Source organism: Pongo abelii, chromosome 1, assembly GCF_028885655.2.
Source record: "Pongo abelii isolate AG06213 chromosome 1, NHGRI_mPonAbe1-v2.0_pri, whole genome shotgun sequence".
NCBI lineage: Eukaryota > Metazoa > Chordata > Mammalia > Primates > Hominidae > Pongo > Pongo abelii.
Window position 1 is genome coordinate 91156551 of NC_071985.2, and position 288358 is coordinate 91444908.

A 288358-nucleotide genomic window follows, 5' to 3' on the forward strand; every position below is an offset into this window, starting at 1 on the left:
ACCATTGTATCAGGTAACTGTTTTATTTTACTGGGAGTTCCTTTACATTTTTTATATTGACAAGAATTAGTTGTTAAGTGCTAGTATAAAATATAGATAGTATGCTTATCAAATTGTTATCTTGGGTTTATTACCTTTAGAAAAGGGTTCTGTTTATTACAGGCATTCCTTATTTTATTGTGATTCACTTTGCAGATATTGTGCTTTTTACAAATTGAAGGTTTGTGGCAATTCATAAAGCAAGTTTTTGGCACCATTTTCCCAACAGTATGTGCTCACTTCATGTCTCTGTTACATGTTCTGGTAATTCTCATAGTATTTCAGATGTTTTCATTATTGTTATGTCTGTTATGGTGGTCTGTGATCAATGATCTTTGATGTTACTATTGTAATTGTTTTGGGGCACCACGAACTGTATCCAGGTAAGACAGCAAACTTAATCAATGAATGTTGTGTGTATTTCCCCCATCTCTCTCCTTCTTCCCCAGCCTAGTTATTTTCTGAGACACAACAATATTGAAATTAGCCAATTAACCCCACAATGGCCTCTAAGAGTTCAACTTAAAGCAAGAATAGCACTTCTTTAACTTTAACTTAAAAGCTGGAAATAATTAAGCTTAGTGAGGAAAGCATGTCAACAGCTAAGACAGGTCAAAAGCTAGGTCTCCTGTGCCAAACAGTTAGCAATGTTGTGAATGCAAAGAAAAAGTTCTTGAAGGAAATTAAAAGTGCTACTCCAGTGCACGCACAAATGAAAATAAAGCAAAGCAGCTTTATTGCTGATATGATGAAACTTTTAGTGGTCAACATAGAATATCAAACCAGCCATAGCATTCCCTTAAGCCAAAACCTAATCCCGGACAAGACCCTAACTTTAATTCTGTGAAGGCCAAGAGAGGAGGGAAAGCTACAGTAGAAAGTCTGAAGGCAGCGGAGGTTGGTACATGAGCTTTCTGGTTTTATTTTTGTTTGTTTTTCAATCTGTGTCTATAACACAAAAGTGCAAGATGAAGCAGCAAGTACTGATATAGAAGCTGCAGCAAGTGATCAAGAAAATCTAGCTAATTGAATAATTGAAGGTGGCTACACTAACCAACAGATGTTCAATGTAGACAAACAACCTTACATGGGAAGAAAATTTAATAGAGGACTTTCATAGCTAGAGATGAGATGTTAATGCCCAACTTCAATGCTTTCAAGAAGAGGCAGGCACTCTTGTTAGAAGCTAATACAACTGGTGATTTTAAGCTGAAGCCAATGCTTATTTACCATTCTGAATATTCTAGAGCTTTTAGGAATTATGCCAAATCTACTCTGCCAGTGCTCTATAAATGGAACAAGGCCTGACCAATAGTGCATCTGTTTACACCATGGTTCACTAAATATTTTAAGCCTGGGAGCCAAGATGGCTGAATAGGAATAGCTCTGGTCTACAGTTCCCAGGGTGAGCGACACAGAAGACCGGTGATTTCTGCATTTCCATCTGAGGTACCAGGTTCATCTCACTAGGGAGTGCCAGACAGTGGGCGCAGGTCAGTGGGTGTGTGCACCAAGCACGAGCCTAAGAAGGGCAAGGCATTGCCTCACTGGGGAAGTGCAAGGGGTCAGGGAGTTCCCTTTCCTAGTCAAAGAAAGGGGTGACAGACGGCACCTGGAAAATTGGGTCACTCCCACCCGAATACTGCCCTTTTCTGACAGGCTTAAAAAATGGCACACCAGGAGATTATGTCCAGAACCTGGATCAGAGGGTCCTACGCCCACGGAGTCTCACTGATTGCTAGCACAGCAGTCTGAGATCAAACTGCAAGGCGGCAGCGAGGCTGGGGGAGGGGCTCCTGCCATTGCCCAGGCTTGCTTAGGTAAACAAAGCAGCCAGGAAGCTCAAACTGGGTGGAGCCCACCACAGCTCAAGGAGGCCTGCCTACCTCTGTAGGCTCCACATCTGGGGGCAGGACACAGACAAACAAAAAGACAGCAGTAACCTCTGCAGACTTAAATGTACCTGTCTCACAGCTTTGAAGAGAGCTGTGGTTCTCCCAGCACACAGCTGGAGATCTGAGAACGGGCAGACTGCCTCTTCAAGTGGGTCCCTGACCCTTGACCCATGAGCAGCCTAACCTGGAGGCATCCCACAGCAGGGGCAGACTGACACCTCACATGGCCGGGTACTCCAACAGACCTGCAGCTGAGGGTCCTGTCTCTTAGAAGGAAAACTAACAAACAGAAAGGACATCCACACCAAAAACCCATCTGTACATCACCATCATCAAAGACCAAAAGTAGATAAAACCACAAAGATGGGGAAAAAACAGAGCAGAAAAACTGGAAACTCTAAAAAGCAGAGTGCCTCTCCTCCTCCAAAGGAACTCAGCTCCTCACCAGCAACGGAACAAAGCTGGATGGAGAATGACTTTGACGAGCTGAGAGAAGGAGGCTTCACATGATCAAATTACTCTGAGCTATGGGAGGATATTCAAACCAAAGGCAAAGAAGTTGAAAACTTTGAAAAAAATTTAGAAGAATGTATAACTAGAATAACCAATACAGAGAAGTACTTAAAGGAGCTGATGGAGCTGAAAACCAAGGCTCGAGAACTACGTGAAGAATGCAGAAGCCTCAGGAGCTGATGCGATCAACTGAAAGAAAGGGTATCAGTGATGGAAGATGAAATGAATGAAATGAAGCAAGAAGGGAAGTTTAGAGAAAAAAGAATAAAAAGAAATGAGCAAAGCCTCCAAGAATATGGGACTATGTGAAAAGACCAAATCTACGTCTGATTGGTGTACCTGAAAGTGACGGGGAGAATGGAACCAAGTTGGAAAACACTCTGCAGGATATTATCCAGAGAATTTCCCCAATCTAGCAAGGCAGGCCAACATTCAGATTCGGGAAATGCAGATAATGCCACAAAGATACTCCTTGAGAAGAGCAACTGAAAGACACATAATTGTCAGATTCACCAAAGTTGAAATGAAGGAAAAAATGCTAAGGGCAGCTAGAGAGAAAGGTCGGGTTACCCTCAAAGGGAAGCCCATCAGACTAACAGCTGATCTCTCAGCAGAAAGTCTACAAGCCAGAAGAGAGTGGAGGCCAGTATTCAACATTCTTAAAGAAAAGAATTTTCAACCCAGAAACTCATATCCAGCCAAACTAAGCTTCATAAGTGAAGGAGAAATAAAATACTTTACAGACAAGCAAATGCTGAGAGATTTTGTCACCACCAGGCCTGCCCTAAAAGAGCTCCTGAAGGAAGTGCTAAACATGAAAGGAACAACTGGTACCAGCCACTGCAAAATCATGCCAAAATGTAAAGACCATTGAGGCTAGGAAGAGACTGCATCAACTAACGAGCAAAATAACCAGCTAATGTCATAATCACAGGATCAAATTCACACATAACAATATTAATTTTAAATGTAAATGGACTAAATGCTCCGATTAAAAGACACAGACTGGCAAATTGGATAAAGAGACAAGACCCATCAGTGTGCTATATTCAGGAAACCCATCTCACGTGCAGAGACACACATAGGCTCAAAATAAAAGGATGGAGGAAGATCTACCAAGCAAATGGAAAACAAAAAAAGGCAGGAGTTGCAATCCTAGTCTCTGATAAAACAGACTTTAAACCAACAAAGATCAAAAGAGACAAAGAAGGCCATTACATAATGGAAAAGGGATCAATTAAACAAGAAGAGCTAACTATCCTAAATATATATGCAACCAATACAGGAGCACCCAGATTCATAAAGCAAGTCCTGAGTGACCTACAAAGAGACTTAGACTCCCACACATTAATAATGGGAGACTTTAACATCCCACTGTCAACATTAGACAGATCAATGAGACAGAAAGTCAATAAGGATACCCAGGAATTGAACTCAGCTCTGCACCAAGCAGACCTAATAGACATCTACAGAACTCTCCACCGCAAATCAATAGAATATACATTTTTTTCAGCACCACACCACACCTATTCCAAAATTGACCACATACTTGGAAGTAAAGCTCTCCTCAGCAAATGTAAAAGAACAGAAGTTATAACAAACTATCTCTCAGATCACAGTGCAATCAAGCTAGAACTCAGGATTAAGAATCTCACTCAGAACCGCTCAACTACATGGAAACTGAACAACCTGCTCCTGAATGACTACTGGGTACATAACGAAATGAAGGCAGAAATAAAGATGTTCTTTGAAACCAACGAGAACCAAGACACAACATACTAGAATCTCTGGGATACATTCAAAGCAGTGTGTAGAGGCAAATTTATAGCACTAAATGCCCACAAGAGAAAGCAGGAAAGATTCAAAATTGACACCCTAACATCACAATTGAAAGAACAAGAAAAGCGAGAGCAAACACATTCAAAAGCTAGCAGAAGGCAAGAAATAACTAAAATCAGAACAGAACTGAAGGAAACAGAGACACAAAAAACCCTTCAAAAAAGTAATGAATCCAGGAGCTGGTTTTTTGAAAGGATCAACAAAATTGATAGACCGCTAGCAAGACTAATAAAGAAAAAAAGAGAGAAGAATCAAATAGACGCAATAAAAAATGATAAGCGGATATCACCACCAATCCCACAGAAATACAAACTACCATCAGAGAATACTGCAAACACCTCTACACAAATAAACTAGAAAATCTAGAAGAAATGGATAAATTCCTTGACACATACACTCTCCCAAGACTAAACCAGGAAGAAGTTGAATCTCTGAATAGACCAATAACAGGCTCTGAAATTGTGGCAATAATCAATAGCTTACCAACCAAAGAGAGTCCAGGACCAGGTGGATTTACAGCTGAATTCTACCAGAGGTACAAGGAGGAACTGGTACCATTCCTTCTGAAACTATTCCAATCAATAGAAAAAGAGAGAATCCTCCCTAACTCATTTTATGAGGCCAGCATCATCCTGATACCAAAGCCTGGCAGAGACACAACCAAAAAAGAGAATTTTAGACCAATATCCCTGATGAACATTGATGCAAAAATTCTCAATAAAATACTGGCAAACAGAATCCAGCAGCACATCAAAAAGCTTATCCACCATGATCAAGTGGGCTTCATCCCTCGGATGCAAGGCTGGTTCAATATATGCAAATCATTAAATGTAATCCAGCATATAAACAGAACCAAAGACAAAAACCACATGATTATCTCAATAGATGCAGAAAAGGCCTTTGACAAAATTCAACAACCCTTCATGCTAAAAACTCTCAATAAATTAGGTATTGATGGGACATATCTCAAAATAATAAGAGCTATCTATGACAAACCCACAGCCAATAACTTACTGAATGGGCAAAAACTGGAAGCATTCCCTTTGAAAACTGGCACAAGACAGGGATGCCCTCTCTCACCACTCCTATTCAACATAGTGTTGGAAGTTCTGGCCAGGGCAATTAGGCAGGAGAAGGAAATAAAGGGTATTCAATTAGGAAAAGAGGAAGTCAAATTGTCCCTGTTTGCAGATGACAAGATTGTATATCTAGAAAACCCCATTGTCCCAGCCCAAAATCTCCTTAAGCTGATAAGCAACTTCAGCAAAGTCTCAGGATACAAAATTAATTTACAAAAATCACAAGCATTCTTATACATCAATAACAGACAAACAGAAGCCAAATCATGAGTGAACTCCCATTCACAATTGCTTCAAAGAGAATAAAATACCTAGGAATCCAACTTAGAAGGAATGTGAAGGACCTCTTCAAGGAGAACTACAAACCACTGCTCAAGGAAATAAAAGAGGATACAAACAAATGGAAGAACATTCCATGCTCATGGGTAGGAAAAATCAATATCATGAAAATGGCCATATTGCCCAAGGTAATTTACAGATTCAATGCCATCCCCATCAAGCTACCAATGACTTTCTTCACAGAACTTGAAAAAACTACCTTAAAGTTCATATGGAACCTAAAAAGAGCCCGCATCACCAAGTCAATCCTAAGCCAAAAGAACAAAGCTGGAGGCATCACGCTACCTGACTTCAAACTATACTACAAGGCTACAGTAACCAAAACAGCATGGTACTGGTACAAAAACAGAGATATAGATCAATGGAACAGAACAGAGCCCTCAGAAATAACACCACATATCTGCAACTATCTGATCTTTGACAAACCTGACAAAAACAAGCAATGGGGAAAGGATTCCCTGTTCAATAAATGGTGCTGGGAAAACTGGCTAGCCATATGTAGAAAGCTGAAACTGGATCCCTTCCTTACACCTTATACAAAAATCAATTCAAGATGGATTAAAGACTTACATGTTAGACCTAAAACCATAAAAACCCTAGAAGAAAACCTAGGCATTACCATTCAGGACATAGGCATGGGCAAGGGCTTCATGTCTAAAACACCAAAAGCAATGGCAACAAAAGCCAAAATTGACAAATGGGATCTAATTAAACTAAAGAGCTTCTGCACAGCAAAAGAAACTACCATCAGAGTGAACAGGCAACCTACAAAATGGGAGAAAATTTTCACAACCTACTCATCTGAGAAAGGGATAATATCCAGAATCTACAATGAACTCAAACAAATTTACAAGAAAAACACAAACAACCCCATTGAAAAGTGGGCAAAGGACATGAACAGACACTTCTCAAAAGAAGACATTTATGCAGCCAAAAAACACATGAAAAAATGCTCACCATCACTGGCCATCAGAGAAATGCAAATCAAAACCACAATGAGATACCATCTCACACCAGTTAGAATGGCAATCATTAAAAAGTCAGGAAATAACAGGTGCTGGAGAGGATGTGGAGAAATAGGAACACTTTTACACTGTTGGTGGGACTGTAAACTAGTTCAACCCTTGTGGAAGTCAGTGTGGCGATTCCTCAGGGATCTAGAACTAGAAATTCCATTTGACCCAGCCATCCCATTACTGGCTATATACCCAAAGGACTATAAATCATGCTGCTATAAAGACACATGCACACATATGTTGATTGCAGCATTATTCACAATAGCAAAGACTTGGAACCAATCCAAATGTCCAACAATGATAGACTGGATTAAGAAAATGTGGCACATATACACCATGGAATACTATGCAGCCACAAAAAATGATGAGTTCATGTCCTTTGTGGGGACAGGGATGAAACTGGAAATCATCATTCTCAGTAAACTATTGCAAGAACAAAAACCAAACACCGCATATTCTCACTCATAGGTGGGAATTGAACAATGAGAACACATGGACACAGGAAGGGGAACATCACACTCTGGGGACTGTTGTGGGGTGGGGGGATGGGGGAGGGATAGCATTGGGAGATATACCTAATGCTAGATGACGAGTTAGTGGGTACAGCGCACCAGCATGGCACATGTATACATATGTAACTAACCTGCAGATTGTGCACATGTACCCTAAAACCTAAAGTATAATAATAATAAATAAATAAATAAATAAATAAAAATATTTTACGCCCACTGTTGAGACCTACTGCTCACGAAAAAAAAATCAGATGCCTTTCAAAATATTACTGCTCCTTGACAATGAACCTGTTTACCCAAGAGCTCTGATGGGGTCATTTCAAAGAGATTAATGTTGTTTTCATGCCTGCTAACACAATATTCATTCTGCAGCCAATGAATCAAGGAATACTTTTTTACTTTCAAGTCCCATTATTTAAGAAAAACATTTTGTAAGGTTATAGCTGCCATAGCTACTGATTCCTCTGATAGATCTGGGCAAAGTAAATTGCAAATTTTCTGGAAAGGATTCACCATTCTAAGTGCCATTAAAAGCATTTTTGATTAGGAGGAGGAAGTCAAAATACCAGCATTAATAGCAGTTTTAAAGAAGTTTATTGCAATCATCATAGATGACTTTGAAAGGTTCAAGACTTCAGTGGAGGAAGTCACTGAAGATGTGGTAGAAAAAGCAAGACAGCAAGAATTAGAAGTGAAGCCTAAAAATGTGACTGAATTGCTGCAGTGTCATGACTAAACTTTAATGAAAGAAGAGTTGCTTTTTATGGATGATCAAAGAAAGTAGTTTCTTGAGATGAAAACTACTCCTGGTGAAGATGCTGTGAACATTGTTGAAATGACAACACATGATTTAGAACAGTACATAAACTTGGGTTATAAAGCAGTGGCAGGATTTGAGAGGATGGACTCCAATTTAGAAAGAAATTCTACTGTGGGTAAAATGCTATCAAACAGCATCATATGCTACAGAGAAATCTTTCATGAAAGGAAGTCAATCAATGAGACAAACTTTATTCTTGTCTTATTTTAAGAAATTGCCACAGCCAGATCAGCCTTCAGGGGCCACCAGTCTGATCAGTCAGCAGCCATCAACACTGAAGCAAGGCACTCCACTAACAAAAAGATAACAACCCACTGAAGGCTTAGATTATTGCTAGCATTTTTTAGTAATAGTGCATATTTTAATTAAGCTATACACATTTCCTAGACATAATGCTCACCTAATAGAATACAGTATAATGTAAGCATAACTTTTGTATGCACTGAGAAACCAAAACAAAATGTGGCTTACTTTATTATGATATTTGCCTTATTATAGTGGTCTGGAACCAAGCCTGCAATCTCTCTGAGGTATGCCTGTATTTCCTCCTGGAAAAGTTAACATCTGTTTAGTTTATGCTACCTTGCAGAAGATAAAAATACAAATTCTTTCAGGACACTTAATATATAGAAAATAATTTTGTGGTCTTCACCAGGCAAAACCTCTGGACTCTAAATCAGAGCCAGAACTTACAATAATTACTATAGTGGTTTGAATGGTGGTTATCTAAAAGATAGGGCCACCTCAGAATGTGCCTTATTTGGAATAAGGGTCTTTGCAGATATAATTAAGTGAAGGACCTGGAATAAGGTTTATCCTGGATTAAGGTGGGCTCTAAATCTAATGACTAGTGTCCTTCTAAGAGACAGAAATGAAGACATAGACAAACATGAGAAGAAGGCCATGTGAAGAGCAAGAGTTTGTCAAGTTTTTCCACAGTAAAGTTCCTCTTTTTCCTCTCTTTACATATTCTAGTGTTTGGAAGGAAGTCATTATGCTTAGCCCACACTTTAGGAGTAGAGAGTTATGTTCCATCTTCTTTGGTAATAGATCTCTTCAGATATTTGGTCAATTTTGTAATTGGGTGGTTTGTTTTCTTATTGTTGAGTTTTAAGAATTTTTATGTAATTTGCATAAAATTCTTTATCAGATATGGGCTTTGCAAATACTTTTTCCCAATATGTGGCTGCCTGTTTTTCATTCTCTTAATCACAACTTTCAAATTATCAGAGTTTTTTAAAATTTTAATGAATTCAAATTTATCAGTATTTATTCTCAAGAATCATGTGTTTTCTGCTGAATCTACAAACTCATCGCCAAACCCAAGGTCATGTAGATTTTCTCCTGTTTTCTTTTAGAAGTTTTATAGTTTGGCATTTTATATTTAGATTTATGATCCACTTTGAACTACTTTTTTTAAAAGATGCAAGGTCTTATATTAGGCCCAATGTTTTGTATATGGACATCCAGCTGTTGTGGCATCATCATTAGTTGAAAAGAGTATCCTTTACGCTTTGAATTGCCTTTACTCCTTTGTCAAAGTTCAGTTTCCTACAAAATATCTTGCTGAAATCTTGATTGAAATTGAGATGAATCTATAGAGCAATGTGGGAAAAGTTAATATTTTTGCTGATATTGAAAGATAACTTCTGTTTTGTCATTGGTGTATTGCTATTAAAGTAATTATTTACAAATTGGGGTTAATGTCTACGATACTTTCATCTGTTTTCTGCTTGTTTCATTTGTTTTTGTTTCTTTTTTTTCCAATTTTTCTGCTTTGTCTAGTTTTAATTGAGCATTTTATCTCCTCTTTTAGCATATCAATTGTTTCTTTTAAAAATCTTTTAATGGTTGTCAATAGAATTTGCAATATAAATTTTTACTAACCTAAGTCCATCTTGCAAGTAAGAAAATAACACTTCACATGTGGTATGGTACTTTATAGCTGAGTATTTCCAATTCCTCTTATGACATTGTTGTCATTTATTTCAGTAATATGCTATAATCAGTTAATACATTGTTACTATTATTCTTTTAAGCAGTCATCTTTTAGATAATTTAGAATTAAGAAAAATAGAATATTTTATTTTGTGTTCATTTGTTCAGTCTTTGATGTTCTTCCTCTTTTTGAAAAACTTTTAGGTTTGGGGGTACATGTGAAGGTTTGTTACATAGGTAAACACATGTCACGGGGAGTTTGTTTTACATATTATTTCATCACCCAGGTATTAATCCCAGTACCCAATCTTTCCTGCTTCTCTCCTCCTCCCACCATCCACCCTTGGGTAGGCTCCAGTGTCTGTTCTTTCCTTCTTTGGTTGATAAATCCTTATCATTAAGCTCCCACTTATAAGTAATAACATGCGGTATTTGGTTTTCTGTTTCTGTGTTAGTTTGCTAAGGATAATAGTCCCCAGCCTCATCCATGTTCCCTCAAAAAAAAAAAAAAAAAGATCTCATTCTTTTTATGGCTGCAGAGTATTCCATGTTTTATATGTAGCACATTTTCTTTATCCAGTCTATCATTGCCTAGATTGTCTTCCAAGGTTTTTATAGTTTTGGGTTTTACATTTACGTCTTTAATCCAGCTTGAGTTGATTTTTTATATCAAGGTTTCCAGCTTCAATTTTCTATGTCTAGCCAGTTATCCCAGCACCATTTATTGAATAGGGAGTCTTTTCCTCATTGCTTGTTTTTGTCAGTTTTGTCGAAGATCAGATGGTGGTAGATGTGTGACCTTATTTCTAGGCTCTCTATTCTGTTCCGTTTGTCTATGTGCCTGTTTTTGTACTGGTGTCATGCTGTTTTGGTTACTTTAGCCTTGTAGTACAGTTTGAAGTCAGGTAATGTGATGCCTCCAGCTCTGTTCTTTTTGCTTAGGATTTCCTTGCCTATTTGTGCTCTTTGTTGGTTCTATATGAATTTTTAAAAGTTTTTTTCTACTTCTGTGAATAATGCCATTGAGTTTGATAGGAATAGCATTGAATCTGGAAATTACTTTGGTCAGCATGGCCGTTTTAATGACATTGATACTTCCAATCCATGAGCATGGGATATTTTTCCATTTGTTTGCATCTTCTGATTTCCTTGAGGAGTGTTTTATAATTCTCATGGTAGAGATCTTTCTTGCCCCTAGTTAGCTGTATTCCTACATATTTTATTCTTTTTGTGGCAACTGTGAATGGCATTGCCTTTCTGATATGGCTCTCAGGTTTTGTGTTTTGTTTGTTTGTTTGTTTGTGTTTTTGAGAGCCTATACACTATTGCTGGTGTATAAGAATGCTAGTGACTTTTGTACATTGATTTTGTATCCTGCAACTTTGCTGAAGTTGTTTATCAGCTGGAGGAGCTTTTGGGCCGAGACTATGTGGTTTTCTTGATATACAATCATGTCATCTGCAAACTCAGAGAGTTTGACTTTCTCTCTTCCTTTTTGGATGGCCTTTATTTCTTTCTCTTGCCTGATTGTTCCAGCTAGGACTTCCAATACTATGTTGAACAAAAGTGATGAGAGAGGGCATTTTTTCTTGTGCCAGCTTTCAAGCAGAATGCTTCCTGTTTTTGCCCATTCAGTATAACATTGGCTATGGGTTTGTCATAGATGGCCCTAATTATTTTGAGGTATGTTCCTTCAATATCTAGTTTATTGAGAGTTTTTTAACATGAAGGGATATTGAATTTATTGAAGGCCTTTTCTGCATCTATTGAGATAATCATGTGTTTTTTTCTTTAGTTCTGTTTATGTCATGAATTGTGTTTATTCCTTTACATATGTTCAAGCAACCTTGCATTCAGGGATGATGCCTACTTGATCATGGTGGATTAGCTTTTTGATCTGCTGTTGGATTTGGTTTGTAACTATTTTGTTGAGAATTTTTCCATTGATGTTCATCAAGGATATTTGTCTGAAGTTTTCTTTTTTGTTTTGTCTCTGCCAGGCTTTGGTATAAAGATAATGCTGGTCACATAGACAAGGGGAGGAGTTCCTCATCCTTGATTTTTTGGAATATTTTCTGTAGGAATGGTCCCAGCTCTTCTTTGTACATCTGGTGGAATTCAGCTGTGAATCCATTAGGTCCCAGGTTTTTTTCAGTTGTCAGGCTATTTACTACTGACTCAATTTTGGAACTTGTTATTGGTCTATTCAGGGAATGAATTTCTTCCTGGCTCAGTCTCAGGAGGATGTATGTGTCCCGGAACTTATCCATCACTTCCAGCTTGTGTGCACAGAGGTGTTCATAGTAATTTCTGATGGTTGTTTTTATTTCTGTGGGGTCAGTGTAACATTCTCTTCATCATTTCTAATTGTGTTTACTTGAATCTTCTGTCTTTTCTTCTTTATTAGCCTAGCTAGTGGTCTATTTTATTAATTTTTTCAAAAAACCAACTCCTGGATTTGTTGATCTTTTGAATTTTTTTTTTTTGTGTCTCAATTCCTTCTGTTCAGCTCTGATTTTGTTATTTCTCACCTTCTGCTAGCTTTGAGGTTTCTTCTCTTTCAGTTGTGAAGTCAGAGTGTTAATTTGAAATCTAACTTTTCGATGTGGGTATTAAATGCTATGAATTTCCCTCTTAACACTGCCTTAGCTATGTCCCAGAGATTCTGGTATGTTGTATCTTTGTTCTCATTATTTTCAAATAACTTCTTAATTTCTGCCTTAATTTTATTATTTATCCAAACTTCATTTAGCAGTAGTTGTTTAATGTTTCTGTAATTGCATGGTTTTGAGTGATTTTCATAGCCTTGGCTTCTATTTTTATTGTGCTGTAGTCTGAGAGTGTGTTTGTTATGATTTCAGTTCTTTTACATTTGTTGAGGATTGTGTTGCATCCAAGTATGTGGTTGATTTTAGAGCATGTGTTATGTGGTGATGAGAAGAATACATATTTCTTGTTTTGGGTGGAGAGTTCTGTAAAGGTCGATCAGATTCATCTGGTCCACTCAAGATGAGTTTAGGTTTTGAATATCTTTGTTAATTTTCTGCCTCAGTGATCTGTCTAATACTGTCAGTGGAGTGTTGAGGTCTTCCACTATTATTAGGAGACATCTATGTCTCCTTGTAGGACTCTAAGAACTTGCTTTATGAATCTGGGTGCTCCTGTGTTGGGTGCACATATATTTAGGATAGGTCATCTTGTTGAATTGAACCATTATGTAATGCCCTTCTTTGTCTTCTTTTGTGTTTTTTGGTTTAAAATTTGTTTTGTCTGAAATTATGATTGCAATCTCTGCTTTTTTTTTCTGTTTTCCATTTTGCTTGGTAAGTTTTCCTCCATCCCTTTATTTTGAGCCTATAAGTATCATTATGTGTGAGATGGGTTTCCTGAAGACAGCATACCATTGGCATTAGGTCTTGTTTTTTTATTCAACTTGTCACTCTATGCCTTTTTCTTTTCTTTCTGTTTTTTGACAGAGTCTCACTCTGTCACCCTGGCTGCAGTGCAGTGGCATGATCTCAGCTTACTGCAACCTCTGCCTCCTGGGTTCAAGTGATTCTCATGCCTCAGTCTCCCTAGTAGCCAGGATTTCAGGCACGCACCTCCACACTCAGCTAATTTTTTTCTACTTTTAGTAGAGATGGGGTTTCACCATGTTGGCAAGGCTGGTCTTGAATTTCTGGCCTCAAGTGATCCACCTTCCTCAACCTCCCAAAATGCTGGAATTACAGGCATAAGCTACCATGCCCAGCCTCACTCTGCCTTTCAAGTGGGACATTTAGCCTGTTTACATTCAAGGTTAGTATTAATATGTGTGGATTTGATCCTGTCATTGTGCTGTTAGCTGGTTATTATTTTGGCTTGTTTGTGTGGTTGCTTTATGGTAACACCAGACTGTGTGTTTAAGTGTATTTTGTATTAGCTGGTAGCGGTTTTTTCTTTCTATATTTTGTGCTCCTTTCAAGATCTCTTGTAAAGCAGATCTGGTGGCAATGAATTCCCTCAAATTTGCTTACCTGAAAAACACCTTATTTCTCCTTCACTTAGGAAGCTTAATATGAAATTCTTGGTTAAAGATTTTTTTCTATAAGAATATTGAATATAAAGTTCCCAATCTCTTCTGGCTTGTTTCAGCTGAGACATCTGCTGTAAGCCTGATGGGGTTCCCTTTGTAGGTGACCTGCCCTTTCTCTCTAGCTGCCTTTAACATTCTTGTATTTCTGGTCATTATGTGTCTTGGGGATGATCTTGTGTAGAATCTTGGAGAAGTCCTCTGTATTTCCTGAATTTGACTTTGGCCTCTCTAGCAAGGTTGGGGAAGTCTTCATGAATGATATCCTGAAATATGTTTTCCAAGTTGTTCGCTTTCTCCCCCTCCCTTTCAGGGATGCCAATGATTCATAGTATGGTCCTCTTTACATACTCCCATACTTCTCAGAGCTTTTGTTCATTATTTTTTATTCTTTTTTTAAACTTTTATTTTAAGCTCAGTGGTACATATGCAGGATGTGCAGGTTTGTTACACAGTTAAATGTATGTCATGGGGCTTTTTTGGACAGATTATTTCATCATCCTGGTATTAAGCCTAGTACCCATTATTTATTTTTCCCGATTTTCCTAATCCTCTCCCTTCTCCCACACTCTGCTTTCCAGTAGGCCCCAGTGTGCCTTGTTCCCCTCTATGTGTTCATGTGTCCTCATCATTTAGCTATCACTTATAAGTAAGAACATGCAGTATTTGATTCTTAACCAAATTTTGGTTTCTTAACAGAAAGCCAACTGCTACATGTTTTTACTTATAAGAACTGTACTTTTAAGAACTGTCTGTCTTATTTCAGAGAACTAGTCTTCAAGTAGTGATATTCTTTCCTCTACTTGGTTTATTCTGCTGTTAATACATGTGTTTGCATTGTGAAATCATTGTATTGTGTTATGGAGCTCTGTCAGACCTGTTAGGTTCTTTTTAACACCAGCTATTCATCCTTCAGCTCCTGTATTGCTTTATTGTGATTCTTATTTTCCTTAGACTGGGTTTTGCCATCTCCTGAATCTCAATGCTCTTCATTGCTATCTGTAAAGTGTCATTTGCTTGTCTCCTGGGGGCTCCACCCAAGAGAGATGCAGGTCAGCAATAGCTCAGTGCAATCAGCCCAAGGTGGAGGGTTATAGAGGGAAATGTGTGCCAGGGGTTCCCTGTCTTATGACAACCAGTCAGGGGTGTAGGGAACCTATGGGAGATGGACTGGCCTCCCCTCCTTGGGTTGACCACAGCTTTTTGGAGATATGGATAAGGCACTTAGGGTCTTTGCTCCTTTGTCTAAGGATGGAAAGGGCAGTTCCATTGCAGAGGTAATGGCAGAGGCTTTCAGTTGCTCCTGGAGGTTCTGTCCAGAGCATTGCCAAGTTGTTATTGGCTCAGTAGCTCTGGCTGGGGGTGGCTGGAGGCCCAGGCGTGATGGACCTGCCTGGTGAGGAGATATGGGAATGGGAATCCACATAACAGTCTGACCACTTTTCTGCAGGGCTGCCATGGTATGCTTAGGGCCCATTCCAGTCCCTAGTCAACTTGGATTTTCCAGTAACTGGAAGTATCACCAGTGAAGCCTACAAAACAGCAAAGATGGCAGCCTGTTCCTCCCTCTGGAAGCTTTGTCCCAGGGAGGTTGCAAGCCCAAAGGCACCTATAGGAGGTTGCTGGAGACCCCAGTTGGGAGGTCCTGCCCACTGAGGAGGAACTGGATTGGGGGCCCACTTAAAAACACTGGCCATGTTTTGGTAGAGCAGCTGTGCTGTGCTGGGGATCTGCTTCAACCCCTGGTCACGTTAAAAACTCCAAAGTCTGAAGTCTGGAATGGCTAAGTTGTCCAAACAGCAAAGATGGTGGCCCACCCATCCCTCTGGGAGCTCTGTCCCAGGGAGATTACAAATCTCTGTCTGCCAGACAACACCAGTGGGGGTGGCTGGAGGCCCTGGTTGGGAGGTCCTGCCCAGTGAGGAGGAATGGGATTAGGGACCCACTTAAAAAAGCAGTCTGGCCATGTTTTGGTAGAGCAGCTGCACTGTGTTGGAGGATCCCTTCTGCCCCTGGGCAGCTCAGACTCTCCAAAGTCTGAAGGCTGAATTGGCTAAGTTGCCCAAACAGCAAAGATGGCAGCCTGTCCCTCCCTCTGGGAGTGCCATCCCAGGGGGAATAAAATATCTGTTGAGGCAGAGTGCAGTGGCTCACGTCTGTAATCCCAGCACTGTGGGAGTCCGAGGCAGGCAGATCACTTGAAGTCAGGAGTTCGAGACCAGTCTGAACAGCATGGTGAAACCCCATCTCCGCTAAAAATACAAAAAAAAATTGGCCTGGCATGGTGGCACATACCTGTAGTCCTGGCTACCTGGGAGGCTGAGGCAGGAAAATGGCTTGAACCTGGGAAGGGGAGGTTGCAGTGAGCCAAGATCGCGCCATTGCTCTCCAGCCTGAGCGACAGAGCAAGACTCCGTCTCAAAAATAAATAAATTAATAAATTAAATAAAAAAATAAAATCTCTGTTGGGGGCGAACATGAGTGGGAGTGGCTGGAGACCCCAGCTGGGAGATCCTGTCCAGTGAAGAGGCATGGGATTGGGGACCCACTTAAAGAAGCAGTCTGGCCACATTTTGTTAGAGCAGCTGTGTTGTGCTGTTCTCAGGGATCCCTTCTGCCCCCAGTCGGCTTGGACTCTTCAAAGCCTGAAGGCTAGAATGGCTAAGGCACCGAAACAGCAAAGATGGCAGCCCTCCCCTACAACTCAGCTCCTTCTTAGAGAGGTGCAATGCTGCTACCAGTGGCTGGCTGGAATTCCAAGCCAGTGGGTCTTATCTTGGGAGGTGCTGTGGAAGTAGGGCCCGCAGCCTGTCGCTGCTCAGCCTCTGGATTCAGCCTCTTTCCTAGGGGTATGTATGGGGGTCTAATCTTTCACTTTGCTGGAGCTGCAGCTACTTTTGATGGAAAGCCGGAGTATTTAAGGCTCCAGGGTCTCCATACATGCCTCAGCGGCTGCTCTGCCTAAACTCCACATAGCTCTGTCTGTCAGATTGAAGGCTCTGCTGGGATGGGCTCACAAGGAAGGTTGCAAAGATCCCTGAGAGAAGCATGGTTTCCTGGGGTCGCACATTCACCACTTCCCTGAGTGGGGAAGTTTCCCTGGCTCTGTGCTGCTCCCTGGTGGGCCGTTGTCCTCTCTTGCTTTTCTTCATTCTTCCTGGGTTAAGTTGTTTCCTTGATTAGTTCCAGTGCAAGTACCTGTGTGTTTCAGTTGAAGGTGTTGTGTTTACTCTCCCCTTCTGTTCGTCTCTGGGCAACCCATGCACACTAACTGCTTCTAGTCAGCCATCTTGGCCACCCTCCTGTTCTTCCTCTTTTTAGGTAGATCCCGGTTCCTGAAACACAATTTGCCCTTATGCCTAGAGAACTGCTTTTAAAATTATTTTGGGGCCAATTTCTTGGCAGTAAATTCTTTGTGATTTTATTGAAAAAGATCTTTCATCTTTGAAGTGTATTTTTGATGAATTCATTATTCTAGTTGGGTGGCTTTTTTTCTTTCAAAGTTTTAAATATTTGTCTTCACTCTTTTCTTGCTTGCATAGTTTCTGACAAGAAGTCTGCTATAATTCTTATCATGTTCTTGTATAGGTCAGATGATACGATTTTTTCTCCTGGCTTTTTCTAAGATTTTTTTCTTTGTCTTTGGTTTTCTGCAATCTGAATGATATGCACACCTCTTGTATATTTTTTGGTATTTCTTCAGCTTGTAGTTATCTGAGCTTACTGAATCTGTAGTTTGAGGTTTGTCGTTAACTTTGAAAACTTCTCTCTATTATTACTTCAAAGATTTCTGTCTCTTTCTTCTCCTTCAAATATCCCAATTACACATATGTTATACCTTTTGAAATCGTTCCAAAGTTCTTGAATATTCTGTTTTGTTTTTTGTTTTCTTCATTTTTTTCTTTTTGTACTTCAGTATGAGAAGTTGGTCTATCTATAGGTTCACTGGTTCTTTTCTTACTCATGTCCAGTCTACTGATCAAAGACATTTTTTTAATCTCTGTTACAATGTTTTTGATTTCTAGGATTGCCTATTATTGTTCTTAGAGTTTTAATCTCTGCTTTTATATTACCCATCTGTTTGGCAAGTTGTCTACTTTTGTCATTATAACTCTTAACATATTAATTATGTTAGATAATTATCAGACAGATAATTATGTTAACTGATAATTCCAAAATCTATGTTATATCTGACTTTCTTTCTGATTCTTGCTTTGTCTCTTCAAACTGCATTTTTCCTTGTCTTCTGGCACATTTCGCAATATTTGTTGAAAGCTGCACATGATATATTGGGCAATAGAAACTGAGGTAAACATGCATTTAATGTGAAGTTTTATGTTAATCTGGCTAAGAGTTGGGCTATATTTAATGTTTGCTATATTGGTAGAGGCCAGAGACTAAATTCCTCTAGTATCCTTGTTTTTTCTACTCTGTTAACTTTGAGATTCTCTAAGTACTCCTCTTCAGAGAGAGTTTAAATCTTGCAGCTCTCTTAACTGTGACCCATCCTTATACCAGAGTCTTTTTGATCTGAAGGTAAGGTGTGGGAGTGAGGAGCATTCTGTAATCTTATTATTAAGTCTCACTCTTTTAGTGGGCCTGTGTTCCTGGAATGTGACCTTCACAAGGGTGTCTTGCCCTCTCTCCTCACTCAGGTGAAATAGGAATGCTAGAGAGGGCTAGAGTGAGAGAAATTATTTTCCCCTAGGTGGGATAAGGCTCTGATAAGTCTTTACCCCTGGAGAGTAAGTCTTTGCTATGAAGAACAGTCAGGTTGTATTCTACAAGTTATTCTTTCCCTCCTTCTACCTGAGCCATGAATAGTTGTTTCTGATCGCTCTTCACCATAAGAACACTGTGTGGTGTCTGCAGATAAAATTCACAAAAGTATGTGGGTGCCCCTAAGATTGCAGCACCTAGGAGTTTCTCATTCTCAGGATAGTTCTCACATTAGCCTTCTGAAATTTGTCAAAATTGTTGTTTAAGTGTTCCAGTTTATGGCTCCAAGCCTTCCCCAGCAGTAAGCTGTCTTCATGTGGTTCTCTGGATTCACCTGTTTTTCCAGATTTAGGAGTGGCAATTTGCCCTGCAATCTCAGTTTTTGGAGGTATTCATGAAAAGCTGCTAATTTTGTTTATTTATCTTCTTTGTTGTTGTTGTTGTTGATAGAATGGAACTGATGACTTCTAAGCTCTTTGCATGTTGGAACTGAAAGCCAGAGAATCTACTTTTGAAGACCAGATTTTTTACTACCTTTTTAAAGGGTGCTGTATTAGGCTTTTCTTGCATTGCTATAAAGAAATACCTGAGACTGGGTAATTTATAAAGAAAAGAGGTTTAATTGGTTCTATAGGCTTTACAGGAAGCATGGCACTAGCATCTGCTCAGCTTCTGGGGAGGCCTCAGGAAGCACAATTATGGCAGAAGGTAAAGTGGGAGCAGGCACTCCACATGGCACAAGCAGGAGGAAAACAGAGAGAGTCAGCTGGGGGAGGAGATGTCACACACTTTTAAATGATCAGATCTCATGGGAACTCAGAGCAAGAGCTCACTTATCACCAAGGGGATAGCCTAAGCCATTCATGAGGGATCCACCCCCACAATCCAAACACCTCCCTCCAGGCTCCACCTCCAACACTAAGGATTATGTTTCAACATGAGATTTGGCAGGGACATACATTCAGACTTTGTGAGGCACTCTGCAAGTTGGCACAGGCTAGCTTTTTCTTAGAATAAAATCCAAGGAAAGATATCAAATCAGTACAAATAATACAATAATTTCAGAGTTTCTGTTAACATCACTTCTTCTTTGAAGCTTTATTTGAAGTCTTCAGCTCACACTGAGCTCATTTCTGTTTGGGTCCAAATTCTATTTTTTTTTGTTTTTTTTTTCACTCAACTTTCACTTAACCAACTACTATCTAGTAATATTTGACTAATGTTTTTGGATAGATGGGCTGTCTCTTTAAATATAAGCTTTTCATGAAAGGCAAAATATTTTATACAACCATCATATCCCTAGTTGTGCTATCATACCTGTATACTACACAAATGGGAAATATTAAATTTAATACTTAGGGTGGTCCAAGGTTTGCAATTTTTTTTTTTTTTTTTTTTTTTTTTGTGATGATAGTGAGGCTTCATCAGGTTTTCAGGACAGGGGTATGTCCGGATCACCTCAATTTATAGATTATTATTTTAAGAATAGGTGAGAAGGAAGAAGAGGATAAAGCAGCCAAACATTTGTACCCCACGAGTGGCTGACACATTATTCATTACTACTTCAAAATACAACAACAAACGTACTCATTTCAAACTAGGTGCAATAAACTAATAGCAGTTCTACAAGTCTTCCATGTGGGCAACTCAACTCTTCCCTCTTTGCTTCTCCCCTCGCTACATACTTTCTGCTTAATTTTTTCCCTTTGTCTCACTCTATATATATTTTATTCATTGATTAATTAATAAATATTTAGCTGGTGACATCAGCAAGATAGCAGAATAAGAGGTCACAGGCTTCACTATCCCCCATAGAAAGTTCAACTAACAATTATCCACAGACAAGGATGCCTTTGTGAAAACTCCAGTACTTGAGAATAAGCCTGAGAAAACAGTCTGGACAACAGAACTAAATAAAGACCACAAAAGGGGTTAAGTAAAATGGCCTCACTGATTGCATCACCCCATCACCCCTGCCCATCCCATGAGTCAGCAAAGTACCACACAGAGAGGATTCCCCAAGACTCAGTTTCAACAGTGGGAAAAGAGAACTGGAGTTGGACATCCGGCTTCCCTAGAATTCTGAGACACTTCCCAGGAAGCCCGCTCTGGTCTCACCTCACAAGGAGTACAGGAGGTAACAGCATGAATATTGAACAAACCTTGCTGATAGCTCTGTGTACCTTCCAGTGGTGGTACCTGATCAGAGATACAAGCCAACAGCATCACCTGCCCACAAAGCTGAGCTGGTCACTCCCAGAAGTGATGGAAAGTCCTACCTAGCTTGAATCCCTAGATGGCCAGACTCCAGGCTTAGTCTCAGACCCTACCACAAGGCCCTCAACCCAGGGAGAGAGATGCTTGTACCAGAACAATTTGGAAAAGAGTGGGATCCAGTTTATACAGCATTTAGCACAGCCTCAAAGCTTGCCCAAGACCCTGTCCAGGGATGGAGACAACCAAACAGAACATTTCACAAAGTGCAGTGGCTAGTTCTGCCACACTCAAGCATGTTCCATTTGAGCAGCTACTCTGCCTAACCTCAGAGCCAAGCCTGAAACCCCATCCAACTGCAGATCTCAAACAACAGTACCACTTGGCCAGAGAATACACCTTGTGGCCCAGGCTGATCTGAGGTCATTGCAATGTACATCCAGCAGATCTGTCTGATTGCATGTCTCAGCCAGTGGTCTCTCCTGACAGATTAGCCCAACCAGCAGCCACACCCAAAATCCAAGCAGCTACCTAGAGAACTCAAAAACAAGCTCTGTCTGCACAGGATTATTACCAGCTGGTCCATTCAAAATCACAAGCTAGACTAAATAAGGAAAAGTCTATCCCTGTCAAAGAATTCTTGTAAAATCTGGAAGAGGTGGTTGTCTCTTCAAATGTGCAGACACCAACATAAGGGCACAAGAGTTAAGAAGAATCAGAAATTCATGTCATCACCCAAATAAACTAACAAATTAAACCCATAAAAAGTTCACCAAGACTCATAATAATCAAACTATCAAAAATAAAATACAAAGAAAAAATTCTAAAAGCAGCAACAGATAGGAAACACATACAAGGGAGTCCCAACACAACTCTTCACAGATTTCTCAGGAGAAACACTGCAGGCCAGGAAAGAATGAGATGATATATTTAAAGTGCTGAAGGGAAAACAAAACAAAACAAAAACAAACAAACAAAAACAGGAATATTTTACCCAGCTAAGCTATCCTTCAGAAATAAGAAATTCACCACCACTAGACCTGCCTGACAGGAATTACTAAAGGGAATTCTTTAAGCGGTATCAAAAGGCCACTAATTAGTAACGCAAACCATATAAAAGCACAAAACTCAATGATTAAGTGAGCCAGAGTCATATTTCAGAATACTTTGGACTGAAATGGTGATGTGTAAATAAATGTTACCTCCAGTATGATGCTTAATAGATAAATCTATTAAAACAATTATAACTGAAATTAGTTGTCAGGGAATAAAAATTACAAAATAATATAAATTTTGACATTAAAAACATATAGTGGAAAGAAGTAAAAGCACAGAGTTGTTGTATGCAGTTAAAGTTGTTTTCTTCAGTATGAAATAGACTGCCATTAGTATAAGATGTTTTATGTAAGCCTAATGGTAAATAGAAAGTAAAAAGTTCATGGTAAATAGAAAGTAAAAAGTTAATGGTAAATAAAAAGTAAAAAGTTGGGGAGGAGCCAAGATGGCCGAATAGGAACAGCTCCGGTCTACAGCTCCCAGCGCGAGCGACGCAGAAGACGGGTGATTTCTGCATTTCCATCTGAGGTACTGTGTTCATCTCACTAGGGAGTGCCAGACAGTGGGCGCAGGTCAGTGGGTGAGCGCACCGTGCGCCAGCCGAAGCAGGGGCGAGGCATTGCCTCACTCGGGAAGCGCAAGGGGTCAGGGAGTTCCCTTTCCAGGGGTGACAAATGGCACCTGGAAAATCGGGCCACTCCCACCCGAATACTGTGCTTTTCCGACGGGCTTAGGAAACGGTGCCCCAAGAGAATATAGGCCACACCTGGCTCAGAGGGTCCTACGCCCACGGAGTCTCGCTGATTGCTAGCACAGCAGTCTGAGATCAAACAGCAAGTTGGCAGCGAGGCTGGGGGAGGGGCGCCCACCATTGCCCAGGCTCGCTTAGGTAAACAAAGCAGCCTGGAAGCTTGAACTGGGTGGAGCCCACCACAGCTCAAGGAGGCCTGCCTGCCTCTGTAGGCTCCACCTCTGGGGGCAGGGCACAGACAAACAAAAAGACAGCAGTAACCTCTGCAGACTTAAATGTCCCTGTCTGAGAGCTTTGAGGAGAGCAGTGGTTCTCCCAGCATGCAGCTGGAGATCTGAGAACAGGCTGACTGCCTCCTCAAGTGGGTCCCTGACACCTGACCCCCGAGCAGCCTAACTGGGAGGCACCACCCAGCAGGGGCAGACGGACACCTCACACGGCCGGCCACGTACTCCAACAGACCTGCAGCTGAGGGTCCTGTCTGTTAGAAGGAAAACTAACAGAAAGGACACCCACACCAAAAACCCATCTGTACATCACCATCATCAAAGACCAAAAGTAGATAAAACCACAAAGATGGGGAAAAAACAGAGCAGAAAAACTGGAAACTCTAAAAAGCAGAGTACCTCTCCTCCTCCAAAGGAACGCAGTTCCTCACCAGCAACGGAACAAAGCTGGATGGAGAATGACTTTGACGAGCTGAGAGAAGAAGGCTTCAGACGATCAAATTAGTCCGAGCTACGGGAGGATATTCAAACCAAAGGCAAAGAAGTTGAAAACTTTGAAAAAAATTTAGAAGAATGTATAACTAGAATAACCAATACAGAGAAGTGCTTAAAGGAGCTGATGGAGCTGAAAACCAAGGCTCGAGAACTACGTGAAGAATGCAGAAGCCTCAGGAGCCAATGCAATCAAATGGAAGAAAGGATATCAGCCCTGGAAGACGAAATGAATGAAATGAAGCGAGAAGGGAAGTTTAGAGAAAAAAGAATAAAAAGAAACGAGCAAAGCCTCCAAGAAATATGGGACTATGTGAAAAGACCAAATCTACGTCTGATTGGTGTACCTGAAAGTGACGGGGAGAATGGAAACAAGTTGGAAAGCACTCTGCAGGATATTATCCAGGAGAACTTCCCCAATCTAGCAAGGCAGGCCAACATTCAGATTCAGGAAATACAGAGAACGCCACAAAGATACTCCTCGAGAAGAGCAACTCCAAGACACATAATTGTCAGATTCACCAAAGTTGAAATGAAGGAAAAAATGTTAAGGGCAGCCAGAGAGAAAGGTTGGGTTACCATCAAAGGGAAGCCCATCAGACTAACAGCGGATCTCTCGGCAGAAACCCTACAAGCCAGAAGAGAGTGGGGGCCAATATTCAACATTCTTAAAGAAAGGAATTTTCAACCCAGAATTTCATATCCAGCCAAACTAAGCTTCATAAGTGAAGGAGAAATAAAATACTTTGCACACAATCAAATGCTGAGAGATTTTGTCACCACCAGGCCTGCCCTAAAAGAGCTCCTGAAGGAAGCGCTAAACATGGAAAGGCACAACCGGTACCAGCCACTGCAAAATCATACCGAAATGTAAAGACCATCGAGACTAGGAAGAGACTGCATCAACTAACGAGCAAAATAACCAGCTAACATCATAATGACAGGATCAAATTCACACATAACAATATTAACTTTAAATGTAAATGGACTACATGCTCCAATTAAAAGACACAGACTGGCAAATTGGATAAAGACTCAAGACCCATCACTGTGCTGTATTCAGGAAACCCATCTCATGTGCAGAGACACACATAGGCTCAAAATAAAAGGATGGAGGAAGATCTACCAAGCAAATGGAAAACAAAAAAAGGCGGGGTTGCAATCCTAGTCTCTGATAAAACAGACTTTAAACCAACAAAGATCAAAAGAGACAAAGAAGGACATTACATAATGGTAAAGGGATTAATTCAACAAGAAGAGCTAAGTATCCTAAATATATATGCACCCAATACAGGAGCACCCAGATTCATAAAGCAAGTCCTGAGTGACCTACAAAGAGACTTAGACTCCCACACATTAATAATGGGAGAGTTTAACACCCCACTGTCAACATTAGACAGATCAATGAGACAGAAAGTCAACAAGGATACCCAGGAATTGAACTCAGCTCTGCACCAAGCAGACCTAATAGACATCTACAGAACTCTCCACCCCAAATCAACAGAATATACATTTTTTTCAGCACCACACCACACCTATTCCAAAATTGACCATATACTTGGAAGTAAAGCTCTCCTCAATAAATGTAAAAGAACAGAAATTATAACAAACTATCTCTCAGATCACAGTGCAATCAAGCTAGAACTCAGGATTAAGAATCTCACTCAAAACCGCTCAACTACATGGAAACTGAACAACCTGCTCCTGAATGACTACTGGGTACATAATGAAATGAAGGCAGAAATAAAGATGTTCTTTGAAACCAATGAGAACCAAGACACAGCATACCAGAATCTCTGGGATGCATTCAAAGCAATGTGCAGAGGGAAATTTATAGCACTAAATGCCCACAAGAGAAAGCAGGAAAGATCCAAAATTGACACCCTAACATCACAATTAAAAGAACTAGAAAAGCAAGAGCAAACACATTCAAAAGCTAGCAGAAGGCAAGAAATAACTAAAATCAGAGCAGAACTGAAGGAAATAGAGACACAAAAAACCCTTCAAGAAATAAATGAATCCAGGAGCTGGTTTTTTGAAAGGATCAACAAAATTGATAGACCGCTAGCAAGATTAATAAAGAAAAAAAGAGAGAAGAATCAAATAGATGCAATAAAAAATGATAAAGGGGATATCACCACCGATCCCACAGAAATACAAACTACCATCAGAGAATACTACAAACAACTCTATGCAAATAAACTAGAAAATCTAGAAGAAATGGATAAATTCCTCAACACATACACCCTCCCAAGACTAAACCAGGAAGAAGTTGAATCTCTGAATAGACCAATAACAGGAGCTGAAATTGTGGCAATAATCAATAGCTTACCAAGCAAAAAAAGTCCAGGACCAGATGGGTTCACAGCCGAATTCTACCAGAGGTAAAAGGAGGAGCTGGTACCATTCCTTCTGAAACTATTCCAATCAATAGAAAAAGAGGGAATCCTCCCTAACTCATTTTATGAGGCCAGCATCATCCTGATACCAAAGCCTGGCAGAGACACAACAAAAAAAGAGAATTTTAGACCAATATCCTTGATGAACATTGATGCAAAAATCCTCAATAAAATACTGGCAAACAGAATCCAGCAGCACATCAAAAAGCTTATCCACCATGATCAAGTGGGCTTCATCCCTGGGATGCAAGGCTGGTTCTATATACGCAAATCAATAAATGTAATCCGGCATATAAACAGAACCAAAGACAAAAACCACATGATTATCTCAATAGATGCAGATAAGGCCTTTGACAAAATTCAAAAACACTTCATGCTAAAAACTCTCAATAAATTAGGAATTGATGGGACGTATCTCAAAATAATAAGAGCTATTTATGACAAACCCACAGCCAATATCATACTGAATGGGCAAAAACTGGAAGCATTCCCTTTGAAAACTGGCACAAGACAGGGATGCCCTCTCTCACCACTTCTATTCAACATAGTGTTGGAAGTTCTGGCCAGGGCAATTAGGCAGGAGAAGGAAATCAAGGGTATTCAAGTAGGAAAAGAGGAAGTCAAATTGTCCCTGTTTGCAGATGACATGATAGTATATCTAGAAAACCCCATTGTCTCAGCCCAAAATCTCCTTAAGCTGATAAGCAACTTCAGCAAAGTCTCAGGATACAAAATCAATGTACAAAAATCACAAGCATTCTTATACATCAATAACAGACAAACAGAGAACCAAATCATGAGTGAACTCCCATTCACAATTGCTTCAAAGAGAATAAAATACCTAGGAATCCAACTTACAAGGGATGTGAAGGACCTCTTCAAGGAGAACTACAAACCACTGCTCAAGGAAATAAAAGAGGATACAAACAAATGGAAGAACATTCCATGCTCATGGGTAGGAAGAATCAATATCATGAAAATGGCCATCCTTCCCAAGGTAATTTACAGATTCAATGCCATCCCCATCAAGTTACCAATGACTTTCTTCAGAGAATTGGAAAAAACTACTTTAAAGTTCATATGGAACCAAAAAAGAGCCCACATTGCCAAGTCAATCCTAAGCCAAAAGAACAAAGCTGGAGGCATCACACTACCTGACTTCAAACTATACTACAAGGCTACAGTAACCAAAACAGCATGGTACTGGTACCAAAACAGAGATATAGATCAATGGAACAGAACAGAGCCGTCAGAAATAATGCCACATATCTACAACTATCTGATCTTTGACAAACCTGACAAAAACAAGAAATGGGGAAAGGATTCCCTATTTAATAAATGGTGCTGGGAAAACTGGCTAGCCATATGTAGAAAGCTGAAACTGGATCCCTTCCTTACACCTTATACAAAAATTAATTCAAGATGGATTAAAGACTTAAATGTTAGACCTAAAACCATAAAAACCCTAGAAGAAAACCTAGGCATTACCATTCAGGACATAGGCATGGGCAAGGGCTTCATGTCTAAAACACCAAAAGCAATGGCAACAAAAGCCAAAATTGACAAATGGGATCTAATTAAACTAAAGAGCTTCTGCACAGCAAAGGAAACTACCATTAGAATGAACAGGCAACCTACAAAATGGGAGAAAATTTTCGCAACCTACTCATCTGACAAAGGGCTAATATCCAGAATCTACAATGAACTCCAACAAATTTACAAGAAAAAAACAAACAACCCCATCAAAAAGTGGGCGAAGGACATGAACAGACACTTCTCAAAAGAAGACATTTATGCAGCCAAAAAACACATGAAAAAATGCTCACCATCACTGGCCATCAGAGAAATGCAAATCAAAACCACAATGAGATACCATCTCACACCAGTTAGAATGGCAATCATTAAAAAGTCAGGAAACAACAGGTGCTGGAGAGAATGTGGAGAAATAGGAACACTTTTACACTGTTGGTGGGACTGTAAACTAGTTCAACCCTTGTGGAAGTCAGTGTGGCGATTCCTCAGGGATCTAGAACTAGAAATTCCATTTGACCCAGCCATCCCATTACTGGCTATATACCCAAAGGACTATAAATCATGCTGCTATAAAGACACATGCACACGTATGTTTATTGCAGCATTATTCACAATAGCAAAGACTTGGAACCAACCCAAATGTCCAACAATGATAGACTGGATTAAGAAAATGTGGCACATATACACCATGGAATACTATGCAGCCATAAAAAATGATGAGTTCATGTCCTTTGTAGGGACATGGATGAAATTGGAAATCATCATTCTCAGTAAACTATCGCAAGGACAAAAAACCAAACACCGCATATTCTCACTCATAGGTGGGAATTGACCAATGAGAACACATGGTCACAGGAAGGGGAACATCACACTTTGGGGACTGTTGTGGGGTGGGGGGAGGGGGGAGGGATAGCATTGGGAGATATACCTAATGCTAGATGACAAGTTGGTGGGTGCAGCGCACCAGCATGGCACATGTATACATATGTAACTTACCTGCACGTTGCACACATGTACCATAGAGCCTAAAGTATAATAATAATAATAATAATAATAATAATAATAAAGAAAAAAAGTTATTGTACTAGATGCATAAAACACAAATAAAAAGGATTCAAACCATACTATTATAGAAAACCATCAAACTGAAAAGGAAGACAGCAACAGGGAAAGAAAGAAAGTATATACAAACAATAAGCAAACAAGTTATAAAATGATAGTAGTAAGTTCTTACCTACCAACAGTTACCTTGAGTGTAAATAAATTAAATAATTCAATAAAAAGACATAAAATGATGGAATGTAACTTTTTAAAACCCAAATACATGCTGTCTACAAGAGACTCGTCTCACCTTTAAGGATACACACAGACTGAAAGTAAAGGGATAGAAAAAGATATTCTATTTAAAGGAAAACCAAAAGATAGAAAACATAGCTACACTCAAATCAGACAAAATAGTATTTAGGCTAAAAACTGTAAAAAAAGTTATATAATGATTAAAAGGTCAATTAATCAAGGGGATATAACAATTGTACATACACATACAGACATATACACCAAATATTAGAGCATGTAAATACATAAAGGAAATACTAAAGGATCTGAAGGGAGACAGCAATTGCAATACAATAATAGTAGGATATTTCAATAACTCATTTTCAACAATAGACAGATTATTCAGACAGGAAATTATTAAACAATCATAGGATTTGAACTACACTTTAGACTAAACAGTACTAAAAGATACATAGAAAACTTTTCATCCAAAAGCAACAAAATACATTGTTTTCAAGCACACCTGAAACATTCTCCAGGATATATCACATGTTAGGTCATGAAACAAGTCTGCATAAATGTAAGAGAATTAAAATCATATCAACTGTCTTTTCTAACTTCAATGTTATGAAACTAGTAAACGATAACAAGAAAATCTTGGAAAATCCACAAATATGTGGAAATTAAACAACATGCTCCTGAGCAACCAATGGGTCAAAGAGAAAAAATCAAAAAGGAAATAAGAAAAATCTTAAGACAAATGGTAATGAAAATACAACATACAACACTTATTGGGTATAGCAAAAGCGGTTCTGAGAGAAAAATTTATAGCAAATAATGCCTTTTTTTTAAAGAACCATCTCAAATAACCTAGTGATACATCTCACGGAACTAAAAAGAAGAGCAAACTAAACTCAAAGTTAGCAAAAGAAAGAAAATAACAAAGACTAGAGCAGAAATAAATGAAACAGAGACTTGAAAAACAACAGAAAAAAGTCAATGAAACCAAGAGTTGTTTTCTTGAAAAGTTAAACAAAATCAACAATCTGTTAGCTACACTAAGAAGAAAGAGCGAAGACTCAAATAAGGGGAATCAGAAATGAAAGAGGAGAAATTACAACTGCTGCTACAGAAATACAAAAGATCATAACATATCACTATGAACTATTACACAACACCAAATTAGATAACCTAGAAAATGTGTAAATTCTCAAACACATAACACCTAAGACACAATAATGAAGAAATAGAAAATGCAAACTGACCAATATTGAATAAAGAGATTGAATCAATAATAAAAAGTCTCCCATCAAAAAATTCCAGAATCTGATGACTTTCCTGCTGAATTCTACCAAACATTTCAAGAACAAATACTAGTTCTTCTCAAACTTTTCCAAAGTCAAAGAAGAAAAATTACTTTCAAACTCTTTTTACAAAGCTAACATCACCCTGATACCAAAACCAGGCAAGAACATTACAGAAAAAAAATTACATGTCAATATCCTTGTTGAATGTAGATGTAAAAATCCTCAACAAAATACTAGCAAACTAAATTCAACATTACATTAAAAGTATTATTCACATGATCAAGTGGGATTTATCCCAGGGATGAAAGGATAGTTCAACATGTGCAAATCTATAAATGTGATACACCACTTTAACAGAATGAAGGACAAAAACCATGTAATCTTCCTATTGATGGAGTGATGGAGGAAAAAGTATTTGACAAATGCGAACAGTCTTTTATAATAAAAATTCTCAACAGATTAGGATAAAAAGGATGTTTCTCCACATAATAAAAGCATATATGACAAGAGAACAGTTAACATTGTACTTAACAATGAAAGTTGAAAGCTTTTTCTCTAAAACCAGAAATAAAACGAGGATGCCCACTTTATTCATTATAGTATTGTCAGTCCTTGCCAGAGCAATTAGGCAAGAGAAAGATATAAAAGGCATCCAAATTGGAAAGGAACAAGGGAAATTGTTGCTGTTTATTGATGATAAGATTTTATATAGAGAAACTCTAAAGACTCCATCAAAAAAATGTCAGAACTACACTTTGGGAGGCCAAGGTGGGAGGATCACGAGGTCAGGAGTTCAAGACCAGCCTGATCAACATGGTGAAACTCCGTCTCTACTAAAAATACAAAAATTAGCTGGGTGTGGTGGCACGCGCCTGTAATCCCAACTACTCAGGAGGCTGAGACAGGAGAATTCCTTGAACCTGGGAGGCAGCAGTTGCAGTGAGCTGAGATCACGCCACCGCACTCCAGCCTGGATGCCAGAGCAAGACTCCATCTCAAAAAAAAAAAAAAAAGTCAGAACTACTAAACAAATACAGTACAGTTTTAGGATACAAAATCAATAAGCAAAAATCAGTAGTGCTTCTATAATACTATCAACAAACTATCTGAAGAAGAGATTTTTAAAATCTCATTTACAATAGCTAGAAAATCAAAATAGGAATACAATTAATTAAAGAGATGAAAGAGCTGTACACTAAAATTTACAAAACTTTGATGAAAGAAGTTGAAGAAGAAACAAATAAATGGAAAGATATATGATGTTTATAGTTTGGAAGAATTAATGTTGTTAAAATGTTTATACTACACAAAGTGATCTACAGATGTAATGGAATCCCTATCAAAACTCCAATGTGATTTTTCACAGAAATAGAAAAAAATCTGCTCTCTCCTCCCGCCGCCCAAGATGCCGAAAGGAAAGAAGGCCAAGGGAAAGAAGGTGGCTCTGGCCCCTGCTGTCATGAAGAAGCAGGAGGCTAAGAAAGTGATGAATCCTCTGTCTGAGAAAAAGCCTAAGAATTTTGGCATTGGACAGGACATCCAGCCCAAAAGAGACCTCACTCGCTTTGTGAAATGGCCCTGCTATATCAGGTTGCAGCGGCAGAGAGCCACCCTCTATAAGCAGCTGAAAGTGCCTCCTGCGATTAACCAGTTCACCCAGGCCCTGGACCGCCAAACAGCTACTCAGCTGCTTAAGCTGGCCCACAAGTACAGACCAGAGACAAAGCAAGAGAAGAAGCAGACTGCTGGCCCGGGCCGAGAAGAAAGCTGCTGGCAAAGGGGACGTCCCCACGAAGAGACCACCTGTCTTTCGAGCAGGAGTTAACACCGTTGCCACCTTGGTGGAGAACAAGAAAGCTCAGCTGGTGGTGATTGCACACGACGTGGATCCCATTGAGCTGGTTATCTTCTTGCCTGCCCTGTGTCATAAAATGGGGGTCCCTTACTGCATTATCAAGGAGAAGGCAAGACTGTGACGTCTAGTCCACAGGAAGACCTGCACCACTGTTGCCTTCACACAGGTGAACTCAGAAGACAAAGGCGCTTTGGCTAAGCTGGTGGAAGCTATCAGGACCAATTACAATGACAGATATGATGAGATCCGCCGTCACTGGGGCGGCAACGTCCTGGTTCCTAAGTCTGTGGCTCGTATTGCCAAGCTCGAAAAGGCAAAGGCTAAAGAACTTGCCACTAAACTGGGTTAAATGTACACTGTTGAGTTTTCTGTACATAAAAATAATTAAAATAATACAAATTTTCCTTCAAAAAAAGAAAGAAAAATTCTAAAATTGTTTGAACCACAGAAAACCCTGAATAGCCAAACCAATTCTGCATAAAAAGGACAAAGCTGGAGGCATCATACTACCAGACTTTAAACTACATGACAAAACTATAGTAATTAAAACAGAATGGTATCACCATAAAAATAGACACATAAAAAAGAACAGAATAGATAGCCCAAAAAATGAACTCATGAAATTATGGTCAATTAATTTTCACAAAGGGTCCCAGAATACACAATGGGAAAAGGACACTCTCTTCAATAAAGGATGTTGGGAAAACTGGATATCCACATGTTAAAGAATAAAATTGGACCTTTATCTCATATCATGTACAAAAATTAAGTCAAAATGGATTAAAGACTTAAATGTAAGACCTGAAACTGTAAATCTACTAGATGAAAACATAGGTTAAAAACTATATGATATATGCCTAAGCAATGATTTTTTAGATATGACCCCAAAAGCTCAGGCACCAAAACCAAAAATAGACAAATGGAATTACATCAAACTAAAAAGTTTCTGCACAGCAAAGAAAGCAATTAACAGAGTGAAGAAGCAACTTATGGAATGAAAGAAAATGTTTGTAAACTACGTATATGATAAGGGGTTAAAATTTAAAATATATAAGGAACTCAAACAACTCAGTAGAAAACAAATAACCATATTAAAATGGGCACTGAACCTGAAATAGACATTTTTGAAAGAAATCATAGAAATGGCCAACAGATACATGAAAAACTGCTCAATATTTCCAATTATTGGAGAAATTCATATTAAAACTACAATAAGATATCACCTCAATCCTCTCAGAATGGCTATTTTTAAAATGACAAAGGATGATAAATGTTGATGAGGATGTGGAGAAAAGGGAACCCTAGCACACTGTTGATGGGAAAGTTAACTAATACAGCCGTTATGGAAAACAGTATGAAAGTTCCTCAAAAAACTAAAAATAGAGTTAATATATGATCCAGTAGTCCCACTTCTGGTTATACATCCAAAGGATTTGAAATCAGTATGTTGTGGAGATATCTGCACTCCCATGTTTATTGCAGCATTATTCACAATAGCCAAGTTATAACTATTGTGTCAGTTAAGTGCCCATCAACTGATAAATGAGTAAAAAAGATACAGACACACACACACACACACACACACACACACACACACACACACACACAGTGGAATATTATTTTGCCTTTACAAAGAGGGAAATTATCATTCACGACAACATAGGTGAACCTGGAGGACATTATGCCACGTGAAATAAGCCAGGCACAGACAGATAAATACTACATGTTCTACTTACATGTGAAATCTAAAAAGTCAAACACATAGCATCAAAGAGCAGAATGGTGGTCACTGGAGGCTGGCAAATGAGGGAAAAGGGGAGACATTGGTCAAAGGGGACAATGTTGCAGTTACACAGGAGGAATAGATAAGTATTTGAGGTGATGAATATGTTAATTAGCTTGATTCAATCATTCCACATTACATACATATATCATAGCATCACTTTTTACCACATAAATATATACAAGTATAATTTATCAATATCCAATAAAAATGAATTTTTTAAAAAGTTGTAATGAGTGCTCCCTGTATGCTCAGCCTTCAGCAGGGCTTTGGAAATAAAGGAAGCAAAGTTTCCTGCACAGAGAATTCACAGCCAAGGGAGACAAGTTAAGAAATAATTATGGGAACACATAGAAGAGGTATTTAATCCAGCCTAGGGGGTCAAGAAAATCTTCTTGTAGGAAGTAACACCCAAAATGAGAAGTAAATGAAAAGGAAGACTTTACTAGCAGGGTGATTGTGGCAAGTCTTTGTTACAGGCAAAAGGGATAATATGCACAAGGGCCTAGAGGGATACCATAGTGTTAGGAAAACCAAAAATAGTTTGGTATAAGTAGAGTGTAGAGTACAGGATGATGGGCAGCAGGAAGGAGCTTGTGGAAATACAGAAATATAATGCCTTCAAGTTAAGCAGGGTCCAGCTTATAAAGACAATTTAATTATGCCAATAAGTATGAACTTTACCCTAAGTGCTCCTGGAGGGAAGACACTGGAGGCTTTCAACTATAGAAATGATGTGATCCAATTGGTATTTTAGAAATATCACTCCGTAAACAGTTGGAAGAAGAGGAGTAACCCTTGATCCAAAGACACTTGTTATTGAGCTATTCCACCAATCCAGGTAAGAGCTATAAAAGAAGAGATGTGAACAGAAAAGAGGGAGAAATACTTAGGAAGTAGAATTGCTCAGGCTTAGGACTGATTATGTTAGGCTGGTACAAAAGTACTTGCAGTAATTGAAAAAACCACAATTGCTTGTGCACCAACCTAATATCTGTAGGTGAGAGGTGACTGGCCAGCCTTTTGGTGCTGCATTTGCATCAGCACCACCCTTACTTGGGCCAATTGGTTGTGCTCAGGGTGAGGGTCATGGGTTCAAAACACAGCAGCAAAGGAGCTCCTCAGTAGAACACATTGGCTGTGCCAGTCTGAATAGCCCCTGACTCTGGTTCTGGAGGGTGAGCAGAAAGCAGAAGACTACAGGAATAAATGACTGCAGACACTTCTCTGCATCAAGAACAAGGGAGAACTTTCATAAGGGCCAGTAATAGTCTTCTTGAGGACGGAAGGGGTAGCAGGATAGATGCATGGTCCCCAGCAGATTCTTGCCTTTCCTCAAGATGGTGTGGATAAGTGGGAAAGATCTATTGTTCCCCAAAGTGATCTTGTCTGCCATAAGTGTTCCTTTATGGAGAGCCACTTCGTAAGCTGAGGCAATTAGCTTTCCTGTCACCCACGTCCTAATCTCTAGCAGCTCCCTGGGAGGAAATGAGAGTCACACTGCAATCTCAGACAAGGGCAACCGGCATCCTAACACTCAGGTAAGCACCCCTCCTCCCGGTGGTTATTCCCCCTGGGCTAGCCCATGAAAGCTGTTTTTCAGATCTACAAGAGTACCTCTATTTTACCTTTATTCATTCTTCTGTGAAAGGAAGGTTTCACTCTGAATAAAGCTATGCTATCCATCTAATTATTGTGTGATTCTGAATGAATACAACACCCACTAGCAGCAGCCATGCTGTTATGCTTAGGTCCTGATGGGTCACAAGCCTATATTCTTGTGATTATTTCTGGTGAAACCGAGAAAAAAAAGGGAATACTGCTATTTAAAACAGCAGCTGCCTTCTAAAGGGGACTGAGGGATGGATCTTGTTAAAAATAGTCTTGGGGACTCTGCTGGTCTTTTCTGCTGCTAATGTTGACTTCACCTTAATGGATTTTGGTGCAACCACTATGGGCCTGGAACGGAGTTTTGGAGTAGAGACTAGAGAGAGCTCTGCTCTGTATTATAGTATGGGAAGAATTCAGAGCCCATAACAGTGAGGGCGGATATGCGAGAGAAAATGAGTGAGAACGAGATGGGAAGAAAGATGGGAAGGAAAAGGAGCTTGAAACAGGGAAAAGCCTTTGCAATCCATTAGGTGCCACAAACGAACTACTTTTCAAGGCAGTGTGGCTACAATAACCTAGGGCAGGGACGACCAACATGCAAATCATCTTTTCATACTTTTAGTAAAGTCCGATGGATGCCACATGTGAGAAATTGGAAGCAGAAAAAATGCAGTCTCCACACCAAGGTGAACACATGAATGGGGACGTATGTTTTGGACTTGAAGCAGTCTAGAAAATGAACTAATGCAGCAGGAGCAAGAGGTAAGTATGAGAATATAAACCTCTGAGCATTCAAAGAAAGTATGGGCAGGCATTGGCCTTCCAGTAAGTTGTGAAATTGGGGTTTTGTAAAGAATGGTTACTCCAGCTAAACACTGAGATGTACTAGCAATGACTGCTCCTAACATGTGTTAGTTACTGGGAAGTGCAAATTGAGTATATTTATATCAATATACAATATAAGTCAAGTGAAAAAATTGGTAGATAAAATACGTTCTAAAATCTTAGGCAAATATATCTTCATAATATCAAAACTTAAAATATGGATAAAGTTATGGTTTTGATATGACTGAAAGTTGTCAAAACATCAAAGATGTCTGAAATTATCTATTGTTGCATATGTCCTGGTGTTCTGTTTATAAACTGGCTACATTTGGTTAAGAAATAAAATGGACACATGATTCATAAGATATGTATTTATTCCAAGGCACTTATTTTCGTTGCCTTCATTTCAGAAAAATCTCTTATTCCTTTAATCAATATTTTCACATAATATTTGCCTCATTGAAAGCAATGCCCAATTAGAATTAGATCATTTTCCTTGAATTATTATGGTGTCTGGATAGTTTTTGTTATTTTCTTTCTTTTTTTTGAGACAGGGTCTCACTATGTAGATCAGGCTGGAGTGGAGTGGAGTGCAGTGGCGAGATGTTGGCTCACTGCAGCCTTGACTTCCATGCTCAGGTGATTCTCTCACCTCAGCCACCCAGGTAGCTGGGACCACAGGTGTGCAACACCATACCTGGCTTTTTTTTTTTTTTTTTGGCCGGGGGTCGGGGGGTGGGGTGTATGTGTTTGTTTGTTTGTTTTGAAATGGAGTCTTGCCCTGTTGCCCAAGCTGGAGTGCAATGGCGCGATCTCAGCTCACTGCAACCTCCATCTCCTAGCCGCAAGCAATTCTCCTGCCTCAGCCTCCCAAGTAGCTGGGATTACAGGCGTGCACCACCACACCCAGCTAATTCTTTGTATCTTTAGTAGAGACGGAGTTTCACCATGTTGGCCAGGCTGGTCTCAAACTCCTGACCTCGTGATCCTCCTGCCTTGGCCTCCCAAAGTGCTGGGATTACAAGCATAAGCCACCAGGCCTGGCCTAATTTTTTGTATTTTGTTAATAGCAGAAATGGGGTTTTGCCATGTTGTCCAGGCTGGTTTCCAACTCCTGAGATCAAGAGATCTGCCCACCTCCGCCTCCCAAAGTGCTGGGATTACAGTCCTGAGCCACTGTGCCCAGCCATTTTTGTTATTTTCAATTTGTAGAAAATTTGCTTTCTGAGGCAATAGCAATAGCAATTGACAAGAAAATAATATTTAAAGTAATGTTTAAAATGTAAATGGGCCATAAATCTTGCATAGTATATTCAAACATTGTAAAGGGTCAAATGTAAGAAATTACCTTTATCACAGAGTATGTTACAAAAATATAAATTTAATCATATAAATTACTGTCACTTATATCTCAATTCTTTACCATTTCTAGAAGCAATATATAGATACATACAGTATTACTTAAGTTCTTCTTTCAAAATTTCAATGCTGGAACATTATAAAGAAAACAAAAAACAGCCATATCTAGCTATCTCTGTTTAATTGAGAGTATACTATTATCTCTACTGGTCTTAAAAATCGCCTATATAGAAATTAATACCAAAATTTTTGTGTATGAATTCTTTCCTTCAGAGTTATAAAAATGTTCTCTTCATTTCTTTCTCAAGTTTATTTTATTTTATTGTAATATCACTTTTGTTGTGTTTTCATATGTAGTTTCTTTTAACTTAGAAACATTTTCTCTGAGCTTCAAGTCAATGACAAGTTTTATATATATACTTACATATGAATATATTGTAAATATATATGTAAAAACATTTTCTCTAAAAGCTTGAGCAATGTCTCTTTACCCTTTTTTTTTTTTTTTTTTTTTTGAGACAGAGTCTCACTCTGTCACCCAGGCTGGAGTGCAGCAGCACAATCCTGGTTCACTGCAATCTCCACCTTCCAGGTTCAAGCAGTTCTCCTGCCTCAGCCTCCCAGGTAGCTGGGACTACAGGCACACACCACCATGCCTGACTAATTTTTGTATTTTTAGTAGAGATGGGGTTTCACCATATTGGTCAGGCTGGTCTTGAACTCCTGACCTCATGATCCACCTGCCTCAGCCTCCCAAAGTGCTGGAATTACAGGTGTGAACCACCGCACCCGGCCCATTTACCCTTTAAAAAATATATTCATTTGATGTTGGTAGTGGTGTTCATAAGCTTTTGCTAGCATTATTAATAGCAAGCAACATTTCTTAATAAATGACTGTGGATAACACAAATTAAACTTAATTTTGTTTTATGCTAAAGACCATGACTTATGACATTTTTAAAGATCTTCTCTTACCTTGTTTAATATAAATTTAATTGTTTTTAACACCATTTGGTTGGCATTCCCATCAGGTGTCTAACAGTTGTTGTAAGGTCAAATTTGATATGTCTTACATCAAAATATTCTATCGTTGGTAGATTCAGAAAATATTGTATGTAATCTTTAAGTTGTTTCAAAGAATATCGCATCTATTGGCATAGTTGTGACTATGTCCTCTAGTGACAAATTTAAACTACGCAATGTATATGGCACCAAAAAATCTGCTGAATTGACTGGGCAAGATGGCCGAATAGGAACAGCTCCGGTCTACAGCTCCCAGCGCGAGCGACGCAGAAGACGGGTGATTTCTGCATTTCCATCTGAGGTACCGAGTTCATCTCACTAGGGAGTGCCAGACAGTGGGCGCAGGTCAGTGGGTGAGCGCACCATGCGCCAGCCGAAGCAGGGGCGAGGCATTGCCTCACTCGGGAAGTGCAAGGGGTCAGGGAGTTCCCCTTCCAGGGGTGACAGACAGCACCTGGAAAATCGGGCCACTCCCACCCGAATACTGTGCTTTTCCGACGGGCTTAGGAAACGGTGCCCCAGGAGAGTATAGCCCGCACCTGGCTCAGAGGGTCCTACGCCCACGGAGTCTCGCTGATTGCTAGCACAGCAGTCTGAGATCAAACAGCAAGTCAGCAGCGAGGCTGGGGGAGGGGCGCCCACCATTGCCCAGGCTCGCTTAGGTAAACAAAGCAGCCTGGAAGCTTGAACTGGGTGGAGCCCACCACAGCTCAAGGAGGCCTGCCTGCCTCTGTAGGCTCCACCTCTGGGGGCAGGACACAGACAAACAAAAAGACAGCAGTAACCTCTGCAGACTTAAATGTCCCTGTCTGACAGCTGTGAGGAGAGCAGTGGTTCTCCCAGCACGCAGCTGGAGATCTGAGAACGGGCTGACTGCCTCCTCAAGTGGGTCCCTGACCCCTGACCCCCGAGCAGCCTAACTGGGAGGCACCCCCCAGCAGGGGCAGACTGACACCTCACACGGCCAGCCAGGTACTCCAACAGACCTGCAGCTGAGGGTTCTGTCTGTTAGAAGGAAAACTAACAGAAAGGACATCCACACCAAAAACCCACCTGTACATCACCATCATCAAAGACCAAAAGTAGATAAAACCACAAAGATGGGGAAAAAACAGAGCAGAAAAACTGGAAACTCTAAAAAGCAGAGTACCTCTCCTCCTCCAAAGGAACGCAGTTCCTCACCAGCAACGGAACAAAGCTGGACGGAGAATGACTTTGACGAGCTGAGAGAAGAAGGCTTCAGACGATCAAATTACTCTGAGCTACGGGAGGATATTCAAACCAAAGGCAAAGAAGTTGAAAACTTTGAAAAAAATTTAGAAGAATGTATAACTAGAATAACCAATACAGAGAAGTGCTTAAAGGAGCTGATGGAGCTGAAAACCAAGGCTCGAGAACTACGTGAAGAATGCAGAAGCCTCAGGAGCCGATGCGATCAAATGGAAGAAAGGGTATCAGCCCTGGAAGATGAAATGAATGAAATGAAGCGAGAAGGGAAGTTTAGAGAAAAAAGAATAAAAAGAAACGAGCAAAGCCTCCAAGAAATGTGGGACTATGTGAAAAGACCAAATCTACGTCTGATTGGTGTACCTGAAAGTGACGGGGAGAATGGAAACAAGTTGGAAAACACTCTGCAGGATATTATCCAGGAGAACTTCCCCAATCTAGCAAGGCAGGCCAACATTCAGATTCAGGAAATACAGAGAACGCCACAAAGATACTCCTCGAGAAGAGCAACTCCAAGACACATAATTGTCAGATTCACCAAAGTTGAAATGAAGGAAAAAATGTTAAGGGCAGCCAGAGAGAAAGGTCGGGTTACCATCAAAGGGAAGCCCATCAGACTAACAGCAGATCTCTCGGCAGAAACCCTACAAGCCAGAAGAGAGTGGGGGCCAATAGTCAACATTCTTAAAGAAAAGAATTTTCAACCCAGAATTTCATATCCTGCCAAACTAAGCTTCATAAGTGAAGGAGAAATAAAATACTTTACAGACAAGCAAATGCTGAGAGATTTTGTCACCACCAGGCCTGCCCTAAAAGAGCTCCTGAAGGAAGCGCTAAACATGGAAAGGCACAACCGGTACCAGCCACTGCAAAATCATACCGAAATGTAAAGACCATCGAGACTAGGAAGAGACTGCATCAACTAACGAGCAAAATAGCCAGCTAACATCATAATGACAGGATCAAATTCACACATAACAATATTAACTTTAAATGTAAATGGACTAAATGCTCCAATTAAAAGACACAGACTGGCAAACTGGATAAAGACTCAAGACCCATCAGTGTGCTGTATTCAGGAAACCCATCTCACGTGCAGAGACACACATAGGCTCAAAATAAAAGGATGGAGGAAGATCTACCAAGCAAATGGAAAACAAAAAAAGGCAGGGGTTGCAATCCTAGTCTCTGATAAAACAGACTTTAAACCAACAAAGATCAAAAGAGACAAAGAAGGCCATTACATAATGGTAAAGGGATTAATTCAACAAGAAGAGCTAAGTATCCTAAATATATATGCACCCAATACAGGAGCACCCAGATTCATAAAGCAAGTCCTGAGTGACCTACAAAGAGACTTAGACTCCCACACATTAATAATGGGAGACTTTAACACCCCACTATCAACATTAGACAGATCAACGAGATAGAAAGTCAACAAGGATACCCAGGAATTGAACTCAACTCTGCACCAAGCGGACCTAATAGACATCTACAGAACTCTCCACCCCAAATCAACAGAATATACATTTTTTTCAGCACCACACCACACCTATTCCAAAATTGACCATATACTTGGAAGTAAAGCTCTCCTCAATAAATGTAAAAGAACAGAAATTGTAACAAACTGTCGCTCAGATCACAGTGCAATGAAGCTAGAACTCAGGATTAAGAATCTCACTCAAAACCGCTCAACTACGTGGAAACTGAACAACCTGCTACTGAATGACTACTGGGTACATAAAGAAATGAAGGCAGAAATAAAGATGTTCTTTGAAACCAACGAGAACAAAGACACAACATACCAGAATCTCTGGGATGCATTCAAAGCAGTGTGTAGAGGGAAATTTATAGCACTAAATGCCCACAAGAGAAAGCAGGAAAGATCCAAAATTGACACCCTAACATCACAATTTAAAGAACTAGAAAAGCAAGAGCAAACACATTCAAAAGCTAGCAGAAGGCAAGAAATAACTAAAATCAGAGCAGAACTGAAGGAAATAGAGACACAAAAAACCCTTCAAAAAATTAATGAATCCAGGAGCTGGTTTTTTGAAAGGATCAACAAAATTGATAGACCGCTAGCAAGATTAATAAAGAAAAAAAGAGAGAAGAATCAAATAGATGCAATAAAAAATGATAAAGGGGATATCACCACCGATCCCACAGAAATACAAACTACCATCAGAGAATATTACAAACACCTCTACGCAAATAAACTAGAAAATCTCGAAGAAATGGATAAATTCCTCAACACATACACCCTCCCAAGACTAAACCAGGAAGAAGTTGAATCTCTGAATAGACCAATAACAGGAGCTGAAATTGTGGCAATAATCAATAGCTTACCAACCAAAAAAAGTCCAGATCCAGATGGATTCACAGCCGAATTCTACCAGAGGTACAAGGAGGAGCTGGTACCATTCCTTCTGAAACTATTCCAATCAATAGAAAAAGAGGGAATCCTCCCTAACTCATTTTATGAGGCCAGCATCATCCTGATACCAAAGCCTGGCAGAGACACAACAAAAAAAGAGAATTTTAGACCAATATCCTTGATGAACATTGATGCAAAAATCCTCAATAAAATACTGGCAAACAGAATCCAGCAGCACATCAAAAAGCTTATCCACCATGATCAAGTGGGCTTCATCCCTGGGATGCAAGGCTGGTTCAATATACGCAAATCAATAAATGTAATCCAGCATATAAACAGAACCAAAGACAAAAACCACATGATTATCTCAATAGATGCAGAAAAGGCCTTTGACAAAATTCAACAACCCTTCATGCTAAAAACTCTCAATAACTTAGGAATTGATGGGACGTATCTCAAAATAATAAGAGCTATTTATGACAAACCCACAGCCAATATCATACTGAATGGGCAAAAACTGGAAGCATTCCCTTTGAAAACTGGCACAAGACAGGGATGCCCTCTCTCATCACTTCTATTCAACATAGTGTTGGAAGTTCTGGCCAGGGCAATTAGGCAGGAGAAGGAAATCAAGGGTATTCAATTAGGAAAAGAGGAAGTCAAATTGTCCCTGTTTGCAGATGACATGATAGTATATCTAGAAAACCCCATTGTCTCAGCCCAAAATCTCCTTAAGCTGATAAGCAACTTCAGCAAAGTCTCAGGATACAAAATCAATGTACAAAAATCACAAGCATTCTTATACATCAATAACAGACAAACAGAGAGCCAAATCATGAGTGAACTCCCATTCACAATTGCTTCAAAGAGAATAAAATACCTAGGAATCCAACTTAGAAGGAATGTGAAAGACCTCTTCAAGGAGAACTACAAACCACTGCTCAACGAAATAAAAGAGGATACAAACAAATTGAAGAACATTCCATGCTCATGGGTAGGAAGAATCAATATCATGAAAATGGCCATCCTTCCCAAGGTAATTTACAGATTCAATGCCATCCCCATCAAGCTACCAATGACTTTCTTCACAGAATTGGAAAAAACTACTTTAAAGTTCATATGGAACCAAAAAAGAGCCCGCATCGCCAAGTCAATCCTAAGCCAAAAGAACAAAGCTGGAGGCATCACACTACCTGACTTCAAACTATACTACAAGGCTACAGTAACCAAAACAGCATGGTACTGGTACCAAAACAGAGATATAGATCAATGGAACAGAACAGAGCCATCAGAAATAATGCCACATATCTACAAGTATCTGATCTTTGACAAATCTGACAAAAACAAGAAATGGGGAAAGGATTCCCTATTTAATAAATGGTGCTGGAAAAACTGGCTAGCCATATGTAGAAAGCTGAAACTGGATCCCTTCCTTACACCTTATACAAAAATCAATTCAAGATGGATTAAAGACTTAAATGTTAGACCTAAAACCATAAAAACCCTAGAAGAAAACCTAGGCATTACCATTCAGGACATAGGCATGGGCAAGGACTTCATGTCTAAAACACCAAAAGCAATGGCAACAAAAGCCAAAATTGACAAATGGGATCTAATTAAACTCAAGAGCTTCTGCACAGCAAAAGAAACTACCATCAGAGTGAACAGGCAACCTACAAAATGGGAGAAAATTTTCGCAACCTACTCATCTGACAAAGGGCTAATATCCAGAATCTACAATGAACTCCAACAAATTTACAAGAAAAAAACAAACAACCCCATCAAAAAGTGGGCGAAGGACATGAACAGACACTTCTCAAAAGAAGACATTTATGCAGCCAAAAAACACATGAAAAAATGCTCACCATCACTGGCCATCAGAGAAATGCAAATCAAAACCACAATGAGATACCATCTCACACCAGTTAGAATGGCAATCATTAAAAAGTCAGGAAACAACAGGTGCTGGAGAGGATGTGGAGAAATAGGAACACTTTTACACTGTTGGTGGGACTGTAAACTAGTTCAACCCTTGTGGAAGTCAGTGTGGCGATTCCTCAGGGATCTAGAACTAGAAATTCCATTTGACCCAGACATCCCATTACTGGGTATATACCCAAAGGACTATAAATCATGCTGCTATAAAGACACATGCACACGTATGTTTATTGCAGCATTATTCACAATAGCAAAGACTTGGAACCAACCCAAATGTCCAACAATGATAGACTGGATTAAGAAAATGTGGCACATATACACCATGGAATACTATGCAGCCATAAAAAATGATGAGTTCACGTCCTTTGTAGGGACATGGATGAAATTGGAAATCATCATTCTCAGTAAACTATCGCAAGAACAAAAAACCAAACACCGCATATTCTCACTCATAGGTGGGAATTGAACAATGAGAACACATGGACACAGGAAGGGGAACATCACACTCTGAGGACTGTTGTCGGGTGGGGGGAGAGGGGAGGGATAGCATTGGGAGATATACCTAATGCTAGATGACGAGTTGGTGGGTGCAGCGCACCAGCATGGCACATGTATACATATGTAACTTACCTGCACATTGCGCACATGTACCATAAAACCTAAAGTATAATAATAATAATAATAATAAAAGAAAAAAAAATCTGCTGAATTTTTGGCTAAAATTTTGGGATAGATATATTGATTTGAATTGAATTGTGTTTTGCTCAAACTATTCATACAATGTCAAAAGAATATCATGGCCATTTTCTAATATCTTCACCTAATAAAGCTCAAGATAATAAAGCTAACAGCTTCTTCTTTAATCATGGAATTTGCCAATTTTATAAATGTAACTTTCTTTATCTTTCAATGAGTAGGTGAAAATTGTGTTTGACGTTTCCAAATTGCAAATTTGCTGTTAATAATTCTTTTTTTCAAGCCCCCATAGCCAAGACAATCCTAAGCAAAAAGAACAAGGCTGGAGGCATCACGCTACCTGTCTTCAAACTATACTACAAGGGTATAGTAACCAAAACAGCATGGTACTGGTATCAAAACAGATATATAGACCAATGGAACAGAACAGAGGCCTCAGAAATAACACCACACGTCTACAATCATCTGATCTTTGACAAACTTGACAAAAGCAAGCAATGAGGAAAGGATTCCCTATTTAATAAATGGTGCTGGGAAAATTGGCTAGCCATATGTACAAAGCTGAAACTGGATCCCTTCCTTACACTTTATACAAAAATTAACTCAAGGTTGATTAATGACTTAAATGTTAGACCTAAAACCATAAAAACCCTAGAAGAAAACCTAGGCAATACCATTCAGGACATAGGCATGGGCAAAGACTTCATGACTAAAACACCAAAAGCAATGGCAACAAAAGCCAAAATAGACAAATGGGATCTAATTAAACTAAAGAGCTTCTGCACAGCAAAAGAAACTACCATCAGAGTGAATAGGCAACCTACAGAATGGGAGAAATTGTTTGCAATCTATCCATCTGACAAAGGGCTAATATCCAGAATCTACAAAGAACTTAAACAAATTTACAAGAAAAAAACAATCCCATCAAAAAGTGGGCAAAGGATATGAACAGACACTTCTCAAAAGAAGACATTTATGCAGCCAACAGACACATGAAAAAATGGTCATCATCACTTGTCATCAGAGAAATGCAAATCAAAACCACAATGAGATACCATCTCACGCCAGTTAGAATGGCAATCATTAAAAAGTCAGGAAACAACAGATGCTGAAGAGGATGTGGAGAAATGGAAACGCTTTTACACTGTTGGTGGGAGTGTAAATTAGTTCAACTATTGTGGAAGACAGTGTGGCGATTCCTCAAGGATCTAGAACTAGAAATACCATTTGACTCAGCAATCCCCTTACTGGGTATATACCCAAAGGATTATAAATCATGCTACTATAAAGACACATGCACATGTATGTTTATTGTGGCACTATTCACAATAGCAAAGACTTGGAACCAACCCAAATGTGCATTGATGATAGACTGGATTAAGAAAATGTGACACATATACACCATGGAATACTATGCAGCCATAAAAAAGGATGAGTTCATGTCCTTTGCAGGGACATGGATGAAGCTGGAAACCATCATTCTCAGCAAAATATCACAAGGACATAAAGCCAAACACCGCATGTTCTCACTCATAAGTGGGAGTTGAACAATGAGAACACATGGACACAGGGAGGGGAACATCACACACCAGGGCCTTTTGGGGGCTGAGGGGCTTGGAGGAAGGGATAGCATTAGGAGAAATACCTAATGTAAATGACAAGTTGATGGGTGCAGCAAACCAACATGGCACATGTATACCTATGTAACAAATCTGCATGTTGTGCACATGTACCCTATAACTTAAAGTATAATAATAATAATAATAATAATAAAGGACACACACACAAAAGAAAATTCTTTTTCATTCTCATTGTTTTTATTGGTAATTAAATTTTTATTTAGTAAGGGATATGAAGTTACAGGCATTTCCTTTCACCTGTTCAAGTTGAAGATTGGTAGGAATAATTTTCTTGCCTATGTGCATTGTTTTTATAAATAATTATTTATGTAATAAAACATTTGTAATGTAATAATCACACATTTTATCTGGGTCTTGCATTTCAGAAGTATGGTTATTTTCATTGTTCATAATTCTAAATTGCTCATCCTTTTTTTTTTCTTTTTTCCTTACAGCTTCTTTTCTTTCATGAGCTCAAATTTCTTAATGTGTATATCACAATCTTGACTTGTACTCATTCTCATTTAAGGGATTTTAAAAATAGCTGTAAAAGTGTACAAAATTTGAGTATATTCTCCTTAAAATTCAAATTAAAATGAATATGAAACATTTTATAACAAAATAACTTGTATGTTTTTAAGAAAGTTTTCTTTTAAAGTACTTAAATGTGTTCAAATAAAAAGGGAAATATGAATTGTATTTAATAAATATCATGAATTCAAGATTATTTTAAGCTAAAGTTTTATTTTTTAAACTTTACTTAAATCAACTCAAATATTTTTGCAAAATTAATTTCTTCACAATTCTAGAGTTCAATGTCTTTGTACCTGCCAATGTAAAGAATCAGTGCCATACCTTTCTAATATTACGCATATTATGTTACCCACAAATGTCTAAAGTTAAGAGTTATATAAATTGTTTAACATTGCAAAACATTTCTCATCTGCCATGTGTAACCTGTGCTAGTTGATGATTCTCTGTGAAACTGCAAATTGGAATGCAAAGAGAAGCAGGAAAATGGACAATTGGCACTACTGGGGAAAGATAATCTTTTATACAAGAATGTGCTATATTCATGTTATCCTAGAGGACAAATTTGACAAGTTAATTAATTTGTTTTTTTCTGTCCTAATAGCTTCTGCCATTCAAACCCCTCCTAGTGCCAGGGAGTATCCATCTCCTAGTGCCACAATCCACCAACTTAATGGTATTTGGATACAATTGCTTCTTAAATTAACTTTATTGTTAATTGACACATAATTATACATATTTATGGGGTACTGAATGATACTTTGATACAGGTATACCATGTGTAATGATCAAATCATGGTAATTAGCATATATATCACCTCAAAACATTTATCTTTTTTTTGTGTTGGGAACATTTAAAATCCTCTCTTCTCATAATTGCCTTTCATTTTGAGGACAAAGGACAAGAGATGTGGAGAAGCATTTCTCTGGGGGAATGAAAGGTGTTAGGGCAGATGTAAGGGTTATATGTCCTTAGGCCAGCACTGGACACTGGATCCTCAGGGCAGAAGCCTCTTTGGGTTTTTATTTTAATTTTTTTATATTTTATTTATTTATTTATTTATTTATTTATTTATTTATTTATTTATTCTTTTTGAAACAGAGTCTCACTCTGTTGCTCAGGCTGGAGTGAAGTGGCATGATCTCGGCTCACTGCAACCTCCACCTCCTGGGTTCAAGCGATTCACCTGCCTCAGCATCCCAAGTAGCTGGAATTACAGGCGTGTACCACCACGACTGGCTAATTTTTGTATTTTTAGTAGAGACGGGGTTTCACCATGTTGAACAGGCTGGTCTCAAACTCCTGACCTCAGGTGACCCATCCGCCTCAGCCTCCCAACGTGTTGGGATTACAGGCGTGTGCCACAGTGCCCGGCCCCATTTTGGGTTTTTTAACAAATTTAGTTTTGGCTGTACAGTGGTCCCTCTCCAATGTGAGGCCTAAGGCAGGATTTCCTTGCCCAAATCAAAGAGTGTTACTGATACTGGCAATTGTTTTAAATATTTTCATGGTAATAAAATGCCATAAGTTTAGCTTATTAATATGCACATTGGTGATGAGAAGCCTTATTCCCTTTTTGCCTGTGTCTCAAATGTTATCAATAACATTTATCAGTAGTCTAATTATATATCTTGAATTTCAATCTCCTTTCCAGTTGTGGACATTGATGGCTTTTTTTTTCTTCATCCTTTTCTCTTTCTCTGGTAAAATAAACAAACAACCAAAAAGTCTGCTATTCTAGTAACTGTACTTCCTCTGGGCCGTGTGCCAGGGGTTGGAATTTTCTGACTGGCCAACCTGGATCATCTGCTCATGACAGTCTTGGGAGAGATGAGGTCGCACCCACTGCGCTGGGTGGGCATGTAGTACAGGATGGTCCATCAAAGTTGCTTTCCCCACCCTAGACATGATGATTAGGTCAGAGATGGGCCTATGGCCCCAGCAAGGACCGGGTTTTGGGAGGGATTGATATGATCTCTAAGACTTTTCTACTTCAAAATTGTAAACACAAGACCATGTGGGCTGGGCGCGGTGGCTCACGCCTGTATTCCCAGCACTTAGGGAGGCTGAGGCGGGTGGATCGCGAGATCAGGAGATCGAGACCATCCTGGCTAACACGGTGAAACCCCTTCTCTACTAAAAATACAAAAAATTAGCTGGGCGTTGTGGCGGGCGCCTGTAGTCCCAGCTACTCCGGAGGCTGAGGCAGGAAAATGACGTGAACCCGGGAGGCGGAGCTTGCAGTGAGCCGAGATCGCGCCACTGCACTCCAGCCTGGGCGACAGAGCGAGACTCCGTCTCAAAAAACAAAAACAAAAACAAAAGACCATGTAAGCCTAGAGAGGCCACAAACAATCTATTTTTTGCTATGAACTAGAGACTGCATACCTAAGGAAAAAAACAACCAACACAGTAGAGCAAGAGCCAGAAGACTGAGAGAATGGCATCTGATGATTTTACTTGAGCCCCTAGATCCAGCCTCACTTATTGTGGATTTTTGAGTTATATGAGCAATCACATCCTTTTATTCTCGTCTTTTCTTTTTTATCTACTTCTTGTTAAATTTCGTCATTTATAATGAACGTCTTCCAAATAATACACAACCTTCCTCCTACCTGCCTTCTGGTATTGTTCTTTTATGTACAACTTCAGCATTTGACATGACTTTCCCATTCAAGTGTCTGTGACATTGAATAAAAGAATGAATGAAGCTAACAATGACTTACTGCTTTTTCCTACATTCAGAAGTATTTATCACATCTGTCATTTACTTTTTACAAATGAGGAAAAATCTGCTCATAAAGTTTATGTTTCTTGCCCACAATCAATAGCTAGCTAGCAACTGGGGCAGAATTCAAAGTCTGGACTGACTGACTTAAAAACCTAAACCTTTTCTCCCTCCTCAATGCATCACCAGTAACGAAAATACTGTTGTTTGATTATTTATTTGCTTAAGATACTCTAAATCAAGTTATCTCCCAGTTGCCTGTCTCTTAGTGGTTCCATGATTCTCTTTGCTTAGCGTCTCTTCACATACTTCCCCCAAAGAGATCACTGATGTCTCCCCAGTGTCTGCAAATCAATTAGTTTAATAAGTAGTGATTCTCACGTTTGACTTTTGGACTTCTTCTTAGCATTTTTATGATTCTTCTTAGTATCTTCAGCACCAAGCACACACCCTGGCACATAGTAGGTGCTGCAGGCTACAGAAGAATTCTTTGAACCATTGATTACTTGCTCCTTGACTATATGAAAAAATAACTACTGTTTTCCTGAGTCTTCTTTTTTCTAAAACAGACTTCCTTAATCCTTTCTGTTCTTCCTTGTAAACATGTTTCGGTTGAGGAGGGTTTAGGTTATTGCAGCCTTATGAATATGAAAGACAATTTTCTTAGGAACATTACTTTGATACTTATGTACAGGTTGGTAAGAGGAAAAAGAGAAAGGAAAATGACCAGTGGTGTTCTATCACAGGAATAAGCCATGAGCTTTTCATGGCCCTTACCATAACATGACAATTATTTATTTTTCACTACTATTAGACTGTAAATTCCATAAGTGCAGGCACACTATTTGTCTTGTTTATTAATTTTTTTGAATGTCAAGTATAAAACACATGACCCTGCACCTGGTGTGAAGCCTATAGGCTTAAAGTTAGACTACGTTAGTTCAAATCCTGGATCACTCTATAATATGCAAACTATCATAGAGCAAGCCACATAATTCCCATAGCCTTGATAGTTTTGTTTTTAAGTGGATACCAGTCATTCATATCTCAAATATTCATTGTGAAAATTACGTTAGGTAGTTCATAGAAAGTGTTTAGCATAATGATGGGCACATAGCCCTCAAAAATGCCTCTTGCTATCATTATTATCAGGCCTTCAATAAATATTTTTAAATGATCTAGTTGTAGTTTCCTGACCTTCACTATTCTTGTTCCTAACCTCTCCATACATGCTGGTTTGATAATGTTCCTTGCTTTTAAACAACATTTCAGGGGGAATATGACCAATGAAATATCACAAAGACTGGCCACCTTCCTTTTGCATAGTTAGCTTTCTCATCTAATCAGGAGTTGACTCCTTTGTGCTTGCCAGACCCCTAAAGCTTTCTCAAACATGTGCCATTTATCAGCTTGTTTATGGAAATCTTGGGGTAGTAACTCCAGTGGTCAGGGTGATAGCTTTGGCTTTAAAATGAGGTGTGGACCTGAGGGCAAATAGAAAGGACATTATCTCCTCAGTAACCTGAGGAAGCAAAGAAAATAACTCTGGAATTGGAGTTGGATGGGAGGAGAACAAAAGTTAAAACTGGGAAGCAGGATGGAGATGACAATAAATACTTGCTTTCTGTGTCAGCAAATGCCAAGCTGAAGTAATAAAACTGTACTTATAGTTGTTAATCCAGATATAGTTTGCATGCTGAGAGCTTTGCATATTGCAATAAAGTGTCTTTGTCCTCTGAAACAGCTGTGGGGGAGGGCTGGAGCTGAGAAGTGAAGGTGAAAGCAAGTGGGTCCTGGGGCATGGCCTTCAGAGGGGCAGCTGCTCTCACCTTTTGTGGTGGAGTGGTAGTGGAATCAGCAGTGAAGGCGGCCACAGACCCTGCTGTTTGGGAGCTGCTCTGGGTGCCTGCTTCATCACATGTTAAGAGAAGATCATGTGCTTTCACCAGCCCAGATGGACACCACCTGTTTCTGTGCCAACATCCTGAATTTGTGGGCAATGAGCGGCAGCCAAAGGGCAATGTCCTGACTAAATTGTAGCTGTGGGCCTTAGCCCTGTCATCAAACTAAACATATTTCTCTACGCCTTTGATTCTCTCTGTGTGTGGAGATGGGCCCACAGCCCAGGCACTCATAGGCAAAAACCAATACCTCCCTGCTCTCAGGCATATCCAGGACTGAGCCAGGATAGCGTCTCATCCAGAGAAGGGATTGGCCTTCTTTTGAACATATCTTTCTCGATGACTGGTATCTTGAAAATGTATAATGAAGATCTGGTTACAGAGTCAAATCATTGACTAGTTAATGAATTAAAAGGTTGCTTCTAAACTTAATGTTTGCCTCCTGTAAGAAAGATTTAGGCCTATGTTTAGCCTAGCTCACCTAAAAATAAGGTTTCCTTTTCTCCCAAATTCAAAATGCCTTGAGAAAATATAATACCACGTATACATCCTGAAGCCCTATGTGACCCAGTCCTGTCTCCAGCTTGCATTTATAGATACTCTGAAAACAGAAAATAATTCAAATAAGTTTGATCTTTGATGCCCTCAAAGAACATTTAGGGGAATCCCATTCAGAAAGCACAACATTCCTGGCACAGAGCAAGCATTTCATAGATAGCAGTTTTGCTTGCGACATTATTATTATTATTATTATTATTACTATTATTTTCAATTTATTGTTGTTTTATTTTACAAGCCCCTCCCCAAGTTCCTACCTCTACAGGGGCTCTGCCCCAAAACCCTAAAATCTATTTCTGAAAGCTCCTGTCAAAGCACACATCTTATCTGACTTGCACAGAAAGCCATTAACAGCTAGGAACACAGCTTAAATTAGTTTATCAGATTGGCTTCACTCATTTAACAGAGACCAAAGTAACAGAACCCTGGAGCCCAGTAAATAAATAGAGGTTTCCTGGCCTCCAAAATGCAGAGTATTCAAAAGAGTGCTTGTAAGAGGCTCAAATTTCCTGGTCTAAAAAAGACAAATACTTTGAATAAATGTAACAGAAAAACTAGAGTCCACTCATAGTGGATAAATTTTCTTCTTACGCATTTGGAGGAAGTAGCTACCTTTAAATGTGAATGTAAAAAAAAACAAGACACATTCTTAGACTTTGTATGGCATAATGCAACTGATAGAATACAAATAGAGCAGTAAGGTTCTACTTTATGATATCTTCTACAGGAAGCATTACAAATTAAGAGTGTATGTCTCTAGCATTAACTTAGAGAAGCAATTCAATTGTGGAGAAATATACTTTGACAGGATAAGGTCAACTTATCAATCAACAGAAATTTTATGGCATAACTTTTTTCCTATCATCAGTATTTACTGAGCATTTACAGTGTACTAGGCACAATAGAACATACAGAAAACATTGTCCCTGCTCTTGAGGAGCTCACATTCTAAAAGAAAAAATACACCTCTTTTAAAATGGCATTTTTTTCGGTGTTTTCTGCAAAGTACTGAGGAAATATTTTGTAAAGTGAGCTTTGGGTATAACTTAGCCCCATCGTTATTTAGAGAATAGAGGAAGAGAAAGAGGAGGGATTTTCAAGGCAGACAATGACAAACCATTCAGGATAAGTAGGGTTTTAAAGGGAGATAAACACAGTCTCATCAACTAAGGAGAGATTTGCTGTAGTAAACAGGATGAGGGAAATAGTTTGTGTGATGCAAGCAAAGGAAGCAGGGTGTCTTAGACATTGAGTGGGGAAAGAAAGATCATGCTGCTTTTTTTCCAAGTATATGGCCACCAAGTAGAAATGGTTGGTGACGAGACAGAAGGCTAAAAAAGGAAGGTAATTTTGTGCACCTGACTAACATCCCACTCCTTTAATTCTAAATTCTACCATTACTAAATAGTTTTTGATTCTCCACTTTGCCGATTGTGTGACCTTAGTCACGTCACTTAAACTTCTGGGGTATATCTTTTAACAGCACAATGAAAAGGCTAGGCTACATAATCACTATGTTTCTTTCAAGTGCTAAACTTTTCTGTAAATTATATCATTTGTAATTTAATCTCCTGGGCAGACAACATATCCAGAAGCTACTATAAGGGAACTGGTTCCAATTTTTAAGCTTTATATAATATAATGTTCATCTTTTCCTATTAAATTATGCTACTGTTTCTATTTACCTTTAGTCTGGACCAACTGGGGTACTTCATTAGAGCAATATTATTGTTCCTATTAGATATCATATTACAGTTTACAAAGTGTCATGCTAGAAGACAGGCAATAGGGCATAATGATCACAGAGTGTGGGCTCAAGAGCCTGACTGACTGGGTTTGATACCTTCTTCATGCTTCTTACCTGCATGCCCTTGGGATAGTGCTCCAGCGTTACCTATATGAAAAAGGGATACAAGAGTACCTGCTTAATAGGATTATTGTGAGGATTAAATGAATGAATACCTTAAAGTGTTTCAGACAGTTGCACCGCCCATAGCAAGCACTCAGTGACCATTAGCTACAATGTTAATTACAACTATCATATCCATCGATCTTCACAAAGCTAAACAGACATTTCCAGTGACCCTTCAGATGAAGCAACTGGAGGATAAGACAAGTTGCACTGATTGTCAAAGGTCGCGCAATTCAGAAAGTTGGGTCATGAGAATGGACCCTAGGCATTCTAATTTCAAGTCTAGTGATCTCTCCACACACCGTGCTTTCCCTGTGAAGCCAACGGCTGGAATTTCACCATTGACTGGTCTGATGAGCTTCATTCTAGCTGAACTCTGCCTCCTAGTCAGAGTATACCCCAGTGCTCAGCCATTCATCTTTAAGTCTTCATCTTAATGACCAGCAGACAGTGCTAATAGCTACATCATTTTCAGTGTGGGGCACAAGCCATTATAATATCTCCCAGAGACATCTGCCTTCACTTTCTTTCAACTGGAAGTAATTACTGTCTTCTTTTAGCAGCCACATCACTTTATAGTGTCCATAAGAGTCCATATAAGAGTCCATACCATCATTCACTTCCCAGCACACACTATAGCTTCCTACATAAATATCTTATTTACTCTGCTACACTCTTCACTCCTTGAGTGAACTGTTGATGTCTTATTCAGTTTGCACCTGGTTATGCACTCTATAAGTATCTGCTGATTGAAGAGAAGAATGAATGAGTGTATACTTGAAGTATTTAGGATCAAGCCCCTGCAGAGAGACATAATTGAATTCAACTCAAGTAAATTTTGAATGATGAAATGTACCTGGCACTATACCATATATACCTTTATAGGAGATCCAAAACATATGTCATAGTCTCTTAAGCTTTTTTGGACAGGCAAGACTTATACTCATGAAGAAATTATACCTGCGGGGGGAAAATGGAAATGAGGTAAGAGAGTACTGGCAGTCCTCAAATTAGAATGTTCTTCCAAAAATTCATTTTAAGTTGATTGTTTGAAGTTTGGAGTACATCTATCTATGAAAACATTGTCATCAGCTTTATAATATGTTTCCAATATTGGTCCACAATATTTTGCCAGAAAAGTCAAAGATGGGAAGGACTTTAGAATTTATCTACTCAAAGCCTCTCATTTTATAGAAGAGACAGTATGACTTTCCCAAGATCACACAGTGAGTAAGCTGAAACTAGAATTCTCATTTTAGCAACACTCAGTAGTAATAATAGAAAAGCAATCATCACGACAGGGAACTGTACTTGTATAAATATTTATCAAATGCCCATTATGTGGCAGACTGTGCAAATGCCTTTTTACCCAAAGCACCAACCTTGACGATCCTCTCCTTCCTCTGCCCTCTTTGATTTACGTTCTGCTGATTTTACTACTTCTATATTCCTCTGATCCATCCTCTTCTCCCCAACTCTACCATCACTTTTTTAGTTCAGGCCACTTCATCTCTTATCTGGCCAATTACAGCAGCTTCCCAGTTTGCTCTCCCAAGCCCTTTGTCTCTAAAACCTCCAAAGTGATCTATGTATGATATTTAAGAAACAAACTGTATCATTACATTTCTCTGCTTAAAACTTTCATATGAGTACACTTTGCCTACCAGATGAAATGCAGGCTCCCTAACTTGTTCTACAAAGTTCTCCATTGTCTACCACCTGCGAGCCTCCCTTGTCACTTCCGGCCTCCCACTTCAAGCAATGACAATACAGACCTGCCTGCCATTCTCTGCTCAACCATGATATTTTTCCTCCCTCTTCTGGCTCACATTCTCACCTCTCTCTGAAGTCCCCACCTCTATTCTCAGCTCACCTGCCTAGGTCCTACTTGTCCTTTGGTAACAGAGGTATCCACTTCCCTCTGTCTCTATGTTACTTCAGTCTGGCTCCTGAGAAGAGGTTTTCTTAGCCCTTTATTCACTAGATGGTGATAGAAAAGAATTCAAAACAATTTTTTCATTACCCTAATAGGTGACCAGGGATTTTCTAAAGTCTTAGTATGTCCAGGAGCATTACTTGAGTGAGTCAAATCAGATAATCCATGATATAACTGGACCCATTGCATTGACTGAAGAATTGATACATATCTGAGGCAGAGATTGGACTGCATGCAATAACTGTGTCCCTAGAGAACAGGAATGGTCAGAGCTTGAGATGTTGACTGGCCAGCTGCCCTTCTAGGAAGATTGTCCCTAGAAGCCACTGCTGGAATGATCCTCTAGTGTAGGCACTGCTTCCAAGCAGCCTGCTCTCTGGTCCACCAACCTTTACCTTTTCTGGTCCAGTGTCCTGCCTAGCTCTTTAAATGGCTTCTTCAGGGACTCATGACCCTAACAGCTTCTTTTTCTCCTGTGTTTCCCTGGGATCCTCTCAGACTTCTCCCAACAAGAACTGATTCCAGCCTCCTTACATAATAGGGGTGTTGGTCTACTGGGAACCAGATATTTGCCCCAAAGCCTATTTACATGTGATTGCATAGGCCAACCACAGCTACCTAGCAATTTCCCGTCCAGCCTTTAAACCCAAAGGCTGATCATTTTCCCAGTAAGCAGAAATAACGGTTCATTTTGCACCAAAAGGATATTTCTCCAATAAAAATGAAATTGGATGACATTCATTTACAACAGCGTGTTCTTATGAAGCTTTAAGACTTAGTTCAGCATCACTGTTGACATGAAGCCACCCTGACAAGCAGGTCTTCCCCCACTCCTCTCTGGCTGGGCTGAGTGCCTTCACTCTGTGCTTGTAATAAGCAGACCAATATCTCCACCACTGTACTGACCACATTGTGTTGCAATGATCTATTTATATGCCTGTTTCCACCATATCTGTGAGCTTTTTGACAGCAGGGGAGATTTTATTCATCTTTATATTTTTTATCCTAACAACAGTGTCTGACACAAAGTAGATGCTCAATAAGTAATTGTTTTACTGTATTTCACTGACTTCCTTTGATAGCTGGAGTAAATCAGAGAGCTGACCTCTTCCCTCAGAAAAGTTATATACAATTTAACCTTGATTACTAGTATGGCAAAGAGCCATCCTTTCCTGAGGGTTCTTTTCTGATGCCTCCTAGGAAGGTGCCTCCTAGATGAGGCACCAAGAATTACTATGCAGATGAAAGATACATAGAAATGTGTCTAGCAGGCCGGGTGCAGTGGCTCACGCCTGTAATCCCAGCACTTTGGGAGGCCGAGGCGGATGGATCACCTGAGGTCAAGAGTTTGAGACCAGCCTGGCCAACATGGTGAAACCCCGTATCTACTAAAAATACAAAAGATTAGCCTGGCATGGTGGTGCATGCCTGTAGTCCCAGCTACTCGGGAGGCTGAGGCAGGAGAATCTCTTGAACCTGGGAAGCGGAGGTTGCAGTGAGCCGAAATCACGCCATTGCACTCCAGCCTGGGTGACAGAGTGAGACTCCATCTCAAAAAAAATAAAAAATAAATAAATACATAAATAAATGAATAAGAAGGAAAGAAAAGAAAAAGAAATATGTCTAGCAAACCAACAACAAACAGCTCAGATTGGCTTAATGGCCAGCCACAGGTGTGATGATTTAAGTCAGTTAGATGTCTCTGGTAACAAGTTTACAAGAAGTAAGGGTATTTTACATTTTCCCTCAGGTTTCTGGAGGAGAGGCACACTTTTCGGAAGGGTCGCAGGTACTCTGACCAGTAGCACATGGAATCAAATCCCAAAAGGTCTTTAACAGCTATTTCTTTCAGGAGAACTTCATATTAAGCAATAGTCCTACAGTCTAGATAATAATTTACTTTAAAAATAATAATAATCCAGCAGAGCCCTAGGCACGTATGAAAGGCATTTACAATAGGGAGTCTTCCAGGAACTTTTATTCTTACAGAGGAGATAAGGCACGCGCATGTGCAATTGGTACACAGATATCTTTCTAGTTGCTTTTCTCTGAATTGCAAAAATTGGCAGAGAGGCAAGATCTAGTGGTGACGAGGGACTTCAACTAGCAGGACATCTGCTGGAAGTCTCATGCAAAACATCTGATGAATATTTGCCTGGCCTTGCTGACAACTTCATCTCTCAGTAGGCAGAAAAAGTAGAGAGGAAACTGCTAGTCAAGGCTTAATTATGACCAGTAAGGAAGACCTGGATAATGACGTGTGTGTTATAAGAAACTGGGAGGAAAGTGACTGTGACATTTCCAAAAACTGATAATAAATGATAGGGTGGCTCCTTATTATAATAAAATATGGCAACTATCTCAATTCCTTTAAGGAAACAAGCAGTGCATGAATAAATTAACAAAAATATTTAGATCAGTACATCCCAGACACCAGGAGAACAAATGTCTAATAGTTCAGAGCAAAAGATTATGATCTTGTGACCCATGATGCAAAATTAATAATGGAGCTCCACCCTCTAACAGGATGGGCCCTTCTAAGAAATGAAATTCAAATAAAATAATCATGAGTCATCCTGATTAAAAAAAAAAGGGAGAAGGCAGCTAACAAAACCCACGGGGCTTCATAAAGAGCTCTTTGATGAGCTCAAATTGAATAAAGGCTTGCACAAAAGATATAAGGAGGAGAACATAGCAGAACAAATCCAAAACTTCACGTGGTCCTGTAAGGACAATAATAAGATTAATGCTCACGATACACTGAGGATTCACTATGTGCCAGGAACTGTGCTCAGCACTTTTGCATATATTAACAAACTGATTCCTCAGAAGAGCATAACAAAGTCGATGTCATATTTATCTTCTTGTTACAGATGAAAGATCTAAGAAACAAAATGGTTAAGTTACTGACCCAAGGCCAAAAACCCAATAAGTAGCAGAGTTGGGATTTTAATCTAAATAAGCTGGTCCAAGAGTTGACACTCTTAACCTCTATGCTCTCCTTCTATTTATTTCGTGATACTCCTCAGGACATTGCATGGCAAGTTAGAGCAGAATGCATAGGCCTTTGGCAAAATATAGTTTCAAATAGCTTTCATAGGGGATATTCCACGTAAAAAGAAGAAGAAATGATAGAATAAAATGGAGGTGGTAAAATGGAAACATGGCAAAGAAAAGGCAGCCCTAATAAACTCTTAAATTGTTGCCATGTTCTCCAGAGAGGTTTTTAAGTTGGAAAAGGTAGATTAAATATTGTAGTCTTTAACAAAGCTTCCAGTTGCTCTAAAATGTTAGTGGTTTTAGGATTTTGAAGATATTAACTGGCCAAAAGGGAAATAAGACACATTTGTGCTGTGATTGTAGCATAAAAGTAGAGAGCTCAGGTCAGAAGGTATAAAAGGGAAATAACATGGAAACCAAGACCCTAAAGACCACGCAGGCCAGCGCTTTGTCCCGTTTTACTCCATGTTACCAACTAGATCTGATCTGAAGTTTATGCTCAGTTCTGGGTATCATGTTTTGTGGAGAGTATTGACTAATCATTACTCCACCCATGTCCAGAGAAGTAAAAACCGATGGTAAACAATAGGTACTGTGCTGTGTGGAGATCTCTTGCTGGAAATGGGGCTGTCTTATCACTATAGGTGTAGGTCAGGTGTGGTGGCTCATGCCTGTAATCCCAGCACTTTGGGAGGTTGAAGTGGGTGGATCACCTGAGGTCAGGAGTTCGAGACCAGCCTGGCCAACATGGTGAAACCCCGTCTCTACTAAAAATAGCAAAAAAAAAAAAAAAAAAAAAAATGAGCTGGGTGTGGCAGCAGATGCCTGTAATCCCAGCTACTCCGGAGGCTGAGGCAGGAGAATCGCTCCAACCCAGGAGGCGGAGGCTGCAGTGAGCCAAAGTCATGCCATTGCACACTAGCCTGGGCAAGAAGAGCGAAACTCCATCTCAAGCAACAACGACAACAACAACAAAACCATAGGTATAACATTTGCATGGTAATTCACTATTTACAAAGTGCTTTCACAGGCGTTATTTTCCTTGATCCCAACAACATTCTTCACCAGTAGATACTCCTAGCCCATTTAACAAAAGTTCAGAGGAGGAAATCAAGATGGTAGCAGAACTGGGAATGAGTTTAAGCCAAAGGCTCTGCCCACTATAACGAAGCTCCCTTATAGTTGGTGTCTTCAAAGATCTGAAAGACAATCATGTAGAAGAGGGGTTAGACTTGTCCTCTTAGCTCTGTCTGAGCTCTAAAGTATAAATAACTTTTCAGCACTCTGACCCTGTTCAAATGGAGCCAACAGGATGACACATAAAGTGACTCCACTGATGGGAAATTTAGTCTATTAGAGCAGTGGTTCTCAGACTTCTACATTTCATGAACAAAACAACAACAATAAATGGAGAACTTACATGGGATTAACAATTTTACCACCTACCTTTTGTCAGCTCACTGAAAGAAAAGAAACTGAACAGCAAGGAAAAAACAGCTTACTGCCACATTGCCTTTCTGTATTCCATTTTGCTACAGACTGGTAAAAAAAAAAAAAAAAAAAAAAAAAAAAAAAGTCACAAATTGGCAACAATCCACAGACCATTATTTGGGAAACATTGGATTAGAGAGTTTTTAAGGTTCTTTCTAATTTTAAAAACCGTATGACTTTAAATCATGTATTTTGGTACTTAATTATGCCTTTCTTAAATTTTAGCTAACATCTTGAAAGCTTACTCAGTGCCAAGCAATGTGTTAAGTTCTGTACATGTCAGTCAATTTAATGCTCCAAATAACCCAATGTAAAAGATGCTGCTGGTCTACTTTCATTGGAAACTAAGACTCAGAGAAGTTCTGTGACTTGTCTCAGGTTGCACAGCTGAACTGAACTTTGATATCTAACTTCAGTGCCTCTACTTTTAATGACTGCTGTAAGAGTGAATGTTTGTGTCCCATCAAAATTCATATGTCGAAATCCTAACCCCCAATATAATGGTTAGGAGGTGGGGCCTGTGGAGACAGATTAGGTCATGAAGGCTTAAGTGCCATTGTAAAAGAGACCCCAGAGACTACCCTTGTCCCTTCTGCCACGTGAGGACATAAAAGAAGACAACTGTCTAAGAACCAGGAAACTGGCCCTTACCGGATGCCGAATCTGTCAGCACTTTGATCTAGGACTTTCCAGCATGGAGAACTCTGAGAAATGGATGTTTGTTGTTCATAAGCCACCCGGTCTATGGCATTTTGTTATAGCAGTCTGAAGAGACTAAGACAACTGTGTTATATGCCCTCTATTATATTATTAATATTAATAAAATATTTCAAGTATTAAAATTTTTATAGACTCTGAGTTCCTAGAAGCCAAGGTCTGTATGTTTTTAATTTCTGAATTCCACAATAAAAGTACAATATCTACACTGCGTTGTACCCTAAAACTTAAAGTATAATAATAAATTTTAAAAATTAACATGTGTTTACTGAATGCCTACTACAGTTCAGCTATTCAGCTTGGCTGAGGCACACAGAAGGTATTTGTTGATTAGTTAGTCAGCAAATTCATATAGGAGAAGTTTGAATCTATGATTGGTAAAACAGTTCTCTCATTTAACTCATATGCTATCTCAGTATTCAAACTCACAGGAATCATCAGCCAGGGGAGTCTTTTCTCTGACTTAATAACTCAAAGAAGGAACACCCTGACGTCCTGTTGCTTCTGAGACTCTCCTCTCAGCGCCAGGCAGAACAGCAACGATCAGGCTTGTTCTTTATTTCCTGTGTTCTCCATGCACATAGCTGTGCCTGCCCACTGTCTGGCAGCCTGCAAGAACAAACAGGCTCCCCTCTGGGCCTTTTGAGCCCCTGAACCATTAAAAGGCTGTTGGGAAGAACCTACTGTGAGCCAAACAGTAGGGAAAGCAGGTTCTATAAGAAAAGGTGGATTGGGAGGTAATACACTCTAGAGGAAAAGAGTCTCAAGGGACAGGGAGCTTGATGTTTGACTTCACAGCTTATATTCGTATAATGCTCATCATCTGCCCACTGTCCTATGTGCCAAAGAGATTTTTGTCTTGCACTGCCACCTCACCAGTGAAAAAGCATGTAACTTGCTGAGAATGTCCATTCCAATCAGCATAGTTGTTAGCAGGAACACAGCAGATGTCACCTAGCAGCCGGCATGGTGTGCTTTGAGGATTCAGGCTAAGGAGGGGCTGCTGTGCTGCCCTTGTGCCTGGCCCCAGGTGCCACCTCTCCTTGGTGCTGGTGCTCCTGCGCCTTCACGTATCCCCTTCCCCGACACCCACACACTGGCTCGTCCTGTATCAGGGCCCAGAGACCGTGGGTGGGTGAGAACGAAAGTGAGAAGAGCAAAATCTATCCATGACAACCTGAAGGTGGCAATAATCACATTTACTTGAAAATTGCCTGAGAATGAGCTGCATGTTCTGTGTGAATATGCAAACACATGCAAATGTATGCAAATGTGCGACCCTCCTAACTATTTTCTCCATCTGGATGTGGCCCCTTGTGGTGAGGCCAGAAGGAAGCAGTCTCCAAGTGATGGATTCCATCCAGTTCTCCCTCTAACCTGAGAGGGTAGCTGGAGAAACATCCGCCTTTGTTCTCCTGGTCACCTTTCTCCTGTTGCTGGGGTTTGGGAGGGGGCTCGGGCACCCAGATAAGCTCATGGTCAATAAATATACATTGCTTTGATTTATTCTGGGCTGATGTAGAAAAACCAGCCCGTCTCATCCTTGTCCCCTGCCTCATGCCCAGTGCCTGCCATCCCATTTTGGCCCCAACATGATGTAATAACATGATAACATTATCACATTGCTGTGAGTATTACAGTAATGTGGGAAAGTTCCACATCCCTGAGCCTCAGCCACCATCTGTAAAACAAGCAGGCAGGCCGGGAGCGGTGGCTCACGCCTGTAATCCCAGCACTTTGGGAGGCCAAGGCCAGAAGATTACCTGAAGTCAGTAGTTTGAGACCAGCCTGGCTAACAGGGTGAAACCCCATCTCTACTAAAAATACAAAAATTAGCCAGGCATAGTGGCGTATGCCTGTAGTCCCAGCTACTTGGAAGCCTGAGGCAGGAGAATTGCTTAAACCCCAGAGATGGAGGTTGCAGTGAGCGGAGATTGTGACACTGTACTCCAGCCTGGGTGACAGAGTGAGACTCCACCTCAAAAAAAAAAAAAAAAACCACTAAATAAAGAAATAAATAATAAAATAGAAACACAAAGGCAAAATCTAATTCGCTTTAAGGTCCCTCCTGGAAGGTTAGATCTGAATGTCTTGAATTTATGATGGGAAATGCAGAAACAGGGCAATGCTGTTATGACTTACCGCCAGCTGAGCACATAAGAGAAAAGGGAACAAGGACCTTAAATTCATCTGGAACATAGACCTGGGTTCAAATCTCAGAATTTTCTGGTTTCTAACAGTTGATACTTGGACAAGCTGCATAACTTCTGATTGGAGAGCCCCATTTTTCTCTTCAGTAAAAAGAGTCCATTAGCTCCCAAAGGGTTGTGTACTTAACTTCTATCCTCAATACGTACATTAATATACACAACAGACATTTGGAATGCATACTATCTGTCCAGCACTGGGCTATGTTCTGGAAAGTAAAAGGAAGCCACAACCTTTGTCCTTAAGAAACCCGGTTGGCGGGACCAACACATAAGGACAGAGGTTAAATAATACACAATAGTCATTATTACGCCCAGTGTGCTTCAGGAGCACAGAGCAGTCACACCTACCTCACCAACCCAGCTTGCGGGGACAGAGAGGATGGGCTCAGGTCAGGAAACACCAGAGCTAAGTCTCGAACATGTAGGCATTAGCTAGATGAAGGGGAGGTGTTCAGAGCTTTCCAGGCCGATGGAGCGGCCCCACACTAAGGCACAGAGGCCTGAGGGAAGGTGGCTTGCTTTGGGGGAACTACTAGTCATTCATCATGTCTAAAAGTTAGCATGATTGATGAGGCTGGAGAGATAGGTTTGGGGAAGGTTCGGGAGGACCTTGGGAGCTGTGCTAAGCTTGGCTTTACACTAGGATGATGGGGAAGCCACGGATACTTGCAGGAGTGATAGGGATAGATTGGCAGATGGAATTGCTTTGAGGTGAGTCTGGCTGGAGCCCAGGAGGCCCATCAGAAGCCTGGAAATGCTAGTTCCCCCATACGTCCCTGAGAAGTCAGATCTGTGTAATCCAGGCCCCCATCCTGCACTACAGACCAGCACTGCTCCTTGGCATAATTGTGATGCAGGTAAAATCTGTCTTCCGGCTGCCCCGCCCCTGTTCCTTCTTTCATTCAGCTCCTTGTCCCTCCTCAGCTGCCTGTTTTTCTCCTGTTGCCCTCGACCCTCCCTGTGGCAACATTTCTGATTCATTAACTTACAAGTAGTGTCTGTTATTTAATCCATTGCCCCTCTTGAAGAAATGTCTGTGTTAAAAGAGGAGCACAGAGAGGGGACAATGTTTGCCAAGGAGAGAGCTCTCTCGTCGCAGTCATTTCAGGCATCAGCAGAGTGTGTACAGAGTGTGGGGATTGGGCTATAAGGTGTCTGTGCCACTGAGCACGGACAAGGTCTGGCCACTGGGAATGGGGTGGCATGGGCTCTGCCTGTCTTCTGCGATGTGTACCTGGACACAGAGTCCAGAAGCAGCAGACCGTGTGTGGCTGTGTACACATGTGCATGTGAGTGTGCCCACTTGCCCTGGTGTCTGGGGGTGCACAGCCTGAGACCCCACATGCCTCGTGACTCTGTGTGGTCTCTCTGCTACCTTCCGGGGGCACATTCTTCCATTCTATGCCCAGCTCTTTGGCACCCCTCAGCACTCACTTCTGACCTTACTTTTGCATCACACCTGACATAGTGATGGTTCCCCACAGTCACCTTTCTTTCCAGAGGCCCCTCCCACCCAGAGCAGGAGAAAGAAAGACAGGTAGAAAGGTTGTGTCCCCCATTGCCACACAGTGCTCAGACCTGTGCCATTTAGGGGAAGATTTATTTATTTATTTATTTATTTATTTATTTATTTATTTATTTTAAGAAGAGTCTCTCTCTGTTACCCAGGCTGGAGTGCAGTGGCGCAGTTTCAGCTCACTGTAACCTCTGCCTCCCGGGTTCAAGTGATTCTCCTCCCTCAGCCTCCCGAGTAGCTGGGACTACAGGCACCACCACCACGCTCAGCTAATTTTCGTACTTTTGTAGACATGGGGTTTCACCATGTCAGCCAGGCTGGTCTTGAACTCCTGACCTCAGGTGATCCTCCTGCCTCAGCCTCCCAAAGTGCTGGGATTACAGGTGTGAGCCACTGCACCCGGCCTTGGGGGAAGATTTGAGGAAGTTCTATTTTTCTGGGGCAGAGGGAGCCTGGGAAAGAAAGGCAGTGTGGGTTTTTGTCACTTTTCCTAAAGCATGGGAACTAGATGTTTGTGCAGGGCTGTCCTCAGTGCATGGTGATTCCTGAATTTTAAGGTGGAATCTGGAAGACAAGGAGACTGCTGGAGGGTGGGTGAGAGGAGACCCTAAGTCAGGTTCTCATTTTGTTGAATATCCAACAAAATGTGGGGTGCTTCTTAAACTGCAGTGTGCAAACGAATCACTTAGGATGTTGTGAAAGTGCGGCTTCTGATTCAGCAGCAGATCTGGGATGGAACCTGAAAGTCTGCATTTCCTACAAGCTCCCCAGTGATGCCGATATTGATCCATAGCCCACAACTTGAATGGCATTAGTAGATGACGTGACATTAATGTATTTCCAATGAGTTGGGGGAGCTCCGTGGCTGATAAGCAGATAAGTTCTCCCAACCACTCCACCCTTCCACAACAAGGAGCTTCCAAAGGACACCAAGGAATAGAACCCACAGGAGAGGGTTGTGAGAAAAGTTGCAATGTGGTCATTTGAGGGTCCCTGTATAAGGTTAAGTACGATAAAAGATTTTGTGGCAGTTCAAGAGCATTTTAAGCCCTTCTCTAAACAATACTACAATGCAGAAAAGCCAGCCCAAATGCCATTAAAATACCCACCAACAGCTCCCATTACCATCACTACTATCACCCGCTCCCTTCCCTCGCCCCCTGTTGACCTCTGTTGTAAGGGAATTCTTCCTTAGAGGTCCCTGTGAAACACTGTTTTAGGCAGAATCTGTGAGTCCTTTGGTCACAGGGCTGAGAACACACCCAAGGACAGAGCTGGAAGGCTAACTCCTAGCAGTCCAGCTCCCACGTGCTGCTGCCTTTGTAAGAACTTGTGTTTAGGGTGAAGTGACCCCAAAAGGCAATGGACATTTTTCGAATCGCCTGAAGGGCAAACTCTTCTTTAATACTAATCTCAGTGTGTTTCCTCCCAGCTGTAACTGATTTCAGAGCTTCCACATCTGCCAGTCAGTCCATTTAATCTTTACATCAGACCTGTGAGCCAGGCAAGGAAGGTGTCATTACCTGCTTTTTCTCTTAGAAACTTAGAAAGCTGAGAAGTGTTACGGCTCTGAATGCACAACTCACGTCTCCCTACTCAGCCCAGTGCTCTATCTGACCACCCAACTCTGATATGTTTTGCATTTTGCCAGGGAATGAAAATGAAACTTGGAATCCCTAACTGATGGCCTGGTATCCTGGGGAGCTGTCTACTCTGGTTTCTAAAAGTTGTATCTCTCTCAACTCCCTTCTTTCTCTAAATTTAAATTAGCCAAGACAAGGTAAAAAGGGTCAGGAAAAATTTGGAAAGAAATTCCTGAGTTATGTCACCTCTATTTTTAATGTTAATTATAGAGAAGAACCTTCTGAAATATACATGTATTTAGGTTTCTTTGCCTGCTTTTTGAGGGACTCCTGCATCCCTCTAATTCTCTGGCCAAACCTGGGCCAGAGAAGCGAATTGAAGTGACAGCTTCTGACCACTAGAGGGACCCCAGGCACCAGCTACAATTTCTCTGCAGCAGCTAGAGCCTGGAATGGTACCCACCTCTTGGAAAAATTCAGGTCAGGTGCATATCTGGCTAGGAATCCCTTCGTTGTTTGGTCTCCTGAAGAGACAAAGGTATCCTAGCTCTGAACCAGAGGAATTTAGTTCCATAACACAAGCAAAGAGATTAAAGTCATCACAAGTGAAACCCAGACACCAGAATCAAAGATTATGCATTTTAGTCTAGTTCTTTCACTTAACATATTATCATAGAGTTTCAGAGTCTTCTAGTTCCAAAAATTATGATTAATGGTATCTTGGATTAGATCAAGGACTATTGAAAATCTTCCTCTGAGTGATTCCAATGTATTGCCAATTTGAAAGAAAGCAGTTGGACTGGTCCCAGCTTTAACCCAATTCAGGGGATGCTTTCTGTGACATTTTGATAATTTATTACCATCAAGCCACAGCTTGGATCCTTTCTGTAGTTATGAACTCATAACTCAAATTACTTTTACCTTCTTATTTTCTTTCTCTTATTTGCACCAGAGATGCAATTTTTTTATTTGCATTTCTCTTAAATGCTGTTATCTCATAACAGCATTTGTAATTTATTTGTGTGTTTATGTGTCTAATTACTGCCTTTCACTTTAGTCTCCAAACACCACAAAGGCAAGGCCCACATCTGATATGCTCACCACTGTAAAACAAGAACACAGAGCAGTGCATAACACACGGTCAGCTCATACACATTTCCTTCCTCCCTTCACTTCTTCCCTCCCTCCCTCCCTCCAGAGTGTGACAGCCATCTCTGCGGCTCAGATTGAATTGTCAAAAGCTCTTCCTAACATTCAGCCAAAATCAGCCTCCCTGTTACTTCTTCTCATTCAGTGTTTCTAATTCTGAAGCTACATACATGCCTAATGCTTTTTGAACAGCACAACTGTTGAGTTAAAGACAACTATATATTTTCCACACATTTCCAGTGTAAATCTCCCCCACCTCTGACCCCCTTGCACCTTTAGTCTCTCCGTGTAGAAGTAACATGGTCTCTAGACTGTCAACATTTTGGCCACTAGCTCCCTCTCCCTTGTCTTCGCTTTTTTTTTTTTTTTTTTTTTTCCAGACAAGGTCTCACTCTGTTGCCCAGGCTGGAGTGTGGTGACACGATCACGGCTCACTGCAGCCTCGACCTCCCAGAATCAAGGGATCTTCCCGCCTCAGCCCCCTGTGTAGTTGGGACTGCAGGCACACATCACCATGCCCAGCTAATTTTTGTATTGTGTGTGTGTGTGTGTGTGTGTTTACAGATGGGGTTTAATCATGTTGCCCAGACTGCTCTGGAACTCCTGGGCTTAAGCAATCTGCCCACCTCAGCCTTCCAGAATGTTACGATTATAAGCGTGAGCAGCTGCACCCAGCCTGGCCACCCCCTTTTTAAGAACTCTCATTTGTTAGTGGCCTTTAAACATGCAGTACCCAGAGCCAAGCCCTCTATTCTAAATATGGCCTGTCCAGGGCAGGGGTGGTGCTGTGCACTCCCTCGTCCTGTACACTTTGTCTCTTAATGCGGTTTGAGTCTGCATTAGCGTTTTGGCTACCACATGCACTATTGAATCATCTTTAGCTTATAGCCAAGTGAAACCTCTAAGTCTTTAAAAATTTTTTTTACAAGAACTTCTGTTGAGCCAGGTATCTTCCATCCTGTTTTTGTGCAATTGATTTTTTAAACGCAGGTTTTGCATAATCCCTATTATACTTTATTTAATTTCTGCACATGTTTGCTATCTCAGTGACCTTCCCTTCCCTTGCTCTTGTCTCATTCCCCAAAGCATTCCATGGAAGTCCTCCCTGTCAATCAACCCAGTATGTGAAGGGAACAACCCTGTTCTGGGGCTTGAGGGAGATGATGGGAGGAGGAGAAGCATAGTCGTGTTTTTGGAAGCATCCAGGCAGATAGCACAGACAGTCCACTTCTTCCTCCCCTCTTCATCAGGTCACAGACAGGAAAGGGCCAACTAATTTGTAAATAACTTTCTTCTCCAAGGCTCCACACCCCATTCCCTCTACTCTGGGTAATTGTCTTTCAGTGCGTTGGCTTCCAGACTCCACCGCAACCACCCTGGAGGAGTGTGAAAAGGCAAGAGCTTCTTGCTCTTGTATCTTCTGTGTGTCTGCATGTAAGGAACACTTCTGAACATGACACTGAGACAGGAACACTCACTGACTAGAGGCTGTGCGATTTGCTACGGGCCTTTGACTGTGAAATAGAAGTTTGCTCTGAGAAGTCTAGGTGACTGAGGGATTTGTGGATTTTCTATGTGTTCTGGGATCCAAATTTGTTCAAGGTTGTTTGGGAGAGGACTGGGAAATTTTGAGAAATGAGGAAGGAAGGAAGGAAGGGGATGGGAGACCAGGTGGGCCCAGAGAGATTCTGATGTCAATAATTGTGTATGATTCATTTCCAAGTATTCCAGTACTTTCACTAGCATGTTGAATGTAGTAGATACTCAACAAATTCTTTAAATGAAATTAATTATACACCCCTAAGTGCCTTAAAGGGTGATCCTGTTACCAAAACTGCAGAGAGATCAATTGCCACAGGGGGGCGACAGAGGCCAGAAGGTGAGAGTAGGAGCCAGCGTTCACAAATGGGGAAGGGGTAGGGTTGGAAGGGGAGCTAAGTTGAAACTAAAAGGAAGGAGAGAAAACCAAAGAAAAAGAAAATCAGCATGGTGACTTTTCGGTCCAAGGGGGGTAGTGGGCTCTCCCTGAGAATGATGCAATCTGAGGAGGTGGCTGGACTATGAATTTGATTCTGAGCCAGTGAAGGACTTTGTCTCCCAGAACTCTGGGGGAGTCTCAGTGACTCACTTTTCCTCAAGCAAAGATGAAAAATGACAACCTTTCCCAGTTTTCCCCTGCTGGCCAAAAACCCAGCAGTATCCCAAAGGAAAGGAAGCATTGTTTCTTTAATGCGTGGTTCAGGAACTGTGGTGAAGTCCTCAACACCAGTCAGCCATGAATTGACACAAAAAAACAGGTTCACAGGCCAGAAATCTACAGAAGATTCTCCAGCCTCTTCAGCCCCCAGACACTGGAATGACATGGGAGAGGCTCTGGAGGACTTAGGGAGAAGAGGTCAGTTTTCTGCATCAATTATTTGCTTACTTGTTCCTCTTCCCTCTCTGGACTGTGAATGTTCCAGTGTGGGCAATGAATCTTTATTCATGAAATTAACTTGGGTATTTAGTAGATGTTTCCTGAGCTCTGATCATGTGCCAGTCAGAGAAAGGACTCTTGCATGGTTGAAGTTGCTTTTCTAGTGTTGGAGGGAGGAGGTAGATGAGCAGTAAACTGATAAGCAAATAAATGAATAAATAAAATTTTAACATGTGATAAATGCTACAGTGGAAACATCCAAGGTGAACTGGTAGAGAATAATTGGGTGTGGCATGGCCAGGCTACATTCCACTGGATGTCAGGGAAGGTCACTCTTGAGGGAGGTGATATTTGCACAGAGACCCCAAGGACGAGAAGTTGTCAGTCATATAAAGAGCACAGGAAGGAGCATTTGGGGCAGAAGAGATATCAAGTGCAAAGACTCTTAGAGTGGGAAACAGATTTGCCCCTTCAAAGAACAAAATTCACCCCTGAGCATAAAGCTTCTTGAGCTGTGGGGAGACAAGGCCACCGGCTAATCGTGGAAGTCCTGTCAGAGAGTACAGAAACACTTAGGATTAACTCAAATGCAGTAGCGAAGAACTAGATGCCAAATTTAGGGTATAATATTGGATTTTTGTAAAGAGTAACTTTATTACTATCGTTGGATTTTCTAAGAGGCCTATAAGCCTCCTCCTATCCTGTAAACATTAGTAATACCCGATTTAGAGGAAGAAGACTAGGTCCATGCTCTTAGAAAGACTAGAAAGATGAAAGGTACAGTTTGGAGCTACATACAATGTATTTTTGCATGACACAGAGAACTAACCAGGAAAAAAAATACAGTTATCTTTGAAGAGGGCAAGGGTGAAACTTGACACATTATCTGGGAAACCAAAGGCACTAGGCAACTTTTTTTTTTTTTTTTTTTTTTTTTTTTTTGAGATGGAGTCTCACTCTGTCGCCCAGGCTGGAGTGCAGTGGCACGATCTCTGCTTACTGCAAGCTCCACCTCTCGGGTTCACAAGCAGTAGACAACTTTAAATGTCCACAGATGTGGTAGGAACATATAGAGAAAGCTGAGGACAAATGGCATTGATGGGGAAGTTGAGACTTTCATGCTAGAAACCAAGTTTGCAAACAATCAGGCAATGATTTCGAGATACTAGAGAGCTATAAGAACTTAATCTTCTCATTTATAAAAATGCGTCCAAAAGATTTCCTAAATCTAAGTGCAACATAAAGATGTCTGATACATCCCTTTAAAATGATGTTCCCGCCGGGCCCCGTGGCTCACGCCTGTAATCCCAGCACTTTGGGAGGCTGAGGCAGGTGGATCACCTGAAGTCAGAGTTCGAGACCAGGCTGGCTAAACTGGTGAGACCCCCGTCTCTACTAAAAATACAAAAAATTAGCCTGGCGTGGTGGCGGGCGTCTGTAATTCCAGCTACTCAGGAGGCTGAGGCAGGAGAATCGCTTGAACCTGGGAGGCGGAGGTTGCAGTGAGCCGAGATTGCACCACTACACTCCAGCCTGGGCAACAGAGTGAGACTCTGTCTCAAAAAAAAAAAAAGATATTCCCAAAATCCCCCAACCAATTTTCAAGAGCCAGTCTCTCAGAGAGTTTCTCTTCCCTTCACCAAATAGTTACAGGAAAGAAGAAAGCTAACATGTATTTTTGCTGAAATGATGCTTAAACACTCCCCAGCCCTCTCTGTGTTCCCCACACCCCTCCTGCCCAAATCACCTAGAAGATGTCTAGAGATGATTTGGAAGGACTTGGACTTGTTAATTAACCTAAACAGTCACATTCGTCGGCAAGGTGCATTATTGTTAATTAAAACTGCGATTCTCCTTGTGCCCAGACGGCGGGCTGCTGTTGTCAGAATAATTAGATAGCATACGATGGTTTTCATGCAAATCTCTGGCAATTAGAGTTGGCGATGAATTGGGTTTGAAATCCCAGTGAAGTTCTCAACCAGAATTCCTCTGAGGGAGGAAGGTGGTGATGGGGTTGGGGGATAGGGAAATAGGAATGGAAAAACGGTGTGAGGACCAAGCATTTGTTTTCTAAATCCTAAGGGAGGGGCCTCAGCTTGGAATAAATCAACTATGAGCGTCAATGTGATGTTCAAACTTCCCTTGAATAATAGATCTCTCTCCTTTAGAAAGCAAAGCAAACTGACCTTCCTCAGGGTCCTGTGTTTTCCCAAGAGCTTTCTTCCCTGGCTTGCTTCTTTAGCCAGGAGGCCCAATATCTCATACACAGCTAAAGTCCCTGCCAACCCTAAGATTAAATTCTTAAGGGCTCCAAGGAGACAGGATTTGTATTCCTGAAGGGTTGCAGAAAAGATGCCAGATTCAGACCAATTTTAGAGTGGTTGATGGCATGCAGTGGGTTAAATGCATGGGGTGGCAGGTCCCCAAGAAAGCTTTAAAGAAATGACTGAGGTCCGGGTTAGACTTAAAGAGGAACTCTCCAAGTGCTGCCTAGGTAATGGCAGGGAAAGGGCAGCCCAAAAGGCCTGGAGCAATCCCGGTGGGGGTGGGGATGAGGAGGATGTAGCAGGGGGCGGGGGTGGGGCACTGTCTCCAGCCCACCCTAACCTCTTAGCAGCTTCGGGCTTCTGCAGCTGCCTTTCCCTTGTGAAAGCCATGAGAGCTGCCAAGCTGTTACCCAGGAGTCTGGGGTTCTCTCTAACTGGACTGACTGACCAGGGATTTCTATCCAGAGGCACAGGGTTGGGGGCAGATAAGACAAGCCTAGTGGTCTTAAATTAAGCCTCCCTTGCACCAGGTTGACACCGGAAGATTCAGGGAGTCAAAAACGCCCTCTCCTCCCCCTCAACTAGGTCAGCTTCCAAATCAGTACCTTGTAAGGGAGGACAGCAACATCTGGTAGAATTGGAAGAGTGGTCAAGGACGGGAGGGGGATATTGAGAGGAGCCTGGAAAAAAAAAAGCGGGGGGAAAAAATACTAGAACACATTCATGAACTGTGGTTGGAAACCAGAGCATAATTTAGGTTTGTAAATTATTTCCTTTCTCTTCATTTTCTCTCCCTTCCTTTCTGTTTCAGAATGTCTCCCGCGTCTCAATCGGTCCCTAAATCCCGCCTTTCAATTTAGGACGAACCAATCAGGAGCTAACCTGGTGGTTGCTAAGAGACAGGAGGTGGGAGATTTAGAGGCTTTGTCGTGGCACCCACCCAGGAAAATTCCCTAAGCCTTTTGCACCCTCCTGCCTAAGCTATTCTAACTCATCTCTGCACCTCTCCTGCACTCGCCTACTATTCCCAAGCCCAGAGAGTCAAGCAGAAACATTTTAGTAAAGAAACCAGGTATAGCATATCTTCGGAAAATGGAAAGATGGTAATTTGGTTCAAACTGATAGAACGTATCTGCTCAAGTTTCCCCAGCCTTTAGTTGGGTTAGAGGTAGGAACTAACTGTTTTGTAGCCACTTGGGTAGAGGGTGAATTTGCTCTTGGTGGTAAAAGCTGTGCCACTAGTGAGGAGGGGCTTCTGTCCTTCCAGCCATCTAAACTTGGGTAGGTAGGGACTGAGAAAAATCTCAAGGTCATGATTAAGCAGCCAGAGAATCAGGGGTATATTTGAGAAAGAGGTGCCCAGGGGATTGGGGTATTGTGTGGAAGGTGGAAAGAAAGATGTATGTGGGAAATAAAGGTTTATTTCAAAAGCTGAGATTTTGAAAGGGAAATTCGGGGAATTCCAAGCAGAAGATGAATCAGATCAGGGCCTCCCCCTTCAAGTTTCTCAACCCTTCACAACTTCTTGATCTTTTCTTCCCTCCACACATCCTACACAGAAAAGACTAGGCTTAAAAACCAGGGTAAAGAAAACTCATTTGGGTAAGCAGTGAGTCATAAATCCCGATTCTATATCCTGTGAACAGGGATGGGTGCAGAACTGAGTGGGGGTTTGGGTCCTGAGAAAAGTCAGTGCACACGCACAGGTGTGCGCAGTTCAGGTGCTGACAGAGATGCAAGCTCGTGGGTGGACATATGTTTTTACATGCATACATCTAACATAAAGGTAGATTCTAACAGATCGAGAAACAGATGTGTACACACACACACACACACACGCATGCACGCACATTCAGGTCATGCTGAGGAACCTGGGAGAGATGACTCCCAGGAAGTGGATTTTTAAATTACCTTGATATGTTCCCTGAACTGAGTAACATCCCCTGGGATGCTTCTTTCACCTTCCCCACCACCATCCTAATCACTAAACAAAGCCAGAGAGGAGACAGAAGACAGAGAGAGGCTGGGCAGGTAGGACAGGGGGAGGTGGTATTGCTCTGGGCTTTGTCATCACTCTTCCCTGTTTATCTCTCAGTTTGGGTTCCTATTCCATTTGCTTCCCAGAATGGCTTTTTTTCCAGCTAAGCCATCCCTTCTGGGTTTTTTGGTTTAACGACTCCCCTCATGCTCTGGTTCCTCTTCTCTTCTCCCTTGAGATGGCAGTGACCCCACACCTCAAGAGAACATCTGTGTACCCTGAGGGTATTTATTCATCATTCACCTTCTTCCCAGGCCAGCTATAGAAACAGACACTGGCAAGAAAGTCTGACATAAAAATGTCTCTCTCTCCATTCTCCTTCTTCTCCGCAGACAAAATAAGAAACCACCCGCTTCACAAAGGCAGTGTAGACTTTAATTCAGGTTGACAGGTGGGAAGAGAACTAGGATTTGCTTCCAAGAGTGTCCAGATGAGAAGACCATTCTTCAGGGAGGGGCAGAGAGAGCAAGAGGGTGCGGGTGGCCTGGTGGCAGAATAGGGCAAGGAGCAGGGGCGTAGCCACACAGTGCAAAATTGCCAGGGCTTCTGCCAGGTTCAGCAGCAGGTCCAGAGCCTGCTGGGCCAGACATGTTGACAACAGCAACAGCTTGGACCTTACCAGGAAATCCAGTCCTAGAACCACCCCATGAGGCCACCAGAAAATAAACCAGGCCCACAAGATATTCATCCAGGGGCCTGGCCCCATACCCAATGCCGTCTTCAGCCCCTTGGCTCCAAACAAACCCAATGGCAACAAGACAAAGATGGCAAGACAGGCTACAGTGTGTGTGGCCTGCAAAGCCTTCAGCTCCGTGCTGTATATCAGGGTGCAGAGTCCACCAGAAGCACCACTGGCCAGGGTGACAGGCAGTGTCAGTAGGGCAGCCACTCCCCAAATTCCCACAGTGAGCCCCAGGGTGAGGCCTGGGACCTGGCCTGCACCAAGTTTGTGGCCCAGGGAGGCATGGCACCCTAGCAGCAAAGCCTGGGCAAAGGCTGAGCCATACCAGACACAGTAGCCCAGGCTACACAGGGCAGAGCTGCGAGTGCTACCTAGCCCTGGGGCCAAGATGGGCACCACAATGCTGAAGAGGGCACTGCCCACAGCCAGCTGTGCCAGGACAGGCCAGCCAGGGCAGAGCTGCCAGCGGAAGAGAGGTCTGAAAAGCATGAAGAGGAAAGTGCTGCTAGCTAGGATGCCCAGGACACTGGTGAGGATGAAGAAGGGCAGTGCAGAGTCATCCAGCAGGTTACAGGAGTGGCAGGGGGCAGCTGCTTCCAGGTTGGCATCGTAGTCTACATCTGGGAAGGAATCATTCCCACCATAGGAAAAATTCCATAAATCTTCGAAGTCCAGCTGACTTGAGTTCTCAGTTGAAGGGGAGAGCTCCGCCTGGAGGACATATCCAGAGGAGGCCATCAGACTTACACTGGAAGAGTCTCCCGGGAATTGAGGGGCAGGTGGGAGGGGAGGACAGAGAGGAAGGTCGGGTGGGAGAACAAGATCTCTGCAGGAGTCAGATGCAGTGTGGACAGTGGAAAAGGACAAAGCAGGGAGCCTGAAGAGCCAGAGCAGGAACAGTCCTGGGGAAGCCAGGGCAGCTGGGGCTGGAGGAGCAGTGCAAGGTCAGAAGGAAAGGCACCAAGAGACCAGGATGGAACTGACTCAAAGGCAAAGGGAGGGACACAAGAGGGAGCTAGGAGGCTAGCATAGGAAGGAGAGAAAGAAAAAGACTTTAAAGGAAGAGGAAAAAGCAGGAAGGGAGAAAAGATGAGGAGGAAAAGGAGGAGATATAAAGACTGAGGGGCAAACAGCAGGGGAAATGAGGGGCATAGGGGTAAGGGACTCTGGGGCCTGGCCCCATACTCACCCGATGCAGACAGTTCCCCATGGCACCGTTTGGTTCAGGCCCACAGACAGAAGGGCTGGGACGGCTGTCAAAGCCTGTGCTTCCAAGATAAGAGCCAAAGACTAATGAGGGCCATCAGGTTCCGGGCAGGGACAGGGGGCATCAGGAAGCCCTACCCCACGCCCACTGGCTGCCCAAGCCTCAGGCCTATGGGGGGCACTGGCCTCGGGGCTTCCTGTTTTGAGGTTGGATTTGACTGGTTGGGACTACACTCAGGAAAAAGGTGGGGACCAGAAAGTGGGCATTTTACCGAAGTGGAAAGTGAGATTGAGAAAACAGGGGGCTTTCCAGCAAGTAGAGATTCTTCAAGCACAAGGAAGGAAGAGAGGGGGCTGGGTAACTTGTGAGGCAGAGATAAGGGAGGTGCTGGGAAATTGGAGTGGAAGGGCGGCTGACTCTCACTGCTCCTCCATCCCCTTGAACTTGATCCAAGGAAAAGCAGTTCAAAAGCCTTGTGTTTTGGAGAAAGGTGGTGGTGGTCAACTCTGTCCCACCTGAGGGGTGTGTGCATGTGGGCGTGAGCTCTTTGTGTGTACTGATCTCTGTGTACGTTTGCTGTGTATCAGTGTGCACATATCTGTATGTGAAGGGCTTGGTGGGTGTCTGGGTGTGTCTGGCTATCTCTAGGTCTGGGTGTTTCAGTGTGAGAGTGGGAGGGTTGGGGTGGCTGTTGAGGCTGCATAATGAAGCCATTTCAGGGAGCTATTGGGTGTTTGCCTAGCCACCTATGGGCTCAGTGCATGCCTCTTGCGTATGAAGTGCAATACATGGTCTGACAAGTTAAAGTAGGCTCTAGGGGACAATGGGACAGCATATTTTAAAATGGGACCATTGCCCACAGGGTGATTTCTATTCATATTTCTACTGGGGGACATTAAGTCTCTTGGAACTGTTTCATTGGCCAGGCATCTTAGCAATATGGAAAGTTTCTCACCGAGGGGCAGAGCTGGCCAGCAGAGAGAAAGGGCATCTACCCTGCAGGCAGGCCGATTCTCCTAAGCCCATTTCACTTTTTTAGTGGTCTCTTCCCCCTGCCTCCCCTCCTCAGCTGTTTCCCCAGGATCTTCACTGTTTCATCACCCCTCTCTGCTTTTATTTCCTCAGCTGGGGAGACATAGTGGGGACTTTGGGAGCGGTGAGCCATGGCGTGTCCAAGTCAGAGCAATGAGACAGAAAGGGCTGGTTAGGGGACACTGTTTCATTTGTCCAAAACAGCATCGGCTGCTTCATCCCCAGTGTTGTTAAGGACCTTCTGTCCCATTCATGTAGGGCTTCCTAGGGGGCCAAGCACCTCAGACCTAAGGTGCAGAAGGACGGGTACCTTACAGAGATTTCCCCCTTTTCTCCCAAGACACTAGCTCAAGTTTCAGGTTCAACATGAAGGGGCTGGAAAGTGAATTTGGTCTGGTGATGTCTGGTGATGCTCTCCAGGGTGGGGTTGATGGTGTCTCCATTGCTGTCTCAACATTCTCCAGCAATGCCTGGCAGAGGGTCGGGGGAAGCAGTCAGATGCCCCCCAAGACACTCTGCGGAAAGGAAGGGCTTAGCCAAAGGAAGTGAACACATTTCTCTCCCTTGGAGAGTTATATTGTTGCTGTACATAGATATCCTTGAGAGTGGCCTGGCAAGGGACACATCACCTTTTGAGGCACCAGGCACGAGGTGCAAGGGGTATGGGAAGAAGACCCTCACATACACACATCCCAGCAGCAGCAAGAGGAGCAGAAAGGAGGCAGCTGAATGACACGGATAATCCAGATATATTGAGGGTGACCCCTCTGAGATTAGCACAGGAGAGTTAGAAAGATTATAAAGATACACGGTCCCCTCCCTGCTCCCTTCCCCCGCCCCCCCAACCCTGGACAGACACACACAGCACAACAGCCCCTCTCCCTCCCACCCCCCATACAAATATGGCTTCTGTGTAATATGGACAGAGTGGTTCAGCTCGAAGAGGAAAAGTCATTTTCCCAAAAGCGGGTGCTGGGAGACAAGAAGCTCGACAGGCCTGGGGCCCCAGGGCTCTCTTGCTGTTGTAAGAGGAGTAGGCCCTGGCTTAGGTGAGGGGCTGCCTGTGGTGCCCAGGGCCCTAACCAGCGGCTGGAAGGTTCACAATTGTATTACCTGAACTGAACGGGGGTGGGCAGGCCTGCTAGATTGCAGCTGCCCCTTTTTGCATGCCCATTGTCAGACCAGGGAGGAAAAGCTGGCGGAGGGTGGGAGCGATGCCAAGGGCATCCTGGATCTGAGGCGGGGCAGTCCAGCCAGGACAGGGAGGACCAGGAACCTCATCTCCATGGCAACCAGCTGGGGCCATGAGAAGGAAGACGGGAAACCAAAAGGAAGGGTGGGGACCCAGCCTTCAACTCACTGGGTACAGACTATGGGAAAAATAGGTGGTGGTAGGTCTTTCCAGGGTCAACGCCAAGGAGAGGCCTGAGAGGTGCATAGCAAATGCTGTGGCACTGACTCCATGGCTCAGAGGAGGGAAATCCAGGGAAGGGCTGAATGCTCTGTGTTTAAGGGAGAGATAGAACGGACAGCTGGGCAAACACACACCCGGGGACTCCTTTCTCCAAGACGGATGGGCATTGGGGGTGGCAGAGGAAATACCAGCATGGAACAACATCCCAGGTGAGGTGTGAACCCTGACTAGGAATACCCCATTCCCAAAGCCTCCCCGACATGTCCCACAGCCCTGTCCACCTGCCCAGGACCCCTGGCTCTTAGCCCTCCTCCTCAGTCCCTCGCTCTGCCTCTCACTCACTCACACACACGTGCACACACACGCACACATGCACACATGCATACACACTACACACACGTGCACGCAGTTCACATTATTCCCTTAGTTTGGGCAGGAAACAGCTCAGTGCAGTGAAGCTCCTTTTAGTAGTTTTGTTGTTACGTCTGCCTGGCTGCTGAGGGAGGAAGGACTAAGGGCTGGCGTTGGGACCAGGAAGGGGGCACAGGGTGGCCAGGATGGGAGGAGTGGTTGCCGTGCAACAATCCAGAGTCTTGGGTAAGAGTGAGGGGCCTCTCAGTGGGGGAAGCAGAGGCAGTTCAGGCCCCGGAGCAGTGCCTCTCCCACAGCTGCTGGAGCAAGGAGGGGCAGCCACACTCTGCTATCTCCAAGGGCAGTTCCTACGGAAAGGGCCCGGCTTTGTTCATTTGCGGGGGGAATGGGGCGATAGTCCACCCCCATCCTTCCTCTCCAAATCTACTCTTCCTTGCAGGGACCTGCATCCTCCCCAGGTTAAAGCCCTGCGTCCCTGCACGGCTCCGTGTTGTCTCCAGGCCACATCTCCTCAGGACTCCCCCACTCATCACTTTCCCATTGCTATGGAAGAGGGGTGTCAAGGTGGCACCTTCCTCCCTGTCCGTAGTGCTCAGTTGTGTGGCTACCAGAGGAAAAGCCACTCCCAACCTTTGCCGACAACCATCCCGTTTCTGGGTTCCTGGAGAAGTCTGGGAAGCTGCTCTGTTGTAGAGGCTGAAAGGAGGGCTGGTGAGAGCCCCCAGCTCCAAACCAGCCCTGCCCCTTACCCTTCCTCACCCCTCTACCTTCATTCTCCTCCTAACACTTCAGGGTTTTTTTTGTTTGTTTGTTTTTTGCTTTTCTCACCCCAGGGCTCCCGCCTCTCCAGCCTGGAGACAGATTTGATTTGGGATTGTTACAAAAATAATAATAACCCAAATGCAGAGAAGCCACGGAAAGGGCTGAGGGCAACCCTCCCCTCCCCCCCGCCCTCCTCCCTCCCCATTCCAAACCGAGTACAAAACCGCACCCAAAGCAGACATTCTGTACAGGGGGGTGGGTGGGCTGGGGAGCAAGCGGGAGGGGCGGCCCTGGGGTCGCTCTGTACAAGTCCGGGTTGGTGACGGCCCCAGCAGTCCCCATGGGGCCCCTGGGGGGCGCAGAGTGGGCAGGTGCCCCTAGATGAAATATTCCTTCTTGTCGTCCCCTCCCGACTGCCCGCCTTCTGCATTGATGATGGCCGTGTCCGCGTCTGGAGCATCGTCGGAGCCTTTCGCCTCATGTGTCAGGTAGGTTCCTGTGTAGAGACAGAGGCTTCTCCTCTCAGGAGCAGCTTCCCAACCTCTGAGTCCACCCTGCCCACTTTCTCACCCACCCACTCACACACTGCTCAAGTAATTTTTCTCTTGCCAATAGCTCTCTTCTACTCCACCTTACCTAATTCGCATTTTGCTTCCAACATGCCTCACCTGACCACACCCTTCATGAATAATGAATCCTACCCCTAAGTAGAATCTCATCTATAATACAAAGCAAGAAAGAGAAGTGTGTGTGTGTGCGCGTGCGCGTGTGTGTGTACGCATGCGTGTGCATGCAACTTGGTGACGGGGGATCTGCTATGTCAGCTTCACGAACAAAGCAATTGAGATCTGGCTTATGTATGACCAGCCTTTGGAGTCAGGCCGCTGGCTAGAATTAATAGCAGAGCAGGAAGTCTGAGAGGAAGAAATGTGAGAAGAGGGTAGAGAGAAGGCATGGATATAAGAGAGAAGGTAGAAAAAGGGGAGAGGAAAGAAAGGCAATGAGATCAAAGGAGAAAGAAAATGAGGTTAAACAGACAGAAAGGAAGAAAGCGCAGGAAGCAATGAGATGGAGATGCAGTTTCAGGAGCTCTCCGTCTTGCAGCAGGAGACCTGGAGGTAGAGCAGCATGGGAGCAACCGCTGACTGAGTGGGAAGGTTTGATTTCACTTGGACGATCCCCAAGTGATCAGGCTTTACTGCGGGGTTGGTGGTGCTCAGTTATCACAGGGTTGGCAATGATAGGGTTGGCTCCATTTTTAATTCCCTAAACACTCCAAAGGGCTGACAAGTCTCTGAAGGCCCTTTCCACTGTCTGCTTCTCCTCATGCCTGCCTCTGATTGGTCTCCCTGCCCCTCCCAAGTTCTGCTGATGCTCTCCTTGTGCCTCTGACCTTTGTGCCGGATCAAGTAGTGGCCGAGGAAGATGAGCATGATGAGCAGCAGGAAGACAATGAAAGCCACGATCCCGCCGATGATGGCGTGGTAGGTGCTGGAAGAGGAGGGCACTGGACTGGGGTCTGGAGGAAAGGGCAACACACACAGTCAGATCTGGGGAGAGCCCTTATCTTATAGCATTCTAGCTTGGCCATGAATAGTCTTACACAGCAGGGAACAGGTACTAACATCAGGAAAATGGAGCAGTATCATTCATCATGCCTTATCTTGTGCTTATACGCCACGCCTGGATTACAGTATTTGTTAAAACAAATTGATGGATTAATGAATAAATAAATAAATCTGCCCATACCTAGTCATCTAAGTTAAGTTCTTGGCTCTGAAGCTTGGCCTTGGTCAAAGATCATTGCTTTAATGCCTCTCCTTCCTTCCCTCCCTCCTTCCATTTCTTCCTTTCTTCCTTCCTTCCTCCCTCCCTCCCTCACTCCCCCTCTTCTTTTCCTTCCTTTTTCCTGCCTCTCTTCCTTCTTTCCTCCCCCCTCCTGCCCTATTTCCTTCTTTCTTTTCTCCCTCTTTTTCTTTTTAATTTCTGGGTTATCAGAGTGTTCCTTCTCTGTCCCCATGCCCTCTTACCCTCCTGTCTGCTTGATATTCTGAGGCAGCTCCCCTAGCTCTAAGGGCCTTCTCAGCCTATTCACCCACTGCCCTAAGATGAAATAGGAAAGGAACAGTAAAACCTGATAGAGCCAAGAATTAAGCACTTTGACAGCACCTTACGAAAGATGATAGATGTCAGGGGCCACAATCTATCATCTATGTAAAGAACACTGTTCCTTTGTGGCAGGGGAGTTTAGTGTTCCAGGGAAACCCCAAGCCTCTAGTCTTTCCCGAGGAGGAGGCCTGGGACTCTATCTTCACTTTGCCACCCTCAAAGCATTTGTGCAAAGGAAAAGATGCTTTCTCTCATGCTAGTGGATGTCTCTGCCACTGAATATATAGCATCTGTCCTCCATGGCAACCTATATAGAGGATCGGCAACCTATGTAGAGGATCGACAACCTATACAGAGGATCAACAGCACAGACTGGGCCAGGTGTGGCAAAGACAGCAGCAGCCACCGCCAGAGTCCCAAATATCTGAGGACTCGCACGGGCCCAGCACACGGTTCTGATGTAGCCATAGACATAACTCTCTCACCCATGGGAGAGCTGCTGTTTTCCATGGACTCAGCTTGAGTCTTAATGCCTCATTGACTCCTTACATATTTTGTCTTTCCTACCTTATGTCTCCTCAGGCTTGGCTGGGCCCACGTTTTCGTTCCTTGCCTGTCTACACCTTATTTGAAAAGAAAACATTTGTGTTCTGGTTTTTTATGCCCTGCTTGGGAGGAAGGGAGAGGATAAGTCCAGGAAATCTATGATATGATTGCGGTGGAGGTAATAGTGTAACTTGGAGGAAGCAGAGTGAGTTTACCTGCTGTCTCTGTCTCAGGGAGTAAGCGAGACACCGTCCACATGGAAAATCAATCCTGGATTCTTATTCCACAGGCTATGGAAATGGCAGTTCCTTAGAAAAGCACAGGTTTCCATGGCCAAACGACCTCTGGGGTCATCAATTACAGGCCCCTGTCTCTAGGTAGAACTGCATTTAATTTCATTCCAGTCCCGCCCACTTAAGGATATTCCTGGAAGAAGATGCAGTAGCTCCTTCTACCACCAGGCGTCAGCACTGGAAACAGATGTAGTCCAACAGGACTCCCTCTGCCTGGCTGTTGAGCACAGTGCAGAGGGGACATCAGCAAGATACCAACCACAAGGGCACAAGAACTTTCTCTCACTGCCAATCATCATCAGATTGGTCTGGAGAGATCTGGGGGCAGAGACCGGAGCTCAGTGCATTGTCCTTGCTCTTGGCATCCTACAATAGCCTTGTTGTGCTGAGGCAGCTCCCACATGCTGAGGTCTGCCCCTGGAGTGGGAATCACCCATCCAGACATTCTGATCCCAAGAACTCAGACCTCTTATCGCTGGGAGGCCTGGCTCTTGTCCCCTCAACTGTTTTAATGAGTGTTTCAAGTAAGGGAACCTCTGATGTTTCCCCGACAATGCATTTCCCCTATTCTAAGAAAAGATAAGACTTTGTGGCGGGACCCACAGCCATTGGAATCTTCAAAAAAATCCCCTGTAAACTCTCCATAAAGGGGCCTCTGTGCCACCCTGTCACTACTCCTGAAGCTGGGTTTTGTGGTCACAGCTTTGAGAAGAACTTCACAGAAGGAGCATCACCTGGTCCTTCTAGAAGATACGGCATCTGAGAAAAGATTCTGTCTCTTGGCATAGTACAAGCTTCTCTCTATTTTCTGTCCAGACCCAGTACACTGTGCTTAAGGTGGGCAGAAAAAAAAATGACAGCAGTTGCATGCACCCAATACCTAGTCTTAGGAGAAGCAACTCTGAGAAGAGCCAGTTAGAGAAGGAAATGCACCTGCGCCTGCACTTGAGAGGCTTTGGGGCCTCTGCACACAGAATTATTGTTCTTGTTGTCAGACAAGTGCAGGGGATGGAAGATGGTGTCACCCAGGCCACCACTACCAAAGAAAGGCAGATGAGAGCTCACCCTTCTAATGTTTTTTCACTAAGCGGCCATTACACCTTCTAGAATGGACCTGGGACCTAAGCCCTCAGGGACCCCAGTGGTGGGCTGGTTTTCCTTTACTCCACTCCCCGTCACAGTTTGGGGATGTTATCAGGAAGCATTTTTAAAAAGGGAATAAGATGGACAGAGAAAGGAGATTCTGGAGGAAGAGAACTGAGGAGGGCTCACCATTAACGTTGAGAGTGTAGTAGGCCTTGTAGCTGCCCATGTTGCTGGTGGCTGTGCAGCCGTAGGTGCCGCTGTCACTCTTGTTGAGGAAAGGGAAGATCAGGGCACTCTCCTGGGTCATCTTCAGGGGTGGCACACTGCCCTCCTTCTCCCATAGGTACTGCTGGGGGCTGTCGAGGCAGACAAATCAGAAGAGCTCAGGACAGCATAGGCCAGGGAGCTAAAAGAAAAAAAAAAATAACTGGGAGCAAGGATGTCAAGGACTGTTTGATGAGGCTGGAGAAATTATCGGGGCCAGAGACATTGGAGCTGCTATACTCCAGGTGGCCTCTTGGGGTTCGTTCTGGGGAAGCTGTAGATCTCCAGACTTGTATCTTACTTTAACTTGGCCTTTGTGGGAAACTCAGGAACTGAGCTAGGGAGTGGCCCCTTCCCACTTGCGCTGTTTTGCAGAAGAACTAATTGCAGGTGGACATTATTGGACAGTCAGGGAAATGAGAGGCTCAGATCAGACAATACAGAGGAGATAGGAAGCAGCTGTTACGTGAAGAAGACAATCTGAGAATGTGGAGAGTAAGGAAGAGACTAGGAAATGGATCTTCTTACACTGGATTGCCGCGACCCTCACAGTGTAGCAACAGCTTCTGGCCTTCACGAGGATGGGGAGGGTCTGGCCTAATCATTGCAGTCGGTGTGTCTGTGGAGAAGGAAATGGTGTCAATGAAAACTTCCCCACACGGCTTAGGAGATTCCCTCACTTAGTTGCACACTACAGCTTCTACCTCTAAATGTTTCCGCAGCCCAAGAAGCGCAACAAAGACCTTCCTTCTCCTACTTCTTATGAACAAGGAACATTATTGCTATTGAATATGTGAGCAACTTCTCTTGCAGCCTTGTGTGATAGGATTCTGGAAGGTCTGTCCTTGGTGGGCCCTAAGAGATGTCTTAACAGAAAGCTGAGAAGGGAAATGAGTGGTTTACCTGTGCCTAGCAAACCTCCTAGCACATAGGAAGGACCTAATACATATTTTTTACAGAACAAATAAACTTGAACTTGCCACATATTGAGCTCACAATTTCTCAGTTCTCTCTGCTCTGCAAGGGAGCTTAGAACTGGAAGCAATGCTTGAACACAAAACATCATTTTGAATGGTCAGTGCAAACACGAAGTGAGAGCTTTGAAACAGCAAGAGACCAGGGTCATATTTTGGCTGCAAAAAGGCACTGACACAATATAGAAGGGCTCTGTGAAGGAAGAATGGCATCTGCCATTGACGCCGAAGGGCTGCTTAGAAGGCTAGGTCCAGATGGCCACTCAGAACAATACAACCAGATGCTGGTCGAGAACAACAGATAAAGAGGCTGAGCTTCCCCTAAGGATAGAGCCAACCTTAACAACCAGTTAATGAACGTGTTTCAGCCAAATCAAATGGGACACAGAGAATCGGGCCAGGTGAAAGAATGGGTGTTCCGGGACCCCACAGCCATAGAAACCTCTAGCACAGTGCCTGGAGTATAGCATTTGTTGACTGACTGCTGATCACAGTTGGGCCAAAAGGGTCCCTGGCGAGTAACTGCCAGATGGTCTGGTATCTAACAGAGGAGTCTTTGGGGCTCAGGCAGGGGACCAAGGCTTTAGCTCTGGCCAGGGACCAAGGGGCAGGGGGAAAAGCTCCAGGCCAGGGCCTTGCACTAGGAACTAATAATTAGAGAAGCACCTTATAGGAATATAGCACTTTGACATTTACAAAGTTCTTTCACATGCATTGTTTTGTTTATCCTCACAATAACTCAGTGAAGTAAGCAGCAGCCACAGAAAGATGAAATGCTTTGGCCAAAGGAGCACAGCTAGTAAGCGGCAGCACTGCGGCTACAATCCGGATTGTCAGCCTGTGGACTGAGTCTGCTAAATGAATAGTGATGCCACCCTAAACCTACCTCAGGTTAAAGTTTGAGTAATGGGTCTAAGATATGATTAAATAACACTGAAGTTAGGAAAATAATTGGGCCTAGGTCGATTCCACAAGAAGAGGATGAAGGGCTTTGGTTATTTTGAAAACTGCCCAACTTTTAGGTAAGTTAGGACAAAAAATACACCATTTCCTAACTCTAACTTCTCCCATTGGACTTTAGCTGATTCTTTTCCCTTTGGTTCCTCCACCCAGAAAGGCTGTTCTTTACAAATTTCTGAATTTCCTCAAATGAGAAATTCCCATTTCCAAACTTCCTCAGAAGTGTCCTAACCATACTAAAGGCAAATTCCACAGAGGTTGTGAGTGTCCTTGGAAGGGCCAGGAGTAGTGAAAGTGACAGTGCCCATTTCAGGTCAGAATCCCAGGAAAATACATGGAGCTGGGGCAAATAGAAAGTAGTCAGTAAGGAAAAGATCTGGGAATAATGATGCCAGGGAAACTGTGCTTTCCTACCACCCATATTTTCTTGAAATCATAAATTGTTAAACCAAGATAAAACTGTAGTGATCCCCATGCTCATCTCTTTCACTTAGCAAATATAGAATCAAGCTCAGTGGGGTAAAGTAATTTTCTGAATATCACACAGCTAGTAAGTGGTGGAGTGCAGACTGGAAACTACTTCCTGGGAATCCTGAGTTACCACGACAGTTTGCAGTCTGGCTACATTACACCGGCCTAGCCCAGGGGTTGGTATCCCCTTGGACCAAATCCTGCCACCTGCATTCTTTTGTAAATAAAGTTTTACTGGAACACAGCCCAGCTCGTTTGTTTACATATTGTCTATGACTGCGTCCCTGCAACAACAGCAGAATTAAGTAGTTGACACAGAGACTGTATGGGTCTCAAAGCCTAAAATATTCATTACTGGGCCCTCTGTAAAGAGTTTGCCAACCCTGGCCTAGTCCCGGCAGTCCTTGTTTCATTTTTTACCTATTCACTTAACTGTGCATGTTGTTTCACGCACAGTCACCCGCATTCTCTTTCTCCCTGGTCCTCATCTCATACCTCATCCTTCTTCATCCCCAAGCCCATGACATACATAAAACTTCAATGCGTTGAGAGGTGGATCTGTCAGCTCCCTTTAGAGATTCATGGTTCACAGAGCACACGATGCTCGCCCCATCATCCTCCCGGGTAACCTGGAATGTCACCGAGCTGCTGACAGTGAAGGTTTTACCATTGGGATCTTCCTGTATGCGGGTTGGTTCTCCTAGAGTGCAGAAACAGTGGCACACACACAAACACACAGAGAGAGACACAGAGTAAACCTAACATACAGATATCATGTGGGCCTCATTGTAGACATTCAGATGGTGAATCTCAACCTAGATAAACTTAGAAAGTTGTGGCAGGGAGAATGTAGGCCCCAACACACACATATGCACTTGAGTGCACACAAAATATATGGCATTCCCCTTTTCTCTTCCATACCATGCCTCCTGTGTACATTCATAGACAGGCACTTCTCTCTCTTTCCAGCACCACTTTCTCCTGTAACCCCAAGGCAGGAGGTACTCACCGTGGAGTTCTTGGTCACCCTTTCTCCATGTGAGCCGGGCTGCAGGCTTGCTCCCAGAAGACTGACAGTTTAGGGTGGCTGTGTCCTTTTCCCGTAATGAAGATTTATAACCAGTGATGATGGGCTTCTGTGGAATTCCTGCCATGGATAGGGGATGGCCAAGATAGGAAGGAGAGGCCCCATGGGGTCACACTTCTGCTCTCCCTGTGGAGATGGCTTCTCTGAGTACCTAGGTTCTACTATAATTTCCGATGGGTAGAAGACTAGATAAATCATCTTTCTTTTTGATCTCCTCCCTGAGGACCAGAAGGGAAGGCTTATGGGAGACAGCATGGCAGTGAGGAGCTACGCCATAGCACAGACAAGATACATGACCCTCCACTTACAGCACAACTGGGTGGCCACAGAAATAGTGTGAGTCTCAGAGAGGCAAAGAAGGAAGTTGAAATATAGGATGAAATATAGGATGAAGATGAGAGCATGTAAGCAACTGGGGTACTTATTTTGGAAATTATAACACATGCATGTCTTGTGTTTTCCTCACACCATCTTGGGAGGTAAGCAGAAGGGGTATGATCATCTCTCTGTTGTGAGAGAAAATTCAGACTCAAAGAGAGTAAGAACTTTGTCCTAGATCAAACAGCAAGTAGAGCACAAAGGATTAAAACCCATTTCTTTTTACATTTTATCCCATTGCCAGGGGAACACAGGCTGAACTTTCCTAAAGTGCTTAGAGACTTGCCTGGCTCCCAGCTGCTTCAGGGACCCATCTAGGGAGGTTTGTTTGCAAGGAAGCATGCTGTAGAGACACTGGGGTTTGGGAGTCTTACCTAGCACAGTGACGAGGGACTTAGCAGTTCGCACAGGCATAGTGAAGATTGAGCAGGTGTACTCGCCCTCGTCTGCCAGGGCCACATTGCTGATGCTGATGCTGAGCTCGTGGGGAGTAGAGGTAACCAGCTGAATTCGATTATCTCGAAGGGCTGGGGAAATCAAGAGAATGGAAAGCTAGGATTTTACTGGCACCTTTCATATTTACCTTCCAATCCCAGGCCAGCTTCTTTGGGGGAAGGGGTCTAGTATGGTGGGTGGGGAAAAAATAACTGCTCCTGAGTTTAAGCAGTCTTTAAGTCATTCAATCACTTTTCTGGGTCATTAGACATAGTAGCCTAAGAGATACTCAGAAAATAGATTGGATTTCGTGAGCTTCATTGTCAGATACCTAAGGCAACATTGACTTCAGCTTCCTGTTAGAGTTCCTGTGGGATGAAGTCACTCCAGAACCCTATAATACTATGCATGCTCTAAACCAGAGCTGCAATATTGGAACCAGTTGGTGAACTCATGGCTTGTTATATCCTCAAACAGCAGACCACCATGTTTCTCAGCCTCTGGATGACAGGAACAGTTCCCCTCGGTGTCTGCAGTCCCCTTCTCTAGCCCATGGTTTTAACTGTTGAGATACTACCTCTCTTCTCCCCAAAGTAGAGAGTCTGCTGAGCAGGGTTAGACCATTGCAGGGATGAGTCCTCGTGATCTTTCACTTGGCACTTGAGCACCACGGTGCCACCAGCCACCACTGTTTCATCAGATGTCCAGGGCTGGCTGTCTGCAGGAGTAGAAGAGTGTTAGTTTCCTGAGGACCCCTAGCCCCTCCTCCCATTTCTGAGCCAAAGTACACCTCATCTAATTCAGACCATCCAAGGCCCTGGTGTACACAAGGTCTCTGTGTACCCTTAAGGTTTCATGGGGGAAGGAAAAGAGGCGGTGGTGGCGGTGGAGGGAAAGACAGATCTTAGTTTTACTTACTTTGAATACACAGAAAAACAAATAGTCACTTGTTAAACGTTTCCTGAATGAACTGACAGGGCCACGAACATTTAGAGGAGTAAAGGCACCCCAAATCTGCACATACCACTCCACATGTGTCTTTTCTGATATGGTTCTACCATTTACCTCTGAAAACACACATACATATCTGTTGTTCTCTGTTTTGCCTTCCTGCCACCACCTACATATAAGAACAAGAACAGGAGAAGCAGTTGTGACTAATAATCCTAAAACTAAAATGGGGAAAAGGCTAAACCAGCTCTTGGATTGCACATTCATTTACACAAGAGGTAGCTGGTAGAAAACTGCAAAACAAACAAAATATTTTAAAAAGTGAAACATTTTTGCATACATTTCAATTCGTCTAACAATAACTTCCCTTCAATCAAGGCCCTTAGCATATTCCCCGTGGTATTAGTGTTACCCGCCTCCCAACACACAACCCAAATCACCATTCTGATGTTGTCATTTTAAAGAGGGAAGGATTAAGGTTTTCTCTTCAATGTGATGAAAACATGCTTTCTAATCCTTCTCTCCTTAGTCAAGTTAAACAAAACAAAACAAAATAAAACAAAAAGGACTAGGAAGGTATCTTATGGATGAGGCATTTGAATCTCAACTGTGCCTTCTGGTCAGGCCTACCTGGGAGCCCCTCAGGCTCCATGACACTTTCTTCCTGTTGTTCCTTGTTCCCCACAGCATGGATTCTGATTTCCTCTACTGATTCGCTCATCTTCAGAACTGACTCTCTGTGACTCAGTAGCACTGATCCCCACCGAACAAATCTAAAATAGACAACACCTTCCAGCTCTGATTCTAATGCATCCACAAAAATCTGTTCTTTGACACTAAATTGTTTCACCAACATTGCTTATGTCCGAATAGGAAACTAAGAAACTTACTTCCTACATTCCCCTGTAGAGAACTTTAAAACAATTCCATGCTCCCTTTGGCACCTACCTTACCCCTGCCTGTCTGCTTATTCCTTTCTTGGTTACTGGAATTCCATTTCCAAGAAATAGCCAATGGGTGCTCCCAGCAGAGCAGAGGCCCTGAGGAATGAAGATGTGCATGCTGGAGTTGATGCTATTGACTGATAGCATCGACTGTTCAGGGTCACTGTTCCCAAATTGGAGCACAAGCCTGGTGGTTAGTTTCAGCATTAAGAATTGTAAAAATTAGTAGAACTGAATGAGATCTTTGGGATCATGGAATCCCTCATTTTACAAATGTAGGCAATGAGGCAATGGAGATGCAATGATTGCCGAAGCTCATTGTACTAATCTGAGTTAGAACTAGAACTCTGTTCCTGTGTCTTCCAATACGGTGCCCTTTACATCGAAATGCTTCTCAAGTCATCATCTAAATTGAGCATTCAAACTATGATTTGAGATTAGTGTACCAGGGACTGAGCTGGCTGAGTAAAGTTGAAAGTGATATATTCCTAAAACCTCTCAAATGGTTTGAGAAACCTTTCATTTACCATAGCCACGTGCCAATTTTTGACCAGTCAGCCCTTTGTCCCTGGTTCCCTTTGAAGAATTCTACCTGATTGTGTCTTTCCAGAACCTCTTTATTCTGAGTAATATATTCCCCTGGAATCATTTTATTTTTGGAAAGAAGTGTAGGGTGTACAGAGGTCTCTGTACTGGAGTAAGGGAAGAAGGAGTAGGTGCAACAGAATTTGGTGGTGTAGACTAAGAACTAAAATGTCAGATGGAAAGGAGAAAGTGCTGTGTGGTAATGAGAGGAGTGAGAACATGTGGTGAAGGCAACATGAGTGGGAGAGGATGTGAGGATGAGTGAGGGAACTGAGGGACATTGAGATGAGGGGGCCTGGATTCTCACCTTGACTGGCCAGCATGTCAGGGCTGCTCCAGACTGTGGAGCTGATGGCCTCGTCGAGTGGAGCCAGAGTTCCCAGCTCCAAATCCTGCTCCTGCCAGTAGCCTGGGGAGAGAATCTCCATCAAGCATGAGCCCTACATGTATCCTGCTACAGTGTGGGGCTCTACTTTCATTGCTGGGCATGTGGGAAAGGCTAGGTCCTTGTGAAAAATAGGTTCACCAGGATACCTAAGAGAAGGTAGGGTTCTTACCAAGGGGAGAAATTAACTAGAGTTCTGAAAAAGGAAGTGACTTTTTCTCTGAAGGGGTGAATTAAAGGAGGATGCTAATTTTATCAGTCAGTCATAGAATGTTAGTGCCAAAGAGATCTTAAGAGTTCATCCAATCTAGTTCTCCCACTTTGCAGATGAGGACAATGAAACCCTTAAAGGTTAAAAGTGACTTGGTGAAGGTCACTATAGAAAAATGAAAGACCACCAAAGATTTCTCATTCCTTATCCAGAATTCTTTCTGCTCCACCATATGATTCACTAAAATTACTACACATTTAATAATTAGAAAATACTTTCACATGTAATCCTCTTAATAAACCTGTAAAATAAGTACAAGGACATTATCATTCCTATTTTGTAGAGTGGAAATAGAATGAAATGACTCGCCCAGGGTCATACAAATAGGAGATGAAGACTAGAAATTCAATGCCCGATTTTAAATACAAAGCTCTATTTGTTTCAATGTGAGACTCCCACCATTGAAGAAACAGATCATGGTTAGGGCTGAAAGTTGTACCATGTCTTCCCAGATTGCCACCTTCTATGGGCTACTCAAATTACCTTTTTTTCGTACTCTACCCTTAGCCCCTCTAAATGACCGAGTCTGCTCCTTCCTCTGGGACAACAAACCCCTTTTCCAGGGCCTGCGTCACCTCCTCACCTCTCTTCCTATAAGGTGGCTCCTAAAGCCTTTCTTGAGGTACTGCAAGGAAAACTAAGGAAACCAAGAAACTTACTTCCTACATTCCCCTGCAGAGAATTTTAAATCAATTCCATGCTCCCTTTGGCACCTACCTTACCACTACCTGTCTGCCTATTCCTTTCTTGGTTACTGGAATTCCATTTCCAAGAAATACCCAATGGCCTAAGTCCCTAGCCCAACCTGAAGAGGCGGAGGGACAAAGAAACCGGCTTTGCGAATCTTTTCAGGGTCTCCCGCCGCAGCGCCCCGAAGTAGCCAATCAAGTGCGCAAAATTCAGTGAGCTCATCCGCTGCTGAGCAGAGCCGGGAGCTGCTACGTGTCCGGGCTCTGGAGTCCCGGGTGAACTTCGCCAGTCGTCCCAGCGCGACCCAGAGCCAGCTGCGGAGAGGCAGGTGGGAGAGGAGAGGGGAGAAAGGGGCGCTAGGACCAAGAGAGGGCGCGCGGGGGCCAGGAGGTCGAGATTACAAAGAAAAGTGGGACGTGGGCTTAGGGTCCCTGAGGAAGAAAAGGACAGGACTAGGGAGAGAATTGCCTAATCAGAAGCAAAGGGAAAGAGAGGCGAGGGGCGAGAGGAGAGGGGAGACGGGAGGTAGAAGAGGAGGGGTACAGGAGAAAGAGGGGTGGAGAGGGAAGAGAGAGAATGAGAGGCCGGAGCGGGGAGGGAGTCAGGCAGGAAGCGAGCAGCGTTAGAGAGTCCTAGCATGGGAATGGGGCTCTGAGACAGCTGCGGAGTTTCCCTGGCCTCCATGGAGGCACCTCCCCTCTTCTCTGCTCCTCACAGACAGCTTCCAGGAGATTTTAGGAATTACTCTGTTCTTAAATGGGAGAAGCTCTAATGCCCAAATGCTGAGAAAGAGTAAAGCGGAGAAAACAGAGAAAAACAGTCACAAATAGAGAGAAGTAGGCAGGAAAGGCGGGAAAGGGAATTGTCGATAAAAGAGAGGCAAGCAGGATGAGAATGAGAGAAGGAAAGGGGGATGGGGAGAGGGCCAGGACTGTCACATCCAGCAGGGGGCTCTCCCTGAGTGCCCCACACTCACCCTACTACCTTCTGTGCACATGGAGGATGGAGGCAACCTGAAGGTGGTGAGTGCTCATATTGTTTTTCCGGTTGTGTGTTCATGGGTGCACTGTGTCAACATCAACACACAGTCGGGAACCAAATTGGTTGTGCCAAGGTGTGGGACGGCAGAGGGACAGGGAGAAGACAGAGAGGACTCACACTCAGCCCCTCGGTATTGGTATCCAGTGCACAGTGAGTACTAAATAGGCCTTTGCTCAAATGAGTGGAGGAAATAGCCGTCTCATACCATAGTATAGGACTTTCAGTTTGCAGAGTGGATTTTCAACCACGAATTCATTTAATCTCAAAACAAACTCAAGAGATAGGCAGCCAGATAGAACTGCTTTTTACAATGAGGTTCAATTACTTACCTAAAGGCACACAAATAGCATACCTCTCCAGAATCCTTTCTGCCTCTGATGGTGCTTTGGGGGCTTTTTTGACATTCTATGTTTCTTATGGCATTCCAGTGTGATTTACTTGTTTAGTTATCAGTCTCCTCATCTAAACTTTGAGCTGGTTAAGAGCAGGAGCCTTAAGTTATTCATCGTTGTATCTTTAGCACTTAGCCCATAGTGGGCTCTCGGTACATTTAATTGGCTCTGGTAATTCATTCAGCCACACTTGGCACTGTGCTATGTATATTGTTAATCAGGCAGAGCATGTATTCTGTCCAACAGCATGGGCTTAGTCTTCACTCTCCTGCTTCTTCTTTCATCTGTGCTTTTTTCTGCATCCTCCTCAGTTGCTTTTCTCCTTGCTCATATTTCTTTCATCCCTCCCCTCCTCCTGCATTTCACAGGCATCTTTTTTCTGCATAGGATGAATAAGTGAAATAGTGATATAGATCATTCAAACCAAACTGAATTGTTCAGATGAGAGGACTGATAACCAAATAATCTCCAATAAATGTCATATTTGGGATATACATGATGTATTGCCTCTATGGGTTTACAGAGCACTCACTCTGGTTTGTGGCGTCTTAAGAAACTGTGTAAGAGGTGGCTTTTTTTTCTTCCCCCGGGGGTGACATTTCTCCCTTTAAGTTTGAAATGCACTTATAATCTCATGTCTTCTCTTGAGAACTGTCTCTTAATACGCTTTAAAGTTATCCTGTCATTTTATAAAATTGTAAGCCTGTATAATAAATTCCGAATGGCCACTCCCCAGGGAGTGGATGAGTGATTATAATGCTATCAACAGAAACATGGATAAGTAGCAGAAATTATAACCTGGGTTGTGAAAGACTTGTACCTTCTTTGGATTCAGATTGTGTCAGTCATTTATGACATCAGCATGAATTCTCTCAATGAATGCAGACTGGAAAGGAAAACTTAGGAGTACTCTGAATGGGTGGTATGGAATTCGAAGTGGAAATAGGAGCTCGGAAGGAGCTTCTGTCATTGAGACCATACAACCATTAGTGAGAGAAGGCCCAGGTTGCTCAGGTAGAAGAACAGATGAAGAGAGCTTCAGTCATATCGGTCATATTCTTTCCTTGCTTAGACACCGTCACTGACTCTCCACTGTCTGCAGATAATACCCAGAGTTGTCAGCCTAGCCTTCAAGGTCCTGTACAGTCTGATGCCGAGCTTCCTTTCAGGTTTGTGTTTTCTCTACTCCGCTCACCCCGCATTCCAGGCATGTGAAGCCTTTTGGAATTCTCTGTATGAACGCTTTGTTTTCCTGCATCCGTTCCTTTGCCTGCAATAACTTTGCTGATAATGCCCTTCACCCATCTTCACATGTCTAAACTTTATCTATGAATGAAGCCTACATTTTGTGGCATTTCTTTCCAGAAGTCTTCCCTGATTGTCCCAGATTGAAATAATTCCCCATTTCTCTGAGTTACACACTTTATCTGCTTTTTCTTAAATTATGCATTTCTTTCTACTTTGTACTGCAAGTTTGACTTTCCTCCCAAATTATAACGATTCCATAGGTAGGGTCTGATGCATTTTGCATCCAGTATTGGCCCTAATATAGCATATTGCTTATAGAAGGTGCTTAATAAATATTTCTTTATTAAATGAATCAGATACTAAGCATCTTCTATTGTAAGAGTTAGGTTCAAAATCTGCTGGTAGAGAGGAAATAGCAAACCAAACAGGGGATGAAGAAACAGGCCAAGGGAGATGGTAGGCTACCCAGAAAACTATAAGACAGAAGAAATTGGTATTTATCAACAGTTTCTATATGTCAGGATCCAAATTAGTTGCTGTATATTCATTATTCCAGAACAACCTTTTAATAGCTAGATATTATTACACACATGTTAAAGCAGAGTTAAGAAACTTGTCCTTATGATGTATCTAATAAGTACTGGGATAGGATGGCCTTTTAACTTAGACCTCTCTGACCACAAAGCCCAGGCTTTCTGCACATCTTTACTACACTGTCGCCCTCTGCAGAAGCATGTATTTTGTGTATGTGGTGGTAGGGTAGAGCGTAAAGTGGGAAAGATTCCTTGTTGCATTGCTGGCCAGGGGTGACTCACCTAAACAATATTTACAACATTCACCTGCAGTATGATAAAAATGACAGTATAGCAAATTGGAAATGGGCGCCTGTGGTGTTGACGGTCCTGTGGTTTGTACCCATTGAATTACATTTTTACTTGGATGCCTTAATGTGCCTGCATCTATACCTTTGGGACTATTTCATGGACCCCTAAGTGCCTTACCATGTGGGACTCTTCAGATAACCAAGCAAATGGCATGTCTAGTTAAAAAAAAAAAATCTCCTTGTGTTTTCATAGCACTCTAGCACCTAGGCTGAAAACTAAAAAATTATCTTCTTGTCTGTTCTGAATTGCTTTGGAGGTTTCTTAATTCTTGGTTTATTTGCTCGTGGGTTCTAGTATCTTTAGGATTTCCAGCATTTTAAAGGACAAAGTAGCCCTTTCACCCACTGATTTTCTTCTTATTGATTGTTCATATTAAGAGTGGCAGAGGTGGGAATTGGAGAATTACTAATGTGCTTCTTTAAAGCAGCATTGGCACCTGTTATTCAGTTTTCCACTCATAGCACAGAGTCTCACACATAATAAGTGCTCAGTAAATATTTATTGAATAAATAAATGAGTAACTCAAATAAATAAAAATGTATTGTCTTGAATTTAAGTAACTTTAGTGGAAAGTCTATGAAAGTCTGCCAGTATAACCCCAGATTGCTTGGTTTATATATTGTCCCTGCCGTGTCTGTTTTGGGGACCTACAACATATTGGCCTTACAGCCATAAACAGGGTCACAGGTGCACAGGTCAGATGGTGGAACAGGAGGACAGAGCTCTCCTGAATAACTGCTGCTGGCCTTGCCAGTGCTTGGGTCCAGAGTCCCACTTCCCTGACTGTAGAAAAAAAAAGCTCCCTGAGTAGGAGTTGATGATGATGGTGATGATGATGATGATGACTCAGCATTTCTCTAACTCCAGAGTTAAAAATACTGTTCATCCCAGCCTACTTGTTATTCCTCACGACTACCATGACAGGTGGGTGGAGGAGTGTTATCTCCAAGAGAAAAACATATTGGGGGCTGCGGCCCAGAATACTGAAGGGACCCACTTTTAGAATGGTTTATCTACATCCATTGCTGGGCTCCTTGTCCAGATTATGTCATTCTCATTTTTCCCTAACCCCAGCTTCTTAGTGAATTCTATGTACAGTTGGATCACACACACAAGAGACTGGCCATAGCAAAATCAGAATTAGAACTCAGCCCCTGGAGCTTTTCTTTATGCTCAGAGTGACAGTTTTCTTTGACAGTGAATATTTGGTTGTGCATTCGGAAGAAATCAGACCACTTCTATCTGAATTCTGATTTAGCTGAAAACTTCAAAATTTGGGGGAGTTGCTTTGACTTTAGAGCACAAAACGCTGGTCAGAAGGAACTGTGTACAGTTAACTTCCTTCGGTTGTTCTTGGGCAGGCAGCAGCGATGCCACATTTGCTGAAGTCACTTTGTAATTTCCTAATCTAAGACTTTGATTGCCTGAATGTCAAAATGTTCTCTTACTTCCTGCCCTCCATTCCTTTCTAACTCTGTCTGTCCCCCATTAAATGCCTAATTCCCTAATGGCCACGATGTAATAGTGCAGTCCAATAGAAGCTGGGCCATACGGGGTGGGAGTTATTCTGTCATCTGGTACCCTCTTTCTTTTCAGATACTATTTTTTCCTTTTTCGTTGCTCCTCAGGGAAAGGCCTCTTGTCCCCTCACAGGCAGCAGGATCTCCTAAAGGATCTCCTTTCCTTAGCTCTGATGCGCTCCAGCTCACATCCACTTTGGAACTTCAGAGCTCAGTCACGCTTCAGCTGCCTACCTCCCTGATCTAGGCCTTCTCTCCACCTCACTGCCCCATCCACCCTCTTTCTGGCTGGGCTACTGAGACCTTGCTCCTCCTTGTTTCCTCCATTATTTCTGTTGCTGTCTGGTTTTTCCTCCTATAGTCTTGTTTATCAAGCAGCCTCTTGATAAACTACTCTGTCCCAGCTTTGCTTTACTCTCCTAGGAGGCATACAGGATATGAGTGAAGATAGATGGTCAATAGGAATGGAGAACAGAATCTTCACTATAAGAAGTCCTAACGTGTATTAGCTGCTTAGCTTGGTAAAGCCTGGGCCAGAGATCCAGGATTTATGGACCCAGGGGTCCTACACTATTAGATTATCTGAGAGATTTAGATTTGGAAGGAACCTGTAACCAATCTGGGCTCAAACATGTTTATTATTACACCTTGGCAGACATCTTTTGGTTCCATCCTAAGCAGGTTAAAAATGAAAGGCTTTTGTTTTCCGCTTTGGGAATGGTGTGTGGCTAGGCTTTTCCAGGCTGAATAAGGAGGGAATCTTTGAGATAGTTAGCTAGCTTGCCTGTGGTGGGTGTTAAGGTGGGGTTAAAATGAAAAGCTTAGAGTTAACCCTTGGTTCTCACTGAAAAACAATTATTCTTAACATTTTTTAATATCCAAAGTTTAAGAGAAAATTCAAATGTTTTCCCCTATCCAAACTTTAAGGTATTATGAATACATATATTTTACATATTTCCTAAAACCTTGCAGCCAACTTGAATATCTGGTCATAGCCTACTGAATCCTAAGGGTCAGAGGTGGTTATTTCTAAGATCCTTTTGATTTTACAGAAGGATGGAACTAATGCCCTTTCTGACTCTCTATTGTCCAAGTTCAGTAATTCCTTTTTTCTTTCTGTTGCACCTAATTCTGCCCAAAATATTCTCCCCTCTATGATTCTTGGAAGCGTAGATTTTTGTAGTTGACAAGATATTAAGTATCATCTGGTCCAATCCTCTTATTTTAAAGATGAGGAACCAAGGCTCAGAGAGGTTTAGGAACTTGAGCATGGTCACACAGGCAGTGAGTGAGACCTGTACTCATTGACAGTTTATAGCAGTCCTTGTGGACTGGCTAATTCAGTGGTTAATTTGACACCAAGTGTGATTATATTTCCACTGACACCCACTCTTCCTATGCCGCATCTCCTGTGCATGATACTGAGGAACTCCAGGACCGTGGACCTTAAGAGAAGTAAGTCTGCTAAATGCCCAGTAGGTTGGAGAAGTTGGGTTATGATGAAGAGGTAGTCCCTGAAGATGGGACAGATGGCATCTTCTTACACTTCAGGGCTTTACCGGCAGGTTCCAGTTCACACAGAAGAAGAGGCCATTGGGCAGAAGTCACTGCCATGCCCTTTGGAGCTAAAAAGGGTGACTGTGAGGACAGGTCGCATGTGTGTGTGCATGTGTGTGTGTGTGTGCATGTGTGTGTGTGTGTGTGTGTGTGCTTGCTGGCATCTGCAAGGTGAAGAGCTGAGGGAATGCTATCCTGACTGTGAAGCAGGAGACAGGGGCCAGAAGAGAAGAGAAAAAAAAAAGCAGAGGAACATGTCCTATTCTTGAGCTGGAGAGAGAAAAAATCTGGAGGCAGAAGTGGGCTTGTGGTAGGCTGAGGGGGGCCCTCAGAGACTTACTTAAGATTCCAAGGAGCAGAGACTGGGAAGTGGGTGGCAGGGAAGGAGGTGGGGACAGCTGTTGCTTTGATTTGCTATTGAGTCAGTGTTCTTGGTGCATTAGCACCAGGAGGGAGCCCTGGGCTGGCCCCCAACCAAAACAAGCCCCTCTGTAGCCAATACTGAGTTGTAGCAAGGAGCACTGCAGTTGAGAGACAAAAAGGAAGGGGATTTGATCCCAAAAGAGTCTCTTCCTTGCCTTAGCTGCTTCCTTCTGGGACTGGGTTGTGTGCTCTAGACAAGCATCTAGTGTTCTGCCCTAAGAGGATGAGAGGGTGAGGTGAAACTGATCACAAGGGAGGGTTCAGTGAGGACCTCTAGAGCACAGATTCTGTGCAGGTACTGACTCTCTTCAGTTGTTTTGGAGTAGGCCCCTGAAGACAGGATGACAACAGCCCTGAGCCATTTTAGGAGTGTCTGTTTATCCCATCTCCTCATTCCCTTCTCACCATGATCAAACACTTTAGACATCCGGACAGGTATGACTTGAAATCTGCATTCTAATGCAATACAGTCAGGAGGCCAGACTTTGAAATCTTAGTTGTCCTCTTAAACTAAGTAGAGGGATTTTATACCCTTTCCCTCAATTTATCTCGCTGCTTTCACACATATGTAATAGAACTGGGGGGAAAAAGTTCCTCATCTTAGGAAAGTACTTGAGAAAGGAAACATAACAGAGTCAAATGCAGAATTCAATTTAGCTCATTGGAAGAGTATGGGAAAATAGAGACTGGGAATGTGCCAGAAATCCCAGAAAATCAGGAGAAGTAAAGAATATATTCTCTGGAGATGAAAAATCTCAGTCCAGGTTCCAACAACTTGCTCATACTCTGCAGTACCTATCCCAGTGCCCCAATACCTGTCTGAGGGCATGGATGAATTCCCTTTCTCAATGGGCTCTGTCTTATTCTCCTGTGCTCCTTATGTTGCACTTTAGATATTTCAGGCTGATGGCTTGGTGTGGTGGGATAATAATGCTGTGGAAAAGTTTAATTTGTTAGAAGTCAAGCAAGAAAGCACTCATCTTTGCTGGTTCTGATTTTCCTGACTTGTTTTTACTGTTTCCCTTCACTGGATGATCAGAGTCAGGGTGTGGATGACAGGTTCAGGGCAATGGTTAGGAGCATTACATGAAGAAAAATGTGTTCTGCTCTACACACCCACACTACTCTAGTTTCACTGATTCCCCCAATCCTAATTGCTATTTAGTCTCCCTGCACTCTTCTCACTTAAAAAAAAAATCTGTATTTTTAAAATTGCGGTACATTGTTCACATTAGCCTCACTTTGTACCTTCCTGAGAATTTAACTCTTCTGTGAAATAGATAGATTCTCCCAAGTCCACAGATCTCACAGTCTCCAAAATGGAAAATAATATTGTTCTGACATAAAGAACTCTTATCTCTCTTCTTAAATCTCCATTAAGTGTCTCTTATTTGATGTGGGCAAACATGCATTTTTGTTCCCTAAGATAGATGCGTATTTTGACATGTGCCCCTCAATACACACACACAAGACACTCTGATTCTCACTAATCATATTTCTGGGTTTTTTTTTTCTGACATGAACACACATTTTATTATGACCCAGATACAGAGCCCTTTTCTCATGCCCATATTAATCAGAACCCCTTACTTCCAGAAAACCATATGGCTTAAACTCAGAGATTTTCCCCAAAGCAGAATTCAGGCTCTCTCTTCTGCTCAAACTCCCCAGGAGAGGGCCAGAATCCTCTCCTCTCCAGGGCTGAGGCTCAGTCCATCTGTCACTGACATTGGACTCCAGGGCTTGGAAACCAGAAAAGAGTTGGCATTAAGTGGCAATTGAGGATAAATGAAAATATGGGAGGCTCAGGGGCTTAGTGGTGGTAATTTTTATATTTGTGTGAGATTAGCAGATAGAAATTATGGGAAGAAACATATAATATGTATTTGGAAAGATCTCATCCTTAAGAACTACAGCAAGAACTAGTGAGTGCAATTGTTCCACTGTAATTTTTGCATTTGCTGGGCAAAAAAAAAAAAAAATGATTAGGAGCAGATGGTAGAACTGGCTTCTCATTTTATAATAACTCAAGAACTCAGCTCCAGGCTCTTCAAAGACTGACTGACCGCTATGCTAAGTTCCAAGTTACCTGTCATTGATGTACTTACTGAAATCAGAATTGGAAGCAAAGCGCCAGGTCATAGAAGGGTAAAAGTAAAATATGAAACAAGAATCTGCATATTTCCAATAAAATCTGGTGTCAGAAGTACTAGTTCTTCATCCTGCCTTGCCAGTATTTGGGAGTATATGAAGAAAGGGGAGAAATGAATAATGGCTAGCCTACAGATGAGTGCCTGAGACATCAGCCTTCATTTCTTTTTCTTCTTTTTTCCCTAGGGCAAGGTGATGCACCTGACCTTCTTGACCCTGAACTAGAAGTAAATGAGCCAAAGGTGCTTATAATTAGCAATCAATACACAGTTAGTGTAAGTCTAGCTGGGGAAAGGGAAAATAAATCCTTAGAGAAGACAACATTTTAGTTTGTTATTTAGCTTTCTTATTGTTCTCTTGGAGACTTCCAAGAGAAAGAGAGAGAGAGAAGAGAAGGTTGAAGAATCCCAGGGGTAAGAGTTCACATTAAAGAATGATATATGTGCTGAAAAATATGTTGAGATTTCTGTATTTGAGTCCTTTCTGAAACCTGCCTGCTCTTCATGAGAACAGGGGGCTTAGGAAGATGAGTAGATGGGAGACACTCCAGCTGTTACTATAACCCTAATTCTGTCTTGCTGAAGGCTCGCTCATAGAGATAAATCACTCTCATTACCTGTCCTTGAGGAATGAAGTTTCTCCTTGTTTCAAATGAAGAAATGAAAGAGGAGTCCTGGAAATTCATCCTGGAAGCCTGCCTCTCCAACTAGACTCTGCTGTAGGTCACTCATAAGTATTAACTATTATATTAACTCTTATCCATAAATTGACATGGGAAAATCAGCATTTAGGGGATGAGAAGCGTGTGTAGTTCTGATGTGATGTGAAGAACAGGCTGGCTAATCTAAGACTGACAGGGGCTGAGCACTCTCAGCTCCCTACCCCGTTTGATATCATCAGCTTATTGGAAGATACCCTTAAAGCATAGCAGAGTACAGTTTAAGGATGCATCTACTGAGATATGGCCAAGGACCTGTGCTCTGGGAGAAGATGGTTATATTTAAAGCCATTTAGTTTTGTACAAGGTGGTTATAAAGGTGGGAAAGTTAAGTCAAGATTTTGATATTTGTTTTCTCCCATACATGTACTAACCAGGCCTAACCCTGCTTAGCTTCCGAGATCAGACAAGATCCGGTGCGTTCAGGATGGTATGGATGTATACTTGATACTTGTTTTCTATGCCTCTCATTTACTGGATTCCTCTATTATCTATTCTGATAACCCATTGTTATGTATTGTCTTTGCTAAGGTTGAGGGAAAAGGGTAAAAAAGCACCATGACAGGAAAGTGAGAGTTGGTTGTCATGCTCAGAGTGCTGTTAAGAGGTACATGTTTATAAACTGAGTAGGATTCATTTTACATTCCACACTTATAGTGTATACAGTCAATCCTGCATATCCATGGGTTCCACCTCCATAGATTCAATCAATTGCAGATTGAAAATATTTTTAAAAGCTCTGCCAGTACTAAACTTGTATAGACATTTTCCCGTCATTATTGCCTAAAAAATACAGTAAAACAACTATTTACATAGCATTTAGATTGTATATGATATTATAAGTAATCTAGAGATAACGAAGTATACAGGAGAATGTGCATAGGTTATGTGCAAATGCCACTCCATTTGATATCAAGGACTTGTGCATCTGCAGATTTTAGTATCTGTGGGAGGTCCTGGAACCAATCCTTCATGGATACCAAAGTACAACTGTATATGGTTATCATATAAGAGCAATACTATCTCAATCTAAAACAGAACTATATATAGTTGTATTTTTAATCTGTGAATCCATATATGACAAAATATTCAGTTATTTTGAGGCCATTTGAGGTCACTGTAGGCCACAATTTCCTGAGCATCTTACAAAAACCTTCTAGCACTTCTTTTTTAACCTAAGAATTGCTTGCCCTTCTGTTCCCTTTCTGCAGTTGATCAGATGGCTGTGAGGACTTCCTAGATCTATATCTCAGAGTTTTGTTATGTGTTTGTGGTGGAACAGGTCGGGGAGCATAATCAAGAACATGTGTGTGTTTGTGGTGGCAAGAAGGGAGATTCCAGCCCTGTTCTGGGGACTGCACTGTGGAGAATAAGGAGATTATGAAACTTGGAGGTAAAACAGGACCATGGAGAGCAACAAGAAAAGCCTGGAGTGTCACCGTCAGGGGCTAGCACCATGGAGAGCTCAAAGCACAGGTATAATAGTTTGCTCCATAAAGAACAGGGGAACTGGGATCACGGGGTAAGGCAGCCAGCTCTCAAGCACAGGAACTAAAAGAACAGACATCATGGCTTCTATTAGGATCACTCTACGCTCATCACTTGCTCTATAAGGCCTCCTGAAGTGCTTTATTTGAACCTGTCTGGTTGATACACAGCCAAGAGACTGTGCTGAAAAATGAGGACCACCACCAGACTCAGTTTGTCAACATGAGCCTCTGTGATTATGTTAGATACCTAGATATTAGTGGTGATGGAGGGGCTTTTAATGTGCTACAACTTATCATGAGTAAAATTAGGCCTATCTTCTAAAGAGGGAACAGAGAACCTGTGCCCCCTCAGAGACAGTAGGATGCAAGAAAGTCAAAATATGTATTTTCGTCAGGTAGGGTATGAGACGTATCAGATTCAGAATGTCCCAATGTATCCAAAATTGCTGTAAGTAGTTCAGACAATCACACTAGAAAAGAGGTATGGAATCATGCCTCTTAAGAAGAGTATTGTACTCAGGATTTAGAAGTTTCTCTGTTAGTTGAGGAATTTGATGACAGCCTTAAGGCTTAGGAAAATTTTGGTAAAGAGAGAAATGATTCTTTAGTAGTTGCTGCTTCAGTGAAGAATATGTACCTTTACTTCTTAGCATCTTAGCTTCTATTGTGTAAAAATCTCAACAGATTCATGTGTTCAAGCCTCCTGAGAGCTCAACTTCTCTGTACTAGAAGGGTTGGATATGCTTGTCATATATAACAGAATCGGACTGGGTTTTTACTTGGGTAGTTATTGGAGCCCTGGGCACCAGCTGGTTCTGACCTTGTAAAAAATCATCACTGCTGCTGATCCTAGAGGCAGAAACAGGTCTTTAGCCCTGGAAACTTATTCTTCTCCATTTTATGATGACATGGAGTGTTTATACTTAATCTGAGCAAGTTCTTAGAAACAGAATCTTTTTCTGATGGCTTGCTTCTCCAGGGTCCTTTTCTGATGGTTTGTTTCTCTCTGTCTTTTGTAAGCATTTCCACGGGGATTGCTATTCTCAGAGATTAAGGGTGGACCTCTAAAACAAGACCCCATACAGGAAACAAAATGTTCTAGTACATGGGCCTATAGTCAGTGTTAAACATGAAACATTACATTCTAACATGAAAAATAAAAGAAAATACAATTACCAAAACTTTATAATAACTTTGAATTTTTCACTCAGTAGTCAGTAAGGAGCTGGTTCAATCCACAGCTTGCTTTCAACAAGAATCTGGAACCTAGATCACCATCCTTAGGTAAAATTCCATTACTAAGAATTAGATGACAAAAAAGGGATTGTTGAGCCAGTATGCAGTTCCACTGGAGTAGGAAACAACAAAGAATAAGACTAGTCACAGCCCCAGGGGTTTTCTTTCTCTGGTGATATTTTTTCCTACCAAGTGATTTAAGGAAAATAAACTTTTGATCCTGTTTTACATATTATTTGGACTGCAAGAAAGTAGTAACATCAAGAAGTACCAAAATCAAATCTAAGAACTTACAGAGCAATGGCACAACCTCTCAGTTTGTTATTTCAAAGTAACCAGAACGCCAAAGCGATGCTGTCTGTGGAATTTTATGGCTGCAGAACTATGAGTCACTCTCCCCAAGTGAATAGTGAATATCTCCAACAAGGCACTCTTGCAATTAGATTTGGACCTTCTTTCTTCTTCAGTTGGAAGAGGAAAGAGAAAGAGCCTAAGGGTAGTAAGCTGGCTCATTCTATCAGTCTAGGACAGAGGATTTTGAACTGTGCAGTAGAACCCCAGGTAGTTCCTTAAGGATTATAAGAATGTGTAAAAGCCAGTAAGACAGGGAAAAGGGATATAGGTCTTACTTCACTATTTCAACAACAGCAGTTCTCCTTTGATATGTTTTCCTCATTTGTTAAAAATGTCTCACATCTTTGTTTTAAAAACAAATGAGAAAACTGCTGCCCTAGAGGAAACTATTAAAACTAACAGTGCTATCCAGATCTATGGAGAAGCTTAGAATAGAATGGCATAACTGCTGGGTAGGCAGTTGACATTACATACATTAGGACCTACATGAAACACACCGATTCTTCATGGAATTAACTAAACTCTGCTATGCAAGTGTCTCTGTGATGGTCTTAACTTTTCTGTGCCAGAAAATGCACATGTCTAAAAGGAGAGCATATCCTTCCCAAGAGTTACAGCTGCAACTAGGAGGAGAACAGGAACAGAAACAGAACAGTTACAGCTGCAACTAGGAACAGAAACTGGATGGAGTCGATCTGCCAAACAGATCTATGGACAGCACTAGAGTGAATGCCTGCTGGACTTCTCTGGCACATTGGGCATGATGTCCTCACTGGGCATCTGGCCAGGGGGCCGTAGAATGAATGGTAGTGGACAAAGGTCATTGAGAAGAAATAGATGTTCATGTGTGGGGCAGTGCAGTACAAGGTTAAATTGCTATAACCTTATCTGAAACAAAGAGAGGCTATCTGTCTATCTATCTTTACCCTAGGCCAAGTCACAGAGTGCTGGAAATAACTTCAGAAGGAAGAGCCCAAGAAAGCTGGTCACAGTGTTGAATATTGAGCTGTTCACCAGAGAGAGGACACATTAAGTTCATAGGACTTGTGTCCTCCAAACCTAGAATTGTCAACCACTGTGAAAACTAGTGGGGAAATGTGAGAAGGAAGGGAAGATGGGACATTCTAAATGTCTTACCTGTTCCTGAGCTTCTAGCCACAACACTCGTGGCCAGTCTTAGTTATCAGTTGCTTGCCCTCTCAATCCTTGTTCAGCCTTATGAAGCTTAAAAAATCTATGCTGTGCTCCAGGGAACAATATGCCCCAGCAGCACATTAAGTTTGTTTTCCTTATTCTAAATGGGAATAGGTATGCTACCACAACACCCTTGACAATTCAAACATCAGCATAAGAGTATCTTGTCCTTAAACCTTCCCACCACATCTCTCATAGTTTTGGTCAAACATTACCAGTTAAGATACATATACATATTGCCTAGTTTTCTTCCTAGGGGTCCCAGGCCATCTCAGGGGTACAAAACACATGTCCCTGATTGTGTGCAAAATAGTCTTCAGGATTACTGTCCGTGAGCATTAAATCTATGCATTTACCTCCCACCATCAGCACTGGCCTTCTTAGATCCAGAAACTAAAAGATAGAATTAATTTAAGACAGAAGATATGGTGGTTATGTCTCATGCCTCAGTGTGTCCTGAGATACTGCACACCAGACAGATGTCCATTATCTGTAAAGATAATGCTCTCCAAGGAAAATAATGCTTGGTTTGACTCTTCTTTGGATACAGACCCCTCCTGTTCATCTCCTACTTCCCCACCTCTCCTCTAGAAATTTCCCATTCAGAAGTTACTGCTTTCCACTGTTTCTCTCAGGCCACTGCTCTGAAGCATATTTCTAAATATAAGGATATAACATTTCTCTTCCTCTCAACTTTAAGCCTGAATAGGGGCTGAGCCCCCAATTTGAGGACCAAGAAAGAAAAGTGTAGTTGGTGAAGAAAGACTTGGCTAGTATACTGATTTACTCTAGTCTATAGTTTTTTTTTACATCTTAGAGTAGAAGAGCTCACAGCTTTCTGGATGACGTCTTTCTCTCTTTTTGGGGCCCAGCCTAGCACCATCAGTTCCCATTGCTGAACAGTTGCAGTTTGAATCATATTTGCCTCTCGTCATAAAACTCAGCAGGTTAGGAAGGCCAGGGGCTGCAGTTGAAAGCCAAGGCCTAGTAGGAGGGTCATTAGTGAAGCACAAACACCCAGCAGCCTCTCTGTCGTGCACTTAGCCTGCTCTCCCCAAGGACTCCCTTCAGCTCCTCAGCGAGTGGGGTCATCAGTGCAGTCCTCTGGGGAAGGGGATTCCACGTAGGGGAAAGGAGAGGCTGCTGTCTCTGTGGTGACTAGGGCGGGAACTCCCTTTGGGGGGTTTGATGGGTAGAGGGCGGAAGGAGTCAGCCAGCCAACTATAGGGAGGGGATCCCCAGGGTCCCCATACCAGGGGAAGCTCCTTTATCACGATGGAGACAGGGATGGGGGAGGTCAGGCGAGGTGGAGCGATTATTCCTCCAGCACCCTGGCTCTTCGCCTGTTTTCCTCAGATGAAATTCTCTACATCATCCTCCCCAGTTTCAACCCCTCCCCTCTCCACCCCCGCCCCGCCCTGTGCCCATCCCTGCTGGCCACTGGGTCCATCGCCCAGGAGCCACCTCCCCTTTCTCCTCCCCTGCGGTTCTTTCTGTTTTTCGTTGGCATCTGGCCGGGCATAGCCACCACCCTCCCCCTTCACTCTCCCCACTTCCCTTTGCTCCACAGAGGTCCTGTTCCCTCTCCCCCTTCCTCCATCCCAGCCCTCCTCCTTTTCCGACAGGGCGGCGGGGAGAGGAGGATGCATTCCTTTAGTCTCTTCACAGCCTGCCCTCCCTCCTCAGGGACCTGAGGCTCGGAGCTGTGGACCCCTTCCGGGTTTCCCTACACGCTGCCCCTCTGCCATCCCATTAACCGTTAGTAGCCTTTAAGAAAGCTGAGGTGCCCCCACAGCGCTGACCTACATAGCCCGGCCCAGGGCGGGAGGGGCTCTTCCCCAAGTCCCCTCACCCCTGGCCCCGCCTCCTTTCTCCCCCGACTCCCTTCCTTCATCTCTCTCTACCATTAGGAACCAAAGAAGGTTTGAGTTCCAGACTGGGGCAAAGGGGCTAGGTATGCTACCCCATCCCAAATTTGGGAAAATCAGTGCTTAGCCCAGGAAAGCTTTGGGTTTCTCATGCATCCTCCTCCCCAAATATCTTGATTCTTTCTTTTGCGCCCCCCCCTACCCCCAACCCGCCTCTGCTCCTGTCGGATTTCTTTTCCCAGCTTCTACCACTGCCAGGGATATTGCCATCCTGGGCCCCCTCCGCCCTGTGTTGTTGTTTTGCTCCAAGGATAAGGGCCCCCTTCTTTGCCCACGCCCCCTTCAGCAGCCTCACCCAGGCCCCCTTCTCTGCCCACTCGGAGCTGCGCCGCGGGTTGTGGGGGGACGGGCGGGGGAGCAGAAATGTTTGCATACAGCAGTTTGGGGGATTGCACTGGCTACCCAACCCCTACAGACATACATACACAAACACCCGACACACGCCCTGACTGAAACAGCGACAAATCTCACTCCGCCCCCAACACACACTGACACAGACATACACACAGATACTGACACAGAAACGCAGAGCCAGACACCAACACAGACGCGCGCGCACACGGACAGCAACACATCCAGACCCCGGGCTGCTCCTAACGGACATCAGCCCCGAGAGCCAAACCCCGGTGCACACGCAGACACACGCTCGGTGGTGTACACAGAAGGGTGCACACGCCGGCACACCCACAGTCCACAGAGACACGGATGCTCAGAGACAGACACAAGGGTATTAGCAGCGGCTGGTGACTTTAACCCCGGTTCCAAACAAAGCCAACAAGCTCCCTCCGCCAGACTCCCGATCCCAGCCCCCGCCTCGGGTCACTCCCCACCTCCCCAGGCGCCGCCCCCTCCCTCACTCACCGTCCTGGGAGAGGTTGGCCCCGCCGGGCGCCCAGCAGCAGGCGAACAGCAGGAGCAGGAGCGAGGCGGCTGGGGCCCCCATCGCGCTTCCCGGCCGGCTCCCTGGCTGGGCGCTGGCGAGCCTGAATTCCCGGGGGCTGGGGATGGGGAGGGGGTGGACTACGATGTTGACCGAAAGGGCGCCCCCGAGCCGCTTCGGAGCCCGGGGCCGAGGTGGGGACCGGGAGGGAGCCGGCGCTGCTGCAGTCGCGGGGATTAAATAGGGCGCTCGGAGCAAACCATTTGGTTGGAGGTGGAGGGGGTTTGGCGGGGGGCTGGGCTGGTCGCGGGGGGGCCAGGCTGCCGCATTCCCCACACCCCCCGCCTCCCACACCCCCTCCTTGCCTTCGTGGTGCCTTCCACCCTCTCCCCCGGGAGCTCCGCCAGCCGGGCTCGGGTGTGGATCAGAGGGAGGGAGCTGGCTCAGCAGTGGGACCCCGCGCTCACCCGTCTTAGGCTTGGGGTGGAGGGAGGGGAGTCGGACAGGGCCATGGGCCAGCTGGCGAGTGCGGCCACTGCAGGCCTGGGCAAGGGCGTGCCCACTAACCTGAGATCCTCCAGCTCCACCCTCCATCCTTTGGCAACTGGGGATCCCCTTAAGTCCTGGGGTCCCCCACCAACAATGTACCCAGGGACATCTCTCCAGTGGATAGCTACTAACTCTCAGCCTTCTCCTAAACACTAACATCCCTAATTCCTCTTACCCAAGAGCCCATAGTTATCTGTCCAGCAACAATTTGTGGCCGCCGGCCTTAAGCCCTGGGGTCCCCCTATCAACAGTGTACCCAGGGACATCTGTCCAGTGGATAACTGCTAACTCTCGTCATTCTCCAAAACACTAACATCCCTAATTCCTCTTACCCAAGACCCCATAGTTATCTGTCCAGCAACAATTCGTGGCCCCAGGCAATCTCCCTTGAAAGGCATCTTCCAACAAACTCCCAGGCCTTGGGAACCAATGTCTCCCTCAATCTCATGTCAAGGAAATAACTCAACCTCTGAAAACATGATTTCACCCCAGACTCTTGCCCAATCTGGCAGCTTAACAAAGCAACTCAGTCGTTTTCTTTCTTAACCCTCCCTATTACATCCCTTTAACCCCCAGTCCCTTTCTCCAATATTTTTTCTTCTTTCTTGATCTTTTGCAGGATCTTGCCTGTCTCAAGTTTGAGTTAGTAAGGTTCATGGATGAAAAGTCTGATCTAGAAACCCTCCAAGGACCCCTGCGGCAGTGACCAAAGCAGCTCTCATTCCTGAGGCCAGATATAACAAGATGAGAGATGCAGGGTGTTTGTACTTGGTCTTGGCTTAAGTGTCCCAAGTCCCTGGTGTTTGCCATTCTTTGTGACTGAGTGTCTCCCAGTCTTGATATATCTCAGAAAGATCTTTCTAAATCAGTTTTACTGAAACTTAGCTTTTGGAAATACATTTCTAAATGTTAGAATTCTAGAATAAAATGATTTTAGATATGTAAGAATTCTTAGAAAATGTCTATTCCAACCCCTTGATTATATAGGTACAACTGAGGCTCAAAGGAGGCTAAATGAACCGAGGTTACACTGACAGTTAATAGTAGAAGACACAAATGTTGGCTGAGATGTGCAACAATATGATTTTAAAGTGTCTTCCAATCCTGTGAGGCTAATATTTTATCCCTAGATGAGGGATTTGGGTGCATGTCTTCTGACTCTTAGACCAGCTCTCTTTCTGTGCTAAAGACTGTCTCACTGGGCTAATCCTTAATGTTTGGGTAATCTTTCCATCTTGAAAACAGAGTTTTTCATCCCCCTGTGATGCAGTTAATGTCTCTGTCACCCAGAAACTCATGGGCAGGGGTGTGGAAAGTACTTGGTTACCAGTAAAGTCCTAGATAAATTACAAGCAATGATGGAGAGGTCAGGAGAGCATATTACCCAGGGAAATCCTTCTGGATTGTCAGGATGCTGCCCCACAGTTTTTCTCTTAGGGTTGTTAGAGTTGATGGTTTCTGGGAGAAGAGTTCTGCCTGCCTCTTGGACATTTCTTGAGTGCCTGGATAGTTAAGATTTTCTCACAGGGAAGTGTTGACCATCTTTGGCTGTCTGACTTGCCTGACTTGGCGTATCTCAGTGACTCCAGACCATTCTGTCTCCTAGGGTTTGTTGATATCTTGGAATCTCCAAAAAGTGAAAATAAAGGGGGTACTATATTTGAGGGGTGTGGAAACCTGGATGTAAGAGAGAGAAGAGGCTGGGCTAGGGGGTGGGAGAGAGATATGGGAAAGACTGAACTTTCCCACAGAGGTGGGGCCATGTTGGCATGAAGTTCGTTATGCAGAGAGCAGGCAGTAATGTGGGTGTTTTCAAAACAGAAATCAGCTTCAGAAGGGAAAGATCAGACTACCCTAGTTAAAGCGTCTTAGTGGATAGAGTATTATCTTTGCAGCTAGAAGACATCTTAGAGATCATCTAAGTGGGCTTAAGAGAGAACAGGTTAATGGAGGGGGAGGGGAGTGAGAGTGGGTACAGGTGGGATAGGGAGGGCAGGATGTAGGATTAGGTTTCATAGTCTTCTAATTAATCTGTCTTTTCCATCTGCTGCTCTGCAGCGATCCCCTTCTGCCTGACCCCCTTAATTCTGTAATACTTGCTGGTCTGGCCCTACTCTCTACTGTAACTGCATGGGACAAGAACCAAGGGTGAGAGGTAAGGAGGAAAGCTGTTTTGGAGAGAGTATTAAGAGTTAGCAAATGAGACTCTGGAATGCTCTTTTCCTACTGGCTCCTCTTCTCCTTTCTGCATCATCAGCATCGGTTTGGCAACAGTTTAAGTCCTGGGAATAGGAAACAGTCACTGGCTTTTAGAATTATAGAATAAAAGAATGTTAGAGTTGTATGGAACCTTCAAGATTATCTAATTAATACCGCTTGTTGAACAGATGAGGAAAATGAAACTCAGAGAAGCTAAATGACTTTCTGTGTTCATACAGCTAGCTGGTAGAGGGGTTGCCAGCACTGGGTGGGGAATGGGAGATAGTACCCTTAGAGGCAGGAAGGATAAGAAGAATCATTCCCAAAACTCTAGAGCAGTGTCCAATTTGAGGAATTCCTCACTCTTGCATATTTCAGAGTGAAAGAGTAGTTTCTCCTACTGATGTGGATGTTAGCATTTGGAATAACTTCTTGCCTATAGTCATTCTAATGCCCTTTTTACATGTGCACCCAGCATCCTACAGGTGCCCACTGTACTCACTAAGAATATAGTTTTACAAAGAAAGATTGACCTACAAGGATTAACCCCATCGTGAAAATAGGTAAAATAAAAGTATCCATGTTGGATTGTGATCTCTATGGTTACTTTCCACTCTGAACGCTGTGACATACAATATGCATTTCCCAGAGACGTGCACGAAGTCTGGAGTAGGTTGTCAGTGGGATTACAGAGCTGGTAGCTACAGTGAAAATCTGAGGAAGCACGGAAGGGGAGTGGAGGGAAGGCGGGTTTTGCCTCCTAGATGCCCCTGTCCACTCAGCAACAGTCTGGGTAGCTGGGGGTGTGGAATGTGATGCTGGCACTGGTGCTGGACTAGACACAGCTGTGTGGGCACTGGGCATTCCTTTCCCCACGCTGCTCCTGCCCGGGAGGGAAAAGGGAAAGAACTCAGCCTGAGTGGGTGAATTTTACATATTCATCAGGGAGAAGATGACAGCACCTGTAGGGAAAAAATTAAGAAGGCTTAATATCCATTCAGATTCTGCTTTGTACTCTAACCCTTTTTTCTCCTCTATGAGTTTTCTGTATCAGTAAATTCTACATAGGTTTCCACATTACTTTCCTCTTCAATTTTCCACCCAGCTAAACCAGTACTCCTCATACTGCTTCTTACTTCTATTATCCAGTTTTAATTAACACCAACCTTAATAATAACCCCTGTATGCATTACAATTGTAACCTTAATTGAATTGTAATTTCAGTCCTAACCCTAATCTACTATAGGCTCTGACTGTTAATCCTAATACCAACCTGAATTTAATCGCCAATTTTAACCAGCATCTTGATTCTAACCAGTTTTAAACCAGCAACCAGAGCAGCAACTTGCACATAATAAAAATGATCATAGGTACCATTATTGAGAACCCATCAAATGGTAGATTTTGTGCTGGGTACTTTATGTACACAGTAGCTCACTTAAGTACCAGAAAGTACCTGAGTGTGTCTGGAATGATTAGCTCCCTTACCAAATCAAGGAAACAAAGGTTTAACAAGGTTATGTAATTTGTAAATAGTGAATCCAAATCCAGGTCTACTTGACCTGAAGGTTTGTGCTCATTCTTCTTTCTGTCAACAAATACTTTTTAATTGAACTTCTACTAAAAACTAATACTGATTGGAATGACTTCTAAAAGACTGGGTTTCTTCAAAGCATGTTATTATTGGTTTAGTTTTTTTTTTTTCTTTTTAAATAGTGGTACAAAATACAAACCAACCCAATAAAAGCCCCCAAATCTTCTGGCCCAGAGACCCCACTGACACTTTCAAGACATTAATTTATTTGTAAAGTTAAAATATTCAAACTATAAATAGAAACAAACTGAAAACCCTCCTCTTTCCCAGAATTGCCATATTGCACAACTCCAGGGGGCATTGTTCAAATTGGAGTTGTGCAAAGCAGCAGCACTGCCTCCCACGGCTTACCAGAAAAGCAGATAAAGTCAAGGTAAATATCTACCAAATTAAATCACCCTATATATACATATGACTTAGGCATGAGAATTTCTAGACAAGTTAAATTTATGATTAGCAACAACTATTAAGCGTCAAATTATATACTAAGTTCTTTACATTTATTATCCGTCTTAATATTCACAAGCATGCTGGTCAGTATTCATTACCCCTATTTTACAGATGATCACAGTGAGGCTTGAAGAGGCAAAATGACTGGTACAAGAGCACAAAGATGGTAAATGACAGACTCGGGTTTCAAATACAGGTTGTCTTACTGCAAACTCTAAATTTTCAGTCATTACACTTAGCCAAGAAGGCTTCTCAGAGAAGAGGTCATATAACTTTGGTTCTGAAGGAAAGATGGGAGTTGCATGATATTAGAAAAGAGAATGGCCTATGAGACTGTAGATGAACTCAGATCAATATGGGAGGAGATGCTCCAAGGGGAAAGGGAGCTAGAAACTAGATTGCAGAGGGAAACGAGTAAAAGGTGAGAGAGTAATGGGGGAGTAAAACAAATATGAGCAGAGACCAGGGATATTTTTTGTGATAAATTCAGGCAAAAATAAAATCATATAATAAATACATGTGTCACTGTTGCTCCAGCTACAGGCTGATTTATGTACTATGGAAAGACAGTAGACACACATAATCATCTGCAAACCAAAATACACATTTTCAGTTACATGGCTATCAGTCGCTTCTCGAACGAAATATCTCTGTATTCTTTCCCTTAGATTCTGTGCTCCAGCAATATCAAATGGCTTGTAATTTCCCAAACACACTATGTTGTTTCATGCCTCAGTGTCTTTGCACGTACTATTTTCTATACGTGGATTGCCCATCTCATTAAGCCTGATGAAACTTGTGCTCGTGTTTATCCATCCAAACTTTGATTAGGTGTTGCCTCTCTTTGAAGCTTCCTATCTACATATAATCACTCCTTGCTAGGTGCTACCAGTGTATTGAATATATATCTCCACTATTACACTTCTTTCACTGTGTTGCAATGATTTGTCTATGTGTTTCCCTCCATGTGCTCTTTGAGGGCAGGAATGATATTTTGTGAATCTCATTTATCCGAGTGCTTTGTGTAGAAACTGAAAAAGTATAGATTCTTAGTTAATTCTGAGGTAATCCCAAATGATATGTCTATAAATACATAGGCTTGACAAATCATTTTATTCCCAGAAGCACATACATGCATATAACTAGACGTCATTGGCATACCCCCTGCAGCTATAATGCATGTGATCACATTGATGTAATATGCCCAAAAATAAAGTAACTGATCCTAATATACAAATATTTTCATCCACTTACTTGAAGTACGTTTTGTAATTTTTGGAATTGATTTTAGAACCTGCCACAGCCCTTTGCATAACTTCAGTTGTGGAGAATGTTTATCCTTTGAGTCTGGCTTTTAATTTAAAAAATAGCCGGACATCTTTGAGATTCAAGCCTTATGGATAAGTTGGTGGTTCATGTTGTGTAATATTAAGAAACAAGACTTAGCTGTAAAGTAATAGTAAATGACTTATAAGCTGACTTATTTGTTGGTTCTTAAGGCAGTTACCAAATAGGAGTTCTAGAAAGTTTCTGAGCAGTGTCATTCTGATATATTTGTTAGTACAAACAAAATCAAACAAAAGTCTTATAATTTTATATCATGCCTAGGAAACAAATGTGTTTGTGTATAAGAACACAAAAAGTTATTATGTCCAGAAGAGAACTTCTTGATCATTTATTCATTCATTTATAGTTTTTATTTATTATTTACTATTTACTTACTAAAAATATTATTTATTTATTATTATTATCATTTTTGAGATGAGTCTCACTGTTGCCCAGGCTGGAGTGCAGTGGTGCAATCTCGACTCACTGCAACCCCTGCCCCCCTGGATTCAAGCGATTCTCCTGCCTCAGCCTCCCGAGTAGCTGGGATTACACATGGACGCCACCACGCAGGGCTAATTTTTGTATTTTTAGTAGAGAGGGGGTTTCACCATGTTGGTCAGGCTGTTCTCAAACTCCTGACATCAAGCAATCCACCTGCCTCAGACTCCCAAAGTGCTGGGATTACAGGCATGAGCCAACACGCCTGGCGATTTATTTCATTTTATTTTTTGCATGTCTATGTGCCTGCACAATGCTAGTTGAAATTATTTTGACCTGGATGTTTTGTTGCAGCCTATTAAAACATTTATAAGCTCCTAGCTTTTAAAAATATATAGAATAAAACATTCAGTGGGTGGTCTTACCCTTATTCCCAATTACCACCCCATTTTTGAGACTCATTTTAGCCGTGAAGGATAATGCAAGGGTTGGGGATAGGATAATATTTGGGGATGTAAAATTCTTGGTAATTAAGACCAATCTGACAGTCATGGTTTTCTTTTCAGAATCATAAAATAGAAGTGGATGTTAAAAAATGCTACAACAAAATGTCAACGTCTGGTGCTAGTCACTTGAGAATACAAAGATGAGTAAGTCATGAAATCTACCTTCAAGGAACTCATAGTTCAGTAGAGAAGATAGGCTTGTGAACACATAATCACTACATCATGTGGTAAGTGCTACAGTAAAATTATGTATAAGGCACAGTGAGAGAAGAGAGGAGGCAAAGAGTAAATTTGTGAAAAACCTTAAGACTAGGTGTGGGGCAGGTTTAAGGGATGAAAGACATTACAAAAGAGGGTATGGCATATGCAAAAACAGTAAAACAGGAAGCAGCATGGTTAGTTGTGGCTAAATTTTGAAAGGAATTTATGCTAGAGATTTCTTTTTATTCTGCAGACAAGGAGTCACGGAAGGATTTTAAGTAGGGAAATGTCAGTGCCAGATTTACATTTTAGAGCGATAACTCTGGCAGTAGTGGATGGATGGATTGGAGGGATACACGTCATTTGATACAGAAGCCTGACCCTTCTGGAGACCCAAATCCAGTACCATGACATTAAGTAGGACCTAGTGAGTATGGTCCTGTCTTAGCTCTTATGGGTAAGGTAGAAATAGCACACAGAACACTGTTACAGGACCCAGACACCAATACGCAGTGTGGACAATGCTGTAGGGCACACAGATGCTGACAACTGTGTGCAGCGACATAAGGTTTTGTAGAGTAAAGCGTGAAGGATTATGAGCACTGTTCCAGTTTGCCAGGGACTGAGTTGTTTTTCAGGACTTTCAGTGCTAACATCGGGAAAGTCTTAAGCAAACTAGGATGGTTGGTCACCCTAAGCAGTTCCTGACAGAAAAAGCCTTCCCTCAGTAGCACCTGTTACCCAGACCATCTCCCTGGCAACGAGCTGGGGTCATCTCCAGGGCAGATTGGAGGGGGAGGAAAGCCAAGTGAGGTTTTTTTTTTTTTTTTTTTCTGTTTCAGGGGAGGGTAGAGGTGGGAAAGGGGTAGGGGATGGTGAGTCAGAATAGCTAGGCCAATTGAATAGGAGGAGAGAGAAGAAGAAAGGCTAAGTAGGAGACAGAATGTGGAGGTTTTTTTCTTATCCAGGATCCTACCTTCATTCTCTGAGATCTTGGGCTCTTTCTGGTGGTAAGGAACATTGCAGGCTCAAAACGGAAAGCATTACAAAGAGTGAATGTGAATATATTTATCTTTTTATTTACCCATAGGTTTCATATGTTCATGCATGTATTTATTTATTCAGCATTAATGGAGTGCCTACTATGCACTTGGCACCTTGCTTGTGCTCTATCATTTAGTCTTATGCACAACCCTATGACTTGTAGGTAGTATTATTCTCATTTTACGGATGAGGAAAATGAGGCTCAGGAATTTTGTAACTTCCTACAAGTCACACCTTAACTGGTGGGGCTGAGACCTTAATTTAGGTGTGTCTCTAAAACTTGGTCAAGCCAGTAAACCAGCATACCCGTCTGTGCCTGATCCAAACAGTTACCCGGAGCCACCTGTTACAAATGATACAGATACTTAGGATATTTTCGTTCTAGGTTAATAATAAAGATTCCTGACCATAGTGCTAACAGGTGCTCCCAGGTGATTCCTATGCCCTGACAAGCCTGAGAAATGACTCACCATAGCCTGGGTCTACTGACAAGAGCTCATTAACTCCTGAGGGAATCATATGTGTAAGTAGCTCATTAGAACACAGTTGTGTTAAGGTGTAAAACGAAAAAATATCACTGAGTCTTTCAACAAATTTTCTTGACTCTTCCTCTCCAGCAATTGCTGACCTTGTTTGTAAGATCCTGTGTAATCTGGCGTTTGCCTGTCTCTCTAACCTCATGTAACCCCATGGCCACAGTATCTGTTTTTTTTTGTTTGTTTGTTTGTTTTTTTATCTCCACCACATCAAGCCCATTCCCATTCTATGCCATTGCACTGGCTCGTTCTTCTGAACCAGAACGCTCCTGCCCTGCTTCATGCTAAGCTACTTCTGCTTTCACATCTCAGCCTAAATTAACTTCCTCAAAAAGGCCGTCTCATTCCCTTGCAATCACTTGTCATTTTCTGCTATTTTCCTAATAATTTATCTTTTGTTTATTATTGTCTTTATTCCTTCTCTCAGTAAATGTAAATTCCATGAGGAAACAAACCCTGTCAACTTTGATCAAAGTCGAGTTGCCAGGATCTTAGGGGATATTGCACATAACAGTACCTGGCACATAATAGGTGCTTATTAAATGCTGGTTGATTTGGAGAAGAGCGTTCACGTTCTTTGATTTTACACTTTGATTTTTACAAGCAAGAACTTTTGTCTTAGGTCCAAAGTAAACCTCCTACTGCCATTTAAGACTTTTTTCCTCTGGTTCATGAAATAAGATATCTCTTTCTTTTTATGAGCCTCTATACAATGTCCCTCTAGAGGATTTAAGACTGTTATTAAATTGCCCCCTAACCTCCTCTACATTAGGTGAAATGTCCTAATTCTTAACCTTCTGCCAGTTCTTTTATCATTTTAGTACTTTTTCTCTGATCCTTTTCACTTAAATAGTTGTGTTCAGAACAGGTCCAGTAGGTGAGTGAGGCTATGGCTGATGGTCATGAGTTGAACATGATAAGCTATGATATGCTATTCCATGCTCTCTTGTATGTTTTTTACTATTCTTTAATCTGTTTCTTTTCAGATTACTTTTAATCTGTTTCTTGTGGTGCATTTTGGTCTTAAAATCTTTTTGAACCCTAAAATCCCAGAGCTTGCTATTACTGAAAGTAGTATGCCCTAGCAAGGTGACATCTGTTGAGGTTTGCCACCAGTTTCCAGTCCCAGGGCTTCCTTGTGGACCGCTGTGCCTGTGTGCCCATACCTGTCAGGCTGGTGACTGCTGCTGCTATTCCTTGTGGCTAAGCCAAGAATGGATGCAGATACATTTAGTGTTCTCACTATGTTCACAAAAGGCCATAGCTTGTTTTCATGTGGACTATGAAGGCCTAGGAACGACTGTGTGTGCTGCTTTGAGAAAGTTAACCAGGTTCTGGGCCCAGCTCCAAGGAGACACTTCTGACTCATTGGAAAGGCAGAAGAGTGCAGGAGAGTGAGAAAGCCTGGATTTAGAAAGTGGACTCATCTGGGCTTAAATACCAGCTGTGCCACTGATGTCATTTGAGATCAGTCTTTTCATGTGTTAAACATCAGACATTGTTATTGTCTGTGTTGTAGGCTTATAAAGATTATTAAATGAGGACATTTATGTAAAACTCCTAGCATAGAACTCAATACATGTTTGTTAGTTACCTTTCTCTGTGACCTCTTCACCCTAGAGCAGGGAGATGTTCCTCTGTTTCTCTGAGTGTACCATAGAATCTTGCCCTGTGTCCACTGTCCGAGTATAAAGCACTGCTTGCATCTAGATTTTCAGTTCCAGTAACTTTTTTCACTTTTGCCAAGGTCTCTCTGTTAACCTGCTCTCTACTACCCTCGTGTGGCCACCCTGACCCTTTGTCATTCCTGATCCTCTGCTCCCTCAGTGTGGTGACTTTGCTGTAATGCAGCCTCTCCCAGACTTCTTGGCAGACCCAACTCCCACCTCCTCCAAGTTTTAACACACACCTGAAACATTTTTCAGTTTAATTTTAGTCTTCTCTTCTCAGGTAGTGTTATCTCAGTTCTTCTAACCTTTTCTCACTTCTTTTTTAATATTTACCGATCTGTCAAAGACTGCATGAATTCTTTCCTGCGTGTTGAGAGTTTGGACCCAGTGAGGTCTCCTCAAGCTTCAGATCACATTATCTGTTTCCTTACTCAACACCAAGTTCTCTTTCCCATGAATGACGAAAAAACAATTTACAGTTGACCCTTGAACAACATGGATTTGAACTGTGTGGATCCACTTATATGTGGATTTTTTTTTCAATAAATACAGTTTGCCCTCTGTATCTCCAAGCTCCATATCTGCAACCAAACAATATTCTCCAGATGGGCAACCTGCAGATATGGAGGGCAAACTTTTTCTATATGCCAGTTTCCTGGTTCTGCTGGTTCCGCTGTTTTCACAGGGTCAATTGTAGATCTTGAGTATGTGCAGATTTTGGTATCCTGCGGCAAGGGTGTGGGCGTCCTGCAGCCAATCCCCAGCAGATACTGAGGGATGACTGTGTTGTCATAGATTATTTAATCATAAAAAGCTCTATTTTTTCCCCCTGCAAACCCAAATCTGTTTAAGTTAATAAGGAAAAGTATACCTATTCTTGCCTTGTTAAAGAGTAATGATGGATCTTGGATAGACCCAGAATGTTAGCACTTCAGAGTGAGGATGTGTAGACAAAGAATATAACTGCTTTATCCCTTTCCTAGTTGCATAGCATCTCTAGCACAGGGAATGAAGGATTATTTAGGATAGAGTCAGTATACTGGTTTGAAAAGCTTTGTGGATGAAAAATAAGGGAAATCAATTTGATGAGATGGCTAGTTTAAACCAAATTTGGGAGGTGGGATTTGAAAACTAGACACTGAAGAGCTTTATCTTTATCCCAATGTCAGTTGGAAAAAAAATTGTAGCAGGATGTTATGTTACTGAATTGGTATTTAAAGATTAATTCTAAGATTCAGTGTGGTAAAGATGGTAATTTTTAATTTATAAATTTGATGCAATACTATGCTAAATTCCAAAAAGATATTTTATGGAACTTGACTAGCCTATTCTAACATTCCCTTGGAAGATAAAGTCAAGAGTAAATAGCCATAATTTTTTAAACACATGGGGCTAAGGGGGAGGATGATTTTCTAGCTATCCTAAGCAACTTTAAAATTATAGCAATTAAAACATGAAATCTTGGCACAGGAATACATAAATAGAACCATGGAGCATAAGAGACAGTGTAGTTACAAACCAACTTGGAAATTTAGTGTATGAAGAGTGCTACCTTCATTATATACTACACTTCTAATCAGTGACTAGAGGGTTGTACTGTTTAAAGACAATAGAATAATTGGTTATCTATTTGTCAGTTGGTATGGGATAGGTTTAGCCTTTCCTTATGCCATATGCAACAATATATTTCAGGTGGACTTGTGCTAAATTTTATAAACCAAACAACACTAAAAATGTTTGTAAAAACTGTCTAAAAATATACTTAATCTTAGAGTGGGAAAGACCTTCCTAAGCAAGACACAACACCTAGAATCGATAAAGGAAAGGACTGATAAGATTTACTGCATAATTTTTAAAACTGATATAATTGCAGACCCATAGACAAAATGTAAAAGTAAGTCACAGACTGAGAAAATTTTATTTGCAACATATATGCCAAAGTATCAAAATTGCTAACATGCAAAATAGTCAGCAAATAAACATAAAAAAGACAAACAGTCCAAGAGAAAATTGGGCAAAAGATATGAGTAGGAATTCTCAGAAAAAAAATACAGTTGTCTAATAAACATCTGAAAAGATGACCAATGGCATTTGGATTTTGAGAAGTACAAGTTACAGCACCAAAGAGATCCTAGACTGTTAAAAAGCATCAAAGAACCCATCAGATTGTTAAAAAATTAAAATGATGGATAATACTCAGTGTTGGCAAGTGTTTAGGGAAATAGGCACCTTTATATATTGTTAGTGAGGATGCAAATTGGCACAGCCTTTTTGGAGATATTTTGGCAGAATGTATCAGAATTAAAAATAGAAATACCAGCAGTGCTATTTCTACAAATTATGCTATAGATCTGTTCACACATGAGTGCTCTGATTTATGTGCAGAGATATGCATCACATCATTTTTTTCCAGTAGTGAAAAATTGAAGACAACATAAATATTCATCAATAGTGAATTGGATAAATAAATTATGCTATATCATTCTTTGTAATAACACATTGCGGTTAAAAAGAATGAGGTAAATTTATATCTACCAACATGGAAAGATACAGAAGGTATGTTGTTAAGTGAAAATACAAAGAAAATACACATACTGCTATCCCTTTTGTGTAAAATGGGAAAAAAGCCCAAAACATATACATATGTATATGTAAAATCTTATATGCATATAAATATGTGTTTAAGTAAATGAATAGTTACTTACTGGCTGTGTGACTTCAGGCAAGATACTTAACCACCTCAGTATTTTTTTTCATTGTGTGGAAAATAGAGATAATTTTACATGACCCCTAGGGTGGTATGACGTGAGAATTAAATAAATTAATCTATTTAAAGTGCTTTAAATAGTGCCTGGCACATAGTAGGCACTTGAGTGTTTCTATTGTTCAGATGCATATTAAACTTGGAAAATTATTTTCTGGGCTAGGAGTGAGACTTAAGTCATAAGGGGGACTATAATTGTCCATATTATATACTTCATATTTTTATAATAATGGTGTGCTTATGTATTGAATGATTAATTTTTTGTAAATTAAAAGCTTATTCTAAGAATATGAGTTAAAAGATGATTATAGAAATCCAGAAACAAAGTAAAAGAGTCCTGAGCGAGGGCAGTGGAATTGGGAATGGAAAAGAGGTGCTACGTTTGGTGTTGGTTATGGGAAGCAAGACAGAGGGAGAAGGCTGAGGCAGCTCTCAGTTTTGGCTTTTGAGTGATTTGGAAAATGCTGAACCATGAAAAGAAATAGTGGAATTAGGAGAAGCTTTTTGTGGAGTGTAGTATTTTGGAATGAAGGAGGATTAGTGTCTTACTTGAGGCTGCTAAAACAGAATACCATAAACTATGTGGCTTAAACAACAGACTTTGGTTTCTCACAATTCTGGAGGCTGGGAAGTCCAAGATCAAGGTACTGGTGGATTTGATTCCTGTTGCGTGTCCTCTTCCTGGTTTGCAGCCACCTTCTCAATGTGTCTTCACGTGGTGGAAAAAGAGATTGTTTCCCTGTATCTCTTCTTATAATGACACTAATTCCATTTATTAGGGTTCCACTTTCATGACCAAATCACCTCTCATAGGACTCATATCTAAATACATCAGGGATTAGAGTGTTAACATCTAAATTTGCAGGAGACATAATCAATTCGTAACAATTTTGTTAGATTACATTGAGTTTAAGCTGAGGGCAACCCATCAAGTAGGAAATATTGAATAGACTGGATATGAAAACTGGAGCTCTGGAGAAAGTTGAATATTCTACCACTTTGAAGTAGACGAGCAGAAGAAGACTAAAGTTCTCAGTGTCATTTTAAGAGTTCCCATCTAACATTTGCATTACAAAAATCAAGAACTGTGGTATTATAGGATGATATGTGGCTAGGAGGACAAAGACCTGTTCTAGTGGTTTTGATTGTTGATTCTTTTTCTTTGGTAAACATACATTGAACAACTACCATGTGCCAGGCACTGCCCAGACTATCAAAGATAAAAAAAACTCAAGTTTCTCTCTCTCTGGTAGGAACAGAGATTCACAAAATTGAGTACATTGCAGAGTGCTCAATCCTCCGATAGCCATATGCACAGGGTGCAGTAATGGTGTGAAGATGGGTGTGATCCAGTCTGCTTGGGGTTGTGGTGGATGTCAGGGAAGATATTATAAAAAATGAGGTGATTGAAACTGAGTCTCCAAGGAGGAAGAACAGTCTTCCAGACAGATGTGAGGGTGGAGACATGAGAAAGGCATTCCAAAAAGAGAATCCGTTGCAGCATACCAAGTCATATTAGTATGGAAAAGGAACCTTTTTTTTTTTTTCATTTTGGGAACTCTAAGTACTTATTGTAAAATGTAAGCTGAGAGGGGAGGCTGGAGGATAATAGTAACTGATGTTGCAAAAATGGACAGGAATCAGATCACAGATGGCTTTTAGGCTCTTCTTTAGACAAGAGAGAACTTTAAGGGGTTTTGCCTTCAAGAAAAATTATAATTGCTCTGTTGGTGGTGTGGCTGATTGGCAGAAAGGGAGCAGCAATGGTTACAGGTAGACAAGTGAGGGATTATTAAAATATCAAATAGTCCTGGCTGCATCTTCCTGATACCAAAGCCTGGTAGAAACACAACAAAAAAAGAGAATTTTAGACCAATATCCCTGATGAACACTGATGCGAAAATCCTCAATAAAATACTGGCAAACCGAACCCAGCAGCACATCAAAAAGCTTACCCATCATGATCAAGTCAGCTTCATCCCTGGGATGCAAGGCTGGTTCAACATAGACAAATCAATAAACGTAATCCATCACATGAACAGATCCAACGACAAAAACCACGATTATCTCAATAGATTCAGAGAAGGCCTTTGACAAAATTCAACACCCCTTCAAGCTAAAAACTCTCAACAAAGTATTGATGGAAGGTATCTCAAAATAATAAGAGCTATTTATGACAAACCCACAGCCAATATCATACTGAATGGGCAAAAACTGGAAGCGTTCCCTTTTAAAACCGGCACAAGACAAGGATGCCCTCTCTCACCACTCCTGTTTAACATTGTATTGGAAGTTCTGGCCAGGCCAATCAGGCAAGAGAAAGAAATGAAGGGTATTCAATTAGGAAAAGAGGAAGTCAAATTGTCCCTGTTTGCAGATGACATGATTGTATACTTAGAAAACCCCATCTTCTCAGCCCCAAAACTCCTTAAGCTGATAAGCAACTTCAGCAAAGTCTCAGGATACAAAATCAATGTGCAAAAATCACAAGCATCCTTATACACCAATGACAGACAAACAGAGAGCCAAAACATGAGTGAACTCCCATTCACAATTGCTACGAAGAGAATAAAATACCTAGGAATCCAACTTACAAGGGATGTGAAGGACCTCTTCAAGGAGAACTACAAAGCACTGCTCAAGGAAATAAAAGAGGACACAAACAAGTGGAAAAACATTCCTTGCTCATGGATAGGAAGAATCAATATCGTGAAAGTGGCCATACTGCCCGAAGTAATTTATAGATTCAATGCCATCCCCATCAAGCTACCAATGACTTTCTTCACAGAATTGGAGAAAACTACTTTAAAGTTCATATGGAACTAAAAAAGAGCCCACATTGCCAAGACAATCCTAAGCAAAAAGAACAAAGCTGGAGGCATCACGCTACCTGACTTCAAACTATATTACAAGGCTACGGTAACCAAAACAGCATGGTACTGGTACCAAATCAGATATATAGACCAATGAAACAGAACAGAGGCCTCAGAAATAACACCACACGTCTACAACCATCTGATCTTTGACAAACCTGACAAAAACAAGAAATGGGGAAAAGATTCCCTATTTAATAAGTGGTATTGGGAAAACTGGCTAGCCATATGTAGAAAGCTGAAACTGGATCCCTTCCTTACACCTTTTACAAAAATTAATTCAAGATGGATTAAAATACTTAAACATAAGACCTAAAACCATAAAAACCCTAGAAGAAAACCTAGGCAATACCATTCAGGACATAGGTATGGGCAGGGACTTCATGACTAAAACACCAAAAGCAATGGCAACAAAAGCCAAAATTGACAAATGGGATCTAATTAAACTAAAGAGCTTCTGCACAGCAAAATAAACTATCATCAGAGTAAACAGGCAACCTACAGAATGGGAGAAAAATTTTTGCAATCTACCCATCTGACAAAGGGCTAATATCCAGAATCTACAAAGAACTCAAACAAATTTACAAGAAGAAAACAACTCCATCAAAAAGTGGGCAAAGGATATGAACAGACACTTCTCAAAAGAAGATATTTATGCAGCCAACAGACACATGAAAAAATGCTCATCATCGCTGGTCATCAGAGAAATGCAAATCAAAACCACAATGAGATACCATCACACATCAGTTAGAATGGCGATCATTAAAAAGTCAGGAAACAACAGATGCTGGAGAGGACGTGGAGAAATAGGAACACTTTTACACTGTTGGTGGGAGTGTAAATTAGTTTAACCATTGTGGAAGACAGTGTGGCGATCCCTCGAGGATCTAGAACTAGAAATACCATTTGACCCAGCAATCCCATTACTGGTATATACCCAAAGGATTATAAATCATGCTACTATAAAGACACATGCACATGTATGTTTATTGTGGCACTATTCACAATAGCAAAGACTTGGAACCAACCCAAATGTGCATTGATGATAGACTGGATTAAGAAAATGTGGCACACATATACCATGGAATACTATGCAGCCATAAAAAGGATGAGTTCATGTCCTTTGTAGGGACATGGATGAAGCTGGAAACCATCATTCTCAGCAAACTATCACAAGGACAGAAAACCAAACACCGCATGTTCTCACTCATAGGTGGGAATTGAGCAATAAGAACACTTGGACACGGAGCAGGGAACATCACACACCGGGGCCCGTCAGAGGGTGGGGAGCTGGAGGAGGGATAGCATTAGGAGAAATACCTAATGTAAATGATGAGTTGATGGGTGCAGCAAACCAACATGGCACATGTATACCTATGTAATAAACCTGCACATTGAGCACATGTACCCTAGAACTTAAAGTATAATTTAAAAAAATAAGTAAATAAATAAATAAACAAACAAATAGTCCTGGCTGCAGAGGATGAACTATCTGAACTAAGCCAAGAGCAGTGGGAATGGAAAGTGAGGCATACATTTGAGAGCTATTAAAGAGACAGAGTGGATAGACCTTAGTAGCTGATTAAATTTGGAAGATAAAGTTTTAGGGAGAGGAGCCTTGACTCACTCCACATTTCTGGCTTAAGAGACTGGATGGCCAGTTTTGTCTCCCCAAAACTGTTTTTATCAAATCAATCTTCCTTCAATTTACTGTTATGTAGCCAATTCTGTTACTGTGGTTCAGATCTCCATTATATCTTACCTTGACTACTGAAAAAGCCTCTTCACTGTGCACTCTTGAAATTATCTGCTGCTGCCAGAGTGATCTTTCTAAAATGCAAATCAAATCATCGTTCTCCCTTACTTAAAACCCTTCACTGCCTCTGCATCTCCTACAGGATTACGGTTGACCTTTAACATGACATGTGTCGATCTGCATGGTCTGATTTTTGTTTCCACATGCCTTGTCACTTCCTGCCTGGGATTTTGAACTTCAGCAATATCTCTCATTTCTTGTAGTTTCTTACACAGACAATATGGTTTTTGCTGTATTTTTACTCGTGCTTTCCTGTCTTATCTCCTGGGCTCCCCCAACACACGCACACACACACACACACACACACACACACACAAAATCTCTCTCCCCATCCCTAACCTCTTCTTTTGCTCTGTTTACAGCTTTTCTTACTTTGAACCTCAGCTTAGGTCTGCAGCTCTAGAAAACGTTCTTAGACTCCTCAGACTGGATTCATTTTCCCATTTTTGTTTTTGTAGCATGCTGGACATATGATTTCTAGAGTTGGGCAACTTTGTTTCATGACTTTATTTTTCTGTTTTTGACTGTGATTTTTATTCAGAATAGACATGATATCATCATTATCTTTATATCTCCAATACTCAGCACATTTCTTATTATACAGTAGGTATTTATGGATTTATGGAGCAAATAAATTAATAAATGAGTAGGTGGATGATGGTAACCATTAATTAAACTAGTGGATTAGGCCGGGTGTTGTGGCTCACCCCTGTAATCCCAGAACTTTTGGAGGCCGTGGCGGGCGGATCACCTGAGATCAGGAGTTTGAAACCTGCCCAGCCAACATGGTGAAACCCTGTCTCTACTAAAATACAAAAATTAGCTGGGCATGGTGACAGGTGCCTGTAATCCCAGCTACTAGGGAGGCTGAGGCAGAACTGCTTAGCCCAGGAGGCAGAGATTGTAGTGAGCTGAGACTGCACCACTGCACTCCAGCCTGGGTGACAGAGCGAGATTCCATCTCAAAAAAAAAAAAGAATAAACTAGTGGATTATGAAGAACAGGTTTATGGGGAAATATAAGTTCTTATTCGTACATTTTGCAGTTGAGATCACTGTGAGTCACATAGGGATGGGAATCTAAAGGCAGCTGAGTATCTCAATCTGGATTTCATATGATATGTCTGATTTTAAGATAGAGATTTAAGGGTTTTCAGCTCGTAGCTGGTAGTACATATGGTACATATGCCATTTACAATCACCCAGGGAGAAGATATAAAGAAGAGCACCAAGGTACACTGTATGGCAGTGTTTTTGACCACAACTCATATACCTATATATATACATTCATATGTAGCTGATACAAAAATTTCATGAAACAATACATGGTCTTCTTAGAGGGTGATACCCTCGGCTATTTTCTATTCTATTCTGTCATATCCTATTCTATCATCTCTTTTCTCTGCTATTTAATAATATAAAAGTACTGCTAACCTTCTGGCTTGCAATCTGGTAAGTGTCACTCTTTGGAACACTGATATTTAAGAAGGAAGAGGAGGAGCTGGTGAAAGAGATTGAGAAGGAGGGACCGAGGGATAGGAGGTGAATGAGAAGAGAGTGGCATGCCCCAGAAGCAAGAGGAGTCAGCATTTCTAAGGGTGAAGATGGGGTCACTAGTGTGGAATGCTGCAGAAACGTGAAGTGAAACTATTGAATTTGACAATTAGCAACAAGCCATTAGTGATTTTAGTGAGGACATTTAACAGTCGCTAGAGTGGAGTCAGTTGAGGAATGGATGCGGTAAAGGGGAAAGAACCCAAGCATTGACTATTCTTCCTAAAACTAAAGACTGTCAGGCACTAGTCTACTAAAGATTTTCTCTTTCTTTATCACACTTATTTCTTATAATGACTTTACAAGATAGATGTTATTACTTCTGTAAATTTTTTTTTTTTTTTTTCGAGATGGAGTCTCGCACTGTCACCTGGGCCGGAGTGCAGTGGCACGATCTCGGCTCACTGCAACCTCTGCCTCCCAGCTTCAAGCGATTCTCCTGCCTCAGCCTCCCGAGTAGCTGGGATTACAGGTGTCTGCCACCACACCTGGCTAATTTTTTGTATTTTTAGTAGAGATGGGGTTTCACTGTGTTGGCTAGGTTGGTCTCGAACTCCTAACCTAGTGATCCACCTACCTTGGCCTCCCAAAGTGCTGGGATTACAAGTTTGAGCTACTGCACCCGGCCACTTCTATGGATTTTTAAAATCAGATAAATAATTTGAATCTCAGAGATCATTTAGGTGCCTTTAGGTGTCCGTCATCATACACAGCTGAGATTCAAACCCTGGGTATCCCAACTTGAAAGTCTATAGTTTTCTAATTGGATCATAACTGTTTATCTATTTTTGTGATATTGGATACATGATTTAATTTCTGTGGTTCTGAGTTTATTAATCTATGTAGTTACAGATGGAGAGGCTTGACAAAAATTACAGACTACAGAAATATAGAGTATAAAGAGCAAACATTCACCCACTTAGCATTATCAGTTTGATCTTTAAATTAGTTTTTCTCTAAATTTATAAAAGTAATAAGAATATGTGACAAAAATTCAGCTGATCCATGAATAAAAGAGACTTGATTATTTTAAAACCCTTTTCCATTTTGAGCATTCTGTGATTCCAATAAGAGGTTATTTGATGCTTTTGATTTTCTAGTTTACCAGTTAAGAATAAATGCAAAGCGTTCTGCTCTTCCCTTCCCTGCACTCTTTGTGTAAAGATTATGTTGGAGATTCCCCTCAATAAAATAATGGCAAAGCAAATCCAGCAGCACCTCAAAAAGGTTATTCACCACGATCAAGTCAGCTTCATCCCTGAGATGGATTCAACATATGCAAATCAATAAACATAATCCATCACATAAACAGACCCAATGACAAAAACCATATGATTATCTGAATAGATGCAGACAAGGCCTTCGATAAAATTCAACATCCCTTCAAGCTAAAAACACTCAATAAACTAGGTACTGATGGAACATATCTCAAAATAATAAGAGCTATTTATGACAAACCCACAGCCAATATCACACTGAGTGGGCAAAAGCTGCAAGCATTCCCTTTGAAAACTGGCACAAGACAAGGGTGCTCTCTCTCACCACTCCTATTCAACATAGTATTGGAAATTCTGGCCAGGGCAATCAGGCAAGAGAAAGAAATAAAGCATATTCAAATAGGAAGAGAGGAAGTCAAATTATCTCTGTTTGCAGATGACATGATTGTATATTTAGAAAACCCCACCGTCTCAGCCCCAAAACTCCTTAAGCTGATAAGCAACTTCAGCAAAGTCTCAGGATACAAAATCAATGTGCAAAAATGACAAGCATTCCTATACACCAGTAACAGACAAACAGAGAGCCAAATCATGAGTGAACTCCCATTCACAATTGCTACAAAGAGAATAAAATACCTAGGAATCCAACTTACAAGGGATGTGAAGGACCTCTTCAAGGAGAACTACAAAGCACTGCTCAAGGATATAAAAGGGGACACAAACAAATGGAAAAACATTCCTTGCTCATGGATAGGAAGAATCAATATCGTGAAAATGGCCATACTGCCTGAAGTAATTTATAGATTCAATGCTGTTCCCATCAAGCTACCATTGACTTTCTTCACAGATTTACAAAGAACTACTTTAAATTTCACATGGAACCAAAAAAGAGCCCGCATTGCCAAGACAATCCTAAGCAAAAAGAACAAAGCTGGAGGCATCACGCTACCTGACTTCAAACTATATTACAAGGCTACAGTAACCAAAACAGCATGGTACTGATACCAAAACAGATACATAGACCAAAGGAACAGAACAGAGGCCTCAGAAATAATGCCACACATATACAACCATCTGATCTTTGGCAAACCTGACAAAAACAAGCAATGGGGAAAGGATTCCCTATTTAACAAATGATGTTGGGAAAACTGGCTAGCCATATGCAGAAAACTGAAACTGGACCCCTTCCTTACACCTTATACAAAAATTAACCCAAGATGGATTAAAGACTTAAACATAAGACCCAAAACCATAAAAACCCTAGAAGAAAATCTAGGCAGTACCATTCAGGACATAGGCATGGGCAAAGACTTCATGACTAAAACACCAAAAGCAATGGCAACAAAAGCCAGAATTGACAAATGGGATCTAATTAAATTAAAGAGCTTCTGCACAGCAAAAGAAACTCTCATCAGAGTAAACAGGCAACCTACAGAATGGGAGAAAATTTTTACAATTTATCCTTCTGACAAAGAACTAATATCCAGAATCTATAGGGAACATCAACAAATTTCCAAGAAAAAAACAAAGAAGCTCATCAAAAAGTGGACGAAGTATATGCACAGACACTTTTCAAAAGAAGCCATTTATGCAGCCAACAAACATATGAAAGAAAGCTCATCATCACTGGTCATTAGAGAAATGCAAATCAAAACCACAATGAGATACCGTCTCATGCCAGTTAGAATTTAAAAGTCAGGAAACAACAGATGTTGGAGAGGATGTGGAAAAATAGGAACACTTTTACACTGTTGGTGGGAGTGTAAATTAGTTCAACCATTGTGGAAGATGCAGTGGCGATTCCTCAAGTATCTAGAATTAGAAGTACCATTTGACCGAGCAATCCCATTACTGGATATATACCCAAAAGATTATAAACCATTCTACTATAAAGACACATGCACACATATGTTTATTGCAGCACTATTCACAATAGCAAAGACTTGGAACCAACTCAAATGTCCATCAATGTTAGATTGTATAAAGAAAATGTGGCACATATACACCATGGAATACTGTGCAACTATAGAAAAGAATGAGTTCATGTCCTTTGCAGGGACATGGAAGAAGCTGGAAACCATCATTCTCAGCAAATTAACACAGGAACAGAAAACCAAACACCACATCTTCTCACTAATAGGTGGGAGTTGAACAATGAGGACATATGGGCACAGGAAGAGGAACATCACACACTGGGGCCTGTTGGGGGGTCGGGGGCAAGGGGAGGAATAGCGTTAGGAGAAATACCTAATGTAGATGACGGGTTGATGGGTGCAGCAAACCACCATGCCACATGTATACCTATGTAACAAACCTGCATGTTCTGGACATGTATCCCAGAACTTAAAGTTTAATAATTAAAAAAAAAGATATGTTGGGGATTCCAAACAAATATCTCAACATACTGATTTCATTTCCTTGGATATATACCCAGTAGTGGGATTGCTGGATCCTATGGTAGCTCTATTTTTAAATGTCTTAAGAACCTTCATACTGTTTTCCATAATGGCTAGCTAGAGTTAACCATTCCACAGTGTATATGTACTTCAATATACCATGTTGTGCATAGTAAAAACATACAATATTATAGGTCAATTTAAAAAAATAAAAATAAAAATTTAAGAAGAGTGACTCAGTAACACTGTAGTGAAATTTTAAAAAGCACCAAATTAGGAGTTGGAAAACCTGGAATGGAGGACCAGATTTGTGAATGCCAAGCTGACTGATCTTGAGAAAGTTGTTTTATTTAATCTGGAAATCAGTTTCTTATGTCTTAAGGTAGCTGGGAGGGGATGAGCACTAAAGAAGAACCCATAGAGAGCTCTCTTACTCACCTGCCTGTGCTGTTTGTTCTCTTTTAAGCAGCACAACCTTTGACCTCACTCTGTGGCCCTTCTCAGGGCTGGCTGGCCATCCTGTCCTATGCTTAGGGCACTCTTCAATGGTTGCAAAAATTGGGAAGAAAGTTAGGGGGAAAGGTCTCAGAATTTTGTTTCCTGGAACAAATTGTAATGAAGGCAGCTGGTGCCTCTTAGCAGACACCTTCTGTTGAGGCCTCCCTGTAGAGGTCGCAGAAGTCAGGACACTGTATGGTAGCTCACCCTAGTCCCACCTCTTACAAGCTGAGTTACTTTGGGCAAGCCACCTAATGTCTTTGATCAAGGTTCTTCTTTTGTAAAAGAAAAATAATGATGATCACTCTTCCAACAATCTAGGAAAGTTCTGATGATAAAATGAGACAATTCAAAATATGTTTATTATCATTATTACTATCATTGATACTGTTTCTTAGAATCATAGGTAGCATGAGAAGGCCTTGGAAATTCAGCTACTACCTTCTAAAGGAGGAGAATATAAAGGAGATGAGCTGGCCAACTCAAGGTAAAATGCCTCCCCTGGACCCTGTCTTCCATGTGGAGACTTGATGTTCTTCAGGGACAGACTTGAAAAGAGCCACTTCTGCTGTATAAGAATGAACCATGTATAGACCCTTCTGTAATTTGTCAGACATAAGGTTCTTGTGTAAGGACAAGTTTAGTCTCTAGGATTGAAACTTTCATGGTCACGCTCTTTGGTTTAATTAAAGTGATGGACTGTGAAAGATGAACAGCTTTCTTCTCTTGCCATTGCCGAGGAGTCTGCCTCACTATGTAACCCTCAAGGCTTTCTCCAGGCTGAATGGGAAGTGGGACTGAAGTAGGGGACAGATAGCAAAAGCCTAATTTACTCATAATATTAGGCAAAAAACAATGTTCTTGAATCCCTTGGCCTATAATCATAGAATCCTTGACCCTTTAAGGATCTCTCTTCTAATTCTTTGGCATCTGGCCTAGGGTATCTGGCCCTTTAAGGATCAGGGGCCCCATAGTGGCTAAAGATTAAGAAGCCCGGTTGCCAGTCCATTCCCATGGCAACTCAGTGCCATGGGGATTAGCAGGGCCCTATTCAGGGCCTCCCAGTTTTAAAGCCAGTGGCACACACAGTCCCAGGCAAAGAAGTAAAACAAATATAGGTGTGTTGTAGAGTCAGGCAGAACCCAGAACGTCTGGAGATGAATGTAGGGAAGAAGGAAGGACCAGCAAGTTCTTCTGGGTAAGCCTCAGGAATCTGGTACTGTATGGATGGGATGGAAGGAGATTTAGAAGGATAGGTACTACAAGTTGAAGATGTAAGGAGATGAGATAAAGACTAAAAGGATGGTGGGCAAGTAAAGTGGTCTGAAGAATGAAATCTGGAGGAAAGAAAAAGAAGGCCTGAGGATGAAGGGCTGACAATAACAAAGACTCTAAGTCCAAGCAGTAGATTTTAACAATAGAGGAATTTAGAGGCCTGGGAAACTCAGAGTGCCTTGAGGATGATGGCTAAATTGGGCAGAGACAGAGAAGAGCAGTGGGCTGAATCTAAGGAAGACTGGGAACAATGAGTTTGGCCAATGTGTTTGGTGTAGATGGATCCTAGGGCAGATGAGAACAGATAATGACATGGCCAATAAATCGGGCATTATAGAGATTACACGGTAAAGTATTAGGGAATGCCAGTTGCAGAAAGTGGGGAAAGTGAAATGGACAGAAATGAGGAAAGGTGTGGACAGAAGTGAGAAGAACATTTTAAAGCAGGAAATGCCTAAGGGTTATATACCCCAAGGAAGAAGGAGACATTGATGGGGATGGCAAGAAGAAAATATAAGAAGACAGGACTGGGGATCTACACAAGCAGGTGATGGCTTGGGGTTAGAAACAGCAGGATAGAGGGTCCTGATTCTAAGGAGGATAAGGGAGAGTGAGCTAGAAAGTTAGCACCAGGAATCACCTTATTGGTTGGGTTTGGGTGAAGCAGAAAGTTTTCCCCCAAACTTCCCAGAAAGATCTGATGGGACATGACAACCTACTGCCCTCCCATTTATTGAACACTACTAGTTTCCTCATCCTTCTTGACCAAAGAGATACTTCATGTCCTTAGAGACACACTCTCTAGAATTCTTTTTTTTTTTTTTTTTTTTTTTGAGGGGACGGTGTCTCACTCTGTCACCAGGCTGGAGTGCAGTGGCGTGATCTTGGCTCACTGCAACCTCTGCCTCCCGGGTTCAAGCAATTCTCCTGCCTCAGCCTCCCGAGTAGCTGGGACTACAGGCACGCACCACCATGCCCAGCTAATTTTTATATTTTTAGTAGAGACGGGGTTTCACCATATTGGCCAGGATGGCCTCAATCTCTTGACCTCGTGATCCGCCTGTCTTGGCCTCCCAGAGTGCTGGGATTACAGGCATGAGCCACCATGCCTGGCCTCTAGAACTCTTTAAATGGCTTCCTGGAGAATCTGTCAGAGGTGGGTGGGAGGCAATAAGGAAAGGGAGATTCTATCTCCAGATTTCTCAGCATTTCTCAGACTCCCTTAGGGAGTTGACCTCTGTATGGACTCTCTTGTGACCTTGACTAGCCCTGGAGGTCCAGCCCATTGTTAAGATAGATTGGTTCTGGGTCTACTTTTGGAAAGGCTTGAGAGACCTCTATAGCTCAGTTTGACTGGGCTAGACCTGGAATGGTTTCTGAAAGTTGGATGGGATGATGAAAGGATCATTTGTTCCGTATTTGTCTTTCCTTGGCTTGATTCTCATGCTCAATTGTTACCTGGATTATCTCATTTCTTCCCTCTTCAAGTATGAGAAAGGGGACTGAGGAGAAAGGAACAATCTGCAGTCAGGCTCACAGGCTAGGAGGGAGGAAAGATAGACTTGGGAACATAAATGCTTTATTATGATGGGTCAGAAAATGCATAATAGGCATGGAGAAATGAATATGGGGCAAGACCTCCTGAAGATGAAGTGTCTGGAAAAGGACTGAAGGGCTGTTGCATTGTGGGTATGTATGTCCACTTTACCCTTCCTTAAGATGTTCGAGTTATGACTTGAACATCTGCACAGTAGGTCTCACTCTATAGGCCTGACATTGCAAAGCACCTTTTCCAGCCTTCCTGGGAGGTACTCACAGGAGGAAAGACCTGGTCTAACTCCTTAGGGGTGAGATAGTAAGAGGGAGCTGATAGCAGGTAGGAACATGAGAAGATGGTATATGGTAACACTTCTAGAAGTTGTGCTCACAATAGATGTGGATTAATAAGGTTTACGGCATCATAAGGCCTGGGAGATGAAAGTATAGTATGTAAGGGCTGTGCTATCTAAATGACAAATTCACTGTCTTACTCCATGTAATAGCCCTTAGAATTTAAAATACGGACTAGTTGGTATAGGAACCTTTAGAAAAGCTGTAAGTAAGACTGCAGTAGGATGTAGGATTTAATTGGACCAAAGGGAAAATTTGAAGGGCATTTATTGTATGTATCCCAGCAACACCTTGTGAATGAAATAGTGTATGAGCATCACTAGTTTGTCTGTAGGGTCACAAAGTGGTATTCAATTAGAGGTATGAGTAATGTTTGAGTCACAGATCTTTGGAGAATTAAATCAGTACGGATTTTTTTTTGGAAGGTGAATATACTTTTCTTCCAGAGAGTTTACGTAAACATGAATGACATACAGACAGTTTAAAAGAAGAAAAAGATGTACTGGCTTCAATCATTTTGAGTGACTTGACTTCACCTTTCCTGCCCTTTAAAACTGTAGATTTATTTGATTGTTTTTCTTCTTATTTTAAATTAAAACCTAGTTTAAAGACATTATTGATACTATCAAGAGGCTTTGTCTGTTTTATGGATGATAAAACAAAATCAGATGTCAGAGAGACATCTCTTATTTGAAAGAAGTCCTCAGACAAAGTCCAGAGTACTTTTGTTGATATACATTATAAGTATAAGGAGAGACTTGTTGGTGGGGGGCATTTTTGCTGGAATGAAGAGATTTCTTTGGAGTGGTGAGAGGAAGATGAAGGAAGGGTATTCAAAGGGAAAGAAGCAACCCAGTCAATAGAGTTGAGAATTAACTCATGGAATAGAGGAAGAAAGGGGACAAACACTCTGCCTCATGAAATCTCAGCTGATCTTTATCATTAGTGCCCCTAGTTTATAATAAGGAAATGGAAGATCAGAGTTAAGGAATTTTCTCAGAGTCTCAAACCAAGTAAGTTATACAACTTCCTATGAGGATGGATCTTTCTGCTCCCAGGGTTACAGCCTTTGTGTGGACTTGCAAATTGTTATTTTATGTGGTGAGTAATAAGATTGATTCCTTCTTTTCTCCCATACATGTTTCAGGGTCATTCCTACGTTGGAATTTGCCTGTGGGATTCTCGAGAGTAGAACCATGCCATGATATATCTCTCCATCATTGTATTCCCAGCAGCAAGTGGGAACATTACAGATAATGAATGAAGCTCATGGAGGGAGTTGGAGAGCTGGGACTCTTTATTCAGGTTGTAGACAACACATGATCTTATAAGAAGCAGTGATACTTTGGATGTCACTCAGGGGGCTGATAGATTTCTTGGCTATAAGACAATATCTTTATGAAGAAGTGTGTGTGTGTGTGTGTGTGTGTGTGTGTGTGTGTACACTGAGCCTGGCAGGAAGTATCTTGAGAGTCTAGCTTTTCCTTTCCCTTACATTGGAATGGTTCCTTGCTAGCCTGTGCTGTTAACCTTCCCTTTACAACCATATAGTCCCCTTGACTAACTCTTTCATCAGCACCTTGTTACTAGCCACTCAGAGTGATACAGTCTCTGGATAGAAAGGTCTATTCTGTGCCTTCTTGTTTCAAGTCTATAATAGACACAATCAGTCTCACTTTTCTGAGCTCCCATCTCTAGGTCGTAGATGGAAGGCAAGCCTGGTTGGAGTAGCTGCTTTCCCCCATGTGTTAGAAAGAGCCTTTTGCTTATATTTCTGATCCGACTGAATTGCCTTGGTTATGTTCTCTACCATGTCTCATTCCTGGGGCTATATGAATGGGTAGGGAAGTGGGAGATGTTGTAATTGTAGTCTTAGGGTCAGAAAGCCCTTAAGGGTTTTCTAATCTAATCGTTTCATTTAGTCATATTGTTTCTTTACTTGGCCATCACCTGGCCTCACAGGTTAGAAATAACTATCTTGTATGATTGGAGTTGGCTGGCAGTGTCCAGAGCTGGGGGCTGTGGAGACACACAGTGAGGGAGAAGGAGGGGTATCTGAGTTGGCTCTCTGCTTTTATTGTAATCTTTTGATGAGGAGTGGGGTGGTGAACACAATCAGTCTTTAAATCAATGCATTGTCATTGGGAGCATAGAATCCAATTATTCCCATGTGTCTGGGAACCAAATAGGAGAAAATGAGCTGAAAGTGAGGTAAGAAGGATTTAGATTAGACATTCAGAAGAATGGGCTCAGTGGAAATTATAAACAACAGTGATTATGGAATTGTCTTCTCTGAGAGGCTTCTAAAAATAGAAATCATTTTCTTGGATCCGAGCTGGGTACAGAGGTCTTTATATATGGTTATGGAGGGTTGGTCACTTTGATTGTACTAGGATACTTGTAAAAAGCACAGGCAGCTGAGAAATCCTTGTTCTTCAAAGTAGGTAGCCCTGGGGAAAAAGGCTGTCAGGGACTCGGGGCTGAGCAAGGTGGGGGAAAGAGATACAGGAGGGCTGTGTGAGGACATCTACTTCATCAGAGATCTGCCACTCTCACCCTCCAGCCCTATGTGTACACACCCACTCTTCCTCCCTCTCTCTCTCATACACACTCTCTCACACATATATGTTCACACATACTTACACACTGAACACACACACTGAACACTGTTTTTTCTTCACTCCCATGCTTAATTCTAGTGAAGATGCTGAAGGAACATCACATCAGACTCCTTGTACCTCTTGCCTGGGCTTGACAGATACAGTTCTTATTGCTGAGAACCAGACCAGTCTCTTAGAACTCAGCTGCCATTCTCTGCTGCCGTTGTTCACAGTGTTCCTTTACGGAAGCAGCTCCTTTGTCTCTGGGATCGAGGGTTTTCCTGAATCCCTAAGCGTTGCCCAGCCCCTGTCTGAGAATAGCTGGACTGGGATGAAACCACAGTGAGGGAGTGGGGGTGGAGGTAGAGATGGCTTCTGCGTTTTCTGCAGGGTTGGGTGCACTCTGCTTAATTAGCATGAGAATCGAGAGATTTTCGTATCATCCCTAAGGGATGGAGAGGAAAGGAGAGCAAGGCTCTAGTTCTGTCCTGTTCAATCAGGGATTCTGAGTCTGGGAAATTGACTGCTGTCACATTCCTCCAATCCTCTGGGGACCATCGGACCCAGAGTATTGAGAAAAGCTTTGATGAAGCCGGCTGGTGGATCTCCACTCCAGATTTTCCAGCTGTCCCTGTCCCCCCCCCCCAACCACCGCTCAGAGAGCAGGATGCTGAGATGGCTCGGTGATGCAGAAGGTATGTGCTTTTTCAGTTCTGGTGCTGATGCTGTGTGTGTGGTGAGGTCTCTGTGGCGCAATGGACGAGCGCGCTGGACTTCTAATCCAGAGGTTCCGGGTTCGAGTCCCGGCAGAGATGGTCACCTGGCAGGTGCCTCTTTTATTTTGACTACTGTCGTGTTCGGTTGATAATTATATTTATTCCTCCCTGGAGGCTATAGGGGAGAGAAAGGAAACCCTTTTCCTTGAGAATCCTGGACCTTCTCTCCTTTTGTGTCCCCTCCCTCTTCATTCTTTCTGTATTCCTCTCTTACAGATTTTCATTGTCTAGTAGAGGCTCAGATGTCTGCTGCATCTCTCTGTTCAGCCCGACTGACACAGCATTTGAATCCTTTACTTCACAGTTAGGTAATTGGCACATAGTGACCAAGACGCAAAGTCACAGGTTTTGGAACTACTGTGATTCCCTCCTTTGACCTCTGAGACCACAAAAGGGCAGATTGTCCCATATGACAATGAGGAAATGTCCAACTGTCCTCTGAGGTAACACCTTCCTTGACCAGGGTTATCATTTGGTGGATGTCAGGATGTCTCTGCATGACGGGGTCATGCAGAGGATAGTTTCTTGCATTGTCTGTCAGCTACACTTTTTCATTCCTGAGACTTTTTGTGCTCAAGCTCATCACTCCCTTTCTGATCTATCAGGTGAAATGTAATCATTGCTGTTTGTCTCAGTGGAATAAACCACAGAGCAACACACTAATTACCAGCAGCAAGCTGGATGAGCTTGTCCCCAGAAACTCGAAGGTTCTATACTTAAATGCTGTTTACTGTGAAAAGTTTGTACCCCTTTCTGTTTGTAGGACAAACTTCAAGTATTTTATCTGAATGTTATTTCCGTAATTCCTGATTTTCAAAAAGCCGTGTTCTCACCACCTCACTCCTCCCTTGTTCATTTTTGCTGTCTCCTTGTCTTGTCTAATGGGCCACATTTAGCCAGATTGGGAACTTGGTCAGATTGTGTGATGTAGCTTGGATTTCTATTTTGGGCTGGTCTGGCTCTCTCCCTTGCATATTGCTACCTCTAGCTTATTAGCTAGAGGGAGCTGCCCCTGCCAGGAACCGACCTCCACCTCAGGTGAACCCAGGAATCCTGAGAAGATACGTTTCCCAGGACTGCTGGGGAGACTCAGCATCTCTCCCACGCGGGACTCTGGACGGGCGACCAGAGGACACAGCCGTGCACTTGCACTCTAAGGAAGCTGAGGTGGGGGAGGCGGGAAAGTCCACAGAGGAGTTTAAAGCAGCCATGCCAAAAGGTAAGGGGAATTGACAGGGTAAACACAAGGACCCTGGAGGGAGATTGATGTTTGCTGCTTCCATGTGTGCGTGTTTATAGCAAATGGAAACTTTTGAAATTCTCTTGAAGTAGTATGGTACTTTAAAGACTTAAAGTACCATACTTAGTCTTAAAGAAGACTAGACTTCTTCTAGTAAGAGCTAACATGGCTTTACATTTCTGGGTTACCTTGGTGGAAGGCCAATTCAGATGTTATCTATCTCCCACTGGTCCCATAGATATGCCCTTTGGAGGACATGGTGTGGACCAGAAGTTCCTGGGCATTCTTTCCTGGAGCCTTTTGTTTATTGTTAACTCAGCCTATCCTAGATATTTTTGCTTTAAGCTCTGGTCTGAAAGGAAACATTAGTGTGTGGTAGTGGTGGGGGAAGGGAGTTCAGGAAAGGGGTATGTCACATCTTTCCACCATAGTCTGGAACACTGCATACATCTTCCTGATTCTCCCTCTATCATAGCATGGTGGTGGAGGTGCTTAACCATGAGAATTCCAAGAGGGTAAGGATATTACTTCCGTATCACTGTTAAAATTCGGCGCAAGGGCCCACTCTATGGTTTGCTCATTTCTAGAGTCTTTCTGGAAATAATGATCAGACTTCATGGAATTGTGAGGGCTGGGGATGAGGTGGAAACAGGGCGGGTATGTGTGCCCAAATAGACAATGTGTTGGGATTTGTTTAAATGTTTGATCAGAATCTGATAGAGCCAGCTCTTTATGTGAAGTTCTATACCTGTGAGAATTAAAATCCACAGGTAATTCCCCAAGCCTGATTTTGTCTTGTCATTTCTATTCCCTATCTTGGAGTCAGAAGACCTTGGTATAAGAAACAGCTTTGCCAAGTTGCTGAACATCTGCATTTTAATTTGCTTATGTATTTAAAAAAAGAGTATATTATCTTTCCTACAAGTATAAAAAATGGATGAAAAGTTTGTTATACAGCGCTGTGCAAATATAGAGGCTATGTTAGTTTTCAAGTTGCTTTTGTCTTTCTCCCAAGCATATGGGGAGGGTACCTGGACACAAAGTGGGGAAAGGAAAGGGTCTGAATGCTCAGCCCCTGCCTGGAACATCCAGGGTGGCTGTGTGTCATCAGCGGGGGCAGATGCCGCCCTGTGCTACCCTAAGAGATCTGATTGGACTTTTCTAGCTGGCAGGATCCTTCAGAGAGCATGTGGTCCCTCTGTGCCTTAGATAGGAGACTTTATCTCAGCCAAGTAGGTAGGGGGTCCTCCTGGCTACTCCACTCAAGGGAACTAGAAGCTTCTGCTTATTTAACTATTGCCTAGCCTTCAACTCTCTTCATCCTGAGGGGTGGTGTTTTGGAGACTTGAAGGATATCACCAGGACTGGGGAAAAGATTTTCCACATGAGTAAAAATTCTTCTGTGTGTGATAACAATTTTCTTCTGAATACATAAGGGATATCTCCTAATTTATGAATATCATAATTACTGTATTTTAAACATACTCAGAATATAAAATAGAAATGGGTGTGTTTTTTATAAAGTCACTTCACTGTAGAACTCAAATACTTCAGAGTTGCTGGAGCTGATCATTAATTGAAAAGTATGCAGGCAAGATGTGTGTTATTTATTATTGTATTCTCAGTGCCTGAAATATGGTAGGCATTTGATGGATATATTTGAAAGAATTAATGCTGACTTCGATTGACTATAAATTATATAGATAGGAAAGAGAAAGAGATTACTCCTAGCTTCCAGGGAGCAGGAGCACAGACAGTATCTTCAGGCATTAATTCACTTATTTAACAAATATTCGTCAAGCACCCACTTCGTGCCACTTCCCATTATTCCAGGCACCAAAATAGTAGATTCCACCTTCTTCGTGGAATACATATTCCCATGATGGAAACAAATGACAGACAGGTAAATAAATATTATAATAGCTAATAGCATTTTAGGTAGTGATATGTGCTATGGAGGAATTTAAAGGATGCTTGGGGATGGAGAGTGATGTGATGAATGATGGTTGTGGAAGACCTCTCAGAGGAGGTGGCTTTTGAGTGAAGACCTGAGTGAAGTGAGAGAGGACAATGAGATTTAGGGGATGGGCATTTCACATAGAGAAACAGCAAGAGCAGAGACTCTGATGTGGGCACCAGCCTGATTGGAAAGCTGAAAGGTCATTGTGGTGGAGTGGGAGGGAGTGATGGGAAGAGTTGGGTTTAGAGTTTGATACAGGGCACATCATCTAGGACAATGTTCTCAACCCTATCACATCCAACTCTGCCTTGTTAGGTCCATTATTTTTTCAATTCTTCTCTACTAACCAGCAATGAAGTTCATAGATAACATAACTTTCCCATGCCCGTAATGAAAACAAATCAATATCATACCCTAATTGTAATGTAAGAGAGGAATAAAAGGAAATAAACTTATAATAAATAGTATACATTTTAGCACGTAAATGCCATACCAGCACCCTTGCACCTATATGAAGAACCACCCTGAACGCAACAGGTACATGTGCAGACCAGTGCAGGCATGCTGCACTGCTGACTTAAATCTCATGAAGGATGTCGTTCACCAGCAGTGTCATGGTTTTCCAGACTGGTGAACACTTTTGGATACATTTTTGATCAAAACAAAGTAAGTCTTCTTGCAAAATGCACAGTACTTTGCATTCCTGGAAAATTTAGGAAGTTTTAAATCATGCAGAAAACTCTCTAACGTTTAAAAACAAGTTAGACTCTAAGCTCAGATACCAACACATAGGTTTTATTTTTGTTTGTTTGTTTGTTTGTTTGAGATGGAGTCTTGCTCTGTCACCAAGGCTGGAGTGCAGTGGTGTGATCTCAGCTCACTGCAACCTCCACCTCCTGGGTTCAAGCGATCCTCCTGCCTCCGCCTCCTGAGTAGCTGGGAGTACAGATGCGCACCAGCACACCCGGCTAATTTTTGTATTTTTAGTAGAGATGGGGTTTCACCATGTTGGCCAGGCTGGTCTTGAACTCCTGAGATCAAGTGATCCACCCGCCTCGGCCTCCCAAAGTGCTGGGATTACAGGCGTGAGCCACCATGCCCAGCCCCAGCACATAGGTTTTAATCGGTCATTCAGGAGTATACATCATGGGTCAATTCTTCTTTGTGAGAGATGCCATTACACATTCTGGGACTCATAAGTCCAGCATGCTCTTCCTCTCTACAGCTAACCGTGGCCCCCAATCATTATAACAACAAAAATGATTCCATCAAATTTTCAAACCACTTCTGAGGGGCAATTCCAGTGCCACTGGCAATCACTGACATAAGGCTTGGAGGTGAGGCTCTTCTAAATGTTAGTGAGCACCACTGATGAGTTTGAGTGGAGGTTCTGGTTTCTATGTTAAAAGGCAAATTTTATCTGTTGGTAAAGAATAGACAGAGATAGAATAGATAGGTAGAGAATAGAGTCAGATATGTAAGCAGGTTTAGAGGTCTCCTGGGCCCAAAGCCTTTAGAAGCAGCAAGCTGTGGCACTGTGATTCCCAAGCGGTGGTGCTGTACCACCAGAGGTGGAGGGTTTTGTAACAGTCCACCTACAAAAGTGATTTATCATCTCTGGAGAGCTTACCTGGCACAGATCACTTATTTTTAAACTAGTTATTTTTATTTATTGTCATTACAATAGTTATTACCTAATGGTAAAAATGTTCATTTTGCTTATATTTAAAACTGTAGCAAATAGACCTTATGCCGGAAAACATGATTGCAGTGTTTATGTCCTTAGTACTTGCTATAAATTATAATGGAATAGAATATCTTTAAACTATGTGCTCCTTGGAAGTTAGTTGGATCTATTTGCTTCCATGGTGGTAATATTGTTCAGTGATGATTCTTTTGAGAGAATGAATGGTGAGAAATAGCGTGTTATGATAAGGGAAGTTGATAACCATGAGCATAGTAGAAGCAGCAACTTCATGGTAATGACACAGATCTGAGTCTGAATCTGAGGTCTCGCTATTTACTTGTATGAATGTAGACATGCACTAAGTCTAAGTCCCTTGATTTTCTCATCTAGTAAATGATCTAACTAATACCTAGAATTAAATAGGGTAAGCTGTAAAATTGTCGAGGTAGATACATAGGAGATGCAAACACAAATGCTAGCCTCCTTGTTTGTAGTTATTCTTTCTAAACCTTCAGATTGTATGGATCAAGCTAGTTTCTTGGAGGCTGTGCGTGAGGACTTGAGAGATTTTAGCTGTGGCCCATGTTTCTAACCGTCTTCTTCTTCAAGGGGAGTCCTAGTGGAAGTAAAGACATGCATAATGTATTTTAAATAGTAGTTACCCTCCAAGAGGACGTTCTCCCCATAGTGATCACTGTAAAAGCCCTAGATTTTTCTCTAGGGCTACCAGCAGTGAAGTCCTACAACAATCCTCAGATTCTAGTCCCCATGGAAAGGGTCATGTTAGGACTTCTCTGTGTGGGGCAATGCCAGGCTTTAAAGCCTGAGATGAGGGCGAGTGTGTCTATTTTGAGAAGGCAGGTTGGTGTCTACAGAGATGGAATTAGACTAAAAACAAATGCCTGGGGAGCTGGGAAGAGACAGGAGACCAGGGCTTGGCTGTTGTATTCCAGGCCAAATCTCTTTCTGGGTGAATTCCTTGCTGTGGACCCAGCTCAGTCCTGAATCTGAAGGGAGCATCTTCTGGCAATCACTAACAATTGCTGATAACTTGTCTTCCTTTGCTACATCTATAGACCACTTTTAAAGAAGGAAATGGTACCATCCAAAATATCTGACTGCTTAGAACAAGTTATATTATTTTGAGGGAGCATGAAACTTAAAAAAATTTTCTATTATGTATAAACTTCTAACGGTGCTTTTTAAGTTTTGTGCTTAAGCATGTCTCTAATGGCTGAGGAGAGTGATGGCTTACTTCCAGGTTCAGGAAGCCGGGCCTCAAGTGGCCTGTACTAAGCACAGCATTTCTCTGAAGTCGTGGAATTTATGCTACATTCTAGATTTGGGGTTCTATTTCATCATATCTGCATTTTTAAAATACAGAAATAATAATCTGGCTCCACATATTAGAGTAAAAGTGATGCCTGGCATGTCCCACATATGAGATCCTGGCATGCATAAATTATAAAAGCACAGAACTATATTAATATTAAAAATGAGGGGTAGTCCCTGATTATCCACTCAGAGATGAAGGTGAAAGTAATCTAGAGACAGGTTAAGTAGAGGGAAAACTGACAGAGTTGAATGAATAATAATCATTAATTCATTTACTCACTCAACAAATGCTTATAGTACCTGCTGTGTGCTAAGAACTGAACGAAGTACAATGATGAACAAATGAGACAGAGGTGATCACAGAAATACATGTAAAGCTGCAATGGTAAATGAAGGAGAGATCCATGGAGCAAAGAAGGTCTGTGGCTGGGAGAGTTGACCTCTTCGGGAAGATCAAGGACAGCTTCCCCCAGGAAGTGTTTCTTGACTTGAATCTGAAAGATAAGGAAATAACTAGGCAAAGAATGAAGAAAAGGGCTTTCTATACAGACACAGCATAAATGAAGCTTTTGTAGAGGGAGGGAGAATGCCATGTATGAAGAGCTTTTTTTTATCTTTCTTTCTTTTTTTCAACAGAGTCTTGCCCTGTTGCCCAGGCTGGAGTGCAATGGCGCGATCTCAGCTCACTGCAACCTCCGCCTCTAGGGCTCAAGCAATTCTCCTGCCTCACCCTCCTGAGTAACTGGGATTACAGGCATCTGCCACCATGCTCAGCTAATTTTTGTATTTTTAGTAGAGACCGGTTTTCACCCTGTTGGCCAGGCTGGTCTTGAACTCCTGACCTCAGGTAATCCACCCGCCTCCGCCTCCCAAAGTGATGGGATTACAGGTGTAAGCCACCGCACTCAGCCGGATGAAGGACTGTAAAGCGAGTTTGGTTTGACAATAGAGAGTAAGGGAGAAGGCCGCATGAAGTGAAATTGGAGAGACAAGGCCCCATAGGGCCTTGTATTCCCTGTAAGCTTTTTTTCTCCTTATCCTAAAAACAATGGAAAACCACTGAAAGATTTTAAGCCAAAGAATAACATGATTGGATTTGCATTTTGGAAAGATTACTCCAGCTGCTGCTCAGAGGACAGAGTGGAAGGCTGCCAGGATAGATGCTGGAGCTAAATTAGAAGTTACCACCAGAGGTTGTTGTGAAAAGCAATATTAGCCAAGATTAAGGGGGTGATAAATGGTGCTGGTGGTGGTAATGGTAGACATAGAAGAAAAAGGGTTTTAGAAGTATTTATGAGCTAAAACATGCAGGATTCGTTGATGGATTAGAAATGGTACAAAGGGGAAAGAGTTGACAAGAAAAGCTCTAAGATTTCTGGTTTGCACACCATTCGCTAAGATCAGAAACACTTGAAGAAGGCCAAGTTTGGGGGAGAAAATGGTCATCAGTTTGGAGCTTCTAATTTTGAGGTGCTTTTGAGATATAGTAGAGGAGATGTCACACACGTATGAAGGTGAGAGTCAGGTCAGGTCTGAACTGCTGATTTAATTTTGGAAGTCATATGCATGTTAGTGGAATTTAATGCCAAAAGTATGAATAAGATCACATAGGAAAAAGTACAGGGTGAGAAGAGAAGGGCCTAAGAATGAGCTAAGAGGAACTTCAGCATTTAATAACAGAGTAAGAGGAGTCGGAGAAGTAGTGGGGAGAGGTAGAAGAAAAAGCAGAGTATTATAATTTCTGAAGCCCAGGGAAGGAAGTATATAAGAAGAAACTTGTTTGAGTATCCTGTGCTGCTGAGAAGTCAATAGTGATGATAACTAAAATGTATCCACTAGATTATGTGACATGGAAGTCAAGGGTGATAGCTGTTTTGTTTTCTCTGGAGTGTCAGGTAAAAAAAGCAGATGGAGGGAGTTGCAGAGGGAGTGGGAGGTAAGGAAACAAAGAATATGCATATAGGCAACTTTTAGAAGTGTGGGCATGAAAACATGAAGAGAGGGTGGTGAGGAAGCTATGAGGAGTCAAACAAAAATGTCTTTTTTTCCCTTACTTTAAAACTTTTCATTATGGTAACTCTCCAACATAAATAAAATTAGAGAGAATAGCCTTATGAATCCTCATTTACCCACCACTCAGTTTCAACAGTGATCAACTCGTGGCCAAACTTGTATCTGTAGTTCCACACATCTTAATTGTTTTTTTAGTGGGAGAGACTTGAGTTTCTGTGAAAGCTATTGGGAAGGAAATCATTAAGAGAGAGAGAAAGAGAGAGAGAGAGAGAGAGAGAGAAAAAGAGCAAGTCCATAAATAGAAGCCAAGGTTTCTGGGAATGTGATAGGGGATCAGAGTGCCAGAGAAGGCATTAGCAGTGGGTAGCTGGAGGGCCAGCTCCTCCGTGACCATTGGAAGGAAAGAGGGTAGATGTTTAGATGAAGATTTGCATGTTGATATCTGGAAGATGAGGAAATTCCATCTGATGGCAGTGGCTATCCTTCTTTTAAAGTAAGTAGCCATGTCTTGAACAGAGAATAACTGAGAAAAAGAGAAGGTGTTGGATGTTTGAAAACAGCACAGAAATTTGGATTAGTTACTGTGGAGAGTGAGAGGATGATAATAATATAGCACAGAAATGCAGAATATTTATTAGGCGGTGTTAAGGACCCATTTGGAGTTACTGGACTGCCTCTTATAAACAGATGCAGTTGACATACATATATTAATAGGTGTCTATTTAATTTGTATGTCCAGCTCGCTAATGTTTGCCTTCATAGTACAGGGTGTTACTCTATTCTCTGGTGGAGGAATGTATCCACACGCGTGTGTACGTGTGTGTTGTACAGAGGGCAAGGGTATATGGATTCCACAATCTACTGAATGTATGGTCAGAATATATATATCGCAAAAGAGATGATTTTAATTCTTAAAATGTAGGTGTGTCTGAGTCCGTTCTTTTTCACATTCATTGGTTCAGGGCGCCACCTGCTGGGAAGCTTGCGCAATGTCACCAGCCAGCTTTTCCAATGCAAACTCTAAATAAAATCTTTTTTCTTGGTAAAGCCATTTTTTTTTTCTTTGAGACAGAGTTTTGCTCTTGTTGTCCAGGCTGGAGTACAATGGCACAATCTCCACTCACTGCAATCTCCGCTGACTACAACCTCCGCCTCCCGGGTTCAAGTGATTATCCTGCCTCAGCCTCCTGAGTAGCTGGGATTACAGGTACCTGCCACCACTCCCAGCTATTTTTTTTTTTTTTTTTTGTATTTTTAGTAGAGATGGGGTTTCACCATGTTGGCCAGGCTGGTCTTGAACTCCTGACTTCAGTTGATCCACCTGCCTCAGCCTCCCAAAGTGCTGGGATTACAGGTGTGAGCCACCACGCCTGGCAAGTCAGTGATTTTGCACACACAGCATTTGCCCCCATGAAGTTTGAGTTTCATTTTTTTCAGATACTATTTTACTTTCTGTATTTTGGGGTCAAAGCGGGAACATTAAAGTATGTTCTTTCCCAACTTGATTTTGGTCTTTTGGTGAAATACCACGTCTTGCCTGTTTAAATGCATGTGTTGTCTGTAAATCTCATCCATGATCTGTATATGCAAGAAGAGAAATAAAATTTCAGACTTTTATCTGAAATACCCTTAATAAGAAATAGATTATCTGTTAAAGGTGTTTAAAGTACAAATGATCCAACTGTGTAGATTGAACAGTATTATTGAACAATCCCTAAAATTTGGATTTTGTTGTCCGCCCACTTTCTATCCCAAATTATTTTCCTCTAGGTTCTCTAACTGAAATGAATATTTCTTCATAGTTTCCAAGCTGATCTCTAAGGAATCTAATCTGCTACAAATTATTTTTTTTAAATAGTCTTGTCTTAACCTGAGTATAGTGTCCTTTAAAACTTTTCCTCCAAGATCCTTGCATCACACTACTAAACTGCTCCCAATTTCTAGATTTTCATTAAATAATTTCTTCCTTCAAATGTACTGTATGACAAAGTTCAAAGATAAATTATTCTAATTACTTCTGCTGTAATTCAGTCAAAAACTCTTATGATCATTATATATGTATACACATACATATGTATATGTATACATATATATACGCACAAATTCAGTCATGATACACACAGAATTTAGAGAAACACAGTATAAAGTGTACCGAGTCATTCCCCAAGGAAAATAGCATTGGTTCATCTACTCATCCAGTCCTTATGAAGTGCCTGCTGTGGGTCCGGAACTTTGAGAGGCACTGGAGATGCATTGGGAATAAGACAGGCATGGTTCTGGGTCTCACACTGCTTGCTCTGGAGTGTGGAAGACAGACATTGATTAGGTCATCCCAACACATTATGGAGGGTTCACTCTTAGGGGAAGTAGAGAGAACACCATGGAACATCTGGAAGCTGGAGGGTCATCAGGGCTTCCTGGAAGAAGTGGCATTGAGCTGTGAAGGAAGGAGAGAACAAAAGCACTCCATGTAGTCTGTGAGACTGACATCTAATGCCGAGAGCCAGACTGTGGAGGAACTGATAAACCTTCTTAAGGAGTTAGGATTTTATCCTAAGAGAAAATACCAGCCAATGACAGATTTGAAGAGAGAGAGAGAGAGAGTGTGTGTGTGTGTGTGTGTGTGTGTGTGTGTGTGTGTGTGTGTGTTGACCAGGCTTAGATTTATAGTTTGGAATACAGTTTGAAAAGATTATTCCAGAAGAATTCGGAGAAAGACTGAAGGGAAGCTAGGTTGGAGACAGTTTGAGGGTATATGTGATATGGTGTTGGCTTGTATTAGAGAAGTGGAGAGAAAGAGAGAGAAGAGGATGAAACTGAGGGTCATTTAATATATCAAATGGATAAGACTCAGTGGAAATCAGCTGTAAGAGGCAAAGGGAAAAGGAGAGTCCAGGATGATTCCCAGCTTTCTGGCTTGAGCAAATGAGTGAATGGAAGTGCCTTTTAATGAGAAAGGGGATATAGGTAGAGGAAGTAGATTCTCAAAAAGGCCAGGGAAGATGAGTATTTCCACTTTAGACATGTTGAATTTGAGGTGTCAAATATGTACCAGTAGATATGTCTAGTGGGCAGCTAGATATATGAGCCTGGAACTGTGAAGAGAAATCTAGGCCAGAAATACAAGTTAGGAATGATCAGTCTGTTGTGAGTAAATTGATGTCTTGGGAGTGGTCAATATCTCATAGAAGGTAAAATAAGAAAAGAAGAATGGCTAAGAAGAAACCCTGAGGAACCCATCATTTAAGGAATCATCGGAGGAGGTAGAAGTGAGCAAATGAGACTGGCCAGATAGGCAGGAAGAAAACTAGGAGGGCTGGGGCCAGAATCAATGAAAAAATGCTTTTAAAAAAGGGTGCACGAGCCACAGTGTCAAATGTTGCTGATAAGGGCTGATGTTTCCTTTAGGATTTGGTAATACATGGGTTGTCAAGGGAAGCTTCAGTGGAGTGACAGAAGTGGATATTAGTGAGTTCCCAAGTGAGTGAGAAGTGAGGAGGGAGAAGCAGGGAATGTATACAATTAAAACATTTGTTGTGAAATGGAGTTTGTGGATGGGATGGGGGCTGGAGGGAGAAGTGTGTGGTTTAGGGAGTGGTTTGTTTGATAGGGAATGGTCGTGAGTGTTTAAATGCTCATGGAAGTTATCTCATAAAGAAAAACATTGAAGGAACAAGAGAGAGGAGTAATCAATAGATAGTTTAGTCTTTGAGGAGGCAGCCAGAGATTATGATAATACTAGTAATAAAAGTTGTTCGCTTCTTATTCAGTAACTGTTCTGAGGGCATGATTCCATTTAATTCCTACACAGCCTCTCCTAGAGAGGTACTTTTTATTGTTATCCTGTTTTTTTGAGATAAGGAAACTGAGGCATAGAATGGTACTCTGAGTAACCAACATCACATAGTAAGTGGTGGAGACAGGATTGATACCCAGTCAATCTAGCTTGAGACTTGCACCATTAGCCTCAGTGTCTTATTGTTGGGTTCACAACCTAGCTGTAGACTTAACCTTTAGTACTGTAACTGAAGAGAAGGTGGATAGAGCAGGTACAAATGCAGGTGTCAGCTTAGTTAGCATCATGAATTTCCTAGAGATGCCATAACAAATTTCCCCAAACTGGGTGCCTCAGAAATTACAGAGATTTATTCTGTCAAAGTTTTGGAGCCCAGAAATCCAAAATCAAGGTCAAGGTGTAAGCAGATTTTCACTCCTCTGAACAACCTTCTCAGCTTGGGTCTGCATACTTCCAAACTCTGCCTCTGTCTTTACCTGGCCATCTTTTCTGTGTCTCAGATCTCTCTCTGCATTTCTCTGTAAGGATGCCTGCCATTGGATTCCAGGCCCGCCCTAAATCTACAATGATCTCATCTCAAGATCCTTACATTAATTACATCTGCAAGATGCTTTTTACAAATGAGGTCACATTCATAGGTTTTACATGTTAAAACCTGGGCATGTCTTTTTGGGGTCCACTGTTCAACCCACTGCAGTTAGGAGATTGGATGAGTTTCTGACAAGTGGACTCGATAATTTCTGTGAGGTAACAATGTGGGTTATTTGCTGAGAATGTGTCCCAATGTAGAGGGATCAAGCATATAAGGGGAGTGAAGAAATCTTGAAGTATCATTATTAAAATATGAAGAGTGAGCTGACTAGGAAATGTAGTTTGTGGAGCAGTGTGGAGAACCAGATGAAGTTTATTATCATGAATTTATAGTTGTGTGATTTTCTCTAGCAATGATTAGCAGCCCGGGTGCAAACACTGAGGAAGCTGAGAGTTAAAGTATCTAGATCCTGGAAAGAGGGGGTGTGGGAGGGAAGGAAGGACAAAGGCAGAGGGGGTTAGGATACTGGCAAGTGGCTTTCCATGGAAGGCCATAGAGGTGAAGAAGTCGGATAGGGGACTACTGGGTCGGTCAAAAGCAGTCAAAAGAGTGGGAGTAATTGAGTGAACTCGCTGTAACGATATTAGGCCATTCTCCAAGTATAGAATATTTATTACTTTAAACACACAAAAAAATCTGGATTAGTGGTTGCAGTAAAGGCAAATACAAGTTTAATGGAGATAGAAAACTCAAAGGAAAGAGAAGACAGGATTCTGGACAGGCCACTCATGTAGCCCCAGAGTCATGCAGAAAAATGGCAGGGCTTGGGGTGATGAGAGTGTGTGTGTGTGTGTGTGTGTGTGTGTGTGTGTGTGTGTAAGCCTTGGCACATAAGATGACAATTTATAACAAAGTCATTATTTTATTGTGGGTTTATGATACTTTTTTATTATCACACTCATATCACCATATCTGGCAACTATTTTATACTAGGCACTGTGCTGAGAAATGGGGAGGTTGCAATAAACAAGACATACAAAGTCCTGACTCTCCAGAGGCATGTGTTCTAGTAGCAGAGACTGACAAAAATAAAAGAAACAGAAACAAGTAAACAAAGTTGTTGCAGTTTGTAATGAGTTTGTTATGAAGGGAACAGATTAAGAGATTGCAGCAGAGACTGATGGGCAGACTCACTTTGGTTAAGATGAAAAAGAAGGCACTTTCAGTTGGTGACATGAGAAGTAGGGAGATGAATACTCCAGGCAAAGGGCTGCTACAACAAAGTGCTACAGACCTGGTGGTTTATAAACAACAGAAATGTATTTCTCACAGTTCTGGAGGCTACGAGAAATCCAGCCTTGGGAAGTCCAAGGCCAAGGCAGATACAGTGTGTGGTGAGGGCCCACTTGCTGACTCATAGATGGCTATGTCCTCATGTGGTGGAAACAAGGAACAAACTTCCTTGTCCCTCTTTCATAAGAGCACTTATGAAATCCCATTAGGGATCCCATTAAGGATCCCAACAGGGAAAGTTTTGCTGCATCATAGATTACATTTCTGATCACCTTCACCGAGGTATTCTTTCTTGCTTCCCAAAGTGATACTATCCATTTTAGATTATGTTGTCATCACTGATACTACCAGAGACTTTGCCTCCCAATGGCCCCACCCCATCACATTGGGATTAGGATTTCAACATAGGAATTTTGTGGGGACATAGACATTCAGACCATAACACTAGTCAGGGCTGACACTGATCTGTTACTTGACTCAAGATAGTGTGGCGTGAGAGCAGAGACGACCTTAAGGGCCCCATGCACATTTGTGTTACATTAATTTTTTATTGTGAAATAAATTATACATACCCTAGGGTATATGGAATGTATATGAACCATTTAGAAAATATAATCACAACAATAAAATAAGCACTCAGGATCCTACCAGTCAGCTTAAAATGAGAACATCACTAGTTCTTTGAAGACTCTCGGGTGAACCTCATCAATTGCATTCTTTCTCAGTCCCTAGGGGTAGGTAACCAATCATCCCCTGGCTTGTTTATAGTTTTATTTCACATATAGCTATCCCCAAATAATATATTACTTTGTTTTGCTTTTTAAACTTTATGTAAGTGGAAACATATTCTTATATGAGTTGTTTTTGGCCCCTTTACCATTGTGTTTTGAGGTTTATCCGTGTTCTTAAATATACAACAGTTTATGTTCATTAATGGATAATGCTCCATGGTGTGAGTATAACACAATTTATTAATGCATTCTGCCTTTGATGGATATGCAGTTTTTTTCCAGGTTTTTTGTCTATTATAAACAATGTTGTTGGAATAATCTTATATCTCCTAGAGCAAGCAATTTCAGATTATACACTTGGGAATTGGATTGCTGAGTCATAGTTTATATTCCTGTTCAGTTTCACCAGGGTATGCTTTCTTGCTTTCCAAAGTAATTCTATCAAATTTTTTTTTTTTTTTTTTTTTTTTTTTTGAGACAGAGTCTCGCTCTGTCACCCAGGCTGGAGTGCAGTGGTGCCATCTTGGCTCACTGCAAGCTCCGCCTCCCAGGTTCACGCCATTCTCCTGCCTCAGCCTCTTGAGTAGCTGGGACTACAGGCACCCGCCACCACGCCGGCTAATTTTTTTGTATTTTTAGTAGAGATGGGGTTTCATCGTGTTAGCCAGGATGGTCTCGATCTCCTGACCTCGTGATCCACCCGCCTCGGCCTCCCCAAGTGCTGGGATTACAGGCGTGAGCCACCGTGCCCGGCCTATTCTATCAATTTTAGATTACATTTTTATAACTGATAATACCAGAGACTTTGCAAACTGGAGGAAGAGATATTACCTGGTAACTACCTATAGCAGTGGCCACAGTGCAGGAAATGGGTGGAGACTCCCAGGCCAGTGGCAGTTTAGTCTTGCATTTTCCTTCTTCCTTCCCTGACTTCTGTTCTCAGATAGGAAATAGCTCTCATCACACGAATGTGTTCAGAAGGCTTTTGAGAAGCTGAGAATGTCAGAAAACAAGAGATTCAAGTTAGAGGCAGAAATGAAGGAATATTCCTTTGCACACAGTTTTCGAGGGTCTAGAATGGCCATCAAGCAATAGATTGGAGTGGACTGACTTGCAAATGTTTTGCTCAGAATTCCTGGCCCTAGAATGGAAGTGTTTTTTGTAGCCATGAATTCTTATAGTCACAGTAGGACTGACTGTAAGAACTGCGTGTTTTCTAATCTCTTGTCCACAAAGGTCATGGAAATCTGGATGTAACTCTACCTGAAATTCTGATGCCTTGACACACAGGCCGACCTTACCCCTGCATTTCCTGGAGTAAGCACTTTTTACTTACACACCTTCCTCTCTCTGTCCTCTTTTTCTCTAAAGGATCAGCCATAAACCATTCACATTAGAAAAACAGCCTCTAATCCTCACAAAATCCATGAAAAGTAGATATTATTCCCACATTAGAAATGGGAAAACTAAGGCTCAGAGAAGTGAGTAACTTGCACAAAATTTCATAGCTTCTAAGTAGCAGATTTGACAGTCAAAGCCACATCTGTCTAAATTCATCTGTTCTCTCTCTTTCTGGCTTTCCCTGGCCCTCTAATTCTTTGTATTGTCATTTATAACCATGTGACCCTTAACAAGTGACTTACCCTGTCTCAGCTTTAGATTAAAATGTAACAGTTCACATAGGCTCAATAAATGTTTATTTAAAAATGAAAATCGCTATATGGACTTACATTCTAGTAGGAGAAATGTTGTGGGCCTGCAAGGGTCTTTCCCTTGACGCTATTACTGCTTTTATATTTGTCTCCTAAATCTAAGCTCACAGCCTCTGGCTAAGCATGTGAATTTAGCTTGTTCTACAGCTAATATGTGCCTACTATTAGGTAGGTCTTTGCTATAAAGCATGTTCCAGTGTATTGTTGCTTATCTATTATTTTGCTTTCATACCGTTTTGCTGACTGGGAGCATATTTCCTCTCATAATGGTCACGATTTTTAGTGGAGGCTTTCCCGGGATATGCTGCTACCAACTCACAACATACTCTGGCTCTGATACTTGTCTCAGAGAAGCAGTCAGGCTTGGCAGCACAACCCGCATGCCAATAGCCTGTTCCCTGGGGACACTGCTATCGCTGTCTCCCAGACACTTTACCTCTCCAGTTGCACCTCAGCCTGCTAACAGGGGAGTCAAAAGCAGAGAGGAGGCATCACTCGAAGGTGGGAAAAATAATAAAATCAGTTTCTAGCTTGATGTGGTTTGGAAAGATCTCTTGCCACCACCTAAGATGCACCTGGAAGGTAAATTATTCAGACTTTTCTCCTGCACAACCTTCTTGCTGCCTCCCACGTCATCACTATCTCACCTGTTTTTCTCCTGCTCTCCTGTGCTGGGGAGAGAGGTGCGCTGGTGGTTCTTCAATGGACCTCTGAAACATTGGGAAGGTCAAGGCTGTGATCTGAGGGGTTGTTCTCTGTAGCCAAAAATACGTTACTCTCAAAACAGAAAATTGAAATAAAAGGAGATTTTTAACTCTTCTAATAATCGTCATGCCACATGAAGAAAGATATTAGGAGCCTTACATTTCAGTTCCTGTTTGCATCTGGTTGCCCTATAACACTGTATCCTCTACTTTAGTAAATAAACTGGGGAGAGGATTCCAACGAATAGTAAAGATTACAGAGGACAGCAATAGACGAGAGACCAGAGGTTTTATATAGTCTAGAACGGGGGCTAGGACGCTTTTTCCAGAAAGGGCCAGAGAACAATATTTTAGGTTTTCTGGGTCCTTCTGTCTCTGTCGAATATTACTATTTGTTTTTATTTACAATTCTTTGAGAATGTAAAAAACATTTTCATCTTGGAGTCCATATCGAACTGCATTGCAGGCTGAATCTTGCTTGTAGTTTGCCAAGGCAAACTCTAGAAGCTCATTCTCAGTTTTACTACCATAAAATATCATTTTTAAAAAAGAGATGTAATATGGTATATTTTGAGAGGAAGCAATGAGCAGAAATATTAGGAACAAGCATTAACAATTAGGTAAGAATTTCTAGAAGACAAAAATGAAAGGGAGGACAGAGATTATGAGGGAGTAACTGAAAGGAGTTAGGGGTGTGAGAAAGAGACAAATATGGAATGAGAATGGAACAGTGTCTTGAGCAAAATAAAGAATCTGGGAAAATGGAGTAAATGAGGTAGATTTTCTCCTTAGCATAGTTAGTGGCAAATATACCCCAGCCCTGCTGTGTAATAGAGTGAATTTGCATGGGTATTTCAGAAAAAAATCTACTGTTATCTTGTTTATAACTACAGTCTTCTTTTGACTATATGTGGCAGGTCGTAGGTCTTTACTGGCTTTCCTGCTACCTTCCAACACTGTGGTTTAGCACTTGTTCAGTTAGCTGTTGCGATTTAAAAAGAATGGAAAGTGTGAAACACCCGCTTGTTGCAGGTTGGCGAGGATTGGTGGATGGGTGGGAAGGATGCACAGCAATAAATCTGGGCAGCTTTCTATGGATTGTGAAGCAAATTCACTAATATCAGCCATCTAACTTTTGCCAAACTACGAATCTTTTTTCCCAGATACTTAACTATCAGGAAACGTTTACAGATGAAGAAAGAAGAACATCTGAACACAGACTGAGGTAATAGAGAAAACAAGGAAATGAATCTCAAATATACGACGAAGTTGGAAAACAGAACAACAGGATACTTTTAGCTTGAAGTAATTTGAAAGACAGGACTGCTAAATACTTTAGAAATATTGGATAGCACAAGAAAGGGCCAACTTCCCTCAGAATTATGACAAAGCACTGAATTATGAGTTAAGGTCTCTTGGCTTCAGCCTTTAGCCTACTCCTTGCAAGTCTTGTGACTTTAGGAAAGCAATTTAGATTATCCAAGTCTCAGTTTTCTCATCAGGGAAATACAGAGAGTATTTTTTTTATAATGGTGTTTTTATTTGTATGTAAATATTAAAGGGCTTGTAAGCTATAAATAACTATGATAATGACAGAGATTTTATCAGTCTTAGTATTTCATTTGTGGGTTGACTTTATTCCTGCATAATAGGAAGCCACTTGTGTACAGTGACTTGAGGGGTTTCCAAAGGATTCTCTGCCTGTCAGATTTCTCCTAAATTAGACTATGATGAAATGACTAAATCATTTTCATGGAGACCAAAGTTTTTATAGCCTCAGGTTAATTGATTTAGGAACATTAAGATGCAAATGTTATCAAAGACAGGGCTGAACACAACTGTAGACATCTAAGCTCTTGACTAACTGGTCACCTAGCAATGTCTGGAGCGAATGGGTCGGAATTGCCACTAAATAGGGGCGGCCCAAAGAACTTGGGGTCACCATGAGAATAGTAAATGCCTATCAAGAGAACACATGAGAGGAGCAAGGCATAAAGAAGAGAGGAAAGGCCTTCTGCAGCTGACTTCACAATTTTGACTCAGGCTGGTTCGTTCCGCCGAGAACCAAGGTCTTTGAGAGATGGCAGCCTTTGATCTTTGTTCCTTTGCATTCCTTCTCAGTGCCATTGTTTTTCTGAACAAATGGATCCCAGGACTGTGTCCCGAGTAATCCTCCTAGAGCAATAGTGGTCTGGACAGCTAACTTTACACCAGCAAGTCATGCTTCCCATCCAGGGGCCACTGCTTTCAGACTCCCTTGCTTCCAGTTGGGAATGGAAGCCAACGGCATGGGCATGGCTGTGACACATCTTTTACAGGCCAGGGTGGTTAAAAAGCAGATGCTCTTTCTCCGCTCTCTTTTTCTTGTCAACTTACTGGATATTGATGCCAGTGGCAATATTGGCAAACAAATCTTGAAGATAGACGGCCAGAGAAATGATGGAAACTGTCTGAGTCACTGCTTGGAAGAGAGCCACCAAACCAGGAGTGCTTACATCCGACTGTAATGTGAGCAAAACATTCTTTTTTTTAGTGTTAAGCCATTGGGATTTTTGGTTGATATAGCAACTAGTGTCACTGAGATTAATACAACTACTGATATTACTAAACTTTCTCCTGAGATGACTCTGTGTTCTGCAAATTGAGATCTGCTGGCCTTTTTTCTTGATCTGTACCCTTCACTCTTTACCTTCTCTCCCCAGATTCTTTCTGCTTTCTCTGCAATCATATCTTCAAATGAATAATGAAATCAACAAAGAGCAAGAGAACAGAGGAGTAATGATTATTTTATTAATTTATTTTATTTTTCTGTTCGATTTGACTGCATAGGAATAACCAAGAAGCTGAGTAGAAATCAAGGACAGATGTTTGCGGGCTTAAACTCCTGTGCTGGAAGTGGAAAAGGTGTAAACAGTAAAGGCTTTAAGTTTCAGTGACATGATTTTAAATTGAAAGCCAAGAGAAAGGATACTTTCTCACACTTTGCATCCATAGGATCAGTTTCTTGTTTATTTCTGACTTTCCAATTGGCAGAGTGCCCTTGAAATGTCAGCTTTGTTGGTGGAGCACCCTGCAGTCATTACCTGGTCTATAACATTGGCACAGGATGCTCAGAGAGTGGTTTCTACCTAAAACCAAGCTATGTGCTGGGAGCCTAGGTATATATACTTGGATAGGAGAGAAAACTGAGAGCGCAGGTGTTGAAGGAGATCAAATTACACACACAAAATAAGTAAACAAAGAACCAAAAATTTAGAAAAAAAAAAAACATGCTTACAAAAGCACGTCAAACTGGTCTCTGAGATCTTATAATTTTCCCATTTATACATTTATATAAATTGTGTTCACAGGTACACTCACATGATCAAGTAGTGTTTGTACCTAAAACAATTGTCACAGTGTGTTATTTGAGCAGTAGTATTGAGTAAGATGATGGCTTCTAAATAAGAATTACCCTACAGTTACTTAGGGATTAAGTGGCTTAACTGGAATTGAAAACATGGTTTTTGAGGGCTCCCTCAATGCTTCCTATCACTAGTTTATACAGGCAATAGAGAACTCATTTGTTTTGAATAATTCTTTAGCTTTCCACAGCTGAATATCTTGCTCTTGGGGAAAGAGCTTGCTATGATGTGCTGGATTCTGGCTGAGAATCTCTGGATTTGAATCTTGGCTCTGCCACTTACAATCTTTAGGAGGTTGGTTAAATTATAATATTTCTCTCTACCTCAGTTTCTTCATTGGTAAAATAGAAACAATCATAGGACTTACCACATACATTTATCAAAGGGATTAAATGACCTAATAGAAGTAAATTATTGGAATAGTAATTGCTGAATAAGAATCAGTTGTTGTTAGTGTTGTTTTTCTGTTGTGGGGTAAATGCATTTCCTTCTGTTTGAGCTTCTGTTTGACTGCAACACAGTTGATCGTGACTTCTGACTCCTTCAGCCTTCGCTAGAATGTATTTACAGCACTGGATGTCCATAACCAGCCTTTCCTTCCAACAGTCACAGCTGGGCTTTAGCTTTTTCTGTGGAGCTGTAATTCCTTCTCCTTCTCCATTTTTCCATTGATTCTTATTTTCCTTGCAATTGAATGCTTTCCCCTCAATGGCAGTTTTACACATGCTAATCCAATCTTCTAGATCTGGTTCAAGGGTTATAATGATGAAGGATTTTCATCAACTGGAATAAGAATACTTAATCCTTAACGTTTTTGACAGCCAGCTCTGTGGCACGAGAGGACAGTTTAGGAGCAAAAGACAGAACAATAGCTGTGATAATGACACAGGCGATCACAGAAGGGCAAGAGAACAAGCTGTCCTAGGATGCTTGTGTAAGAAAAATTGCACGTCGTCTTCCTAATTAAAGGCTAAGAAATTGACTGAATTGCATATCTAATAGATAACATGACTGTACAATAAAAGGAATTATATTAAGTGTCTTTTGCACACAGGACTTCTTACTATACATCTTTTGGTGGCACAATTTTTCAGGATGAAAAGTACTCAAGGAAATCTTAAACTTAATCCAGTAGTTTTATTCTTGATATTATAATGTTGAAATTATTTTATGTATATTCTAGAATAAAGCAAATAAATAAATAGGTTAATAACATCAGGATCCAATGTTTTCAATGTATGAGAAAAGAGAAATAAATATAGAAACAAAGAAATTAGGAGGGGAAATAACTCTATAAAATCAAATCTAAGTTGTAAATATTAGTATGAAAATAAGATTATATATAACATAATGTTACACATGATCTATATAATGTATATCATGTATTATATGCAATATAATTAATCTATATAATGTATCTCTAATTTATCTACATATAATCTATAAGTCTCTCTGTATGTGTGAGTGCGCATATGTGGAGAAAAAGAAAGAGGGATAGGCAAACAGAAAGAGAGACAGAGTGGCACACACACACACACACACATGCACACACACACATAGGGTAGGGGAGAGAACGAAAATACATGCTTTATCCACTCTGTCCAATGAAAGAACTTAGAAACCATTATGAACCAGTAGTATTGAGCACACCTGACATTCAGGTATTGTTTTTTAAAATATCATTCTCTCTAAAAAGCACTAGGGCTCCATATGGAACTGGCTGATTCTAGGTTTCAGACAGGGAATATTTACAGTGATTTTAAGATCTCTTATTATATCAGGAGTTTCTAGAGAACAATTGGGGTCTTGACCAAAGGATACAGCTTGAAGGGGCTGTCACCGACTGAGTCTGGGACAATATGAGCATCAAAAAAATAATGTTTGTGATTGATCACATTAATAAAAATGTCCAAGTCCAAAATGACATTCAAAAAAAGGAAAAAGGGAATGATAAAATATAAGATTATTTGCCGCAGTAGAGGTTATTAGTACACCAACTCCTTCCTCTGAAAATTAGTAATTAAAAGGAAATAATTAAGCTGCACCCTGTTTGTATTTGTCAAGATAGATAGGTTATGCTGCAGTAACAAACAACCTCAAAATCTCAGTGGCTCAAAACTAAAAACTGTATTTTTCACTTTCACTGCATGTCTCTCCTGGGGTTACAAGCGTTCTGATTCATGTCATCCCCACTTAGGGAGGCGTCTCATGCTTTCACTCTTTGGCACTCATACCATCCAGTAAAAGAGGAGCAGATCCCAAGGAGCCATCGCTTCTTTATTTGGAGTTCTGGTGTGAGAGATATGTAATGCCAAACTAGGGACTGGAGCAAAGCACACCAGAGCCACAGCTGGGCCTCAGCCAAATCACAGACCTGTGAGCAAGAAATCTGTGTCATTATACGCAACTAAGATTCCGGATTGTTTGTTACCAATGCAAAAACTGATTAATACACCCGTTATGTATGCAGAAGGGGGAAAAAAAACCCAAACACCAGAATATTGGTGAATAGCCCAAATGACAACCATATTGTGTTTTAAAGGACGAGCTCTGTGAGTATTGCAGAAGATTCCCAGCAAATAAGTGTAGAAGGAATAATACCAGTAGAAGTCACCATTTTGATATCCTGAAATAATTGGTTCAGGAAAGAATTATCAATGAATTTTGGAACCGTTAGGTAAAAACATTTTAAGAAATAGAATATTTGGATGAGGCCTAAGTACCACCCTACAGATATTTGCTCTTTATAATGAGTGAAGTACCCTTTAAAATAAAACTGTCATCATGAAACTACGCCTCACTGACAGTGGACAGCTTGACATTGTGTGCCTCCTGAGGTAATGCATTATGAAGTAACATCACTGCCTTTGAAGTACCCTTACTTCAAATGTTTTATCTGTGTGTAATCAAGACATTTGTTCAGATTCCCAATACATAAGGAGTACAGGGGACACAGGTATGTGTTAAACACTGCTGTGAGATACAACAAATCAGGAATGTGATAATTTTATAAAGCTGTTGTTTGAGACTCTTTAACATGCCCATGTCATGGGGATACAAAAGCACAGTCTGTGCTTTGTTTTATTCTGGTTTAAAATTAGCAAAAGATATAGAACAACTACACGCAGTGCGTAAGCCTTGATTGGATTCTAGTTTGAAAAAGCTAACTACTAATGTGTTTGTTGTTCAGTTTGGGAAATTTGAGTATGGCCTGGATGTTGGGGGATATCAAGGTATTTTTGATAATGTTTCTGGGTATAATAAAGGTATTGAGGCTGTATAAGAGATTTTTCTTAGTTTAGGAGATGTATGCTGATGTAGTTAGTGGTTAAACATCATGATATCTAACCCGGTTTCAAATGCTTCATCAATAAATTTATACAGGGACACAAACATACATATAATTTTGCAGTTAAGGCAAAATGTTAACATTTATTGCACCTAAGTGATGGGTATATAACTTATCTTATTCTGTCAAATTTAAATTTGAATTTTTTTTGTAATAAAGCAGGAAACAAAATGAAGCAAGACACTGCACGGGGAAAGTTGTGTGTGTGTGTGTCTTTGTGTGTGTGTGTGTGTGTGTGTGTGTGTCAGTGAAATTCAAAGCTGTGTCTAAAATGTCATCCTGATCTAGAAGTCTAGTAAGGTCAACATGGCCTCAGCTGTTTTCCTTTTCTTTTATATTTTTAACCATTTTATTTTAAAGGCTCTGAGCCTGAATGATTGCTCTTGAACTTCTACGTCCTTCATATTTTTTCCTTGTCCAAAGAATAATTCACTAATTTAGGAGAAAGAGTCAATAATTACACTTTACTTGACTCAGAGCCTCCTGGAGAAACCATATATTACTGGATAGCCTGGTGCTTCTCTGTTTTATAAAAAAACTTGGATACAAAATTTATTTGTTATACTTGACATATTATTATTTTTCCTATCTTCCCACCTCTTCTGCCCTGTTGCAGGAGGTGTTTTTCTTCCTTAAGGTTAACTTTACCTTTTCTCCAGAGCACGTTTTCCTAATGCCTCTAGAATCCTAATCTGATCTTTTTTAAGCCTCATTCTTTGTGAACTTTTTGTCGATTTTTGGCCTTCAGCCTCTCTCTGTGTCTTTCTCTCTCTTGTGTGCACACAAATGCAACTGTCTCCTTCGTTTTTAAAATAACTTTTTTCTGTTACTACACAGTCTTCCAAGATGTTTTGCCCTATCTCTGTTCTTCCCTTGACAGCTAAATTTCTGCTAACTACAGTCTATACAAGCTATTGCCATTTTCTGGCCACTTACTCATTTTTCTCATTCATTTCTGAAACAACTCTCACTAAAATCACATAAAAAATAACTTGATAGTCAAATTCAATTTTTTTTTCTGTACTCACATATCTTTCTCTCTCTGCAACTTAAAAAAAATTCAGTACCTTTTCCTTCTTGAATTTTCTCCCTGTAGCATTCAGGGGACCTTAATACAGTTTCAGAAGAATTTCTAATGCCGAGTGACTTTCCTTTTTTTTTTATTATTATACTTTAAGTTTTAGGGTACATGTGCACAATGTACAGGTTAGTTACATATGTATACATGTGCCATGTTGGTGTGCTGCACCCAGTAACTCATCATTTAACATTAGGTATATCTCCAAATGCTATCCCTCCTCCCTCCCCCCACCCCACAACAGGCCCCAGTGTGTGATGTTCCCCTTCCTGTGTCCATGTGTTCTCATTGTTCAATTCCCATCTATGAATGAGAACATGTGGTGTTTGGTTTTTTGTCCTTGTGGTAGTTTGCTGAGAATGATGGTTTCCAGCTTTATCCATGTTGCTACAAAGGACATGAACTCATCATTTTTTATGGCTGCATAGTATTCCATGATGTATATGTGCCACATTTTCTTAATTCAGTCTATCATTGTTGAACATTTGGGTTGGTTCCAAGTCTTTGCTATTGTGAATAGTGCCACGATAAACATATGTGTGCATGTGTCTTTATAGCAGCATGATTTATAATCCTTTGGGCATATACCCAGTAATGGGATTGCTGGGTCAAATGATATTTCTAGTTCTAGGTCCCTTAGGAATCACCACACTGATTTCCACAATGGTTGAACTAGTTTACACTCCCACCAACAGTGTAAAAGTGTTCCTATTTCTCCACATCCTCTCCAGCACCTGTTGTTTCCTGACTTTTTAATGATCACCATTGTAACTGGTGTCAGATGGTATCTCATTGTGGTTTTGATTTGCATTTCTCTGATGGCCAGTGATGATGAGCATTTTTTCATGTGTCTTTTGGCTGCATAAATGTCTTCTTTTGAGAAGTGTCTGTTCATATCCTTCGCCCACTTATTGATGGGGTTGTTTGTTTTTTTCTTGTAAATTTGTTGGAGTTCATTGTAGATTCTAGATATTAGCCCTTTGTCAGATGAGTAGATTGCAAAAATTTTCTCCCATTCTATAGGTTGTCTGTTCACTCTGACAGTAGTTTCTTTTGCTGTGCAGAAGCGCTTTAGTTTAATTAGATCCCATTTGTCAATTTTGGCTTTTGTTGCCATTGCTTTTGGTGTTTTAGACATGAAGTCCTTGCCCGTGCCTATGTCCTGAATGGTATTTCCTAGGTTTTCTTCTAGGGTTTTTATGGTTTTAGGTCTAACGTTTAAGTCTTTAATCCATCTTGAATTAATTTTTGTATAAGGTGTAAAGAAGGGATCCAGTTTCAGCTTTCTACATATGCTAGCCAGTTTTCCCAGCACCATTTATTAAATAGGGATTCATTTCCCCATTTCTTGTTTTTGTCAGTTTTGTCAAAGATCAGATGGTTGTAGATATGTGGCATTATTTCTGAGGGCTCTGTTCTGTTCCATTGATCTATATCTCTGTTTTGGTACCAGTACCATGCTGTTTTGGTTACTGTACCCTTGTAGTATAGTTTGAAGTCAGGTAGCATGATGCCTCCAGCTTTGTTCTTTTGGCTTAGGATTGACTTGGCAATGCGGGCTCTTTTTTGGTTCCATATGAACTTTAAAGTAGTTATTTCCAATTCTGTGAAGAAAGTCATTGGTAGCTTGATGGGGATGACACTGAATCTACAAATTACCTTGGGCAGTAGGGCCATTTTCATGATATTGATTCTTCCTACCCATGAGCATGGAATGTTCTTCCATTTGTTTGTATCCTCTTTTATTTCGCTGAGCAGTGTTTGTAGTTCTCCTTGAAGAGGTCCTTCACATCCCTTGTAGGTTGGATTCCTAGGTATTTTATTCTCTTTGAAGCAATTGTGAATGGGAGTTCACTCATGATTTGGCTCTCTGTTTGTCTGTTATTGGTGTATAAGAATGCTTGTGATTTTTGCACATTGATTTTGTATCCTGAGACTTTGCTGAAGTTACCTATCAGCTTAAGGAGATTTTGGGCTGAGACGATAGGGTTTTCTAGATATGCAATCATGTCGTCTGCAAACAGGGACAATTTGACTTCCTCTTTTCCTAATTGAATACCCTTTATTTCCTTCTCCTGCCTAATTGCCCTGGCCAGAACTTCCAACACTATGTTGAATAGGAGTGGTGAGAAAGGACATCCCTGTCTTGTGCCAGTTTTCAAAGAGAATGCTTCCAGTTTTTCCCATTCAGTATGATATTGGCTGTGGGTTTGACAGGGTCTCCCTGTGTCACCCAGGCTGTAGTGCAGTAGCACGATCTTGGCTCATTGAAACATCCGCCTCCCGGGTTCAAGTTATTCTTGTGCCTCAACCTTCTGAGTAACTGAGATTACAAGCATGCGCCATCATGCCTATCTAATTTTTTTGTAGAGACAGGGTTTTGCCATGGTGACCAGGCTGGTCTCAAACTCCTGGCCTGAAGTGATTTGCCTTGGCCTCCCAAAGTGTTGGGATTACAAGCGTGAGCCACCATGCCCGTCCCCAGGTGACTTTAGAAGACTGGAACTACACTGGTGTTTTCCAAGCAGGACTGGTCTCTTTATTGGACCCTTTCCCACTAAACTCAAGGCCACAGTTCTAATTAGCTCAAACTGCTGCCTTCTCCCAGGCTGTTTTCCTCTTCCATTTGAAACCCTTTGTACTCATGTGTTTTCCCCTTATTTGCATTCTGTTGGCTTATACCTCATGACTCCTCAGCATAGTCCCTCATACTGACCATCTGTTTGGGGTGTTTCCTTTGCTTTCACTTGAGTTCTTTCCGTTACCCTGTCTCTTGTCCACTACTCTAAGTTGTGAACTCCCTTGAAATCTGGGAAACAAAGGAAGAGCTCTTTGCTTTCATTTCCCTACACCTAAAATAATCTTTGGCTGAACTCTCAAGCTAATATGAGAAAAACTGTTCAGGCTTGTCAGAAAAAGGAAACAGAAAGCTAAGAATTTTAATGTGAGGAGCCTTAAAATCCTGTAACACTTGTGCCTTCTCTTTCCCAGGGATTAGCACACAGTTAAACAGTAAGAGCTAGTCAAGTTTCTAAGTGAAAATAGCCAGTAGCACTTCTTCCTGGCTAACTTTCAAAACTTCTTATCCTGTCCCACCATTATTCAATAAAGAACTCTATCTGATATATGTTCTTACCCTATCAAAATACATGGTCATCCCTGAAGCTCTGACTTAAGGACTAGGCTGCTGTGGAAAGAGATTTCAGTGAGGTAAGGCCTGTGGGAAGTTTTCTAGAAAAAGCTCAAAGAACAAGTTTCTAATCAGAAAATTAGGAGGAAATAGTAATTATGGGTTTCTGTGATGGAAAGAAGGGCTGGTATTGACTATATTCCAGAAAAGAAAAAGCTGTAGGTAGTCCGATTTTAAACCCTCAGTTAACTGAAAGTATAGAAGTCATCTTTTATTTCACTACAACTGAGACCTAAACAAAATAAAGTACATTTGGCTGCATCAGGAATTAGAATATATTGTTGAACGGGTTGACCCAGATGAAGTCTAAAAGGAATTATAACTTTCTGGGTGTGTTGGTCTCCAGGTATCTTAATTGACAAATTTATATTTAGAAGAGGTCTTTTGATTTCTGGCTGAAGGAGAGAGAAATGTAGGGCCTAGGGAGGAGTTCCTAAATAAAAGATAACAATGATATGACAAAATGCCTATCATGTAATATTAGGTTTGGGCCGGGTGCAGTGGCTCACACCTGTAATCCCAGCACTTTGGGAGGCCGAGGCAGGTGGTTCATGAGGTAAAGAGATCGAGACCATCCTGGCTAACATGGTGAAACCCCGTCTTTACTAAAAATACAAAAAATTAGCTGGGCGTGGTGGCGGGTGCCTGTAGTCCCAGCTACTCTGGAGGCTGAGGCAGGAGAATGGCGTGAACCCGGGAAGCGGAGCTTGCAGTGAGCCGAGATCGCGCCACTGCACTCCAGCCTGGGTGACAGAGTGAGACTCTGTCTCAAAAAAAAAAATATATATATATATATATATATTTATATATATTAGGTTTGAAACATCAGAGTGTAAAACTGTATTCTGAAAACAGTATTCTTGCAGTTAAAAAAATGTCTAGTAGAAAAACTCTCATTCCATAAACTCCATATTCAAGAAATGTGGCTTTAAACATTTTTCTGTTACATATTTTAACTTCTATTTCCTTTAGTCCATTAGATGTCAGAAAATTTATTTCATTTCATTTAAGATTGGACCCCACTTTTCCCATAGCCATGGTTAAATTCCTAGGGTTTAGGGAACAAATTAGATTCATGTAACTATTCTTTGAAATTTGTTGTGACATCTTTTATAGACCTGTTGAGTATATAATAAATATTTCTAAGTATTCCATCAGATCAAAGTTGTTAATTGTATTCTTCGACTTCCATATTTTTGCCTTTTTGGCTACTTGAATTATAACTTATTGAAATAAGAGTGTTGTAGTCTCCCACTCTCATGGTGGATTTGTCAATTTATTCCTTGAGGTCTCTCAATTTTTGTTTTTATCTGTTAAGTCTATTTAATGAGGTGCATGCAAGTTTAGAATTGTTATATTGCTTTGGCGACTAACGTTTAATCATCGCATAGAAATGCTGTCTTTAATGAAGCTATTTGTCTTGAAGTCTTCTTTATTATTAATATAGCTATACTAGCTGTCTTTTGGTTAGGATTTGGCGGTTGTATCTTTTCTCATTCCTTTCTTTTCAACCCTTCAGTATTTTCATGCTTTAGGGAAGTTTTTTTTTAAAATAGCATAGGAACTGGAGTATGTCTTATTCCAGTCTGACTTGGCAAGTTTAATTTATATGTATCAGGGTAATTGATATATTTAGATTTGGTGTTACCATTTTGTTTTTTATTTTTCTTTCTTTATTTTTTGAGTCAGAGTCTCACTCTGTTGCCCAGGCTGGAGTGCAGTGGGGCAACCTTGGCTCACTGCAACCTCCACCTCCTAGGTTCAAGTACTTCTTGAGCCTCAAACTCCCAAGTGGCTGGGTTTACATGTGCCCACAACCATGCTCAGCTAATATATGGATAGATAGATAGATAGATAGATAGATAGATAGATAGATAGATAGACAGATTTATTTTTTTATTTTTTTGTAGAGACAGGTTTCAACATGTTGGCTAGGCCTCGAACTCCTGGCCTGAAGCAATCCACCCACTTTGGCCTCCCAAAGTGAGGCACTGCACCTGGCCCCATCTTATTTATTTTATATTATACTTCTTTTTCCTATGTTTGCTTTCATCTTTTAAAAATCTTTCTTAGGACCAATCTTTATATATATTTTCTTTGATTTTTGTTTCATAAATCCTGTCATAAACTCTTTGGGGACAAGTCATTTTCTTAAAATACAAGTAAATTGCTTCCAGATGTAGTTTTTTTGTGTAACTGTTTAGGAGCAAGTTCTCTTTCTCTCTTTTTAATTGAGGTGAAACCCACCTAATGTAAAAGTAACCATTTTAAAGTGAGCAATTCTGTGGCATTTAGTACATTCACAATGTTGTGCAACCACCACCTAACTAGTTTTAAATAACAACAATGTCTATTTTGCTTTGCTTTGTAATGCATTTTAATAGACCCTACGCCAGGTTATTTTAGCCTTCTTGAACAAGGCTATACATACCCAGCACTTTCCAAAGGCGATGTGGACTGTCCTTGGCCTAATTCCTATTCACTTTGCTATTAGAATAACTATTAGTCTAATCTGAGGTCAAAGAGCAGCTTTCTTTACCCAGTCCTACCTGTTCTTGCTGTGGTTGTTTTTGTGAGCTGGTATTTAACTAGGGCGGTGTTGTCTAATGAAGAAGATTCTTGTCCTACTTACTGTTCGTTGTAGATGCCAAATACTAGATTAGAAGAAAGCCATCCCCAGTAAGCGTTGTTATTAGAGCTCTGCCTGCCTTTACCCTCACCTAGAGCACATTAGTGTAAGTATAATTCCCTAGATGGTAAATGGAATGTGATGTTGCAAGAGTCCCACACTCTCACCCTACCCCAAACCCTTCTCTGATGTGCTCTAGACGTTCTAACTTCTGAACCTATGTACAAAAGAGAGGAATGTGAACAGATGACACTTTAGCCACTAAAAAAATTAATATGTGTGCAGTGAAGGGTTTGATCTCAGTTGTCTGCTTGGTGCAGATACCATTTATGTAATCTAGAGGGGCAGAAAATAGAGAAGGAACAAATATTTTTCTAACTATGATTTTAGGCAAACATATTTTGGGTAGCACAGTTTATTAAAGGTACTGATTGCTCTTATCAAGTCATTTCCATCAGCTTCTCACACTGTGGCAATAGGTTGGCTGACGGTGTCAGTTTTTTTTTCTTTGAAATCTGCAAGACCATAGACCCTGGTATACCAACGGCACAGCTAGGGGATCTAAAGGAACATAGAATTTGGGCCTCTTGTACCTAGCGGTGCTTCTAATATAAAAGAATTTTTTAAAACATCAGTCTGACTATGGTCAGATAACCTGCACACCCAAAAGTTTGGTGATAGCTCAGATTTTTTTCTCAAAACGAGATGCCATAGGATGGCTCCTGAGAGAGGTTTTATGTGGACCATGGTCTTGGTCTTCACTTAGAATAATAGTCTCCAATCTCATCCAGGTTGCTGTGAATGCCATTAATTCATTCCTTTTTATGGCTGAGTAGTATTCCATTGTGTATATATACTACAGTTTCTTTATCCACTCATTGGTTGATGGGCATTTGGGTTGGTTCCACGTTTTTGCAATTGCAAATTGTGCTGCTATAAACATGCGTGTGCAAGTATCTTTTTAATGTAATGACTTCTTTTCTTCTGGGTAGATACCCAGTAGTGGGATTGCTGGATCAAATGATAGTTCTACTCTTAGTTCTTTAAGGAATCTCCATGCTGTTTTCCATAATGGTTGTACTAGTTTACATTCCCACCAGCAGTGTAGAAGTGTTCCCTGTTCACTGCTTCCGTGCCAACATCTACTATTTTTTTATTTTTTGATTATGGCCATTCTTTCAGGAGTAAGGTGATGTCACATTGTGGTTTTGATTTGCATTTCCCTGATCATTAGTGATGCTGAGCATTTTTTCATATGTTTGTTGGCCATTTGTATATTTTCTTTTGAGAATTGTCTATTCATATCCTTATCCCACTTTTTGATGGAATTTTTTTTTCTTGTTGATTTGTTTGAGTTCATTGTAGATTCTGGATATTAGCACTTTGTCAGTTGTATGGATTGTAAAGATTATTTTCCCACTCTGTGGGTTGTCTATTTACTCTGCTGACTGTTCCTTTTGCTGTGCAAAAGCCCTTTAGTTTAATTAAATCCCACCTATTGATCTTTGTTTTTATTGTATTTGCTTTTGGGTTCTTAATCCTGAAATTCTTGCCTAAGGCAATGTCTAGAAGGGTTTTTTCCAATGTTATCTTCTAGAATTTTTATAGTTTCAGGTCTTAGATTTCAGTCCTTAATCCATCTTGAGTTGATTTTTGTATAAGGTGAGAGATGAAGATCCAGTTTCATTCTCTTACATGTGGCTAGCCAATTAGCCCAGTACCATTTGTTGAATAGGGTGTCCTTTCCCCACTTTATGTTTTTCTTTGCTTTGTTGAGGATCAGTTGGCTGTAAGTATTTGGGTTTATTTCTGGGTTCTCTATTCTGTTCCATTGGTCTATGTGCCTATTTTTATACCAGTAGAGTATGCTGTACTGGTATGCTGTTTTGGTGACTATGGCCTTATAGTATAGTTTGAAATCAGGTAATATGATGCCTTCATATTTGTTCTTTTTGCTTAGTCTTGCTTTGGCTATGTGAGCTGTTTTTTGGTTCCATATGAATTTTAGAATTGTTTTTTCTAATGATGTGAAGAATGGTGGTGGTATTTGGATGGGAATTGATTGAATTTGTAGGTTGCTTTTGGCAGCATGGTCATTTTCACAATTTTAATTCTACCCATCCCTGAGCATGGGATGTGTTTTCATTTGTGTGTGTCGTCTATGATTTCTTTCAGCAGTGTTTTGTAGTTTTCCTTGTAGAAGTCTTTCACCTCCTTGGTTAGGTATATTCCTAAATATTTTATTTTATTTTGCAGCTGTTGTAAAGGGGGTTGCATTCTTGATTTGATTCTCAGCTTGGTCGCTGTTGATGTATAGAAAAGCTACTGATTTGTGTACGTTAATTTTGTATCCCAAAACTTTGCTGAATTATTTCATCAGTTCTAGGAGCTTTCTGGAGGAGTCTTCAGGGTTTTCTAGTTAAATTATGATATCGCCACAAGCAGCAACAGTTTGACTTCCTCTTTTCTGATTTAGATGCCCTTTATTTCTTTCTCTTGCCTGATTGCTCTGCCTAGGACTTCCAGTACTATGTTGCAGAGGAGTGGTGAGAGTGGGCATCCTTTTCTTGTTCCAGTTCTCAGAGGGAATGCTTTCAACTTTTCCCTATTCAGTATTGTGTTGGCTGTGGGTTTGTCATAGATGGCTTTTGTTATATTGAGGTATGTCCATTGTAAGCCAGTTTTGCTAAGTTTTAATTATAAAGCGATGTTGGATTTTGTTGAATGCTTTTTCCGCATCTATTGAGATGATCATGTGATTTTTGTTTTTTATCACATTTCTTGACTTGCGTATGTTAAACTGTCCCTCCATCCCTCCATCCCTTGTATGAAACCCACTCGATCGTGGTGGACTACTTTTCTGATATGTTGTTGGATTTGGTTAGCTAGTATTTTGTTAAGGATTTTAGGATCTATTTCATTGGGGATATTGGGTCTGTAGTTTTCTTTTCTTGTTATGTCCTTTCCTGGTTTTGGCATTAGGGTGATACTGGCTTCATAGAATTAATTAGGGAGGGTTCCCTCTTTCTCTATGATGTGGAATAGTGTCAATAGGATTGGTACCAAATTTTCTTTGAATGTCTGGTAGAATTCTGCTGTGCATCTGTCTGGTCCTGGAGTTTTTTTGTTGGTAATTTTTAAATTACCATTTCAATCTCGCTGCTTCTTATTGGTCTGTTCAGGGTATCTAATTGTTCCTGATTTAATCTAGGGGAGTTACATCTTTCCAGGAATTTATCCATCTCTTCTTGGTTTTCTAGTTTATGCACGTAAAGGTGTCCATAGTAGCCTTGAATGATCTTTTGTATTTCTGTGGTGTCAGTTGTAATATCTCCCATTTCATTTCTTATTGAGCTTATTTGGATTTTCTTCTTTCCTTGGTTAATCTTGCTAATGGTCTATCAATTTTATTTATCTTTTCAAAGAATCAGCTTTTTGTTTCATTTATATTTCATATTTTTTTGTTTCAATTTCATTTAGTCATGGGTGTGCTCCTGTCCTAGAGTTTTCACAAGAGTTTTTTCCTCTTTCTGCAACATTCTTCCCCAGGTGGCTGCATAATCAACTCCTTCAAGTCTTTGCTTAAATGGTACCTTCTCAATGAGGCATAGTCTGACTACCCAATTGAAATCACATCATCCACTGCCCCCTGCAGTCCTGATCCATTTTTCATATCCTGCTTTAGTAATTCTTATTTCAGTAACATGCTATAGCACATGCACACACACACACACACACACACACACGTGTACATCTGTTGATTTAAAGAGTAAAAGAATAAATGAAAACCTACCTAAACTGTGGCTCATTTCCTCAAACACTTATCAGGTCACTGCAAGCTCTAAAAAGACAAGATGTTAATAGATGATGGCGATTTACTAGTTTATCCCTAAATTGGATGTCTTTTGCATTTTTGTTTCCCAAAGGATTATTGGAACTTTCTACAGCATAGGATTTGACCACTTTACCATAGACCAGTTTAGAGAAAGTTTGGAAGACTGGTAGGTCTTCATGATCTCTGGAAATAATCCTATAGAAGCATCTATATGTTTTGTCCAGGAGAAAAGCTAGTCCTGCAGTAATGGTTCTAAAAGTAAAAGCTATTGGCATTGGCACAGTACTATGTAGTTTACAGACCTCTCTCTACCCTGCCATTTTATTGAATCCTCATAATAGCACTTCCTATTATCTCTATTTAGTTGATGAGGAAACAGAGTCCAGAGAAACTAAGGACTTTCTGAAAGGTATAAGGCTAGTTGTGGCAGAGAGCCTTCACACTTGTGGTTCAGTGCCACATTTTTACTAATATCACTTTCTAAATTATATCAGGGCAACCTTTCATTAGTTGTTCCTTTTGGGATTTTGTAGGAAAGTATGCAGGAGACAGAGAATGTTCTGATCCACAACCCATGAGGGGATGTCAGTGGTGTCCTAGTGTGCAGCTGTATGCCCTGGGAGCAAGGCCTCAGTCATTTTCCACCCAGATCTGAATGGATATTTTCTACAAGGCTTTCAGAAGAAAGAGAAAAATTTTTTCTTTCTCATATTTCACAGTCTTTTTCCAGTTTCTTGCTGTTCCCACAACCATGACAGCTATAAGCATAATAATAGGTAACATATATTGAACACACCATGTGACATGAACTATTCATGAATTACACACTTACATGTGATGGCAGCAGAAGCCTGTCTAGAGCAGCCACTGTGAAGATGCTGGCTGTAGCAGGGGAGGCGTGGCTGGACCTATGTGCTCCACAGAGCCTGTGGGAGCCAGGAACAGGTGGGAGCCCTGCCTGCTTCTGAGTTGGCAGAGTGGGAGACCGGCGCTCCCTGGGCATGGCTGCAGCCACCCAGCTGCAGCTCCGGACCCAGCGTTGCTGTGCTCTGGGGTTTGGAAGCCCCCGCTCCCCCTGCAGTCTCAGAAGTGCCTGCTCTCACTCCCTGGCCTCTCCCTGCACCTGGCATCTGCTTCAGTGTGGAGCAAAGTTGTAGCTGAGCCCAGGCACTGTCATGACCTTGCCATGAACAGTCTGGGTGCCTGTGGACAACATGATTAATGGAGACAGGAGGAAGACAGGATCCTGAGCAGAAACGGTTGGGTCCTCAGTGAAGCCCCACCTTCAAACCAAAGATGGCCGGAAGCATAGGGGCCAGGCTGTCGGTGTTGGGTGGAGTCTGCAGCCTGGAGTGAGAACTTAACGGTGCTTTTTCCAGGCCCACCTATGACTACCCATGGACCAATAGCCACACACTCTCTCTCTTCTGAGCCCATAAAAACCACAGATTCAGCTAGACTCACATAGACATCCAGACTACTAGCTGCGGAAGGAGCTACCCAATTCATGTCTCCTCAACTCATCAGGACGCCGTGCCTGCAGACAGGAACTACTCACTCTGGGTCTCCTCTCTGCTAAGAGCTGGACACTCATCGGGATGACCTGCCTGTGTATAGGAGCTACCCACTTTGGGTCTCCCAAAAGATGTTCCGTCACTCAATAAAGCTCCTCTCCACCTTGCTCACACTCCAGTTGTCCACTTACTTCATTCTTCCTGGACATGGGGCAAGAACTCAGGACCACTGAATGGTGGGACTGAAAGAGCTGTAATACAAACAGGGCAGAAACATGCCCCCCAACTCACTATGTTGCAGGCTATGAGAAAGAGGAGCTGTGGCCCAGACCAAGGGGCTCCATGGGTGAGGGCTGTAACACCCTCTTTGGAGGTCTGTGGTTTCTGGCATCTGCAATCTTTTGGATGCTACTGCATTCCCCCTGTCCAGACTCCAGTTGCAGTACGTCTGGTCCAGCCGTAGCCTCACATGAAGCCAGTGCCTATGCTGGCGCCTGGAGCTGCCTGCCCTGCTGCAGCAGCTGGAGTGCCTGGCTGTGTGCAGTGGCTGGACCCCACACTTGCTCGCTTACACACCCCTTGCTGCTCTGTGCCTGGCTCACCCTTGGCAGGCATGGGGTCTGGGCTTGTAGTGTAGGCCAAGCACAGCCTGCCAGGCTGAGTGGGTGGAATGAGCCCAGCAGGCCCAAGCAAAACTCAGGCAAAGGTGGCACTGGCCACAGGGGTTTCCGGCTGGTGAAACAACCCCTGAAACATCCTGTGACACATATAATTCACTTATATTTCACACCAACTCTATGTCGTAGGTCCTATTATTGGCCCACTTTTCATAAAAGGCCCAGAAAACACATTTGAGCACATCTCCCAGCTAGAAAGTGATAGAAATGGAATTTGAACTCTTGTAGTCCATGCTCCAGAAAAGCATTATCCAATAAAAATATAATGCAAGCACATGTGTAATTTAAAATTTCCAGTAGCCACCTCAAAAAAGTAAAAAGAGACAAATGAAGTCAATTTGATATATCTGATTAAACCTAATATATCTAAAATATTATCACTTCAACATGTAATCACTATAAAAATCACTAATAAGACATTTTACATTTTTTGTATTAAGTCTTTGAAGTCTGGTATGTATTTTAATCTTACAGCACATCTCAATTTGAATGATAAATTTTAATCAGAAATATTTCATTAGTATTTAGATTTCATAGAATTTAGTTGAAAATGAAGGTTTACATATTTAACTTATTTCAATCATACTTATTTTCAATAACTGAATTGAATATGAGTTTTAAATTAAAACTAAATACAATATAAAATTCAGTTCCTCAGTTGCACATTTAGGATGTTTGAGAGCTATGTGTGGCTTATGGCTGCTGCTGTGGGCAGTGTGGGTTTGGAGTCCATGCCTGCAGCCATGATACTATATTGCTTCAATATCAGGGGAGAAGCCCTCTTGTCACCGTGGCTCTGCCCCCATTTCCCCTTCCCTGGAATAGTCTCTTTCCATTTTCTTCTCATGGGATTTTCAGATCTTCTGACATTTAGCCCCTAATATTGGCATCCTCATATTCAGCATTAGTATTCAAATACCCCAGTTTACACAGACCATACCCCCTACTTGGGGAAAGTGAAACTTTATAAAATAAAAAAAAAAAAGTGTAGGTTTTTCCTGTTATTTCTGCTTACTACATCAGAAAATTTGGGATGACCCATCCTGGGGGAAAATAATAGCCAGACAGATTTATGCCAAACCCCATTACTTAATGAGGTTCCAAAATAGCTCCTGCAATTACTTTTTAAATCTCCTTACATCCTCCTTTGGCTGGCGTGGGTGAATTTGGGAGAGAAAAGTGATTTGTCAGAAAGAGAAAGGAGAAAACTCCCCCTAGAATTTCATTTGCTACTGCAGATTTGTTATTCGGGAAGGCTATGGCAGTGAAAGTAAGAAGAAAGGAGAGGTGTGCAAGGCAGTGGAAAAAGTGAAGACTCAGGAGTGAGTGTATCTCTCTTGTATTCTAGTCAATGGTAAGCACCACCTTAAAAATAAGGAAAATGATTATTTCAGTCACCTTGCTCACGTATGCCAGGCCTAGATCCAAAAGCAATGGGTTGAGGACTATGAACATCTTCCTCCACCTACCCGTGTTTTAATTCTTCTCTTGGTGAGGTGGAAAGAGGAGATGGCTGTCTCTCCAGATTGACCTGGAGCAGGTTTTGCTGCTGTGACTGACTGTTTTTCTGAGATGAACACTAAGCTGAAGAATATTGTGAACCCATACCAACATAGTAGATGCAGAAAAAAAAGTGGGAATTGTGAAAACTATGATGTATTAGCCTGTTCTCACACTGCTATGAAGAAATACCCAAGATTGGGTAACTTATAAAGGAAAGAAGTTTAATTGACTCACAGTTCTGCATGGCTGGGGAAGCCTCAGAAAACTTACAATCATGGTGGAGGCATTTCTTCACAGGGTGTCAGGAGACAGAATGAGTGCCAGCAGGGAAAATGCCAGAAGAATATAAAACCACCAGATCTCATGAGAACTCACTCACTATCATGACAACAGCATGGGGGAAACGACTCCCATGACCCAATTACCTCCCACTGGGTGCCTCCTATGACATGTGGGAATTATTACAATCTAAGATGAGATTTGGGTGGGGACCCAGAGGCAAACTATAACTTCCCACCCCTGGCCCCTCCCAAATCTCATGTCCTCACATTTGAAAACACAATCATGCCCTTCCAACTGTCCCCCAAAGTCTTAACTCATTTCAGCATTAACCCAAAAGTCCGAGTCCAAAGTCTCATCTGAGACAAGGCAAGTCCCTTCTCCCTATGAGCCTGTAAAACCAAAAAGCAAGTTAGTTACTTCTTAGATTCAATGGGGGTACAGGCATTGAGTAAATACACTCATTCCAAATGGGAGAAATTGGCCAAAAAGAAGGGGCTACAGGCCCCATGCAAGGCCAGAATCCAGCGGGGCAGTCAAATCTTAAAGCTCCAAAATGATCTCCTTTGACTCCGTGTCTCATATCCAGGGCACGCTGATGCAAGTGGTGTGCTCCCGTGGCTTTGGGCAGCTCTGCCACTGTGGCTTTGCAGGGTACAGCTCCCCGCCGGGTGCTTTCACGGGCTGGTGTTAAGTGTCTGCTGCTCTTCCAGGCACATGGGGCAAGCTGTTTGTGGATCTACTTTTTGAGGACTGGAGGACGGTGGCCCTCTTCTCACAGCTCCACTAGGTAGTGCCCCAGTGGGGACTCTGTGTGGGGGCTCCTATCTCATATTTCCCTTCCACACTGCCCTAGCAGAGGTTCTCCATGAGGGCTTTGCCTCTGCAGCACACCTCTGCCTAGACATGCAGTCATTTCCATACATCTTCTGAAATCTAGGCAGAGGTTCCCAAACCTCAGTTCTTGTCTTCTGCATACCTGCAGGCCCAACACCACGTGGAAGCTACCAAGGCTTGGAGCTTGCACCCTCCGAAGCACTGGATTGAGCTGTACATTGGCCCCTTTTAGCCACAGCAGGAGTTGAAGCAGCTGAGATGCAGTGCACCGTTTCCCAAGGCTGCATAGAGCAGGGGGCACCTGGTCCCAGCCCAGGAAGTGATTTTTCCCTCCTAGGACACCGAGGCTGTGATGGGAGGGGCTGCTGTGTAGGTCTGTGACCTGCCCTGGAGACATTTTCCCCATTTACTTGGTGATTAACGTTTGCCTTCTCATTACTTACGCAAATTTCTGCAGCTGGCTTGAATTTCTCCCCAGAAAATGGGTTTTTCTTTTCTACTACATGGTCAGGCTGCAAATTTTCCAAACTTTTTTGCTCTGCTTCCTCTTGAACACTTTGCCACTTAGAAATTTCTTCCACCAGATACCCTAAATCATCTCTCTTAAGTTCAAAGTTCCACAGATCTCTAGGGCAGGGACAAAATGGTGCCAGTTTCTTTGCTGAAGCATAGCAAGAGTGACGTTTGCTCCAGCTCCCAAGAAGTTCTTCATCTCCATCTGAGACCGCCTCAGCCTGGACTTCATTGTTCATATCACTATCAGCATTTTGGTTAAAACCACTCAACAAGTCTCTAGCAAGTTCCAAACTTTTCCACATCTTCTTGTCTTCTTCTGAGCCTTCCAAACTGTTCTAACCTCTGCCTGTTACCCAGTTCCAAAGTCGCTTCTACATTTTCGGGTATCTTTATAGTAGTGCCCCACTATCTCAGTACCAATTTACCATATTAGTTCATACTCGCGCTGCTATGAAGAAATACTCAAGACTGAGTAATTTATAAAGAAAAGAGGTTTAATTGGCTCACAGTTCTGCATGGCTGGGGAGGCCTCAGGAATTTTACAATCTAGGCAGAAGGCACCCCTTCACAGGGCAGCAGGAGAGAGAATGAGTGCCAGAAGGGGAAATGCCAGACACATAAAACCATCAGATCTCATGAGAACCCACTCGCTATCATGGGAACAGCATGGAGAAATGGCTCGCACCCCCACCCCCCACCCCATGATCCAATTACCTCCCACCAGGTCCCTCCTACAACACGTGGGGCTTATTACAATTCAAGGTAAGTCTTGGGTGGGGACACAGAGCCAAACCATATCATATGAGTATATGTGATGTTGTCTAACTTATCTGTGATGAAAGTGAGGTGTACTTCTTGTTATGTATGTAGATGAGACAGCCTGAGTCAACTGAATCTACACTTCAGCCTGGGGGACGGTAGATCTGGGAGCCGTGTAGATGTAAATCCAGTGACAGAAATTTCATCCATCCTCAGTGCCCTTTAGATTTTACAAAGATTTTTCACTTCCGTTATCTCACTTGAACTTCCCCAGAAGGACATAGAGCAGATATGACTAGCCTGCTGACACTGAGATTCAGGGGGTTTAAGTGGTTCATTCGGGGTCACAGGACCAACTAGCCACACAACCAAGAACCAGGTCTTTGACTTTAGCTTCCTCTTCACTAAGCTTTGCTTTCCTCTACAGGTAAAATGTAAGACAAAGAACACAGGAATGCAGATTCAATTGTTGTAAAGGAACATTATAGACTTTCTAGACTCTAGAGACTAATGCAGGCTTAGGTTCAGAATGGGTTTCACAGCCACTTCTCCACTTATTCCTGCCTCCACCTTTTGTAATAGGAACATCTAGAATTTCATCATTTCTCTCCAACTGACCCATTGTTCCTCTCCTTCCTGATTTCATGCACTCTTTCTTTCCTTCCTCCCTCTTTCCCTTGGTCCTGCTTTTTCTTCTTTTCTACCAAAAATATTCATTACATGCATTTGATGTATTAGATATTACAGGAGTACCAGAAAAATAAAGATGAACTTAAAAAAACCATTTCCCAACACAAATGGTTTTGTAAGGTGACCAGGTAGATTTTTTTAAAGTTGCAGTAGAGAAATAGTAGTGTCATATAGCAGAGAGTGTTTTATAGGTGAAGGTGGCTAAGGGTTGAGAAAGTCTTCATTAACATGGAGAGTCAAAAGAGCAAGGTCTGGAAGGGTAAGTAGGAATACCCTAGGCATTATAAGGTAGAGAAAGGGCAGAGCATGTTTCTGGAAAGTTTACTTTGCATGATGATTTTGCCAGGTTTTATCTGCCAGTTCACTTATTGTGGGCATGGTGTCAGGGTTCCTAATTTGGTTGCAGACCATGGAGCCTTGGTTGAAGCACAAATGATTCTCATGGTAGAAGCTAAAATGAGGGGAAAGGCTGGGAGTAAAAATGACATTTTGCTTTCATTTTTTTTAAGGCCAGAGAAGGCAGTTATTAAAGCCAATGTGCAAATGTAAACCCAATTGGGGGAATTCTTTGAGGCTAGGGGATTTCCTTGCTGCTCTTTAAATGAGTCTCCCTTGTCTTAGACTGATCTTGTTTTTAGAGGCAAGGTTAGGCCTGAAAGCCAAGAATAAGTGATCCTCTGGCTTTTGCTGGGAACATGGGAGGATCCTAGAGCTGTAGGGCATTCTCTATCAAGGAGAATCAATTCCAGCTGGGGAATTTGGGTACTTGGTTGCTGATCTGAGCAGACACCAGCCCATTAACAGATGTAGTTATGTTCCTGCTTTCAATCCAAGTAGGTGACTTGAAAAAAGAAGAGTTGTTCCCTGAAATGGGCAGAGAGTGATGTGATAGGTCTAGTAGTCTTTGGGCGGGAAAAAAAATAAAGTAGGTCTATGGTAACCTTGTGGAATGAATCCTGAGTTGTGCCTTAAGGGGCAAGTCAGAATCTCACATCTATGCATTTTCACCTGCATTGCTTTCACCTCTAGTCTCTTTTGTCCACCCAGTTCTATGGCCACTCCCTGGAACTTTTCTTCTCTGAACAATAAAATTTGAACATTTTGCTCTCTAACCATTGCCTACCTGGCTCTCTGACTGTCCTTTCAATCCTGTGGCCAGTTGTCCCTGCCCTTTGTCTCCTCTTGCCCCATTCAGATCTGCAATTTTCGACCTATTTTCTCAGTGTGTATTAGTCCACCTGTCTTCACTGCCTTTTCTGTTAAAGTTGGATTTCATGGTCCTGAGCATTAATAACCCTTGCCATATTCTTAATTCTATGGACCCACCATTCCACTGTTACAAGACCCCAACAGTCTGACTTTCTTGAACTTTCTCCAGAGTGACTGAGCACTGATGGAAAAAAAAAATCACACAACCATGAAGCTTGTGCCACTATGTTTTTAAGACTCTCAAACTCAACCGAGTCCTACCTTTTCAGTGAATTGAAGTAGCCTCTTTTTGTTATCCTGTTTTTCTCTCCATAGCACTCATCATAACCAGAAATTATCTCAGGAGTGTGTTTGTTTATTATCTTCCTCCACTAAAGCTCCATGAGAAAGAGCCTTTGTTTATTCTTTCCTGTATCTCCAGCACATGGTACATATGGAGTATGGCACATGCTCAGAAGATGTTTGTTAAACAAACAGTCTCAGCTTAGATGTTACTAACTCTAGGAATTTTTCTCTAATCCCTATCTCTTACCAAGTCTGACTTTATGGATTTTTCCTTCAGCATCCCGTGTTTTTCTGTCATAGCATTTTCACACTGTATTCTCATTGCCTGTGTACTTATTTTTATCTTTCTCTAGGTCAGCAATACACAATAGAACTTTTCATAATGCTGGAAATATTCTATATCTCTGTTGTACAGTACAGTAGCCACTAAGCACATATGACTATGAAACACTTGGAATGTGGCTAGCATGACTGAAGAAATACATTTTTACTTTTATTAATATTTAATTTTAATTAATTTTGAGCTGGAATAGTCATATACGGTTAGTGGCAACTGTTGGAGAGCACACACGACTCTCAATTTTCAGCTCTGTGAGGTAAGGGGCTGTCTGTATAGCTCTCTGTTGTATTTCTCAGGGCCAGCACAGTGCCTGGCTTGTGCTGCCAATATGAAGAAAGTTGGGCACATAATCTGTAGATTGTGTGTCTCTTAGTGGTTATTCTTTTCCATGGTGAGATGAAAGTTCAATGTGAAAAAATTCTGTCTCAAAAGGATTTGGATATCTACACTGATGGATTTAAGATATTTAAATGATCATTATTGGGTATGTGAATGGTCTTCAGCTATGAGCTAGCATTAGCTGGTAGGCTTAAGATATCTGAATTCACGGTAGAAATTGCTTATTCTGACTCAACTCTGAACTATACCATAGAGATTTTTAAAAATGTGTTTTCATAAATTGTCTGGAGATGTACAAAATGAGAAAAACGAAGAAGACCCTTCCTGGGAATGTAACACTGTCTCAGAATGGCATTTTCACTTTATTTCTCCTTTGTGGCTGAGTGGTTTCAGTGCCTGCAATTCTTGAGTTAGAAAATTGATTTGCGAATTTGGTAATGTGAATTAATACTCATAGTTTGTGTCATATAACAAGCATTTGTCTAAGTGTTTCATGTACATTAACTTATGTGATCCTCACAACTTCATTAAATAGGTACTAGTATTATCTCCATTTGACAGATAAGGAAATTTAAACATAGAAGGGGAAGGGACTTGACCAAGATTACTCAGATAACTCAGTTAAGTGGAGAAATGAGGATGTGAGCCCAGGCATTCTGGTTCCAAAATCCATTCTCACTTGGATTGCCTACTGTATAATTACTTGTACTATCTTGTACTATCTCTCTGTTCTTAGCATAATTCTGCTCTTCATTATGGCTGTGAAATTGTGTGTGTCCACATGTGGTGAAAGTTTCCTAAAGAGAATATTTTGGGTTGCATGCTGGGAGGTGGGGGGACTGGAAGGAATAAAGAGTGGGAGGATGTAGCTATTGCCCAGGCGACAATAATTCACCTTGGAGTTAGAAGCTTCTAATTCCTTCTAATTTATTCTGTTATGAAATTTGGGGAGATATTACCTAATTTTATTATTAAAATGACATAAAATATGTATGTGAAAGGGCTTCATCCTGAGCAGGGGCTGAGAATCTGATGTATTGGCACAGTGGATAGTAAGGAATGTCAGGTCTCAGAGACTACACAGTTACAAGACTTAGCGGTTTGCCTGAGACTGGGGCAGAATTCAGACTTTTCTGTCTCCTGCAGTTCAATAATTCATGCCCTTGTAGGGGTGAAAGAGAGGTAGGGATCTCCTACTCCCCGACTTTATTTTCTTTTTTTACAATCCCAGATTTTCTGTGCCTTGGAGCTGCCTAAATCTCAGAGCAACCTAATGAGTAGGAAATCACCTAGATCACAAGCAGGTGACAATATTGAAGGATGAAGGGAATACTTTTTGTTTGTTTTTGTCACTAAAGGCCAGTTTAGTCTCTGTATACCCCCCATTCCCCCCATCATCCTTCACCCTCAGGGAATGAAAGTTACCTCTAAGTCTTGAAGCAGCCCATGTCATACCTGTGCTCTCCAGCCTGCTGGTACCTACAAATAGTTACAGGCATTCTTCTTCTTGGTTGGTCCCAGCTCTGAGTCTACTGAGCCATGGTGTGTCTGCCCTGAGAGTGCCTTTTGCAATTCTGTCTATGATCATACCTCAGGAAAGAAATGGCAAGCCACAGAAATTATGAAAAGTTTAGAGAGGCAGTCTTACAAAGAAATAAATTTAAATTGTTTCTTAAAGCTGGAAAAGGAGCCCGTGGATATATAGAGCAGCAAAATCCGTAAAATTTTTTAAATGAAAATAAATAGCAATTTATTTATTAAATACTATATTATTATTCCCCTGGTATACATGACACATCCAACATTTATTAAGCTCAGACTATGAGCTATTCATTGTGCTAGGTGATTCACACATTATCCTGTTTCTCTTCACAACATTACTGCAAGATAGGCATTATATTTTTATTTTACAGACAAGAATCAGAGAGAGAGAGAGAGGCTAAGTAACCCTCCCAAGGCCAACTAGCTAGTGAATGAAGAAGTATGATTTGAAGATGTATTAAAAATGTTTTAAGTGTCTGCTCTTTCTACTACACAAAGTTGCCTGTCTTGAAGCACAAAGGAGAAGGCTGGGACAACTAATTAAAGAAGGATCTTTTCAGCCTACAGTAGCATTGTGTTTATGTTGAATCAGGAACCAGCACCCTTGTCTCTGGTAGTGGAGTCATCCCAAAGCCCAGATATACTCTACCAAGACAGCTTATAATCTGGCTTGTGGTAACGTGAGATTTTATGAAAATAGACCTGTATTATGTGATGTCTCAAATTTTATTGAGATTTAATATATGAGACCCTAGTCTAATTCCATACTCTTTGCAATTTCTTCTTAATTTGGTCCCTCCTTTCACTATAATATCCCTGAAATGAAAATGAACATCCATAGTCACCAGTATAAAGCATTGAATTGAAATTTTGAGGCTGTCTTTTTCAGTGGTCTTACCTTCTTAGGGAACTCTTGATAATATACAATGTATGATATTGCCAATTAAGAGACTAAAATGTTAAATACTTCTAACCACTACAGATTTCCAAGCATCCGTTATAATATTTTAAGAGTATTTTTTTTCACTTCAAGGCAAATGTGGTACCTTAAAATTCTTAATTTACATACATTTTCTATATCAGACAGAGTAAACTAGTTATCTTTCAGCAAAGGAGGAAGGCCAAGAAAAAAGTGCAGAACATAGCAGAGAGCATTCTTGAGCACGTAGCTGGGAAAACAGAGGTAACAGAGGGAGCTGTCACATAAGCAGAGGCCCTGTAGGCCGGGGTGGCAGATAAAAGGTCCCAGTGCTCTTACTTCACCTTTCTCTTCCTGAGTCCTCAGTACTGAGAATTCATAGCTCAAGTACATGCAACCACTACCAAATTGATTCGAGTTGACATTTATAACAAAAACTATTATCTATCCATGCTTTATTTTTTTTCCTGCCTCTGGGAAATGGCTGAATCATTTCATAAATCCCTTAGGATACAGAGACAGAGAGAAGGGATAGATTTAAATGTTTTCTTCCTTTTGATTTAGACTGACTATAATGCTTGATCATAGAGCATGTACAACAAAAATAAGCACTTTCCATAATTATATTAATTTACGGATAGCAATGAAAAGGATCTGAAGGGATTTCTGCAGAAAAGTTAATACCTGTAGTGCTTCTCTCTCTGGATGATGGGATTATGAGTGTTGTTCTTTGTCTACTTTTGTTTGGCTACATTTTCTTGATTTTTTTTCGGTAATGATTTAAATTGCTTTTGTAATAGAGACAAAAAGAAATGGGCTTAATAAAAGAAATAATAATTTTTTTGATATTCAGGTTTTTTTTTTTTACCTTTTTTGCATAAGCAGCCTAGACTAAGAATAATTGGCCCCAAATAATTAGACATACAAAGCAAAAAGGTAAAATGACATTCTCAATTTTGGAAAGTTGATTTTTAAAATATAAATCTTCATAAATAATTGCAAACAATTTGTATGTTATGTCAAGTTACCAATACTTAAAAAAATTCAATGAGAACATTTGATTCCTTTTCTTTTCTTTTCTTTTTTTCTTTGGAGACAGAGTCTCGCTCTGTCGCCCAGGCTGGAGTGCAGTAGTGCAATCTTGGCTCACTGCAACCTTTGCCTCCTAGTTTCAAGCGATTCTCCAGCTTCAGCCTCCCGAGTAGCAGGGATTACTGGTGCATGCCACCAAGCTCAGCTAAGTTTTTATATTTTTAGTAGAGACAAAGTTTCACCATGTTGGCCAGGCTGGTCTCGAACTCCTGACCTCAAGTGATCCACCCACCTCGGCCTCCCAAAGTGCTGGGATTACAGGCATGAGCCACCGCACCTGGCCTTGATTTCTTAAAATTGTTGAATACTGCATACAGAATACTTTTAAGCACATGTTTAAGGTGTAAAAGTACACCAGCTCAATGAATAGCTATGTACCTACCACCCAATTTATGAAATATTAGTATTAGGTTGGTGCACAAGTAGTTGTGGCATTTGCCATTATTTTTAAATGGCAAAAACTGCAATTACTTTTGCACCAACCTAATAGAGTGTTATCATTATTTCTGAAGCTCCCATCTGTCCTCTGGTTCTAGCTACTTTCCAGTTCCCTGAAGTTACGACTAAATTTTGTGTCTTATTATCTCTTTGCTTTTCATTTAAATTTTATAACAATGAACAATATATTAAGTTTTTACACATTGTTGTAATTTAAATATGCCAGGCGCAGTGGCTCATGCCTGTAATCCCAGCACTTTAGGAGGCCGAGGCAGGTGGATCATGAGGTCAGGAGATCGAGACCATCCTGGCCAACATGGTGAAACCCCATCTCTACTAAAATACAAAAAAAAAAAAATAGCCAGGAGTGGTGGTGGGCGCCTGTAATCCCAGCTACTCGGGAGGCTGAGACAGTGGAATCACTTGAACCTGGGAGGTGGAGGTTGTAGTGAGCCGAGATTGTGCCACTGCACTCCAGCCTGGTGACAGAACAAGACTCCGTCTCTCTCTCTCTCTCTCTGTATATATATATATATACACACACATACATATATGTATATATATACACACGTACATATATATGTATATATATATTTTCTAAATAAATAAAATGTTATATACATTCCTCTGTAACTTGCTGATCTTCATTATGTCATAACTGCAGTTCATTTTCACAGCTGTAATGTATTCCAGCACATGAGTATCCATGAATATGCCACAATTTATTTGTCCCTTTGACAGGTTTCCCCATTTTTTGGCTTTAACAGTGCTGCTAAAAGTTTTGCTGGGACTGGGAGTGCTGTGTCATAAGATGTATGTGTCTTCAAAATTAATAGATAATACAGCATTATGTTCCAAACAAGTTGTATCTCCCTATGCTACCAGCAGTGAATAAGATTTGTTAATCTGTAGGAAATATTAAATCCAATTTTTCTCCCAGAATTCAGTGTGTTCTGGCTATGTCACTGCACTGACCCTCAGGAAATTTAGATGCCTTTTAATATTATATAGCTGGGAAGGGGAATTGAAGTATCATGCTAGATCTTGTAGAATTATATATATGCTGTCATTAGTACTTCTTTTCCGTTAGTGTCATGAAGCTGCATGTGTTTGTGTATTTGTATGGGTTAATGTGCTTTCAGTATTTTATTTATGCGGAATCAGATTGGTATGGGGTTAAGATTTCAGCCTCTGGAAATAAAAGTTCTGGGATCAAATTATTTATTTATTTACTTATTTATTTATTTATTTATTTATTTTGAGACGGAGCGTCACTCTGTCGCCGAAGCTGGAGTGCAGTGGCGCGATCTTGGCTCACTGCAGCCTCCACCTCCTGGGTTCAAGCAATTTTCCTGCCTCAGCCTCCCAAGTAGCTGGGATTACAGGTGCCCACCACCATACTCAGCTAATTTTTTTGTATTTTTAATGGAGACGGGGTTTCACCATGTTGACAAGGGTGGTTTCGAACTCCTGACCTCAATTGATCTGTCCACCTAGGCCTCCCAAAATTCTAGGATTACAGGCGTGAGCCAGTGCGCCCAGCCCCTGGGATCAAATTTTGACTCCTCTACTTACACCTTTGTAACCTCAGGCAAGTAACCTATCCTCCTTCTTCTGCATCTTGGTTTCTCTGTCTGAATGTAGGTACAATTGTTCCTATTCCTAGAGTTGTGGCTGGGCCTAGAGAATACTTAGGACATGAGGATTCACCTCCTTCTCCACTTCCTGACATGATGTTGCCTATGCTTCCCCACCTCTCCCACCTTACCCTTCACCATGTTCTTCCTTGTCCTCAGAAAATAAGCTTTAACCTCCTTCAGTCTGATAATGTGGTCCTGGGTCCAGAAGAGGGGCCAGTCTCTAATCTGTGTAATTGCGGAGTATGTTTTTGGAGTTTAACTTATTCATAGTTAGGGCTAAAATTGTTATCTGCTATTACAAACTCCTGCTGCATATATATTTATAACATTTAGGCCATCTTCTACATATTATGTAGTAACTTAATTGTTTTCAGCTTATGCAACATGGTGAATCATTTCCTGAGTCACTTTGATGGTTAGTCTCTTAGTTTTGCATGTTCAGATAATATTTTCATGTTTTACTGCTAAAATTGTGAATAGTCATTTATTTAAATGAGTTTATATATTTGTTTCCTACAGTAAATATCAGGAATTAGAATTGTTAGGTTATAATTGCCCTCCTTTTTCAATAATTTTTAATTCATGATAAGATGACTCACCTAAGGATTTCACTTAATTGTTTTTTTCCTTAATTTGAACATTAGAAATAGGACTATGTTTAGGGTGTGAGTGCCCTTGGGCGATAACCCTCTGTTTCCTGTGGCCCTGCTACGTTGCTAACTTCAGTGGATACCATTTACTTTCTGTTCTGTGTGTCGCCCCTTTCATGCTAGAATATTTTTATAGGTGACAGCAGTTTAAGCATCCACATTCTAAGCAGCCCCTTTTCAATAGAGAGGGACGAAGCCACCGTTTTTGCTTTGGCAATTGCTGGTGTGTCAGTGAACACACACACACTCATATCATTTGTTACCACATCCTTTACACATCACCCCCTGAGTTACTCTCCAAATACCTTCCCCCAAGGGCATCCAGAGGGCAGGACTTCAGCTAGCTGCCTTGATTCATACCATCCTACAGATTGCTCTCAACACGGAGATGATCAGGATGATGTAATGATTGCACTTTGTTAATATGTAATTTTATTCATTGTCACCAGTTACATGCTGGCCATCCTCAAGCATATAAGATAGTCTTGTAACTTGTGAATCTTCAGAAATCAGAGGAGTTTCTCCTCCTCTTCACTGATGACAGTAGTCAAAAGGGACCCAGCCTAGAATAAGTAAAGGGAAAGGCAGAGCCTGCCAAAGCACGTCGTGATAAGTATGTCATTGTGGACTGACTCTACCCAGCATTTTTTCAGTGGTTGTAATGCCACACATGGCTTTAAGGTATTAATAGGATTGGACACAAGCTTTTCTGTCTTCTACACTTACAAGAGACCAAGAATGGCTAAATATAAAAAATGTAACCTTTATCCCATCATTCTCTTTTCTAGCTGTATTATTTGTTACTTTATTAAGTAATGTTTAAAGTTATTTGTATTAATTATTTTTACCATTCTCAGGACCATACAAGCCAATTTCTACAAGAATAGCATTAGGATTGAGGTTTCTCATTTAATGGTGATTCATCTTTCCCACATACAGCCTGCCCCTTCATTCTGATGTTTCCATTTCAGCAAGAAACTGAAAGGGAAAGGAGGTCAATAGGAAGTTACTCAGGAAGAAGAATACCAGAGGGAGTGATGGTGCTGAACACAAGGGAGCCATTTGAGGTGGAATCTTTGAAACTCAGACACTTTATGCTAATGTGGTAGAGGTTGCTTAGGGAAAGTCTTTAGCATCAATGTAAAAGACAATTTTAACTCAAAGAACGATCAAAAATTATTTCCCTGATGGTTTGCTAGAGTCAAAACATGCCTTACGCATGTTTGATGCTGACTCTGACAGAGGGATCTGTGTCTCCTGTTACCATGTCAGGAGACTAGACAAACAGCTCATGGTAAAAAATAAAAGATAAACGAACAACCTCCCAAACACAACCTTGTAGGAAAAATAGTAAGAGTTTTCACCTTAGGGTAAAGTTTTGGACTTGGTCTGAAGTGTCCATAGAAGGCATTTAATTAAACATTTTTATTTAGAGATAAAAACAAAAACAAAATTGAAAGACATGGAATTTTAGTGGCGTGATGACAATTACAATGACAAAATTATGAAATGTGAAGCAATCACACGCTTTCTAGCAGCATGCGAGAGAGACTGATTCATGGACTTTAAATTCATGTATTATTTTTACATTCTGGTATATTTTTGCACTTTATACTCACATCTTTTTCTGGTGTATGTATCTTTACACTGCATTCCTGCACTTTATTTAAAGTGACAGTATTTGTGAATATGACTGAAGTTAAGAGTTGAATGTTGTCTTATGTTGTGTCCCCAAGCAACAGACTTAGATTTGCCTGCAAGAAGTTTATTAGAGGGTGCTCTTGGGAACACCTATAAAGGAGAGAGGGAAACTGGGTTGGGCAGAGGGAGAAGTTAAATTGCAGTGAGGGCTGCAGCCAATTCCCCTGGGAACCCTAGAGATGGGATGGCCTCTAGTTATGCCTAAGTGACGCAAGAAGGCTGTGACCTTGAACCTCCTCATAGAGCAATCCTTGGCTTTAGGCTTTCTCCATGGAAGGATGCAACCTTGTGGAAGGCAGTTCCCTTCAGCACAGGGCAGTCCTGGAACACAGACTCAGGTGTAAGCTGTAACACTTCTAGCAGCTGGGAGAAAAGGCACTTTGGTTTTCCGGTTGAGGGGTCTAGAGTCCAGTTACTGAAAACAAATAGTTACTGAACTAAAACCCGATAGAATAGGTAGGGCAGAGATGAAAGAGCAGTGATTTATGGAAAGCTTAGAAGAATAACTTTGTCGTAGGAAACCATGTGTATATTCTTATGATTGTGTGATTCTGGGACTCAGGGTACATGTTTTGAGTGGCCATTTTTGTTTTGACTGGTACATAATTTAAAGAACTAAGCAGAGTGATCCTGTGTTTGTTTGTTTGGTTTTGCATTCAGCTATCCTGAGAGTAAAGGATTGAAACTAGGAAACAAACTTCTTAAGGAAGAACCAGATAGTGAAACTAAGCAGGGGAGCCTTAGGTAAGGGGGTTGAACAAACAATCCAACACAGGGGCTTCTTTAAGCAAGTGACATGCTTTATGTCTACCTTCTGTGCTTCTATCCTGATCTACCTTGGTTTTTATCCTTTTGGTTATGGAGTTGAACTTCTTCATCTTGCCACCAGGAGGCAGTGTTTTTTAGTGCTTAGGAGGATGTGCTTTGGCTACACCAGATGAAGTTCAAATCCTATTTCTACCATTCACTAATTGTATGACCTTGGTCCATTCACACAACACTGCTAAGCCTCTATTTTCTTATCTATAAAATAAGAATAATGACGGTACTCACTTTGCAGGATTGTTAGGAATATTAAATTGAAATAATGCTTGTAAGCACCTAGGTCAGAAGCTCACAGCTCGTCTCTCTTGCCAGAAATGGTCTCCCAGGCTACAAACACTTTTTCCATCTCATACAAATGACAGTCCTTAACCAAGTTTTCTTACGAAATTAGTCAGTGTTTTCTTTGAATAAAGGATGAAGGAGGGAAGTAAGATGTGATGGGTTTGGTGATGAACTAAGTTAAAATGTGAAAATGGAGATACCTGTGAACACAGCTGCTCTTAGTCATTGTTTCAGTCCATTTTGTGTTGCTTGTAACAGAATACCTGAAACTGGGTAATTTATAAAGAAACAAAATTTATTTTTTACAGTTCTCGAGGCTGAGAAGTTCAAGATTGAGGAGCCCATCTGGTGAGGGCCTTCTTGCTTGTGGGGACTCTGCAGAGACCCCAGGCAGCAGAGAGCATCACATGGAGAGGCAGTTTGGTGAGCTAGCTCAGGTCTCTCTTCCTTTTCTTTTAAAGCCACAAGTCCCACCCCCATCATAAGCTATTAGTCCATTAAGCCATTAATCCATTCATGAGAGCAGAGCCCTCATGACTCATCACCTCTTAAAGACCCCACCTCTCAATATTACCACATCAGGGATTAAATCTCAACACGAGTTTTGAAGGAGACAAATATTTAAATCATATCAGACATCAATACATAGAAAGAAAAAGCTGCAGTTATTTAGACACTGCAGTTTCATTGAAGCTGGGGCTTGGTGGAGGAACATCATTTGCCTCCATGGAGACATATGTTTTGACATTGAATTGGGGAAAACCAGACTGAAGCTGTAAGTCATGCCCTTGGCATTATGAAGCAGCAAACATCAGGCCCAGCTGACTCATGCAGCTCCTGAATCCTGGCATTCCTTCCTCTCATAGTTCTAAGGCATGTTATTTTATTGAAAAAACTTCTTGGCCACATGTTCAGGAAGATGTAGGATCCAAGTGTCAGAGACATAAGTTTTGTGTCTCACATCTCACAGTCACATACCTCAAAGCCATTTTCCAGAGGCAGTTCAGTCACCCCCAGACCTCAAGCAGGCCTGATAACATCAAAAGCATCCTGTGCCTCATCTATGCCTCGTCCTTTTTCTGTCCACCCGATGTTCCACCTAGAGACCCAACTTATCACCAGTTGTATTAAATGTTTCCACTATTTTATAATTTCCCTTCATCTACTTTGTTAAATGAGAAACAGGAAAGAAGCAAGAATAAACTGAAAAAATTTTAATTATGCAAAAAAACTTAGGGATCAAAGGATCACTCTGGCAATGCAGAAATCTACCAAACTCTGCCACTTATCACTATTACATTTTAAAAAAATAGACTTGGCCGGGCACGGTGGCTCACGACTAATCCCAGCACTTTGGGAGGCCAAGGCAGGCGGATCACTTGAGGTCAGGAGCTCAAGACTAGCCTGGCCGACGTGGTGAAACCCCGTCTCTACTAAAAATACAAAAATTAGCTGGGCGTGGTCGGCACTTGTAATCCAAGGTACTCCAGAGGCTGAAGCATGAGGATCGCTTGAACCCAGGAGGCAGAGGTTGCAGTGAGCCGAGGTCACGCCACTGCACTCCAGCCTGGGTGACAGAGCAAGACTCCATCTCAAAAAAAAAAAAAAAAAAAAGACTTTATCCAGAATAAAGAAAAAGCCTAGCATTGCTTTTTATAATACATAGATGGCATCATAGGTTACTAAGAATTTATTAATAATTGATTAATATAAATGTTGGGCTATAAATACCAGAATCATCCTCCTGATCCCTCCATCCTTGTCTTCAGGTATACTTCCACAGTTCAGCACAAGTATGGTTCCTTCCACTGACAGTTAAAGGTTAACTTAGTCTTAGCCATGGTGATCATTTTTATTTTTTTATCACAACCTCACCTGACTGCCATCATCCTTACCATCACCGCTGACTGAGCCCTATCACTAGTATTGTCAATAAAAAGGACATTGAGTAGTGTAGGGGTCAAGGAAAAGGGAAGAAGTAGAGACTGTTGGGTTGGGAGCCTAGGTCAGTGGGAGAGTTGTGGTTCCATTAACAGTAAAAGGGAAGTAAGAATGAGAAAGTACTTAGAGTCCTAAGACAATCAATGATTTAGGATATGTAGAGGTTGAACTTTTCATTATGTATTTAAATAAAAATGTGTAGCACAAAGTTTCAAATGTACACTTGGAGTTTTAAGGTGGTGAGTCTTGGTGATTTCAGTTTGCAATTATTTTATACAGATTCAGTTTCTGCCCCTAAGGAGTTTACACTTCACTGAAAAAGGCAGACAAAACACTAGACCTCATAAAACAATATATTGATAGTCATAATAATAATGGATAGAGTTTACTGAGTTCTTTCTATCTTTCAGTTACTTTGCTTAGTGTTTTAAACATGTAAACTCTTAATTTTCACAACACCTTCTAGGATTAGGGACTGACAGCCTTCAATAGATTAGGAGACTTGCTCAAGTCCACACAAGTTGGTGGAGCAGGGATTTTAACTTGCACGGGTATGGTGCCCAAGCCTGTGAGTTTACTTCTTTCCACTTTATTGCTGTGATGGAAAGTCCTGGAGATGGTGGGAAAATAAACAACAGGAGCACTTAACTCAGACTTGGGCTTGCAGGATTTGAAAATAATTTTGGAGAAAGTGAGATATAAAGAAGGACCTGGGGGTGAGTAGGAATTAGCCAGATGGGGAAGGAGGATGAAGCAGAGGGCGAGGTATGTGCAGATTCACCTGGAGCCTAGTGTATGTGGGCAGAGGGAGGCCAGGAAAGGCCTGGCCCCAGAGCGCTCTGATGAGCTGGCCAACAGGAAAACAGAGACAGCCTCATGTCACAAACAAAGCATCCATGTTTACTAGGTGGAAAGAGGAGAGACACTGACAATGAGGACAAAGATAGGTGGTTCAGAAGCTGGAAGAGCTTTAGGATCTATTCTCTGGCTTTTATTAATATTTTTTATAATCACCTCACCCTTGTTGCCTTTTTATCTGCTCCCTGTTTCAGTACATTGATATCAAATATAAGTAGAGCGAACCAAATTAAACATCATAGAATGATGGGTAAAATCTAGTGGAAGCAAATAATTATCTGTTGGATGTTTCCTAGATCTGAAACCGGATTTGCTAGATCTGAGCCCTATCCTTCTTTCCCCTCACACTCTACCACCAGCTTTATTGAAGTATAATCAACAAATAAATATTGTATATTTACAGTATACAATGTGATGTTTTGATATTTGTGTACATTATGAAATGATCAAGCTAATAAACATGTCTGCCACCTCACATAGTGTGTGTGTGTGTTAGAACATTTAAGATCTACTCTCCTAGCGATACTCAAGTACACACTACGTCGCTGAGTGCCATCTTCCTTGAAATACTCTTTGCCTTGCCTTCCAGCACTCCACCAGGTCTGACTTCTTTTCTCTACTGCTCTGACCTTTCTTTGTAAGTCTTCCTTGTTGACTCTTCCTCTTTAGCCCAACCGCTTGCTGTCTGAGCTCTATGTGGCTTGGAGGCCTGCGCCTTTCTCATTCGTGATGGCCTCTCCTGACAGTCTCATCCTGTTCTGCAGCATCGGCTGCCATCTGTATTTGGATGCTGCCCACGTTACTGTCTGGAGTTCTGACCTTTCGTCTAAGCTCCAGGCTCATATATTCAATTAAACATCTCCATTTACATATCTCTTGGGCACCTCAAACGCAACACCTCCAGCGCTAAACCCACATTTTCCTCACTTACTTTGACCTACTCCTCCTTGGGTGCTCCCTGTCTTTGTAATGACACTATCATTCACCTACTTTCCTGAGCCAGAAATCTGGGAGTAATTCTGGAATCCTTATCTCTCTTGAATGAGTTTTTAGTGGCCATGTGTCATATTTGTGCCTTCCCAGAATCTTTTAAATAATTCACATGTAATAATTCTCACGTCCCCAACTCAGAAGACAGGAGTCAAATTCTGTTGTTTTTTTTTTTTTCTTGCAGCCCAGATGGTCACAGGTGACCTAGGCTTGCCCTGTCGGATGCTTCCAAGGGAGGCTTGATTTAGAAGTCATCAACATGAGAACCTGGCTCTCCATGGAGCTTCCATCTTGCTGATGCAGCTGGCTTCAGACATCTGGGTTTTAGGTAATAGCAGCAATTGCAAAGTACATCGGAAGTGGCATTTGTACTGTAGATTTAGCAATTGCAGTGTAGTCAGGTCTTGGCATTATATGTTTAGGGAGCAGAAACAGTGAACTTATTCACGATAGTTTTGTTGCCTGGTTTGGTGTGTGTGTATGTGGGTGGAGGGAGAAGGTGTGGGAAACACATTTTTGTTTTTTCTGTGAGTTTAGTCTTGACTTTGTTCCTTCAGTCCTTCAGACTCTCCAGTGATCTCTGAGGGACGTGTGTGTGTGTGTGTGTTTGTGTATTTCAGACAGGGTTTTGCTCTGTCACTCGGGCTGGAGTGCAGTGGTTTGATCACCGCTCACTGCAGCCTCACACTAGACAATCAAGTGATCCTCCTGCCTCAACCTCCCAAGTAATTGGGCCTACAGGCATGTGTCACCAAGCCCTGCTAATTTTTAAAATTCTTTGGGGAGATAAGGTCGCTGTTTTTTGCTCAGGCTGGACTTGAACTCCTGGCTTCAAGCGATTCCCCTGCCTTGGCCTCCCAAAGTGCTGGGATTACAGGCATGAGCCACCGTGCCTGGCCTGGGTTTAATATTTTTAATAAAGTTTCTGTCTCCTTAAACTATCAAGGGAAGCTTATGTTGTTTGCAGTAGGAATCTTGAGCAGTTCAAGATTGTTGCTTTCTCTCCAGTAGGAAGTCTAGCTGTGTTTTGAGCTGTGTGAAAGGAGAAGGGAAGGATGTGGTGAGCAAGAACCAGAAATAAGTGGGCTTGGAGGAGGGAAGGCCCTGCCTCTCCAGGGTTTTTTCATTTGATCACATTATATAGAATATATAAATTATGTACAAATATGCCAAAAAGCAGGGCAGAGTGATGGAAAAAGAATTGGAATTTTAGAAAATAACCAGGTTTAAATTCTGACTCTACCACATACTAACAGGGTACCCCGGAGCCAATGACTTAACTTCTTTAAATTCTGTTCCCTCACTTATGGGTTTCAGTTAATATATTTACCACATAGAGTGGTAGGGTTACATGAGATAGCCTGTGAAAAAGATCTCTGACTTATTGGCTTACTGGCTGAGTGGTAAAGGTTAGCTCTGTGTGCCAGAGGCAATTAGGGACTCTAGAGAATGCATCAATAATTGGTTATATATAGGTGGTCCATAAGTATTGACTATTCAATTTCATTGGCCTAGAATTCCACTTTTTGTATTTCCACATGTTAAAACTCTTATTCCTTCTAACAGGACTAGTCCAAGTGCTATTGTTTTTCTCTAATTGGACCTTTCCAAATTCACTTAGCTGGAAGTAATGAATTCTATTTCTGAAATATTATTATATTTTACCATAGGTCATATTTGGATTAATGGTGTAAAATATAGATCCTTAGGATGGTATAGAATATAGATCCTTAGAATAGGAAGATACTTTGGTGAGTATTTAGTAGAGCTAAAATTTAGTAGAGCTAAATGGTATAGAATATAAATCCTTAGAATAGGAAGATACTTCAATGAGCATTTAGTAGAACTATTTATGTTTTAAATTTATTTTCATTCAATTAATTGCTATTATTACTATTGATTGAAATTCAATAATATTACAAGGATGATAATAAAGAGTAGTCCCCTGCCTCATACCTTACCACTCCCAATTCCCACTCACTCAAGGCAACATTTTTTAGCCTTTCATAATATTGTTACATTCCTAGTTTTCAATTTTAGCCACTCCATTATCTATTGATTTGCTGCAATAGAAGATACAAATTTAGTTTTCTTACACCTCTTTTCTTACATTGTTGGAACCCTACGTCTTACAAATACATGTACATCGTCTCTCTTCCCGCTTTCCCAATATGGTCATTTCACAATTGTTGATTAAATCACTGTTTGGTGTTTTACATTACCATACCTATCTAAATAAAACTAATAGTTAAGCCATGTAGTATGTTTAGATTCCTTCTTTATGCATCTTTATTTTTTTCTGAAGTCAGTGACACATCTTTAATAATTTGTTCCATCTTGATGTGCTTATCGCTAATTCTTTTAAAAGATCCAAAATAGTAAAATTTCTCTCAGAATAAATTCAGGTAATTTCTCTGCAACCACCCACTACCTGCAAAACTTACACATATATCTCACACACTTTTTCCTTAGGAAATATTCTTTTTTGAGCTTTCTGTCCCCCTGCTTTGAACAAGTTTCAGTCTAGCTGTGTACAAGTCAAGGTTCAAGGGCTTCTGGTCACCATTATCCTGAGGTGACATCATCCTTGTGGACTGAATGTTTGTGTTACCCCCAAAATTCATATGTTAAAATCCTAACCCCTAATGTGATGATATTAGGAAGTGGGGCTTTGGGGAGGTGATTAGATCTTGAGGGTATGGGCTTCGTGAATAGGATTAGTGCTCTTATACTACATGGGATAGTGCCCCGGGAGCACTTTCATCTCTTCTGCCATGTGAGGACACAGCAAAAAGCCTTCATCTTGCTAGGTGAGGTGGTGCACACCTGCTCTCCAGGACTTAGGGCCCAGCTTTGGCAACATGGCAAGACCTTGCCTTTAAAAAAAAGAGAGAAAGAAAAGAAAAAAGATGGCTGTCTGTGAACCAGGAAGCGAGTCTTCACCAGGTACTGAATATGCTGGTACCCTGATCTTGGACTTCCCAGCCTCCAGAATTGTGAGAAATAAATGTGTATATAAATTGTTTATAAGCCACTTAGTCTGTAGTATTTTTGTTATAGAGGCCCAAACAAACTGAGAGGAGATTCCTGAATAATTTTGTTCCTTCCTTACATGTACATGTAATTATTATAATTATCAGCTAGGTATAGAAGACTAGGCTGAAAATTGTTTTCCTCAAATATTAAAGGAATTGCTCCACTCTCTTCTAGCTTCTAGTGTTGTTGTCAAGAATGCCAATTCTATTCTTATTCCTAATCCTCAGATATGATCTATTCTTTCTCAGGAAGCTTTTAGGATCTTCTCTCTCCTTGGTGTTTTGTAATTTTGAAAGCATGTGGCTAGAAAAAAAGAAAGACCTAAAAATCAATCATCTAAGCTCCCACATTAGGAAACTAGAAAAATAAGAGTAAATTAACTGCAAAGTAAGCATAAGAAAATACAGTTTTAAAAAATTAGAGCTGAAATCAATGAAATTGAAAACAAAAATTAAGAGTGGCAGGAGCTGCTTCACTGCCTCCTGTTTTCAGGGAGCTGGAGCTTACTTCCCCAGGGACTTGGCTGGGAAGGGCTTTCTAGCATCTGGGCCACACTGCAAAGGCTGGAGTATTTTAAGAGTTTACATGTCAGGAAGAGTCTGTTACTTTTAAAGTTAACTTAATTGTCCTTTTAGACTGTTTATTTTTGGATCAAGTCCTATGCCAGGGATTTTAACTGCACTTTGAATGTGTTACCAAGGTTATGGTGACCCTTGGATGCTATTTTTGGAAGAAAGATGAATGGTGACAGTCTGCAAAATCAATACTCAAGAGCCTGAGGAGCCTCTGGATTTTGACTTCTGCAGCACCAATGTTATTAATAAAATTATTCTGCAGTCAGAGGGGCTCTGAAGCATTTCCCAGATTGGATGTGACGACTGATGTCCTACAGATTATCATGTCTCCTGACAAGCATTATTTCAGGTTATCTACTTTTGAAAATTTAGAAAGTTTGCAATTTGACTTCCAAAGATTTTTATTTGATGCAAGCATTTCATTGTAATCAGACCCAGGTCAACAGATTTTGTTTCTTTGCTAATACCCTTTACAAAGACGTTAGTCCTATCTTGTAAGGTATTTTATTCATACAAATAACAGCATTTCTTTCATTATAGTATATTATTAGAATGAAGGGGAGCAAATATGTTTTGTGGAATATTACTGTTGCCCTGATGATGAAGTTCCTGAATCTGAGTCTTGAGTATGATGATTCATTGTGATATTTATGTGTACATTCATGGTAAGTTGAGTTATCATTCTGAGTATAAAAATCTTCATAATTTCTTATTGAATTTTCTGTAGAGAAGATGCATGGAGAAGATAAAAGCAAGGTCTCTGTACCCTAATAGTTATGTATTTTGTGAACAAATGCTTTCATGAAGTCATAGATTATCTAGTATTAGACTGTCCTGTGGCTCTGTCTTTTGAACTCATGGGAATCACTGTGAGCCGAGATGAATAAGTTATATGTTCTATTCCACTTAAGTAAAACATTTCAAGAGTCTGAAGATTTAAGGTTTGTTGAAGGCATATCAGAACTGTTCTTTTGTTTATTTACTATTAGAAAATGCAAAGGCATATGGACATTGCTTATTAGTTTAAATGCCAGAGATTAGATATTAAAGCAGTGGTTCTCTAAGTGTTGCACCAAGACCAACAGCATCAGAATCACCCAGGAACTTGTCAGAAATGCTGGGGGTGAGGCCTAAAATCAATATTTTTCACAAGCTTCCCCCAGGAAATTCTAATGCATGCTAAAGTTTGGAAACCACTGTTTAAATGATACATTTTTTAAAATTAGCATTTAATTGCATTGAGGTGTTTGCTTTTACTTGTGATTTCTTTACAAAAGTTCTGGAATTGAGGCATCACTAAACAAGTCTGAACAATTCTTTATATGATATATTTCTAAAGTATACCTTTTTAAGAAATCTATGGACAAGATATGAAAGTCTTCAGAGTCATAGATTTTCTCCTTATTCTTAAAACTCTTCAATGCAGTACTTATTAGATACCTTTCGTTTGCTCATAAACATTTCTTGACCAAATCATTGTATTAAAAACCAGTTAGTGGTTTCTTACAAGACTAAACATACTCTTATTATATCTTATTATACAATACAGCAATTGCATTCCTTGATATTTACCCAAAGTTGAAAAATTAAGTCCACATAAAAACATGCACACAGATATTTATAGAAGGTTTATTCATAATTGCCAAAACTTGGAAGCAACCAACATGTTCTTCAGTAGGTGAATGGATAAACAGATAAATGGAGACAATGGAATATTTTTTAGTGCTAAAAAGAAATGAGCCATCAAGCCACGAAAAATAAGGAATCTTAAATGCAGATTACTAAGTGAAAGAAGACAATCTGAAAAGGCTATGTACTGTATGACTTCAACTACATGAAATTCCGGAAACAGCAAAACTATGGAGACAGTAAAAAGATCAGTGGTTGCCAGGATTTGTGGGGAGAGAGAGATGACTAGACAGAGCACAGAGGATTTTAGGGCAGTGAAACCATCCTGTATGATACTGTAAGGGTGGGTACTCATTATATATTTGTCCAAACCCACAGAATGTACAACACCAACTGTACCCTAGTGGCAACTCTGGAGTCTGGGTGATAATGATGTGTCCATGCTCGGTCCACCCTGGTGGGAATGTTGATAATGGGGAGGTTGTGCATGTGTGAGGGAAAGGAGTATGTGGAAACCTGTACCTTCAGCTCAATTTTACTGTAAGCCTAAAACTGCTTTAAAAAATAAAGTCTACTAAAAAGAAAAAAACTGGAAAAAAATGCAAAGTGAAATGCTTTTGTGTGTGTTCTTCTCATTCATCAAATTCGATACTTATTTGATAACTTTCTTTTTTCTCCATTCGCTCTTGTTTAAATGCTTATTAGCTGGTTATTATTCATCGGGGCATAAACCTGTATATTTCTTATCTTTTCTCTCCTGTTTTTCCATTTTATTCTTTTCTAGGTATACTTTTAGAAAGAGCTCTTCAGCTTTATCATTCTATTAGCTTTAAAACTTTTCTGCTATCACATTTAGAAAATATATTTATAAAATCTCTTCTGTAATTTGTTCGTTTTTTACAAGTATTAGCACTGTCTTTTTGTTTCATGGATGCAATGTCTTATCTCTCTGATAACCATATATATTTCTTCTTCTACCCTCTGCTTTGTCCTTGTTTAAGTTCCTTCTGATTTGTTTTCTGTTTTTTTTCTTAAGTTGGAGGCTTTTCTGAATGTTGTTTATATCTGTTTACTCATATTTAAGAAAGAAATGTCCATACATGTATACACACAAAACTGACTTGAATTCTTTTTGTGTTGGCCTGGTTTATTTTATGAGTTAGTTTAATTATAGGATTAGCATGAAAGGGCCTGAGTCTTTGTATTGGAAACCTCAAAATGTCAGTTACGGTGGGAGTTTTTCCCCTCTTGGGCCAGTTGCTACAGTAAGAGCCTCCAGTCTTCTGCTTATGGCATAAACCTTGCTGTCAGTACTCTAGAAGTCAGGGAGGAAAGGGCTTGGGGATCCCACTTTTCTCTGTGAGACGGTTAACAAACCTCCTTTTTCAGCACAGTTGCCTCCTTTCCCTTCTGTGTCTTGTGTCACCAAGCTGGGTATCTCTCTGATTAAATTTCTTGGTAAAACAAAGCTGGAGGATGAGTACTTGTCTCTCTGCCCCAGGTGCAGCAGTGTACCTGCTCCTCATTGAGACCACTTCCCAGCTTAATCACTTAACTCACCTTTTACAGGACCTGAAGCCTCAAATCAGTACGCCTCTCTGGGGTTGGTGCTTGTTTGGCTCTTCCTCAACAGGGAGCTTTCTCTCGTTTACTCAGTAGGTTACCAAATTCATACACTTCACATCTTCTTAATTCTTACATATTGTTCTCTTTGGTGTTCTTTCGCCTTGTGTGATCCACTCATTCATGCATTCACTCATTCAACAAATATTTTCTGAACACCTTCTGTGTGCCTGGCACTGTGTCAGGTGAAGTGGATGCAGTGAGCCAGTGGGCAGAAATCTCTTCCCTCATGTGCCTTACATTTTAGGAGCATGAAGCAGAGAATAAACAAACAAATGACATATATAGTATGTCAGAGGGTGGTCAGTAACACATGTGGGAAAAGATAATGTGGGGAAGAGGTAGAGAACATGCTGGTCAGAGAAGCCCCACAGATAAGGTGCTGTTTGAGCTGACAGCTGGCAAAAGTAAAGAAACAAGCCTTGCAGTAGAAAGTGAAGGAGGTCCTGCAGCATTGGGCTGATTACCTGGGCATGGTTAGGTGCTCTTCCTCTGCTCCTTGAGCATCTTGAGCATGCTTTAATTATAACACTTATCATCATGTCCTATTGTGATTATTAAATTACATGTCTGTTTCCATGACTTGGCAGAGTCGCTCAACATATGGAACTTTGTCTTATTAACTTTTATATTCTCAGAATCTAATACATCATATTAGATGTTCAGTGCATAGTTGTTAATTCAATGAATAAGAAAGGAAAACCTCAAGTAAATTGCTGACTAGAGTCAAGCCCTCAAGCTCTGAAGTTAGGGTTAGGAGCCTGGGTTAGGAAGAAAGACTGTATATATGCTTTTGAGGCAAGCAGTCAGTGAGAGAATGAGGCATGATTACTTGCAGGTGGCTACAAGCAATAAAAATGGGGTCAAAAAGGTTAGCAGAGGGATTGCCCCACTAGTAGACAGGAACTGTTACAACGGGCTGTGACAATGAAGACAGATTGCAGACTTCCTACTTAGGCACAGATGAGAATGTAACACAGAAGAAACTGGCCGCAACTGGTTAAAGCCAAGATGGTCGAAAACTTGGCTGACTGCTGACCCTTAGCTTCATTATGCCCTTAATATCATAAAACTTCCATGGGGAAATTCCCAGTCCCATCATGCACCTGATGCCATGACAGTTCCGGATTAACCATCTTTAGTCAAGAAAAAGGTGGCACCCCGATTCCGGGAATTGCCTGCCCATTTCCCAGAAAACCCCTCCCCTTGATTATAGAGTACTCCATACCTTCATTGTGCTTATTCATATAGTATGTGAACCACATTGCCTGTGACTCAATCTTTGAGTGCCTGCACTCCTCCCTTGAGAGTATCCTTGCTTTTGCTCCACAATAAAATGTCTATACTTTCGCTTTGGTCTCATTTTCAGATTCTCTTATGCTTTGAAGACAAGAACCTGCACTGTCCTACTGGCAACACTTTTAGATACCCTCTGAGATCAGTGTGCTTGTTTATACCAGAAAAACGTCGTTGCCAGGCCACTTAGTCACAAAGTGTATCAATAAGTCATCTGTGGTCATTTTTTACAGTTTCCAGGCCACTTTCTGTTTCCAATCAGTGTAACTATGTGGCATGACTCAGATACAAGTTTCTATAGAAATTTTCTTCTGTGGCTGCTAGTGAGAACCCAAACCAGCTCAGCCAATCAGAGCTCCAGTTGTCCCTCCTACTCACAATGGGCATGGGGGTGAAGGGAAGTGTTTATTAGGGGTACGTGTGAAGCCGTCCAGAAGTGTCAGAGTCTTTGTAGCTTTGAAAGTCACCTAGGTTATTTGGGCATGCTCTCCTGAGTCCTCTGCTAGTTAAGCTCTCTGAAGAGAAGGTGGCAGACCCGGTTTGCTGATCGCCCCAGGGATCAGGAGGTAAGCACCATAGAGGAGCTGGGTTAGAGACGAGAGACTTAACCATTTCTCTGCCGAAAAAGACAACTGAGGAAAGGCCAGCCATGCTGTGCACACCTCTGAGAATCTGAACCTGCAAACATGGACATCAGCTCTGAAAGGATGGGTTCATTTCTCTTTTACTCACTTTAGCCTTGTCCTCTGTTGTCTCTGAGCTGGTGTTCCTTAAGCTTCGGCTTCCTTTGGGGTTTGTCTATCAGCCTATTTATAAGGCTGACTTTTATGCCAATAGCAAATACAAGCATTTTTTAAGTTAACAGATATTATGAAGTAAAATGCAAGTTTTTCATTTATAAGGCAACATAACTTCAGAGAAAAAACTGAGTCAATCATATTAAATGTGATTAAAATGTGATTGTTATTATATAAGAGGGTTATAGGAAGATTAGCGTCTTATGGACAAGTAGAAAAATAGGAATCATGCCAAGCTGATTGTCACAGTAGATATTCAACAAAGGTAGTGTCCTTCCTTGCTATCATCAGTAGGATGGGGGCATTTGGATGGCTTTATCATTGCAAATATTTTTAATGTATTCCTTATTTTGAAAATGGTCCTGATAATGGTTTTAATTTTCACTCATGAACTCCACATGTATAAGTAGAGTTTCTCCAGCGCTTATCAACATATAGGAAAAAACATTATAAGGCCATTAACAGTGATAGTTTAGAATTTATTAACATTGACTCTACTGATGGGGGTATTCAAGCTTCCCTAAAATTCACAATCAGTTATTTTCAGCTCATAAACATCTTTTCCTGTTCTTTGGCTTATTTCTTCCACTGTATATGTTGCTGCTCTGGAAGTCATTAATTGCTAATAATGTCAAACATCTTTTTTATGTTTATTGGATATTTGAGCAAATTGCTCATTCACATCTTTTGCACACTTTTCAAATAGACTGTTTATTGTTTTCTTATTGATACATGGTTCTCCATGTATTCCGAAAGCAAAACCTCTATTAGCTATATATATGTAGCAGGTATCTGCCCAGTTTTTGCCTTGTATAATCACTTTGTTTAGTGTGTGTGTGTGCATGCATGTGTGTGTTTCCTACAAAGAAACTGAGAATGTGCATGCAATCAGGTTTGACAAAATTTTTTTTTTTTTTTTTTTTCTGGCTTGTCCTTTTTGTGCCTTATTTAAGGAACCTCCTTCTACTTCAATGTATTGAGAAATTCTGTGTTTTATTCAACATCATTACTATTCTATTTAGATAATTAATCCAGCCAGATATATATTTTGTGTATGATATAAAAGAAAGGCTGAATATATCATTCCCTGTGTATTGTCATTTGTCTGAACACTTTTTATAGTTGGCCATTCTTTCCTTGTGATTTTTAATGCCACTTTGATTATATACCACGCTTTAATTTACATGTGGTCCTGTTTCCACACTCTATTTATTAGTTCATTTTTTTCTATGCCACTGCCATACTGATTTAATAATTATACATTTGTAGTAAGTATTGATACCTAGTAGTAGAGATAGTACATCCTAATAAACATATTCAACTTGTTTTGCAGGTTTTTGTCTTTACTTTTTTCATTTAGGTTTTAGGATCATTCTGATAAGTTCTATGAAAAACCCTTTGAGATTTTGGATAGGAGTTTATAGATTAATTTGACAACATTGCTGTCTTCATTTTATCAAATCTTCCCATTTAAAATATCAGACATACACCCACTTAAGTAGGTCTTTTAAATCTCCCAATAAAGTTTTATAAGGTTCCCTTTAAAACTCTTAAATATATTGTATTAGATGTTCTTATGTACTTTGTAGTTTTGTTGCTATTGGAAATTACTTTTTTTATGTAATTTTTTTTCTCTCTTGGAGTGGTGCTGAAATAAAGGAATGCATTTCTGCATATTAATCTTATAGTTATAAACTGTTGAATTATTATTTATAATGTTTTGTGAATTATTTTGGATACTATACATAAACAACTATATTACTACAATGTGATTTTGGCAACAAGATAGAAAAATAGATTGGTGGACAGAATAAAGAATCCAGAAATAGATTCACTCATATTTGGACAACTGATTTTTGCAAAGGTAAAAAAAAATCATTAAAAATGATAGTCTTTTTAACATATGATTCTGGGAAAATTCATATTCATATGAAAAATAAATGAACTTTGAATCATCGCTTATATCATATACAAATTAACTCAAAACAGTACATACACCCAAATGTGAAATGATCAAACCATAAAATTCTTAGAGGAAAACATAAAATCTTCTAATCTTGAGATTGGAAAAGATTTCTTAAATAAGACACTGAAAGCATGATCCATGAAAGAACAGATTGATTAATTGCACTTCATCAGGTATATGTATATGCCAAAATTTATCAGATTGTATACTTTCAATGTATGCACCGTGTTGTATGCCAGTTATGCCTCGATAAATCTATTTTAAAAATAACAGGAAAATGTATCCTGTTTCCTTTTTGTTGTTGTTGTTGTTGTTGTTGTTTTGAGATGAAGTTTCGCTCATGTTGCCCAGGCTGGAGTGCAATGGCGCAATCTTGGCTCACAGCAACCTCCACCTCCCAGATTCAAGCAATTCTCCTGCCTCAGCCTCCTGAGTAGTTGGGATTACAGGCGCCCACCACCATGCTCGGCTAATTTTTGCACTTTTAGTAGAGATGGGGTTTTGCCATATTGGACAGGCTGGTCACAAATTCCTGACCTCAGGTGATCCACCCACCTTGGCCTTCCAAAGTGCTGGGATTATTACAGGCGTGAGCTACCGTGCCCAGTTAATATATCTTGTTTTCTGAGAATTCCAGAGGTGTTGTATACTTTCTGAAGATGTCTTTCCCAGGAACAGTGATCACCTTGCTTAAGAAGTTCTTACCTATGTCCTACTCAAATCTCTTTTACTACTGCAAGCATTTTGTTTATTTTTCTTTAAAAAATTTTAATAGCTCACCTTGCTTTATTTTGAATGTAGAATCACTTTTGGTGGTGTAATCTTACGTGTTTTGGATTCCTTATAGGCTGATCCCAAACTTGTCAGATGGAGAGTAAATACAAGGAGATACTCTTGCTAACAGGCCTGGATAACATCACTGATGAGGAACTGGATAGGTTTAAGTTCTTTCTTTCAGACGAGTTTAATATCGCCACAGGCAAACTACATACTGCAAACAGAATACAAGTAGCTAACCTGATGATTCAAAATGCTGGGGCGATGTCTGCAGTGATGAAGACCATTCGTATTTTTCAGAAGTTGAATTATATGCTTTTGGCAAAACGTCTTCAGGAAGAGAAGGAGAAAGGTAATGTGGAGTTCCACACCTGCCCTGTCCCTTTTTCTGCCAAGCCTGGGCCTTTTCTTTCATGGTATCCCTGGGATATGACCCCCAGTGCACATTGTTGGAATGCGTTTGCTAACTTAGTGCACCTGTCTCTTTGCCCCCTTTTACTGAGAATCACTTCTAGGAAGTGTTTGTTACAAATTCCACAAATCCATTCCAGCCTTTGTTTGCATCTCTTGTTCCAGCCCTTAGGGTTACCACTTCCATTTATCATCTTTTCTCCTTGCCCATCTTTGTCTCCAGTTCAATTGCAGTGAATATGGACGTAGAATTTCAAAGTTAACTTCTCCCAACTCCATTTATACAGTATGTAATGCTGTCACATCCTACTGAAGTCTTGAAAGTATAAATTATTGCATTGGAAAACTGTAAACCAGGATACTGAGCACATTTTTTCCTTCACACAGTCTGTCTATTCCTCTCCTTGTCCCCAGCTTTCTGTGGTCCCAGACTATCCTTCTTTAGGCGATGATCTCCTCCTTCTTCAGGGAGGGAGAATCCTCCTTCAGGGATTTTCTTTCCTCTCTATCTCCAGTACAGGTGACAGTATAAATTACCCACAACACAAAGATTTTTTTTACATTATTCAATAAATCACTCATCTCCATCTGAATTATCTACGTTTAGTTTAAATTCCTGATTTTGTTTACTAAGAACAATTGATATGTCCCAGCTTTATGTCTGAAGAACAAAAAAGAGCTAACAGAGGAGCATATCACTCAAGGACTCTCCCAAATGAAAGTCTCCAAATGCAACAGTTTTAGGATTCAAAGTACAACTGTAACAGCAAAAATTACAATAGCTTTTAATAGCAGTTGTGGATGTACAACAAGGGTGACACGGCTTCTCACACATGAGTTATAGTAAGGCTAAATGAAGCCACATAAGTGATACCATGTACGTTCATAATTCTGTACAGATATAAACTGTTAGGTAGTTTCTAAGGCACTGAAGAGAAAGGAGTGGTGGTTTTCCCAAGCTTTAAGTTAGAGGGTGTAGTTCTTAGAGATGGCCCTTAGATGGCAGTAACTACACATGTTACTTCCAAGTAACCAACCAAAACATTGCCCTGTGTTTTTCTTATCTGGGATGAGACAAGAATCTAGGCATATTGGCAAACATAGGCTGAGACATTTAGAAACATCTTTTATTTTGGCAATAAATCAAGAATTAATTCTTCTCTTTGACCAGGATAGCACAAAATTTCCCCTTCTACAATCTTCTCCCCATTTTGCTATTCTAATGATTCTGGGATTTTGTTATTCTGCTTAGCTAAAAAAGATCCAGTCTGGGACTAGCTTGGAAACTCAGGAGTAGATTATCCAAGGACTCTTCCAAATGAGAGTCTCCAAATGTAACAGTTATAGGATTCAAAGTATGCTTTTGGGCCAGGTGCAGTGGCTCACTCCTTTAATCCCAGCACTTTGGGAGGCCAAGGTGGGTGGATCACTTGAGGTCAGGAGTTCGAGATCAGCCTGGCCAACATGGTGAAACTTTGTCTCTACTAAAAATACAAAAATTAGCCAGGCATGCTGGCGGGCATCTGTAATGCCAGCTACTTGGGAGGCTGAGGCACAAGAATCACTTGAACCTGGGAGGCAGAGGTTGCAGTGAGCTGAGATCATGCCCCTGCACTCCTGCCTGAGCAACAACAGCGAGACCCTGTCTCAAACAACAATAACAACAAAACACAAAGTATGCTTCTTGCATGCTATACAAAAAGGCAATTAAGTTCCTTCACAGCTCTAAAATTCTATCCACGGACATACTTAGGCCACTTTTGAATGTGGGAAATTTTTGTGTGTCCATGCTATTTCTATTATTTTAGGAAAACAGTTTTTGTTTTATTTTTTGAACAATTAATCTGTCATTCTTGGTTAAGTGATCCTTCTCCATTGCCATTGCATGTCTGCATGTAGAGTGCTATATGCTGTTCTACTCATGACCTCACCTCATGGAAGGTAGAAGATACCTGGAGAATCTTTAATGAAGACAGAGGCAATAATTAGTAGACAGGAGAAGCTTTTGTATGAAGCAAGATGAGAAAATGTAAGGACACATAAGTGTAGAAAAAGGAAGCTAAGAGAAAATGTGATCAAAGTCCACAAAAGTCCTGCAAGCTTAAAATAAAATGCTGAAAATGATCAATGAAATAATCAGTAACAATGTGCACCTGATTATTAAGGCAAATGAGAGATTTATAATTGGCAGACAAGCTTGTCCACAAATATTGCTTTGGCACCACAGTGTGTGAGATGAAATATGGCTGATGTGATGTGGTAGAATGGTAGGTTGATTCCTTCGGCCTCCCTTGATGCTGTTTTCTCTCTGATGCTGTGAACATAGAAGAGAGACTTTATCTGCATACCTTTCTGAAACCAATTTCATGGAACTAACTTACCATTGGAAGGTTAGTTTAACTTCTTCCTAGTGCAGAGATCCTGCTACAATATCCTTTTCAGACAGTCAACCACTTTCTGATCTTTGAAAGGTAATGACAAAGTATCTACTACCTCATAAGACAGTTCATTCTACTCTTAACTCTAATAATTAAATCGTTTCTCTTTTCAGTAAAATCAAAGTGATTGCCTTGCTATTTCAGTCCAGAATTGTTCAAATTCTATCAGAAATAACATCTAATAATTTCCCAGGCCCTCTTCTGCCTGAGAGTGCCTTAAGTCATCAAACATGGCCATCTTGTTACATGGTCTTTTTAAAAATCAGGAGTAGGAGTTGGCTTTTCACAATAACATATAACCTGACCATAGTCGTGGAGGTGCACAGCCAGAGTATATGACTGCATTTTGTAGGCATTAGTGAGTAGCCAACATGCCACCCATCCATCCATTTCTTCATCCATTCAGTAAATATCCATTGAATTGCTAATAGGTACAAGGAAAGCTTTTAGGTTCTTATGATAAAACAAGGTGTTAAAAACAAATCCAAATTTTGTACAGTTTATACTCTAAAGGGAAAGCAGATATTTTTCTTACAGGCAAATTAACGAATGTAATTAACTGAGACAAATGCTCTGATGGAAAGGAAGACGGTTCTTCAGCAGCATGTGTCAAAGGAGCATTAACATAAGCCAGGAGTTAGAGTTGGTGTTGGTCAAAGCAGATTCCATGGGGAAGTGACTTGCACTAAGCTGTGAAAAATGCATAGGAGTTAAAGGTACCTTCAGTCAGAGGGAACACTGTGTGAAAATCCCTATGACAGCAGGTGTTCACTTGCTTGAGGACCGAAAGAAGGCCAGTATGGCTGGAATACAGAGAATTTTCAGAGGGCAGGATGGGGTCCCCTCGATAGAAGGACAATGAAAGGCCTTGTAGAACATAATTACAAATCTGTGGCCAGGCGCGGTGGCTCACGCCTGTAATCCCAACACTTTGGGAGGCCGAGGTGGGCGCATCACGGGGTGAGGAGTTCCAGACCAGCCTTACCAACATGGTGAAACCCCGTCTTTACTGAAAAAGTACAAAAATTAGTCAGGCGTGGTGGCATGAGCCTGTAATCCCAGCTACTCAGGAGGCTGAGGCAGGAGAATCACTTGAACCCAGGAGGCGGAGGTTGCAGTGAGCCAAGATTGCGCCAATGCACTCCAGCTTGGGTGACAGAGTGAGACTCCTTCTCAAAAAAAAAAGAAAGAAATCAGTCCTTGTTTCATAGCAGCAGTTTATTCATTTTCACTACTACATAAGATTCCATTTAATTGATAATTACATATACACATAAACTCATATATATATATAGAGAGAGAGAATTGGTATATTTTTTATTGTTATTTTAGTCATTGGAGGCCATTATGAATAATGCTGCTATGAATATTTATGTACATTATAAGCCTTATGTACTTATCTTTGTATGTTTGTATTTGTATGTGTGTTTCTCTTGACTGTACACCTGTGAATGGAATTACTGGATGTTAAGGTAAGTAGATATTGAATTTTAATAAATAGTGTCCCAAACCATTTTCCAAAGTGTTATACCAATTTAAGATGACTACTACTTCATAGTTTTTGCTTCTTGTCTTTTTTTTTTTTTTTTTTTTTTGAGACAGACAGGGTCTCACTGTGTCATCCAAGCTGGAGTACAGTGGTGCGATCATGACTCACTGCAGCTTTGAACTCCTGGGCTTAAGTTATCCTCCTGCCTCAACCTCCCAAGTAGCTGGGACTAAAAACATGTGCCATTACACCTGGCTAATTTTGAAAATATTTTTTGTAAAGATAGAGTCTCCCTATGTTGACTAAGCTGGTCTCAAACTCCTGGCCTCAAGCGATCCTCCAGCCTTGGCCTCCCAAAGTGCTGGGATTACAGGTGTCTGTGCCAGGTCCAGTTTCTTTCATTTTAAAATAAGATTTTTTTTTTAAGAAAAATTATCTGTTCTTGAGGATATCTTAATATGGTTTTAGTATTTATTCCTGGTGACATTTGAAAATGTGCATTGCTCATATGTTTATATGCTTATGGGCCATGTCTTTCATTTTTTAATCAGTTGATAAGAAATACAAATCGGTAACAAAACCAAAGCCACTAAGTCAAGCTGAAATGAGTCCTGCTGCATCTGCAGCCATCAGAAATGATGTCACAAAGCAACGTGCTGCACCAAAAGTCTCTCCTCATGTTAAGGTAGGATGAGGAGAGTGGAGTGGTCTTTGTCCGTGTAAGAGCATCACTGTCACTGTCATTTCCCATATTTTTCTCTGTTCTTTATCTCACAGCATGCAAATAAGGGAAGCAAGGCCACAGCATGAAAAGCATTCTGAGTCACAAAAACAGGAACTACCTTTAATTAATCAGATTAAACACCTGTTGAGCTTCTGATCTCTGCCAGGTTCTGGACACATTAACACTTCGTTATGTTTTGGATTCTATACGAAGAAAACTCTGAGATAGACAGTTGTTTACAGGAAGTCTATTTTAGAGCACTTTCAGAATTAATATCTGTGAGGAAGTGAAAGGAGAAGAAGAGGAAGAATGTCAAGTCCAATGTAGTTGCAATAGAGGCCTTGGCCTACCCTACAGGGAGCTTGGGAGCTGAGAATGTCTTTCAGGGCTCCCAAGATTTGTGAGGGAGTCTGTGGTTTGTACAGGCCCAGGCTCTAGGTCACATCAGAGATCCAATTCAGAGACTCTTACATTCGGCCTGGCATGCCTCTGTTTGTTTTCTGCTTGGTTCTTGACAGCAAATTGCTTTTTAAAAGTAATGTAAAAAAGCCCCTTATGCACGTGGCCCCATTTAGCTGAGAAAGTAGTGCCTGGAGAGTCTCATTGGTGAGAATGATTACTTTAGTCCTGAGAGGGCAGCAGGCAACATTAGAAAGACCCAACGCAGATTCCACTACACATGCAATTTCATTTCCTATGAAGCAGGTATTACATTATTTTATACCTGTGTGAGCTCTAGAAACTGATGATATATTCTTCATTCTCTTTGTCTAGAGGAACCATTTCCTCTGGGTTTGGCCCAGAAACTTCTGGATTTTTCAGGAAAACAAGGTTCAAGTATAAATGGTGTGATTCCATCATCAGTAATGAAAATATGCATTATTCAGTTTGGAAGACCCAACTAAAGATACATGGACCAAAGACAAAGACTTTTGTAGTGGTCCTCCATGGAGCTGACTTTCCCTGCATTGATCCAAATGCAGTCAGTTATACTGCCCATCAGGGCCCCTTACTGGCCCAAGCTTCAGGTCACATTAGAGACAACCTTTGGAGACTCCTACACTTGGCTTTTTATGCCTCTGTTTGTTTTGCCCTGTATTTCCCTTTGGTTCTAGATGGCAAGTTGCTTTTAAAAAGTAGCATTTTCTCCCAAAACAAACCAAAAAGAGGTATCTTATCTCTGTTAATTCAGAAAAATAAAAAAACACAGAGAAGAGAATAAAATTACCTATAATTGTATCATCTAGGAAAAAAAATATTGATGTTGGTAAATATCTCTCTAATGTGTTTGTGTGTGTGCTTTAACTGCTTATTTATCCAATAAGAAACAGATTGTTTATCTGTTTAGGACCTTTCCCTTTATTGAATCAGTTATAACAGTTTATCATATTTCTCTGAAGCATTTTTAATATTTGCGTAGTAATCTTTTTGTGACTATACCGTATTTTATTTAATCAAATCTATTTTTTAGGTATTTAAATTATTTTTTTATAATTTCAAATAATAAGATGTACTTTTTAAATATAAACCTAGTGCATAATTCATTATTTAAGGGTAAATCCATAAATGTAGTATTAATTCTCCTTTTAAATTTCTCCTTTAACTCACTCATAAGATCTCTGAACTAGGTGTACCCTTTAACTCACATTAAACGTAATCTGCATTTTGTTATGTACAATGCCTCCCTAGGAATTTGGGGAGCCCTGTGCAGGTCACTGAGCTCCCTCACTTTTATACCAGAGTTAAATGAACGTTTAGGACAGTATTGGATAGAGAAACAAGGACACATTATGCCCGAATGGAATCGATAGAAGATGGAATCGGATTTATCAGATTTACTCCGAGGCTTAGCAGTATTTCAGAAATCTGATGAAGTCTTTATATATAGCACATGGCAAAGCAAGGATTTGGTTTCAGGGATCCTACCTCCAAAACGTGTTACACTGTCTTATCTGAATACAGGAGTTGAAGTCTTCCTTCTGCACTCTCTGTTCTATCTGGATCATTCTAGGCCTCAACTTTCTTCTTATCCCCTCTGTATCTCTTCCCTTGATTCCACCTATCTTCTGCTGGCTTTCTGAGGTTTACCACTGTGGGTGAAGTAAGGTCCTTTCAATAGTACCTTTTTGACTCACAGCTGATATCTTTGTTCTCTTGTCTTCAGCCTGAACATAAACAGATGGTGGCCCAGCAGGAATCTATCAGAGAAGGGTTTCAGAAAGGCTGTTTGCCAGTTATGGTACTGAAAGCAAAGAAGCCCTTCACGTTTGAGACCCAAGAAGGCAAGCAGGAGATGTTTCATGCTACAGTCGCTACAGAAAAGGAATTCTTCTTTGTAAAAGTTTTTAATACACTGCTGAAAGATAAATTCATTCCAAAGAGAATAATCATAATATCAAGATATTATCGGCACAGTGGTTTCTTAGAGGTCAATAGCGCCTCACGTGTGTTAGATGCTGAATCTGACCAAAAGGTTAATGTCCCGCTGAACATTATCAGAAAAGCTGGTGAAACCCCAAAGATCAATACGCTTCAAACTCAGCCCCTTGGAACAATTGTGAATGGTTTGTTTGTAGTCCAGAAGGTAAGTTTTCATATCTAATTTCATATTGATTAGTAAGAATAACGTATTTCCCATCTGATCTTAAAGAGACTTTAGAAATGGTTTTAATGTCTTTCTATATAGACAAAATAAAAAAATACAAAGTTCTAAAGAGCTGCAGAGTTAACAGGCCAAAATTCATACAAAAACTCAAAAATTGTTTTTATTGTCAAAAATGTCACGATCCTATTTCAACTTATTCTTATCCCAGTAGCCTCTGAAAAAGGAATTAGTTCATTCACATAATTTTTATCTCTGCATTATTTTTGTACTTTGTACATATTATCTTTATTTTAAGTGACTATTGTTGTGATTGTCTTTAAGTGACTATTGTTGTGAATGCAAAATAAGTGTAGTTGAGTAATAAACCAGATTAATTGACCTGAAAAACCAATATGCAAGGCAGGATTAAAGAACTGTGATTAAATGAAGAAAACAGAAGAGTTAGCTTGAGGAGACTTTTTTTTTTTTTTAATTAAAAAGTAAACTTTAATGTCAAAAATGCAAACTTGGGGAAGACAGAAAAGATCACACACAAGGCTGTCACTTCACACTTGGAAGGTTGCTCAGCGGCGGGGCAGAGGCACTCCTCACTTCCCAGACGGGGCCGCGGGGCAGAGGCGCTCCTCAAGGAGACTTATTAGAAGTGAGAAATAATAAAGTATTTATTATGATTCTGAGCTTCAGGGAACTAGCCTTGTGGGATGACTTTTTCTGGTCTAGGGCAGGACCTAAAGAACCATAGAGAGGGAACCTGCTGCCCCTGCATTCAGAGCCTCAGAATAACCTCTGCTGCCCTGGGTTAGTTTCAGAAGGAATTGATAGGAAGATTCTCCAGTCCTCCTGGAAAACTCAAGTGTAAAATGACCTTGGATAGGAAGGTCATGTTCTTTATCCCAGTTTTCAGCTTTCAATCTGGCCAGCTATCCACTAATATATATTGATTTAGTCCATAAAATTAAACCTAAAATACGATCAATCTCCTAAATAACTGACCAACCTCCTGTTCCCTTTGGATCTAGACTTGATTGTGAATTATTTCTTGTCTTTGATTACTTACTAGACTGGGTCTTGCATCATTACCTCATGTCTCTCCTGGACTTGTTTTAACTAGCTCTCTTCAGGCTGGGCGCGGCAGCTCATGTCTTTAATACTAGCACTTTGGGAGGCCAAGGTGCGTGGATCACCTGAGTTGAGGAGTTCCAGATCATCCTGGCCAACATGGCAAAACCTGTCTCTAGTAAAAATACAAAAATTAGCCAGATGTATTGGCAGACACCTATAATCCCAGCTACTCGGGAGGCTGAGGCAGGAGAATCCCTTGAACCCAGGGGGTTGGAGGTTGCAGTGAGCCAAGATCGCGCCATCGCACTCCAGCCTGGGTGAAAGAGCGAAACTCCGTTTCAAAAAATAAAAAAATAGAATAAATAGCTCTCTTCTAACCCCAAGGTCTTCTTTTTTCCCCTGACTAATCTGGCTACTGGCCCTGGAGAAGCTCCATCTTCTCTATCCAGAAGTTGTTGCTTCTATAGGCCACCCTGGCCTCCTCCTAAAGGAAGGGAATTTAGGACTGGAAAGATGGGCATAGGAGACAACATGTTCTAAGTAAGACACGTCTGCTCCTCTGTGTGAACGTGCTAACATCTATTAGATATATACCTGCTAGTTTCAAAGCAGAAACATTTTTTCAAGTTGTCCCTTGAACAATGTAGGGATTAGGGCTGCTGACCCCAAGCAGTTGATAATCTGCATATAATTTTTGACTCCCCAAAAACTTAACTGCTTAATAGCCTACTCTTGACCAGAAGACTTACGGACAACATAAACAGTCACTTAACACATATTTTTGTGTTACACATATTATATACTATATTCTTAAAAAATAAGCTAGAGAAAAATGTTATTAATAAAATTATAAAAAAGAAAATATACTGACTATTCATTAAGTGGAAGTAGATCATCATAAAGTTCTTCATCCTCATTGTCTTGATGTTAAGTAGACTGAGGAGGAAGAGGAGGGTTGGTCTTGCCATCTTGGGGTGGCAGAGACAGAGGAAAATTCCCATATAAATGGACCTGCACAGGTAAAATCTGTGTTGTTCAAGAATCAACTGTATTTCTTTTTAGAGCCTTCTTCTGGCATGTCTGATGTGTGACTGATGTGGCATTCCTTAATCAGATTATTAGAGGCTGGGTGTTGATTTTCTTTTACAGGTAACAGAAAAGAAGAAAAATGTATTATTTGACCTAAGTGACAACACTGGGAAAATGGAAGTACTGGTGGTTAGAAATGAGGACACAATGAAATGTAAGGAAGGAGATAAGGTTCGACTTACATTCTTCACCCTGTCAAAAAATGGAGAAAAACTACAGCTGACATCTGGAGTTCATAGCACCATAAAGGTGGGAACTGCATGGAACAAAGGCAACTCTCCAAGGGGGTGATATTTTTTGTTTTCTATCAGAAAGCTGGACTGGAGCCATTGAACAGGATATGGAATGGAAGACACTGATATTTAGTACATGTTCATCTCACAGAACTGAGGAACCTCCCTCTTAGGAAACATGTATTCTAGATACACAGTTAAGAGAACATGGGCTTTTCAAGGCAGAGGCGCATACCGTTGTGCCCACAGAGCCCAACAAAGAGCTCCTCATTTATACTACAAGTCTAAAGCAGAAAGCTTGCCCAGAGTCGGAAAAGTCATTCTGACTAATGTCTTTGAAAGTAGACAGACAATAAATACTCTGAGGACACATTTCCCTAGCCAGTCCCACCACGCCTGCACCTACCATAGTCCAGTGCAGTTGAGTCCATGTAAACCCCTACTCTTGACCTTCCACCACACCCTCCTACCCATGTCCTGCCACTACTTGGTGCTCTTCCCCAGGTGTCAGTGTCGGTTGCACTGCCTGCTGTCTCTGTAAGAGTGGAGGCCAAGATTTGAGAAATATGCATATGTGACCTTGCTAAGTGGGAGTGTATTTCTCAGGTCAGATATTCACTTCAGGAGTATGATCCAAGACAGACCAATGTATTAGAAGGGTGGGAACAAAATAATTTTATGAGAAGATGATGTACACTTCAGAAGGCCATAGTGACTGCAAACAGAGGAGGGGCCACTCATCGACTGCATCTCAGACTGCATGTTTTTTTCTCCATCCAGGTTATTAAGGCCAAAAAAAAAACATAGAGAAATAAAAAGGACCAATTCAAGCCAACTGGTCTAAGCAGCATTTAATTGAAGAATACGTGATACAGCCTCTTCAATCAGATTGTAAGTTACCTGACAGCTGCAGTTCACAGGCTCCTCTCTCTACCAAATTAGGATAGGATAATTGCTGGATAAACAAATTCAGAATATCAACAGATGATCACAATAAACATCTGTTTCTCATTCATTACAGTCCCACTATCTCATTTAGTTTGTCAATCCCTTGTCTCAAGCAAAAATACTTTATCAATGTATTATATGTTTATACAAATTTAAAAGTAAACTACATGACAACAATTGCACAAAATACAAGAGGGAAGAATGAGGAGTACACCGTTAGAAGATCCTGTACAACATGTGAAGCAGCGCAGTATTATTTGAAAGCAGATACTGAATAATTAAAGATGTATATTTTGTCCCATAGGGCAATGATGTAGAAATATTTTAAAAGGTATAGAAATAATAACATAATTTTGTGTTATTGGAGAAAGAATAAGCATAAAGCCCAACGGAAAACTAGAGAGCCAAAACTAGGCTTCCACATTTACAGTCTATTGATTTTCTACAAAACTACAAACACAGTTCAATGGAGAAAAAACTAAAAAAAACCTACAACAGTTAGATATCCATACTTAAAAAAATGAATCTGAGCCATTCTTTACTCTTTATACAAAAATAAACTCCAAACAGATCATTGGCTTTTCATAAACATCTAAAACCATAAAACTTCTAGAAAAAAACATGGGAGAAAATCTGTGTGATCTTGGTGTAGGCAAAGATTAAAGATTTAGATATCACACCAAAAGCACAATCTATATAACATAAATGCTTAATAATTTGAACTTCATCAAAATGAAGAACTTCGGTTCTTCAAAAGGTATCATTAAGAGCATTGAAAGGCAAACCATAGATTGGGGCTTAATATTTGTTAGTTACACAGCTGCTGAAGACCCTGTATCCAGGCCAGACACGGTGGCTCACGCCTGTAATCCCAGCAATTTGGGAGGTCCTGGAGGGTGGATCACCTGAGGTCAGGAGTTTGAGACCGGCCTGGCCAACATGGTGAAATCCCGTCTCTATTAAAATAAAATAAAAAAAAAAAAAGCTGGGTATGGTGGTGGGCATCTGTAATCCCAGCTACTCGGGAGGCTGAGGCAGGAGAATCACTTGAACCCGGGAGGCGGAGTTTGCAGTGAGCTGAGATCGCGCCATTGCACTCCAGCCTGGATGACAGAGTAAGGCTTTGTCTCAAAAAACAAAAAGATCCTGTATCCAGAATTTATAAAGAACACTCAAAATTCAATAATTGCAGAACAACCAATTAAATGTTTAAAATGGGCAAAAAGATGATACATGGATGTCAAATAAGCACATAAAAATACACTCAACATAATTCATCTTTAAGGAAATGGAAACTATAACCACAGTGAGATACCATTATATATTTATTAGAACAGCTAAAATTAAAATTAAAATAGATTACCCATACCAAGTGCTGACAAAGATTTGGAAAAACTGAAACTGTTGTGCACCGCTCGTGGGAATGTCAAATGGTATAACCTTTATGCAAAAGAGTTTGTCCATTTTTAAAAACTTAATATGCATCTACAATGCTAAGGTCTGAGAAGGATACAGAGCAATTGAAACTCTTACTTATTGCTGGTGGGAATGAAAAGTCACATTAGAAAAGAGTTTGGAAATTTCTTATAAATTTAAACATATGCTTACCACATGACACAGCAAGCTTGCTCTAAGTTTTTTTATCCGCTTGAAATAATTATATATGTTCACACAAAAATCTGCATGTAAATATTCATGAAAGTTTATTTGTAATTATGCAAAAGTGTAAAAAACTCGATTATCCCTCACCTGAAAAATGAATAAACAAACTTTGGTAGATCCACATAATTGAATTGTAACTCAGCAATAAAAAGGAATAACTACTGACACCCACATCTACATGGATAGATCTTTACTCTGAGTGAAAGAAGCCAGACTCAAAATTCTACATACATTTTAATTTCATTTTATGACATTCCATAAAGGGCAAAAGTACAGTAAAGACTAGATCAGTGGTTTCTAGGAGCTTGGAGTTGAGACGAAGGCCGGCAACAAAGCAGCAGGAAGGAAATTTTTGTTATCATGAAGTTATTCTCTATCTTAACTTTTGTGGTAGTTTCATGACTACATGCATTTGTAAAAATTCACAGAAATAAGTATGATTGTAGATTATGCCATGATAAATATGGAAAACATGCATCAGGTTGGAAGATAGAATTATGGATATTTTTGATATTGTTTTTTTATTTCTCTGGAATACTCATTGCTTTTATAATAAATAAGAAAGATGAAACTTTTTAAAGAGACCCAAAGAAAAGAAATCAGGGACTTTAAAACAATGAATATTCCTTATCCATTAAGTTAATAATGACCAGGATTTGTGAATGTGATGATGATATGATTAAGGAAAATATCCTCAGAAGTGTTAGTTGAAACATCAGTTTGGCAACATTACTAGTAATTATGTTCATATTATTTGACCCAATAATTCCACATATAAGTATTTAACCTAAAATGTCGGCTTTGGTGCTATTGCATACCTCAAAACCACTTGATACAAACTGGTCTGTAAAATGTTTATGAGGACAGATTAGCATCTCTGTGTTGTTCTGTCCTCTCTGGTCTACACACTACAGATCTAGAGGAAGCTCCAGCTTCTCATCTACTTGATTTGAGTCCCATGGAGAAGCTCTGATATGTGGTAAGGTGGAAAAATATAAGACAGAGTGTGGTCAAGGCATTAGAGGATGAAGCTATTGAAGTGAAAACAAAATTGAAGAGGCAAATTCTTTTGAGCAGAGGGTAATTTTTTTCTTATTTCATTTAAAGATAGATTGTCCTTAGGAAGTACAGTTCAAAGGGGAATCAGCATGATGTTAAGGAGAGCAAGCAAAGGCGGGGATGTAGCAGCCCACCTAAATGACACTAACTCCAAATCACCATCATCCAGGATACTCAAGAATAGGCAATTTTGAGATACGTCCCATCAATACCTAATTTATTGAGAGTTTTTAGCATGAACGGTTGTTGAATTTTGTCAAAGGCCTTTTCTGCATCTATTGAGATAATCATGTGGTTTTTGTCTTTGGTTCTGTTTATATGCTGGATTACATTTATTGATTTGCGTATATTGAACCAGCCTTGCATCCCAGGGATGAAGCCCACTTGATCATGGTGGATAAGCTTTTTTGATGTGCTGCTGGATTCGGTTTGCCAGTATTTTATTGAGGATTTTTGCATCAATGTTCATCAAGGATATTATGGCGACAAAAGCCAAAATTGACAAATGGGATCTAATTAAACTAAAGAGCTTCTGCACAGCAAAAGAAACTACCATCAGAGTGAACAGGCAACCTACAAAATGGGAGAAAATTTTCACAACCTACTCATCTGAGAAAGGGATAATATCCAGAATCTACAATGAACTCAAACAAATTTACAAGAAAAAAACAAACAACCCCATCAAAAAGTGAGCAAAGGACATGAACAGACACTTCTCAAAAGAAGACATTTATGCAGCCAAAAAACACATGAAAAAATGCTCACCATCACTGGCCATCAGAGAAATGCAAATCAAAACCACGATGAGATACCATCTCACACCAGTTAGAATGGCAATCATTAAAAAGTCAGGAAACAACAGGTGCTGGAGAGGATGTGGAGAAATAGGAACACTTTTACACTGTTGGTGGGAGTGTAAACTAGTTTAACCCTTGTGGAAGTCAGTGTGGCGATTCCTCAGGGATCTAGAACTAGAAATACCATTTGACCCAGCCATCCCATTACTGGGTATATACCCAAAGGACTATAAATCATGCTGCTATAAAGACACATGCACACGTATGTTTATTGCGGCACTATTCACAATAGCAAAGACTTGGAACCAACCCAAATGTCCAACAATGATAGACTGGATTAAGAAAATGTGGCACATATACACCATGAAATACTATGCAGCCATAAAAAATGATGAGTTCATGTCCTTTGTAGGGACATGGATGAAATTGGAAATCATCATTCTCAGTAAACTATCACAACAACAAAAAACCAAACACCGCATATTCTCACTCATAGGTGGGAATTGAACAATGAGAACACATGGACACAGGAAGGGGAACATCACACTCTGGGGACTGTTGTGGGGTGGGGGAGGGGGGAGGGATAGCTTTAGGAGATATACCTAATGCTAAATGACGAGTTAATGGGTGCAGCACACCAGCATGACACATGTATACATATGTAACTAACCTGCACATTGTGCACATATACCCTAAAACTTAAAGTATAATAATAACAAAAAAAAGGAATAGGCAATTACAGAAAGCTTACATCAAGTGATATGAATATGCAATATTAGACTAGCTGAGAATACAAACATCATCTGTGTATAAAACAGTCCTTTTTCTTAGTGTTCATTAAGTCAAATTTGAATTTAGAGGCAGTTTTAGCAATCTATGACATCTTCGGGTGGCATCTGTTCCTAACTAGCTGAGTGATACTGTGATTTTGACCACTTCACTCAATCTCTCTGAACTTCAGTATTCTCACAGATGAGAAAACTGGCTTCTGCAGCATCTGAAGTTTCTTCAGAATTTGGTTTCCCAAAATGAGCAAAATAATCTTAAACACATATACACACACATATACATACACAGATATATATATGTGCGTGTGTGTGTTTGGTGTGTGTGTATATATATTAGAATAGCATTGGGCAAAAAAATATAAAAATGTCTAATTGGCATCTAAGCCTACTATAATGAAAGACACATAAGCAGAAATGTAGTGTAAAACAGTACGTTTTTATTATTTCACTCTTTGATGGCAGACCACAATGGTAAACTTTAATGTCTCTCTTCCTTATTGGGCATAGCTAGCTTTGGACCTTCGCAGTAGTGAGAGAGCCAGATGGGAAGGGGTCCCCAGAGAAACTCCAGCCTGCACACTGGGCAGAGTGTGCGCTGGGGTGGAGCCACAGAAGTTTGCGCCATTTGCAGTGGACAGGAGCCTGGCCCCTTCTCTTCCTGGATGGAACCTAGAATTCAAACTGTGAGGCTGGAAGCGCACTAGCAGGGACTCTGGCTTTGTGGACCATCCCTCTTTCCCTCTTTTCCTTTTCACCCAAAAAACCCTGCCCTCCTCATGCTTCATGTTGTCTGTGAGCCTAATTTTTCATGGCCATGTGATAAGGACCCCTGTCTTTAGCTGAACTAAGGAAAAGTCCCACAACATTTTTGGTGACCAAAGTGGGGCTCGAGAATTGGTGAGTGAGATGCAAACCAATGAATCTTTTTCCCTCTCCTTTCTGAGCCTTTCATCCTCAGACTTCCGAGGGTAGGGGAAATCGTGCCCCCACCGCCGTTGTCACTTCCAGGGGTTGGGATGGTCGACCTCAGTCTCCATGGCCTTTTACTTCCTTTTTCCAGATGAACCGGTGAGCAGTGGCTCCTCACCACCCTCCCCTCACTGCTGGGGCTGGGATACACAGCCCAAGGCGCCCCAGGTGGCTGGCTGTGTTTACTGCCATGGGCCCATGGATTCTCTCCCGAGGTCAAGGAGGCCAGCTTCATCCCACACTCCTTTTTTTTTTTTTTTTGAGATGGAATCTTGCTCTGTCACCTAGGCTGTTGTGCAGTGGCATGATCTCGGCTTGCTGCAACCTCCGCCTCCCGGATTCAAGCAATTCTCCTGCCTTAGCCTCCCAAGTAGCTGGGATTACAGGCATGTACCACCATGCCTGGCTAATTTTTGTATGTTTAGTAGAGATGGAGTTTCACCATGTTGGCCAGGCTGGTCTCGAACTCCTGACCTCAAGTGATCTGCCGGCCTTGGCCTCCCAAAATGCAGGTCTAGAGGCATGAGCCACCACGCCCAGCCTAAGAATGTCACTTTCTAACAGGTCCAAGAACTCCAAGTTTATCTTGGGACCTTAAGAGAAGAGAATCACTCCACTACTCACAGGCATTTGAGGATACAAACCCATGACTGGGCTTGGCTTTAAAAGGTCTTACCTGAGACTCCTTGTGAAACAGAGTTCCATCAAAGCCAATCCAAAAGGCCTATGTAGAAATAATTATTCTTCTTGCACTTTATGCAAATAATCAGACCAAGTGTAAGACTACAATCTATTTTGCAAACAATTCAGTCCTATCATGATTTATGTATTTTTGTTTGTTTTTTCCAAAAATGAGGACTGGAGAGAAAGAAATTGTGTTTCAAAACTTATCATACATTTGCCATTAAATTCTAAACTCATTAGTTGTTTTTAAGTTTTTGCCTACAGTTTAGATGAACCTTGCTTGTTCCTGTGAACCAACCAGCAAGCTCCAGCTACAGCTCAGAAAGAACAAAAGGTATGGGTAATGTAAAAATCTCCATCAGCATCCTAGTTCTGAGCAATAATCCTGCAAAATCCTGCCAGGTGATGGGAATAAATAGGATGCCCATGACTCGAAGGTTTCCTCTTTGGGAAAGTAACACCAAGGGAGCTAACCAAAGCCAAGCACCATGCATCCAAATCCTAGCAAGCATAACTATAGCCATCAATTATCTAGGTGTGTCACATCTTTTTCTCTTCCTTGTTGGAGGAGGACTCAATTCCACAGCTTCAGTTTAGCATTCGGCTTATGATAAGGAGTCCATGCAACATCCTTCAAGACACATTTTGTCCCAAACTCAATTCATAAATGAGGTCTAGGGAATCAAAGCTATTGACAGCAGGGAAGATAGGTTGTACATGTGTATCCCCTAGGCCCCCCTGCTTCATGGGTACAAGCCGCTTTACCACCCATGGTGGTGCCTGCCAAGGTTGCTGGGACTTGGGGATGCGAGGACGGAAGAGGGAAAGAGGATGCTCTTCCTTCTCTCCCTCATGTACCCTGGGTATCTGCTAGGAAGAGACGGGAACCAGGGACGCCTGCTACCCTCTTTTTAGATGAGTAAACATTCATTTTCAATCTGCACCCCTTTTGAAAGCATCCTGAACCTTTGGGACTCCTTTGAAAAAACACCTTTCATTTTTCCTTTCTCCCCCTCAGTTCTCTCTTCACTGATAGGCAATTTTGTCTCTGTACTACGGGACACTCCCGTCAGATGCATCCTCCAAACTGGGAAGAGTTAATTTCCCAAACCTTAAACTGGTCAGCTTAGGATTGGGCTCAGGGGAAGGGAACCCAGAAGCCCAACATGCTGGCTAAAGGGTAAAGTTTTTTTTGTTTTTTTTTTACTAGTTGGGCTTTTGGCCTCTCTCTCCTTGTGCAAACTGATAAAAGGCCTCAGGATTTTTGAGCTGTCCTTACCCCTCCCCTTGTTTAGATACATGTTTTCTAATAACACAATTTGTCTCTTCTTGCCTTCAGGCCATCAAACTCCAGTCATGCAACTGGAGAGGCGGACAATGGCCCATTCTGCTGGGAACCCTTAAATAGGCCTCTGAGGGACTTTGACTGCTGTTTTGCCAAAACAGCACCCCCTGTCAGCAGGAAGCAGTTAAGGTCGATCTTCGTCCTTATCCTTATCCTTATTCTAATGGCAGTTAGATGCATTTCTTTAGAGGGGGCAATGAGACAGCCAGGTGGAAAGGGGTCCCCAGAGAAACTCCAGCCTGCACACTGGGAGGAGTGTGCACTGGGGTGAAGCCACAGAAGTTTGCGCCATTTGCAGTGGGGAAGAGCCCGGCCCCTCCTCTTCCTGGATGGAATCTGAAATTCAAACTGTGGAGTGGGAAGCACAACAGCAGGGAGTCTGGCTTTGCAGAAGGACCATTTCCCTCTTTTCCTTTTCACCCAATAAACTCTGCCCTCCTCACGCTTCAAATTGTCTGCGAGCCTAACTTTTCGTGGCCCCATGGTAAGGACTCCCATGTTTAGCTGAACAAAGGAAAATTCCTGCAACAGTAGTAGACTTCCCCATTCCATTCCTCACAGCTTCCACCACATCCCCACAACCCTCTCCTAACGTACACACCCCAAACGAGAACAACAGCCTAGGTTCTAAATCAAGCTCTCTAATTTACCATCTAAGGGTCCTTAAGAAAGTGACTTTGCCTTTCTATTCCGTGTTTGTCACATATTATAGGGTGAGTAAAGAGGAGAAAACAATCAACCTTCTAGAACTAATATGAAGATTAAGTGTCACAAAATAATTGCGAAGTACCAGGTACCAAATATATAATCAATAAATTTAGCTAAATTTTAGTTTTAGATACTTACTTTCTGCTATTCTATTCTAAATAAAATTAATTATCTTCAGTGTTTGCCTAATGCAGCTCTTCCTAGGGCAGCTTTCTAATGGATCAGATCACTATAGTGGATTGCGAGAACAGGAAATATGGTTCGAAAGTGCCTGAAGAGCAGTCGGTGTTTTGAGGAAATGCATAAAACCAGATATTTCACATCAGGCAGGCCCAGATATTCCTCTAACACAGACAAGTGCCTTCATGCACATCACCAGAAGGTGCCTCATTTGGCAGAAAAATTACCCAATTATAACCCCTCCAGGAGGCCAGTTCTGAAAAGATATCTACTGCTCTGGGATAAAACAGTAACACAGCGCTTGGCAACTGAACCACAAACTGGATTTCACGCTTACCTACCCCTTTAGCCTGGTTTCTTTCAGCAGAACACAGCCTGTTCATTCTTGACCAGGGCTTTACCCGGTAAAGATCACACCCAAAGTGTAAATCCAAATATTGCTTGAGGCCTGTGTGCTCCACCCTGATTTGCGGACCACAAACTATTTGCTTTTAAGCAACTCATGGATGGATTAAAGAGACTGCCAGGGAAGAATTCCTTTCACAAAAAAGATAATGTTTATTTATTTTTTTCAAATTATAGAAGTTGTGGATGCATAATATGCCATTTTAGAAAAAAAACTATAAAGAATTAAAAAAGCACTCCTAATATCCCATTCCATAGGATTAACAGCTGGTATATATGGTGGTGTGTATGTACAGTGTTGTATTTCAACCAGGTATATGTACATTTTTTAGGCACTTACACCTTATCTCCATAAACATTATCGTCAATGACATCCAGATTTTAGAAGAAAAAGTCTGGTGAAGTTTCCATACTTGAATCAGGATTGAGTATATCTTTCTTGTTTTTCCTGGTCTTGATGACCTTGAAGGAGAAAGAGATAAAGACAGACCAGTTGAGATGCTGGTGATCCCACATTTCTCCCTTCAATCACACTGTATCTCCTCCCCATGCACCATATCTCTTCCCCTATTCCTTTCTAAATGATTCTTTTCTCGCTCTCATCTATCTCCTTTAATAAATTCTTGACCTTTGAGTCATGCCTCTCTGTTTAATTGGGACAGTGAAATGAGATTTTCACTCCTACTTAGCATGAGTGCAAGTGAAAGAGCAGGAGATGTCAGGGAACAACAGGAGAGAGAAAGGAGCTGGTGCACCCAATGACAAGAGTTGAGGAGAGGGTTTTCATTGGGCAGAAAGGAAGGGGGACAGTACAAAAGGTATTCCTGGTGCAATTGCTATCAAAGAAGGTTTGAAATGTTTGACTGCTTGTCCTGAGAACTGGAGCAATCTGAGAGCATGTGTGTGCCTGAATATGTCAGCCTTTGTTTTGAACTGTTTGCCTTCCAATATTAGCCTTTGTTAGTGTTCCATGAACCCCAGATGAATGTATGGGTCAGTGTGGCAAAAAGCATGGACTTTGTTATGTAGACCCAGCTTCCTCTGTCTGATGTAAACCAGTGTATATATCTCACTAAAGGCAGGTACCTTTGTGATCTGATTTGCTCAGATGCATTCTTGGTAATTTAGGGCTGCTGTGAGCTAAGTTGATGACCCTCTATGGTAGACAATATTTCTCCCATTTCAAAAATGATGAACCTGAGGTTCCTAGTGTAAGTCTTTAGTCAACTAGAAAATCACAGAGCCAGCAGTTGAAACAAATGTGCCTTAACCAAACCCAAATTCTTATTAAATTATCTCCACGCTGTGGTAAAAGCAACCAATTCTTTCTTATTTAACTTAGGTATCGTAGCCTTTGAAAGTCTCTCTAATTTTTTTTATTATGATTACAAGTATCCTTCTTTAAAAATGATGGGAAGTTTACACCCAGTAAAGTGCATGTTCCTTTTCCACTTGCTAGACTCTCTGTAATAGTAGCAGTCTAGTCTTCTTAAAGTATAAACAAAACAATTTGCCACTTTGGAAAAATGATGTTCCCATAAAGTTCCAACCTTGATGTGACTATGAATTACAGATCTCAACTCCCCGGTATTCCCACTTTTCGGTGCCAATTCAAAGCAGGTGAGTTTCAGTTTATCTCCTTCCTCACAGTTGATTGTGGTCAGTCGTCCATGCACCACCACTTCCATCTTCCCTGTATTATCTTGTATTTCATAATAAGTGAATTCACCCCTTACATTTTTCTGCAAAAGAAAATTAACACTTATCTTCTGAAACTGGATCAATAATTTTCAAATCTATGAGAAATACAGGGTGTTTCTGGAAACTTGTCTTTGATAGAGTAAATAGAGCTGTAGGTCCTGAATAACAGGTACCAAATACCTTAAGATACTTGGTCTTTGAATCCTGCCTTTCAAATCCTCCCTTGAGCCTCTTTTGTTGAAGTTCTTTATCTGTAGGATTTTTTCTAGGAAAAAAAATTGATTACTTTCCTAATTCTTCCTGTATCCACATCAGCATAGCTGGGATTTTTTAAGGAGCTTGGATACAGAAAAATCTGATTAATTTGGTAGGTTTCTTTCACACCTGCCCAAGAGCAGAAAATAGAGGCTTTTTATGGCACTTTATAAGTTTGAGAAAGAATGCTGCAAGTCCTCATTAAGTAGACTGTTATTGCAATATGTAACTACTTCTTTCTTCTCCATATAGTCACTCTTCACCAATCTGCCCAGATCTCAAATCTAGATCATCCATCTAGTCACATTGTTGTGGTTTGTAGCTCATTACTTTATTCATTAATTCTACAACCACATATATATGCACAGTCATTTAAACAGAGTGTACAAAAACAGCACAATTAAAAGTAAGCCACCCTAGAAGACATATATAATGGAGTATGAAACAGTACTTCAAACAAGAAGTTAAATCAGCCAAGCATAATATTTACATGATGTGTTAAGACTGAAAGGCACACTGTAAGCCTAAGAATTCACCAAGCTTTTTTTTTTTTTTTTGCATTTTATTGCCCCATTTATAAATTGAGCAGTTAAGCTATGTGCCTTTTTTAGTCTTTTTGCTTCATATTTCTCTTATTATTTAATGCAGAAGTCAGTTGCTCTACAATCTCCTGATGAATTAATGAATGAGAAGAGGCAAGAAACTTTGGAGTCCAAATGATCAGAATTCTAGCTAACTGTTAGACATAGCTGCATTCTAAAGCAGAGTAGTCTATTTTATTTCTTACTCTGGTTGTCACAATCAAGATTCAGGCTTGGGAGAGCAACTCTTTTATTCACAATTAAATTAAGTTGTCATTGATATAGATGGAGAAGAACTCAAACAAAATCCTAAGGATATGTGTGTTGATATAAACTCTGCACTGTCCTGGACAAGGGTGGCTCTAAATAGATCATCATAGCTAATAAAATGCCAAGTTTCCTAGTGACTGTCTAAATAACTTGCATGGTGATACCTTAAGAAGAGGAATGTTACAATATAATGTACCCCATATCCTGAAATGAACTCTATTCAGTTATCTCTAGTGCTGGCGGAGGGGTGAAGGGGTTGATTTTCTGTGTCGAGTAAGTTGACCAAACTCTAGTTGACAAGTTAAGACTTTAAAAATTGGGGGTTGCAGGAGAAATTTTATAAAACAGTGGTGTGGGCTTACCTTATGTACCTCAAACACCCCATTCACAAAACTTCCTTTAGTTTGTGAGCAAAGCTGATTAATTTTAGGAGTTATGTTGGCACTTCTAATCAATCCTTTTGGGATCTCCATCTTTGGGTCAGCATTCACATCAGCCACAAGTGTGAAAGGATATACCTCCAGGAACCCATTGCGGCAAACATAATTTGATATGGCAATGATCTTCTTTGGGGTGAACTTCTCCTTTAGGTCAATATTAAAAACCTTCACTCGGAAGACTTCCTTCTCAGTTGCCACTGTGGCATGAAACATTTTCTTCTGCTCTTTGGGCTCATATACAAATGATTCTGTTGCGTTCAGCACCATCACTTCTTTGAGGTCACTCTGGGCACTGTCTTCTATGGAAACTTCTTCAGGTTCAGTCTGCAGTTTTGGTTTCCACTTAGAAGGTAGAGACCAAAACATAAGCACAATTAAAACAGGAAATACAGGGTCACTCTCTAGTGAGAGTCATCTCAGTCTCAGTGTTGGTCCTCAAGTATCACCTTAACTGGGTAAAGTAGGGAAAACTAGACAAAGATCACTGAGGTAGTATGATTTAGGTAAAGGAAGAAATGAAAAAGATGTAAGGAGTAATTTTATTATCTTCATTGTTTTATGAGAGTGGGAGGAAGAATATTTCTTTTTTAATGAGAATTAACCCATAAAGAAAAGGCATATCCCCTATCAAGAGGTATGGGGAAGCACAGGGTAAAGTCAAAGCTGCCATGAAGTGACTCCCAAAAGAGATGAGATTTTAAAAGAATCTCAATTTTACTCCTTTCTACCCAGGTCAGGTCATACTGAGCACTGCTGGTCCGTGGAGGCAGCTGTCGTGCCTCCATGTTCTGGTCTCTAGGACTCCCTTGATCCCTTCTTGCCTCCATACTTCCTCTTCCAGATCAGCAGCCCCTCCAATTCAAAGTGCTCTCCTACAACTCAGATAGTGCAGGCCACTGTGGAGAGAGGAGGTTAAAGAAAAGTTCCCTCCTGCCTAATATGACAGTGACCAAATAAAATAAAAATAGAGAAAAAAATCATATTACTAGCATTCAGAGTAAGGAATAGTCTCAACCACAAACCTTAGATTTCATGAGATTTCAGTTGGAACTCATTCTAGTAGATAGGGGCATTTTAAAGAACCAAATCGCGAAGCCCTTTCTAATGAAGCAGCACTATGTTGCAAAAACGTCATTAAGGCAGCCACTGGAAGACTCCACGAATTTCCCTAATCTGAAGGGGCCCAGGTTAGAGGCTCTCCAATCTGAATAATGGCAGGAACTAAAAAGAGTCATGGACTTGGAAAATTAGGCGGGAGGGGACTTTTCTTTAACCTCCTGTCTCCACAGTGAGGAGACTTTTCTGAGTTGTAGGAGAGCACTTTGAATTGGAGGGCTGCTGATCTGGAAGAGGAAGTATGGAGGCAAGAAGGGATCAAGGGAGTCTTAAGAGACCAGAACATGGAGGCAGGATGGCTGCCTCCACAGACCAGCAATGTGACCTGACCTGGAAGATGATATCGGCCACCTGTGAGTGATGGCTTTAACTCCGATGGACTTAACTCTAATGAACTCACCAATGTGGCCAATTTTCCATAACATTAGGAAACCCATTCCCAATGAAGTTAATCAGTATCAAATCACCTCACAATAGCCATGACATCAGTACCCTGACACAAGGTGCACAGGACCTAAGGAAATAATTATAAAGCTACTCTGAGGGCAATGAAAGAAGATCTGAGAGACATGTGATCTTACTATGTTCGTTGTAAATACACAGAATACTGGAAACAACATAAAGCCAAATAAAAAATGAGCATTTTTATAATGTATGGAATAACTGTGCAATTTTTCTAGTACAATAAAATAATTTAAATCTATATTGTATGATTGAATGGCAGTTCAAGATATATTAATAAAAAACATGGGTTATGGAAAAAATGTGAATGTGATTTACTCTGAGAGAAAATAAGACTCTTTGTATATACATAATGAAAGATATAAAATCAGAAAGACAATGTACTGAAATGTGGCATTAGATAGAGATTTCTGATAGTTAAAAGTTAATTATTTTTGCTTATGTACCTTCTTTTCCTAAATTTTTAAAGATATTGTTTGAGTTATAATGAATGAAAGGGAAAAAATCAGTGATAGTGTTATGGTGGCTCTGTTTTTTCCCACCTTGTTCTACTTTAAGGTATCATTTTCATGGTGTATTGAGCGAAAAACCAAAATGTAAGCCAAAAGAAAAATAAAACTAAACAAACATCTAATTATACCTGCTATGGAATAGAGATGATAATAATAGAATTTTAATTTTGGATAGGACCTCAAAATACACACTTGATAAATAAATGACTGATTTGGTTAAATTAAAGCATTGTATGTAGTAGGAGATTGGTGAGAAGTGCTTTCAAGGTTGTGTTAATCCCTGTCATTATATTGTAGCGAGGGGAATGTATTGGGAAGAGGGAACTTGTACCGTGGTTAAGAAACTGCTGCTTGGTGTTGATGGAGGCATCTGAGGAGTGTGGGGATAGCTCTCAGCTGGGCCTATGCTGGTCATGAACGGTCTTGGAAAATGACTCTCTTCCTTCAGTATCTGCATCCTCATGAAGTCATTCATTTTGGAGATTGTGTCTTCACTTTTCTAAAGGAAAATAGATGTTTGTTCTTTTTCTCTAGTTAATGTTTTTCAAGATCAGATGAAACACATCTTTTCCTTTTTTCTTTTTTAAATAGGATGTTCACTTTGCCAGTTTCTCTTTTTTTTCCTGAGTTGCAGGAGGAATAATAGCACATATTCAGATACTTCTATCACTCAGCCTTCTCTCATCCCAGTCAGGATTAAAAACTCAGATAACTGAAATTGCATTGTTTGGGGATGGAATACTCAGTCTTCACGTCCTGTAAAACTGGACTGAGTTATTTGGTCAGGTACAACTCTTAGGGCTATTTTGGGGGCAGCATGGCTTACAATAAAGTTGGCTACATTTATGGACATTTATTAACTAGGTCTTTCTCATCAGTTAGATACACAAACCAGTCTCTCTCAAGTGCTCTTCAGCATACAAGAAACCCAGATCTCCATCCTTTAGGGAGCTCTGATCGTAGCCATAACAGGAAGATTCTCTCAAATTCACAATTCCTCAGGCAAGGTTCTATGATCACTACAGTGTGGATCAGGTGATCAGAATCTTTCAGGGTTTTTAGCTGTATTCAGAACAATTTAATATTCCACCAAAAGCATTCCCATTAGCTACATTTTTATACATTTTTCAAGTAAGATTGGAGAATATCTCTAAAATCACATACTTTGACTACCTTTAATTAAACTAATGGAAGTCCAAAAAATATTCACCCTATTTGGCCAATTTGGCACATTATTTTAGCAGTTTTGCCATTCAGTAACCTAATGTTTTAAGTGGCAATTGTTGATAGAGAGGTACACAAGAGAACTGCTTGTAGTGAGCTCACATGGAGAACAGCTTCTTGATTAGAACAGTCTCCGACGACCACTGAGCACCTGGGCTATGGAAATAAACCCCAAACAAAACAAACAAAATTGATTAAAAATAAACTGCAGACATTTTAACATTTGCACACCTACCGTGGATTCAGTCTATGCTCATTAAATGTTCACATTTTAAATGTTAACATTTTAAGTTCAATAAGGCTGCATTTGAATCCTGACTCTAATACTATCTGTGTGACCCTGAGGAAGATTTCTTTGCATCTCAGTTTTCTCACATGTGAAATTGGACTAGCCATAGCATTTGTGTATGATGTTATAAAGAATTAATTAGGTAATGTGCACAAAGAATGGGTTTTAGAGTCCAGAGTTCAGTAAGTGCTCAATAAATAAATCTTTGTTGCTATTATTTTTCGACGATCTATTAGGGGTTTGCGTGTCTGCTCTGATGAACAGATATTTCATGCTTTATGATGCCCTTGTTGATGGAAACCTTGTATGGAGGTAATATAGGAAGCATAATATGAGAGAAGCCCCTCTATTCAGATCTGCCATGTGTAACAATGTAATTTTATTGACAAGATTGTCTTGACATATTATCTTTTAAAAATAAGTGAAATCTTAAAACTCTCATCACAATAGCCCGGTTTGGATGATGAAATTATAATCTTTGTTTGAATAATATTTTAAAAGTGCAAGCATTTGTTTTCCCTCAGAGGAAATCCTCCTCCACCCTACCCTGTTCATGAATTACGCCCTTCTGTACTGTTCACTTCAGGATACGTAACAGCATAAATCAAAGGTAATAGTCTTGTTTCTGGCTTTGAATTAAAAAGTCAAAAACTCTATTATAGAAAAACTACTTGGGAGAAGGTGTGATGTATAAGAGCAAGGATTCCCGGCTTACATTGTGAATCACAGACTGATTGGTCAGACACCATTTTTGCAGGCCTCCTGTGAAGATGGCTGGATCCCAGAGAAGAAATGACTACATGGTGTGTTTAGGTGGATGAGTCTGCCTTGGATCCTGTGCTTTCAGAGCAGCAGAATGATTCCTATGCAAGTAGAAATGATTGTGCTGCATATTTAGGCAGGCAAGATCTTAGAAAGTGTCACTTCCAAGCCAGTATGCATGGACAGAGTAGTTGTCTTATGATGTCTATGTATGTCATTGCAGTAACAGAGAGACAGTGGGCCTGAGATTTTCATGACTACACATGGGCTCTACCTGTGGCCTTGATGGCAAGTCCCAAGATGGCAACAGTTACAAGCAGCTAGTTCTGCCCAAGAAGAACCAGGAAAGACTATATAGGGGGAAATATGAAATCTTGAAATTAATAACTAAAAAAGTACTCTCTAAAAAATTGAGAAAACCCATATGTAGAAAGCCCGTCCTCAACTGACATGTGTGGATGGTGCTCGGGTCTACAATCTGGGCCGGGGGCAGCCTGGGGCTTGGGCGAGAAACGACATTGGAGAATAGTAATGTAAATCTTAGTGTTTCCTATCCTTCAAGTTGCCGTGGGTCAGTATTTCCCTGCCCATACTTTCCCCTGCCCATTCGCCCTGGGTGTAGGCCCCATAGCGCTGGACTGTAGGTAATACAGGGGGTGATATCAGAGCAGAACAAAAGGCAAGCTGGGATAAGGGTTGATACACACAAGTGTAAACTCACTTTCCCACCCCTGTATTGTCTTCCCCTAGGAAAGGGTATCTATAACCTACATTTATTGCTGAGTAGGGAAGAAAGTCATAGGTTTATTATAGCTATGATAAATGCTGTAAAGAAATAGGTACCTATGAAGGCAAACAATGAGAAAACATGATCTATTCTGGGAGGAGGGTATTAGTGAGAACTTGCTCAAGGAATAGATGAGACTGGTACCTCGTGGTTGAAGTTATTTGGGGATAGAACTGAGATGGAAAAATTTGATATCAAAGGAAGTATCGAAACCTTTGATGTGATTAAGAGCATGGATACTGAAACTAAACTCTGATGTATGGTGATGGTGAGAGAGCAGAAGAGAAAGGATTGCAAAGAAACTGGAATGTAGAGGATGAACACATTGGTATAGTAATACTGGTGGAATTGTTATTCAGGAAAAAATAGCAATTATTCCTGTTCATATCTCAAATCATTGTATGTTGTTTACTTTAAGGGAGACATGGTAGAAGATATGAAATATAAAAATGTTATCCTTCTGGTTTTCAAATCAAAACCAGGAATAACCCATATCACACACAAAACTCATCAATGTGGCCAATTTTCCATAACATTAGGAAACCCGTTCCCAATGAAGTTAATCAGTATCAAATCACCTCACAATAGCCATGACATTAGTACCCTCACACAAGGTGCACAGGACCTAAGGAAATAATTATAAAGCTACTCTGAGGGTAATGAAAGAAGATCTGAGAGATGTTTGTTCTTATTATGTTCATTGTAAATTCACAGAATACGGGAAACAACATAAGCCAAATAATGTAGGATCATTTTATAATGTATGGAATAACCGTGCAATTTTTCTGGTACAATAAAGTAATTTAAATCTATATTGTATGGTTGAATGGCAGTTCAAGATATATTAATAAAAAGCATGAGTTATAGAAAAATATGTGTAATGTGATTTACTCTGAGAGAAAATAAGACTCTTTGTATATACATAATGAAAGGTGTAAAATCAGAAAGACCATGTACTGAAATGTGGCTTTAAAGATTTCTGATAGTTAAAAGTTAATTATTTTTGCTTATGTACTTTCTTTTCCTAAATTTTCAAAGATGGTATTATTTGAGTTATAATAAATGAAAGAGAAAGAATCAGTGATAGTGTTATGGGTGGCTCTGTTTTTTCCTACCTTGTTCTACCTTAAAGTATTATTTTCATGGTGTATTGAGGGAAAAAGAAAAATGTAAGCCAAAAGAAAAATAAAATTAAAAAGACATCTAATTATACCTGCTATGGAATAGGGATGATAATAATAGAATTTTAATTTTGGATAGGACCTCAAAATACACACTTGATAAATAAATGACTGATTTGGTTAAATTAAAGCATTGTATGTAGTAGGGGATTGGTGAGAAGTGCTTTCAAGGTTGTGTTAATCCCTGTCATTACACTGCAGCGAGGGGAATGTATTGGGAAGAGGGAACTTGTACCGTGGTTAAGAAACTGCTGCTTGGTGTTGATGGAGGCATCTGAGGAGTGTGGGGATAGCTCTCAGCTGGGCCTATGCTGGTCATGAACGGTCCTGGAAAATGACTCTCTTCCTTCAGTATCTGCATCCTCATGAAGTCATTCATTTTGGAGATTGTGTCTTCACTTTTCTAAAGGAAAATAGATGTTTGTTCTTTTTTTCTAGTTAATGTTTTTCAAGATCAGATGAAACACATCTTTTCCTTTTTTCTTTTTTAAATAGGATGTTCACTTTGCCAGTTTCTCTTTTATTCCCTGAGTTGCAGGAGGAATAATAGCACATATTCAGATACTTCTATCACTCAGCCTTCTCTCATCCCAGTCAGGATTAAAAACTCAGATAACTGAAATTGCATTGTTTGGGGATGGAATACTCAGTCTTCACGTCCTGTAAAACTGGACTGAGTTATTTGGTCAGGTACAACTCTTAGGGCTATTTTGGGGGCAGCATGGCTTACAATAAAGTTGGCTACATTTATGGACATTTATTAACTAGGCCTTTCTCATCAATTAGATACACAAACCAGTCTCTCTCAAGTGCTCTTCAGCATACAAGAAACCCAGATCTCCATCCTTTAGGGAGCTCTGATCATAGACATAATAAGATTCTCTCAAATTCACAATTCCTCAGGCAAGGTTCTATGATCACTACAGTGTGGATCAGGTGATCAGAATCTTTCAGGGTTTTTAGCTGTATTCAGAACAATTTAATACTCCACCAAAAGCATTCCCATTAGCTACATTTTTATACATTTTTCAAGTAAAATTGGGGAATATCTCTAAAATCACATACCTTGACTACCTTTAATTAAACTAATGGAAGTCCAAAAAATATTCATCCTATTTGGCCAATTTAGCACTTTTTTTTAAGCAGTTTTGCCATTCAGTAACCTAATTTTTAAGTGGCAATTGTTGATAGAGACGTACACAAAAGAACTGCTTGTAGTGAGCTCACATGGAGAACAGGTTCTTGATTAGAACAGTCTCTGACCACCACTGAGCACCTGGACTATGGAAATAAACCCCAAACAAAACACTGTATATTCAAAATTGATTAAAAATAAACTGCAGACATTTTAACATTTGCACACCTACTGTGGATTCAATCTGTGCTCATTAAATGTTCACATTTTAAATGTTAACATTTTAAGTTCAATAAGGCTGCATTTGAATCCTGACTCTAATACTATCTGTGTGACCCTGAGGAAGATTTCTTTGCATCTCAGTTTTCTCACACGTGAAATGGGACTAGCCGTAGCATTTTTGTATGATGTTATAAAGAATAATTTAGGTAATGTGCACAAAGAATGGGTTTTAGAGTCCAGAGCTCAGTAAATGCTCAATAAATAAATCTTTGTTGCTATTATTTTTCGACGATCTATTAGGGGTTTGCGTGTCTGCTCTGATGAACAGATATTTCATGCTTTATGATGCCCTTGTTGATGGAAACCTTGTATGGAGGTAATATAGGAAGCATAATACGAGAGAAGCCTCTCTATTCAGATCTGCCATGTGTAACAATGTAATTTTATTGACAAGATTGTCTTGAGACATTACCTTTTAAAAATAAGTGGAATTTAAACTGTCATCACAATAGCCCGGTTTGGATGATGAAATTATAATCTTTGAATATTTTAAAAGTGCAAGCATTTGTTTTCCCTCAGAGGAAATCCTCCTCCATCATACCCTGTTCATGAATTACGCCCTTCTGTACTGTTCACTTCAGGATACGTAGCAGCATAAATCAAAGGTAATAGTCTGTTTCCGGCTTTGAATTAAAAAGTCAAAAATAACTCTATTATAGAAAAACTACTTGGGAGAAGGTGTGATGTATAAGAGCAAGGATTCCCGGCTTACATTGTGAATCACAGACTGGTTGGTGAGACACCATTTTTGCAGGCCTCCTGTGAAGATGGCTGGATCCCAAAGAAATGACTACATGGTATGTTTAGGTGGATGAGTCTGCCTTGGATCCTGTGCTTTCAGAGCAGCAGAATGATTCCTATGCAAGTAGAAATGATTGTGCTGCATATTTAGGCAGGCAAGATCTTAGAAAGTGTCACTTCCAAGCCAGTATGCATGGACAGAGTAGTTGTCTTATGATGTCTATGTATGTCATTGCAGTAACAGAGAGACAGTGGGCCTGAGATTTTCATGACTACACATGGGCTCTACCTGTGGCCTTGATGGTAAGTCCCAAGATGGCAACAGTTACAAGCAGCTAGTTCTGCCCAAGAAGAACCAGGAAAGACTATATAGGGGGAAATATGAAATCTTGAAATTAATAACCAAAAAAAAGACTGTCTAAAAAATAGAGAAAACCCACATGTAGAAAGCCTGTCCTCAACTGATGTGTGTGGATGGTGCTTGGGTCTGCAACCTGGGCCGGGGGCAGCTTGGGGCTTGGGCGAAAAATGACATTGGAGAATAGTAATGTAAATCTTAGTGTTTCCTATCCCTCAAGTTGCCGTGGGTCAGTATTTCCCTGCCCATACCTTCCCTGCCCATTCGCCTTGGGTGTAGGCCCCATAGCGCTGGATTGTAGGTAATACAGGGGGTGATATCAGGGCAGAACAAAAAGCAAGCTGGGATAAGCGTTGATACATACAAGTGTAAACTCACTTTCCCACCCCTGTGTTGTCTTCCCCTAGGAAAGGGTATCTATAACCTACATTTATTGCTGAGTAGGGAAAAAGTCATGGGTTTTTTATAGCTATGATAAATGCTCTAAAGAAATAGAAAGGTACCTATGAAGGCAAACAATGAGAAAATATGATCTATTCTGGGAGGAGGGTATTAGTGAGAACTTGCTCAAGGAACAGATTAGACTGGTACCTTGTGGTTGAAGATATTTGGGGATAGAACTGAGATGGAAAAATTTGACATCAAAAGAAGTATCCAAACCCCTTGTGTGGTTAAGAGCATGGATACTGAAACTAAACTCTGATGTATGGTGAGAGAGCAAAAGACAAAGGATTGCAAAGAAACTGGAATGCAGAGGATGAACACATTGGTATAGTAATACTGGGGGAATTATTATTCAGGAAAAAGTAGGAATGAATATTCCTATTCATATTTCAAATCATTTTGTGTTGTTTATTTTAAGGGAGACATGGCAGAAGATATCAAATATAAAAATATTATGCTTCGGGTTTCCAATCAAAACCGGGAATAATCCATATCACACACAAAATTTGTGAGAGAACCTATCATCAGTAAGAATAAAGCTTTCCTGCAGAGCTACTGGATCATATAAAGGGTAGTCAGACAGGTTTTGCCTCCTATGGGGCTGGCTGGACACCAGAAGGAAAATGGCTGTACCGGAGGTAGAAGACATATGATCCTGGCTGAGATTCCTAAGCTAAGGGAGGTTTAGGTGCAGCAGAATAACTCATATGGCTACAGAAATGGACACATTGCTTATTTAGAAGGGTCGGACCTAAGAAAATGTCACATGTCCCTTTTAAGCCAGTATGTAGGAGAAATCAGAATTTTCCAGGAATATTCACTTATGTCTTTGAAGTAGAAGACAAAAAAATGGGTCTGAATTATTAACGAGTAGGTATGGGCTCCATATATGATTTTTTCAAAATCCTCCTTTTTATAGACTCTTCCCTCTGCTAATGTCTCTGGATACTGACATAACTTTAGTTTCCTCAGCCCACATTTCAGCATACACAGGACCAGGATTATAGTCTTCGGTCTGAAATGGTCAAGACTCAGATGACTGAAGTTTCTTTCACTGGTCTGAGATTCTTGGATCTATCTGTGTTGTATGCTGATCTGAGACCACTTAGTTAAAGCACACCTCTTAGTGTCATTTTTTGGTAGATAACCCTTCCTGGTGATGAGGGGAGCATGACTCAGAGTAAAATCAGCCAAACTGAGGAGTATTTATAAGTAAACCTGTATCATCAAATGAGTACACATACAGGTAACAGTTATCTGCTCTTCAGGCTCTAGTACACCAACCTCTCCAACTTTTTGTTTAGCAAACTGATCTTTGCTGCAAGGATCCTCTCGAAGCTACAGTTCCAGAGGCAGGATTATGTTGCCCTTGCTGTCTACATGAGGCAAACTGAAATCGTCAAGATTCTCAATCGTAATCACAGGGGTTCCAGGTTCCACCTGGGGAATTCCCAGTAGCTGGCTTCTTACACTTTGTTCAAGTGAGGACAGAGAGTGTCTGCAAAATTATATACTTTGACTACCATTAATTATAATAGTGAAAACGCATTTCTAACCATTTACATGTGATGTCCATTTGTCATTGTTTTTCTCACTTCTGGCTTTCACTAATATAATTCTATTGCACCATTAGCTGAAAAAGCGGTAGGTGAGAGGGCTGCAGGAGCCTGCTGCAGTGCTGTGGCTCTCTGATGAGAACAGCCTCTGACCACTCTTGTGGACCTCCTCCATCACTGAAAGGCTGCAGAGTTCAGGTTATTAAACAAACCCAAGCCTGACACTGTCTATTCTGAAATGTTAGTGTACACATACATGTAAATATACAAGAGACAATTTTAAATCTTCTCTCTCACACTGGAAAAAACATTATGCCAAAACTATGAATGCTAGTGTTCTCAAATGTGAATTGAGACTAACAATATCATATTTATGGGGTTGTAATGAAGAATAAGTTACATAATACACATAGCTAATAAGTTTAGAGCCTAGACCCTAGTAAATGCCCAACAAGCAAAAATATAATTATTGCCTTTGTTAATAATGGCCTGTGCAGGATTTGAATTTCTGCCTGATGCACACATTTTCCATGCTTTATGTTGACTCTGTTGATGGATACCCCAGATCAAGGTGAGATGAAAATCGTTTTATTAAAAATGCTTCTCTATTTAAGTATGCCACATGTAGCAATGGAATCTTATTGAAAGGAGTATATTTCTAAATTTAGAACATAAAATTTTTTGTTCAGCATTTAAAACTACATACTTGGTAGCATGAGTAGCTATGAAAACACTCAAACAATTTAAGAAAGAAAAGATTACCAACATGCTTCTCTCTGAACCCATCCTCTACCAGCTTTAGCTCCCAGAGGTAAGGACAGTCTTGAATCATGATGAATAGCTCTAAAAATAGCTTTTACCACACAACGCATTTATTCTTAAGCAATATGATATTTAGTTTTATTAGTTTCAGAGCTTACAAAAATGTTATTATACTATTTAAAATTTACTGTGATGTGCTTTTTCCAATTATTATACGCCTCATATGCATCTGTGATGCATGCATCTGCAGCTTATTTAATTTCAATTCAACATCATGTTCCCTAATTTACCCATTCTCGTGACATACGTCATGGGTTCTTCCAAGATTTTTCCAGTTCACGTGATGCTGCTGTGACTATTTGTACACATTTTATTTATTCATATGCCCAGTTGGATTCACAGCATTGGTAAAATATGCATGTTTTCAGGTTTAAGATAGCACCAAATTGGTTTTCAAAATGTTTGTACTAATTTGTACCTCTTCAGCAATGGTTCCCATTGCATTATACAATGCAAATACACCTTTGAAGAGGCACAAAGGATGATAATAGTAAGCTAGTGATTTGGCTAAGAAATGGCTGGATGGGGTTTATGTAATTTTCTGTGAAGTCTGAGGATGGCTCACTCCTGGAGGTTTTCTGAAGCCAGAAGTTTGCAGATGCAGTTTCAAGTCTTGAGAAGATTTTATTCTATTGAAGTCATCAATTAGGGTGATTCTGGCCTCCAGGTTCTCAGGAAAAGATTGAGTCTTTTCTGTCTTGCGGTTTTCGGAATGAGATAGAACCCAGCCAGGAGCAGTGGCTCATGCCTGTAATCCCAACACTTTGGGAGGCCAAGGCGGGAGGATTGCCTGAGGTGAGGAGTTCAAGGCCAGCCTGGCCAACATGGTGAAACTCCGTCTCTACTAAAAATACAAAAATTAACCAGGCATGGTGGTGGGCATCTGTAATGCCAGCTACTTGGGAGGCTGAGGCAGGAGACTCACCTGAAACCGGGAGGCACGGGTCGCAGTGAGCTGAGATTATGCCACTGCACTCCATCCTGGGTGACAGCAAGACTCTATCTCAAACAAACAAACAAACAAAAACCTAATATATCCATGTCTATATCTATGTAGGTTTGGGTTTCTTATTTTTCCTTTTATTCTGTTTTCACTATCATCTCTCTGGTATTTTCTATGGAAGAAGAGTATAAATTTAGATATCCTAACTCCTTCAACTGTACACTCACAAACCAGTATGATAGCCTTCATCCTGTTGGTTGAAATTTTATTGTTGTGTGATTAGGTCCTGGCTCTATTTCTGCTGAAAATCCATCTAGGCCAACTTGGTTAAGCCCCTCCACTGAGGTTATTTTTGTTAAATAACCCTCTCAGTTTATAAGGGCAGCAAATTTCAAAACAACATTACCCAAAGTGATAGAAGCCATTCTCATCAAGCAAATACACAAACTGACTCCTGTAATTTGCACTTCAGGTTCCAGGAAACTCATGTGTTGGTTGTTTGGGCATACTGATCCTCTCTTTGCTGGAAGCATTCCCTGAAAGCATCGTTCCAGGGGCGGGATTCTGTTGGTCCTGTGGTGTGCAACAGACATTCAGAATCCTTCAGGATTCCCAACAGTAATCAGGATCACTCCAAATTCCACTAGGGCATTCCCAGCACCTGTCTTTTTACACCTTGTTAAAGAAAGGATAGAGGGTGTCTGGAAAATCATGTGTGACTTCCTCTAATGTCACTAATGAAAGACTTTAAGAACATTTAAGCTGCGTGCAGTGGCTTGCGCATGTAACCCCAGCAACTCAGGAGGTTGAGGCAGGAGGATCACTTGAGGCCAAGAGTTCAAGATCAGCCTGGGCAATATAGCGAGACCTCATCTCTACAAAACATTTAAAAAATTACGCAGACCTGGTAGCGTGCACCTTTAGTCCCATCTACTTGAGAGGCTGAGGCAGGAGGATCCCTTGAGCTCAGGTGTTTGAGGTTGCAGTGAGCTTTGATTGCGCCACTGCACTCCAGCCTAGGTGACAGAGTGAGACCCATCTCCAATATATAGACACTCGCCTATAAAATATATTTCTCTGGTCTTTAAATAGATTGAAAAAAGGGCTATAAAACCTGCTTGTTGATTATGGCTTCGAACACCCAATCCTATAGGCCTCTTATGCACCTTATTATGGCCTGAAGCATCTGGATTATGAAAACAAATGCAAAATTCAACACTACGTATATGAATATTTATGGATATATGGCAGAATTTTAATATATACTGTCCCATACTGGAAGAAACATATTTGCATGATGACCAAAGTTTTTTAGTTGACTAAAGCTAGATATGAATCCTTACTCTAACACTAATTATTTTTATTAGCCTGAATGGTATTTTTAACCTCTTTGTATCTCATGAATCTCATATGTGAAATGAGATAAAAATTGTATCTTTCTGGAGATACAATGATGAACATATGGCATAATTTTGTAACAAACACAGTTCTTACAGACCAGCATCCAATAAATGCTCAATAAGCAGAAAAATATTTTCATTGTTATTTTATGTTCTGTACATTTTTTTTTTAATGTCTGCCCTATTTAAAGATATTTAATGCTTTATGTTGACCCAGTTGTAGGGAGCTCCTGATTGAGGAGGTATAGGAAGATTACCAAAAAAGCCTCTTTATTCCCTTCTACAATGTGGTAGCCTAATATCACTGATAAAACTGTCTTGAGTGATTTCCTTTTCAAAATAAGTTGAAACAAATATTCTCATTATTTCAGCAGAATTTGGATGCCTAAAATCGTAGATTTGGTTGAGTAATATTTTAATATAGTAGCGGATTGTTTTTCTCATAGTAATTAATCCCTGCCACAATACCAGATCACGATTCAGGCCATTATGTGATCTATGCTTTAGAGGAGTTGTGACTTAAAGTCATGCTTCTGTCTTCTTCAGGTTTTGAATCCAAAAGCACAATGAACGCATATCATACACAAAATCTTTGGGAGAAACCATGATGAGTAAGGACAAGGCTTTCCTGCTCAGCTGGTGAATCTTAGAGTGAGTGGTGAGACAACCTTTGGGCTGGTCACCAAAGCAGAAGTAATGCACTGTTTTATGAAGCATCGGCGGCCATGGAGACACGTGCCTCTTTCTAGAATCCCTGTCCTAGGGTTTTTAGGCACAGCGTAATGATTCCTATGGCTGCAGAAACTGCTGTATCACATATTTAGGCAATTGGGAACTTTGGAACTGTCATTAACTTTCTTTCAAGTCATCATGCATCAGAAAACTGACTGTCCTGAGATGTCCAATTTTGTCCTTGAAATAGCAGAGATCAGAGCGGCTAATGACTTTACTAGGCACAGCCTCTGTCTATCCACCTGAAGCAAGATGGCAAACAGGCATGGTAGGTAGCTCTATATGACATATAAAACTCGTAGAAAGTATACAATTTTGGAATTTACCAGTCAAATAGGACAATAACAACAACAAAACAACATGAAAAATTGAGAACTCTGTACATGGGAGGCCTGTCTTCAGCTGGTACACATGGACGAGTGATTAGAAAACAGTGTGGTCACAGTGCAGTTGGCACCTAGATGAGACACTAGCTTGGAAAATTGTCATCTAGTTTTTCTTTTGACTTACACTGAAGATACAGCATCTGATTATTGGGTGCAGATGAACACAGGGGTCTTAACGTGGCAATGTAAAACACAGGATGATACAGAGACTTACACCACTTAATTTTTCATTAGGAGCCTTGCAGAAACTAGATTATGAAAACAAACCCAAACAAAAACAATGTCTAATTTTAAATATATGTAAATATATGAGACAGTTCAACATCTATATTCTGACTTTGGAAGCAGTATGTGACCATTAAATGCTCAAGCTTTAGAGTTCATTAAGGCTGGATTTGAACCTTGGCTCTAACACTAAAAATCATTATTAGCAAGGGTAAAGTTTTAACCTCTAAGATCCCTGGTGTTTAGAAATGTGAAATGTGACTAACAATAACATCATCTGGGTGATGTAAGGAAGAATGAATAAGAAAAAGTACATAAAGTGCACATAATTTACATTTAGCACACTCACTGTCTTTGTGAATTTTGAGAAATATTTTAAAACTCTATTTTGGTTGTCTCTTACGTAAAATGAGGCTGAGAATAGCATGAATCATGACTGTTATGAGGAAAGAATGCAATAATATACATAAAGAATACAGGTTTTAAAACCAGCACCTAGTAAGTGCTTACAAAGTAGAAATACGATTTATGTTACTGTTATTACACCGTCTCTGCAGGGATTTGTATGTGTGCTCTGATTAACTGCTATTTCATATTCTGTTTACCTTGTTGACAGAAACCCTAGATCGAGTTGGTATGAGAAGTTTTTATTAAAGAAACTTCTCTATTCATTTCTGCCACTTATTCACAAGAATACCTTGGAGTATTATCTTCTCAAATTCATTCAAGTAAAACAGTCTCATAACCAGAGTAGAATTTAGATGAGAAAAAGATAATCTTTGGTTGAATAATGTTTTAAATCACTATGTAATTTTTTTTCTCAGAGTAATTATCTCCCCTCCCATCCCTGCTCCTGATTCATGTCAATTTGTGTTTCTTGCTTTAGGTGTACAGAACAGAAAAAAAAATCAACGATAAGAATAGGCTGCTTGTTTTAAATCTCAATGAATATAGAACTTATACCATAGAGAAAATCTTTGGGAAACCCTATGATCAGTGGAACAAGACTATACTCATCTGGGGAGTCACCAGAAAAGTAGTTAGACAGACACTGTATTTACAGACGACAGTGGACACCCAAGAATAAATGGCTGCGTAGTGTGTTTAGGTGCATGAGGCCATGAAGGCATACAATCCTCCTGGGATTCCTGTGATCCGGGGAAGTTCACACACAGCACAATCATTTGTACAGCTGTAGCAAGGGTTGTGATTCATATTTTAGCAGGTGGGACTTAGAAATTCTCACATAATCCTTTCGAAGAAATATGAGTGATAAAAGCATAGTTGTTTGGAAATGCCACTTAAGTCATTGAAAAGGCACAAAGAAAATGGATCTTAGGTTGCAATGACTGAGCAAGGGCTCCTTCCACAGCCACCTGTGCCAAGATGGCAAAAAGGCACAGGTTCTGTTCTTCAAATAACACCTGCATAAACTATGGAGGGAAATACAGCTTTTTGAAGCTAACTAAAAATTACAACAATGAAAACAAACCAAAAAAAATCAAAATAGAGAATCTTTAAATATAGGAAGCTTCTCTTCCAGGATGTGTACATGGTTGCTGGAGGTATCTGCCGCTGGGTCACAATACAGCTTGGGACTTGGGTAAGAAACAACTGTAAAAAATAATGATTTAATCCTTTTGCTTTTCCTCCAAGTTTCCTGCCCCTTCACCACAGGTACAGGCTTCTGAACCCTCAGTGCAGGTGATTACAAGGGTCATATCACTGCTAAGCAAAAGGTAATCTGGAATAAGAATTGATGCACATAGCATGAACTGACTTTTCCCCTCTTGTATTCTGTTCCTCTGGGGTAGACGCTACCTACCATCTGAGCTTATGGTATAGAAAAGGAGAAAATTACTCCCACACTCCAATTGTTTAAATGCTATTAGGAAAAGTAAAGGGAGCTAGGAAAGCTCACAAAGGGAGGACCAGAGAGAACCAACTATGGGAGGATCTCATCTAATCTGAAACATGGGTGCCAGTGAGGACTTGCTCTAGGAAGGGATTTAGGCTGGGGCCTGTGGAGAGTTGGGTTAGAGAACAGACTGGAGAAAGTGATCCCAGCAAAGGAAGCAATCTATATGTCAAAGCTTCTGTTTGGAAAAGACCATGGATAGTTTAAGATAAAACCTGGAATGTGGTCATGAACGAAGTGAAAGGATGAAAGGTAACTGGAATAAAGATAATGAACATATTCTTGCATTCATCTTCCTCCATCTGGCTACTTTCCCACAATCTCTCTCCACATCTGGATCAACAAAAGACAGTAATTCTCTTGAGTCAGGAAGCACTTCATGAACACATACCTTGTAAATATCAAAAGACACAGACTAGTAGGGTCTCAATGAATATACTTAATTAATAGTGAGAAATTTAATCACATAAATTTTACTTGATTAAATTACTCTTTCTCTTTTCTGCAGCTCTTCAGCCTCCAGGAAACCCAGCCTTATGTTGCTTTAGATGTTTCGATCAACACTTTGCTAGAAAGATTCTTTAAAATCCACAATTCCAGATGCAGAATTCTGCTGTTTTGTAGTCTGCATCAGCCAGCTAGAATCCTTCAAGGTTCTCAAATGTATTTAGAAATATTGAAGAACTTACCTTGGCATTACCAAGTAAGTGATTTTTTAAAAATACTCTTTACCAAGGGCAAGGAAGTATAACTTCCTTTATTTTCACTATTTTTAACCTTTTTTGTTATCTATTAATATTAGTTTAATTTCCATAGTTCTACCACTTCTGTCATTCAGATATTTAATACAGAAAATGCACTCTGTTAGAGAGGCGAATGAAAAGATTCTACTTCTGGAGAGTGGTTTACTTATTAGAACACACTCTAATCACCACTGGCCACATTTGTTATCAGAAGGTTTGCAAAGCGTGGGCTATGTAACTGTTATGCAACTAATAAATAAATTACTGACATGGCATATATAAACTCCTAATCTAAAGCCATATATAATTATTAATTTTTCATGTTTTAGGTTTAAATAAGACTGGATATGAATCATGACTCTAACTTTATTTGAAAGCTTGAGGAAGATTTTTAACCTTTCTGTACCTCTATTTTCTTCTCTGTGAATTGGGGCAGAATTAGCATCCTCCTAACGGTTATGAAGAAAGAATGAGATAATCTACATCAGGAACAACATGTAAGAACCAACATCTAGTTAAGTGCTCAAAAGGTAGAAATATAATTATTGTCATTGTTGTTCCATGTTCTAGGCTGAATTTGTAGGTTTGCTCTGGTCTACAAATATAACCTGAGCTATGCTGACCCTGTTAAGGAAAACCTCAGATGAAGGAAGTATGGGGAACACGTTATAAAGTAAGTCTCTCTGTTCACTTCTATGAAATTAGTAATTTAATCTCATTGACAGGAGACCCTGTGAAAGCAAAGAATGGGAGGACTCACCAGTTCCAGTATCTTGTATCAGCAAGAACTTGCCAGAGGAAAACATTTAAGTTGGCATGTAAAATTTGAGAAGATTCTCACCAGTGATGATATAGGAGAAACAGATACCCATCAAGAAAATAGCATGTGTCAAAAAATGTAATGGGGGTAGGAACTTGGAACTATGAAAATAAAATCAGAAATATTACTAATAAGCAAAGGGGAAATGGGTAAAAGAAACTGGAACCTAGGATCTGAACGCATTGTTGTTTTTGTCTCTGTTTGTCTGGCCACTCTCTCTTACCCTCTCTACAACTGGAGCAATACAAGATAGTAATCCTCTTAAAGTTAGAAATCATTATATAAATGAATGCCTTTTAGATAGTAAAGATTATAATGTGGTGCTATCTCACTGTATGAATTCAATAAATGATTGAGTGACATAATTTCATACCAAGATTGTACATACACAGAGATTACAGCAGTAGCTCTTTCAACAGTCTAATGATCCCTGTAAATTATGGTGGGGAGACATGAGGCATGGGACCCAGGAAATTGTACCTTGGTGAAGAAACTGCTGGATGGAGTTGTTGGTGGCATCTGAGGAGTCCAAAGATGGCTCTCAGGGAAGGTTGTGCCGGCCTCTGAAGGATTTGGAAGCTGACTCTGTTCCTGGGGTAGCTTCATGCTCTTGGGGTCGTTGTTTCTTGGGTTTGTTTTTTTCTTTATCTGAAAGTATTCATTTTCTGTTTAATGGTTTTCAATATTAGAGGAAGCACAATATCTTTTCATTTGTGAGAATACCATCCTTTATTAGATTCTAATAGGTCTTATTACTTCCAGACATGGTCTCTCTCTAATGTATCCCTCTAGGCAATTGTCAGAATATGTTTTTGCTAAAATGTGAAATGATCAAGTACTCTTCTTCCTAAAATCTTTCAATATCTACTTACTGATGTTTTTACATTGGAGACTCCATTTCTGTCTTTATGACAAAAGCCAGCTTGTTGGAGGGCTGCTTTTTACCTGTCTTGCATCATTTTCCTATACCTTTCTACATATACCAATGTTATACAGAGCTCACTATGCTGTTTCACACCTCAACATTTGCATATGACATTTTCTCTCCCTAGAAATCTTTCCAATATTTGTCTTTATCTTGCTAAGAGCAATAGGACCTATTGCACATTGATTTCCCATAATGTACAAGGCAATGGAATAAGAAATGTTTTTCCATTATCTCATTTAATTTTTAAACTAATCTTATGAGAAATATTTAAGTTATTTTTCCCAATATCAGGAAACTAATGTGCCAGATGTAGACCAAGTCTATCCTACTCCGAAGCCCTTGCTTTTGGCCACTGCATTATATTGGTTCCCCACCCTCCTAATTTCTTCAAATATTTTATTATTTACCACGAGTTTTATATCCTTTTGAAGCCTATGAGGAATGTCATTCTCCTAATATAACTTAATAGGCTTTTCTATTTAAATGTGAGTAGAATATTCAAAATGGCACGTTTGAAAAAAAGCAGATTGCTGCTGCAGGCTCGAGGAGACAGCCGAAAAACTGTGAGTGCCCAAAGTGTGAAAGTGTGAAAGGGGATCATCCACCCCTGAACATACAACCTCACTGGGGAACCTGAAAGTCTGGATCACAAGTGAAGGATTTGACCTTACCTGGAGCTGAGGTGAATTTAGAGAGCTGAGTGAAATACAGGGGTAGAGGAAGCAGCGGGAAGAGCCCTGTGGGCTCTCTCAGTCCCCAGGGAAGCCATTTCTGACTCACAAACGTCCTTCAAGAGGGCTGCCAGTGGAATTGGGGAAAGACCACAGGGAGAAGAAAACTTCCAGCTGAGGTTTTGACTGAACACAAAATTTCCTGGACAGAACCCAGGGGAGGGGGTGATCTGGGAGTGCAGACACCAGGACAGAAGCCACAGCAGGCAGGAGGCTTGAACTCTGAAAGCCCCGCTTGCTTTCTCAGCAGGGAGGCTGGTAGGAAGTTCTCAGCTCTGCTCACTTGCTGCCTGGAAATAAACTCAGTGCTGTTGGTGGGTGCATGGTGGGAGTGAGACTGGCCTTTCAGGCTGTGTGGGAACTGGATGAGGCCTGTAACTGCCAGCTTTCTCCAACTTGCCTGGCAACCTGCATGATACAGCAGAGGCAGCCTTAATTCCCTTGGGAATATACCTCCATTGGCTTGAGAATCACACCCCATCCCCCACAGCAGCATCAGCTTTCCCTGTCCAAGGGGAATCTGAGCTCAGACACACCTAACCCTGCCCCCACCTGATGGTCTTTCTCTTCCTGCCCTGGTAGCCAGAAGACAAACGACATAATCTCTTGGGAGCTCTGTGGCCGCCCCCCCCCCAACCCACCACCTGAGAAACTCAAATCTTATTTCAAGTGACCCTAGGGCAAGCTTGTATCCTCCCTATACTACTGCAGCTGATGCTCTCTTAAAAGCTCCACCTCCTGGCTGGAGGACAACCAACACAAAATTATCCCAATAAACAAAATTAAAACCAAGGGCCCTCACGGAGTCCACTTCATTGCCCTGCCACCTCCACTGGAGCAGGTACTGATATCCATGGATGAGAGACCTGAAGACGAACCACATCACAGGACTCTTTGCAGACACTACCCAGTACCAGCCTGGAGCCTGGAGCACAGTAGCCCTGCTGGGTGGTGACAATCACTGTAGTTCAGCTCTCAGGAAGCCCCATCTTTTGGACAACGGGAAGAGCACCACATCAAGGGAACACCCTGTGGGACAAAAAAAATCCTAACAGCAGCCCTTAAGTCCCAGATGTTTCCTCTGACATAGTGTACCCAGATGAGAAGGAGGAAGAAAAACAATTCTGGTAATATCTCAAAACAACGTTCTTTAACACTCCCAAAAGATCACACTACCTTACCAGCAATGGATCCAACCCAAGAAGAAATCTCTGAATTGCCAGAAAAGAATTCAGAAGGTGGATTATTAAACTACCCAAGGAGGCACCACAGAAAGGTGAATACCAACTTAAAGAAATTTTAAAAATGTTACAGGATATGAATGGAAAAATCTCCAAAAAAATAGAGAGCATAAAAAAAAAAAATCACAGCTTCTGGAAATGAAGGACACACTTGGAGAAATGCAAAACACACTGGAAAGTCTTAGCAATAGAATCAAACAAGTAGAAGAAAGAACTTCAGAGCTTGAAGACAAGGCTTGTGAATTAACTCAATCTGACAAAGATGATGAAAAAAGAATTAAAAATGAACAAAGCTGCTGGGCACGGTGGCTCATGCCTGTAATCCCAGCACTTTGGGAGGCTGAGGCAGGTGGATCACCTGAGGTCAGGAGTTCGAGACCAGCCTGGCCAACGTAGTGAAACCCTGTCTCTACTAAAAATACAAAAAATTAGCTGGGCATGGTGGCAGGCAGCTGTAATCCCAGCTACTTGGGAGGCTAAGCCAGGAGAATTGCTTGAACCTGGGAGGTGGAGGTTGCAGTGTTCTGAGATCGCTCCATTGCACTCCAGCCTGGGCAACAAGAGCTAAAGTGCATCTCAAAAAAAAAAAAAAAAAAGAACAAAGCCTCCAAGAAGTTTGGGATTATGTTAAACAACCAAACCTAAGAATAACTGGTGTTCCCGAGGAAGAAGAGAAATCTAAAAGTTCGAAAAACATATTTGAGGGATTAATTGAGGAAAACTTCCCTGGCTTTCCTAGAGATCTAGACATCCAAATACAAGAAGCTCAAAGAATACCCGGGGAATACACTGCAAAAAGATCATCGCCTAGGCACATAGTCACCAGGCTATCTAAAGTCAAGACGAAGAAAAGACTCTTAAGAGCTGTGAAGCAAAGTATCAGGTAATTTATAAAGGAACCTATCAGATTAAAAGCAGATTTCTCAACAGAAATCCTACAAGCTAGAAAGGTTTGGAGTACTATCTTTAGCCTCCTTAAAACAATTATCAGCCAAGAATGTGTATCCAGTGAAACTAAGCTTCATAATCAAAGAAAGATAAAGTCTCTTTCAGACAAACAAATGCTGAGAGAATTAGCCACTACCAAGCCAGCATTACAAGAACTGCTAAAAAGAGCTCTAAATCTTGAAATGAATCCTTGAAATACACCAAAATAGAACATAAAACATTTAAAGCATAAATCTCATAGGACTTATAAAACAATAACACAGTAATAAAAAAGTAAGGTATTTAGGCAGCAAATGGCATGATGAATAAAATAGTACCTCACATCTCAATACTAACATTGAATGTTAGTGGAGCCAAAATGCTCCACTTAAAACATACAGAACAGCAAAATGAATAAGAATTCACCAACCAAGTGTCTACTGTCTTTAAGAGACTCATCTAACACATAAGACCTCACATAAAACATAAGGTTTCATATAAACATAAGGTAAATGGGTAGAAAAAGATATTCTATGCAAATGGACACCAAAAGGGAGCAGGAGTAGCTATTCTTACATCAGACAAAACAAACTTTAAAGCAACAGCAGTGAAAAAAAACAAAAAGGGACATTATATAATGCTAAAAGAACTAGTCCCATAGGAAAATGTCACAATCCTAACACTGGAGCTCCCAAATTTATAAACCAAATACTACTGAACCTAAAAAATAAGACAGATGGCAACACAATAATACTGGTCGACTTCAATACTCCACTGAAAGCACTAGACAGGTCATCAAGACAGAAAGTCAACAAACAAAAATTTTTGGACTTAAACTATACCCTACAGCAAATGGACTTAACAGATATTTACAGAACATTCTACCCAACAACTGCAGAATATACATTCTTTTCATCAGCACATGGAACATTCTCCAAGATAGGTTATATGATAGGCCACAAAACAAGTCTCAAAAATTAAAAAAAAATTGAAATTATATCAAGTACTCTCTCAGACTACGGTGGAATAAAATTGGAACTCAACTGTAAGGAACCTTAAACCCATGCAATACATGGAAATTAAATAACCTGCTCCTGTATGATCATTGAGTCAATAATGAAATAAAAATGGAAACTAAAAAATTCTTTGAAATGAATGATAATAGAGACACAACCTATAAAACCTCTGAGATACAACAAAGGTGATGCTAAGAAGAAAGTTCATAGCATTAAATGCCTACATCAAAAAGTCCGAAAGAGTACAAATAGATAATCTAGGGTCACACCTCACGGAACCAGACAAACAAGAACAAACCAAACATGAATGCAGCAGAAGAAAAGAAATAACAAAGATCAAAGCAGAACTAAATGAAATTGTGACAGACAAAGAACAACACAAAAGATGAATGAAACATAAAGCTGGTTCTTTGAAAAAACTAAATAAAATTGATAGACCATTAGTGAAATTAACAAAGAAAAGAAGAGAAAAGATGAAAATAAGTTCAATTAAAAACAAAATGATAAATAGTACAACTGATATCACACAAATACAAAAAATCATGCAATGCAACTATGAACATCTTTATGTGCATCAAGTAGAAAACCTGAAAATACACAACCCTCCTGCGTAAACCAGGAAGATATAGAAACTCTGAACAGAGTGATAATAAGCAGTGATATTGAAATGGTAATAAAAAATAATTTCCAATAAAGAAAAGCCCAGGACCAGATGGAATCACAGCTAAATTCTGACATTCAAAGAAGAATTGGTACCAGTTCTACTGACATTATTTCACAAGATAAAGAGAGAATCCTCCCTAAATCATTCTATGAAGCCAGTATCACCCTAATACCAAAACCAGGAAAGGACATAACAACAACAACAAAAAAACTACAGACCAATATCCCTGATGAACATAGATGCAAAAATCTTCAACAAAATACTAGCTAACAGAATCCAACAGCAAGTCAAGATAATGCACCATGATCAAGTTGGTTTCATACCAGGGATGCAGGGATGGTTTAACATACACAAGTCTATAAATGTGATATACCACACAAATAGAATTAAAAACAAAAATCACCGGATCATCTACGTAGACGCAAAAAAAAAAAAGCATTTGACAAAATCCAGCATCACTTTACGATTAAAACCCTCAGCAATACTGGCATAGAAGTGATATACCTTAAGGTAATAAAAGCCATCTATGACAAACGCACAGCCAACATTGTACTGGACAGGGAAAAATTGAAAGCATTCCCCCTAAGCACTGGAACAAGACAAGGATGCCTACTTTCACCACTTCTATTCAACATAGTACTGGAAGTCCTAGCCAGAGCAATCAGACAAAAGAAATAAAGGAAATCCAAATCGGTAAAGAGGAAGTCAAACTGTCGCTGTTTGCTGATGATATGATTGTATACCTAGAAAACTCTAAATACTCATTCAAAAAGCTCCTAGAATTGGTAAATGAATTCAGCAAAGTTTCAAGCAAAGTTTCAGGATACAAAATTAAAGCATGAAAATCAGTAGCTCTGCTATACACCACCAGCAACCAAGCTAAGAATGAAATCAAGAACTCAACCACTTTCACAATAGCTGCAAATAACAAAATAAATAAAATACAACACTTAGGAATATACCTAACCAAGAAGGTGAAAGACCTCTCAAGGAAAACTAAAAACACTGCTGAAAGAAATCATAGATGATGCAAACAAATGGAAACACATCCTATGCTCAGGGATGGGTAGAATCAATATTGTGAAAATGACCATATTGGCCAGGCATGGTGGCTCACACCTGTAATCCTAGCACTTTGGGAGGCCAAGCCAGGTGGATCACCTGAGGTCAGGAGTTTGAGACCAGCCTGGCCAACATGGTGAAACCCCATCTCTACTAAAGATACAAAAATTAGCCAGGTGTGGTGGCAAGCACCTGTAATCCCAGCTACTCGAGAGGCTGAGGCAGGAGAATCGCTTGAACCCGGGAGACGGACGTTGCAGTGAGCCAAGATCATGCCATTGCACTCCAGGCCTGGGAGACAAGAGCGAGACTTCGTCTCAAAAAAGCAAGAAAGAAAGAAAGAAAACGACCATACTGCCAAAAGCAATCTACAAATTCAATGCAATTCCCATCCAAATACCACCATCATTCTTCACAGAACTAGAAAAAAAAATCCTAAAATTCACATGGAACCAAAACACAGCCCACATAGCCAAGGCAAAACTAAGGAAAAAGAACAAAAGGAAGAAATCAGGAAGCATCATATTATCTGACTTCAAACTATACTATAAGGCCATAGTCACCAAAACAGCATGGTTCTGGGTATAAAAATAGGCATATAGACCAATGGAACAGAATAGAGGACCCAAAAATAAACCCAAATGTTTACAGCCAACTGATCTTTGACAAAGCAAACAAAAACATAAAGTGGGGAAAGGACGTCCTATTCAACAAATGGTGCTGGGATAATTGGCAAGCTACAGGTAGAAGAATGAAACTGGATCCTCATCTCTCACCTTATACAAAAATCAACTCAAGATGGATCAAGAACTTAAATCTAAGACCAGAAACCATAAAGATTCTAGAAGATAACATCGGAAAAACCCTTCTAGACAGTGGCTTAGGCAAAGACCAGGACTAAGAACCCAAAAGCAAATGCAACAAAAACAAAGATGAATAGATGGAACTTAATTAAGCTAAAAAGCTTCTGCACAGCAAGGGAAACAATCAGTAAACAGACAACCCACAGAGCGGGAGAAAATATTCACAAACTATGCATCTGACAAAGGACTAGTATCCAGAATCTATGAGGAACTCAAACAAATCAGCAAGAAAAAAACAAATATAAAAAATTAAAATGAGTCTATAAAAGTTTTACTTTATGGTCAGACAGTAAAATTGGATAAATAATGTCTACAATATTTTATTAAAATTAAATTTAACATTAATAGCACATTAATATAAAGGTAAAATTTAATTTATTTAGTATAAAATTATACAAAAAATAGTCAAATATAAAATGGTGTTTATTTTTTTTAAGTCCCGAGGGTGGCCGGGTAAGTCACAACGCCCCGCATCCCCAAGGCCATAGCACGCAGCGGTGGTGAAGGCCACAGGAAGGCCAAGGCTTCAAGAGGGGACAGGGCCGCAGCATCCCTTGGGCGGCGCTGAGCAGGAATGGAGCGGGAGGTGTCACCATGGGGCTTCAAGCCCCAGGATACACAACAAAAATTATATACTTATTTTCCACTTTCTTTTCCCTCAGAACTAAAAGTCTTTTAGCACAGGTATCACCCCTAGAATTTCCAGTACACCAGCACCAGCCTGAAAACCATGTTCTTATTAAAAGATAAAAAAAGATTAAAAAAAAAAACTCGAGCCTGGGAAGGACCTTATTTTATGTGTTAACCACTGAGACTGCCGTCCGCATAGCCGAGAAAGAATGTACCCATCATATTCGAGTCAAGAAAACATCTTTTTCGTTAGAATTATGGGTTACTGTACTAAGATTAAGCCCTACTAAGTTAAAGTTAAAGAAAGTTTCATTTTAATATATCTTTTACATATTTTTTCTTTTTTTCTTTCGTTATTAGCTCCTTTGTTATAAATATAACTAAGTCTAACTCACCTTAGACCATTGTCTTTAATGCTTGTTTTCTCATACTTTGTGGAAATAAAAAAAGATTAATGACAGCTAGCCTTTTCACACAAATATTTATGTCCCGGCCCTCTAATTGACACAGTTACCCATAGCACTCATCGTTGTGATCACCTGCAGCCCAGGCATCGATTTTCTGCTCCTACAGCCTGGCAACCTTGTAGTAAATGGGACTACATCCTTTAAACTACTCAAGAGCAAAGTTAGACTTCCACAAAAAAGGTTTGTGCAGATCTAAAATCCTTCATCTATTTCACTAAAAGGACTACCCCTTCTAACTGTCAGCCCTTATCAATGTAACCCTGTCCTTCTCTTTATCACCACCTCCACCTTAACTAACTCTAGACCCGCCCTTAGTCGCTTCGATGGCATGGGGATTGACATAAATGAAAAAGACCCCCTAGGTGTTTTTAAAATACACATTATTCCCCCATCTTCCCCTTCTTCAGTAGCCTCGGTTCTAGATCCCACACCAGTTGCTCCTACATCTAATGATAAAACTAGGTTGTCTATTGTAAAAATAAGAGATCTAAGACAGACCTTAGCCATCAAGACAAAATATCAAGATGCAAATGCCTGGCTGGAATGAATTAAATATTCCCTTCGCACTTTAAATAAAAATTATTATCATGCTTGTACGCATGGTAGACCAGAGGTCCAGATTACCCCTTTCCACTCGGATGGTCTCCTCATTGACCAGAAATGGACGTATTGTGGCTCTCTTGCAAAATCCCACGGTTTAGGATAATCCATCATGCGGAGCTCTCTATCTGTTATTTCCTGAAATTCAATACCCTAGGGGTCTGCCCGCGAGGGCAGTCCGGCTTCCACCTCTGAATGCCAAGTTTACTTTGTGCCTGTCATGGCAAGAGGAAAATTTCGTGTTCCTTAGAAGCATAAAAGGATGCAAGGAGCTCAAGCCTTTCCAAGAGATTGCCCATCAGTCCACGCTTAGCCATCCCCAAGCAAACGTATGGTGATACTGTAGAGGACTTTTACTAGACACTCTGCTGAATAATTGGAGCAGTACTTATGCTCTAATCCAATTGGCTATCCCCTTCACCCTGGCATTTCACCAACCTAAAAAAAAAAAGGTAAAAACAAGACACTGCAGGCCAAAGGAAACTCCTCATGAGTCCCTTAATCCTTAGGTTTACATAAATGCTATTAAGGTCCTATGAGAAGTGCCAAATAAGTTTAAAGCATAAAATCAAATAGCTGCAGAATTTAAATCCATGTTGTTCTGGTAAGTATAATTTTTTTTTTAAGTAGACTAAATAAACTATATCTACTATAATCAGCAACGATTCATAAATAACACTGAGGACGCCATGAAAGAGAAAGCTAAGCAATTAGAACCTACCAGCCAGATGGTCAAGAAAAATAAAATAGCTTTAAATATAATATTAGCAAAAAAAGAAGATATTTGTGTCATAATTAAAACTCAATGTTATACCTTTATTCCTAATAATACTGCCCCTGATAGAACTATAACAAAAGTGCTACAAGGATTAACAGCCTTATCCGATAAACTTGCCAAAAATTCTAAAATAAAGAACTCTTTTTCTAAAATAATAAAACATTGGTTCAGTGGATAAAAAAAAATTTAACTTCAATTCTCACCTCGTTTGCTCTTGTTATTGGTGTACTTATTCTTGTAGGCGTTGTATTATTCCCTGCCTTTGAAATTTTATACAAAAACTTATCTCTGTCACTCTTGCAAAGTTAACTCCTAATTCTCCTCCACCCTATTCTGAAAAATTACTTCTCTTAAAAGGACAAAAAAAAATTAAGTCAAAACATATTAAACAAGTTTAAAGAAGAATTATGAAATAAGAGGGGAAATTGTAAAAAGTAGAGGTTCCTCTTCAAAAACTTTCCTCCCCATCTAATTAGAAATAAATAGTAACTTCCCTTAAAAGCAAAATTTATTCAAATACCTGTACAAACATTCTTAAATATCTGCTAGCCATAATAAAAAATCAATATACTTTATGTTCTTAGCTCCCACAATTTAGCCTAAATATTTGCCCTAACATGCTTATACTGATCCAAACAAGCATTAGGTCATAGCCTGTTCCTCTTCCTTATTTAAAGGTGTTTTTACCTTTCTCAACATTCCACAAGTTACTTCCTCCTTCCTTTGTTCTCCTATGCCTTTGCCTCTTTTAAAAAGTTCTAAGTTGCTAGCCAGTCTGGACAAATACAGAATGTGAGGTCCTGTCCCAGCCAATGGAAACCGAACGCAGCAGGAGGGTGGACGCCTCAGATTATAAATGAGCCTGTCTCCTTTGTTCCGTATACTCTTGTGGCAAAACTGCTGGCGAGTGTACCCTTTCTACAAAAAGTATAAAAATGGCCTTGCTGAAAAAATTAAATTTATATTCAAATGCTATTTATTTATAGCACCAGGGAACAAGCATTGCAAATACAAATAATCCCATCAAAAAGGTGGCTCACGCCTGTAATCCCAGCACTTTGAGAGGCCGAGGCGGGCGGATCACGAGGTCAGGAGATTGAGACCATCCTGGCTAACACGGTGAAACCCCGTCTCTACTAAAAATACAAAAAATTAGCCGGGCGCGGTGGCGGGCGCCTGTAGTCCCAGCTACTCGGGAGTCTGAGGCAGCAGAATGGTGTGAACCCGGGAGGCGGAGCTTGCAGTGAGCCGAGATCGTGCCACTGCCCTCCCGCCTGGGCAAAAGAGCGAGACTCCGTCTCAAAAAAAAAAAAAAAAAAAAAGTGGGCTAAGGGCTAAGGACATGAAAAGACAATTCTCAAAAGAAGATATGTAAATGGCCAACAAGCATAAGGAAAAACGCTCAACATCACTAGTGATCAGGGAAATGCAAATCAAAACCACAAAATGATGCCACATTACTCGTGCAAGAATGGCCATAATCAAAAAATTTAAAAAAATAGACGCTGGCATTGATGTGGTGAAAAGGGAACACTTCTACGCCGCTGGTGGGAATGTAAAATAGTAGAACCACTATAGTAAACAGTGTATAGATTCCTTAAAGAACTAAAAAGCAGATCTACCATTTATCCAGTAATCCCACTACTGGGTATCTACCCAGAGGAAAAGAAGCCAGTATACAAAAAAAGATCATTGCACATGCATGTTTACAGCAGCACAATTCACAACTGCAAAAATATGGAACCAGACCAAATGCCCATCAGTAAACAAATGGATAAAGAAATGGGGTATGTATACACCGTGGAATACTATTACTCATCCATAAAAAGGAACAAACTAACTGCATTCACAGCAACCCGCATGGAATTGGAGACCATTATTCTAAGTGAAGTAACTCAGGAGAGGAAAACCAAACATTGCATGTTCTCACTCATAAGTGGGAGGTAAGCTATGAGGACACAAAGGCATAAGAATGATACAGTGGACTTTGGGGACTCAGGGGAAAGAGTGGGAGGGGGGTGAGGGATAAAATACTACATACAATCTGGGTACCGTGTACACTGCTTGGACGATGGGTGCATCAAAAAGTCAGAAATCACCACTAAAGAACTTACTCCTGTAACGAAGCACCACCTGTTTCCCAAAAACTTACTAAAATAAAAAATAATTTAAAACATTCAAAATGGCAACAGTGTAAAATCATGTACTGTAAGGAAACTTAACAGGTGAATATTTGAATTCAAATTAACAAACTGGAGAGCTTCCTCTGTATAAAACTTTGTCAGTGGGACATAATTTTGATCACTGCAAATAATTTTAATTTTCAAATTAGGTATTTTTATGGATGACTAAATACACACATGTGTATTTTAATGTTACAAACTAGAAAGTATCACACACACACATGACGTTTCCTAATTCACAAATGGAGAACATGTAATTTTAAATCCCAACCCTACAATCACTTAAAAGTTTATATAAAATTCAGAGTTTAATTTTTTTGATAAAGTTCAGATTTTTCTTTTTAAAATTGTATCCTTTCATATCATTCCATCCAGAAAAAAAATAATTAAAAAAAGTAAATGTGAGTACAAGGAGAATATCTGTTTTCTCATGCCTCCTGCTGAACTCTGTAAAAAAACCTACAAACTTGTTTTTGCCAAAACTTAAAGCAAATCATTTTCACTTTGGAAAACTAATATTTGCCTATTTAATTCTTACCTGGATAAAACTATGCATTTCTGAAATCAGTGTTGACATCTGGTTCTTTTTTCTAAGTCGAAAGCAGTAAAGTTGGAGCTTATCTCCTTCTTCACAGGGGATGTTGTGACATTGTCCTGTCCCCACTACATCCATTTTTCCTCTATCATCCTGAATTTTGTAGATCGTGGTCTTCTGATTTACTGTTTTCTGTAACAGAAAATTAATATTCTGTTCCTGAGAATGTAATTAATAACAACCACATATAGGCTAAAATCCCTTCTAAGAGAGTTAAACAAGATGCACGACAGCAACTCCTAGTTACAGATATGCATATATCTTAGGCCAGATCTTTGCAGAAAGCCGTCCCTCAATATCCTTTTTGTTTAAGTCTTTCATATCTGAGGTATTTCTATGACAGTTCTAGAACAATGAGTTTTCTTCCAAATTTCTACTGCTTTCATCTACATGGCAGCTATGCTTCCCAAAGCACCTTGATACAGAGGAAGCTGAAATCTCTGATAGCCTTTCTGGGTCTCTGGCCCCATGCAAAAAGAATGGATATCTGCTACAACTATTTATTCAGTGAATTATGAGGAATCTGTAAGAAAAAGCAAGCTTCTGGTAACTTTCTAATTACTTTTTCTACTTTCTGCATTTACTGAGTCTCTTCCAATATTTGTACCCCCTCCTGAAACGAAGTCCTTGAGCTCAAACATTCCAGCTTTTTGCTCATTACTCATCATCCTAGAATTGAGTTTATAAGAATCATCTCTTTAAGAGTGTGTATATAGGCCGTGTGCAATGGCTCATGCCTGTAATCCCAGCACTTTGGGAGGCCGAGGTGGGCAAATCACGAGGTCAGGAGACCAAGACCATCCTGGCTAACATAGTGAAACCCTGTGTCTACTAAAAATACAAAAAATTAGCCAGATGTGGTGGCACATGCCTGTAGTCCCAGCTACTTGGGAGTCTGAGGCAGGAAAATCGCTTGAACCCAGGAGGCGAAGGTTGCGGTGAGCCGAGATCACGCCACTGCACTCCAACCTGGGTGACAGAGTGAGACTCCGTCTCAAAAAAAAAAAAAAAAAGCGTGTGTACAGAAAGTAACGCAGGTTAAATGAGCTGTTCTAGGAAACAAATATAATGGGTAGTGCAGTATTGATCAGATAAGAAATTGCTTGAATCAATAGCAGAGGATAGATGCTTTTTTTGGGGGTGGAATGTCTCATGCTAACTGATTTTATGAATTTGGACAGGAACATATCAGGAAAAGCACTCTGTGCTCTATTTTTTTTTTGGTTATTTATATATAAATGACAAATTTAGATTACCTGATTTTCCAAGTATCATCCAAATTCATATTTCCCAATTGTTCTGTTTCTTTATGATGAATTAGTTTCATTTGGTCAGAACATTGTCCTACCTACTTTCTGCATTTGTTTTCCAGCCATGAGTAGTCAATTTATTTCTTATTCTGACTGTCACAACCAGAACTCAAGCCTCAGAGGACTTCATTCAAAATAAAAATACTGTGATTTTTATGACAGTAGAGATAATAATCAAAGGGATAAACTTAGTATTATGTGTGTATGGATGCAGACCTCACACTGTCCTTGATCACTTAGCATAGATAATAACAACTGATAAAGTCTTAAGGTTTCTCAGTGAACATTATTGTAAAGACTAAAGTTTAATGCTCTGGGAAGGAGAACTTGGGAAAGAAACATTAACAGGTCCCCTAATCCCAGTCTTATCTTCAGAGAAGTCTTTATCCACCTGTCATTAGTCTTCAGAGTCCTGGATTCTAATATCCAGTTTATAGGCAAAGCTTCATCTCACACATCAAGGCTTTTAATTTCAGGTGTTGGTGGAAAAATGAAACAAAAGAATTTTGAAGACTTACCTTATGTAGCGTAAATACCCCATATACAATATTTCCTGAAGCTTGTTTGTGAAGAATATCAATCTTCAGAGTTTCCTTTGCTCTGTTGATGATTTTATTTGGAACCTCAAACTTTTGGTTAGGACCAGCTTCAGATACAGTAGATTCTTCGTTGACCTCTAGGAGACTATCATATTCCAAATAATCTGATATGATGATGATTTTCTTTCCATTGAATTTCTCCTTCAAGCTGGTGTTTAAAACTTTCACATGGAAGAACTGTGTCTGTGTAGCCACTGTAGCATGAAACATTATTTTTTTCTCCATTTCTGGGGTCTCATATTCAAATGGCTTTGTTGTACTCAGTACCTTCACTATCACTGGGCCTTTTTGGAGAACACTTCTTCTGGGAGTTGCCTGACATTTGGCCACTGTTTTCGGGTTCTGTGTATGATAGCACAGGAGAACAAAGAAAAATGTCTAATTGAGAAATACAGAACTGCTATTCAGTGACCTCAGTATAACACAGGACCCCAAAACTTGCACAGATGTTTAGAGCTGGAGTCAGGATAGAGAGGGATTGCTAGCCAGGGCAGAAGATATCTTAAACTGGTATAATAACAAGATGAAGTAACAGAGGAGACCATATAGTGAAAAGACGACCTTTCTGTAAACAGAATCATCCTTAAGAAATAAACCATAAGAGCAACATAAGACCAGTGGATACTGAAAGCCAGTGTCATGAAGTAACTTAATAAATTTTAGGGCCAGCTGTGGTGGCTCACACCTGTAATCTCAGCACTTTGGAAGGCCGAGGCAGGTGGATCACCTGAGGTCAGGAGTTTGAGACCAGCCTGGCCAACATGGTGAAACCCTGGCACTACTAAAAGTACAAAAGTTAGCTGAGTGTAGTGGCAGAAGCTTGTAATCCCAGCTACCTGGGAGGCTGAGGCAGGAGAATCACTTGAACTCAGGAGGTGGAGGATGCAGTGAGCTGAGATTATGCCACGGCACTTCAGCCTGGGTGACAGAGCAAGACTCTGTCTCAACAACAACAACAACAACAACAAATAAATAAATAAATAAATAAATAAATAAATTTTAGAATGAAATAATTTCTTATACTATTTCTCTTACCAGCTTAAAGTGCCAGAGCCTAAAAACAGACAAAGTTAAATGACATTTAAAATGAAAAATGGTGCCCACCACAAACTATAGACACAAAGAGTGTTCAGTTATCACCAGTGTAGACAGGGCAATTTTAAGAGCACATCTCATAGTGTTCCTACCCAAGATTCAGTCAGCTTATGGCAGGTGAGAACACATGTAGGATAAACCCCTCAGAATGCCATCATCTCAGTAGGTTCAGGCTGGAGACACTCTACAGAGTGTCATTCCCACCACCATAGCCTTTCTCAGTGTCAGGGCTCTAGCAGGTAGCATGCTAACAGAAACCTGGGGCTCAGAGTGGGTTTTCTTTAACATCTTTACTCTTTAACATCTCAGTCTCCTTGAATTGCAGTAGAACAGTTTTAATGCAGGGGATGTTGTTTAATCTATAAGAAAAAGAGCTGAGGGTATGGATAACCTCATTCACAAACTAGCAGGTGCTGGAGAGGTCTGACATGGAATACTATAGTGAACCAAGAGAAGAGGTATGAAGGACATGGGAGCAGTAGACAGTGAGCTCACAGCTGACAGTTCTGTACTGCATAGCTCTCTCTCCCTTCCCCAAACAACACAGAACAGAAAACTTCCTGCAGTCAGAGATAATGTCAAGTTCATCAAGTATCCCTGTGGAAGCAAAAGATCAAAATGTAGTGGTTTCACAATACACACATTTGATTAACTAGCAAATGATTGATGCAATTTTTAAGTAACAGGTGAAATCAGTCCTTTACTTTGGGTTGAAAAAAACAAAGCAAAACAGGACCAGGAAGAGTGTACCTCAGTTGAGGAAGTGTTGGGTGGAGCTGACGATGAGGTCTTGGGAGATGGGGAACGGCCCATGGCTGTGGACATGCCGGCTCCTGCAGGACAGGGAGGCTGAGTCTGCTCCTTGGACACCTTACTCCCTTTGGGTCCAGACTTTTCTTTGGTTGTTTTTTTTCTTTTCTGCAAGTGGTTTGATTTTCCTGTTATTCGTTTTCAGTGCCAAATGAAGTAGAGCACATTTTCATTATTGGAGAGTAGTTTTATTATTCCCAAGAAGATGTTTCTTGGAAACTTGAGAGGTTGCTGCCCATCTCTGGCCAGTTTAAGAGATGGGCATAGATGGTTTCATTAAACAAAGAAAGAGGAGAATGTTATACACATTATTTCTCTAATTATTTCTGTTATGGGATGTGCTAACTTGGGATTAGAAAAACTAGGTTTTTATACACATGGACAAAGTATTTACTTACCTGATTCTCACGTTGACACTCCACTCTACTAGAATGAAGGTATCACATTTATGTTATATATATTTACATTATGTTTACTCATGTGTTTGGTGCATTGCTTTGATCATCAATAAGATGATCAATTATCATACAATTTGGTAAATCTGAAACTTGATGGGAAACATGAAGAAATAACTGCCTGCTGGAGAGATTGAGTGGAAGAGCTGTAGCAGAGCTTCCTCTGTGGGACTTGAAGCCTGCTCCTCTTCCTGAAGCTTACCTGAGCTCCAGGAGTTGCCTCTGCTCCTTCAGTTTTGACAGTGCTGCTTGTGGAGGGTGCAGGTGAAGCAGCATCCACTTCCTTCTTCCTCTTTCTTGATGGGGCTAGTCCTTTTGCTGGAATAGATTCAATTTTATTCACAACCAATGCAGAAAAAAGGAAGACATATAAACGATCTCCGACAGCTGAAGCAGTTTCAATACAATCTGCTCTCAGTTCCTGCTTGAGGGTTCAGCTGTGCTTTAGTCTACCTCTACTGCATTAGCCCAGCCTGGCCTTAAGGAGACCAGCAGTCACAAGACAGGAACAAGCACTGACTCATGATCCTCAGCACTTTCCTCACTCCTCCCCTGTGAACTGAGCACATGCTTCCTGTTCTCTGAACTCCATGTGCTTCAGTTAACCCTTTCCCAATGCGGTTCTCCGATAATTTTGTTTTAAAAACTAATGTTTTCATGATGCAGACTGCTAGGTCACATTCCCCAGGTAAGCTATTCAAATTATAGAAACCAGCCAAAGGTTTCCATGAGGAAGGATACACTGATTTTGGACTTAGACTTTTTTAAATCCTTTTTTTTAACTTGATATAACAAGAGGGGAGATCACACTTCTGAGAGGCAGGCTCACATGTAAGTAATGCATTTTTTTAAATTATAAAGGGTAGTGATGGGTTAAATAGTCTCAATAGAACAGATACATTAATTGGCTAAATGTACATATCTTGAATGTAAACAATTTTTATGATTTTATTATTATATAATCTTTCTAATGTACTGAAAGTCTCAGTCCCCCTTCAACTCCCTGTCACTTTTGTTTTTTCACTGATCCCAAATATACATTCTGAAATACGTCAATCTACACTAGTAATGGAATGCACTAAGTTGTCAACTTGTTGGCCTCTGAAGTACCAACATTGTCTCAGCTGTTGAATCACAAACTGAGGAAAACGCATCTCAAGTATGGCCGAGGTGGGGCTCTAATCAATGTTGGGGAGGGTTTGGGGATGGTTGCAGGGAGTGGGTGTTCCCTCTTCCCAATTACCTTTTAACTTTTCTTTTTTAAGAGTTTCAGCCAGGTCTTCAAGTGTTGGTATATCTTTGAAAATTTGTATTAGTTTGCCCAAACCAGCATCACCTCGGAACTTTTCTTCCATCAAGTCAGCAATCTGAATTTTGTCATACTCTTCTCTCATTTTTAAATTAAGTTTTAAATCGTTGCTCAGTAAGGACTTAACCATTCTAAAATGATAATCATTGATGACCTCTAATCCTTTTAGTAGAACAATGTTCTTGTATTTTTTTTCCATCTTTACAGACATAAGTGAGCCTACAAGAGAAAATGGTATACAGTGTTACACATGTATACAGACAATTTAAAAGATGTATGCCTATGTGAGTGAGTGACCCATATGAAAGAGTTGTTCATGAATATGTGTGATAAAGAAGGACTTAACAACCAAATGTGTTACTGTAGAAATTGAGTGAACAACTGCTGTGTTAGGAATGTCTAAGAAATTATTCCCATTGAATGAGAATAGTTGAGTTGGGTCCAGTTGTTAGAGGGAGGTCTGAGAACAAGCAATTGCCTCAGTGTTAAGAGTATGAGCTCTGCAGTGTCAAAGCCCTTGGTTCCTCTTCTTATCCTTTACTGGGGCTGGAGCCTATCCCCCAAATCCTGCCTGTTGTTTCTTAAATCTTCCCACACCTAGTATGACTGGAGTGGCCTAGGTGTAAATGGGCTGCAGCCTCCCACCTTATATGAATAACTTTCTGCTACAGCGCTACAGTTTCATGCTAGGGCACCGACACTATTCTCCTTGACTCTTCCCTAGTTGGCTCTCATTAGCATCCTCCCTTCTTTGGTGCTAGATAGACCATGGCTTCTGTTCTCTGTACCCATAAAACCATCACTTTGCTGAAAATCTGCATGCTTTCTAGTGCAGCATCACAGTATTTATTCACTGAAATGATTTTATTGGTTCTTTTATTTTTCTTCTTTCAGACTTGATTTGTCTAATTATTTCTTTTCACACAACCAGTTTTCTCTCGATAAGCCACATTTATATTCCACTGAAATCCTTCAATATTTCTCCTTTTTCTTCCCCAAAATTCCTTGCTTCTTATGCTATCTCAGAAAGTGTTGAATAAGCTGCATCTTTTTTACTTCTAGTACTTTTGTATTCCTTGTATCTATGCTTCACAAAGATGCCAGACAGCTTGTGTCTTCATGCCTCATGACTTTGCTAGTTCCTTCTTATTGCCTGGAAAGCCATTCCCACATTTCTTTCTTTGACTACTTCACATACAACCTTAAGACTTAACTGAGGCTTTATCTCCTGGTAGATTTCAGAGTCTCCTTATGGACAGAGTGTCACTACTCTTGACCTCTTAATACCTGTATGCTTCCATGATGACAGTGCAAGGTATGGATTCCAAAACTTTTAAATTAATGAATTTTTTAATTTTAGGAATGATGTCTTTGTGTATAACCAAGATATCTAAATTTCAGGGGCTATTAATTGGGCCAGGCGCAGTGGCTCACACCTGTAATTCCAGCATGTTGGGAGGCCGAGGCGGTCGGATCACGAGGTCCGGAGAACAAAAGCATCCTGGCTAACACGGTGAGACCTGGTTTCCACTAAAAATACCAAAAATTAGCCAGGTGTAGTGGCAAGCGCCTGCAGTCCCAGCTACTCGGGAGGCGGAGGCAGGAGAATCGCTTGAACCCAGGAGATGGAGGTTGCAGTGAGCGGAGATCGTGCCACCACACTCCAGCCTGGGTGACAGAGTGAGACTCTGTCAAAAAAAAAAAAAAAAAAAAAATGCTTCCTTCTTACGAGAACATGAGGATCCTTGGACTGAAAAGGTCCAGAGAATGAAGGGAAAATCTATACAAAAACACATTATAGTGAAACTGAAGAATATAATAAACAAAAATACTCTGTAAGCCTTCGGTAATGAGGAATAGATCACCTACAAAGATTCAAGAATCAAATTGAAAGTGAATCTCTATATCAAAACTGCCTGAAGCAGGACAATGGAGTTATTTTTATATAATGCTGGTCCAAAGTTCCATATCAATTGCAAAACCAAAAAAAAAATTTCAGTGGAAAGTTTTGACTTATTTTGTGAGTGTGCTAGAAACAATAAGTTCGTCTTCAAACTTTCCTGTTCTTTCGTGTTCTGTAAACAACCCTTCCCTCCTTTGCCGCCCCAGACTTGCCTTCCCGCCTAATTGGTAAGGGACAGTCTCTTCCTTCCCGCCTAATTAGCCCTATAGAATTTAAAGCAGTAGCCAATTCGGTCAGCTTAGACTGTGCATTGTGACTGACGCAGGCAGCACCCTTCTATAGAAGCAAATATGCTTTGCTGAGAAATTTCCTGTTTAAGTGCTGGTTTTTCTTTGTGGCACTGAGCACTTGTTTCCAACAAGTGTGACAGCACAATTTATTTGCAAAATAAAACCAGATTTGGGATGACAGTAGGCTATGTATAATCTTTATTTCACTGAAATGCGAACATTCACATGTTTTGTTTTGCAATATTAGTGCTTTTGATTTTGGAGTAATTATTTATATCCCAATGGAGTTTCTAGTAAGACACTATTTAGAATATATACACTAAATAGCCTTTCTGAAGCCTCCAGATTCTTAACTTCAAAATATATCTAGCTCCACAGCACAGAAGAGGTGCTTTCATCTTGTCTTAAGAGAAAATATAATTTTACATTTAGAATTTTAATTTAGGCAAAATGATATTTAAATAGAAGAGTCTCAAAAATTATTTTGTGATACTCAGGGCCTCAGTCTTTTTGCAAGACAAAGACTCATACCACAAGAAAACATCTATTGAAAATAATATTTAATAAGAAAACATTGAATAAAATTAAAAATTCTGCCAGCCAAAAGATAAGAAGAGTGAAAAATAAACTTTTTTAGGTGTTCCTAATGCCTTAAAAAGAAAGCCCTGATCAAAGATAAGAGAAACAGAAATTACAACAGCATGGTAAAGGGAGGGAAGAAAAAGAACATGACAATTCACTAAAGCAATTGTCTTAGATAGTGAGATGATATAGAAGTGTCATAAATTGAAGTAAAGACAGAAGATTGTTAATTACCAGCATATACCTAAAAGGTCTGACCTGTTAAGTGACAACTTTCATCAAATTTGATTTAAGAAATCTGAATATATGTTGTTAACAAAAGGTGAAAAAAATTGTTAAAAATTATCTTGCAAAGAATAACTAAAGAAAGCCAGTTTATCTATGTTTGTGTAACTTTAAATATACCTTAAGCCCAAAAGTAACTTTAGATACCACATAATGATGAAAGGTTCAACTCCTAGAAAATTGTTTTAGTTATGAATTATCAAATTTATCTAATGATATTATTTATTATTTTATAGTGCTTCATGGTACTATAATTAGTATATATTTCTCTTCATATACACACATGTATAGACATCACTACACACATATATTTATATGTGTGTACCTGTTTGTATACATGATTATATATACATATATTTGTGTGTGAATGTATATTACATATACACATAATATGTATGTGATTGTGAGAGCACTACAAAGAAAAAAAATTTTTTTTTTTTGAGACAGAGTCTTGCTGTGTCGCCCAGGCTGGAGTGTAGTGGCACAATCTCGGCTCACTGCAACCTCTGCCTCCCGGTTCAAGTGATTCTCCTGCCTCAGTCTCCTGAGTAGCTGGGATTACAGGCACACATGATCATACCCGACTAATTATTGTATTTTTAATAGAGACAGGGTTTCGCTATGCTGGCCAGGCTGGTCTAGAACTCCTGACCTCAAGTGATCGGCTCGCCTTGGTCTCCCAAAGTACTGGGATTATAGGCATGAACCTCTGTGCCCGGCCAAAAAAGCAAACTTTATAATAGGAGATTTCAGTTTATGTTTCAATTACTAAATGAACAAGGTGAAAAAATCTGTAATGATATAATGAATTTGAACAATGTAATTAACAACATTTATCTAATAAAATTCTGAAATCAACATTTAAGAATCTCACATTCCATTTAAGCACACATGAAATATTGTACCAGGCTATAGAAAACATCTTTTAAAAATTTGAAAAGTAAACAATAGTAACCTTTTCCTAATTGCCTTCCCCTCCACTCCCCTATACTTTGCCACAAGGAAAAAAAAAAATCATTAACTTTCAGGAGGGCAGAGAGTAATTCCAAAATGATTGAAATTCTGCCCCTAGCACCCGGTGTAGAATGGAGCTAAAGTAAAGGATCAATACACTTATGAAAATATTAAGACACCATGTGCTTGAATAACTGTGTTTGTGAAACTGAAAAAAATTTTCTACTCTATGTGTACATTTGTTCTTATGTTTTGTAAAATTGGGATGATGTCATATAATACATCTCTATGCTCAGATATGTTTTTTACTTAATATTCTTTCATGATACTTTTTTCATGTCACTATCTTGAGAACCGACCACAGCTACCGAGTTTCCAACACTTCTTCCAGCCAAAATAACAGAAGCCCTCTTCTAAGTACCAACTTATGCCAGTACACACTCAGATAATTAATTTTAAAATCTGCAATGGTCAAAATGCATTTTCTCTTGTTCAGTCCTCAGTTGTGGTGGAATAGAAGATGCCTGTTATCTTCCTAAGTAAATGAAGGATTCATATCAAGCAACTCAGTTTTCACTTTTCTGAATACTCAGCCCTACTCCCTTCATCCCATGACACTGAATAACCAATATTGATTGTCCCCTTATGATTCTGGGGACTTCAAGGAAGGAACAAGATCATATTTACAAAATCAGCAACAGTACTCACCTCACTGGAAATTTTTTCAACAATAGTCTAGATCCTGAGATCTTCAGAAATGCAGGAATCAATGCTTATTTTGTGTGAGCAGGGAGATAAATCAGTAAAGTTCCCAGAAACGGAAACGCAGGATGTTGTAATCTCCAGAAACACTAAGAAAATGAAGTATCTACAAAGATAACAAGGAAAAAAGGCCTTGGTTGAGTCACTTAGCTGACTAGTGCTGGCTTGCTCCTATTCTGCTATTGCCCCAGAGAAAATGGAGTAGGAAGCAATGTGGAGACTCCTCCCACCAGTGTTTTTAGCTTTCGTTTCTGTTAGTCAGAGAAAATGAACAGTTTCCTGCTGGCAAGGGCTGGAGCATGTGGTGAGGGGAAATGGGGGATGATAAATTACTTTAATGGGTACAGTGAACATTTTTCGGGTGATGTGTACACTGAAATCTCTGACTTCACCAATATGGCATATATCCATGTAACAAAATTACACTTGTATCTCATAAATGTATATAAACAGAAGTAAGTTGTTTTTTTTTTTCTTACAAAATTCAATAGCTGAAAGGAGTTCCAACATTAGAACTTTCTTACCCAGCAGACTTACATGTGAGTCATTAGAGACTTATATTCCCTTAAATGATGCTCAAATATAAGAGAAACAACATGGCTTCTTCTCCCTCCTTTCCTTTGCACAGAGTGGCAGTGGCAGGAGGAGATCTTGGTAGGAGCATCTATTGCTACCAATACTTTACTGCATCTCCTGGTTGGGGAAATGTCTGCTGTGAAATCGCTATTTGTTTAAATACTACCTGAAGTATTCATCCAATTATTAATAACTGACAAACCTGGGCTTTCCAGATCAGAAAGTCATTATGAATATGTAAATCCTTCCTCAAATTTATATGAAGGAGTTTAACACTAGCTGTCCTCTTGACTATGACTAGGTTACTTTACCTCAATGATTAGATTCATGAATGCTCACATTTTCTGCATTATTCATGGATAAACAAAAGTGGATAGTGGACTCTCAGCATGACAGCATCGAAGCCTTGAAAATCCTGGAAAATGCGCTGAACTTCTGGTAGTGTGAGGAGCCTGTTTAATCCTTTGCTCAGCAGTGTATTTTTCTCTGTTAAGGACAGTGGGTGCCCTTTAGCGTGCTGTAACCCCAGGATGTCAAATAAATGGCATCAACTAGCAGATGATGTGGTGTTAACCCAGCAGCAGATCCGCCAGCAGGATGTGGTCATGAGTGGAAAAGGGGCCCCATAGACAGTTAATATGTACTATCCAAGGCCATCTACAGAGCAAAAGAAAGCTGATTGTTTTAATCCAAACTAGGGCCATGAAGTGAATAGCTGAATTCTGGATTTGAAACCATATGAATAACTTTATCAAAGAAGGAGTAAGTCAAGAAAAAGCAAAGAGGATCTGGAATGATGGCCATAAACACCTCTGGGTGTTCATGATGATCTTTTACTGGCTTTAGGGTACTCTTTACATGGATACATTGAGTTGGCCTTAAGGCAGTAGGTAGAGAAGGATATTAGGGCAGTCACTGGGAACCCCAATCCAGAGTTCAAAGGGTAGAGAACCCTTGGAAGTTATGATCATTCAAAACATTTTCTGCCTTTTACTTATAATCCTTTTTTATGCAGTAATGTCCTCAATTGGGACTCCAGCATACAACACACAAACTGCTGTCACCTATAAGGGCAACTCAGGACAATGCTCCATAATTCATACTGCAAAGATGAAAGTTTCATAGATGAAGCAAAGAAATGCTTAAAAATGTGCATTTTCCCCCACTTTGTGGCAGTGGCCAACAATTGTAATTTGTGCTATCATACAGAAAAGTCATTAGTAGAATATACAAAAATTCCTGATAAAGCAAAAAATGTGTGAATATAGTATATATATAAAAATTATGTAGCTATATTGTTACAGTGACTAAATGTATATTAATCAGGCATTATTCTGAATAAAATCTCTCAATTGTGTACCTATTTTTTAACAATGAGGGTTCCATTTCTCTCTTTATGACAAAAAGCAGCTTACTATTTTACCTTTCTGGCCTCATTTTCCATACTGTTTCACATATACCAAAGTTTTAGTTGTGCAGAAACATTTATGTCACTTCACACTTTAGAGTATTTGTAGGTGACATTTCTCCTGTCAGTATTGCAAATGTCTTTACCTTGCTAAGAACAAAAAGAGCTATTGCATACTGGTTTTTCATGATGCAATAGACTGTGGTATACGCATTGTTCACTTGTTTTTCAAATCAACCCTATGTTGCAAAGTTTCCCCTTTTTAGAGAAGACTACTATCTTAGTTGATTTGGGTCTTCTGGATGCTGAGGGTTCCAAGATCAAGGATGGCCGATTTGGTTTCTGGTATGAGACCTCTTCCTGGCTTGCAGATAGCCATATTTATGCAGGGTCCTCACCTAGTGGTGAGAGAGAGAGAGAGCACTCTCTGACACCTCTTCTTATAAGGGTGCTAATCAAATTATGAGGACCCCACCCTCATAAACTACCCACCAAAGGCCTCGTTTTCAAATATCATCACATTGGGAGATTATGGCTTCATCATATGAATTTAGGTGACATAATCCAGTGTGTAGCAATAATTGAAGTTATTTTCTAAAAACTAGGTGACTAGTTAGTGTTGGAGCCAGATTCAAACCAGATCTACCTTATTCCAAAGCCTATGCACTTGACTGCTAAGCAAAATTACTTCCTTGATTTACTAATTTCTACACATATTTTATTCTTTAGCAAAACATCCATGTCCTTTTAAGCTTGTATGAATGTCATTTTCTTCATTATCTCTTTACAGATTCTCCACTTAACAATATTAGCACAAGGGCATTGTTTGGGTTCTCATGCTTCCTGCTGGGGCTGGACCTTTGCTGTTAAAACACAGAATCTGATTTTCCCAAAGCCTAAACCGAATTATTTTCTTTTTTGGAATACTAACATTTGTCTCTCCGACTCTCACATGAATGGAACCATGAATTTCAGATATTGGCTTTGATGTTTTGTCCATTGATTCTCAGTTGAAATTAGAAGTCAAAGTTTATCTCTTTCATCACACCTGGTTTTGTGCTGTTTCCTTTTCCCCACTACTTCCATTTTTTTTCTGTATTATCTTGTATTTCCTAGATTGTGTTCTACTTAACATACATATTTTGTGATTAAAATTAAAGTATATTATTATATGATAGGGTTAAAGGCCAATTCAATTCTATAGACAAACTAAATATCAGAAATGCAAAATAACACAGAATTATGGACATAAAAGATGTGAGAAGTTTATGGTGCAAGTACCTATCGCCTTGGTGTTTTTTTTTTTTTTTTTTTGGCACTTGCACCAAGGGTGAATGTAGTTAAATAGTTAGGTGGCTATTGGGAAAATGCCATGCTGGACTAAGAACCACCCTACAATGAAATGCCTAACCTTGTTTTTACTCTAACTCATTACTTTGAATTTTATCCTGCTTGTCTCCTTAATCACCTAGCCTTGCTTCTCATGTAAATAATACTCTCTCTAGCTGGGAAGGCCGGACAAACTCCAATTGACCCCTTAATTTACAAGACACTAAGGGCTCCTCACCCAACCCCCTTTAGTAAGGAGTTGGCCTGGGTAAACATATCCTCAGCATTTCAAAAGAGCCCAATTAACTGGTAAGGTACTAACACCAACAATGTATGAAGTTCCCAAGATTTTTCTCAAAGAGATAACAACATAAAACCTTAAGTTAGTGTCCGGCATAGACCCTATATCCAATTATAATGAAAGATTTAGAATCTTGCACCTGGTACCATTGCTCTTCTTGTAACCATTTGTCTTTTAAGTTGTTTATCTCTGTGTAACCATTTTGCTTCTTTTGATTCTTGCATGTTTTTGCTTCTGTAGAATTATTGCATTTGAGTCCCCCTCCCCTTCCTAAACCTAGGTATAAAAGTTAATCAAGCCCGGGCCAAGAGAATTTTGAGCATTAGCCGTCTTTTTGGCTGCTGGCTTAATAAAGGACTCTTAATTCGTCTCAAAGTGTGGCGTATTTTTTTAACTCGCTTGGGTACAACAATATATGCACAAGGCAAACTCAGACCAAAGAAGACGCAGACCACTACAGGCTGGTTGGTAGTCAAAGATTTAGATAGGAGAAACTTACATAGGAGGCAGTCTTAAGTGGGAACAAGAAAAGGCAGATCTCCACCTCCGCAATGTACGCCTGAGTAGTCTTTCAGACAGTAGAACAAAAGAGGAAGGAAAAGCTGGTGGGGGGCTGAGGGGTGGGGATAGCTATACTGATAGTGCCTTAGGCCATGTGGTTGCTCTCTTAATCTATTTGCTTCCTGCTTAAATAGATTGTTTGAGCTTCCTTCAATCTGTTCCACATTGCTAAGGAGGGGGAGGATGTTCCTGGAAGCAGCAGTTTTCTTGGCGCCAGTATGCATTTTCCAGTGGGACTGCAGCCTCCTACAATTCAATTTAAGGTCAGTTCCCAGAGCACATTTTCACAACAATGCCACTCCTTCCCCTCCAGCCTCAATGCTTCTCTCAGCCAGTCCTTCCTTGAAATTTTGTAGTTTCTGTATTGCAGTTTTGTGTTTTACTTTTCCTGTTGCCCAAAGCTAATGCCATAAACTCCAGACAACTCTGTTGGCAGAAAGAGCTTCTGTAGTTCTAGGGATGACCTCTTTACTTTGGAGTGGAATAAAAGAGACTCAGTGTTGAGGGAGAAGAGGAGAGTGAATGTATATGGAAACCTCGGGAGTGATGTGAACCATTCATGATATACTGTACACAGCCAGAGTTGGCATCATTCAGCTCATGTTTATTGCATGTCTCATGGAGAAAATACGAGTGAAAGAAGTTTCTGGTTCATGAAAACTCCTGTTCTCTGACCCTCCCTGTAATGGACATGCATACTTTCCCACTGTCTTAGTCCATTTAGTGCTGCTGTAATGGAATACTATAGACTAGGTAATTTATACAGAACAGAAATGTATTTCTCACAGTACTTGAGGTGGAAGTCCACGGTCAAGGCATCAGTATCTGGTGAGGCCTTCTTGCTGTGTCCTCACATGACAAATGGGGCGAATTCACCCCCTACAAGCCTGTTGGAGTGGCATTAATCAGTCTATTTACGTGAGTGAAATTCTCATGATCTAAATACCATTTGGCCCAAGCTCCTGACAGTGTTGCATTGGGTACTAAGTTTCAACATTATTTTTGAAGGGGGTAAAAACATTGATAGTTTCTACTTCTCCAGCTTTATCTCTGCTATCTTCATTCTTTATCTGCTTATTTTATCTAAACCTATTCTCCAGAAAGCATTCTTTGAGGATCTTTACAAGATTGATCATTTCTTTACTCTGTTTAATTTCAGGACTTCACTTTGGCTGTCAAAATTTCCCTTGACATAATTTATCTCTAAAATTGAAGATGAGATTCTCTACTGTTGTCAGTAATGAACTCTCCACCGTAAACATCTGGTTTTGGGAATTTTTTTCTTTTGAGATGGAGTCTTGCTCTGCTGCGATGGCATGATCTCGGCTCACTGCAACCTCTGCCTCCCAGGTTCAAGTGATTCTCCTGCTTTAGCCTCCTAAGTAGCCAGAATTACAGGCATGCACCATCAAGCCTGGCTAATTTTTGTATTTTCAGTAGAGACAAGGTTTCACCATGTTGGCCAGGCTGGTCTCAAACTCCTGACCTCAAGTGATCCACCCACCTCGGCCTCCCAAAGTGCTGGGATTAGAGGCGTGAGCCACGGTGCCCAGCTGGTTTTGGGAATTCTTACCCCAAATTACTAACATCTATAGTTTACTCAGATTTACTTAGCAATAAGGGCAAAATTAATTGAAATTTATATTTCTTAACCTTTTTTTTTTCTTTTGGAGATAAGGTCTTGCCATGTTGCCCAGGCTGATCTCAAACTCCTGAGCTCAAACAATCTACCTACCTCAGCCTCCCAAAGTGCTGGGATTACAGGCATAAGCCACCATATCCATCCTTAATATTTTGGCTCGAATTTGGGTATTAGCATATTAAGAAGAGAGAAATAAAATTTACAAGTAATGGAGAAGTGGTGTTTGAATTTTATTTCCTTTTATGTTTTAGATTAAGGGTTGACAATCTTTGGTTCAAGGAAAGAAACTGCTGTTCACACAAATAAGTGTTTCTATGTGTTTGAATGTTTAAGGTATCAAGTCATGAGTGTCAGAAATGCAAAATAATACAGAATTGGCCGGGCATGGTGTCTCACGCCTGTAATCTCAGCACTTTGGGAGGCTGAGGCAGGTGGATCACAAGTTCAGGAGATCGAGACCATCCTGGCTAACACAGTGAAACCCCATATCTATTAAAAATACAAAAAATTAGCCGGGCGTGGTGGCGGGCACCTGTAGTCCCAGCTACTCGGGAGGCTGAGGCAGGAGAATGGCGTGAACCCAGGAGGCGGAGCTTGCAGTGAGCTGAGCTCATGCCACTGCACTCCAGCCTGGGCGACAGAGCAAGATTCCGTCTCAAAATAATAATAATAATAATACAGAATTATGGACATACAAGATAGGAGAAGTTTATGGTGCAAATACCTATCACCTTGGTGTTTTTGTTCCCTAACTCAGTGACAGGTGGCTAACTGCTCCTTAGGCTGATAGAGCCAAAATGTGATTCTAGCCTAAGAACCACAAAAAAGCAAAACAGAAAAGGGATTACTTAGGTAACAGAGATCGAGCTTCTTTAGGAATTTGGAATATGGCAAGTTATTTCTTCTTAGCTTTATGGCAGTAATTTAAGTGTTATGTGATTTCGTAATTGCAGAATATTATGACATAGCCAGAATAAAAATACATCTATTGTCTCAATAGATAATTGGATTCACCAGTTAAATTATCATGAAAAAATAACTAATAACAGAAACATTAAAATAAACCATGCGTTTTTCTATCAGCTTAGTCTGAAAGTTCTCACAAATTCAATTACTTGAAGTTTCCCTGCAATACACCATGTTTTACTTCCTTCTTAGAATCTAGGGTAACTTGCACAGTGGAACCATAGGAAGTTAGATTACTCCCACCAGAGATGGAAGTTTCCAAATTTTCCACTTTTATTAAATATATGTTATATATTTGGCATAATGCCTTGGATTTTTAAAAGCCTTCTTAACCTTGCTCTCTTTTGAAATTATTCTACAAGTAGATAGATATGGTTTGATTATAATTCTGCTTTTTATCTATGCTATTTCTGGCTTGAACATCCCTCTTCAAGAAGGTGCAGTGAGGACATTTGCTCTGTGCATTCTCAGATAATTCTGGCTCTTGAGTAATCAAGCCATATGGATGAATAGAGCCTAGGAAGTAGAGATTCCCAGGGCTGAAGTCTTAGATGGGATGCCTAGACAGTTGATACAACGTATGTTTATTTAACAAATGTTTATTGAGGACCTACTACTCTAGGTGGTAGGAGTACAGCAATAAACAGCACACGAATCCTTGACCAGAAGGCACTTCTATTTCAGCAGGCTGGCCATTAAAGAATAAACAAATAGCAACAGCATTTATACTATAATGTCATATATAATATAATGCTTATATATTACAAGCAGATAAGTGCTATGAAGAAACACAAATGGTATGAGGTAATAGACAGTAATGGTATCATGTGCTATTTTGCAGCAAGTGTTCATTGAAGGATGAGCTTAGAAAAAAACAACTAAGCAGAAATCTGAACAGAGTGAAGGAGCAAGCTTTGCCAATATTCTAGTTGAAAAGAAATAAATGATTTGACAAAGAAAATAATTGCTAATGCTTCAACTATAACACTACTATATATCTGAGGGTTGGTGTTTTTGAAGCAAATAGCACTAGTTTTTTTTTTCTTTCTTTTTAAATTTTTTTAAACAGGGAATCATTCCATACTCTCTGTATAATAAGCAGACAGTTGGCATAAGAAAAAGCAGAGCTCCTGGATTCAGAAGACTTGAATTCAGTAATTTGTACTGTCTTTTACTAGCTGTTTGGTTCCAGGTAACTCATGCCACCTAATTTAAAATGTAACAATTGGGAGACTATAATAAATGCCAACTGCTTTGTATCAGGCACACCATGCTGTGTATTTACAACCCGGAGATAAGAATTATCATCCCCATTCAGAGATGATTATATGCTCCCTCAACATTTTATTTTCTTTGTGTCTTCCAGGCTCCATGTGAAATCACCTTGTACACAGTAAGGAGCTATCCAGTGTCAGCTATTATGCATGGTACAGGACCATACTTCTCAACTACAGTGTGTACACCCTTGGGTCATGAAGTCACCAAATCAATTGTCTGCATTTTCTTTGGGTATACACTTTACCCTATAGCAAATACTTTAAAATGTGTTTTAAGTAAACAGATATCATGGAGTAAAATGTAAATTTTATATTTATGTGATAAAAGCTGTCTTAATTTTCTTATATATAAATTGTTATTGATATTGAGAGGTGACAGCGTGCTGGCAGCCCTCACAGCCCTCGCTCGCTCTCGGCACCTCTTCTGCCTGGGTGCCTACTTTTGCGGCACTTGAGGAGCCCTTCAGCCCACCGCTGCACTGTGGGAGCCCCTTTCTGGGCTGGCCAAGGCCGGAGCCCACTCCCTCAGCTTTCAGGGAGGTGTGGAGGGAGAAGCGTGAGCGGGAACCGTGGCTGCATGCGGTGCTTGCGGGCCAGCTGGAGTTCTGGGTAGGCGTGGGCTTGGCTGGCCCCACACTCGGAGCAGCCAGCCAACCCTGCCGGCCCGGGCAATGAGGGACTTAGCACCCGGGCCAGCAGCTGCGGAGGGTGTACTGGGTCCCCCGGCAGTGCCAGCCCACCAGCGCTGCACTTGAATTCTTGGAGGGCCTTACCTGCCTTCCAGCAGGGCAGGCCTCGGGACTGCAGCCCACCATGCCTGAGCCTTCCCCCGCCTCGGTGGGCTCCCGTGCAGCCCGAGCCTCCCCAGGAGCACCGCCCCCTGTTCCATGGGGTCCAGTCCCATCGACCACCCAAGGGCTGAGGAGTGCAAGCGCATGGCGCGGGACTGGCAGGCAGCTCCACCTGCAGCCCCTGTGCAGGATCCACTGGGTGAAGCCAGCTGGGCTCCGGAGTCTGGTGGGGCCTTGGAGAACCTTTATGTCTAGCTGAGGGATTGTAAATACACCAATCAGCACCCTGTGTCTAGCTCAGGGTTTGTGAGTGCACCAATCAACACTCTGTATCTAGCTGCTCTGGTGGGGCCTTGGAGAACCTTTATGTCTAGCACAGGGATTGTAAATACACCAATCAGCACTCTGTATCTAGCTCCAGGTTTGTAAACACACCAATCAGCACCCTGTGTCTAGCTCAGGGTTTGTGAATGCACCAATCGACACTCTGTATCTAGCTGCTCTGGTGGGGCCTTGGAGAACCTTTGTGTCCATACTCTGTATCTAACTAATCTGATGGGGACGTGGAGAACCTTTATGTCTAGCTCAGGGATTGTAAACGCACCAATCAGTGCCCTGTCAAAACAGACCACTTGGCTCTACCAATCAGCGGGACGTGGGTGGGGCCAGATAAGAGAATAAAAGCAGGCTGCCGGAGGCAGCAGTGGCAACCCGCTCGGGTCCCCTTCCACAATGTGGAAGCTTTGTTCTTTTGCTCTTTGCAATAAATCTTGCTACTGCTCACTCTTTGGGTCCACACTGCTTTTATGAACTGTAATACTCACCGCGAAGATCTGCAGCTTCACTCCTGAAGCCAGCGAGCCCACAAGCCCACCGGGAGGAAGGAACAACTCCAGACGCGCTGCCTTAAGAGCTGTAACACTCACCGCAGGGGTCCGTGGCTTCATTCTTGAAGTCAGTGAGACCAAGAACCCACCAATTCCGGATGCAATATGTGAATGTTAGCACGTAATACGGTTGTAGGAGGGTTGCATTTTTATAGATAAGTAGGAAACATGCTGAGTTGACTGTGTTTAGTATATAATAGGTGCTCAGGAAATGCAAATTTCCCTTTTTTCTTTCACTGGTAAGACAGGGGCGTTCAGGTGGTTTAATCATTTTAAGTATTTGAAATGTGTTCCTTATTTTGAAAATGTCCCTTATAATACTTTATAAATACTTTCGATTTTTGCTTATAAATTCTACATGTATAAGTAGAGTTTCTCTAGCTATCACCTGTCTATAGGAAAAAATAATAAGTTCATATTAAAAGTAATAACTCAGAATTCATTAACATTGTCTCTATCAATGGGAGCCTCCCCTAAAAGTCACAGTTGGTTATCTTCAGCTCATAAACATCCTTTCTTGTTCTTGGCTCAAGTCCTCTACCATATAGGTTGCTACTTTTAAAGTAAAATTACTAAATACTGGTAATTTTGAGCACCTGTTCATATGTGTGTTAGGCATTTGAGTAATGTGGTTATTCATACCTATTGTCCATTTTTCACATGGGCTGTACAAATGGTACAATACATAGTTCTACACACATTCTGAATTATATACATTGCCTATGTTTTCTTTCAGGATTTGGAAGTATTATGTTTAATTTTTCTTTTTTATAAAGAAATTTAGAGTTTACATGCAATCAAATTTAATAAACTTTCCCTTCCTGACTTGTACCTTTTGTGCTTAAGACAGCTTCCCCTACCTCAACATATTGAGATTATCCTGTTTTCTTCTAATGGGTTACTGGTCACATTAGGTCTTCAATGTGCTACACACTTTAATCAGATCTGTGTGACTCAGAGAACTCACTCATCAACCAGGGGATGGCACTGAGCCATTCATGAGGGATCCACCCCCATGAGCCAAGCACTTCCCGTCAAGCCCCACCTCCAACACTGGGAATCACATTTCAGCATGAGATTTGGGGAAAATAAATATCCGAACCATATAAATATGATTCCAAAAACATGACCCATGAAAGAAGAAATTGAAAAATTGAGCTTTATCTACTGTATACATCAAAAAATTTAAATTGCACACCTGAAATATGTGCATTGTGTTGTATGTCAGTTATGCCTGAATAACTGTTTTAAAAATAACAGGAAAATGGATCCCATTTTCTAAGAATTCTGGAGGTGTTGTATACCCTCTGAAGATGTCTTTCCCAGGAAGAAGGACTATCTTGCCTAAAAAGTTCTTTCTTATATTTCACCAAAATCTCTTTTACTATACTGTAAACATTTTATTTTCCCTTTAAAAAATAGTAACAGCTCATCTTGCTTTATTTTGAATGTTGAATCACTTTTGGTGGTATAATCTTACATAGTTTGGATTCCTTATAAGCTGATCCTAAAGTCGTGAGATGGAGAGTAAATATAAGGAGATACTCTTGCTAACCAGCCTGGATAACATCACCGATGAGGAACTGTATAGGTGTAAGTGCTTTCTTCCAGATGAGTTTAATATTGCCACAGGCAAACTACATACTGGAAACACAGCACAAGTAACCAACTTGATTTAAAACGCTGGCGTGGTGTCTGCAGTGAGGAAGACCATATTTTTCAGAAGTTGAATTATATGCTTGTGGCAAAATGTCTTCGGGAAGAGCAGGAAACACGTATATGTGGGAGTCCCTCATCTGCCCAGTCCGTTTCTCAGTTAAGACTTGGCCTTTCCTTTCATGGCGTTTCTGGGAATGCATGTTGATGAGGAAAATGGGATGACACTAAGCTATTCATGAGGGATCCACCCCCGTGATCCAGACACCTCCCATCAGGCCCCACCTCCAACACTAGCGATTGCATTTCAGCATGAAAGTCCCCCAGGAAAGGCTGCTGGAATTTTTTTGCTAACTTAGTACACCAGCCTCGTTGCTGCCTTTTACTGAGAAATCACTCCTAGGAAGTGTTTGTTACAAATTCCACAAATCCATCCCAGCCTTTGTTTGCATCTCTTGTTCCAGCCCTTAGGGCTGCCACTTCCATTTGTCATCTTTTCACTTCTCCAGTTCAATTGCAGCGGACGTGAGCATGGAATTTCAATCTTAACTTCTCAAAACCTCATTTACACGTTTACCAAAGATTTGAAGATAAAGGAAAGAAATCATAGCACTGGAAAAAAATAAACTGGGATACTAGGTCATTTTATTCTTCCATACAGCCTGCTCATTCTTCTCCCTGTCCCTGGCCTGCTGTGGTCCCAGACGATCCTTTCTTCTTCAAGGGAGTCTTGTATTCATACATCCGCTCTTTCAAATTCAAGTACTATTTATCCTTCTCTCTATTTCCTTCCACTAATGACAACAAGCTACCCGCACACAAAAACTGTTTTTATATTATTGGACAAATCATTGAATGTCTCCATCTTATCTGCATTTTGTTTACATTTCTGATCTTTTTCTCTATGTATAATTAATATATCCTTTATTTATGTCTGTATAATTAAAATTGACCAACAAAGGAGCATCTCACACTAGGATCTCCCAAAATGAGAGCCTCCAAATGTAACAATTTAGAGATTTTTAAGTTCAACTCTAACAGCAAAACTTATACGACATCTTTTACTCTGTGTGCGTGCGTGCGTGCGCGCGCGCGCGCGCACGCAGGGACGAAACATGGATAACATAGTTTCTATGTTCACATGATTTCTATGAAGTCGAGATGAGACCATGTAAGTGATGATATAAGCCATAGATCTATACAGATGCAAACTGTTAGGCAATATTTAAGGCGCTTTAGCGAAAGGGCTTGTTGTCTTACGCATTATATTTTCCTAGGTTATTCAAAGTCAGAAAGTGTAGTGCTTTGGTATTGCCACAAGGTGGCAGTAACTTCACATAATGTGCGGAAGCAACTAACCGACCTGCAGAAATCAATTAAATTCCTTCACAGCTCTAAATTTCTATTCTAGATCACGCCTAGGCCTACTTTGAAAGTAGCAAATTTATTTATTTGTGCCCCATGCTACCCTTAACTATCCCTGGAGGAAACCAGTTTTTTGTTGTGTTTTCTGTAGGTTTCAACTTTCATTCCTTCTTGAAAGTTCTTTCTGCATAACCATTGCTATGCCTGCACATAGAGCGCTATATAGTATTCTACCCACGACCTCACCTCATGGAAGGTAGAGGAGATCTGGAGAAATCTTTAATGAAGACGGTTAATAATCATTTTATGGGAAAGATCAGTAGATGGAAAGAGAGATGACAAAGTATGAGGACACTTAAGCCTGGAAAAAGGAAGCTGAGAGAGCTTGTGATCAAATTGTGTAAAAGTCCTGTAAGATTAAAATAGAAAGTTGAAAATGATAAATGAAATAATATGTGAGAAATCTGCACCTGATTATTAATGAAAAAGAGATTTACAGTGGGCAGACATACTCGTCCACAAATACTGCATTGGTACCACTGTGTGGGAGATGAAATATGGCTGATGTGATGTGGTAGAATGATAGGTTGACTCCCTTGGCCTCCCTTCAGTCTGTTTTTTCTCATATACTCTCAATACAGAAGGGAGACTTTATCTTCATACCTCTCTGAAACCAGTTTCACGGAACTAAGTTACCTTTGAAAGTTAGTTTTACTACTTCTTAGAGTAGACATTCCTTTACACTAACCCTGACAGAGTCCATGACTTTCTATTGTTTGAAATGTAGTTACATATTGTTAGATATATAGTTTAAAAATATTTTATCCCATTCTGTAAGCTGTCTCTTCATTCTGTTGATATACTTTACTGTGCAGAAGCTTTTAAGTTTGATGTAATCTCATTTATCCATTTGTGCTTTTGCTGCCTGTGCTTTTGAGGTCTTATTCAAACAACTCTTACTCATACCAATGTCCTGAGGCATTTTCTCTGTGTTTTCTTCTAGTAGTTTCATAGTTCTGGATCTTACCTTTAAGTAAGTCTTTAATTCATTTTGAGTGACTTTCACATGTTGTGAAAGATGAGTCTAATTTTATTCTTTTTCATGTGATTATTCAAAACATATAAGGAATTCAAAGAACTCAATACTTGATATAAAATAAACAAAAACAAAATAAAATAACCTAATTACAAAGTAGACAAAAGCCTGAATAGACATTTCTCAAATGAAGTCATACAAATGGCCACCAAGTATATGAAAAATGCTCCACATCACCAAACATTGAGTAATGCAAAGCAAGGCCATAATGAGATTTCACCTTATCCCAGTTTGAACGGCTATTATCAAAAAGACAAGAGATAACAAATGTCAGCAAGGATGTGGAGAAAAAGGAGCTCCTTACACTGTTGGTGAGAATGTAAAGTCATACAGCCATTATGGGAAATAGTATGGAGGCGCCTCAAAAAATTAAAAAGAGAAATACCATATGACGTAGCAGTCCCACTTCTTATAGTAAGAACACATGAAATGAGTATGTTGAAGAGCTCTCTACACTCTTGTATTTATTGCAGCACGATTCACAGTTATGAATGGCACTATTCACAATTCACATTGATTGATGTGGATTCAGCCTAAGTGTCCACTAGTGGATGAATGGATAAAGAAAATGTGGAGGCACATGCTGACAAACATACAGATGCACTTAAACTTATACTAAAAATCACTGGACCGCGTTGCTAACTTCCGTTAGGGAAGAATGTAGAACAGACCATGGGATTCTTTCATTGCTAGGTTCATGTGACCCTTTCCATATGGTCAACACCAGACCAGAAATTTAATCAGTTCCAGCCCAAGTGCCATCACCAAAATGTGAGAAGGCTGCCCACTGCTCAAAGGTTTTCAATTAAGATAGGTACTCTTGGCTGGGCGCGGTGGCTGACGCCTGTAATCCCAGAACTTTGGGAGGCCGAGGCGGGTGATCACAAGGTCAGGAGATCGAGACCATCCTGGCTAACACAGTGAAACCGTGTCTCTACTAAAAATACAAAAAAAAAAAAAAATTAGCTGGCCGCAGTGGCGGGTGTCTGTAGTCCTAGCTACTCGGGAGGCTGAGGCAGCAGAATGGTGTGAACCCGGGAGGCAGAGCTTGCAGTGAGCTGAGATCGCACCACTGCACTCCAGCCTGGGTGACATAGTGAGACTCCGTCTCAAACAAACAAACAAACAAACAAACAAAAAGATAGGTGCTCTTTTTTTGAACATGTGATGTGGGTATAGACAACTTTGTTTCAGTTTGACTGGGAAGATAAAAGTGTTTTCTTTATAGAGGAAGAAAGCCCAGGTCTGTGCCCTCAGGGTAGGCTGAGGAAATTGAAAGTGTGGTTTGGGTAAGATGGTACCTGGTAGAAAGGACATCCAGGCAGAATCAGTGCACATTGAGTGCAAAAGGTGGCTTTGGTGGCCAGACAAGTGGCCGTTTGTGAGGAAGGCTATGCACACTGGTGTCAGCAGCTCTGGCCAGTTCTAGCTGAATCTACAGAACCTGACAGGGCATGATTGATGAACCCCTAAATTAGAAACACCTGGGTCCAGGTAACTGAGGACTGTTCCACACTTACAAAAAGCATGGAGAAAGACGTGTGGCTTATCAATGAAAAGTAAAATGTTAAGCCCCTTGCTGACTGAACAGATCCCTTCTTGGCCAAGGGGACCCCAGGAAAACCTTAAAACTGAGTTTCTAGCCACGATGGGTGGGAGGTCAGACACATCTCACTATACCCTACCTCTCTTTTATGGTTTAGACACAACAACTGATCAGCATTGTTAAAACAGAGATCATAAAACTGACAGAACAGACGCCTCATGGCAAAAAAATACTAAATTATACACAGGACCTAGGGCCATGCCAGGCAAGGATTAAGTCGTGCACTCCAACGCTTAAAGAATAAATAACGTTCTAGTACTTCCAGTCCAGGCCAGAGGAATTAGGCAAGAGAAAAAACAATAAAGGGCAAGAGAAAAAACAATAAAGGGCAAGAGTAAGTCAAACTATCCTTTTTTGCAGATAACATGATTCTATATCTAAAAAACCACAGTCTCAGCCCCAAAGCTCTATCAGCTGATAAACAACTTCAGCAAAGTTTTAGGATACAAAATCAATATACAAAAATAAGTTGTATTCCTATACACCAACAACTGCCAACCAGAGCACCAAAACAGGAATGCAATCCCATTCACAACTGCCAATAAAAGAATAAAATACCCAGGAATACAGCTAACTAGGAAGGTGAAACATTTCTACAATGAGGGTTATAGAACACTTCTCAAAGAAATCTGAGATGACACAAACAAATTGAAAAACATTTCACGCTCATGGATAAGAAGAATTAATTTCATTAAAACGTCCATACTGCCCAAAGCAATTTACAGATTCAATGCTATTCCTATCAAATTACCATTGAAATTCTTCACAGAACTA

General features: G+C 40.6%; 5 protein-coding genes, 1 non-coding gene and 2 pseudogenes across 18 annotated transcripts; 5 read left to right on the forward strand and 3 right to left on the reverse strand.

Moving 5' to 3' along the window:
• The first annotated feature begins 31422 nt into the window (after positions 1–31422).
• LOC100458113 (large ribosomal subunit protein eL8-like) lies at positions 31423–32315 on the forward strand (annotated as a pseudogene).
• Positions 32316–74281: 41966 nt separating this feature from the next.
• Positions 74282–78040, reverse strand: ACKR1 (atypical chemokine receptor 1 (Duffy blood group)). Its single transcript, XM_002832334.4, has 2 exons — positions 76174–78040; positions 74282–75695 (listed from the first exon to the last, which is right to left on the reverse strand). Exons 1-2 carry the CDS (start codon positions 76192–76194, stop codon positions 74706–74708), a joined length of 1011 nt encoding a protein of 336 aa, XP_002832380.3. The 5' UTR covers positions 76195–78040; the 3' UTR covers positions 74282–74705.
• Positions 78041–78117: 77 nt separating this feature from the next.
• Positions 78118–109449, reverse strand: CADM3 (cell adhesion molecule 3). Of its 3 annotated transcripts, none has more exons than XM_002809956.5 (10): positions 109198–109449; positions 91162–91263; positions 88952–89092; positions 88314–88466; positions 87484–87621; positions 87004–87174; positions 84598–84688; positions 83992–84161; positions 81165–81290; positions 78118–80267 (listed from the first exon to the last, which is right to left on the reverse strand). In XM_002809956.5, the coding sequence occupies exons 1-10, from the start codon at positions 109277–109279 to the stop codon at positions 80149–80151; spliced, it is 1293 nt and encodes a 430-aa protein (XP_002810002.1). In that variant the 5' UTR covers positions 109280–109449; the 3' UTR covers positions 78118–80148. The 3 variants fall into 3 exon arrangements, with proteins under 3 accessions (XP_002810002.1, XP_054383183.1, XP_002810003.1); XM_054527208.2 differs by lacking the exon at positions 109198–109449 and adding an exon at positions 92228–92333; XM_002809957.5 differs by lacking the exon at positions 91162–91263 and having other exon boundaries at positions 109198–109447.
• On the forward strand, positions 92773–218469 carry AIM2 (absent in melanoma 2). Of its 11 annotated transcripts, XM_054527238.2 has the most exons (8): positions 133262–134047; positions 148719–148832; positions 157557–157618; positions 207474–207755; positions 212293–212426; positions 214630–215049; positions 217282–217470; positions 218235–218469. In XM_054527238.2, exons 4-8 carry the CDS (start codon positions 207494–207496, stop codon positions 218259–218261), a joined length of 1032 nt encoding a protein of 343 aa, XP_054383213.1. In that variant the 5' UTR covers positions 133262–134047; positions 148719–148832; positions 157557–157618; positions 207474–207493; the 3' UTR covers positions 218262–218469. The 11 variants fall into 11 exon arrangements, with proteins under 11 accessions (XP_054383205.1, XP_054383244.1, XP_054383213.1 ...); XM_054527214.2 differs by lacking the exon at positions 148719–148832; XM_063727242.1 differs by lacking the exons at positions 133262–134047; positions 148719–148832 and adding an exon at positions 154685–155294.
• Positions 139356–139429, forward strand: TRNAR-UCU (transfer RNA arginine (anticodon UCU)). Its single transcript has one exon. It is a non-coding gene; the product is annotated as a tRNA-Arg (tRNA).
• Positions 189009–199941, forward strand: LOC100460810 (cell cycle checkpoint protein RAD1-like; annotated as a pseudogene).
• Positions 218470–227128: 8659 nt separating the features above from the next.
• Positions 227129–272301, reverse strand: IFI16 (interferon gamma inducible protein 16; the record flags this gene model as incomplete). The annotated part of the gene is given in 12 exon segments (NM_001131692.1): positions 227129–227461; positions 228550–228741; positions 230169–230588; positions 232668–232835; positions 236815–236982; positions 249565–249732; positions 261713–261901; positions 263598–264020; positions 265524–265691; positions 266241–266356; positions 267282–267566; positions 272070–272301. Coding segments are annotated over 11 exon segments (2370 nt in total). The 5' UTR covers positions 267559–267566; positions 272070–272301.
• An 11080-nt stretch (positions 272302–283381) lies between these two features.
• Positions 283382–283830, forward strand: PYDC5 (pyrin domain containing 5). Its single transcript, XM_024248045.2, is given in 2 exon segments — positions 283382–283513; positions 283516–283830. Coding segments are annotated over 2 exon segments (342 nt in total). The 3' UTR covers positions 283726–283830.
• The last annotated feature ends 4528 nt before the right edge of the window (positions 283831–288358 follow it).

Bases quoted from the DNA above. Each gene is read 5' to 3' on its own strand.
- AIM2 (XM_054527230.2), top strand. From the start codon at position 207,494: ATGGAGAGTAAATACAAGGAGATACTCTTGCTAACAGGCCTGGATAAC. The intron at 207,756-212,292 runs GTAATGTGGAGT...TTTTTTAATCAG, and splicing joins TCAGGAAGAGAAGGAGAAAG to TTGATAAGAAATACAAATCG. The intron at 215,050-217,281 runs GTAAGTTTTCAT...TTTCTTTTACAG, and splicing joins GTTTGTTTGTAGTCCAGAAG to GTAACAGAAAAGAAGAAAAA.
- ACKR1 (XM_002832334.4), bottom strand. From the start codon at position 76,194: ATGGGGAACTGTCTGCATCGG. The intron at 75,696-76,173 runs GTGAGTATGGGG...TATGTCCTCCAG, and splicing joins TGGGGAACTGTCTGCATCGG to GCGGAGCTCTCCCCTTCAAC.
- CADM3 (XM_002809956.5), bottom strand. From the start codon at position 109,279: ATGGGGGCCCCAGCCGCCTCGCTCCTGCTCCTGCTGTTCGCCTGCTGC. The intron at 87,622-88,313 runs GTAAGACTCCCA...TATCCATGGCAG, and splicing joins GTCCCTCGTCACTGTGCTAG to GAATTCCACAGAAGCCCATC. The intron at 84,689-87,003 runs GTATGTCATGGG...CCTTCTCCACAG, and splicing joins TCAACGCATTGAAGTTTTAT to ACACACCGACTGCAATGATT.